This window comes from Staurois parvus, unplaced genomic scaffold (genome assembly GCF_062004578.1).
Source record: "Staurois parvus isolate SC_StPar_1 unplaced genomic scaffold, SC_StPar_1.0 ptg000780l, whole genome shotgun sequence".
In the NCBI taxonomy this organism is placed as follows: domain Eukaryota; kingdom Metazoa; phylum Chordata; class Amphibia; order Anura; family Ranidae; genus Staurois; species Staurois parvus.
In genome coordinates, this window is record NW_028318576.1 from 1,459,957 (window position 1) to 1,739,055 (window position 279,099).

General features: G+C 41.7%; 2 protein-coding genes and 1 long non-coding RNA gene across 5 annotated transcripts; 1 reads left to right on the forward strand and 2 right to left on the reverse strand.

The window, feature by feature from the left end:
• Nucleotides 1-27,252: 27,252 nt before the first annotated feature.
• On the reverse strand, nt 27,253-34,422 carry LOC149444738 (uncharacterized). Its single transcript, XR_016306526.1, has 2 exons — nt 34,287-34,422; nt 27,253-27,376 (listed from the first exon to the last, which is right to left on the reverse strand). It is a non-coding gene; the product is annotated as an uncharacterized LOC149444738 (long non-coding RNA).
• A 1,213-nt stretch (nt 34,423-35,635) lies between these two features.
• On the reverse strand, nt 35,636-191,295 carry TTC13 (tetratricopeptide repeat domain 13). Of its 3 annotated transcripts, none has more exons than XM_089654610.1 (23): nt 191,058-191,295; nt 152,967-153,061; nt 150,168-150,243; nt 144,937-145,007; nt 140,802-140,867; nt 129,444-129,536; nt 126,410-126,526; nt 125,377-125,487; nt 123,265-123,347; nt 115,315-115,456; nt 114,312-114,486; nt 109,887-110,043; nt 108,760-108,890; nt 104,715-104,847; nt 103,956-104,048; nt 100,141-100,224; nt 87,765-87,849; nt 86,990-87,096; nt 80,754-80,889; nt 74,358-74,437; nt 49,200-49,278; nt 46,440-46,519; nt 35,636-36,637 (listed from the first exon to the last, which is right to left on the reverse strand). In XM_089654610.1, exons 1-23 carry the CDS (start codon nt 191,257-191,259, stop codon nt 36,523-36,525), a joined length of 2,511 nt encoding a protein of 836 aa, XP_089510736.1. In that variant the 5' UTR covers nt 191,260-191,295; the 3' UTR covers nt 35,636-36,522. The 3 variants fall into 3 exon arrangements, with proteins under 3 accessions (XP_089510736.1, XP_089510735.1, XP_089510737.1); XM_089654609.1 differs by having other exon boundaries at nt 86,990-87,099; XM_089654611.1 differs by lacking the exon at nt 152,967-153,061 and having other exon boundaries at nt 86,990-87,099; nt 191,058-191,268.
• A 110-nt stretch (nt 191,296-191,405) lies between these two features.
• Nucleotides 191,406-240,461, forward strand: ARV1 (ARV1 fatty acid homeostasis modulator). The gene is made up of 6 exons (XM_089654612.1): nt 191,406-191,497; nt 199,843-199,965; nt 204,264-204,383; nt 218,218-218,371; nt 218,740-218,964; nt 240,047-240,461. Exons 2-6 carry the CDS (start codon nt 199,852-199,854, stop codon nt 240,139-240,141), a joined length of 708 nt encoding a protein of 235 aa, XP_089510738.1. The 5' UTR covers nt 191,406-191,497; nt 199,843-199,851; the 3' UTR covers nt 240,142-240,461.
• Nucleotides 240,462-279,099: the final 38,638 nt, after the last annotated feature.

Here is a 279,099-nt window from a genome sequence, read left to right on the forward strand (position 1 = left end):
GATTCCTGTATATACATCTCTGTCACAGCCTCTGCTGTATACTGCATGGAGGAATTCCTGAATATACATCTGTGTCACGGCCTCTGCTGTATATTGCATGGAGGGATTCCTGCATATACATCTCTGTCACAGCCTCTGCTGTATACTCCACAGAGGAATTCTATAAACATCTCTGTCACAGCCTGCACTACCTTCCCCTCGATAGCTCAAAAAAAATTAAAGGACTACTTTTTAATCAGAGTATGGCATCAAGTCAATTAAACTCCCAGGATATTGATCTGGTCAGTTAAGTAGCAGAGGGGGTTGTTAATCAGTTTCAGCACATCAGGTGCACTAGATGATCAACAATGAGTTTATCCCCAAAACAGGAATGGTTTTACAGATGGAGGCCACTGACATTTTTTTCCCTACTCATCTTTTCTGACTGTTTTTCACTAGTTTTGCATTTGGCTAGGGTCAGTGTCACTACTGGTAGCATGAGGCTATACCTGGACCCTACAGAGGTTGCACAGGCAGTCCAACTCCTCCAGCATGGCACATCAATACGTGCCAATGCCAGAAGGTTTGCTGTCTCCCAGCACAGTCTCAAGAGCATGGAGGAGCATCTAGGAGACAGGCAGTTACTCTAGGAGAGCGTGACAGGGCTGTAGAAGGTCCTTAACACATCTGCAGGACCAGTATCTGCTCCTTTGTGCAAGGAAGAACAGGATGAGCACTGCCAGAGCCCTACAAAATGATCTCCAGCAGGCCACTGGTGTGAATGTCTCTGACCAAACAATCAGAAACAGACTTCATGAGGGTGGCCTGAGGGCCCAATGTACTCTAGTGGGCCTTGTGCTCACTGCCTGGCACCATAGAGCTCTATTGGCATTTGCCACATGCCACAAGAGAATGTCCTTTTTTCAATTCTGTGGCATAGAAGGAGTGTATTGCAAAAAGAAGGAAATAGACACCACAGATTATTACAGAGAGAGGCTTGGTGGATTCATCAATTGAGGACCAGGTTACCTCAGGGTTTGAACCTCAGGTGGGACCTTGATCTGCATTTGGGTTAACTTTTAGTCCACCTTTTGCCAATAGTGGTTTGTGTTTTCTACCATCCTCTACTCTTATACTCTTTATATTTTAATAAATATAATATATTGCAAAGGTTTGATATGTCCCTGCAATAGCTTTGTATTTTTATATGATTGATTATGGCAGTGTATCCATTCTTATGGTGGCTGATGACCCACCCACCTACCTTCCTGCATTTGCAGGTGGAAACAATTATTGGAATTGTAGGAGGTGAGTGGTAAGATCGGTCTGTTATATATTTGTGTCTTCAGTTTTTTGTAACCAGGCTATGAATAAGGTCTTTTCTGGACTGAGATGTATTAGCGTGGGTCGTGCTATGGAACATTTTACTCTCCGTTTTCAATAAAGATTACTTTTCGCCATGTTGCCAACATTTGTTCACAAGTAATTTTAAAGAAGTTTAAAATAGAGTTTCCATCTCTTCCCCTCCTTGCTTTTACCTTCTAATCTGCCAACTTCAGAACAATAGAAGGCAGATTTAATATCCGCCTTGCACCAACCTCAGAGCAAGAGAATGTCACCAGCACAAAATGGATCTCCAGAACAGGTCCAAAGCTTTATTAAGCGATCACATCATTATAACAGAAGCAACATTTCAGAGCCTCACAGGACCCCGTCATCAGGTATGTGACTGCCTGATTAAGGGGCCCTGCAAGGCTCTGAAACATTGTTTCTGCTATAATGATGTGATCGTTGAATAAGCTTTGGGCCCATTCTAGAGAACCATGGTGTGCTGGTGACATTCTCTCGCTCTGATTATGTTTTGGTTCCAACTGGTGGTCCCTGCAGCACCCATTTACACACACAGCCACTTTTTAGGAATGTGTGAGTTGAGAACTGTGTTGCACCAACTTCAGGCACAAGGAGTGGTTATACCAGTCCCTTTAAAAGAATTGTTTCAAGGTTTCTATTTAAGTCTCCTAAATGGTGACATACTGGACTTAAATTCTCTGAGCAGGTCTCTGTGTACCAGAATTCTGGATAGAATCACCAAGATCTATCTTGCTTATCATATTTTACATCAGTAGACATACAAGATGATTTACGCATCACCTTTGTCCCCTCATATCAAATTTTTCTACGTTTTACTATGGGAGACCAGCACTTCCAATTTATAGCACTACCATTTGAGCTTTCCTCTCCATACCAAGTATTTACAATACAAATCTGGCTCTTATGTGAACCCAGGGCTTTCATGTCACAGGTTACATGGAATACCTCCTACTGAAGGACTTGTCAGCCACAGCCTTAAATGCCAACTTCGAAAGGACGATTTATCTTTTTCAAACCTTTGGCTTGATAATCAACTTTCCGAAATCGGCTCTCCAGCCCTCACACTATCTGAAGTACCTGGGTCTAATCTTGGACACAGCCCGTGGTCAATTTGCTTCTGCATGAGGGCCCTGTGCTTGATGGTAGCCTCCTTCGAGGCAGTTCCCTTTGCCCAGTTTCACTCCAGACCGCTTCAATCCAACATACACATGACATGGAATGTTGCAAATACAATCCTTGTATCACCCAATGCTTCTGTCAAGCCAGACAATGCTCTTTCTAACATTGCAGATCTCCAATACTGCCTTGGAATTAGAAAAGTCTCTCCTAAGCTGGTAACAATGGAGGCCACAATTTCCAGACTGTCCACGGGACATGGTCCCCACAGAAGTCAAAAACGTCCTATAAACATTCTGGAACTGAGAGCCATCATATTATCTCTACAGCTGGAATTACATTCTGAAAGGTACCCAGTCAGGGTACAATTGGACAATTCCACACCAGTGGCTTACATAAACCATCAAGGGGACACTAGAAGTCAAGCTGCCTTAAAAGAAACAAGTCTAATACTCTCATGGGCAGAAACACGCATTCCAGTTCTCTCGGCCATCCACATCACTGGTGTCACAGTCTGGGTTCAGGCTAGGAAACCCACAGCTATAGCAGTAGAGATGTTCACACAGACCAGCAGGATAAATACATGAGTAGGCAATCCTGGTAGATGACCAGGCACACCCGAGGTGAACACAACTAGCCGATCTTCATTAGAGCTCCCAAAGCTGGAGATGGGTTTGGTTGTCTGCTAGTGCCAGGTCGAGGTCATCAGGATATCCCCACCAGGGAGTGAGCAAGCTGGGGTCTGGGAGCAGATATAGCAGGTAGGGATCAAGCAGAAGCATAAATAGGAAACAAGCCAAAGGTTGGTAACAAGTGATTGCAGGTTTGTGATCAAGTGGAAGCCAAAATGAGTGGTAGTGAACATACAGATGGTGGCAGAAGCATAAAGGGCAAGATATTTGCTGGAGAAGAGCACAATAATCTGACAAACAGGAAGTGCAAAGACTTTGCTTGGACAATGCTTAAATAGGAGGTTCATGGGAGGAGCAAGGAGTTAAAGGTTCACCACAAACAAGGTAGAAAGTAAAGTTTTCCAAGGGATCAGGCAGGGGGCTGTCCAGCATCTCAGGTGGCACAGCCAGTGCAGCAGATGTCCAGGGTTCAGATCCTGATCCAGACACTTGGAGTGGACAGTTGGCAGCAATGCTTAAGCCATCAAGGTCTAGACCAGGAGGAGTGGTCTCTGCACTAAGAGACCTTTCAAAATCTCTGCAAAAGGTGAGGAAAACCAGATGTGGACATCCTGGCCTCCAGGTTCAACAACAAACTGAACAAATTTATAGTCACTTATCAAGGATTTGCTAGCCTTCACAGAAGATTTTTTGGTGATTCTTTTGACTCAAGCTAGTTTATGCCTTCCCTCTGATGAAGAGCCTGCGTATATGTGTATGACAGTGCTCAAAATATCAAATGTTAAACTGCCAAAAACAAGAAAAGGTGTTAAAATAATCCTATATATATAATGTATCACCAAAATATTCACTTTAGGAATAATTATTGATACATTGTGATCGGAGTTGCTCAATATTTTTAAATCCAAATAGATGAAAGCAAAGTCCTTAATGTCCACCATCCTGTGCAATATGTGCAAAAAGGCAAAACAAAACAAAAATGTGTACAAACATTCTGGAAACCAGCAAGTAACTAAAAAAGAAAAAAAAATTCAAACAAGTAAATACGATATACTTTCCTATCTAGTTACTAATGCTAGCAGCATAAGGATTCAAAATAGTCCATGTTGATTAAGAGACTGAAGTTCCACTGTAAGGACTTTGTTTTTATGGATTTAGGAAAAGTGATTATAGACAAATTGTTTTTGAACTGAGGTGCACAATACTTTGAAAGTGAATATTTTGTTGATACATTTTATATATGATTATTTTAACACTTTTTCTTGTTTTAGGTATTTTGATATTTTGAACGCGATCAACTGTTAACTGTTCCCTCCAACAAAAATGGTAGACCCTAGCCTATCCCTTCTAACTGGCTTATTTCCTTGATCTCTGACCAATAGTTTTGGTGGAGAGAAAAAAAAATATTGATATTTCCCAGAGGTGCATTGCTGTTTACTGTGGAAGATCTGATGTTATAGAGCCTCATTTTCTACTCTGGCAACTAACCATTTAGAGTCCCAGCCATTGTCTTGAAGCTCATCTGCCATTGTGAATATAGTAAAACTTCAAATCTTCCTACCATATTCCCTCTCATGAGCTTTTGCTTCAGCTTGCACTCCAGCTGTGGTGCCCCAGTACCCTATCATATTCTCATATGGTTTATGTTTGGCTATTGGCCTAGAATTTACCAACAGAACTGCCTGTGTAAGGATCCCACCCCTGTAGTGTATGTGTGGTCCTTCAAAAGCCTGTTGTATCTTTCAATCAAGCCAACTGCCTGTAGATGGTATGGAACAATCAGTACACTCCAGAATATTTGTCTGTTATACTGTTGCTCCAGTGAAAAGTTGTCCATTATCACTTTGGACCTGTCTGGGACAGCCATAAGCAATGATGAGCTTCTGCAGCAGTTGGAGCATTGCAACTTCATCTGCACATTTGCAAAGGTGAATAAGCAAAAACCCTGAATAGGTGTCCACTACTATGTAACAATACCTTCAAAGGTTCAGGGGATCATTGAAAATTTTCCAATAAAATCTCTGCCCTCTCGCCCCTTTTAATTGTCCCAGTGGATTACTTTTGCAATTGTTGAACTTCTCCACACATTGTACAGTTTCTTATTACAGTCCTTATCATGTCCATGGATATTGGCAATCCTCTGTGCTGTGCTTATTCATTTATGTAGTACAAGTACTTTTATAGCACCGTCAATTTACACAGCACTTTTACATATAGTGTACGTTCACATCAGTCCCTAACCCTCAATGAGCATACAATCTAAGGTTCCTAACTCACATTCATATACACACATACTAGGGCAAATTTGGACAGGAGCCAATTAACATACCAGCATGTCTTTGGAGTGTAGGAGAAAACCAGAGTACCCCCACGCAGGCACAGGGAGAACATGCAAACACCAGGCAGGTAGTGCCATGCTTAGGATTTGAACCAATGACCCTAGTGCTGCCAGGCAGAAGTGCTAACCACTTAGTCACTGTGCTGCCCTTCATCCATCAAATTTCTTCCTGTCTGGGCTTAACCTTATTTACTGCCCTTGTTTAGGTCTACTCCAGCTCTTCCAACTGGTTTAAGACAGTAATGGCTGAATCTTGCTGTTTAATCCCAAACCTCACAGTAAGGACAATAAAGGAGCCCCAATATTAGTGTTGCAGATGTCATTAGCTTAGAAAGCAGAGTAGAAGTGAAAGGTTCCATATCTAGACCCATCCATTTTGGGATCCTACTTATATAACTTGTCTCACCTGGCAATATCTTCTTCTATAACTCTCGATGAGGAAGTATTTTCAAGGTCACTAGGATTAGTGTATACTCGGACTATCCCATCTGTCATGAGGTCACATAGTGAAATATATATATATAAAAAAGAATATATATATACACTATATTGCCAAAAGTATTGGGACAGCCCTCCAAACCATTGGATTCAGGTGTTCCAATCACCTCCATGGCCACAGGTGTATAAACTCACGCACCTAGGCATGCAGACTGCTTCTAAAAACATTTGTGAAAGAATGGGTCGCTCTCAGGAGCTCAGTGAATTCAGGCGTGGTACCGTGATAGGTTGCCACCTGTGCAATAAGTCCATCCATGAAATTTCCTTGCTATTATATATACTACAGTCAACTGTTAGTGGTATTATAACAAAGTGGAGCAACTGGGAACAACAGCAACTCAGCCACAAAGTAGTAGGCCATGTAAATAAACAGAGGTTTTTGAAAGAGGCGGTGAGGTGGCAACATATTGCTTCCTCACCACCTGTCAAACACACTTGGATCACTCTCAGGAGTTTTAGTGCACTTTCAAAAAGTGCAGCAAATGAGCAGGATATAATAGAAGTCTATAGCTAAATGCAGCAAACCTGTAGGAAAGCAGCAGGTACACTACACTTCATCTGTGGTGTGGGTGTCCTACCTTTCCTCAGGGCTTGTGCTGCTCCATGTGCTGGCATCCATCTTAGGTGTCTGCAAAGCATTGTGGGATCTTTTATGCTTTCAGCCTCTGCGGCTCCTCCCCCAGGAGGTGGCGGCTTATCACATATAAGTCTGCTGTTTGTAGCTGTCCATTGCATTCGTGTCCTGTCTGTTGCACAGCAGCAAGCTCCTGTTTAGTTTCTCATTGCTCTCCTGGATACCGACTTGGCTTTGGCAAGACTCCTTCCTGGCTTCTGACCTCGGCTCTGGCGACCATCCTTCCTGGCTACTGTCCTACCAAGTCATCCGCTGTTGCTGTTGGACTTGCATAGACTCTGTCTTGTTTTTGTATAATAAACCTACCTTTAATTGCACCTCCTTGTGTGTCTGGCTCCTCGCTCCCTGACACTACACGAATGCCATGAATCCTGATGGTGCAGGTACGCCCTCGCTCCCTATGTTGGTTGCCAGACTTGATCAGCAGGATCTCTTGTTGGGTCAGTTCGCTCAGGTGTTGCAGATGCTGCTTGCACGCACAGCGCACCTTACTCCTGGTGCTATTAGGCCGGTTGTCACTCCTGTGGTCGCTCCCGCTGTTGCTCCGGTTGTTGCGCCTACCTCCGCATCTGCTGCCGCACCTGCGGTGCCCAGAGGTATGACTGTTTCAGCCCCCCTTCCACAGCGCTTTGGGGGTGAGCTGAGTCAGTGTCGGGATTTCCTTAACCAAGTGGGCATATATTTTGAATTGATACCCCACGCTTTTCCTACTGAGAGGTCAAAGGTGGGCTTCCTAATCTCGCTGCTCTCGGACAAGGCCTTGGCCTGGGCAAATCCCTTATGGGAGAACGATAACCCTGTGATTCACGAGTTTGACGGTTTTGTTGCCTCTGTACGGTATTTGATGTGCCTGTTCGCTCGGCCTCTGCTGCTAAGCTGCTCATGTCCATGCATCAGGGTTCACAAACCGTTGCCGAGTACGCCATAGAGTTTTGTACCCTGGCGGCAGAGGTGGGTTGGAACAATGAGGCTCTGGTGGCTTCTTTCTCTCATGGTCTCTCAGATGCATTGAAGGACGAGATTGCAGCCAAAGAACTGCCTGTGGAGCTTCGAAGCACTCATTTCCTTCCTAATCCTGATTGACACCAGGCTCAGGGAGAGGCCTTCACTTAAGGAGCGTCTGCGGAGGCCTCCTAACCGATTGGCGCCTTTGTTTTCTGTCCCACCCGTTCCTCCCTCTCCTCCCACGCCTCCTGGGGATGGTTTGTCTGTCGGTGAGCCCATGCAGCGGGCCTCTCGGTGTCGGGAGGGTCACTGCCTGTACTGTGGTCTCGGTGGGCATTTTCGGCAGTCCTGTCCGGTCCGCCCGGGAAACGCTCGCACCTGAGATCCTGTCGGGGGCAGATCTTAGGTGGAGTTTCCTCATCCCGGTTTCCCGCAAAGATAAACCGCTAATCACCGTTGTCCTCTCTTGGGCGGAAGGCTCAGTGACGGCCCAGGCATTGGTAGAATCTGGTGCTGGCGGGTTGTTTATGGACAGTTTGTTTGCTGCCCAGTACTCCATTCCTCTGCAGGCTCGAGTTACTCCATTGGTCCTCGAGGCGATAGATGTCAGGCCCCTGCAACCACCGCAGGTTACCCACGAGACCCTGCTGGTTGAAGTAGCTATTGGGGCTGTTCACAGGGAGTTGGCCTGTTTCCAGGTAATTTCTTCCCCGCACTACTCCGTGGTTTTGGGATATCCCTGGCTTCAGAAGCACAATCCGACCTTTGATTGGCGGTTGGCCGAGATTTTCTCGTGGTCTCCACAGTGTGGGGCCGGTTGCTTCCGTGGACCTGTTAAGGTGTTGTGTGCCTTCTCGGAATCTGTGTTGCCCACTGACTATGAGGAGTACCTGGACGTGTTTGACAAGGTGCGCGCCTGTACTCTGCCTCCTCATTGTCATACGATTGTGCCATAACCTTACAACCCGGTGCCACTCCTCCGCGTGGCAGGGTGTATCCTCTTTCGGTTGCGGAGAATCAGGCCATGGAGGAGTACGTTGCGGATGCGCTTTCCCAGGGGGCACATTCGCAAGTCTACTTCACCAGCAGGAGCTGGCTTTTTCTTTGTGAAAAAGAAGGGCGGTGAATTGAGGCCTTGCATTGATTTTAGGGGTCTCAATCGAATCATGATTAAGAATGCTTACCCAATTACGTTGATTACCGAGTTGTTCGACCGCCTCAAGGGAGCAACGGTCTTTACTAAACTCGACCTTAGGGCTGGGTACAACCTTGTACGGATCAAGGAGGGCGACGAGTGGAAGACCGCGTTCAACACCAGAACCGGCCACTATGAATCCCCAGTTATGCCCTTCGGGTTGTGTAATGCGCCCGCGGTCTTTAAGGAGTTCATTAATGATGTCTTTCGTGACTTGTTGCAGCGGTGCGTGGTGGTTTACTTGGACGACATCCTGGTTTACTCTGCGTCTATGCAGTCTCATATCCAGGATGTTAAGCGGGTGCTGCAATGGTTACGTGAGAACAAGCTTTTCTGTAAGCTCGAGAAGTGTGAATTTCACCAATCCCAGGTTGCCTTTTTGGGCTACATCATTTCCGCTGTGGGATTTTCCATGGACCCTCAGAAGATTTAGGCGGTTCTGCAGTTGCCTCGCCCCAGTGGTCTTCGGTCCATTCAGCGCTTTTTGGGATTTGCCAACTATTATCGGAAGTTTATCAGGAACTTCTCCATGCTGGCCAAGCTTCTCTCAGATCTGACCAAGAAGGGCAGTAATCCCCACGAGTGGTCATCCGAGGCCATCTTAGCTTTCGAAGCTCTGAAATCCGCCTTCGCTTCGGCTCCGATACGGTCTCACCCCAATCCTGGGTTGCCTTTTGTCCTCGAGGTTGATGCATTTGAGACGGGAGTAGGCGCCCTCCTGTCTCAGCGTCGGTCACCCGATGGACCCCTACTTCCCTGTGGGTTCTATTCCAGGAAGCTTTCCTCCGCAGAATGCAACTACCAGATTGGAGACAGGGAGTTGTTGGCCATTATTCAGGCTCTTAAGGAATGGAGGCACCTGCTCGAGGGTTCTGCGGTTCCGGTTCTCATTCTCACTGACCACAAGAACCTGACGTATCTCTCGGAAGCTAAGAGGTTGACGCCCCGTCAGGCCAGATGGGCTCTGTTCTTGTCGCGTTTTAACTATGTGGTCTCCTATTTGCCTGGCTCCAAGAATGTCAGGGCTGATGTCTTGTCGCGGCAATACTCTGAGCTGTCCAGGGAGGACTCTGAGCCAACCTCGGTCATACCTCCGGGTCAGATCCTGGCTGCCATTCGTACCAGCCTGACTTCTCCCCTTGGGGAGAAGATTTTGGCGGCTCAAACTGATATTCCCTCTGAGAGACTGGCTAGTAGATGTTTTGTACCTGAGGGATTGCGCACCCGCTTGCTGCATACCTACCATAACTCCAAGACTGCCGGTCATCCAGGGAGGAACCAGTTGTCCTGGGTCGTTTCTCGTTTATTCTGGTGGCCATCTCTCCATTCCGACATCGCCTCATATGTAGCGGCATGTTCTGTCTGTGCTCAGAATAAATGTCCTCGGCATCTTCCATTAGGCCTTCTGCAACCCATTCCCAATGGGGAGCGTCCCTGGTCACACCTGGGCATGGATTTTATTGTAGACCTCCCTGCATCTCGAGGCCATACGGTCATTCTTATGGTCATTGATCGTTTCTCCAAGATGTGCCATTGTGTTTCATTCAAGAAATTGCTGACTGCGCAAGAACTGGCTACCGTTTTCGCCAGGGAGATCTTTCGCTTGCATGGGTTGCCTAAGGTGATTGTCTCGGACCGTGGGAGCCAGTTTGTGTCCAGGTTCTGGCACGCCTTCTGCTCCCAGTTGGGTATCAAGCTCTCCTTTTCTTCGGCCTACCACCCGCAGTCCAATGGGGCTGTGGAGCGTTCCAACCAGGCCCTGGAACATTTCCTTCACTGCTATATCTCAGACCATCAAGACAATTGGGTCGATCTCCTGCCATGGGCAGAGTTTGCGAGGAACTCGGCTGTCAACTCCTCCTCCGGGATGTCTCCCTTCATGGCCAACTATGGGCTCCAACCCGCTGTATTACCTGAGTTGTTTCTCGCCACAGGACATTCCAGCTGTGGATAACCATCTTGCTGCCCTGCATTCCTCGTGGGGGCAGATCCAGAGGTCCTTGAAGGACTCAGCTCAGCGCCAGAAGCTCCAGGCTGATCGTAGATGGTGTCCTTGCTTCATAAGCCAGTTATAGACTTGGGCGGGTGGCCACTTTTATGCATGTTTGAGTTTTTGGTACGTGGGTGCACTAGGGCCCTGGTTGCCATTGTGCTACATGCTGGGGTCCAGTGCACTCCTTTGCCTTTAAGAGGGGTGGCTCCCTCAGGTCCACCTGCCCTTGATCTATCCATTAAATGCATGTGCCTCTACTATGGGGACTCATAAATTTTAGAGTTAGGACCACAGATGATCAGGGTGCCGTGTCGTGGCTCTGTGGCTTACGTATGTATTTGCAAATGTGTGCTAACTAAACCCCTGTTATAAACGCATACTGTTAGACAGGTTAATTCGGTTGTTAGCAAGCTGGCTGGCAAGTTGTCCAAGAACATTGTTCTCTCCCCCTTTTTTTCACTGATCGTAGATGGTTGCCCGCTCCTTCATACCAGGTCGGAGATCGGGTGTGGTTGTCCACTCGTAACCTCAATCTTCGGGTGCCTGCACCGAAACTGGCTCCACATTTTGTTGGTCCTTTCTGCATCCTCTGCAGAGTGAACCCGGTTGCCTATGCCCTTGCTCTTCCTCTTGGGATGCGTATCTCCAATGTCTTCCAAGTATCCCTGTTGAAGCCTCTGGTCTGTAATCTCTTTACTGCCTCTCCGCCTCGGCCTCATCCTATCCGGGTTGACGGTCATGAGGAGTATGAGGTGAGCTGCATCCTGGACTCATGGTTGGTCCGCAGTCGGGTGCAGTTCCTGGTCCATTGGCGTGGTTATGGTCCCGAGGAGCGTTCCTAGGTTCCTTCCACGGATGTTCATGCTCCTGCCCTCCTCCGCGCTTTTCACGCCCGCTTTTCCCAGAAGCCTTATGTTGAGCTGTGAAGGGGGAGGGGCCCTTGAGGAGGAGGTACTGTCAAGGTCCTACCTTTCCTCAGGGCTTGTGCTGCTCCATGTGCTGGCATCCATCTTAGGTGTCTGCAAAGCATTGTGGGATCCTTTATGCTTTCAGCCTCTGCGGCTCCTCCCCCAGGAGGTGGCGGCTTATCACATATAAGTCTGCTGTTTGTAGCTGTCCATTGCATTCGTGTCCTGTCTGTTGCACAGCAGCAAGCTCCCGTTTAGTTTCTCATTGCTCTCCTGTATACCGACTCGGCTTTGTCAAGACTCCTTCCTGGCTTCTGACCCCGGCTCTGGCGACCTCCTTCCTGGCTTCTGACCCCGGCTCTGGCGACCATCCTTCCTGGCTTCTGACCCCGGCTCTGGCGACCATCCTTCCTGGCTACTGTCCTGCCAAGTCATCCGCTGTTGCTGTTGGACTTGCATAGACTCTGTCTTGTTTTTGTACAATAAACCTACCTTTAATTGCACCTCCTTGTGTGTCTGGCTCCTCGCTCCCTGACAAAACTTCAGTGCATCAGTGTTAAAGCAGCCCTATACTATTATGCCTGGTATATTGCTTCACACTGACCTGAAGATCTCTTCTTTCCTGCTGCTGGCACCACTCTGGAGACCTCTACCCGGGATAAGAGGTGGAGTGCAGCTGGTATCTCTCTGCATGGGACAGGAGCCAGCACTACAGCTCCAACTTTACAAGTAATCCTTCTGCATTGTGCTTCATGCTCTGGGATGGTGGGGTAGTGATTTACCAGTCACCTGGCCATGATCTACTGGTAGAATTAGATCTACTGGTTGCTGACCACTGCTCTAGCTCATTATTTTTCCAGTAACTCTCTTCCTACAGAGGTTGCTTGCTAAGTAATAGCTAAAAAAAGCTATACATAAATACAGAATATGTGAAGAACGTGGACAGGATGTAACACTGTGGGGGAGATGGGAGATTTACTAAAACTGGAGCACATAGAATCTGGTGCAGCTGTGCATAGTAACCAATCAGCATCCAGGTTTTATTGTCAAAGCTTCATTGAACAAGCTGAAGTTAGAAGCTGTTTGGTTACTATGCACAGCTACGCAAGATTCTGACTGCTCCAGTTTTAGTAAATCTCCCCCATAAATGTCTTCAATTTGTATTGTAATGAGAACAAGAAGTAGGCAAATAAATGTTTGCTCAAAATCACCAGCCATAGTTTTACCTTTTTGGTTCTGCAATAGAGAAAAAAAAATAAATATATGTATGCAAAAATGTTGATTTGCGTACTTGGCATTAAATGAAGGAATCAAAAGCCTAGTTTAGGAACAAACTCCAGATGTTTTTCCTCACAGCGAGTTTATATTTAGATCTTCTGAAAATATTCACAGTCAAGTAAAATAAGAAACATTGTTAGCCAATACACTGTCTATGAAGTGTTGTGTGTATTACTTTGCAAGGGATATATTTTGGCTTCTTAAAACCATTTATAACTCTGCACAGTTAGAATAGACATTCAAAGATACAGTATGAGTATACTGAGGACCTTAAAACAGTGTTTCTCAACCTTTTTTCAGTCAAGTCATCCTTTAAAATTATGGACCATCTCAAAGCACCTTTTAAAATTATGGACAATCTCAAGGCACCCCATTCTAAAATGTGAACAACTATTCTAATAGTTTTACATAATGCAGCAACATGAGTAGGATACCCAATGTTAGAGGTGATTTATTCTTCCAAAGCACATATTCCTTTGCAAATTGGTACTGACTAGTATTACAGTGTTTCTCCCTTAGTTTCTCCCCCTCACTCAGCTAATGTGACCCCACTGCTGATAAAGAGGGGCAGGAGAGGGGCAAAAAGGGATGCTGTGCAGGCGCCCGACATCCTCCCTATCAACTAATGATGTAGTTGGTTGTTAGGATGCTGGCACCTATGGCTTTATGTAACTAAAAGGCAGGCTTGATCCACAATTTCTGGGCAGTTTTTAAGCATATTGCCCAGGCACCCCTGAAAAGGCCTGAAGGCACCCCGGTTGAGAAAGGTACTGCATGTAAAATTAAACTGTGCCAACTGTGCAATCTTGGAGAAAGATAAGACCATATTACTATATGGACTCAGCAACCAAGAAATGTTTATATCTATTGCCTAAACCAAAAATGCACATTATTGGGCATAGGTTTACAGCTAAGGTTTAAAGCAACGATCATCAAACTTTCTAAACAAAGGCTATTTCACTATTCTTCAGATGTTATGGGGTCAGACTATTGCCACTGGAAGTACAAAATGTCCCGACCTAAAATGGAATTAGGAATAAAAAATGCTCCAAGGTTGGCGGACAAAATTACCTACCTCCAGTGGACGTTGGAAAAAGGAAAAATGCCCCATCCTTTGTGTTAAATGGAGGAATGGTGCACCATTGTTGTGTCAGTGGAAGGAAGTGTCCCATTGTTTGTGAAATAGTGCCCCATCATTGGTGTCAGTGGGAGGAATAGTGCCCTCCTGTTCACGGCAGTGATAGGAATTGTGCTTCCTCGTTGGTGCCAGTGGGAGGAATAGGGACCCATCTATGGTGTTAGTGAGAATAGTGCTCCATCGTTGATATCATAGAGAAATAGTGCTCCAAGAGCTGGTTAAAGCTCCACCCACAAGGGGAAGTTCCACTTTCAGGAACTTTAATCAGTCTATAAGTGTAAAAAAACAATTGACACCATTTCCCAAAGATGTGACCAGAGGATCACTGCACATTTTTCCTCTTCACTTTACTTTACCCCTGATGAAGTTCTGCCTTTGAGTGAAACATGTAGGGTCTTTGTATGGTTTAATTCTTTAGAGAACTTGTTTTCTGTAGGAGCACATGGGCACCTCTTCCCTTAAAAACCTTTTGTGGGCAAAAAGGATTGCATGTTTTTTGCAATGTATGGTGATCCCAAGATTTAACTAGGAATTTTTTCTGGATATGGTGATGTGTGGGGCCTGTCCAATAGTGGTGTATGTTACTGCCACATGGATGGGTGTACTCGTACTAGATATCTGTAGCAAGAGAATCAGTAGGTTTGGGATCAGATAGGAGGGAGTCATCATCAGAGGATGGATGGGATATCTGGACGTCGACAGATCTATTCTACCCTCCTGTATAAAAGGTGACTTATGAACTAGGGTACTTAATAGTTATCTCTGTGCCAACAGATAGATGCAGTGATTATTATCAATGAAGCTGTTATTTAAACAGGGATCGCATACATTGTGTACAATAGGTACTCCCCTTGCCTTATGGGTGTTTGTCAATAAGGACAGTTCTGAACATACAAATTGTATAAAATACCTCAATAAAGGTTATGTTTTAGTTAGTGGGCTTTTTAGGTGCGTAGGGACACGCACCCTCCTACAGCATGTGAAATACAGATGCTGCTCTACCTGACCTCTCTTAAAACTCATTTTAACTCAGCGTTTTTTATACTGAATACTTGTGAGTGCATAAGAAGTTGTGAATAAAATTGTTCTTTTAAAAAACGATAAGGCACCATGTACCTTTTTCTTTCCCACTATACCAACGAGGAATAATACAAGGAGATGGAGCATGAGAAAAAGCTAACCCACAGATCCACAATCATCCATTATCAACCATCAGGAGTATCCAAGGGAGTCTCTAAAGATATCCATCAAGGATAAACAACGGTCATGCTGAACGATGTTAAAAGCAGCATAACATTCTCCATGGCTTCTTCAGACCCTTTTCCGTCTGTCACATGTGCTCAGGGTGAACTTGCTCTCATCTGTGAAAAGCACAGGGTGCCAGTGATGGACCTGCCAATTCTGGTGTTCAATGGCAAATGCCAATCAAGCTTTATGGTGCTGGGCAGTGAGCACAGGGCCCACTAGAGGATGTCGGGCCCTCAGGCCACCTTCATGAAGTCTGCTTCAGATTGTTTGGTCAGAGACATTCACACCAATGGCCTGCTGGAGGTCATTTTGTAGTGCTCTGGCAGTGCTCATCCTGTTCCTCCTTGCACAAAGGAGCAGATACCGGTCCTGCAGATGCGTTAAGGATCTTCTACAGCCCTGTCACGCTCTCCTAGAGTAACTGCCTGTCTCCTGGAATCTCTTCCATGTTCTTGAGACTGTACTGGGAGACACAGCAAAACTTCTGGTAATGGCACATATTGATGTGCCATCCTGGAGGAGTAGGACTGCCCGTACAACTTCTGTAGGGTCCATGTATTACCTCATGCTACCAGTAGTGACACTGACCCTAGCCAAATGAAAAACTAGTGAAAAACAGTAAAAAAAAAGGGGTAGGGAAAAAAATGGCAGTGTCCTCCACCTGTAAAACTATTCCTGTTTTGGGGGTCGTCTCCTTGTTGCCCATCTAGTGCACCTGTTGCTCATTTCATTAACACCAAACTAGCTGAAACTAATTAACAACCCCCTGTGCTACTTAACAGACAAGATCAATATCCCAGGAGTTTAATTGACTTGATGCTATAGTCTTATTAAAAAGTGTTCCTTTAATTTTTTTGAGCAGTGTACAATAGCTGACCCATCTATCATTGTAAATGTTAACACTGTTAACCATACTCATAAAATTCTACCTAATGCCCAATGCCAACCTATAAAATATTGCTTCCATTACTAGAGGTCAATAACTTCAAAATGATTATGCAAAGCAAGCAACACAGTACAATACAGGTATATAAACAAAGAAAAACAAGAAACAACAGGCAGTCACCTGTATTGTAATTTAAGGTTATTGTATGTTGTACGTATGTTAATCAATAAATCTTAGGATCATTAACTGCTTGCCCGCCGCTCTATAGCAGAAATACTGCTACAGGGTGGCAGTGCTGCACAAAATCACACACACACACATATATATATATATACATATACAGTACGTGATTTCGCATTTCTGGGTAGGTGGCTCGCACGTGTCCTACCCGCGCCACCATTGGAGGCTTCAGCTGTCGATCACCGGGTCCCGGACTGTGATTCCCTGCCAGTACCCGGTGATTGCCGAGTTTCACTGACAAGGGAGTGGTCTTTATGTATACAATACAGATATCTCCCCGGTCAGCTCCAGCACACTGCAAAGCTTTACAAAGCAGTGTGCTTACAATGTATAACACACAGCAAAACAGCACACAGTTAACCCTTTGATTGCCCCAAATGTTAACCTCTTCCTGCCCAGTGTCATTAGTACAGTGTCAGTGCTTTGTATTTGCACTGATCACTGTGTTAGTGTCACTGGGCATGTCAGTGACAGTTAGTTCCCCCCAGTGTCAGAATGCCCACCGCAGTCCCGCTATAAGTCGTTGATCGCCACCATTACTAGTATAAAAAAAATAAAAATTCCAGTATATATACCGCCATTTGTAGACGCTATAACTTTCACGCAAACCAATTAATTTACATGTATTAGGATTTTTTTTTTTTTTTAACAAAGACATGTAGCAGAATACATTTTTGCCTAAATTTATGACGAAATTAGATTTTTTCATTTTTTTTTACTGGACATGTTTAATAGCAAAAAGTAAAAAATATTGTTTATTTTCTCAAAATTGTCAGTCTTTTTTTGTTTATAGAGCAAAAAATAAAAACCACAGAGGTGATAAGTACCACTGAAAGAGAGCACCATTTGTGGGGAAAAAAAGGACGGAAATTTAATTTGGGTGCACTGTTGCATGACCACGCAATTGGCAGTTAAAGTAACGCAGCGCCATGTTACAAAAAAATGGCCTGGTCAGGAAGGGGGGTAAATCCTCTGGAGGGCAAGTGGTTAAAATTTAGCTCTTGGTCTCCGGGAACATGGTGGTGGATTATATTGGCTCTGGTTAGTCTTTGGGTGGACATATGTGTTCGCTGAATGCTCCACTCTTTTGTATGGGAGTAATTGGTGCTCAGTGGCAGATGCCTCACTTGGACGGCCTCCTGGGTGTATAGCCTGTGGGGTTTGTATTGGGTGGTGTCTCTGCCTTGGCCCCCCACTTATTGTGGACAATGCTTTGCAGTTGACTGCGTTCCACCGTGACGGGCGCCATCTTACGCATGAGTAGTAGCAGACACACGCTGTGTCATAATGTCAGCACAATTGGTGCCTCCTTGTGACACGCTTTGCTTCACTGATTGGCGCAGTGGGGATTTATAACGGAGCCCCAGGTTGAAGCAAAGTAATTTGGCATGGAATGGTGGCTATTTTCTTTCTGTTCCCAAAAGGTAGATATGTGGTCGTACTGGAGTGAACATTACTCATATATGGCAAAATAATTTTGAAGATTGTTGTTAGCCTAATGGTGGTTTATTTCAGTCTTAGATGGCACAGGAGGATTGAGTGAAATTATGGGCATCCATTTCCTCGCTGAGTGGGGAGTTGTGGTTTGTGGTGTGTATGTCCTCTCAGTTATTAGGTGAGACCCTCATGGTTTGGGCCACTTATATGTATGGAATTTCATGTGAGTGTGTATATTTATGAATATACAGTGTCTCACAGAAGTACACCCCTCAAATTTTTGTAAATATTTGATTCTATCTTTTCATGTGACAACACTGAACAAGTGACACTTTGCTACAATGTAAAGTAGCGAGTGTACAGCTTGTATAACAGTGTACATTTTCTGTCCCCTCAAAATAACTCAACACACAGCCATTAATGTCTAAACCGCTGGCAACAAAAGTGAGTACACTCCTAAGTGAAAATGTCCACATTGGTCCCAGTTAGCCATTTCCCCCCCCCTGGTGTCATGTGACTCGTTAGTGTTACATGGTCTCAGGTGTGAATGGGGAGCAGGTGTTTTAAATTTGGTGTTATCGCTCTCACTCTCTCATACTGGTCACTGAAAGTTCAACATGGCACCTCATGGCAAAGAACTCTATGAGGATTTGAAAAAAAGAATTGTTGCTCTACATAAATATAACCTAGGCTATAAGAAGATTGCCAAGACCCTGAAACTGAGCTGCAGCATGGTGGCCAAGACCATACAGCGGTTTAACAGGACAGGTTCCGCTCAGAACAGGCCTCGCCATGGTCGACCAAAGAAGTTGAGTGCACGTGCTCAGCATCATATCCAGAGGTTGTCTTTGGGAAATAGATGTATGAGTGCTGCCAGCATTGCTGCAGAGCTTTTGAGTGGGGGGTCAGCCTGTCAGTGCTCAGACCATACGCCGCACACTGCATCACATTGGTCTGCATGACTGTCGTCCCAGAAGGAAGCCTCTTCTAAAGATGATGCACAAGAAGCCCGCAGTTTGCTGAAGACAAGCAGACTAAGCAGATGGATTACTGGAACCTGTCCTGTGGTCTGATGAGACCAAGATATACTTATTTGGTTCAGATAGTGTCAAGCGAGTGTGGCGGCAACCAGGTGAGGAGTACAAAGACAAGTGTGTCTTGCCTACAGTCAAGCATGGTGGTGGGAGTGTCATGGTCTGGGGCTACATGAGGTGCTACAGTTCATTGAGGGAACCATGAATGCCAACATGTACTGTGACATACTGAAGCAGAGCATGGTCCCCTCCCATCAGAGACTGGGCCGCAGGGCAGTATTCCAACATGATAACGACCCCATAATGACCCCAAACACCCCTCCTAGATGACCACTGCCTTCTTAAAGAACCTGAGGGTAAAGGTGATGGACTGGCCAAACATGTCTCCAGACCTAAACCCTATTGAGCATCTGTGGGGCATCCTCAAATGGAAGGTGGAGGAGCGCAAGGTCTCCCTCAACCAGCTCCGTGATGTCGTCATGGAGGAGTGGAAGAGGGCTCTAGTGGCAACCTGTGAAGCTCTGGTGAACTCCATGCCGAAGAGGGTTAAGGCAGTGCTGGAAAATAATGGTGGCCACACAAAATATTGACGCTTTGGATCCAATTTGGCCATTTTCACTTAGGGGTGTACTCACTTTTATTGCCAGCGGTTCAGACATTATTGGCTGTGTGTTGAGTTATTTTGAGGGGACAGCAAATTTACACTGTTATACAAGCTGTACACTCACTACTTTACATTGTAGCAAAGTGTCATTTCTTCAGTGTGGTCACATGCAAAGATATAATAAAATATTTTTTAAAATGTGACGGGTGCACTCACTTCTGTGAGATACTGTGTGTGTGTGTATATATATATATATATATATATATATATATATATATATATATATACACATGCATACATACACACATATACATACTTATTAGAGTTAATGAGATCTAATAATTAGCATTTTTGGTAGATGGGAGTATCATTTAATTGAGAGGAGTTGATACGCTGGTTTATAAGGTGTTAATAACTACAAAATCTGGGCACAATCCACCAACCCTTGGGGATGCAGATTATGCTAGCGTTTGGGAGCATCCATTTTAAATAAAAGGAAGTCATCCCACCCATCTATGTGGAGAATTGGGAGTAGAAGATATAAGGGTAATAGCTAGAAGTAGATTCCTCTCTTCTAAAAGTATTTCCAGGTGTACAGCATTCACAATATGAATAAAATAATTGGCTTTTTCAAGAGTAATGAGTAATATATGTTGAAAAAAATCCTAAAATGTGTGATGTAAAGATTCTGTGTACATACAGTCAGGTCCATAAATATTGGGACATCAACACAATTCTAACATTTTTGGCTCTATACACCACCGCAATGGATTTGAAATGAAACGAACAAGATGTGCTTTAACTGCAGACTGTCAGCTTTAATTTGAGGGTATTTACATCCAAATCAGGTGAACGGTGTAGGAATTACAACAGTTTGCATATGTGCCTCCCACTTGTTAAGAGACCAAAAGTAATGGGACAGAATAATAATCATAAATCAAACTTTCACTTTTTAATACTTGGTTGCAAATCCTTTGCAGTCAATTACAGCCTGAAGTCTGGAACGCATAGACATCACCAGATGCTGGGTTTCATCCCTGGTGATGCTCGGCCAGGCCTCTACTGCAACTGTCTTCAGTTCCTGCTTGTTCTTGGGGCATTTTCCCTTCAGTTTTGTCTTCATCAAGTGAAATGCATGCTCAATCGGATTCAGGTCAGGTGATTGACTTGGCCATTGCATAACATTCCACTTCTTTCCCTTAAAAAACTCTTTGGTTGCTTTTGCAGTATGCTTTGGGTCATTGTCCATCTGCACTGTGAAGCGGCGTCCAATGAGTTGTGAAGCATTTGGCTGAATATGAGCAGATAATATTGCCCGAAATACTTCAGAATTCATCCTGCTGCTTTTGTCAGCAGTCACATCATCAATAAATACAAGAGAACCAGTTCCATTGGCAGCCATACATGCCCACGCCATGACACTACCACCACCATGCTTCACTGATGAGGTGGTATGCTTAGGATCATGAGCAGTTCCTTTCCTTCTCCATACTCTTCTTTTCCCATCACTCTGGTACAAGTTGATCTTGATCTCATCTGTCCATAGGATGTTGTTCCAGAACTGTGAAGGCTTTTTTAGATGTCGTTTGGCAAACTCTAATCTGGCCTTCCTGTTTTTGAGGCTCACCAATGGTTTACATCTTGTGGTGAACCCTCTGTATTCACTCTGGTGAAGTCTTCTCTTGATTGTTGACTTTGACACACATGCACCTACCTCCTGGAGAGTGTTCTTGATCTGGCCAACTGTTGTGAAGGGTGTTTTCTTCACCAGGGAAAGAATTCTTCGGTCATCCACCACAGTTGTTTTCCGTGGTCTTCCGGGTCTTTTGGTGTTGCTGAGCTCTCCGGTGTGTTCCTTTTTTTTAAGAATGTTCCAAACAGTTGTTTTGGCCACGCCTAATGTTTTTGCTATCTCTCTGATGGGCTTGTTTTGTTTTTTCAGCCTAATGATGGCTTGCTTCACTGATAGTGACAGCTCTTTGGATCTCATCTTGAGAGTTGACAGCAACAGATTCCAAATGCAAATAGCACACTTGAAATGAACTCTGGACCTTTTATCTGCTCATTGTAATTGGGATAATGAGGGAATAACACACACCTGACCATGGAACAGCTGAGAAGCCAATTGTCCCATTACTTCTGGTCCCTTAACAAGTGGGAGGCACATATGCAAACTGTTGTAATTCCTACACCGTTCACCTGATTTGGATATAAATACCCTCAAATTAAAGCTGACAGTCTGCAGTTAATTTCAAATCCATTGTGGTGGTGTATAGAACCAAAAATGTTAGAATTGTGTTGATGTCCCAATATTTATGGACCTGACTGTATTTGTGGAACAGAACAGTGATTTGTGCTGGGTATTGGAATGTAGGGAGGTAATACAATGACAAGCAAATATTATAGTACCTTTGGTTTATCATTTACATCTCTGTAGTGGTGTCGATAGGCCCCTGTATTGATAGCTGCCTCCTCAGTGATTGGGAGTCTCTTGTGGTTTCACTATGTTTGCCTGTAAGACTTTAACTGGATTCTTCGGCAATCTTCCCCTCCTATGTGAGCCTTATTTATTGTTTTTCTATTACATGTGAAAATATCATTTATGGATTGAAAATTAATGTATATTATGTTTTCTACAGTACTAATTTTCTGTCTCCTCAAATACACCTGAAGACGCTAAATGTGAAACGCGTTGACCAAAGATTGATAAAATGTGCACATGTTATAGATAATTTTGCTAATTATAAATATATGAGGAGGTGATAATTGTTTTTGGGGGTATCCCCCCATATGTACTTTTTAATTCAGGCATATATGTCTGATATGTGCCTAATTTTATGTATGAATAAAATACATACAATTTATGTGTGGTCTCATATGGTGCCTATAAAGTCTACTTCATACCCTCTAAAATATTTTTGGAGGTTTTTGGTCCTATATGTTAAATTTGGATGGGGCACATTGAAACCTTTTATGGTTCATACTCAAGAAACACGTTAAGTCAAAGTCTGCATTTAAAAACCTTTGGAAATTAAAGAACCCAATTCATGAATCCACCATGATTCTTATTTAATCTCTAATCATATTATCCCGCCTCCAATGTTTTTTATAGACTTCCAATCCCCTTTATCCTCTCCTTTAATGCTCTCTTTGTCCTCCCCACATACATGTTATAACATAACACGCATAACACCCGTATGGACACGTTACAACATAAAACACTCCTTTAGTGTTGCACTATATAAAATCCTTTATAACAATTTTTTTTCCTGTGTTGGGATTGATAAAGGTTTTTCATCGTCTTACATTATTATTAACTCTTATACAACTATAACAAAATTACCACACAAATTTTTTCCCAAAAAGAGTTTGGTCTCAGCTGGACCTTATCTACTAACTCATTTAAATATGCTATTTCAGGCACTGATTACTCTCTGATGTGCTTTATAGCGTTTACACCATAGAAATGCATTCCAAATGTGTTTCTGCATGGAAGTTTTTGATGAGTTCCAGATGCTTTTTTTCCCTCCTTTTTTGGGTCATTTGGGGTGCGGTGTATTTTTGATATAAAAAAAATTGCAACTTCCAAAAAACTCACCACGCCTCTTGCTAAATACCTTGCATTGTCTACTTTCCAAAAAGGAGTCATTTGATGGTTGTTGTACTATCCTGCCATTTTAAGGAAGTGAGAAATGAGATAGGCAGTCAGTACATCAGGAGTGATCAATTTTGAAATACATATACCATTGTCTGTAGACTCAATAACTTTCATGAAGACTAAATACAATACACTGAGCTGGTTTTGGGGGGTCACCAAACAAATGTAGCATGATACATTTTAATCCAAATATAAGAATTTAAGATTTTTTATTTGTTATAAAACAGAAAGAAAAAGGTTGTTTTTTTTAAATATTTGGTCTTTTTTTTATTGTAATTCTAAGTATGAATTGCTATGTGTTAGAAATATCTTATTAATTGACAACTTTCTGTAAAAAAAACTAAATTTTCATTGCACACTTTAAAAAAAGTGGTAAATAATTAAGTCTTCAAAAGACTCACCATGCCTCTGAGAAGATATGGGGTGTTTTCTTTCCAAAATATGGTCCATTTGTGGGTATTTCCATTCTCCTGGTGCACCAGGACCTCCAAAATGTGATAAGTAGTCAGGAAATTAGATTTACCTCTAGATTAGAACATCTGAAGGTACTTCTTGGGTTTTGGTCCGTTCTATGTGGCTAGGCTGTGAAAAAGTCTCACACTTGTGGTATTTCTATACTCAGGATGAGTATCAGAATGTGTTTTGGAGTGTGATTGTAAGTATGCCTATCCAGTGTGTGAGAAATACCTTCTTAAAATTAAATTTAATTTCTTCAATTTTCTGAAAAAAACTGATATAAAGAAAAATTCTAACTTCCAAAAAAAATCACCATGCCTCTTACTAAATACCTTGGACCATCTACTTTCCAAAAAGGGGTCATGGGGGGGGGGGGGGGATTTGTACTGTCCTGTCATTTTAGGACCTTGAGAAATGAGATAGGTAGTCAGTACATCAGGAATGATCAATTTTCAAATACATATACCATAGTCCATAGACTCTATAACTTTCATGAAGACTACAATACACTGAGTTGGTTTTAGGGGGGTTCACGACACAAATGTAGCATGATACATCTTCGTCCACATTTAAGAGGAAAGATTATTTGTTATATAACAGAAGCTAAGAAAAAAGTTGTTTTGTTACATAAAGGGGAAAAAAACAAACATATAAACAAAAAAAAGTTAAAAAAGCTCATTGGTCATTAAATATCAAATCTCTATCTTGCAAAACCCCCCCCCCAAAAAACAATATAAAATGTGTTTAGGGTATAAAGTTGCATAACTTAGTAATTGTCATTGAAAGTATGACAGCTCTGAAAATTGAAAAATGGCAATTGTAAGGCCTTGTTTGCACAGGGCGTACATAACCATATGCTCATGGAGAGGTGTGTTACCTGCACGGGGCTGTACAGATGTACATCGGCAATCGGCAACATAGGCCATGTTGGAAGCTGCAGATTAGTAATAAACCAGATTATCCAGTATGGCAGTCCAAAATTAGAACAAAAATAGCAGAGAAGAGTGAGCTTACTTTTCTAGTACAGTAGCTCAGGGGTTAAAATTTTGAGTCCAGACCTACTAGCGGGTCACAAAACTTACTCTCCACCAGTTGCCCACCCAACCCTGCCTAGGTCCGCCCCCAACCCCACCCAGGTCCGCCCCCAACCCCACCCCTGGCCCGTCCCAAACCCCACCCACGGCCCACCCCCAAGCACGCCCCCTTAAAGCTTATGAAATTACATTTTTCTTTAGAATAAGTCCAAAATTAAAAACTGTACACAGTAATGTATTTCCCAGCTCCCCTGTACTCCATTATAGTGATATGACATGTATACAGTATGTATATCCCAGCTCCCCTGTACTCCATTATAGTGATATGACATGTATACAGTAATGTACAGTGAGGAACATAAGTATTTGAACACCCTGCAATTTTGCAAGTTCTCCCACTTAGAAATCATAGAGGGGTCTGAAATTCACATTGTAGGTGTATTCCCACTCTGAGAGACAGAATTTGAAAAAAAAAAATTCAGGAAATCACATTGTATGATTTTTAAAGAATTTGTCTTGCACTGCTGAACATAAGTATTTGAACACCTGAGAAAATCAGTGTTAATATTTGGTACAGAAGCCTTTGTTTGCAATTACAGAGGTCAAACGTTTCCTGTAGTTCTTGACCAGGTTTGCACACACTGCAACAGGGATTTTGGCCCACTCCTCCACACAGATCTCCTCTAGATCTGTCAGGTTTCGGGGCTGTCGCTGAGCAACACGGAGTTTCAGCTCCCTCCAAAGATGTTCTATTGGATTTAGGTCTGGAGACTGGCTAGGCCACTCCAGAACCTTGATATGCTTCTTACGGAGCCACTCCTTGGTTATCCTGGCTGTGTGCTTCGGGTCGTTGTCATGTTGGAAGACCCAGCCACGACCCATCTTCAATGCTCTGACTGAGGGAAGGAGGTTGTTGCACAAAATCTCACAATAAATGGCCCCATTCATCCTCTCAATACAGTGCAGTCGTCCTGTCCCCTTCGCAGAAAAGCACCCCTAAGGCATCATGTTACCACCCCCATGCTTCACAGTAGCAATGGTGTTCTTGGGATGTAACTCATCCTTCTTTTTCCTCCAAACATGACGAGTGAAGTTTAGACCAAAAAGTTCTACTTTGGTCTCATCTGACCACATGACTTTCTCCCATGCCTCCTCTGGATCATCTAGATGGTCATTTGCAAACTTCAGACGGGCCTGGACATGTGATGACTTAAGCAGGGGAACCTTCCGTGCAATGCATGATTTGAAACCATGACGGCGTAATGTTCTACCGACAGTGACCTTTGAATCTGTGGTCCCAGCTCTCTTCATGTCATTGACCAGCTCCTCCCTTGTAGTTCTGGGCTGATTCCTCACCTTTCTTATCATCAGTGATACCCCACGAGGTGAGATCTTGCATGGAGCCCCAGTCCGAGGGAGACTGACAGTCGTCTTTAGTCTCTTCCATGTTCTAACAATTGCTCCAACAGTTGATCTATTTTCACCAAGCTGCTTGGCAATTGCCCCGTAGCCCTTTCTAGCCTTGTGGAGGTCCACAATTTTGTCTCTGGTGTCTTTTGACAGCTCTTTGGTCTTGCCCATGGTAAAAGTTGGCGTCTGACTGACTGTGGGGTGGACAGGTGTCTTTAAAGAGCTCAGACAGGTGCTACTAAGTTAGATTAATGAGTGGAGTAGAGGAGGAGTTTAAAAGGCACAGTAACAGGTCTTTGAGAGCCAGAATTCTTGCTGTTTCTTAGGTGTTCAAATACTTATGTTCAGCAGTGCAAGACAAATAAATTCTTTAAAAATCATACAATGTGATTTCCTGAATTTTTTTTTTAATTCTGTCTCTCAGAGTGGGAATGCACCTACAATGTGAATTTCAGACCCCTCCATGATTACTAAGTGCGAGAACTTGCAAAATTGCAGGGTGTTCAAATACTTCTGTTCCTCACTGTATTTCCCAGCTCCCCTGTACTCCAATATAGTGATATGACATGTATACAGTAATCATTACTGTATACATGTCATCACTATAATGAAGTACAGGGGAGCTTGGATATACATACTGTATACATGTCATATCACTATAATGGAGTACAGGGGAGCTGAGATATACATTACTGAGTAATGTATAGCCCAGCTCCTTAGTACTCCATTATAGTGATAGGACATGTTGTATACAGTACGTACTGTCCCCCCCGAGTCCCCCGCGGCGGTGGAGAGGGTGTCTCCTCTGAGCGTAGGAGAGCGGACCTCTCCTGCACCTGTCCCCTCGGCGGCATAGAGCCAAATTAATAGTGACCAGTAAAGTATTACAGTTTCACATCTCTGCATTTTCACTCGGTGTTTTTTGGAAAGGGTAAGGGACTTTTTTGAAGATGAAATGTTGCGTTTGTGGTTCTATATACTTCAATGGGAACGCTGCAGAAAGGCATGTATTGCGCTTTTGTCGTGTTTGCGTTTAAAATCTGCCTAGCAACAAGAACAAGAAAAATAAAAAAAATGGAAAAAACCAAAAATGCATCAAAAACATGGCAAAAACACAATGCAGAAAACGCACAAAACGCAACCTGCATAGGTGTGAACCTAGCATTACACAGGTTTCTGGAAGTTAAATACAGGAGATCGTGTTAAGGGTAAGGCAGTGATCAGAATAATGTAGCTTTATTGGAAATACATTCAGGAGTTGGAGAATAGCATTTGGTAGAGAAGCAGATGGGACAGAGAGAACGCAGGCTTGTGCGGGCTCCAACTGGACACCGAAAGTAAAATCTATGGAATTAAGAAAGTGAGTCAAACTAACATTAACTATATCTGAACATTAAAAATATATAAACATTTGCTCATATTCAGTGCCAGTGAATGGCCTCCTACAGCAGATCCTAATATTTGGATTCAAGTCTCAAATCATAACTTGTACTAGTAAGATAGTAATGGTTAACTGGTTTTATTTGAAAGAAAAGCAAATTAAAACTTAAGGAATTAAAACATTGAGTGGAATTTATCAAACAGGTAGCTAGGCTGAAGTTCACATGGGCTTCGGCTTGTATAAGAGCAGCATGAACAGCAAGCTGTTATGAAGCTTTCAGCAAGCTTTTGAAAACAATATGGAAAGCTTTGATCAGCATTCTAGAGACCTTTAAAGCATTCTTCTGCTCCGGCTTGGATAGTTAACACAGATCTTAAGGGAGTGCTGGCTTCAGCAGGCTTTCAACATGCTTCAAGTAGTGCTGAAGGCTTCTAGCAGTGTGTTTGAAGTGGCAGTCAGCAGTCCCATTAGGATATGTGCTTATCATTCCCGAACCTGAGCTGAATGGCAATCTAGGGCTCTTTTACCCTAGAATTAGTCCTTTGAAGAGCAATCTGTGGTAGATCACTCTTCAGAGGCTGTTTGACAGGTTATGAAGAGGCGTTATGCCACCTGATTTAACCCCCTAAAACCTGCCTCACTGCACAACTGCGTGCATTGCACATGTTTGTTGCAAAACCCTTTTCAGTTGCATGAGAGATTATGAGGGATTATTATTGCATTGAGAGCATGGCATGTGTACATCCCCATCTGCTGCCTTAGAAGCTTAATGGGGAGTGGTGGTGGGTGGCGGGGGACACAGCTCAACCACATGTATCAACAGAATAAGGTGCAGATCTAGTGCAAATCAAGCTGTCTGTGATTTGGCATTCACTTTAGGTTTGTGTGTATTCACTACCCCATTGCCTGTAATCCAGGGAAGACAAAGCCAACAGGTATTCAACTGAAAATATTTGCAACTAAGAACTGGTCAGGGGCATGATTTGGCCGTCCACGTGAGTGGTAGTGTTCCCATGCAGCTCTGCCAGAATCCTGATCGTTATCCTGAAAGGAGACCTTCCCACTCACTGTACCTAATGGGGACACGGACGATCTTATTCAGAGCTACATCTTGGCACCGCCGCTACTTTGGAGTGCAGCCGCCATGACAAAACGAAAGGAGGAGGGGGCTGCCGCAGTGCAGCCTTCTCAACATGGCAGAGATCCGCTTCCTCAATGGCCCTCTAAAGACCGCCAGAAAGATAGTAGCTAAACTGGGCAAATTCGCCCACACAGCCAGCAAGGAGAGATCTCCACCACCTATCCAGCAGGCTCCACCAGCTAAGAGCCCATCAGCCTCGGCATTGCCCTCCCCTGCTCCTGAAACAGCGAGTACATGTCATTCCTCACTCTCTAATGCTAGCTAGGCAGACAACTCAAACTTTCCAGAGCCATCTCTCAAGGAAATACTAGCGGCGGTGCATACATAGGGCACTTACCTAACCAAGCTCACAGTGGAATTTAAGAGTACGAAAGAAGATATTCTGCCATAACATGCAGAAAATCAGACAAAGGGCCACCGCTCTGGAGGGTAGAGTAAGCAACATTGAGGATGACTTTCATCCCTTCCAACAAGATGTTATGCTGTCAAGACCTCAGAGCACTCAGCCAGAATTGAAGACATGGAAAATAGTCTCCGCAGAAATAATCTCCGTTTGGTCGGCTTACCGAAGCAGGCGGAGGGTAAGAACCCTATAGAATTTCTTCAGAATTGGATCCTAACCACTTTTGGTAAAGATAATCTTTCCCCTTTCTTTGCTGTGGAAAGAGCTCATAGGGTGTCATCTCGTCCTCCACCACCAAGGGGGCCAGACAGACCCTTCTTGCTGAAACTCCTACACTAAGGACAGAAACATTATTCTTAGACTTGCCCGGCAACAATCGAATATGGAAATCCATGGTGGGAAAATTTCTATCTTTCCGGATTTCTCTGCTGAAATTCAACATAAGCGAGCTAGATTCGTAGAAGTTAAAAGATGCCTGCAAGCAATTCGGGTGTCTTATTCCATGCATGTGAACCCCTGGTCACATGCTTAATGAAGGGGTCCTGCGAGACTCCAAAACGTTGCCTTGCTGTAACTATGTGATCGTTCATTAAAACTTTAGGACCCATATTGGTGATCCTCGGTGTGCTGGTGACATTTTCCCTTGCTTATTCCATGCTTTATCCCGCCAAGCTACGAGTTGTGGCCGATGGATCAGTACAATTTTTTGATTCGCCAAATGCTGTGGCTAACTGGCTAGACTGTAATGAACAGTATCTACGCCAATCTTCTGCTTGATCAGAATGCTGACCGGAGGTCTCCCTTTGTTCTTTACGTCTCCTGAGTTATGAAAGTGGATTCGAGGGAAATTAGATATCTTCTCGCACATGCAGAAACTGACTCATATGGTCACACCATTCAGTCGGCTTTAGCCTTTCTGCTCCCCCCCAAGTAACCCTGCGGGGCATATTTAAGTTTATTTTGGTTTGGCCCTTTGTTTTAATGGGCCTTAGTTCTCTTTCTTTTTCAATTTTTTCAGCTTACAGTATTATCTTGTGCTTGGTAAATGTCACCTCCCTCCCATTGTTTTACCACGAGGATTACAAGTCATTTCGGGAGTTTCTCATCAGAGAGGATTTATATGTTATGTTTGCCTGAATATTCTGGATATGGATCACCAGGTTTTCCCACTATGACTTCTCTTGATTGTTCTTACACTCTGTCAGTATACAATGAATAAACAAAAGAATGCCATCGTCTCTTTGGAATATCCGACATGACCTGAAAAAGAGGACTGCGGTTTTCCCATTTGTCTGTCATCACTCTCCCTCAATTGTATGTCTCCAAGAGACTCATCTGACAGTAGATGCTCTCCATTATCTGCATAGGTCCAAGTTTCCTCTCCAGCTCCATGCTACGCACTCTCAATACTCTAGGGGTGCGAGTATAATGGTGGCTGGGGGGTGCCTTTTACTGTTTTCTCCTCACAAATTGATTCACTGGAATGTTATATTTTCTTGCATTGTAACTGGAATTCTCAAATGTGTATTCTTGCTAATATTTATATTCCTCCGCCATTTTCTATGTAGACTGTGAAGTGTCTGTTTAAGTTTGCAGCTGCATTCCCGCAAACACCAATTCTAGTTGTAGGGGACTTTAATACCGTGCTGGATACCTCCCTGGATTTATTTAAATGATACTCTCCCCAAGGTCCTTGAGACAACCCACCACCTTTACATGACATATTATGGAACTTGGCCTGAAGGACTTTTTTTTTCACCTTCTAGAAGCCCAGTTCTCTTGCCACTCTAGTTCTCACTCTTCCCTATCCCGTACAGATTGAGCTTTGGGCGCCGACATATCTGTCATTTACACCATGTGTCTCTTATTTAGCTAGAGGCAAATGTATCTATATTATGGAAACACCATCCCTTCTGGATTACGCTTTTTACTGATATAGACCGTTTAATCAGTTTAAGAGCTTCTTACGTGATAACAGACATTCCGCATCTTCAATGATAGTTTGGGGTACTTTGAAAGCTTTTATTTGGGGGCTATGCATCAAAGAAATTTCCAAGATTAAGAATAGCCCTAAGCAGTGGGACGTAGATGATGATCTATTTGTTGCTGAAGCAGAACAAGCTTACATTAGTAATCCTAATTCTGACACAGAGAGGGGGTGGATGTCGGCCCAGCAGTTTCTGCATGCTGTACAACTTTAGCATGCGGATAATAAGCGGTTCTTTTCCTCTCAGGCCTTCTTCGAGGGGGAGAAGACAGGGCATATGCTGGCAGATATCGCAAAGGTGCACCAACCATCCTCCCACGTATCTTCTAAGGCTATCTACAACACAATTGGCCATGGATACCCCCTCCATACTAAAAGGCTTTAGATCTATTCCACTAAGGTATCCTACCAGCAATCTACAGAAGTTTGAGTTGGGTCACACTGCCTCAACTTTCTGATATGGATAGCAAAATGTTAAATGCTCCGTAAACTTTGGAGGAGTTGCAAACGGCCGTGGCATCTAACCCTAACACTAAAGTCCCGGGTAGTGATGGGCTTCCAATGGAAATTTATAAAGCCTTTGGCAACATATTGCCAGAATTACTTAAATTAATCCAAATAGCTTTGCAACAGAAATCTCTGCCCCCCTTGATGTATGAAGCTATTGTAGTTGTACTTTTAAAGCCAGGAAGGATCCAACATTAGCGGAATCATGCCGACCAATTTCCTTGTTAACTTACGATTTCAAAATTATCACTAAAAGGTATTAGCAACAAGATTGACCAAAGTCATCTTCAAGCTTATCCACCCTGATCAAAAATCGGGTTTCAAATAGGTCTATGGCACTAAATCTTGGCCTGTTATATTTAAATCTCCAAATTCCAACGGAAAATATGGGGGACAGGGCGATTCTCTCTTTAGACGTGGCTAAAGCGTTCAACAGTGTTGAATGGAACTATCTTTGAACTGTTCTTGCTAAATTTAATGTAGGAAAACAGTTTATTTTATGGATCAAACTATTTTATCGTGCCCCCACTGTCCATATTCGGGTTGTCTTCATAGAACCCCTTGCTGCATCCATCAGATCCTGAGATTGTAGGATTTCGTAGGGGAGATCTGGTAGAGAAGGTGGCGTTGTATGCTGACGACACTCTCCTATTCTTGGGGACACCTCATCCTCATTGGTACTTCTAATGACCTTAATTTCTGACTTTGGATCCTTCTCCGGTTTTTCTATAAATTAGGACAAATCTACCCTTCTCTTGTTGGACGCCCCCACTTGTACAATTCCTTAGATAGCGGCACAAATTGAACAAGTTCGCTCCTTTGAAAAACTAGGGATAGTTATCCATTCTACTCTAATTATATTGCATTGAACTTACTCCCACTTCAATGATTCCAACAGAAAACAAACAGCTGCATTAAACTCCCCCTCTTTGTTGTGGGATGGTGCAACTTGATTAAAATTATTTTGGCTCCGTAACTACTTTACATTCTTCACAACACCCCTATCTGGATTCCCCTGGGTGTTTTCAAGAAATTTGATACCGTATTTCGCTTTGATTTGGCAAAACCACTCTCCACGTATTAAATTGGAAACCCTACGGGAGTCCAGAGATCTGGGTGGCATAGCAGTGCCCAACCCCCTCTTGTATTATATCACAGCTCAATTACAACACTTTTCAGCCTGGTGAGATGTTAAATATTCTGACCCAGTGAAATCACTTCTCCTAAATGTAGGATCTGCAGAGGACATGGTGGAAAGTCTGGAAGCAGGTGAACCTAAATTTATCACAACTCCTCACTCTTGGTTTAATGGATAAGATATGGCGTAGGGTGAAACAATACTTTCAGTACCAAGGGTTTTCTACCTTTACACGTATATGTAATAATTATAACTACCCAGAACTAAAGCTGAAGTGGTTCACCCGATGGTCATCGCTGGACATTAAATATATATCCCAATTGTACAATGGGCAACTTCTTAAAGATTTTAAAATGTTGAGGGAGGGGTTTGGGCTGCCCAACTGTTTTTTTTTTTCAATATATAGAACTTCGTCATGCTATCCTAGCACTGGCCAAAATCTCCCTATGGATATTGGTAACTCCCACTCTATTGGATCAGTTGGTGCTCTCTTCATCCAGGAGGGGCCAGATATCCCATTTATATGGAGCATTGTTGCAACGGATTTCTAAGGCTTTCTCTCCGTATTGTAGAGCGCAATGGTCCAGAGATCTCGATTATATTTCAGAGGATGAATGGGCCATGATACTATCAAATGTCACTTCAGTATCCTTATCCTCGTCTCAGAAACTCACTCAGCTTTTCATAATTCATCGTACATACTGTACACCATAGAAATTATTTGATTGGCTTAGGAGAGACATTCCCGTGCCCACGTTGTGCAGTTGAGAATGGTACCCTGCTACATATGCTCTGGAAAGGTCCCAAATTGGTACATTACTGGTCCTCTATAATGCAAATGATTAACAACATTTACTCTCTCGCCTTACCTATGGACCCAAAGCTGTGTTTGTTGGGATGGTTGGACGAGGAGAATTTTGATAATCATATGTATACTGCTATTCTTCGCTTCCTATTTATGGCTAGGAAACTCATAGCTCAAAATTGGCCATCTCCAAACCTGCCCTCTAGATCAGGCTGGGTCAATGCAGTCAATGACATGTCACATCGGGAGTTGTGCAGGTAAGTTTATAAAAAATTGGGAAGCTTGGCTGAATACGCTGGGCCTAGCACTGTTTCACCTGGTCAAAGAGATTGAGTGGGGGCTTTCCCTCAGATCTGATGGTACTATGATTATTCATTTGAGCAGTTTACATATTGGTGCCCTGTCTACTGGGGGATGATGACTCAATATTCAATTCCTGCTGGTATAGATGGAGACTCAGTTGCTCACCCTAAGAGTATCAGACTAAGCCTCTGAGAACTGATGTGTGTCGTGGCTAGTCTATCTTTTACAGTATAACTGACTTTTTAATTTGTCCCCCCTCTATCGTATAATTTAGGGTTGGAGGTCAGTGGTTGTTTTGGTGGCAAAGGGGCAGGGGGATTAGTAAAAGTTTTTTTTTCCCTTTTTTTTCACATATTGTTGTATTGCACAGGTCGTCCTGCGTGACGAACCTTCACATGTGTTGACACCAATTTAAAATGTTTTATTTCTCTATTGTTCTTGTATGGTTCTCTTTTTTTTGTGAGATGTAAAGAAAAAAAAAGTTCAAATCTGTATGGAAACGGTTTGTTTCTAATAAAAATTATCAGATTAAAAAAAAAAACACTGGTCAAAGATTGGTTTATATTGATCTGTATATGCATATACTCACTGTGGAACCTAAGGGGTTAATCCTCTGAAAGCATGTTTGGTCCCATCTTCTCTGGTTCTCCCCTTCTACTGTCCCCAATCTGCTGATAGAACAGAGCCTTCGGGGCAAGCTGCATATGCTCAGGTTGGTGTGTATTGCTGGAGAGTTTGTTTTCTTTTTTGGGAGAGTGCATGTGATCACCACAGGGCTAATCAGCACAGTCCAGACAGAGGGTCAGGAGTCCTGCAGCCTCATAGGACAATCAAGGGATAATGAAAACGCTGAAAATGCCTCTTACAAGCTTTAACCAGTGTTCTGCTAGATACTGATAAAAGTCACAAGACTGCTATATACTGCTGATGGGAAAAGGTATTTAGCAGTTTATATTTACTAAAATAATTGCATTTCCATGTTCTGTGTACTGGAAATGCAATTATTTCCAGTACTGTATGAGTTGTTTTTTCTAATCTAAAACCTCAATATTTCCTTACTGCAATCTGCATATTAACATTCCCCAGCATATTGCCCTGTGGTGATGTTAATAAATGTCAACTTCTAGCTTCGGAACACAGCTGTCACTAACAGCTTCAGTTCCCACAAATGATAATGTGATCTCTCTCTCAGCTATGTGTCAAGTTGCAGAGGCAACTGCAGGTAGTGGATGGCAGTGTTTCTCTGTTTTATAATATAAGTGCCTGATACAATTATAGTATTAGGAGATAAATTAAAAAAAAGTTCAAGTTAAATAATTCTACATTGATATTTTCATGTGGAGCACCAAGGTAGTTGCTGAGGTTTTGAAAAAATGGAGTAAAAACGATTTAGATGGGTAAATTAGTTGAAATGGTCATGCTGATACTGCTAAATTTTACCTGGGCATCTCAGCTTTTATGCCCTCTTAGCACAAAAGGGTTAAACTGCAGTAGAGCTAATTAATCAAATTGCGATCTTATGAATCTGCCTGATAATTTTACGTACAGCTTTTGTTTTCCATATCTTGATTGTTCCGAATTTTTAGGTTATCTCTCATGAATCAGACCGTCTCTCCTTTCATACAAAAACTTAGATTTTTTGGGAGGTTGGGTTTTTGTGACCCTCACCCTGGGCAACTAACTGCAACTGTTTGTAAGTATTCACACCAAACCTTTTAATATATGGATGACCGCTTTTCACCTAAAACACATAGGTCTACAAAGTGATCAGGGGTATGTTTTAAAGTGGTTAAGTGTTACTATTGAAGAACCATATGAATTCTAAATTCAAGCTGAAATCTTACAAAATGAATATCAAATTGTACTGCTGTTTCTGTTTTGCACTGCCTTTGGTGTGCGACAAAGTTGATAATTGAATTCCATGATGTCTCAGTTAAATTTATTTTTACATAGCAACTTTTATTTAGGTTTTAATTTAAAAACAGAACAAACAATAATGCCTTCACAACCAAACGTATCAAAACTTAAACAATTATCAGGAAAAATTTTAAGACTTTTAAAACTTTGCACCCATTTTTGATTGCATAAACAAAATTGTTACCCAAAGAAAATCAACCTATTATAAATTAAATAAAAAAAATTGACAATTGCGTTAAAGCTGAGCTCCTGGTAGATTAACAGCGCTGCCAATTTAAACAAAATTATTGAATATAAAACTGGCATTAAAAAAAAAAAGTTTTATTTCTAACCGTAAAAGGTCAGCAGACAAAAAGTGTTATAACCTCAAAGTATGATACCTCTATTTTTCTTTCTGCAGGATGGGGTGGGCCTGTGACCAAGCTGTAATTCTTAATTGCAGAAGAGAAAGTGTGGTCACCAACCTGGCTCTGCTTTCTGTGGTTTTGGTTGCCTGGCATAGATGACTGGATAGACAGAATTATGCGTTCTCTAGGCAACTAAAACAGCACATACGGTAAATGTATAAACTGTGTATTTAAATGTTTTCCTGGAGTTCAGCTTTAAAAATTAGATTAAAAAAATATGATTTAAAGAAATTAAATAATTTCCAGCATGCAATTTTTCCAAGTGTCAGTAGTTTGTTGTTGACTTCACATTATAGTCAGACATTTTGGTTTGTTCAGGCTGCTACATTTCATGTTCAGTGGCAGAAATACCAGTTCAAGTTTAACGTTATAGCTTTATAAAAAGAAAAGGTATCAAAAGTGGCAAAATACCCAAATTGTTCACAATGGCACATTGATAAAAAAATAAAAATAAATTAATCAGCATAATGTCCCTGCCTGTTAGCTGTATAAATTAAGCCATCATGACTTCTTGATGCAACTGAGGGATGAGTCGGTGTTCAAAACTTCAATCATTGCTCTCAGTGTAGGAAACGATTCGGACACAGATGGGAGGGTTTTGAATGATGGAGTCAGGCTAAGGAAACAAATATAAGTGTTAGAAATACTCTTTTTTTAAGGTACCGTATTTTTTGCTCCATAAGACACACCTGACCATAAGACGCACCTAGGTTTTAGAGGCAGAAAACAGGAAAAAAAAATTCTGAACTAATGGACTGCAGACATAGTACAGGAGATGACCAGAGACTGCGGACAGCACAGGGATGACCAGAGACTGCGGACAGCACAGGGATGACCAGAGACTGCGGACAGCACAGGGATGACCAGAGACTGCGGACAGCACAGGAGAGGACTGCTGACCTTTGGGGAGGGGGGGGGAGCGGGTACCTGAATTTGACAGGTACCCGCTCTTACTTCCACGGAGTTGTTCTTTGATCTTACCTGTTCCTCTCTCCAGCCGCGTGCTGTCTTCCCGCCTTCTGTAGTGTGGGCGCTCGGCATGACAGCCGGGTGCCAGTGCGCATGAGCGAGAAGCACTTGCGCTTTGTGATTGGTCCAGCGGCTTCTGGGATCTATCATGTGTCCCAGGTACCGCCTTACCATTCACAAAAAAGCACCGCTTCTTGCGCATGCGCACTTGGCACCCGGCTGTCAAGCCCAGCGCCCACACTACAGAAGCCGGGAAGACAGCGCGCCGCTGGATAGAGGAACAGGTAAGGTCAAAGAACTCCGGGAAGTAAGAGCGTCCGGCCCGGTATTCTGACACGGCGGCGGTGGAAATACCGGACCGGCCGCTCCATATTCGCTCCATAAGACGCACTGACATTTCCCCCCCTTTTTTGGGGGGAAAAAATTGCGTTTTATGAAGCGAAAAATACGAAAATCATTTTTTTCATTAGTTAAATGAAAAAATAGCTGTTTATGAATGCTCTAGTGCAAAAGTCAGAGGGAAATATGCGGATCCTGTCATGCACACATTTTTTGCATCTTGTGTAGGATGACTGAAGGCAGCCATTTTATAACCCTAGTAGTATACCATCTACAGGAAATAGGACCCTAGTCAAATATTTTAAAAACATTAAGAAACATTTTCCATGAAATGCAAATGGTAGGCACTTGTAAAGAAATCATGACTCTAGCCAAAAAATGTATTTCATTTAATCTTGGTAGAGGGGGAAAGGATTCGAATGTCAGTTTTTTTTTTTTAAGGTTTAATTCATTATTAATAACAAGCCATCGTACACTTTTGATATAATTCAATAGATGTGAAAGCATGACATTTAGCATTCAGGTACAAATCGGAACAGTGAAAACTGCACATCACAGTGCGAGTATACATTGACTTAGATTAAGGGTGGATACTGTTTTACTGTAATGTTAGAGCAGTTCCAGAGCATATAACAAAACATTGTACTGACATATACCTTGCTGCACAGAAGGGTAGCAACCACTCACCAGTGTATGGGTTTTCATATTATAACTAAAGAAGTAGTGTAAGAGAAAGATTAAAAAATAAGTTGGTCTACATGGGGCAACAAAAGAGAATTAGGAGAATGCAAAGATAAGTGAAGGCAGGGCCTCTCCGCCAAACTAGGCCATCACTCCGCACACATAGCCCCTGTATGAAGGACTACCCTGAATGACGGAAAACCCAATCCAGTTAAACCACATCTATCAAAACTTTTCATACATACCCCGGCCAGTGGATATGAAGTCTTCCATGCACTTGATTTTGCTTATATTAGAAAAAATGACAGTGCTACTGAGGGCCTGCTTCCACCAATTAAATGCAACTGTGAACGGCATCAAGTAAATGCAGGATAACATATTTCTTGTAAACCTTCTTTCAGATGGCATTATGGTGAAGTTAGAAAAACACCAGTCAGTCAGTGTAGTATAACCTGAGAATTTTTGTGATATCTGCAGTTCTTCTGCCAAAAATGTGGACAATCAAGGACATGACCAGAACATATGCAGTCACCTCCATCTTGTCCAAATCACCAGCATGTATCAGGGTTTTTTAAATGGTTGTCTTTATCCCTGGTTTTGGAGATCAATTTTCACTTTCTCCATAGTTAACAGGACAGAAAATTAAGGAACTATATACAGTTAGGTCCATATATATTTGGACACAGGCTTTTTTTTTTGGTATTTACCAAACCATTTTCAAGCTATAGTTATATAATGGATATGGGCTGAAAGCGCACACTTTCAGGTTTAATTTGAGGGTACATCCAAATTGAAGGAAGGGTTTAGGAATTACAGCTCTTAAGAATAGTCCTCCCACCTTTTTCAAGAGACCAAAAGTAATTGGACAATTGAATCAAAAGCGGTTTCATGGCCAGGTGTGGGCTACTCCATTATTTCTTCATCAATTACGCTGGTAAAAGGTCTGGAGTTAATAAAAAGTGTGGTATTTGCATTTGGAATCTATCGCTGTGAACCTACATCATGCATTCAAAGGAGCTGTCCATGCAAGTGAAACAGGTCATTGTAAGGCTTCAAAAATGAAACAAATCCATCAGAGAAATAGCAGCAACATTAGGAGTGGCCAGATCAACAGTTTGGTACATTCTAAGGAAAGAACGCATTGGTGAGCTCAGCAACACAAAAAGATATGGATGTCCATGGAAGACAACAGTGGTGGATGATCGCAGGATCCTATCTATGGCAAAAAAAAAAACCCATTCACAGCATCCAGATAAGTGAAGGAAACTTTCCAGGAGGTGGGCGTATCATTGTCAAAGTCTACAATCAAGAGAAGACTTTACGAGAGCAAATACAGAGGGTTTACCACAAGGTGCAAACCATTCATAAGCCTGAAGAATAGCAAAGCCAGATTAGACTTTTCCAGAACTGGTCTGGCCTTTTTTAGATGTTTTTTTGGCAAAGCATTCTTTGGACGGATGCAACTAAGATTAATCTGTACCAGAATGACAGGAAGAAAAAAGTGTGGAGAAGACTTGGAACAGCTCATGATCCAAAGCACACAACGTCATCTGTAAAACATGGTGGAGGCACATGACTGTACCCTTTTGGAATACATAATACAGATGTGCTTTGTTTACGTTTTATATTTTACTTGATGCTGTAATGTTTTTGCCGCCTATTTCATAAAAACAAAAAAAATAAAATAGTTTGAAAAAATGGTGGAGGCAGTGTGATGGCAAGCATGGCTTCCAGTGGCACTGGGTCGTTGGTGTTTATTGATGACATGACAGAAGCAGACGGATTAATTCTGCAGTGTTTAGAGATATACGGTCAGCCTAGATTCAGCCAAATGCAGCAAAGTTGATTGGACGGCGCTTCACAGTACAGATGGACAATGATCCAAAACACTGCAAAAACAACCCAGGAGCTTTTGAAGGAAAAGAAGTGGAATATTGTGCAATGGCTGAGTCAATCATCTAATCTCAACCCAATTGAGCATACATTTCACTTGCGGAAGGCAAAATTAAAAAGGCAGAAAGACCCAAAAACAAAGAACAACTGAACACAGCTGCAGTTAGAGCCAGGCAAAGCATCAGAAAGGAGGAAACAGTCTTTGGTAATGTTCATGGGTTCCAAACTTCAGGCAGTCATTGCCAGTAAAGGATTCTCAACAAAATATAAAAAATGAACATTTTATTTATGATTATATTCATTTGTCCAATTATATTTGTGCCCCTGAAAATGGAGGGACTGTGTATAAAAATGGTTGCAGTTCCTAAAATTTGTACTTGATATTTATGCTCAACCCCTTAAATTAAAGCTGAAAGTCTGCAATTCAGTTTTTCCTGTGTCCAAATATATATGTACCCAACTGTAACTTACTGTAACAGGAGCAGAAAGGAATTTTTGTCCAAAAGTTACCTTTTAATGTTGTGTCTTTAACAATCAAAGCAGGGTTAAAATCTCTCCAGGACACAGGCTCAATTCACATGTTATTTTACTCTTTAAAATTTGAAGTAATATAAGCACTTATGGTTTTTAAAAAATTTTTTGGACTCAAAAAAAAAAAAAAAAAAAAAAAAAAGAAAAAAGAAAAAAACCCTACTAAAATAAGGCATGCGGAGAGAGTAGGGTACATTGTGTCTTTGAGATATTACCGTGTATGAGGATTGCACTTAACTGGTCATAGAAATATTTATATTTTGTGTACGGCTGGTTCTTGCTATATGACTGGCATTGCCTCAATTTAAAAGGTCGAGGCTGTTGATTTGTATGTTTCTTTTAAATTTTCTGTTGAGTTTATACAGTTACATTTTCTGTAAACTGAAAAATTTCAAATCAATATGACAAAAAATAAATAAATTAGGGCATGTAGCATTTCATATAAATTTGCAGTATTTATCTAATTTTATCTCATGCAATATCCAGCGGAATGGATATAGTGGAGAAGGGATGAATGTTTAAAAAACACTACAAGCTATTGTACCTCAATTTGTAAAGAGGAAATACTGCTTTGTGAACTGAGCCCAATATCTGAATATGGCAGTTGTCATATACTGTACCAGCTTTCCTCATTATTGCAAATCATAGTACATGCATGTTCCTAAAATACTGGTGAATGAAGCAAAGTGTAAGAACTAGCAAGACAGAAAAATTATGCAATTTGTATGAAAAACATAAAACGCAATTGCTATAAAAAAAAATAGCAATCATTCTCTATGACTGAACAGCAACAATAATTATTTGATGTGACATTATCCCTTTACACTGCAGATAAAAAACATCTTCAACCTATATTACCAGTCGAAAAACGTTACTCTGATCAGTCACCAGCTGCTGATAAAAATGTGTCAGATATGGCCATATACACTGCTCAGCATTAATGAGTACACCCCTTTTGAAAATAAGATTTTAATCAATATCTTAATGAACACAAGAACAATTTCCAAAATGTTGACATAACTGAGTTTTATAGAACATTTGTTTAGATCATTACATGAAAGTTTAATAATATAACTTGGATGACAAAATCTTCACTTTTACTCAAATTAGTTGATGCAAAAATGAAGACGCCCCACAACAAAAGACTACTACATCTAGTATTTTGTATGACCTCCATGATTTATAAGGACAGCACCAAGTCTTCTAGGCATGTAATTAACAAGTTGGTGACATATTGCAACCTCTATCTTTTTCCCGTCTTCAAGAATGACCTCTGTTAGAGCTTGGATGCTGGATGGAGAATGATGCTCAACTTGGCTCTTCAGAATTCCCCATAGGTGTTGGATTGGGTTCAGAACAGGATACATACTTGGCCAATGAATCACTTTCACACAACAACCAAGGGCACAAAGTGATGGTAGCATCTTATCTTTCAATATAGAGCAGAATAATCTGTGAATTCATGATGCACCAATGAAATGCAGCTCCTAGTAGCCAGCAGCAATCATGCAGACCCACAGAAGGACACTGCCATCACCATGCATTTTTCTTTGTAATCCTCACCTTTGCGGCGCCATACAGTTTGGAAGTCATCAGATCCACAAACATTTATCTTGGCCTCATCACTCCAGAGTACAAAGTCCCAGTAGTCGTCTTCTTTTTCAGCATGGGCCCTGGCAAATTCTAGGCACGTTTTGTGCATGGGCTTTAGGAGAGGCCTGCTTATTGGAAGACAACCATGCATGCCATTCCTCTGCAGTGTACACTGCATTGTGTTACAGGAAACAATCACCCCAGTTTGGCTTTCTACTTCTTTAGCCAACTGCAGTTAACTTGCATGGCAATTTTCTTCAACCCTTCTCATCAGAGGACGCTCTTGTTCAGATGTTAATTTCCGTGGACAGCCTGGACATCTCTGAGATGGTTGCGGTTCCATCTTTGTTACTTTTTTTATAATCACTTTTAAAATGTTTTGTTAAACTTTGCTACAGTATTCTGACTGATAAGTAATGCTTTGCTGATCATCTTGTAGCCTTCACCTTTCTTGTGTAAAGAAATTATTTTCTTTCTCAGGCCTTGTGACATTTCTCTTCCATGTGGTGCCATTGCTGACAGCATGAAATGGGAAGGTGATTTCTTTGTTAAGTAATGCTCTTTTATAATCAGCTGTCTGCTGGACACCTGTTAAATGAATAATTAGATTCACCTTTAGTTGAATTCTTGTTAATTAGTATTTTGTTTAATATTTATGGATATTGTTGTGGGTTGGGTTGTATCCAGGTCATCTTTGATATTGTATAGTGTTTGGTAGAATGTTGCGAAAGCGGTGGCTATGTCTTGCGGGTTTGTGAGAGATGTATGTGTTGTTGGGTGTTGAATTAAGGATATTTTGGATTTGAGGTGTCGTTTAATTTCGTTAATAATGAATTTGCCTTATTGCCTAGGGAGTAAAATTGTGCTATAATTTTTTGTAGGTTAAGGTCATATTTGTACAGTAGAAGGGTTCGGAGTTTGTTTCTGTCTGAGGCTAGGGATTCGTGTATGGAGGGGTTTGGTTTTTTTTCATTGATTTCTTCTTTTAGTTTTATGGATGTTAGAAGTTGGTCAATTTGTTGGGTTTTGTTTATTGATGCGAGAATTTAGTTGTATGAGGATACCTCTCATGTATGTTTTGTAAGTAGACCATAATGTGGTTATAGAGGTATCAGGTGTGGCGTTAAATTCAAAAATATGTTGTGAGCTTCTATCAAGTGTTTTTGGTTATCTGGGTTCCTCAATATTGAGGAATTCAGTCTCCAGATGCGGGGGATTGAAGAATGTTGATTGTCGTCTAGAGTTATGTTGATTGGAGCGTGGTCTGACCAGGTTATGGTGCCAATTTTGGATGACGTTACATGTTGTAGGGTCCATTTGTCTGTAACAAAGAAGTCGATTCTGGAGTAGGATAGGTGAGATGGGGAGTAGTAGGTGTAGTCTCTTTCGGTGCTGTGATGGCATCTCCAGACGTCAGAGATCATGGTCATGTAAGAAACGATTAAAGTTATGTTTGGGGGAGCGTTTGTTGGTGGAGGAGTCCAGGAGTGGGTTGCTGATGACGTTGAAGTCTCCGCCAGTGAGAAGTCTGCCTTGTTTGTGAGAAGAGATGGTGAGAAGAGTTTGTGGTAGAATTGCATTTGGTTGTTGTTGGGTCCATAAACGTTTACTAGGGTATATCATTAACTTTGCAGATTAAGATATGGTCTGCTATTTATGAGATGTGGTGGAATTGCATAGAGTCTTTTATGGCTGTAATAACCCCATTTTTCTTCTTAGAGTTAGTGGCCATCTAAATATGGGAGAAGCGGTGCAGTTGTAGTTTAGAGGTCATGGTGGTTGCAAAATGTGTTTCTTGTATGAAGAGTATATCAGCATGGAGTGTATGGGCTTCCTTTTGGAGCATCGATCTCTGAAAGGGGGAGTTTAGACCCCGAACATTAAGTGAGGTTATGTTAATCATTTTGTAATTCGCTGGTTGAGTTGGTGGACTAGAGGAGTTGTTTCTTGATGTGTTGACGTGCAAGGGAAATTTCTACAAGTTTGGTAGAGTGGTATTGGTTCACTCAATGATGCGTGTGATATTTTCCATATTGTTTTGTAGGTTTCAGGTGAACAGTTGGTGCGGATGATCGACTGATGGTGCGGGGGGGGGGGGGGGGGGATGGGAGTGAAAGGGGATAGAAAAAAAAAAAAAAGACTTGCGGAAAATGCAACTGGCATGAGTAGCATGGAGTGCTACTTCAAAACAGGGGGGTGTGAACAAGCATTGACCGTGAAATGGGTCATGCCAGAGTCTCGTAATGTGAGTATTTTGTAAGGGGCCGTTTGCCAGAGAGCAATAGGTTGAGGTATAGCGTCCGAGGTGGTATGATTGGAGTGTATAGAGTGTAGTAAGTCAGGTTCGCTCTGCCTCCATTTGTTGCATATTGGTAGAGGTGGATTGGTGGGGCTCCACGGGTATTACCTTCCATGTCTTCAATAGGTCGATGCCTGCCCCTAGGTTTTTGATTGTATGTATTCTGCCCTGGTGCCCGATTTGTGGGGAAGCCCTATTGATAGCCTATTCCGTGGTTTCGTAAGGCTTTGGTAATGTTGATCATCATTTGCGGTTAAGGAGTGTGGCCTTTGACAAATCCGCATATAATCTGCTGTTTGTATGATGACGGGAGTGGAGGGGGGTTTCTGGCTGCTGTCATTTTTTTCTTTTATATGGTAGAAGTGGATGCGAGCCAGAACATCTCTGGGGATTGACGCTGATAGGAATGCGGGTTTAGGTATTCTATGTGCTCGATCTATGGCGAGCTCCATATTCGAGAGAGATGGGATGAGGTATTTCATGTATTGTTGGATATATGATAGTAGTGTATCGTGATATTTTCAGGGATACCTCTGAATTTAATATTGTTGCGTCTTGAGCGATCTAAATCCGCTAGTTTCAGGTTTATTTGCTCGATTTCAGAAGTATGGTCAGCATGTGCATCAATTAAATTGTTATGGGCTGTAATTATATCTCCCATTCTCGTTTCAATATGGCATAATCTGTGTTCTTGTTGCTGAACCACATTTGAGATCTGGGATAGTGATACTGTCATATCGTTCTGTAGTGTTTGTCGTAGGGATAAGAGCATGTTCTTCATTCAAATTTCGGTGATAGGCTGGTCTGAGGCAGGGAAAGATTCTATCAGAGATGGTTCTGTAATGTGCTGAGGTGATGGAGGAATGAGAGGCTGACAGGCAGATAGTGAATCTGAATCTAGACGGGGTCTAGATTTGGCTGGGTTGCTTGTGGTGGGGGACGGGGGGGGGGGAATAACTCACCCGGGTCCCCAGGGTACAGTGGAGAACGGAGTCTGATGTCCAGCTGCTGGGATCTGCTGTCCCCCTCATAGCTGCTGTGTCCTGTGTCCGTGCAGCCGGCGCCATCTTGGATCCCTGCGGTGACAGCAGGGAAGAATTGAGTCAGTTTTCCTGGCTGTCCAGGGGTTTTGTGGCACGAGGCATGGCTTCCGAGGGTTGTACACCCTTTATCAGCTGAGCGAGGCGAGTTAGAACACTCGGGGTCGGGATGAGCCACAATGTGTCTGGCGGGTGGACGGAGTGGTGCTCAAAGCGCGTCCATCCAGGAGCTGGCTGCGCATGCACCCCTTGTTGTCTAAAATTTAGCTTTGCTCCTAAGACTTATTGGGATGTATTCATTTTTGCAACATTGTCTTGAATGAATTTGTTAGGAAAAATATTTGTGTGCGCAAATTAACAGATCTTGTTTGCAATCAATGGCCTGCATTTGTGGGAGTATTTTGTAGTATAGTGTCCCATAGAAAATGTTGATTCTGAAAGGAAAGTAGAGGTTTTCTGACAAATCTGTTGGGGGTGTACTCATTTATGCTGAGCACTGTATAGTATGCAATGCAGAAAAGTCAGAATGGGAATAGGAAAGGATGGTCCTTTTTAAGGCTTCATGCACGCTGGGTGTTTTTCAGCGGGTTTTAGCACTTTTTTGTATTAGCGTGTTAGTGATGTTTTTTCGCATTTGCGTTTTAGCTGTTCTTAGACTTTTATTAACCAAAAAATTTAAATTAAATAAAATCTTTTTTTGGCACATTTTACTGCGTTTTTCAGCGTTTGAGCGTTTTTACAGCTAAAAAACTCCTCTAGAAACCCACTAGTTCAGGTTTTTTTCCAGCCAAAAAACGTTGATAACAGTCTGTGTGTGTGCATGGACAAATAGGATAACATGCTGGGGAGTTTACTGGCTGTAGAAAAAAAAAACCATCAGAAGCCAAAAACAGCCAGTGTGCATGAGGACTTTTGCACAAATGCAACAAATCATTCTTCAAATTAAGTAAAACTATTTTAAAAAGCCCCCCAAATCACTTTTTTTTTTTTTTAAACAGCAGTGCTGGCTAGGTTAGTCTGTTCAGTTAACAACTTGTTTCTGACCAAGGTGTAAGAGAAGTCTTTGCAGTTACCTTGTAAGGTTCAACCAGCTTTTTGCTATTTTGCTAAATGCTTCAGGTCCAAGTGCTGTCATTGCTTCAAAATCAACCAGCTTAAGAGGGAACAAAATGATACAAGTGAGAAGAAAGCCATTTATGTTACTGTAGATGAGTCTGAAGGGATAAATAAAACATCATTAAGACACTGTCCCAATTGATTGCATGCGGAATGGAGCAATTACTCGATTAACATCTATGAAAGAGCACTCAAACAATTAAAAACAGACGATTGAAAAATGACCACCAAGATTTGTCAATGTCAGTCTGAGGTTTACCATTTCAGCTCTGCATACATGTTTTTTCAATTTTTCAGCAAAGTAATTAAAGTGGAACTGCACTATATCTGAGCGCCATAAATCAAAAATGCTATCCAATTAATGTTTAATATTCAATGCAAACTCCCCCATCCATTCACGTCTGCATGCTATATTTTGCAAAGAAATCATTTTGAAAAACACCCCCCTTCCCCCCAGCATTTCTGCCAGTGGCCATCTTGACTAAGGTTGGATTATTTATGTAGCATTTACTTCCTGGAATCCATCTAACCTTAGCTCAGGCATTGCCTCCCCCCCAGCTGAAGACTCCTGGGATGTATGACAATTTGATTAGGCATGGAAATCAGTAAGTAACTGAAGAAACTTAAAAAAAAAAAAAAAAAAAAAAAAAAAAAAGTAAATGTCATTCTTTCTTGTTGATTTATTTCAATGTTGATTGAGAGGGTTCAAGTTTATCATAGTAAACTGGTGAAAAAAAAAGACCCTAGACCTCATCCTAGAAATCCTAGATGGGAAGTACTCATTCAATATTTTGCATTCAGCTGACAGGAAAAAAAAAAAAAAAAAAAACACACACACACTGAATATAAAAAGTCTACACACCCCAGTTAGAATGTCAGGTTTCTGTGATGTAAAAAAATGAAAAATCATTTCAGAACTTTTTCCACATTTAATGTGACCTATAAACTGTGCAACTCAGTTGAAACACAAACTGAAATATCCTAGATTGTAAGCTCTTGTATTGAACTGTATTGTTGCTGTATTGTCTCCCGTTATATTGTAAAGCGCTGAGCAAACTGTTGGCGCTATATAAATCCTGTATAATAATAATTTTAGGGGAGTGAAGTAAACATTAAAAACTAAAATAATGTAGTTGCACAAGTGTATAACTGGGGATGTAGCTGTGTTCAGAATTAAGCAATCACATTCAAAATCATGTTAAATAAGTCAGTACTCACCTGCCATCATTTAAAGTGCATCCGATTAACCCCAAATAAAAGTTCAGCTGTTCTAGTAGGTCTTTCCTGACATTTTCTAAGTCGCATCCTACAGCAAAAGCCATGGTCCACAGGAAGCTTCCAAAGCATCAGAGGGATCTCATTGTTAAAAAGGTATCAGTCAGGAGAAGGGTACAAAAGAATTTCCAAGGCATTAGAGATACCATGGAACACAGTGAAGACAGTCATCGTCAAGTGGAAAAAATATGGCGCAGCAGTGACATTACCAAGAACTGGATGTCCCTCCAAAGTTGATGAGAAGATAAGAAGAAAACTGGTCTGGGAGGCTGCCAAGAGGCCTACAGCAACATTAAGAGAGCTGCAGGAATATCTGGAAAGTACTGGCTGTGTGGTACATGTGACAAAAATCTCCCGCATTCTTCATATGTCTGGGCTATGAGGTAGAGTGGCAAGACGGAAGCCTGTTTTTACGAAGAAAAACATCCAAGCTCGGCTAAATTTTGCAAAAACACATCTGAAGTCTACCAAAAGCATGTGGGAAAATGTGTTCTGGTTTGATGAAACCAAAAGGTTGAACTTTTTGGCCATAATTCCAAAAGATATGTTTGGCGCAAAAACAACACTGCATATCACCAAAACAACCCCATACCCACAGTGAAGCATGGTGGTGGCAGCATCATGCTTTGGGGCTGTTTTTCTTTAGCTGGAACTGAGGCCTTAGTCAAGGTAGAGGAAATTATGAACAGTTCCAAATACCAGTAAATATTGGGACAAAATTGGGTGGGAAATTCATCTTTCAGCATGACAACGACCCAAAGCATACATCCAAATCAACAAAGGAATGGCTTCACCAGAAGAAAATGAATGTTTTGGAATGGCCCAGCCAGAGCCCAATCGTGAATTTGATAGAAAATCTGTGGGGTGATCTGAAGAGGGCTGTGCACAGGAGATGCCTCGCAATCTTGTTTTTGCAAGGAAAAGTGGACAAATATTGCCAAGTCAAGATGTGCCTTGCTGATAGACTCATACCCAAAAAGACGGAGTGCTGTAATAAAATCAAAAGGTGCTTCAACAATATATTAGTTTAAGGGTGTGCACACTTATGCAACCATATTATTTTAGTTTTACTTCCCTCCACCTAAAAGATTTCAGTTTGTTGTACAGTTTATAGGTCACATTAAAAAGGTGGAAAAAGTTCTGAAATTATTAATCTGTTTCATTTTTTTTACATTACAGAAACCTGATATTTTATAACGGGTGTGAAGACTTTTGATATCCACTGGACACACACACACACACACACACACACACACACACACACACACACACACACACACACACACACACACACACACACACACACACACACACACACACACACACACACACACACACACACACACACACACACACACACACACAAAATACTACCTTTAAAGGAAAAGCTGGTAAATAATTAAAGCTAGACATCTTTGTAGAGAGGAGAAATAAAGCCATACCTTTCCTTTTGGAATTTTTCCAGTGACTTCTTTACCACTGGCCATCAGAGCGCCCATAATTACAGAATACGCAACCACGCTAGGGACGAACCACAAAAAGACAGACATATGAAATGAAAGAGAAACCTCTCTTCCCAAAAAAACTATCAAATTCTTATACCAGATTTAGGCGCTCAGACCTTGTTTAAAATGACATAAAAAGCAATATCAATCAACTATGTGTAACTTATTACAATGCTACCCAACACATATATTCTATTTTACATATGTTTTTGCAGTAATTTCACATCATGACATTTTTTCCATTTGCAATTTCTTTAACTTGGTAGCAAAAACAATTTTTTCATTATAGCGTGCACCAGATCTTGGCTCTCTAGGTTAGGCTGGAGAGCAGAAAGATTTATAAGGCTATTTATCTTACAGTGCAACTATTGAAAGGCTATGGACAGTAAAATATTTTCAAATCGCTGACAAACCGTAACAAAGCTTTAAAACTACCCATCCATGATATCTCTAGCTGCATGTGCTGTTAAGTAATTCATTCTCAAAGATTGCTAAGAATATTTAAAAAGTAGGGTTTCAGTTCTAGCAGCTTAGGAACAACTGTTGTGTGTTTCCTTTAGAAGGCTGGCAGACCACCATGATGCAGCAATAAAAGGCAATAGGAAAAGAGCTAAAATTTCAGTACTTCTTTTGAGAAAGGTTTCATTTCTGTCCTGCATGTAAGGGAAGACACCAAAAGGCCACCTACATTCTGGAGCTCTCTCTGGATAAAACAAGCAGTTACCCTTGCAGCGGGTAGAAAAACCAAGAGCTAAGAAAGAGGAAATCCATACAAAGTGAAGGAATCTCAGGGTGTCACAAGAACTAGTGTCTCTATTGGAAGGGATTCCCCTCTATTCCTTTTCTGTTAACCCCAAAAAGGGGATTTTCTTTTATTTACACTGTCGATGAGAATGATAAACAGGACAAATAAAGAGGGTGAATCTCCCTAACAGGGGCACAGACAGCAATTAAAACCTGACAGGGGGGCTGTGATGCTCATGGAAAGAATTCATTATACTTGACTGGACAAGAGAACTCAGACATTTACTACATGACTAAAGAACGCCCATATTTGGATTGATTAACTTATTCTGTTGGTAGATGTATAACTGCCTACCTCTTTATTTACATTGCTCATGTACTTAAACTCTTTTCTCTCTTCTCTTCACTTTTTCTTTACTCTAGATCAGCGGTTCTCAACCTGGGGGTCGCGACCCCTTTGGGGGTCGAACGACCATTTCCCAGGGGTCGCCTAAGACCATCGGAAAACACATATTTCCGATGGTCTTAGGAACCGAGACACCGCTGCTGTCTCCGGCGATGTGTGGGCGGGATGATATGCTGCCCCTGTCACCGCCTCCTCGCCGCTGATTGGCCACCGGAACTGTAGCTCAGGAGAGGCACACAGGCGGCCAATCACCGGCGAGAAGGTGGAGCTTGGAGAGGAGGAGCCGAGCGGCAGCGCGCGGAGATCGAAGAAGATCGAGGGAGCTGCAGGAACGAGTGAAGAGAGAGGCCAGAGAAGGAAGACAGCTGACAGGTAAGTGCAAATTTTGCTGCTGCAGCCAGGTATGCAGGCTGTAGATAGGAGAGGGAGAGAGCGAGCCCAGGCTGGAGCAGGGGTCAGCAAGGTAAGTATCATTGGTGTCAGTGGAAGGGATAGTGCCCCATCATTTGTGTCACTAATACCAACGATGGGGCACTATTCCTCCCCCCACTGACACCAACGATGGGGCACCATTCCTCCCCCCACTGACACCAACGATGGGGCACCATTCCTCCCCCCACTGACACCAACGATGGGGCACCATTCCTCCCCTCACTGACACCAACGATGGGGCACTATTCCTCCCCTCACTGACACCAACGATGAGACAGTATTCCTCCCCTCACTGACACCAACGATGGGGCACTATTCCTCCCCCCACTGACACCAACGATGGGGCACCATTCCTCCCCCCACTGACACCAACGATGGGGCACCATTCCTCCCCCCACTGACACCAACGATGGGGCACCATTCCTCCCCCCACTGACACCAACGATGGGGCACCATTCCTCCCCCCACTGACACCAACGATGGGGCACCATTCCTCCCCCCACTGACACCAACGATGGGGCACCATTCCTCCCCCCACTGACACCAACGATGGGGCACTATTCCTCCCCCCACTGACACCAACGATGGGGCACTATTCCTCCCCCCACTGACACCAACGATGGGGCACTATTCCTCCCACTAACGCCAATGATGGGGCACTATTCCTCCCACTGATACCAATGATGGGGCACTATTCCTCCCACTGATACACTGATACTAATGATGGGGCACTATTCCTCCCACTGACACCAATGATGGGGCACTATTCCTCCCACTCATACCAATGATGGGGCACTATTCCTCCCACTCATACCAATGATGGGGCACTATTCCTCCCACTCATACCAATGATGGGGCACTATTCCTCCCACTCATACCAATGATGGGGCACTATTCCTCCCACTCATACCAATGATGGGGCACTATTCCTCCCACTCATACCAATGATGGGGCACTATTCCTCCCACTCATACCAATGATGGGGCACTATTCCTCCCACTCATACCAATGATGGGGCACTATTCCTCCCACTCATACCAATGATGGGGCACTATTCCTCCCACTGACACCAATGATGGGGCACTATTCCTCCCACTGATACTAATGATGGGGCACTATTCCTCCCACTGACACCAATGATGGGGCACTATTCCTCCCACTGATACCAATGATGGGGCACTATTCCTCCCACTCATACCAATGATGGGGCACTATTCCTCCCACTCATACCAATGATGGGGCACTATTCCTCCCACTCATACCAATGATGGGGCACTATTCCTCCCACTCATACCAATGATGGGGCACTATTCCTCCCACTCATACCAATGATGGGGCACTATTCCTCCCACTCATACCAATGATGGGGCACTATTCCTCCCACTCATACCAATGATGGGGCACTATTCCTTCCACTGACACCAATGATGGGGCACTATTCCTCCCACTCATACCAATGATGGGGCACTATTCCTCCCACTCATACCAATGATGGGGCACTATTCCTTCCACTGACACCAATGATGGGGCACTATTCCTCCCACTGATACTAATGATGGGGCACTATTCCTCCCACTGACACCAATGATGGGGCACTATTCCTCCCACTGATACTAATGATGGGGCACTATTCCTCCCACTGACACCAATGATGGGGCACTATTCCTCCCACTGATACCAATGATGGGGTACTATTCCTCCTACTCATACCAATGATGGGGCACTATTCCTCCTACTGAATGATGGGGCACTATTCCCCCCACTGATACCAATGATGGGGCACTATTCCTCCCACTCATACCAATGATGGGGCACTATTCCTCCCACTCATACCAATGATGGGGCACTATTCCTCCCACTCATACCAATGATGGGGCACTATTCCTCCCACTCATACCAATGATGGGGCACTATTCCTCCCACTCATACCAATGATGGGGCACTATTCCTCCCACTCATACCAATGATGGGGCACTATTCCTCCCACTCATACCAATGATGGGGCACTATTCCTCCCACTGATACCAATGATGGGGCACTATTCCTCCCACTCATACCAATGATGGGGCACTATTCCTCCCACTCATACCAATGATGGGGCACTATTCCTTCCACTGACACCAATGATGGGGCACTATTCCTCCCACTGATACTAATGATGGGGCACTATTCCTCCCACTGACACCAATGATGGGGCACTATTCCTCCCACTGATACCAATGATGGGGTACTATTCCTCCCACTCATACCAATGATGGGGCACTATTCCTCCTACTGAATGATGGGGCACTATTCCCCCCACTGATACCAATGATGGGGCACTATTCCCCCCACTGACACCAATGATGGGGCACTATTCCCCCCACTGACACCAATGATGGGACACTATTCCTCCCACTGACACCAATGATGGGACACTCTTCCTCCCACTGACACCAATGATGGGACACTATTCCTCCCACTGACACCAATGATGGGACACTATTCCTCCCACTGACGCCAATGATGGGGCACTATTCCTCCCACTGACGCCAATGATGAGGCACTATTCCTCCCACTGACGCCAATGATTGGGCACTATTCCTCCCACTGACGCCAATGATTGGGCACTATTCCTCCCACTGACACCAATGATGGGACACTATTCCTCCCACTGACACCAATGATGGGACACTATTCCTCCCACTGACGCCAATGATGGGGCACTATTCCTCCCACTGACGCCAATGATGGGGCACTATTCCTCCCACTGACGCCAATGATGAGGCACTATTCCTCCCACTGACGCCAATGATTGGGCACTATTCCTCCCACTGACGCCAATGATTGGGCACTATTCCTCCCACTGACACCAATGATGGGACACTATTCCTCCCACTGACACCAATGATGGGACACTATTCCTCCCACTGATGCCAATGATGGGGCACTATTCCTCCCACTGACGCCAATGATGAGGCACTATTCCTCCCACTGACGCCAATGATTGGGCACTATTCCTCCCACTGACGCCAATGATTGGGCACTATTCCTCCCACTGACACCAATGATGGAGCACTATTCCTCCCACTGACACCAATGATGGGGCACTATTCCTCCCACTGACACCAATGATGGGGCGCTATTCCTCCCACTGATACCAATGATGGGACACTATTCCTCCCACTGACACCAATGATGGGGCACTATTCCTCCCACTGATACCAACGATGGGACACTATTCCTCCCACTGACGCCAATGATGAGGCACTATTCCTCCCACTGACGCCAATGATTGGGCACTATTCCTCCCACTGACGCCAATGATTGGGCACTATTCCTCCCACTGACACCAATGATGGGACACTATTCCTCCCACTGACACCAATGATGGGACACTATTCCTCCCACTGACGCCAATGATGGGACACTATTCCTCCCACTGACATCAGTGATGGGGCACTAGTCCTCCCACTGCAAAATTACAGTTATGAAGTAGCAACGAAAATAATTTTATGGTTGGGGGTCACCACAACATGAGGAACTGTATTAAGGGGTCGCGGCATTAGAAAGGTTGAGAACCACTGCTCTAGATGATTGTACCTTTTTGAAATGTACACTTCAGTTGTGCCTTGTTACTGTTTTACACAGTTTGAGGCTGTAATGTCATCTTACAGTCTTTCTTGAAAAATAAAATCGTTTGTAAACAAAATAAAAAAAAAAAACCTGACAGGGGGTTTAATGCTTCTCTGCTCTATTCAGAAGTGTGAAAAAAAAGCTTGCCTTTAGTTACACTTTGCCAACACGGTGTCCTTATATGTATTTTTACTATTCTTGTTTTACAAATAAAAATTTAAAAAAACATGACAAACTATTTCCAGAGAACTATGGGAGTTAAAGGAACAGTACTGCTTGCTGCTTTGAAGCATGATCTGATAGCACCAAAATCATTTAACCTTTGGGAGATAGTTCCAACATTGTGGCATATTCAAACATGTGCAGCAGATTCAAACAATCTGTACTGAGGACACTTTCAAATATGTCACAATTCCTGCATCAAATTTATTAAGAATAAGTGCCATTTAGGACCAATGGCATGTTGAAGTAATTGGTACCAATTCTGGTGCATATTTGCAACAAATTCATGTACATGTTTTTGACAGGTACATGAATCCTGTGGCATTCACAGAAACTTGTTGCACATAGACAAGACACTCTTCATAAAGAGCAGCCCAGACACTCCAGAAGTCCAGAGATTGAGTTCTGTAAATGTGCTTATTTCATCAAGGATTTCATAACATGAAAAGCAGCCTAAAGCTCTACCTAATGGCTGAAATTAAAAATAAATAGGCAATTTATTCACATTCACCTGACACAAATACAGTTAGGTCCATATATATTTGGACACAGGCACAATTTTAGTTTTTGCAGGTATTGACCAAAACATATTCAAGCTATAGTTATATAATGGACATGGGCTGAAAGTGCACACTCTCAGGTTTAAATTTGAGGGTATGTTCATCCAAATTGGAGGAAGGGTTTAGGAATTACAGCTCTTAAGAGTAGCCATCCCCCCTTTTTCAAGGGACCAAAAATAATTGGACATTTGAAATTAATCATAAATAAAAATGTTCATTTGTTGAGAATCCTTTACTGGCAATGACTGCCTGAAGTCTGGAACCCATGGACATTACCAAAGACTGGGTTTCCTCCTCTCTGATTCTTTGCCAGGCTCTAACTGCAGCTTTCTTTAGGTCTTTGTTTGTGGGTCTTTCTGCCTTTATTTTGCCTTCAGCAAGTGAAATGAATGCTCGGTTGGGTTGAGGTCAAGTGATTGGCTCGGCCATTGCACAATATTCCACTTCTTTTCCTTCAAAAGCTCCTGGGTTGCTTTTGCAGTGTGTTTTGGATCATTGTCCATCTGTACTGTGAAGCGCGTCCAATCAACTTTGCTGCATTTGGCTGAATCTGGGCTGACAGTATCTCTCTAAACACTGCAGAATTCATCCGACTGCTTCTGTCTTCTGTCACATCATCAATAAACACTAATGACCCAGTGCCACTGGAAGCCATGCATGCCCATACCATCACACTGCCTCCACCATGTTTTACAGATGACGTTGTGTGCTTTGGATCATGAGCTGTTCCAAGCTTTCTCCACACTTTTTTCTTCCCATCATTCTGGTACAGATTAATCTTAGTTTCATCCATCCAAAGAATGCTTTTCCAGAACTGGTCTGGCTTTTTAGATGTTTTTTGGCAAAGTCTAATCTGACTTTTCTATTCTTCAGGCTTATGAATGTTTTGCACCTTGTGGTGAACCCTCTGTATTTGCCCTCATGAAGTCTTCTCTTGATTGTAGACTTTGACAATGATACGCCCACCTCCTGGAGAGTGTCCTCCACTTGTCTGGATGTTGTGAATGGGTTTTTCTTTACCATAAAAGGGATCCTGCAACCATCCACCACTGTTGTCTTCCATGGACATCCATGCCTTTTTATGTTGCTGAGCTCACCAATGCGTTCTTTCCTTAGAATGTACCAAACTGTTGATCTGGCCACTCCTAATGTTGCTGCTATCTCTCTGATGGATTTGTTTCATTTTTGAAGCCTTAAAAAGGCCTGTTTCACTTGCATGGACAGTTCCTTTGAATGCATGATGTAGGTTCACAACAATAGATTCCAAATGCAAATACCACACTTAGAATCAACTCCAGACCTTTTACCTGCTTAATTGATAAAGAAATAATGAAGAAGTAGCCCACACCTGCCCATGAAACAGCTTTTTTTTCAATTGTCCAATTACTTTTGATCCCTTGAAAAAGGGGGGATGGCTACTCTTAAGAGCTGTAATTCCTAAACAATTCCTCAAATATGGATGTACATACCCTCACATTATACCTGAGAGTGTGCACTTTCAGACCATATGCATTATATAACTATAGCTTGAACATGTTTTGGTCAATATCTGAAAAAAAATAAAATTGTGCCTGTGCCCAAATATATATGGACCTAACTGTACACACGTTTAAAAACCAATTTTCCTGTCCTGATCGTAATAAATGTAAAAACTGTGTATTTACTGCATTATAAACTGCAATTTAAAAAAAAAAAATGATTTATACAAACAAGGTTTTACCAACATTCATAATTGAATCTGTAAAAATTTCCGGAGATTAAGGCTTAAGTTTAAGTATACATATTTTTGCATAGTCACATTTGTCCAGCTTGGAACAATGTAAACATGCACGTGTCATACCAGGAAGATCCATGCAAGCTGGAAATCATTGTGGTAAGCACCACTTTTACAGTAATTACCGCTAGCTTCTGGGGTCCGTGCCAGGCAGCTGCACCGCTGCTTAGGCCCCATTCACACTCGAGCATTTTGTAGCTTGTAGATCGCAGCTCAAAAATGTTCCGCAAACAAAAACCTATTGTTTTCAATAGCTCTTGATCACATCTGAGCATCCTGTCACTTGTAGCAAAACGCTTGTTGCTCAAAAAAAAGTACATGAGCTACTTTTCCAGCAGAATTGAGCATTTTTGATCTAACAGCCTTCAGTGGAAATGCATAAAAGCGTGACATGAGCTTTTATCAATGTGTTTTTTTTTCAGGTGTTTTGTTGCACGTTTTCTGCTCAAACAGCAACTGTCCATCCCTTATCAGTAGCACTCCAAACCTTTCTAGTTGAAAAACACATGACAAAAGCTGCAAAAACATGCAATTCTGATCCAAAACGCTTGAAAAGTACCAGTTACACTTACCGGTAACAGTATTTCTGGGAAATCTAATAGGGTGGCACACCTGAGACCAGGGCCACTGTTAGAAATCGTGGGGCCCTATACAGCCTACATGATGGGGCCCCCAAAAGCCGGCCCCTGCCCCGACTGACCACCACCTGCCTTAAAAAAAAAAAAAAAAAAATGCAGCTTTGTCTTCAAGGGATAGTTATCTTTCTCCAGCCTGTTCTAAATTGTTATGAAAGCAGGAGGAGACAGCTGGCTACTGATGACATAGAGAAGATGGCAATGCAGGACCTAGCATGTGGCAGTGGAGTAGTTAGTCAGTCAGAACAACGTTGGAATTGCTCGTCAGGGCATCTATGTTAATTTTGGCCAAGCCAGCAAAGTAAAAGGGGGGGGGGTCTAAAAAATGTCCATGAGGAGGAAGAGGGGAATGGTGAAGTGCTTCTTTAACCACTTGAGCCTCCAGGCCTTTTCTCCCTAAATCCCCTTGAATACCAGAATATACAGTGGGGATCGAAAGTTTGGGCACCCCAGCTAAAAATTTGTATTAATGTGCATAAAGAAGCCAAGGAAAGATGGAAAAATCTCCAAAAGGCATCAAATTACAGATTAGACATTCTTATAATATGTCAACAAAAGTTAGATTTTATTTCCATCATTTACACTTTCAAAATAACAGAAAACAAAAAAATGGCGTCTGCAAAGTTTGGGCACCCTGCAGAGTTAATATCTTGTACTGCCCCCTTTGGCAGGTATCACAGCTTGTAAACGCTTTTTGTAGCCAGCCAAGAGTCTTTCAATTCTTGTTTGAGGTATCTTTGCCCATTCTTCCTTACAAAAGTCTTCCAGTTCTTTGAGATTTCTGGGCTGTCTGTCACGCACTGCTCTTTTAAGGTCTATCCATAGATTTTCAATTATGTTGAGGTCAGGAGATTGTGAAGGCCATGGCAAAACCTTCAGTTTACGCCTCTTGATGTAATCCCCCGTGGATTTTGAGGTGTGTTTAGGATCATTATCCATTTGTAGAAGCCATCCTCTCTTTAACTTCAGCTTTTTCACAGATGGCATCAAGTTACCATCCAAAATTTGCTGAAATTTTATTGAATCCATTTTTCCTTCTACGCGTGAGATGTTCCCTGTGCCACTGGCTGCAACACAACCCCAAAGCATGATTGATCCAATCCCATGCTTAACAGTTGGACAGAGGTTCTTTTCATTAAATTCTGTGCCCCTTCTTCACCAAACGTACCTTTGCTCATTCCGGCCAAAAAGTTCAATTTTAACCTCATCGGTCCACAGAACTTGTTTCCAAAATGCATCAGGCTTGTCTATATGTTCATTTGCAAAGTTCAAACGATGATTTTTGTGGTTAGGACGTAGAAGAGGTTTTCTTCTGATGACTCTTCCATGAAGACCATATTTGTACAAGTATCTCTTTATAGTGGAATAGTGTACCACAACTCCAGTGTCTGCCAGATCTTTCTGGAGGGATCGTGCAGTCAAACGTGGGTTTTGAATTGTTTTTCTCACAATCCTGCGAGCTGTTCTGCCTGATATTTTTCTTGGTCTTCCAGATCTTGCTTTAACTTCCACTGTTGCTGATGACTGCCATTTCTTAATTCCATTCCGAACAGAGGATATTGACATCTGAAAACGCTTTGCTATCTTCTTATAGCCTTCTCCAGCTTTGTGAGCGTCAACTATTTTCAGTTTCAGTTTTCTAGAAAACTGCTTAGAAGAACCCATGGTGCTGATTGTTGGGGCAAGGTCAGATGAGTCTGGGCATTTAAAATCTTTGAGATTGACATCACCTGGTCTTCCCAGATGATGATTGAGAACAATCCATGACACTGGCAGGTCTCAGCTTGGCAAAGGGGGCAGTGCATGCTATAAATTCTGCAGGGTGCCCAAACTTTTGCAGACGCCATTTTTTTGTTTTCTGTTATTTTGAAAGTGTAAATGATGGAAATAAAATCTAACTTTTGTTGACATATTATAAGAATGTCTAATCTGTAATTTGATGCCTTTTGGAGATTTTTCCATCTTTCCTTGGCTTCTTTATGCACATTAATACAAATTTTTAGCTGGGGTGCCCAAACTTTCGATCCCCACTGTATATATATTTTTTTGGCAATGTCTTTGTTTCAAATATCACATCTTTTGGAATTTGCAGTCTTCCCAGTAAGAGTACAGCATAGGATGTGGTGTTGATTAAATAGATACTAACCACTTACCCCCCCCCCCCCCCCCCTTTCTGACCAGGCCATTTTTTTCTTGCATTACGACGCTGCGTTACTTTAACCGACAATTGCAATGCTGCAAATTTACGTCCTTTTTTTCTGACAAATTGATCTTTCCAGTGGTATTTGATAGCCTGTACGTTTTTTATTTTTTGCACAACTGACTTTGTGACACGGACATCCCCAGTGACACCAATACAGTGATCAGTGCTAAAAAACAAAAAAAACAAGAACAAAACACTGACACTGTACCAATGGTACTGGGCAGGAGGGGGTTAACATGAAGAGCGGTCAAGGGGTTAACTGTGTGCTGGGAGTGTTTTACTAGAGGGCTGTGCACAGCCATCCAAAGCAGTGTATCCGAGCTGACAGGGAAGATAACTGTTAGTAAACAAACCAGTTCTCCTCCAATTCGGAGATCGTCGGAAATCACAGGCCGGGACCTGGTGATGGACAATCGCGGCTGCGAATAGCGGTGCAGGTAGGGTGCCGCCTCCTACCCGGAAATGCAAAATCACGTATATATACCTGATTTTGCAAACCTGTGCCGCCCTGTAGCAGTATTTCTGCTATAGAACAGACGGGAAGCAGCTAAAAATGTCAAGAATAAAAATTGCACACGTTAAAAATGGAGACAAAAGTACCGTACCTAAAATTGTCCACAGGTGACACTTTAAAAGCCTTTACAGGTTACTAGTTCAGAGTTACCAGACAGGAGGTCTGGTGCTAGGAATATTGCTTTTTTATGTTTTTTTTTTTGTTTAACTTTATTGCTGAATAACATCCCTTGTGATAGCCGGCTAGATTTGTCACAGAGGGGAGGGAGAAATGGATGTTCCTCCCTGTACTCTGTATGCTTTCAAGCTGACTGCTTACAGCAGGACAGCCTGGGAAACCAGGGGTGGGCTGTGGGTGAGCAGAACAGCGGTAATAATTTTGGCTGCACAAAAAAATCATCAGACCCATGGTATATATTTTTCCCCCTCCACTGCTTTGCAGTATAAGGAGAAGCAGTCAGGGGCGGTAAAAACACAGCTGAGCTGCCAATTTTTACCATACCCCCAAACACAAGTGTACAGCAAAGAACAGAAGTATTTGAACACATCCACGGAGAGTGACCCCCTGCATCTCCGGTGACCCCAGTAACCTCGGCAGGTGGATTACCAGCTGGAGTGGAGAACGGAGAGGGTAGCGAGTTGTCCTACTGCTGGGAGGCTGGTGGCAGTGGTGAGTTACTGCAGAAGTGGTGTGTCCCCATAGACTGCATTAAACTGTATTTAAGGGGGGGGGGATGCTTGTGGAATAAAAAACTCACAGGTGGCTGGGGAGAAAGCCAGTAAAAAAAAAAAAAAAAAAACAAAAAAAAAAACAAAAAAAAAAACAAAAAACACTTAGGGGTCACCCAGTGGATCCAGAAGAAAAGGAGAGGCGGAAAGCTTTCTTTTGATCCATGAATAAATAAGGAAATTATCTCAGAAAAGAAAAGAAGATGCATGGAGTAAATTAAAAATGTAATCACTGCAATTTTGGAAACAGCACACACTTTTCTGAGTGGTAAAACTGGGAGCCAAACTTCAACATAATTAAGAATAGATCTGTAAAAAGGAGGGCGACACGAACCATCCCTTTGTGATCACATTTTGCCCTTTCTGTTCCGGTTTTATCCCTTTGGTAAGTGGTCTTCCCATTCTACCCTTTTTAAAAGCTGTATATGTTTAGCAGCTGTTATGTAGACAAGCATTCTACACTGTTTGTTTAGGGTAATGTGAACTTGTAGCCTTTCACTTTTCTAGAGTTCATGCTGTATTGTTGAGTGGTAGGGTTTTGTTGTGGGTGGGGAAAACCCGGTGCCAGACTGTCTGGTGGGGGTGGGGATGAAGCTGTATATACTGAGCTGTGTTCAATAAAGATTGATTCACTCATCCTACACAAAGTTCTGACTCATGGTTTGGGATATCAGGGAAGGATGGTCTTTGAGCTCAAATACCTGCCTTCACAGAGCGCTGGAAGACTTACTGGAAAAGGGGACCATTGGCTGAGACGCATTGTTCCGCATGAGGAAGCCCAGGCGGAACGGTTCTGCCACAACTGGTTGGCAGTGGTGGGATTTTTCCTCATTGCAGAGAAAGTCCAAACCACCACCAGGATTCAAGATCAGGAAAGGAGACATCAGTCACCCCAGTGGAGATATGGACCTGGCGTCAGAGTTCCCAGGGATGCTGCGGATCGTTCTTTCAACATACCCCAAGACTGGTGTTGTCTAGTCTGGTATAGTCAGCGTTGGTGTCCGTGGTCGGTGTTCGGACAGAGAAGCGGGAGTTTAACGGAAATACCCAAGTGCAGTCGGGGTCTGGTTCCGTTACAGAGGGGGAACAAAAAACACCCCAACTAGTACAAGCACAATTAGAAAATATATGCCTCTGCTCCTTTGCATATATTGCGAAAACTTTTGTCTTTTATTTGGAGTTCTTCTCGACCCAGAATTAGTAAACATATTTTATTTGCTCGAAAGAGTGAGGGGGAATTATCTGTCCCAAATCTCCAGTCTTATTACCTGGCAGCCAATATTGCCCCCTAGCTCATATTCATGCATCTCACCATTTCCTCTTGTGGGCTACTGTGGATGTGTTAGACTCCCATCCGATACCACTTTCTTCTTTACCGTGGCTTCCTTTTTCTCATCGTCCATCAACCCTTAGCCCGATGCTGACACTCTCGCGCTTCGTCTTTGGGACTCTGTTAAATACTCCGCTGGCCTTATTTCTGCCCATTTACCGTTGCTACGTCTGTTACATAACCCGTTGTTCCCTCCAAGCCGGGGCAATCATAGGCAATTTGTTTGGTGGCAAACACATGGTTTTTACGGTCTGACACCCTTTCAAAGCCAGTGCTGACATAGACCCCATGCTCCGGGCCTGATCTCTTTTGGTTTACTCTTCCATTATTTCTTATAGAACCTCCAGTCCGCTCCTATCATCAACATTGGCAGTCGGAACTTGGAGGGAATTTGGACCAACAGGATTGGCAGACCATGACCCAAGCAGTATCTAAATGTTCTAGGAATGTCATCATTCTTGAAAATGCTTATAAAATTCTTTATCGATGGTATTATACACCTGCTCGCCTAGCTAGTTTTATTCCTACATACTCTCCAGCCTGTTTTCGGGGGTGCCAACAAGTGGGTACTATGGTTCACATCTGGTGGACTTGCCCTAAGGTTAGCAGATACTGCGGAGAAGGGCATAAACCCTAATCCACAATGTTTCATGCAGACATTAAGCGTAACCCATATGAAGAGCTCCTATTTAAACCATTGGAGGGCCTTCTCCGCCCTGAACGGCAGCTGGCATCACATTTATTTATGGCTGCTAAATTGACAATTGCGAAGGCCTGGAAGACTCCTCTCCTCAGCTTCGAGGCTGTCAAAAACCGGATGAATTTAATAATGGTCAATGAAAAATTGACGGCTGTACTGTTGGATACCCATTCAAAATTCCTGCGGGTATGGCGTCCCTGGCTGGATACAGCCCAGCCTTCGAGATTTGACCAGTCCCTTCTGTCGATATGAGGATCGATTCTGCTGCAGCTGCCCTGGAGCCCTTTTGTGATTGTCCCTGTCTTTTTTCTCTCTTTTTTTTTTGTGTGTTTGTCCTCGTCTTCTCATTGATTGCCTCTCTCTACTCTTCTGTCCATTCTGTCCTTATGCCAATTGTAATGATTGTGTTCATTGCTTTGAGTGCTACATCTGCAATATTACCTAGGCAACCCGGACTCCATTGAGAGCCCAATGTCTGGAATATATATTAACCTCTGGAAAGGCTTCCCTTCATGCCTCTCCTGTTTTCTAAGCGCCGATATAGCTAAAACTTCTCTTAGAGTTTGCATTGTCATTGACCTCCAATTGTCTGCTCATTATTTCCCCCTCACTTTTTTTTTTCTTCTCCCCCCCCCCCACTTCCCTGTCTTCTTTTTCAAGGCACTAAAATATTTAGTTTAGGCTTATGCTCCTAACAGTACATACTCTGAAATATTTCTCAAATGCCCTGTATGTCGCATAAGTTTTGGTCAATGTATATGCTTCTCGAATGTTTGTTTATTTCTGCTTATTCTATAGTAAAATCCTTTGTAAAAGAAAATATATGCCTCTGCAGGAGAAAAGCCCAGAGGATCATACCCGAGAGACAGAAGTGAGTAAAGGGAAGATACGAACTGGTAAACAAAAAAAGGAGATCAATTCAGACTCTCATCAGGAATATTGAGCATGAACCAGACTAAAGAATCTTCAAACATGGAAAATGAAGTAGAAATAGAAAATACAAAAGAACGTGGAGCAAGTGCGCAAATGCCCACGAAAATGGAAATTGCAGAAATGTTTGCAAAATTAGAATGCACTATAAATGAAAGTGGCGGTATTACATAATGACTTGGATCAAGTTCTAACACGAGTGGAGGAAACAGAGGAAAAAAATAGAGAAACATGCTCAAGTAATTAAGCTGGAAAAGCAGGTGAAAGAAAGACGAAGAGAGCAAAGGAAGCTATCATACAAGCTGGAAGATCAAGAGAATAGAGGTAGAAGGAACAATCTGAGAATCTGGGGTTTGCCAGAGGTATATAATGGAGAAGATTTACTGGATGAAATGAGAAAAGTGTTTACTCTCCTGATAGGCAGACCAGTGACAGCCCAATTGAAAATAGAGTACAAAGGATTAGACAACTCTAAGGGATGCCATCGGAGACCCCCAGTGATGTGGTTGTACGATTTCATGACTATGAAGATAAAGCAAATATCTGGAAGAAGATCCGAGGGACTTCTGCAATAAAACATGGAGAAACAAATCTACAAAATTTGCAGACTTAGCGCCAGAGACGTTGGCCAGAAGAAGGTCTTTGAAACCATTATTGGAGCAGATGCACAATAAAAATGTTCAATACAACTGGGGGTTTCCAGCATGCCTGATCGGCTGGAAAGATGGACACTCTGCAAGATTGTAATTCCCAGAAGATTTACGGGACTTGTAAAAGATTAGATTTACAGATATTGGACATATCTGGATGATCTGAAGGGGCTAAGGAGAGTACAGAGTTAGGGAAAGAGAAACTGCGTTGATCTGAAGGGGCTAAGGAGAGTACAGAGTTAGGGAAAGAGAAGTTGCAATTAGTTTCCAAAAGAATGAAATAAGGAACGGTTTGGAGGACGGTGGGAGGGGTGGGGGTTAAAGGAAGAGCTTTGTGGAAGATAAGTAGAGAGTGTACCTCTAAAACGATGGCTGGGCTGATGCGCAGCCATCGTTTTAGAGGTACAACAGAGGTGCAACAGGTACCGATTTCAGAGGTGCAACAGGTACCGATTTCAGGACCCAAAGATTGGAGATGGGGGTTTGGTTAGGTGTACATGCTCTGAGTTCCACCCTGGAAGAGGAGTCGACAGTGTGACCAGAATCACATGTGACTCCAGGGCTAGAAATAGGCAAAGTGTAGGGGAGGTGGGGGTTTGGAGGAGGGAGAGAGGAAGAGGGGGGGGGGGTAGATGGGAGGTAGATGGAAGGGATGGGCAGTATAGAATATTTTGAAGAGATGTTCTTGCTCCAAATTATTATTATTATTATTATTATACAGTATTTATAGAGCGCCAATAGTTCACTCAGCGCTGTACATTACAAAGGGGGACAGAACATGTGACAGAACAATACCAATACAATGCAAAACATGAGGGGATCGAGGGCCCTGCTCTTTCGAGCTTACAATCTAGAAGGGATGGGATAGTGGTACAGGAGGAGATAGCTGTGGGGGATGGAGTGGTAGGAAGAGTGGAGGAGGTCAGCAAGTTAGCAAGGGGTGAGGTAGGCTTCCCTGAAGAGATGGGTTTTCAGGGTGCGCCTAAAGGAGAGGAGAGTAGGTGATAATCTGATGGGTTGGGGCAGGGAGTTCCAGAGGATGGGTGACACCCTGGAGAAGTCCTGGAGGCGGGCATGGGAGGAGGAGACCAGGGAACTAGAGAGAAGGAGGTCTTGTGAGGAGCGGAGTGTGCGTGCTGGGCGGTACTTGGATATTAGGTCAGTGATGTAGTTCGGGGCAGTATGGTGGACAGCTTTGTACGTCAGTGTTAGGATTTTAAATTTGATCCGTTGCGCAATCGGAAGCCAGTGGAGGGATTGGCAGAGGGGGGTGGCGGAAATGGAGCGGTTGGAAAGGTGAATGAGTCTGGCAGCCGTATTCAGGATCAACTGAAGCGGGGATAGCCAGCGGCGAGGCAGGCCAGTGAGGAGGGAGTTGCAGTAGTCGAGTCGTGATATGATGAGGGAGTGGATGAGCTGTTTAGTGGTTTCTGGGGTTAGGAACGTGCGGATTTTGGCGATGTTGCGGAGGTGGAGTCTGCACGAGTTTGTTAAAGATTGGACTTGGGGCTGGAAGGATAGGTTGGAGTCCAGAATGACACCAAGTACTCTGGCCTGCAGAGCGGGTTTGATATTGACGTTGTTGGATGTGATGTAGAAGTCAATGGGGGGTGGGGTTCGGGCTGGGGGGAAGACAAGGAGCTCGGTTTTGGAGAGATTCAGTTTAAGGAAGTGGAGCGACATCCAATCTGATATGTCGCTCAGTAGGTGTGTGATTTGGGCAGAGACCGAAGGGGTGAGGTGGGGGGTTGAGAGATAGATTTGTGTGTCGTCGGCATAGAGGTGGTAGTTGAAGCCGTGAGAGTGTATGAGTTGGCCAAGGGAGGAGGTGTAGATGGAGAAGAGAAGGGGCCCAAGGACAGAGCCTTGAGGGACCCCAACAGAGAGGGGGAGTGAGGGGGAGGTGGTAGCATTATAGGTAACGCTGAAAGAGCGTTGTGACAGGTAGGATGAGAGCCAGGAGAGAGCAGAATCTCTGAGGCCGAGGGAGTGTAGTATTTTGAGGAGGAGGGGGTGGTCAACTGTGTCGAAGGCCGCAGAGAGGTCAAGGAGTAGGAGCACTGAATAGTGGCCATTAGCTTTGGCGGTTAGAAGGTCGTTGGAGAGTTTGAGTAAGGTGGTTTCGGTGGAGTGTAGGGGGCGGAAGCCAGACTGTAGGGGATCGAGGAGAAATTATAAAATATATGCACTCAATTAAGCTGGAATGGTAGTAGGAATACTATATCAATGTCAACTGATAGATTCTTAGAGAGTTAATCCTCCAAGAGAAAGATTATACTTTCTTTTCTGCTACGCATGGGATGTACTCAAGATTGGACTATGTAATGATAGAACAGACTCTCAGAGACAATGTCAATATCAGACCATGCACCGGTCACAATGAGATTACAATTCAGAGGGGAGAGAGATAAAATAAATGTGGAAATTAAATGAGATGCTCCTATAGGATCCAGAGATGGAAGTAAGAGTAAGGAGGGAAATAGAGAACTATTTTGAATCCAATGAGACGGATGGGATATTGATTGCAACAGTTTGGGAAGCACATAAGGCATGTATTAGGGGAATCTTTATCTCTATAGGGGAAGAAAAAAAAGAAAGAATGAGGGAAGAAAATAAGATTAACTGAGGAATTATATAATTTAGAACAAATACATAAAAAGAAAATAGAAAAAAAGATATACAACAGAAGATAACCCTAAAAAGAGAAGAGTTAAAAAAAGGACCTAATGGAACAGGAAAGGAAAAGAACCTTTAATAGGGTATCAAAGGAGAGATATCAGTGGGGGAATAGACCAGGAAATTATTTGATGAGAAGGTTAAGCGAAAAGCAATGAACCATATAGAGAACATTAAAGATGAGACAGGATAAAATGGTCGATACAACCACTGCTATCACCAATAAATTTGAAAAATATTACAGTGAATTATATAAGGTAAAACCTAAGACCTTGAAAGAAGTGGAGGAAAGGGTGAAAGAAAAAAAAAAAAGGCAGGAATAGCTAAAAGGAGGCAGGATTGCCAAGACAAGAAAAAAATTCATACTGCATTGAAGAGAACAGAAGCAGGAAGGAGTCTGGACCAGATGGGTATACAGCAAGATATTATAAGAAATTTAAAGAACAATTGGTTCATAAACTGTGCAGCTATATGAATGCACTAGTAGAAGGGATGGAAATGAGGGAGGAGTTGTTGCAGGCATATATTACAATTATACACACAGAGAGTAAAGACCTGTCCCAATGTGCCAGTTATAGACATAGATCATTATTAAATGTAGATACAAAATTATATGCAAAGGTTCTACCAACTAGGTTGAAAAAGTTAATGCTGGAATGGATACATTTAGATTAAGTGGGATTCATCCCAGGCAAAGAAGGAAGGGACAATGGATTAAGAACCTTGCTTCTATTGCAAAAAAGTAAGAGAGAAGTCTCCAGTCTTGGTTGTGTCGATTGATACTGAAAAAGCATTCGACAGGGTAAACTGTGGATTTATGATAGACACATTGGCGGTATTAGGAATCGGACCCAAAATGGGACAATGGATAAAAAAAAAAAAAAAAAAAGTTATACAGTCATCCATCAGCAGCGGTAAAAGGTTAATGGTTCATGGTCACAGTTCTGCAGAATGTATAATGGAACAAGGCAGTGTCCACTTTCTCCTCTGCTCTTTGTTTTATCCCTGGAGCCGCTGTTAGTGATGGTGTGAAATAGGGTAGATGTAAAAGGAATTGTGATAGGGGAGGTAGAGCATAAGGTTGCGGCATATGCAGATGATATGTTAATTTATATCATAAACCCTAGATGAACATTTCCTAACTGAATGAGAATACTAAAATATTATGGAGAACTATCAAACTTAAAAATTAATCCCTGAAAGTCAGAGATAATAAATATTATTGTTCCGAGGATAGACAAACAGACCTTACAGAAAGTATTTCCTTTCACATGGAGGGAAGATGAACTAAATTATTTGGGGATAAAACTAACCCAGTCTTTAAAGAACTTAAACCAGGCAAACTACATTCCACTAATAAATGAGACAAAGGACGAATTGAGAAAAATTTCAATAGGATCGCTTTCCTGGATCGGACAAATAAACATGGTAAAGATGGTGATAGTACCAAGAATTCTGTATAAAACCATATGCTTCGCTAAGATCCCATACATCTATCAGGGACATTTTTTGAAAGAATGACATTCAGGTATATATGGGTAAATAAAAAACAGAGTGAAATATGAGGTACTGTGTAGAGATAAAGCAAAAAGGGCGTTTAACTGTGCCAGATTTTAAGAGCGATTATTAATCCGTGTTAAAATCACGAATATATAATTCATGGGGGGAAAAGCTGGGTAGAAATAGAAAGTACATTAAGTGAGTTACAGTTAGATAGGATTATTTGGCTTTTTAACACAGAATGTATTTAGGGTATGGGATGTAATCCATAAGAAAACGGGGTGGGAATGTAATTCACTATTAATACCGTTGGTGGGATCAGATTTTTCCCCCCCCCCCGGGAAAGATATTTCAGGAAAATGGAGAAATAAAATAGTAATGTATGCTTAACAGATATCACGGAAAACGGGGAATTATGTTCCTTTCAAGATTTAATAAATAAAAAGGATTTGATAAATTGGATGAATGACTGTATTATCAAATAAGACATTTTGTTGCAGTGCTCCAGCAGCCATTAAGGGTGGGGGAGGACATGCATGCATTTGAAGAGATGCTTAGTTGAGATATAAAACACAGAAACATTCCACCTTTCGCATTTATAAGAGTACAATATCTGGACCTGTCTCTCCACCAGTCTTAGAGAAATTGGAAAGTGAACTTGGAACAAAATTGAATGGGCAGCAAAAGGGGAAAATATTTAAATTAATGCATGGTGCAGTGGATATATTGTTAAAATTAATTATAAAATATTTAGTAAGGTGGTATACCTAGTGTAGCACATAAACAATGATGTGAGAGTTCACCTCTATGTTGATGGGGGTGAGGGACTAAGGGTACAATGGCACATATATGGTGGGATTGCCACAAGATACACAGTTTTGGAAAGTGATAATCCAACAAATACAAGAGATACCCTTGGGTTTGCTTATTCCATAATACCGAGTTTACAGTGAAAACATTTAAGAACATGCTGCTATTCCATTTGATAAATACAGCCAAAGGATTGATCCCTAGATTTTGGAAGGGGCAGGAGACTCCAAAAATAAGATTGGATTTATATAGAGTGGAATATATATATATATATCTCTATCTATCTATATCTCTATACATACATACATACGATGGAAGAACTATATCATATTGTAGAGGAGAAGATTGAAAAATTTAAAAAACATGGGAAAGATAGTGACTTTAAAACATCAAAGAAATATCTACAATTGATTGGGAGTTTAAAAATATAAGGAAATATTAATGAAAGGAAAGAGGGTCTTGAAGGAGAGTAACAGAAAGGAAGGTGGAGAAAAGAGAGGTGCAGATAGTTAGAAGGAACAACAAAGGAGAAAGAAAAATAAAATAGTTAAAAGGAAATGTGGGCAATGGGGGGGGGGGGTAATTGGTATAAAAAAAAAAAAAAATTAAGATTTGTATTTGTAACTGGAATAATGTTTGTATACATGATTAAAATTAATAAAAATATAATAGCAAAAAAAAAAAAATCAAGGATAGAAACGGGCCCAACTTAACATGTATTCCCTTCCCCTATTTACACCTGTAGGGGAGTGGGTAAGGTCTCTAACCCCACTCCTCTCCCCCATGGTCTTCTCGCTGGCTGCAGCCACTGCCTCGCCTTCCATCTTAGCACGGCCCTTGGGAACTGCGACACCTTCGCTGGGCTCCTGGGTTCCTACACTCAGGGATAACACCTGGAGGCTCCTCACCAACCGCGCAACGGAGAAAAATGCCGACCAGCACCATCATCTTTAAGCAGGAAGTCCCACCCAAGTACCATTGGGATCAAGGCTTGATCTGCAGCCTCGCTCCCACTTCCAGTCCTGTGCCCTGGGCTCTTTACTGAAGGAACACTAGTAACGGACTCCACCGCGGCCTCCCCACACACCCTACAGGGGCGTGCCATGTGACTCCATCTGCCGGCCAGCAGTCCTCACCCCGAGAAGCATTTCATGGTCCAGCCCCAGGTTTTAGGTCCACAAAACGACAAATGTTTCGCTAACAGGGAAACACAATTAAAAACAGAGTAGTGGAGCAAAGGGTGGGGAATTTAAATTCTGTCAATTGTTGATTGTGTTTCCTGTCAGGTGGAGCTAGTCATCTCAGGTGTGCAGTCCTGGAAGATGACTAGAGAAGAAACACTTGAACAAAACACTTGAAAATGTGATGCTTAGGTGTGAACGTAGCCTTAGTGAACAGGGTTGCTCACTCGTCACAGGTGCCATACAGAAAACACTATTTTTGCAATGAATGCAAAGCAATCTTTAAATGGTGCCTGTGCCAAGTGAAAAACCTCCTGTGTTCATTAAGCAGTAGGGCAGCTGCTTGGCATGGGACGTGGAAGCTAGCAGCAATCACTGTAGTAGTGGTGCTTACTACAGTGATCTCCAGCTTCCGTATGGGTCTTTTAGGTATATTACATACATATTTACATTGGCCCAAGCTGAACCAATGTAACTCTGCAAAAATATGAATGCTTAAACTTCAGCTTAATGGTACTCTGGTAGATTCATCAGTTATATAAATACTTATAACTGTCCATGTATACAATAGTAGATAAAGTTGTGGAAAACATTTCATATACAAAATTACTGAAAAATGTGAAACTGCTCCAAAAGTAGTAATAAATTGAACCAAAAGGCAAAACTCAGTCAGGTTTTTTTTGCCATCTGTGTCCCATTGGGGAGATTTCCCTTCACTTCCTGTCCCACATCCAAAACTGAAGTGAAAAGGAAACCCATCCAAAGTGAGGGAATCACTGGTTGACACCAGGACTAGTGTTCCTGTTTGAAGACTTTCCCTCTATTCCTGTGCTGGTGACAGCCCAAAATGTTGGATCTTCACTTACACTCTTAGTGATAAGACAAAATGAGAGAGAGTAAAGCTCCCAAAAGGGGGCACAGCAAAAAAACAAACAAAAAAAAAAAACCTGACAGGTATTCTAATACCTCTGCACTATCAATTACCTTTAGCTATGCTTAAAGCGGTAATAAACTCAAAACCATACATTTCAAAAATTCTATATACTTCAACTCGCCAATCATTAGATATGGTGGCGGAATTAGATTTATTTTTTTAAGGTTTTTTACCCTGTTTTCACCTGGTTAACTGACCAGTAACATCACCTGTACACTCTGGATGAAGTTGAAGCAATTACAGCAACAGATTTTTTTCCTTTTGGCATAAAGGTTTTACATAAATAAATAAAAACTGATCATTGTAAGCACCCCTGTCAGTAGTAAATGGTTTGTCTCATCCCTCAAACTGCTAAGAGAAAGATAAAGAGAAAGAAAGAAAAACTACTACAGCCACTACATCCAAGAATTGATAACTTGCAATATAATAAAAAGGTTTGCTTTTGGGTTTATTACCCCTTAAAACTGGCACATATATTCACAAATTTTAAATCATGGCAACATTATTTTTTATCAACAAATTACTTTAGTGGAATTTTTTCTTGCTATCCAGCTGTACGTTAAAAGAAACCTGTAAATCGGAAAAATACAGGGTGTGCCATTGCGGACCTCTGAAAATGCCAATTTCTCATCTGTCTGTTAAAATTTAGATGCTCAATGATGACCAAACTGCATTGCTTAACTGGACTGGAGTAAAGTGAATTACTGACTTGGCTAGGCAGTCGTCAAGGGTGCATGAATCAAAACCGTGGCTGAAAAGAGTTCCAAATCACCTGGCATTTAAACCAGTTACTTATTCTTATATGAACAGTGTATTTAGTATTGAATACATTTCCTCCAGAACACTAATCATTCTAATGTTTAACAGAAGTCACTTGCTGATGTCAATGTCCTGGAGCCAGCACATTTCTAGGAATGTGTAGTAAATAACTTTAGACAAAATAATTCAATATCTTTCACCCAGATGTGTTCATTCAGCTACTTATTTTATTTTCCGGGCAGGACTGCAGAAAAGTACTCAAATCTGGTATGCAAAAAACAGCTAAAACTCATGACTTTTCAACATGAGGAAATTTCTTTAGGTCTTGGATTTGGAAGCGGTTAACCCCTTTTTGACCAACTACAAAGAATACAATTCATAATTGCACACTCACAAGAGTCCATGTTTACCTATGTCTGGTTGCTATTTACGAGCATAAAATTAGAGGGTTGACAACACATACCTATTGACATGGAAATCTACTATTTCTCCAATTTGTATGGGTTAACAACTAAAGCCGGCCATACATGGAGTGAAATTTGGCCGGTTCATTAGGGACTGGCTGAATTTCAATCCATGTATGGGCTGGGTGGTTGTACACAAGATGATCTATTGATCGACTTGTGTACAACCAGCCTGTTTCCCGAATGATAAATGCAGCCGGCTATAGCCAGCAACACTAATTATGCTCTACCAACAGGGAAGGCTCACTGTTGGCAGAACATAATAGCGCTGCTATTATGACTGTGTTGATGACCTGTGGTGGAAATAAAAAAAATTGTGTTCTGGTAATCTATCAATCAGAACATGCATTGACAGATCCCATACCACCCTTAGCCTGCTGAGAGAATAGAAAAATGTATACAAACTTATACAATTGATGACAATGTTCAAAATCTACCTGTGACTACCAGGAAAAGTTTAGTCACATAGGACCAACAAAAATGCCAATATTAAATTACAGGTGTACCTCGGTTTACGAATTTAATGCGTTCTCTGGGAAGTTTCGTATTGCGAGAAATTTGTAAATGAAAATGCAGTTTCCCATAGGAATTAACTGAAAACCAATGAATCCATTCCAGGTCAGACAAAAACGTAAAAAAAAAAAGTCGCTGTAGGTCCATGCCGGTTTTTAAATTTAATTACTGCCATTTTTTCCTTTCACTATAGCTCAGAGAATCAGCTGTCACTTTCCCCCCAGCTAAAAGAAGCAACATTTCCTTTTAGTTTGTTTCCTGAGATAAAAGAAACAAAGTATCCATTAACCCCGGGGAAAGTGACAGCTAATTCTGTGAACTATAGTGAAGGGAAAATAAGCCAGCAATTGCATTTAAAAATCGGCACCAACATACACTTCGTATTGCGAGAAAAATTTGAAAAAAAATGTGTAAACCGAGGCATGATTTGCAATGGATTTTCATTCGTAAACCGAAAATTACATTAACCTGAGGTACACCTGTATATAGAATACTACCTTCAGTGCTACAGACATAAAAAGGTTGTATTTTATACTGTTTTCAATGAAATAGCTAAGGAATGCAACCAGGTCTTAGTCTTTTTTACAATTTTCCTTTATTTCCCTTTATATAAGTAAATTTCAGCTGTGAGCATATTATGTAAGGAAACACTTGATTGCCTGCTGTGGGTAACAAAATTTACCCCTTCTTATTTCAATTCTTATATGCAAAGTCATTCATTTTAATTAAACTGCTGAATCATTTCACTGAATAAGAAAAGCAAGAACAAAAAGTGTGTGCTTTCCAAATATTTGAATAAGATCAATGACACTGACCTGGATCCCCTGGAGAGCGGTACTAAATTGTAGAAATAATACACCAATGACAGAATGAGTTCACACACAACATCTGCCTCCTAGAAACCAAAGATGAGAAACATACTAGGCATCAGCGATGACTATACAAGAGACAAGGTTAAAAGCTTCAAAGACAATGACTCATTCCTGTACTGTGTATCACAGTAAAACAGTCCACATGCGCATATACTGTATATTTTATCGTAAAAAAACAAACATATCAGCAAATCCTGAGTATATTGTAGCTGTATCTGAGCTTGCATTAACAGAAGGGCGGGATGCTGCTTTTTTTGAGCAATTAGGAAATATAGAATGTTTCATCCATTAAAATACACAATGAAACCAGATAACTATGAGGCTGGAGTGAAGGGTGTACTATAAATATGACAGTACTTTCCAGTCACCTTGAAAATACAGAGAGCTGTAATGTCTGCAAAAGCAGTCGACTGCCAACAGAAAATATATAGGACAATTGAAAGAATAACTTAAGAGTGTTAGTAAACTCAAAAAAAATTTTAATGAAAAAAACCAAAAATGTTATACTCACCTGCTCTGTGCAGTGGTATTGCACAGAGCAGCCCCGTTCCTCCTCTTCTCAGATCCCGCACTGGCGATCTTGGCTCCTCCTCTTCTTAATGTGTCCCCATAGTAAGTTGTTCGCTATGGGGGCACATAGTTTGCGCGTTACCAAGCTGTGTGTCTATGGGGCCACACTCCATAGACTTACGCAGCAGGACTTGGCCCCACCTCTCCCTCACTGAGAGGAGAAATGACCAGACTTCATAAAGGAGGAATCAGGAAGTGTTCTGTATTTGACATTGAGAAAGCACTGTTAAAACTAGGAATGTTTAGGCAACTGAAGAGAACAGCAAAAGACAGAGCTCAGTGTAAATGCAAGATCACAGGAAAAAGGGGCCATGGTGTGGACCTCAAAAGAATATATTCAATTCTTATAAAGGAACATCTAGAAATGGAGTAAGATTTGGTTATGACACTACCATGGAGCTCAATGGTTTTCTTACTAGAAAGGAAGCTGTAACTATACATCTGCGATACCCCCTTACATTACAACAGTCAGGAGGAAGAGAAATGTTTCCATAGACTGGTTGGCAGACGGAGAATGACTGACCTTACATTGATGGCCAGTGGAAGAACAAGTGCCCCATAAGTCAGTGGGAAGAAGAATGCCCTCTTACATTGGTGGTCAGTGGGAAGAAAAAACCCTCTTATATTGGTGGTTGGGGGGAGAAGAATGCCCCTTACATTGGTGGGCAGTGGGAGCCAAAATGCCCTTTATAATGTTCATTGGGAAGAATGCCCCATAAATTGGCGATCAGTGGGAAAAAGGGCCACCTTACATTGTTGTTCAGTGGGAGGAAGAATGCCTCTTACATTGGGCATTTGTGGGAAGAATACCCTTATAGCTAATTAGATCATAGGTGTTCGTTATTACTTAAAGTGACACTAAAAACTCTACTTTAAGTATATATTTGTAACTCAGAAAAATTCCTTCTATTGCTCTCAACCGCCTCCACATGCCTTATTTTAATGTTGAGATCCAATTTCCTGTTAGAGAGTGCCTACATTTGTTTTCCATGGTCACACTATGTAGGAACAAAGCCACTCTTCCAAGTTGAACTAGGAACTGTGGGATTTGTAGTGTGCATAGAGCAGAACTCATGACTGCAACGAACATGCCCTGTTCATTACAAACAAATGGAAGTGAGAGAGAAAAGAAGAGGATCTGGTGCATATTAAGGATGTTACAAGGAGGCAGAGGAACACAGTAAGACAATTTTATGAAAAATAGATTACAGGGCCATTAAGTAGTGAATGTGTATGGATTTTATTTGCAGAATAAGAATATTGTTTAGTGTCATCCTTTTGTTTTGTACTGTTGGCTCTGCTGAGTGACATCAGCACTGGAACTGTGTAGGTACTGTTGGGAGGGAGATCAATCCACCTGAATTGGTCATGTTAATTATCATGACTTCTTGTAGAGGAACCCTTATCAATCCTTCACAGAATCAAAATCTTAAAAAGGTTGCCCTTGCACATACATGGGAATACTATTACGTTAAGATTGCAAGACCAAAATATGCATTAAACAAAAATGGCAGTCACTCTGATCAATAAAAAGGGAAAGGGCAGGACAATATACAAAATTATAAAAATTCCCCAGCACTTTCCAGCTAGTCAGCACAAAATCTAACTAAACGTTTTAAACAGCTCAGGTTAAAAAACGCAGGGTTTTTATATACATTTTCAAATAATGTTACATAGTCTGGTTGGAAAAAGTCCATCCAGCTTAACCATAAAAAAAAAAAAAGTTATAAACCTATATCCACAGTTGATGCAGAAGAAAGCAAAAAAAAAAACCAAAAAAAACAAAAAAACATACAAAAACCCCTGCAAAGCATGATCCAATTTGCTCCTGCAGGGGAAAAAAAAATTCCTTCCTGATCCCCCGAGAGGCAGTTGGATATTCCCTGGATCAACTATCTATAAATGTTGATATCCAGTTACAGTCTATGTATCTAAGAAAGAATCCAGGCCTTTTTTAAAGCAATCTACTGAGCTGGCCAGAACCAACTCGTGAGGGAGTCTATTCCACATTTTCACAGCTCTCACTGAAGAAACCTTTTTTTAATATCTTTCCTCATAGCTGAGCTCCTCCATGCCTCTTATCAGTTTGCTTGCCCTTCTCTGTACTTTTTCCAGTTCCCCAATGTTCTTTTTGTGAATTGGTGCCCAAAACTGAACTGCATATTCCAGATGAGGTATACGAATAATTTGTACTGGGGTAAAATTATATATCTCTCTCTCTGGAGTCTATACCTTTTTTAATACAAGAGACATTTTTGCTCACTTTAGAAACCGCAGCTTGGCAATGCATTCCATTATTAAGCTTGTGATCTACCAGAACTCCCAGATTCTTCACCATTGATTCCCCCAACTGTACCCCCCCACAGTATGTATGATGCCTGCATATTCTTAGCCCCCAAGTGCATAACCTTACATTTATCAACATTAAACCTCATTTGCTAGATAGTTGCCGAATTAAACAGTACTTTGGGGTCAGCTTGTAAATTGTAAAGTCAACTAAACAGGAGCCACACTTTATTAAGGTGCCTTGATGCAATTATGCGACACTATATGTAATACCGAATGCATGGAACAAAAAGTTTTGTTTTTTGTTTTTTTACAGGCGTTTAACTAAAAGTTTAGTTTTTTTGTGCTGACTAGAAGGAATGTGCGATGAATTTTTGTATTGAAAATATAAAGGCACACATTAAGGCTGGGATATAGAGACATTACTGATGAAGCTAAAGCACCGGAGCAATATAACCTGTAATTTTGACAAATAAAAAGTATTGTTAAATAAATGAAAAACATTGCCAGGTCTTCCCAAAATGGCCAGGAAACTCACCACACATATTCTGACTGCGGCCAGAAGAAGCATTCCTATGTGTTGGCTGCTCGACTACTGTGCTCGAGGCAGTTTCTCCTCCTCCCACCTTTCTACAAATGTAGAAATCTGATGGCCTCCCCACTGTAGCTATATGACATTATTACGTTTGTAACCAAGCAGACCTCACCATCGATGTGCTCTCTCGTGTGTGTATATATATATATATATATATATATATATATATATATATATATATATATATATATATATATATATATATATAAATGAAAATCAATAAAAATTGTTAATACAAAGAAAAATGAAAAACGGGTTATTACTGTGTTGACTATAACAAGGGTCTAAAACCGTCTAAAATAAAGGGCCAGTTTACATTCCTTCAGACTTTAGCTGAGCTGGACTGTGGCCAGTGGGAGTAGAAAATGCCCCAGGGTCAATGGAAATACAAGTTTCAGGTTTGGTGGTCAGTGGGATTAACAAATTACATATTGCCTGTGCCCAGTAGGGGGAGGACTAGGGCCGCCCAACTGTTGGCGTCCGGGGGGAGGACTAGGGCCGCCCAACTGTTGGCGTCCGGGGGGAGGACTAGGGCCGCCCAACTGTTGGCGTCCGGGGGGAGGACTAGGGCCGCCCAACTGTTGGCGTCCGGGGGGAGGACTAGGGCCGCCCAACTGTTGGCGTCCGGGGGGAGGACTAGGGCCGCCCAACTGTTGGCGTCCGGGGGGAGGACTAGGGCCGCCCAACTGTTGGCGTCCGGGGGGAGGACTAGGGCCGCCCAACTGTTGGCGTCCGGGGGGAGGACTAGGGCCGCCCAACTGTTGGCGTCCGGGGGGAGGACTAGGGCCGCCCAACTGTTGGCGTCCGGGGGGAGGACTAGGGCCGCCCAACTGTTGGCGTCCGGGGGGAGGACTAGGGCCGCCCAACTGTTGGCGTCCGGGGGGAGGACTAGGGCCGCCCAACTGTTGGCGTCCGGGGGGAGGACTAGGGCCGCCCAACTGTTGGCGTCCGGGGGGAGGACTAGGGCCGCCCAACTGTTGGCGTCCGGGGGGAGGACTAGGGCCGCCCAACTGTTGGCGTCCGGGGGGAGGACTAGGGCCGCCCAACTGTTGGCGTCCGGGGGGAGGACTAGGGCCGCCCAACTGTTGGCGTCCGGGGGGAGGACTAGGGCCGCCCAACTGTTGGCGTCCGGGGGGAGGACTAGGGCCGCCCAACTGTTGGCGTCCGGGGGGAGGACTAGGGCCGCCCAACTGTTGGCGTCCGTGGGAGGACTAGGGCCGCCCAACTGTTGGCGTCCGTGGGAGGACTAGGGCCGCCCAACTGTTGGCGTCCGTGGGAGGACTAGGGCCGCCCAACTGTTGGCGTCCGTGGGAGGACTAGGGCCGCCCAACTGTTGGCGTCCGTGGGAGGACTAGGGCCGCCCAACTGTTGGCGTCCGTGGGAGGACTAGGGCCGCCCAACTGTTGGCGTCCGTGGGAGGAATAGGGAGCCCAATTGTTGGTGTCCATGGGAGGAATAGGGCGCCCAACTGTTGGTGTCCGTGGGAGGAACGTGCCTCACCAATGGTGTCAGTGGGAGAGTATTGCATATCAGTGGGAAGAATAGTGCCCCAAGGGTCAAATAAAAGCAAGCAAAGGGCCACATTCGGCCCACTGACCACAGTTTGGAAATCACTTGATTCAAAAAAGACAGTCATTTATCCTGTGAGCTACCCAGTTTTGTTGCAATTGTATTGAAAACACCAGATCAACTAAACTAAAAGGTAATTATACTCAAGTTTGACAATCATAATGCCAAGCAGTTTTAGATCTTCCAAATCACTCTGGATTCTGACACAATTCTTGAAAATGAAGCTGTAAGTTTACAGTACACCACTAAAAAATTGTTTTTGTCGTGAATATACTTGGGAAGAATAAGTACTTCTTTTAGAAATTTCACCTTAACTCATGTCCCCATAACAGCAGGACAATAAATGCAGGGATAGGTTGTCGCTAAGACAGGAAGACATATAGTAATGAATATTTAACAGAGGTTCTAACATTTCCCCATTGTACATCCAAAAGACCCAACATCCAACCACAAGTAAATTACCTTTGTATAATGGACTGTGGTTTACCAAGGAGTACAAAACACCTTCACAATGGGGAGAAACAACCTCTCAGCAAAAAATCTAACCAAACACAGGTAGGAAAACATTCTTTGAGAACACTGAGTTGCACATTTTGGACAGAGAAGACAACTGGTTTGCAAGAGGTGTGAACAAAGCCATCTACAAAGAATGGAACATCCATAAACATGGATGAGGGTCTTCAACACCATCTGTCACCAAATATGCCATTTTAATATCTCTACTCCAGCAGTTTAACAATCCACAACTTCAGCCACCTTAAACGAAAGGCCTAATGAAGGTCGCAGACTTTCTAGCACAGAAAGATAGGATTGTGTAATTAGAACAGGGTGTTTCTCCAAAGTTTAACAATTTCTATCTTGCTTTTGGACAATCGACATCTGTCTTGTTACATTCCATGGTGACTGGAGTAATGCAACTTGATTGGCTACAAATCCTGAGGTATGTTCCTGATCCTGACATGAAAAAGCAACTCGAATAGGCTGCAACACATCTTCAACATTACATAAAAAGTCCAGCTGAAGCCAACCAACTACTATGAACTATACATTATATGATATAGCTTGGTGTGAGTAAATAAGACATGCCCCAGGAAGAAGCCTACAATGGCCTATTTTAAATGTTCACGTTAAAAATATTTAAAACAGTCCAAAAAACACACAGATCTTTATGCTAGACAGTACATATTTTATTCTGTACTCTGCAAACATTCTGACTAGTACCCTACTCAGTTTGAGAAACGCTAGCCTATATATTACTGTGTGCATTACATTTTTCCTGCAAAGGCCCAAGGAACATGCAAACTGATTTAAAAACTTACTCCCAGCTCTGTGGAAAGCACCAATACTTTTCCCTTAGCAGTGAGTTCCTTATAAAGAGATTCCATCTCTGCATGGTACAATTGTGTCCTTTCCTCTGTTGTTTGAGTCTCCACTGAGAACAATATATTACCAATTCTGAAAGAGACAGAACAATCAAAATGTTGAAAAGTGATATTTGAATCGGTTTTAAATAAATTAACATTAATTTTACAATTCAAAATTAAACGGATTATAAACATACATTATCAAAAATGCCTTAGGGAAGATGTCAGAAGATTAGTTTTAATAATATTTTAATGGCTTAAATTTTAAAATTTATATAGTGCCAAATATTCTGAAAAAAAAAAAAATACTCACATTAGTCCCTGCTCCCAAAGCTTACACTTGAATGTCCAAACCACAGTCATACTGACACACAGATTCAAGATCCAGTTTTGGATTCATTAATGAAACAATAGTTCCTGGGAGAAACCCACCACATATACACTTCAGCAGGAGTAAGCAACCTTATAGAGGTGAAGATCTACCTGAACAACATGGGAGAAGTCAAAGAACACCGGGAACAATGTTGCTCAGTTTCATCTCCTCACACCTGGTTTAAACCTCTAATTGTCATGCAATGCACACAATTGAAACATGGTATTATGGCAATCTTGGGTTAAAGAGGTGGTAAGGTGGCAACGTATTGCCTCCTCACCACCTGTCAAACACACTTGGATAACTTTTTAAGAAAAACAACAGTGCCAGAGCCCTTAGTTCCATTCAACAACGGCACTCTTAGGACTTGTTCACATCTGTGAACGCAGGTGGTAAAACCCTGTGGTTGAGTCGTGGTTTTACTGCCCTCATTCGCTGCTCCCTTTAACTGCTGTGGCAGCAGCCAAATATGTATACATGCCACAGCAGGAATAAAACCCTGTTGATTTTGGTGGGTGCTACCATCTGCCAATAGCGACCCTTTCAAGTAAATGGGGACTCTGCAAGCGCCCCACAACTGCATGCTTCTGCAGGGTCCAATGGGTTAAAGCAGGTGGTGAGAAAGCAGCACAACGCTGCCTGCTTTAACCCATTGCTTGCTGTACTGCACAAGGTTGCAAGGCACTTGCAGAGGGGCCTCATCCACTTGAATGGGTCATGCCTCGCAGGTGCTACACACACTAACCATGACAAGGTGTACAACTTCTGCTGCGGCATGTGTACACCCCTGACTACTGCAGCTAAAGGGTTGGGGCAGGGGTGGTAAAAACATATATTCATTATGGGCTTTTGCCACCTCCAAACTGCAAATATAAATGACCCCTTACTGTTCTGAGCCCCTATAAGGCTGCCTTCGTACTGCTGTGCTGCAGTTTACCTGCACCATAGGTGCAGGACTGTGCATCTGTGACTTCGCATCTGCAAAGCTTTACACACTTGCCATTACATTGTTAATATATTTTTAAATGGATGCTTTACACATATTATTTCCTTTTTATTTTATACTGGTACGATTTTCTTTTTCTTTTTTTTTTTTTTTTTTTTTTTACAGGCTCCCTGCCTTGAGGGACACTGAGCGAATTCACAGATTCACACATTTACTTAAAGTAGAACTGCAGTCAAAAAAATCTTTTTTTTTTTTTTTTTTTTTTTTTTTATAGGTTTTAGATAAAGTGGAGAGAGATTAGAACACCTGTCAGGTTTTTACTGGTGTCTGTGTCCCCGATTCAACCTCTCTATTGGTGACCATTAACACTGGAAACGTAAGAAAATCCTAAAATTTTGAGTAGTAACTAGAACAGAGATAGAGGGGAAAATGAGGACAACAATCCTGGTACACAGATTTTTCTCACATTGGGAAAGATTTTCTCCCACTTCCTGTTGTGGCTATGGGAAAAGAAGTAAAGGGAAATCTCCCCAATAGGGTACAGATGGCAAAGAATCACTTACAGGGGTTATAATCCTCCCTACTCCACCCAAAATAAATTAAATTTTGCCTTTGGTTCTACTTTAAGCATGCAAATTTAAGCTTGAACCATTGAACTCTGTCAGCAGAATTTTTATATTAGGTGTTACCTATGGTTGTGCTATTAAAAGTGGTAGTGGAGGCTGAAGGTTTTTCATCTTTCTGCATTCTATGCATGAAGATACAAAAACTCTTCTGTGAGCTGCTCCCTCCCCACAGTCCCCCCAATACTTACCTGAGCTCGATCTCTATGCAGCGCTGTGCATGGGAACAGTGGCTCTCCCGGGTCTCTCGCTCCTCACTGGCTGAGCAACAGTAGTGGGAGTGATTGACTCCCACTGCTGTCAATCACAACCAGTGAGGAGATAGAGGTGGGACTGAGCAGCGCTGTGTGTGTTATAGCAAAGTGGCTTGCTATGGGGGTTCTCAGCAGGGGGGGGGGGGGGGTTGGGGGTGTGTGGCCAGGAGTGCTGAAGATGAAGATCGGGGCTGCTCTGTGCAAAACTATTGCACAGAGCAGGCAAGTATGACTTTTTTTATTAAAAAACCCTCAGTCTTCAATATCACTTTAACATTCATGTATTTACATATTCTCAACAAGTAGTAAAGGAGCTTTTATAACAAGCTCTCACTGACCTCTGTAGCTGAAGGTACTGTGGAATAATGAAATCATTCTCAAACAGAACAGATTACGGTTTTTATACAGGTTTTCTAATGAAAAAGTACAGCAGAACCTGTTTGCCTGAAGACTACTGTTGCTGAATAAAACTCCATATGCCTTTTCTGTTCTAAGCAGGAATGGCTTTAGAGTTAGAGGGGGAGATAATTCACTCTTCTGATTTACTCTGAGCTGAGAACATACACTTCAGCAAGTGTGGTTAAAGTGTTACTAAACCCAAAACCCTGTAGTCACTATATCCGGTCTCCCACAAAACAAAGAAACACAATTATAGCAGCAAATATAAACTGCTAAACACCTTTTCTCATCAGCAATATATAGCAGTCTTGTGAATTCTATCAGAGTCCAGGTGAGCACTGGTTAAAGCTTATAGGAGGAGTTTTCCGTCTGATCTAGGAGGATGCAGAATCCCTGACCTCTGTCCTGACAGTGCTGATTGGTCCTGTGCTGATCACATGCACTCTCCCAAGGGGGAAAAAAAAACAAAAAAAAAAAACACCCTCTCTAGCAATACATAGCAAACTAAGCATGTGCAGAGTGGCTCCACACAATATGTCTCATCAGGTGATAAGAGGGGGACACTGGAAGAAGGGGAGGATCAGAGAAGACAGGCTCAAATAGCCTTTTTACACAATGCAGAGGATTAACCCCTTAGGTTTCACAGTGAGTATAACAAACATGCTTTACTATATATACAGACTGATTTTATTGTTGTGGGTTTAGTAACACTTTAAGCTCTGTAAACATGCTAGGTAAGATGTGAAAATAAGCCTGCAGCTCTATCTGCCAGCTTAAAATGTAAACTATTCACATAAAACATTTCATATTCAACAGCATAATAGAAAATACATGCAAAAAGACCACTATATATTCCCTTTTAGGGAGTTTGAAAAGTATGCATGGAAGGATGCACAGACCTGGACCCACAGGCTCTATCGGCCAGGTCCGTGAACCTATCCCTGCCTACCTGTCAAAACAAGGTTGTGCCAATCAGTCCGCACAGCCTATGCATACCTATTCACTTTTTTTATGGGCTGCCTACATGCATACTTAGCTCTGGGAAAACATAAACAAACAGTTCTGGCTTCTGCATGGGGCTGAGCACCTGTGTGAAGGAACCCAGAGACACGTAAGTAATCGAGATTGAGCCCTCAGTACCCAAGTGTTTTATAAACTGAATTACAGATAATTCTATCCATAATTTGGTTAATATATCTAAAAGTTTAATATAAAGTGGTGACCTCTGTTTCTTTTAAATTTTCCAAAATAAACTGCTCTGCATGCATATTTTAGCTGCTCCTATTTAGCAATTGTCTACATCATTACAGCAGATGTGTTCATAAAGATTCAGAAGCTGCCCCTTGAAACTAGATTGCTGTACATCTACCTTACTCCTCCCATCCTGTGGCATAAACATAACCATATTTAGGAGAGAGTACAATTTGACACAGTTAACCTGTTCAGTTCTCACGTGTTCCTTTTAAATCTTATTTAACTACTTCAGCCCCCTTCCTGACCAGGTCACTTTTCAGGAAGAACAAAAAGCACTGTTTAATATACGTATATACAGTGTACACACACATACATGGAAAATGTGTTGGTACCCTTAAACCACATTTAATTTATTAACCACTTGTATTGCGGACGGTCGGCAGCTACAGGCAGAGCAATGTACCTGGTAAGTCACTCTGGCTGTACTAACACAAAAAAACAAGTAGAGGTAATGATATTTTACATGTCATAAAAAGGTATGTGTTCAGTATCCTTTTCCAGTAAAGCCCAAAAAAAAACAAAAAACAAAAAAAACCCCAACATAAAAGATTAGGTGATCCTGACACCTACATTGAATGCAATGAGTTTAAAAGAAGAAGTTTGTTGGGTCCCCACCCACAAAATTATACATATCCAGATGGATGCAGCACCACCAGCTGCATCTGTCCCCCGCAGGTGTGAGAACTCAGCGATCCCATGACCGCTGAGTTCACACTTCCGCTGTGAGAGTGGTGACTGTCACTCACCGATGTCTGCTCTGCCCCTCCCACACTCACTGGAGCGATAGGCTGTGGAGAGGAGGCAGCAGCTGGCTCAGGCTCTCAGTAGATCGCCGAGAGGCTGAGTCAGGTGTCGCTCTAGACTCTGGGGTTGATCCTGACTTTAAAGTCAGGATCTTTCCACAGCCTGAACCAGTTGGAACGATGTCAGTTTGCTGTCAGCTGAAAATCCACAGGAGATGTACAGCCAAAAAGAGCTTTGGCTTTGCTTCTACTTTAACCAACTCCCACCATATAAGAAAATGACGGGCGGGCGGTAGCTCTCTTTCTGGGAGGACATCATAGGACTTCCTCCAACTTTAAATGAGCATGTGCGCCCAGCAATCGGTGATACGCATTGTCCCTGGGACAAAGCGGATCACCGATCAAAGTAAAGAGCCGATGACACAGGCTGTCAGTGTGTCCAATCACAGCTGATCACATGTAATCAGGAAACGTCGGTTATCGCCAGTCCTCTCTCCATGCTGACAGCGCGTGAGGAGAGGAGAGGCGGTAAGCGGCATTCCTTAGAGGGGACATCTACATTGGTGATCAGAGTAGCCCCATCAGTGCCACTTGTCAGTGCTCATCATTGCCACATATCAGTGCCTTCCAGTGCACATCAATGCCACAGTGTCCATCAGAGATGCTTTCAGTGCAGCCTATCAGTGCCCAGTAGTGCCACCTATCAGTTCCCATTGGTGATGCCGGTCAATGCCCATCGGTGACGCCTGTCAGTGCCTATCACTGCAGCTTCATTACGCACATCAGTGAAGGAGAAAAATTACTCATTTATAAAATGTTATAACAAACTAGGAAAAAAACTTTCTTCAACATTTTCAGTCTTTTAGTTAAGCAAAAAATAAAAAACCCAGGAGGTGATTAAATACCACCAAAAGAAAGCTCTAAAAGTCTCAAAAAAACTAAAAAGATAAAATTTTGTTTGGTGCAGTGGTGCACCATGAAAACGCGCAATTGACATGCAAAGTGCAACAGCGCTGAAAGCTGAAAATTGGCCTGGGCAGGAAGGGGGTAAAAGTGGTTAAACAAAAATTTCTACCCCACCCAACCTTAACTTAAAACTCGAATAAAAATTAGGAAGTTACCATTATTAATTTTTTTTTTTTTTATAAGGTTTGACACAATTTTTTCTCTCACCATTACTAATATAGAGTACTTATGTAGCCAGCTACACCTACCTACAATTGTTTGTCAAACAATTCACTGAAATAGCATGTAAATAATTAAAGTTGATAGCATTCATTTCTACAAGACAAATACTGTTATTTAAAACGAGCACTGTACTCACATCGTACAGGGTTAGGACATTATAAAAAAACTTAACACTGATGTACATTAGCCAACAGCGACCGATCGTAAGTTAACATAGTCATAAAAATTAATCTTTCAGATCAGTGTCTATGGCTAATTGCACTTTGCCTCTTTAAATACAGGCCTCCGTTACCCGTTCAGTCTTTTTTGTGGAAAAGTAAAATACTAAATGGCTTACTGGAAAGAAAAAAATATGAATGCCTCTAAGAAGATAATAAAAAGGAGGTTCAGATACATAAATGTGTTTCTTACTTATCTCCTGTTATAGTTATTGTGAATCCATCATATTCTTTCCCTTGATCTTTGAGGCTGGGAACTTTTGTGTTCACTGTGAACCCATCTCTTGTTTTGCTGTTTAACTGCTTTCAAAAAGTAAGATATAAGTATTATCAATTTATGGGATGAACATTAAAATTATGTATATTTGTGTTTAAGAAAATCATTATTGCCTTGTATATCCTTGTAGGTGATTTTTGGCAAAGCTGAAATTAGGCAGCAACAAAATTTGTTGAAAAGGTAATCTATTCAGTGGTGTTAGGCCAATGTATTCAACACAAAATTAAAACACTGAATAGGCAGAAAACTAAAGATGGCAAATGACAAGTAAAAGAGCCTTTAAAATATTTATTTTTATCCCATGATGCAGCTTAAATGTTGCCAAATCAGCTAGCAAAAATGTATACATTAGGCGGCAACAACACTATTGCAGCAAAATGAATTGTGTGCCATACATTTAACCACTTTGACCTACACCAAACAGATAAAGATTGGCAAAATAATTAAATTTGAGGTTTGCTAGCATACTTTAATGCTTGTTACAAGGGTAGCCAAGAAACGTGCATATGGCAGTATCAACTGTTTTCAGCTAAACATAATAGGTTTCCCTCAATATTACTGTACTTTAAAACCTATGGTTGGACTTCCCTAAATATTACTACAATTGTAAACCTATGGTTGAATTTTTCTAGTTTCACAAAACTCATTGCAATATGTTGAATGTGAGCTGTATATACAAAATGAATCTTACCTTCATTATTGGTAAAAGATCTTCTACTTTTTGAACCTTCTCTAATGCCTCTTTGACATCCAATATACCTCTTGGATTGTTGGCACTGTTCAAGAAAACAGTAAACAGATCATTCTCATTGCATAAAACCCACCTGTCCCTGCCCCAACTCTAGAACCGGACTAAATTGGTCCTGCTATCCACAATGCATAATTTTTGATACTGATGCCGGTCATCCACCAGCCTGATGTTGCTTTCTAGCATAGAATTTTATGTCAAACTGACAGCTGGTGAAAAGAACTGAGGAATAAATAAATAAATTATATATATATATATATATATATATATATATATATATATATATATATATATATATATATATATATATATACATACACACACACACACGTATACATATATATATACACACACACATACACACTGTGGGTGCTTTAATACACCTCCCCCATTTGCTGGGTACTACTGTCTCCTTAAACCTTCAAACCCTGCTGATCGTGCTTAGAAAAAAAAAAATTATCAAATCATGTGGGAAACCATCAACGCCCTTTAAAAAAAAAAAAAGTGCAAGTTCTACAATGCACCTCCCCCTATTCAATATATCTGAAAAAAAAAAGAGTTCCCACACTGGGCTAAACAAAAATTGTAACAAACCATAAAATGTGAAAAACTGGTTAAAAATCATTAGCTGAATGCCTGTGCACTATAGTGCACCTCCCTTCCTGTATTATAGCACCCACAGTTTATATATATTGTCATTTTTTTCACATATTAAAACACAGTTCACGCATTGCTATACAGTAACTTGCCCAGCTTTAGTTAAGAGGAAGTGCTATACCATTTTTTCCTGTTGTCACAGATCGCTATAGGTTTGTGTTAGGTTTAAACAGCCTCCCATCTTCATTTAACATTGCTCGGATCCATTCCTTGTTTTTTCTAATGGAATCATCTTGACACCAAATTTCAAACACTTAATGTATTCACAGGTGCATTTGATATGCGTCAAGCACATTTTAAAATAGTCATACTAGCGATGCAAAACTAATCTAAAGTGAATAACACACCTACAGTGCCTTGAAAGAGTATACAAGCCCTTTGAAATTTTCCACCTTTTACAATATTACAACCAAAAACGTAAATTTATTTTATTTGGAGTTATGTGATAGACCACAGCAAAGTGGCACATAATTGTGAAGTGGAAGGAAAATGATAAATGGTAAAAGTTTTTTACAAATAAAATCTGAAAAGTGTGGTGTGCATTTGTATTCAGCCCACTTTACTCTGATACCCCTAACTAAAATCTAGTGGAAGCAATTGCCTTCAGAAGTCACCTAATTAGTAAATAGTCCACCTGTGTGTAATTTAAACTCAGACCTCCCAGTCTATAGAGGAAACCTCTGCAGTATAAACCTGTTGACTTGCCAACTCGGCACCCTGCTGCAGCAACAGGGCATTAATGACTCTGCTAAATTTGTTTTCAGTGATACAGGCCTCCCCTGATCTAAGTAGTGGCACTACAAGCAGAGGCAGTCTTGCTGAAAACTTTTAAAAATGTTTCACCAATCCTTCCAATGGCATGTCCAGTCTACTGGATGAGAGGAATTTTCCCAGCATTTAGGACCAATTTACATCTGTACATTTTTGTGCAGTAAAATGAATACATTTTACTGTATGAATTTGAAGCAAACTAATCACGCAAAGCAGATATACATCCATGTACTTTTCCTTTGCCCTTTGGTGAACAAACTGAAGAAAAATTGCATCAGGTGCTCTGGACTGATTATATGAAATTTTTGGCAACCTAATACTTTCATTCTCCATTTGGATTTATTCACACCTAGGATGAATGGGTTTTTTTTGGTTACAATTCTTTGAAGGGCAGCAAACTTGATGTATTCCTTTAATTTGCTGAACGCCTCTCTGAGACCAATAACCGCTTCCAGTTCTCAACCTAGTCTCTGGTAACATCTGCCTCAAAACATCTCCTTAACCACTTCCTGTCCGGACACTTTTACCCCCTTCCTGTCCAGGGCAATTTTCAGCTTTCAGCACTATCACACTTTGAATGACAATTGCGTGGTAATGCAAGACTGTACCCATACGAATTTTTTACCATTTTTTTTGAGACAGATAAAGCTTTATTTTGGTGGTATTTACTCACCGCTGGGATTTTTATTTTTTTTGCTATATAAATGAAAAAGTCCAAAAATTTTGAAAAAAGTGATTTTCTTATAAAATTTTGCAAATAAATAATATTTCATCATAAATCCTGGCCGAAATTTATTCTGTTATCTTTTTAGTAAAAAAAAAAAAAAAATACGCCAAATTAGTTATAACCAAAAATTATAATTTTTAAACATTTTTTTTTTACATTTTTATTTTTTTTTTTATATTATTTATGTTTTTTTTTTTTACATACCGTCACCCTAGCAGTACAGTGTCACCTTGATGACACTGTACTACTTGTGGGGGGTGATGAAGATTTTTTTTTTGTTACAGTGATTGCTTTTACACCCATATAGGATGTAAAAGCAATCATTTCTCTGTCTGCATTCTTGCAGCTATTGAGAAATACTATGTGAGCTGTGATTGGTCAGAGCTTGTCACATGGTACAAGGCTGTTGTGAATAGCCTTGTACCATGTGACCTCTGTGATCATTCACAGATTTCACACGTAGTAAGCAATGATGTCACAAGTGACATCTTTCTTACTACTTTGCATGTGATCACTGATTGGCCAATCAGTGATCACATGATCGGAACCTTGTACAGAGGTCCCGTCCGACGATCAGTGTTTCACTGTGTCTGGAGGATACAGCGGGCACCGGACCGCAGTGCTGTGCGCTCCCAGGGAGCGCGCACAACTAGAAATAGCGGGTGCCAATTACGAACGGCAACCCGCCCCTGGCGTGCCACCGCCCTGCCGTTTAAAAACAGCAGGCGGACGGCAAGTGGTTAATGATACACGACATCCACTTTGTCTTACTGCTGTGCTCACCTGTGCCATGCTGCAAGGTTTGCCACATCTACTGTAACCTTGATGACTTAGTATGGTGATTCTTCCCAGTTTTATTCAAACAGGAGGTTTCTGTTTCAGTAGATAATTTTCATTCAACCTATACATTACAGCATTAGCGCTTGTCTGTTATACTTAATAAGTAACTTGATATATTGGTAGGAACATCACCCAGAGTTTTGATTAACTAGAAAGTGGTCTATTACTATATTAATTTCGTTCTTTAACCAATTGCCTACTGGGCACTTTTACCGCCTTCCTTCCCAGGCCAATTTTCAGTGCTGCCTCAATTTGAATGACAATTGCGCAGGCATGCAGCACTGTACCCAAATTACATTTTACAATTACATTTTTATCATACAAACAGAGCTCTCTTTTGGTGGTATTTAATCACCACTGGGTTTATTTTTTTAAACTATAAAACAAAAAAACCCCCAAAAATCTTGGGGGAAAATTTTTTTTTTCAAACAGGTAATTTTTCTCCTTCACTGATGTACATTGCGGAGGCTGCAATGATGGGCACTGACTGGCAGCACTGTTAAGCACTAATGGGCAGCACTGCTGGGCAATTTAGGGGCTGCACTGATTATCAGTGTAGATGTCTCCTTTGACACTTAATGGTTATCGACAGAACTTTCTTCACGCTGTGACAGCGTGAGGAAAGTACTGCGGATAACCGGCAAATGTATTTACATTGTAATCAGCTGTGATTGGACACAGCTGATCACGTGGTAAAAGGCCACAGTGATTGGCATTTTACCATGTCTCATGTGATCAGCTGTGTCCAAAAAGGACACCGCAATCACAAACAGCGCCGGGTGCGCGCCGCTGGGGGCACGTTCTGGGAGGACGTCATATGATGCCCTCCCAGAACTGGGCGACTGTGCTGTAGCTGTCATTCGGCTATAAAGCAGTAAAGAAGTGATTAAAGTGGTTCTAAAGTCAAAAGGTTTTTTTTACCTTAACTACTTGCCCTCCTGAGGATTTACCCCCCTTCATGACCAGGCCATTTTTTGCATGACGGTGCTGCGTTACTTTAACTGACAATTGCGCGGTCATGCAACGCTGCACCCAAATTAAATTTATGTCCTTTTTTCCCACAAATTGAATATTGAATTGAATATTTGAATGCCTGTGCGGTTTTCATTTTTTGCGCTATAAGCAAAAAAAAGACCGACAATTTTGAAGAAAAAAAAAAAATACAAAAACAATATTTTGGACTTTTTGCTATTAAACATGTAAAAAAAATTCAAAATTTAGTCATAAATGTAGGCCAAAATGTATTCTGCGACATGTCTGCTAAAAAAAAATCCCAATACGTGTAAATTAATTGGTTTACGTGAAAATTAGGGCGTTTACAAATGGTGGTATAGATAATGGGATTTTTTATTCCTACTAGTAATGGCGGCGATCAGTGACTTTTAGCAGGACTGCGGTGGACATTCTGACACTGGGGGGAGGGGGGACTAACTTGGTGTCACTGACATCTCCAGTCAGCTAAAAAAAAAAAAGCACTGACACTGTACTAATGACACTGCAAGGAAGGGGTTATTGTGAGGGGCGATCCAAGGGTTAACTGCGTGCGTTCTTCACTGTAAGCACACTGATCGGGGTGGCTGTACAGTGCACAGCTATCCCGAGCAGCATGCTCAAGCTGACAGGGAGGAAGACCCAGTGATTGACGACCACAAATGGCGGGCGTAGGTAGGGCACGCGCCCCCTACCCTGAAATGCAAAGTCACGTATACATACGTGATATTGTGCGCAGGTGCCGCCCTGTAGCAGTATATCTGCTATAGGGCTGTCCTTAAGCGGTTAATGCATTACCTGCATTAGCCACTTGCCGATGGGCCACGACGATGTACCCGTATGTCTCTGGCCTGTTCAGAGTACATGGTGCACATGTGCACCCCTGCTTGCCGACTCCCCCGTGACTGCATACAGCGGGAGTTTGTCGGCAGGTCCCAGCCAATGATTTGTGACCAGGACTTGCCGATTGAGGGCGCATACAGAAAAGGAGGAGTCGACGGTGTCGCCGGCGGGGGGAGGGGGGGGGGGTTATTCCAGGAGGGGTGTATATTTTAGGGAAAAAATAAGAGCCTTTAATATCACTTTAAGGACATAAACATTTCTTACTCAATTGCCAATTCTATTGACACACTAACCCAAAAGGCAAAATGACCATCTAGGACAAGACAAATTTTTGTAAAAAAATAACCTCATTCACATAACTGTACCTATCCATATACCATTGGGAAGGCTGTTTTCACCTGCACAAGAGGTGTTCCATGTGGATCTGTGGAGACAGTCTGTGCAGGTCCACCACCTGTCATTGATTTGAACAGAGATCCAGGCACATCCAAGAGTGGCATCCATGCACTGGACCTGCACAGATATGCACTCTGGTATGCACTGGTGATCTGAACAGTTGGCCGCCTGTCATTGATTTGAACAGGCTGCCTGTGCAGGACACCTGTGCATCCTGTGATAAACGCAGCCAGATAGAAGCAGCCCAGCTTCAACTAAAAATTGTATGTCTCACAACCAGGGTCGGAAAAAGTCTACGATGGTCTAAAGCCAAACATTAGTGTTGCAAGAATGCTCAGCTTTCTTTCGGGATTTATACACGATCGCAAACATGTCTAGGCCAAAGAACATTGACGGCTTCACGGCCAGGGAAATTATGGAACAGCCTATTACAGATACCGAGGTCCCGTCAGCCATCAAACAGGCCATGGTGGGTAAAGCTCCTGGCCCTGATGGCTTAAGTGCACTATACTACAAAACATTTGCACCACTATTGGAAACGCCTCTGACAAACTACTTTAATGCCATTACAGAGGGGGGACCTGTAGACCTTGATTCCAACAGGGCATTCGTACACTTATCCTGAAGCCTCACAAAGACCCAGGTGCTATAGCTAGTTATAGGCCCATGTCTTTGATCAAAAAGGACTTGAAATTGTTCACCAAAATCTATGCCAATCGGTGGTCGACCTTTTTAAGACAACTACATACATTCTGATCAGGTTGGTTTCCTGCCCCACAGACAGGAGGCGGATCAAGTACGTAAACCTCATCTCAATTTTGCACTCTTCTTGGAATGGGGAGGGCATTAGACATGGGATGCTTCTGTCCCTGGATATACGAAAGGTATTCGATTCCCTTTCGTGGTCCTACCACTTTCAGATGCTGGAACGATGGAATTTCTGTCCCAAACGTATACCCTCGCTGCATTCATTCTATAGCAACCCAACAGTGCAGATCTCTTTAGGAGGCCACTATTATGGGGCACTATTCCTCCCGCTGACACCAACGCTGGGGCACTATTCCTGCCAATGACACCAACGCTGGGGCACTATTCCTGCCAATGACACCAACGCTGGGGCACTATACCTGCTACTGGACACCAACGCTGGGGCACTATACCTGCTACTGGACACCAACGCTGGGGCACTATACCTGCTACTGACACCAACGCTGGGGCACTATACCTGCTACTGACACCAACGCTGGGGCACTATTGCTGCTACTGATACCAATGATTGTGTACTATTCATTTCACAGACACCAACGATGAAGTATTGTTACTGACACCAGAACATTTTCTATTCTCTGGCCCCAGTCCGGCACCTCTAATGTCTGAAGGATAATAAACTGGCCCTTAGTTTAGAAAGTTTAGAGACCCCTGCCTTAGAGAGATATGTCTCTCATGTTTTATGTAATTTTCTGATGGTCACCTATGTATAAATCTTGCTTAGACATTTTAATTTTGATGCATACTTTGGTACTCCTGTACTGTTCTATTGTTATTTCAAACTTAATAAAACGATTGAAACAGATCTGTCATCTCAGCTAGTTTTTCCAACTTACTGCAAGTGATTTTTAGTAACACAATGAAAAAACCATAAATCCACTGTAACTCACTAGCAGGGGTAAGAGAAAACTGTGAAGTAGTACAGAAGAACCCTAGCAATATAAAGTAACGTCTGGGGAAAATTGGGACATCCTGGTACATTTTAAAGTCCAAATGAATTCTCAGCTTAAAGGAGTAACTCCATTTCTGTTGAAAAAAAAAAAATATTCCCTTCTGACTAGCTCTTTGTACAAGGATTTTAACAAGCTTTGTTGCAGATTCCTACCTTTCGGTATTGTAAAGAAATAGCGGTTTGTCTATGTCCATGTGCAAAGTGAACGAGAATGGGAGTGACTTTATAATTATCATTATTAGCTGCAGGGTTCTAATGAGGTAAGTGGAAGAGTCTGCATCGCCTTAAATGTGGTTTCCTTTTGGGTGTATCTCACCTCAAATTACATTTTTGTTATAGAGGATGTCCAAAATCTAACTAGTTAGACTTCTGGACACAGAGCGGGGCTTGCGAACGAGCACACACCATTGCTCCCATAGGAAGTGGATTGTTATTGGGGGTACTGGTCAAAAGGGGAGAAGAACTGGTGGGGGACCCGGGAAAAAGACGATCTGAGCTGCTATGTGCAAAGCCATTGCACAGAGCTGCTCTGTACAAAACCATTGCACAGAGCAGGTACACATAACATGTTTATTATTTAAAAATGGAAAAGAAAAACTTTAATATCACTTTAGTACTTTCAGAAGCAAAAAGTCAACACCTGCAGCTTCCATGTTTTCTAAATTATATCGGTTAACGCATTTAGCTAAAACTTTCTTTGTTTTTCCTTTTTAGTTTTGGATAGATTAGGGAATGATTAGAACCCACGTCAGAATTTTTTGTGTTTAGATTTGAGTTTTCCTCACTTCCTCTTCTGTAAAAAAAAAAAAACAAAAACAGAGCACACACACAAACCACACAGTTTCAGCTGGACATACACATTACACAGGATAAGTATGCCTTATTTGAAAGCATATTGTTGGGTTTCGAGAAGTATAATCTTTAAAGGCTGCATAACACTGCAACAAAACAGATGGAAAGAATTGGATCTTCAATAAATAAAAAGGGATTAATAGTATTTTTGAAATTCAGGGACTTTTCCAAGGATAACAATTTCCAAGAGAACAGGTTTATGAGCCAGGACTACCACTAGAATGAATGTACATTAGACCACTGAGGGTCTGTAAATCAAAAGAGACAAAAGAGCTATGACAATGAAGAGAGGCTCAGTTACAAGGCCTGAAAGAACACATTTCCTCTAGAAGAAGAAAATCATTTTAGACAGATGTTCAGCTATACATAGATACAAAGTGGCTTATTACATTAAAAAATATTACCTTTGCATATTTAAAAAGTAAACAGTGTATTTCTAATAAGCACATACTCTGAGTTATGACCCAAATTCTTACTTACAACTTACATTATTATTTTTTTTTTTTTAAGTTATAAGTGTTAAAAACGGAACTTCAGGATAAGCAAATAATGCCTAATTACAAGAGACATGTGTATTTTTACTTGACTTTTGAGGTGCTTTGTGTATTTTTTCCAGATCTGCGCAGTAATCCAGTGTGCAAAGCTGCTTGTATTAAGACCAGTCACTGCTGCGTTTTCTCCTTATGCAGGGTGACTGGTCTTGTCTCCATCCCTTCCTGTAGTTTTCTGCAGACAGCCTTCAGGCTATATGTAGTGCAGGGATTTATTCACTTTTACATGGTAATATTTGGGTTTTTAAAAGACATTTGAAGCACACAAAAAGTAGACTTGAATGCTGTATGGCCATTGAGGAATATATGTCATCTTTATATAAACAACTCATTACTTCGTATTCATATAATGAAAACCTTGTTTTTTCTCCCAGTTTGTACTTTCATGGGAGAAGCCTTTAGACCCTCTCATCTCAGAGGTGATTGAAAACAATAGACTCTGCAGTTATAATTGGCAGCCAGAACCCATGTGATCCAAACCCAAAGTGGGGACGTAATTTAGTATTAAAGATTCTAGATATCCTAGGCTAACTGGAGAAAATAACATTTAGCTATGTTACACAGTAAATCACTATTTTTTTCCCTAAGTCGAGGCCAACTGCCACATATCTCCCTGCTCTCTCCCTCTTTCATAGCAAACATACACAAAAGGTAATCCGATCATTTGTATTTACAGAAAGGTCTTCCAGAAAGATAAAAACAAACATTCTCCTCCAGTACTTTGATCAGGCAGGCGTGTCCAACTGTCTAATATTGAGGGCCAGTTTAGGTTATGATTGGATTATTTAAGAATCTGAACATTCACCTTTATAATTCAGCACTCATTCTTACAAAATACAATAGTTACTTCCCTGTTGATCATTACCTACTTTGGTTTTAGATAACTTGTTGACACAAGCATCAGTCTCAGACAAACAAGTGCTGCCATGTCAGGCAGACAGCCTGTAAATCTTTCTATATACAGTATCTCACAGAAGTGAGTACACCCCTCACATTTTTGTAAATATATTATATCTTTTCATGTGACAACACTGAAAAAAAAAAATGACACTTTTCTACAATGTAAAGTAGCGAGTGTACAGCTTGTATAACAGTGTAAATGTTCTGTCCCCTCAAAATAACTCAACACACAGCCATTAATGTCTAAACCGCTGGCAACAAAAGTGAGTACACCCCTAAGTGAAAATGTCCAAATTGGACCCAGTAAGCCATTTTCCCTCCCCCGGTGTCATGTGACTCGTTAGTGTTACAAGTTCTCAGGTGTGAATGGGGAGCAGGTGTGTTAAATTTGGGGTTATCGCTCGCACTCTCTCATACTGGTCATTGGAAGTTCAACATGGCACCTCATGGCAAAGAACTCTGAGGATCTGAAAAAAAAAATTGTTGCTCTACATAAAGATGGCCTAGGCCAGGGGTCTGCAACCTTTAAGACATAAAGAGCCACTTGGACCCGTTTCCGAGAGGGAAAAAAAGACTGGGAGCCGCAAAACCATTGCAGCATTTAAAACAAATCCGACACTGCATATATTGCAAAAAGCGCTCTGGTCATGAAGGGGGTTTAAGGGCCCAGTAAGCAAAGGGTTAATCAGGGCCACAGTGTATCGTCATAATCACAATCATAGCCTTAGGTCAGTGGTGGGCAACCTTTTCAACTGAGCCAAATCTCGCCAAAACCACGATTAAAATTTATTTTGAGAGCCACATTTTTAAAACTGAAAATACATCCCCCATATAGTAATTCATCCCCCCTATAGTAATTCATCCCCCCTATAGTAATTCATCCCCCCTATAGTAATTCATCCCCCCTATAGTAATTCATCCCCATATTGTGTCAATTCACTTACCTGTACTCCGCGCGTTCCTCTCGCCGTGTTCCCGCGCAGTTCTGGTCTTCAGGGCGGACTGTGAGAGGAGAGGAGTTCGTCACGCTGCCCCGCCTACATCCTGACAGCCAATGTTTGCCACGCTCCGCGGGCCGGATTATAAGGTCCGCCGGGCCGTAGTTTGCCCATTGCTAGGCTAGCTGCAGAGTCCTGACTTTTGGGGCGGCCGCCCGAGAGGAGGGAGGGGAGCGGGCGCCCGGCACACAGAAGAGCTGCATTAACCTCCCTGGCGGTATGATTCCTTCCGATTTTTTGTGCTGAAAGCGGTACCATTTTTTCGCATGGAAATAGTTTTTTATTGTAGGCTGTAATTTTTAGGAAAATTTCCCCACAAATCATTATCACTCAATTCTGCAAGTGGTTCTGATTTGCTATCGCTGTTCTCTAGCCGGTCTAAAACCGCTTTTGACCTAAAGGGACGCTTTTTGGACGCCATGGACTTTTCTGAGTTTCCAGGCAGAAAGAACAGACAAAATGCAGGCAGGGCGCAGGACAAAGCACTAGGGACAATATGTATGTGAAATGGGATGAAACAGCAATGTTTTACTATTGAAAATTGAAAAAAAAAAAAAAAAAGACATTTTTTAAATTTTTTAAATTTCCCGCCGCCGGCGGCGCCCGTACGTCCCGACGTCACGGGGACCGGAACACAGAAGCCGGATGCCGGCAGCGGCCGGAGGAGATGGCCGGGGACGCTGCAGGGGACACATCGCGGGAACGAAGGACAAGGTAAGTGCTGCAGGGACCCCCAGAGCAGCGCCGCATGGTAAGCCTGAGTGTAGCTCGTGGTATAGAAATTCTACCACGAGCTACACTCGGGAAAACCGCCAGGGAGGTTAAAAGAGCCGCGGCTTGCCGACCACTGAGCTATGGCAACCCTATTGCCTGTCACCTGGTGGGCAGTGTGCTCCGGAGCCGCAGCAAAGGTGAAAAAGAGCCGCATGCGGCTCTGGAGCCGCGGGTTGCCGACACCCGGCCTAGGCTATAACAAGAGTGTCAAGACCTTGAGACTGAGCTGCAGCACGGTGGCCAACACCATACAGCGGTTTAACAGGACAGGTTCCACTCAGAACAGGCCTCGCCATGGTCGACCAAAGCAGTTTAGTGCACGTGCGCAGCATCATATCCAGAGGTTGTCTTTAAGAAATAGACATATGAGTGCTGCCAGCATTGCTGCAGAGGTTGAAGGTCAGCCTGTCAGTGCTCAGATCATACTCCACACACTGCATCAAATTGGTCGGTATGGCTATCATCTCAGAAGGAAGCCTCTTCTAAAGATGATGCAAAGGAAAAGCCCGTAAACAGTTTGCTGAAGACAAACAGACTAAGGACATGGATTACTGGAACCATGTCCTGTGGTCTGATGAGACCAAGATAAACCTATTTGATTCAGATGGTGTCAAGCGTGTGTTGCGGCAATCAGGTGAGGAGTACAAAGACAAGTGTGTCTTGCCTACAGTCAAGCATGGTGGTGGGAGTGTCATGGTCTGGGGCTGCATGAGTGCTGCCGGCATTGGAAAGCTACAGTTCATTGAGGGAACCATGAATGCCAACATGTACTGTGACATACTGAAGCAGAGCATGATCCCCCTCCCTTCGGAGACTGGGCCGCATGGCAATATTCCAACATAAAGGACCCCAAACACACCTCCAAGATGACAACTGCCTTGCTTAAGAAGCTGAGGGTAAAGGTGATGGACTGGCCAAGCATGTCTCCAGACCTAAACCCTATTGAGCATCTGTGGGGCATCCTCAAACGGAAGGTGGAGGAGCTCAAGGTCTCTAACATCCACCAGCTCCGTGATGTAGTCATGGAGGAGTGGAAGAGAACTCCAGAGGCAACCTGTGAAGCTCTGGTGAACTCCATGCCAAAGAGGGTTAAGGCAGTGCTGGAAAATAATGGTGGCCACACAAAACATTCACATTAATGTCTAAACCGCTGGCAACAAAAGTGAGTACACCCCTAAGTAAAAATATCCAAAATTGGGCCCAAAGTATTAATATTTTGTGTGGCCACCATTATTTTCCAGCATACATATTAAGAGTGTAATAAAATTCTAAATTAAGTCCAGCAATAATACATATTTACCTGTGAAATATAAGGATCCGTTCTTTTATGAAGCGTAAAATCTTCTCAAAATATTCCAAGTATCGCATGTTGATTACCTGACCTCTGCAAAATACATACACAAAAATGTTCTGTTTACACAAATAATTAGGTAATGACAATTACATTAAAACATTAAACCTGAAGAAGTATGCAAAAGCAAATGACAGTTTGCATTAAAATGTCTCTTTAACCACTTCAGCTACATACTCCTACATCGCCAGGTTGAAGGGGTTTTATTGGTATGATGCCTGCAGCTACAGCTTGTTAAAGCATCTGGGTTTGATCTGATGCTTTGAAGGGCAGTGGAGAGATTTGGAGTCTAATAGAGGACCTTTCGCTGCTTTAGCTTTCACAAGGGATGTTCATATCTTGTGATAGACAGAACAGTGATACCAAATTTTAAAACAGGGATACCAAATTTTAAAAGCATGTCAGCCACCCCGCGAAAAGGTGAACGCATACGTAGGTCGCGCATACATGTGAGGTATTGCCTCAAGTGTTTTAGCGAGAGCAATAATTCTAGCACCAGACCTCCTGTGTAACTCTAAACTAGTAACCTGCAAGAGCTTTTAAAGTGTGTGCAATTTTAAAAAGTGTTTAATGTTAGGTATTTACTCAGCATAACATCATCTTTAATATTTTACCAAACAATTGGGTATTATATTGTGTTCTTGTGGAATAAAATTCATTAACCACTTGCCCTCAAGAGGCTTTACCCCACTTCCTGACCAGGCCTTTTTTGCGATTACTTCAACTGACAATTGCGCGGTCATGCAACACTGCACCCACATTAAAATGTATTCCTTTTTTTCCCCCACAAATGGAGCGCTTTTGGTGGTATTTGAGTGCCTCTGCAGGTTTTTTATTCTGCTCTATAAACCAAAAAAAAAAAAAAAAAAGGGCCGACAATTTTGAGAAAACAAAAATATTTGTGTGGGTTTTTTTTTTGTTTTGTTTCTTGTTTTCTCAAAATTGTCGGCTTTTTTTTTTTTTCAGCAAAGGCATGTAGTAGAATACATTTTGGCCTACATTTTATGATTAAATTTGATTTTTAAAACTTTTTTTTACTGAACAGGTTTAATAGCAAAAAGTCAAAAATATTTGTGTGGGGTTTTTTTTTGTTTTGTTTTTTGACTTTTTGCTATTAAACCTGTTCAGTAAAAAAAAGTTTTAAAAATCAAATTTAATCATAAAATGTAGGCCAAAATGTATTCTACTACATGCCTTTGCTGAAGAAAAAAAAACCAAAAAAAAAAAAACCCAAATTCCCAATACGTGTAAATTAAATGGTTTATGTGAAAGTTATAGCGTCTACAAAATGGAGGCATATATACACACACAGGAATTTTTTTTTCTATATTAGTAATGGCGGCAATCAGCGACTTCTAGCGGGACTGCGATGGGCATTCTGACACTGGGGGGGAACTGACTGTCACTGACATCCCCAGTGACACAAATACAATAAAAAGCACCGACACTGTACTAATGACACTGGGCAGGAAGGGGTTAACATCTAGGGTGATTAAAGGGTTAACTGTGTGCTGTTTTACTGTGTGTGTGTTTTACAGTGTAAGCACAGCTGCTTTGTATTGTTTTGCTGGAGCTGACAGAGGAGAGGATCTATATTGTTTACATACACACCTCTCCCCCATCAGTGATACTCCCGATCGCTGGGTGCCTGTGGGGAATCTCCAGCTGGGACCCGGTGATCGACAGCTGAAGTCGCCAGTGGCGATAGGGCATGCGCGCCCTCTACCCGGAAGTGAAAAATCGCATATACATGCACACACATACACTTTTTAAATATGCAGCTTTCATTAAAAGTATATGTGGCGATTCTGTCATGAAGGTCCTTGTTTATGCACGCTGTGACAACCGTTTCCCAATTTTGCTCCTAGGTTGTCACCCAGTTACATGTGTCCCTGATTGAGTACTAGATATTTGACATTATGACATTTTGTGGGCATGGATCACTGTTGTAACTACCAGAAGCCCATTAAAGCAATGATTTTCAGCCAACACTGGAGCAAATGCATGTTCCCTAACAGTGACAGTGATTGAGGAAAATGTAGGAAATGAGCAGAACAAAAAGTATTTTATGTAAAAAATAAAAATCACAATTATTTATGATACACAATGCTTTAGCACACTTGATAGATCTGTTGAATCTGTTTTAATCTGAAAGTAAATGAGGGAAAATATCACTTATCAGTGAATATATAGAGTGATTTATACAATGGTGTGTGAAGAGGATTTTGTTGCTTTTATACACAGACTAACCACTTCCCGCCCGGCCTATAGTAAAATTACGGCCGGGCGAGCCTCTCGTCGATCCGGGAGGGCATCATATGACGTCCTTCCCGGGTCGCGCATTGCTCGTGCACGCAGGGCACCTTGGACACGGCCGATGATCGATCTGTGTACTGGCCCTGTTGCCAGTACCATGTGACCTGCTGTGACCAATCACAGCAGGTCACATAACCGTTGTAAACAATGGATGGCTTCCTATCATGCCAATCATTGTATACAAGTGTACAAGTGTGTCTAGCTGTGAATGGTCACAGTGATCACATGCACAGGCTGGGCCAATCACAGCCCATCTGTGTCATGTGATTAGCCGTGGCCAATCACAGCTAATCAGAACAAAAAAAAAAAACCTGAATAAATTGACTGCATTTCAGTTAAATGCTTGCTTATAGTAAAGAAATTTGCTATAAGCAATCAAATTGTGTAAAGAAAAAAAAAAAAATACTGATCACTTCCCCAAAGTAGTACAATGTTAGACTAGAGAAAAATCTTAAAATAAAAAAAAAAGAAAAAAAATTATCATTTTTTTTTTCGTACTGTCACCAGTGTCCCTGATAACCGCCACACCAGTTATAAGATGATGCTGTACTGCACTGGTGACAGCATGTAAAAAAAAAAAAAAAAAAAAAAAGAAGAGCTGTGAAATTTTTTTAAATTTCTTCATTTTCCCAAAAAAAATTACAACTTCAAAAAAAAATTGCTATGCCTCTTATGAAATATGTCGGACTCTATTTTGCAAAAGAGGTCATTTGGTAGATATTTGTACTGTTCTGACATTTCTGGGCCTGAAGAAATTAGATCGGCTGTCAGAATTTCAGGACTAATCAATTTTCAGATGCGTCCCATAGTTTGTGAACTCTAACTTTCCTACAGACTAAATAATAAATACTGATTTGGGTTACTTTCACCAAAGCAAATGTAGCAGAATACATCTTGGCCTATATTTATGAACAAAAAATATTTAATTTGCAAACTTTTATAAAACAGAAACAAAAAGAAAAAAAAAAAAAAAGTGTGTTTTTTCAACATTTTCAGTCTTTAATTTAGCAAAAAATAAAAACCCCAGTGGTGATTAAATATCATCAAAAGAAAGCTCTAGCTGTGTGAACAAAATTTTAAAAATGTAGTTTGAATGACAATTGTGTGGTCATGCAACACTGTAACCAAACTGTGAGAGCACTGAAACCTGAAAATTGGCCTGGGCAGGAAGGGGGTATAAGTGCCCGGTATTGAAGTGGTTAATATTCAACCTTCATTTAGGAACATCTTTGAGAAAGTGCACATTTAACCAGTTAGAACTTTACATTTATACACAAATGCAATATTTATCGAATGAGATTGGAATAGACTAGCTTGTGTCACTTTTGTAGGGAAATGTAGTGCTGTATAATATTTATATATCGCTACAAACCAAATGCATGTGCTGAAGCTCTTCATGCAATATGATGCTCCTTTTGACCCACTGTACCTTTCCTTGTAGCAGTTACCTGATAAGGTTGATGTGGTTGTTGAAGCCCCTGATGAGACTCTGAGCTGGCATTTCATCTAACCATAGTACAGGCTGATCAGGATCTGCAATCCTATCAAAAAAGCAAAACACATTAGGACACCCAGAATAATTTATTTTTTAGTAGAAGGTGATTATTGAACATCTATTATATTGAATTCCAAATCTCCGCTGTGATGCTTTCTTTTCTCTAATGCTCTCCCAGTGTTCGTTACTCCTGGAAAATATATATATATATATATATATATATATATATATATATATATATATATATATATATATATAGCTCCCTCAATCTGGCAGAGTAGTGAAAACAGCAAGGTTAAGGAGGCAACTGTGTTCTACTGGCAGATCCATTGTAAAATATTAAAAATATGTGCAGTGACATGCTGCCCCAAATTAATTGACTGAAATTATAGAATTTGTTATCCATAAACATTGGGGGCAGACTGTTTTAGCTCACTGCTTAATATAAACTATAGATTATCTACAGTAATAACTTGTTGACCAAGTTAGACTGCCTAAACTAAGAGTTGGGTTTCAGTAGATTTTATTCATTGACAAAAAGAGGTAGTCTTTTACCCAATATAAATGTTGTATTACTGGCCTGTGCTCTACTGATTCATTTAAATTGATGATCATTTAAAAGTAAAAATATGTAATATGATAAATCGTAGTTTTTCTAGCAATGGCTTATTTCAAAGGAAAGAACAAACAGTACTTAACAGCTAAAAGTTACCTTCTCCATTTAACTGCAATGTCAAACATATCTCTCCACTGCATTAGTCTGGTTTTGCCATTAATTCGTACTTTTGAGTTTGTCCAAGTCCTCAGCACTGCCTGCATGACTTCAAGAGCAGCCAAACCCATTGCTGCAAAGCAACATGATAAATAAATTAAAGAAAAAAAAAAAGGAATTTCAGGCCAGCACGTGTTACAAAATTAGCATAGGAGCACAAACATAGATTAAAATTAAGACTGTAATTTTCAGAATAAAATACTGTTAAATTGGTAATTCTCTCACAACATGCACATTGGACACCACATACCCAGAGGTACAGGAAACTGAGGCCAATTCTAAACCAAGAAATTGTCCCTCAGTACATAAAATATAAAAATACATAAAGTGAGCAGAATGTCATGTGCTTTCATGGCAACCACCCAGCCAGAGAATTACTAGTAAATTATGATCATAAAAAAAAAAAAAAAAAAAAAAAGAAAAAAGGACTATGGCCAATAACTGAACACCTGAAAAATCTAATGCATACAATACTGGTTGAAGACACAAGAAAACTTAGTGAAAGTATTGCATCTTGATCGGTTTGTAGGCTTAACAATCTATTCCACCATTAGTGAGATTGCCTTCCTTTCAGCAGGCATTGATCTTGTTGATTGAACCTTCAGGCACTCTTGGGGGAGTCTTACTGATGTGCAAATAAATGAGGAAGATGGCTCATATATTCCATCTAGCCAAAGTAATCTTTAATGCTTTATTCTTTTCTTTACATGGCACTATGTTATTCTTGTGCATTCCCCAAGGACTTGTGACTTGCAGTATAAACTGTGACTTACAGTATAAATACTCAAACAGATACTTCCAAACATCTAATTTGCAAAGATTTCTCCTCCCCTTTGTGAAGGGTTAGCATTAAAAAAGGCAGGGTAATCTGTGAGTGATCTGAGGCAACTGTAGTTAGATTTAATAAATGCAATAGAATTTTATCTTAAAACATAGTAAGGTTTGTGAAAAGCCTGGATGCATCCAACATCCCTAGTTGTTAAAAATATCAAATAGGAAAGCTTTCTTGATGGTAATACATTGATAGGTATAACGCTGAGAGTGTCAAATGGTACAATATCTAATGACTTTAGAACCCCGATAGAGTTATAAGAGGACATTTGGAATGGAGACTAGATTGAAAAGGCTATTAAAAACTGCTTGAGCCACATATGTGCCACTAATTTAAAAAAAGAATCAGAAAAAAAGAAATCTGGACTTTAAAAAAGGTGCATGCCTTCAGCCCTTTGTCCAAGCTTGTTTGGGGAAAATTAAAACAAAATCAGGGGGGTTACCAGCCACCGATCTCTCAAAAAGTGTTCCAAATGCAAAAATAGATTTTAAAAAACCCAAGACTATCCAAGAGAGGCTCCTCCTTCTGAGGATCTTCCATTGAAGCATTAAGTCTGAGAAGCTCTACTGCTAGAAGGTGATCTCAGCAAGAGACATTCTTCAGCAGTGTGAACCATGCTCTACTGCAACACCACGAAGCAATATTGGTAACCTTCTACTGCTTAGCTGAAATCTTCTGGGAGGATGAAAGTTTAAAGACTAGGGTCAACCTTTTATTACGAGTGTGTGTGTTTGTGAGAAGGGGGGGGGGGGGGGGAGGGGGCGGAGTTATGTTTTAAAAAAAAAATAATAATATTGTATAAATGCCATTGTATAGTAGAAATTTAAAAGATCCCATACCAGCTATGTTTTGGATACTGCAGTCCGTACATAAATGGAACATAAATGAGCAACTATTCTGGGAAAGGAGGAAGTTGTGATTGTATTTGTGCAGATTTATATACATAAGCTCGGTAGATTAGCCCACTGATGGTAAAGTCATTTTTACACAGACATGTTATTGCAGTTTATGGATTTCTAGAAAGCTGTGACACGATAGATGGAGCAAAAGGACTATGCACAAGTACTGTTATATAGGATGGCAGGAGGAATGGCATGGGTCACTTTAATGTTCTGATGTACATCTTTGTATAAATTTGGTACTTTGCTACAAGATAACCACACTATACCATATTTTAGTAGCTTGAACAGCCTTAATATAATTCTTTCAGATCTCCTCTTTCCAAACCAGTTTTGCTTTCTTTTACAGTTTTCTTTACCAAACTCTCCTTCAATATCCTGTTACCTTTGCTACTATAAGAAACAATCACTTTCTCTGATGCAGATAATTTAAGAGAATGAGAAAAAGGTGGCCTAGATATCACTTGAGCATTAGTGATAGAGGTTAGTGACTTACTAAGCCTCCAAAGACATTTTCCCAAAAAACAGCATCAGAGGTCAGTCCAGACAGCAGGCAAAAGGTGTTCAAAACAGACATGGGCCAGTTCAGACAGCTGACAGGAGAAATGGTCAATAACAGGCAGGGGTTGGTTCAGACAGGAGTCAAATAAGGGTACAAGTACAGGCCAATGGGCAGTTAGCGAGGCATGTGGAAAAACCAATCACATGCCCTGGATAAAGAGATTGTGACGTTTAAATCAGACACCAACAGTGCAGAACCAATAGCAGATTAGCAGAGAGGAGAAGGCTGCAGTGTTGCCTGGCAATAGGAAGCTGAAGAGTCTTGGCCACAGTGCCAGGACACAAAACGGTCAATGGGGAGTTTGCATGAGCAGCCCAAGGTGTGGCCACATTGCTGGAGCAATAGGAGCACCACGGAGCAGACTGATGGACGTAGGACAAATCACTGGAGCTCTGGGAAGCTGGCTGGACAGGGTATGTCTTTAAATTTTATTCTAAAAAAATGAACAACAGCCCCCCATATTTCCCCAAACCCGGGTCCTTGGAATGCAAAACCTAAAATGCATTTATGCAAATAAATTGTATATGAAAAAAAAAAAAAACTCACTTAAAAGGGATGCTGTGAAACAAAATGCCACATGGGAAGTAGCTTGTGGCACAGCTATGCTTTCCATACTATTTCTGGTACAGGAAATGTGCCAGACAGCAAACAGGGAAAGGAGGACCACAGCTAACGCCACTCACTTGGGGTCAACCAGATAAAAAGGCCGCCCTCCCCCCCAGAACTCACATCCAGGAGCTGGCAGGAGAGTCATCTAACCCTGCCTCTCTGACCAGGACCCCAACAGTTTTCTGTCTCTCACGGTTTCCTAACCCACCGCAGGTGAGCAGGCTTTCTTGGGTGTACTACTATGAGACAGAGCAGAGAAGCCTAATTTCCAAGAAACAGTAAAGTAATAAAAAATAATTTAGACCTAATGTCCACAGGTGTTTTCCTGTGCTTGGAATGAACATCGAATGTAGGTCTGAAAAATCCCACAGAATTTGAACAGTACACATGGCAGGTTAGAGTCTGCATTTGACCCACTTTGCATTATGTTGCATCTGAACTGCAGGCAAAAACACAGCCTATTCTTGTCAAACACATTTAAATGTAAAATGCAGTATTTCATTAAAATGCCCTTTGACATGAACCCTAAAGTACAAATAATGTAATATTGTGGTCACAATTCAAACAGAATCCAGGGGTCAGTTTTTTTGTTTTACAAGCTTGTTTCGGGTCACAAAATAATTTTTTTTTAGTATCTAGTGAATCCTGTTGTGACTATTTACTTAATTTACATACATCAACACAAGTGGATTCATATACACTTGTTCCAAGGAAAATGTTTTAATCCACAATAGATTTTAAATTTTATACTTGTTACTGAATCTAAGTTTCCTTCCAAAATGTATTCACGGTCTACAATAGTGGATGCTTAAAAGTTGATCTTTCAACTTACTGCACTTTTTAAACAATACACTATTTTTCAACCTCTGCCCCTTAGCACCTCATACTTCCTACTACAGAGCTCAGATCAGTGACCGCCTTCACTCTCCATGGCCTACGTCAGCTCTGTAGTTGTCTTCTTGAGCCAGGAGGTTGACTAACAATACAAGTATGGGTTTAGAATGATTTAGTTGTAAGGCCCATTTAAATTGTAAAAATAAAGACTCATTTCAAAATACAATGTTTCTTGCCATCATACTGTACCTCTGTGAATTCTCTTATTTGAAAGAAATCCTGATGTTTCATACTGCATTAAAGCTCCCAGGCGATCTGCTACACATACAAGTTCCTGTATTTCTGGCTTGTAGCTTTCAAAGTTTTGAGGCAACACATCCCTATATAATATAAAAGTAAAAACATTAAAGTCAAGCAAAAACTAACTGCCTATATCTACTGCTCATTTTTTCTAAAACTGTTAACATGGCTAGACATTCTAAGTTCTGGTTCACATACAGTATATGCGGATTGGAAGCGGTTTCAACCTCCCTATGTGCCTGTTCTCATATGTCCAGTGCACTGCAAGTGCGGATTGAAAAAGAAAAAAAAGAAAAAAAAAAAAAAAGGAAGAAGTCTTGTCTGATTTCTAAGCAGTGTGGTCCAGTTCAGGTGCGGAGTACAGGCTATTGACTTCTATGGGAACTGCTTCTGAATTTCACATGTCGACAGTTGTGAACAGGATTTCAGCACAGTTTGCTCTCCCCCCCCCCCCCCTCCTGTCTAACTTAGCAAAACCAAAAAAATCCGTCCCTGAACTAGTAAACAGTACAACACGCAGCTGTGTCACAAAAAAACAGTCCTGAACTGCTGAACAAGTAGATTGCAATCCGCACTGAAACCGTACCTTGAAATCCGGAATGCACATGTGTGCGTTGGCACTAAGGAAGTCACAACTTAAACATTATTAGAAATTTGGATCCCATTCAAAATATTTGCATTTTCAGAACCCATCAGCCCAATCTTAGCTACACCAGGAATCTATCATGGACCTCTGAGGTTATTCAGTGAAGCTTGCTTTAAAGTAATTTCTTTGCAGTTGTGCTGTTAAAGTTTTCCGTTGTTTTGGTTCTTTCAGTGAAGGAGTTTTTAGTACATTTTTAAACACAAAAAAAAGATTTTTTTTTATTTTCCCGCAGATGTCTTCTGCTTTGCTCAGCAAAGCCAAGCACAGCTGTACACGAAGTTTGATGGGTTCAATGGGCTGGGTTCAGTTGAGTTCACCAAACCCTGCAAGGGCTGCTCTGCTCACTTAACCCTATTGTTTTTTCTTTTCTTGGAAAATACAGTTTTCATAAACAAATCCAAGTATGCTCCCTTGATAAACAAGTATTTACTTTATGTGAGGCTGTAGTCCTGGCTGTTCCTCATAATCTTCTATCAAAAAGGGGAGATTTTTTGCCCAGTGATCTTTGAAGTTTCCAGGCAGGTCAGCATCAATATTATATTCAGTCACTGGCATGTCAAGATGTGAATGCAAATAGCGAGAGTACTCTGCAAAAGAAAGGAAGACAAGGTCAACCCAGGTAATTCACAGATGAGGGGTTATTTAATATAAATAACAAATCCATTTGTCACAGGCTCCATCGCCTGGTCCCCCCCGGCCCAGAGGCAAAGTTGTCCTTTTACTTTTATTGCACGATTATCACATATAGGCTGCAAACTTCCTCCCATGGTGTTTGTGCTTCCTTTTGTTGCCAGCGGTTTAGACAATACTGGCTGTGTGTTGAGATATTTTGAGGGGACAGCAAATTTCCACTGTTATACAAGCTGTACACTCACTACTTTACATTGTAGCAAGGTGTCATTTCTTCAGTGTTGTCACATGAAAAGATAGAATAAAATATTTACAAAATTGTGAGGGGTGTACGATTATATATATATATATATATATATATATATATATATATATATATATGCGCGATTTTGCATCTCCGGGTAGGGGGTACATGAGCCGCACGCGTGCTCTACCCACGCCGCCATCAATCACTGAGTCCCAGCCGGTAATTACTCGCCAGTACCCGGCGAGTAATTACCAGAGCAGTGTGATTACAGTGAAGCACACAGACACCGCCTCCGAGTAAAACACTCCCTGCACACAGTTAACCCTTTGATCGCCCCTCAAGTCAGTTCCCCCCAGTGTCAGAATGTCCACCACAGTCCCGCAATAAGTCGCTGATCACCGCCATTACTAGTAAAAAAAATCCCAGTATATATACACTGCCATTTGTAAACGCAATAACTTTCATGTAAACCAATTAATTTACACGTATCTGGATTTTTTTTAGCCAAGATATGTAGCAGAATACATTTTGGTGTAAATTTATGACGAAATTTGATATAAATTTTTTTTTACTGAACATGTTTAATAGCAAAAAGTAAAAAAAAAAAAAAAATTCTCAGACTTTTTATTTTTTTTTTAAATAGCCGGAAAAAAAAAAAACCCCACACGGCAATCAAATACCACCGAAAGAAAGCTCAATAATGAGAAAAATCACCGACATGTCAGCTGGTCCTTTTGTGGCAGGGCTGAAATGCAGTGAGATTAAGTTCCTTTTTAATTACAAAAGAGGAACTTTGCAAATAATCTGATCATTCTTCATAACATTCTGGATTATATGCAAATTGCCATTATAAAAACGGAGGCAGCAGTCTTTGTGAAAATTAATATTTGTGTTGGTCTGAAAACGTTCGGCCAGGGCTGTATAGCAAGGGCATTATTTGAGATAGAGCTGCACAGCTTGTTTTTTTAATCTACAAAACACCTTTTACCTCCACAGGCAGTTTTTGTAAAGGTGAACTAACCCTTTCTGTGATTTTGAAACAAAATACAAAAAATATCCCATATTGTGGGCTATGGATTTAACGGTTTCAGTAAAACCCTTAAAAGTGTCACTAAACCTACATTACAAAAAAAACAAAAAACATGCTGTATTGCATGCTGTTCATACTCAGCCACTATGAGATTCGTTTTCTGTATTCTGCAAAAAGACTGATTTAACCTGCTGCTCTCTATCTCCACCTTCTGTTCATGTCCCCAACTCAGCTAGGGATTTTGCAGTTGCAAAGGCAGCTGTGCACCTGCTCAGTTTTCAGCGAGTTTCTATGCGAAGCATTTCCTCCCTATCACATCAGAGCAGCCCATGTGACTATAGAATCACACATATGGGCATATACCGGGGTAAATGACAGCCCACTCCTTTCCTCCTCCTTGCCCACTAACCAGCTAAATACAACGGGGGTGGAAAATTACATGTTCCTCTTATTCTGAGACACAGGGAGGAGGGGAGTAGCAAGTTGTGACTTGCAGAAATCTGCCCACACCACGTTATTTCCAAAAAATGATTTAAATTTCAAATATATATTCTATGACAATTTAAAACAATTTGAGATTATGTATTTGTACTCAGTATTGCAAAATGTTTTATTTTATTTTGAACATGTAACTAACAGCAGAGGACTAGAAGCTCCTCCTGCTTTGTGAATCCTCACTTTTGCACCAAGCAATCCAAAGTAACTAAGGAAAGGAATGTAGGGTGGCCTTTACCCTATACTGTACTTCAAGATGTGGAATTTACAGGCAAGTCAAAATTTCTCTCATCATACTCGCACAGTACATGACACAGACTGGAGTATTTATAGACCCTGGGATGTCCCGAAAGAATAAGAAGGGTGGCCAACAACTAGGCAAACAGAACTGTGACAAGAAGCCCAACAAGGGTCAAAATTCCCAACCAAAGCCAAACTTCAGAGTGCCGCTCCAATATCCTTGTGTCTGAAAACTGCATCCACAAAAGACTGGACATCCACCTGAACTTTGAACAGAAGACCAGGTGGCAGCCTTACACAGCTGGGCTACAGAGATCTGGTGCAGCTATGCCCAGGAAACTCCCATCAATGTAGAGGATTTTGGCATGTAAAAATCAGCGAAGGAGATTTGTCCTTAAGAGTGTAAGCTCTAGCAAATAGATTTCTTTTCCATATTGGTGAAGGCGGACTTGGAAGTAGGGTGTCCCTTGTGAAGTCCTGAGGAAAGGACAATGAGTGAATTTGTATGATGGAAGCTGTAGATCTGAGGTAGACTCCAGTTGCTCTATGTCCAGGCAACGAAGAAAGATTTCTTTTGGATGCTTTGAAACAGGGCATAAGGATTGCAGGACTATGCCCTCATTGAGGTGGAAGACTAATACCATCTTGGGGAGAAAGGATGGTCTTGGGTGTAAGACATCCTATTCCCACAGTTGTAAGAAGCCTTTCCTCATACTTCCTCAAGACCAGTTTATCGGAGGCCAGAATGTGATACACAAAATATTCTCTGGAATGGAAGTGCCTGTGTTTACACCAAGCAAAAAGGATTTCCAGGTACGATAATAGATCTTCCTGAAAGTGGCTTTTCTTGCTTTCAGCAACATAGAACAGAGACCCCTCTATCTTTTAAGATATGGGCTTCAACAACCATGCAGTTAAAGCCAGAGACAGACACAGGGCAGAATAGAGGGCCCTGAGACAGCAGATTTGGCCTCTTGGGAAGAGGCTAGGGGTGATCTGCTAGAAGTTAGAGTATGTCTGTGTACCAAATTCTTAAGCGCCTGTTCGATTATTATTATACAGTATTTATAAAGCGCCAATAGTTCGCTCAGCGCTGTACATTACTGCAATGAAAATCACCGTTTTTCTCTCTTGCTCTATCTTTTTGAGCAGAAGAGGCAGAATTCACACTAGAGGGAAGATGCAGATTAGCCAACTGAAATAAGAGAATCATCAAGGCATCTGAGGCCATCACTAGAGGAATCCTAGGTCCTGGCTACAAACACAGGTAACTTGTTGTTGCCTCTGAAGGCTAGGATGTCTACAATCCAAGTCCCCAACTTTTGAAATATCAGACTGAAGAGGTCTAGGTTAAGAGCCCATTCCCCTTGATATGGGCAGTGGCAACTGAGGTAGTCCGCTTCCTAGTTGTTCATTCTTGGGACATGAACTGCAGAGATTGCTGTACAGAGCTTCTGTCTATGCGATTATCTGGCTTGCTTCTTTCAAAGATGCAAGACTCCTGGTCCCCTCTAGGTGGTTGATGCAAGTCATAGCTGTGGCACTGACTACAACCTGATTGGGTGTTCTTGCAGAAGGGGGGGGGGGGTGTGACAAACTAGAAGTGCAGAGAGAGAGCACACAGAGGCAAATCACAAGGAACCAGACGTGCGGGCATTTATTGGGGACGCGGGGTAGAGACAGTAGGAGAACTAGTCCACAGAACAAACAGTAGGCACAGCAAGTTAGAATGATCCTCAAGATGGCAATATGGGACAGCAAAAAATGATGATAGTCCACAGGGCAAACCGTAGGAACAGCAATAAAGAATGATCCTCAGGATGGCAATATGGGACAGCAAGGAGAAGGTAATCCACAGGGCAAACAGAAGTCGCTGCAAGGGAGAGGACAGCAATGTGGGGCAGCAAACAAGGGGGACTGTCTACAGGGCAGTCAGGAGCCACAGCAAGGGAGAGAGTGTCCCACAGGACAGCAATATTGGACAGCAAACAAGGCAGATAGTCCACAGGACAGCCGGGAGCAACATCAAGGGAGAATGTTTCACTGGATGGCAATATGGGACAGAAAACAAAGGAGATAGCTCATAGGGCAGCCGGGAGACACAGCAAGGGAGAACCTTGCACGGGACGGCAATATGGGACAGCCATATCGAAAAGTTGCAGTAGTTAGCTAGTAATTAAGCAGGACACTCAAAGCATAAAACACACATTTACCTCTTAAGTACTTCACTTTTAAATACTCCTGGCTTGCCTTCTGACCGGGTAGTGGATCATTTAACATTACTTTGGTCTGAGCTTTAATTCCTTCATAGAAATGCCCCATAGAGACACGGCTGAGTCCTTTCATGTATTGGCAGACTTCATTATAGGGTTCCAGCTGCAAACATCGCTATAGAAAGGGACAATGACTATAGGTGAACAAACTAAAACAATAAGCAGTATATCCACACAATTTCTGTAACATCAAAATGTACTTTCACAAGCCAATGTCCAAAGCTTTGTCTCTCTACAGAAAGAAAATTACATATAACAAAATTATGTCTGTTTTATTTATGCCATGTCAAGCAACAAATGCTATGAATTCTTCACTCCTAAAGTACCCATAGGTAAGATTTCTAGCTTGTCTGGACAACAAATCTCAACTCTATTGATAGCCTTTGTCTGCTGGCATGTTCTGGGAACGCATTGGGAGAGTTGCCTTGTTTGTGGGCTGCCTCGCCAGAGCCAGCAAATCCACTAAAGGATTGTGTTCTCTTTACTGCTACAAACAAATAAGTGTTAAAATCTCAGTGCCTCTTGTATATGTCCATTTGAAACCTTGTCTGTGTTCAGGACAATCAATCAATTAGACAGGTTAGAAATAATTTCCTGATTTCTATTATCCCTCTTATTGGCTGACATAAGCAATCCATGTCCTTATTTGCAACCCCTCTACTTTCAGAAAGTCCTTGTAAGTTAAACTCAGTAACTAGTCTAGAGCTAGGAGTGTTGGGCATATGAGCTTGCTTTTCTTTGCAACACAACTAAGAATGATTGGGGGGCTGTATATTGGAAATTTTGAAACTTTGCAGTCAAATTATGAAGTAAACTTATTTTATGTGCTGGTTATTAGAGGTCAAAATGTAATAATGGCCAGTATCTCTGGACTATGTATCCCGTAATAATCCTGCAAACTAGGCTATCTTAAGACTATATACACACATATATCAAAACACACCTTAAAGTTTGTTAAAGCTTCTTGAAGACTGCCATGATGGTAAAGCATTATGCCTCTTAGCTGAAGTGTCTGTACATGATTCTGATTCAGTATCAAGGCTTTTTGGAAGTTCTCCATAGCGGCTTCAAAGTTACCAAGTTCCCTTTATAAAAAAAACAAAAAAAAACCCACAAAGCATTTAAGAAAAAAATAAATAAATAACTCAGCAATCTTTGCATTGAAATCAGACACAAAAATGCAGTTTATATTTAGCATATATGGCTAAAGTTTTACAGTATGTAAATAAAAAAATAGAAAGCACTGAAATCAGAGGGTGTGTATAACAGCCAGGAAACCTTCATTTTCAAAAATGATTAAATCAGGAGCAACTCCCGCATTTCTCTCATGACAGGTTTTTAACCACTTTAAGACCAAGCCTTTTCGGACACTTCCTTTACATGTTAAAATCAGTATTTTTTGCAAGAAAAATTACTAAGAACCACAAAACACTGAATATTTTTTAAAGCAGAAGCTCTAGAGAATAAAATGGTGGGTGTCGCAATTTTTATATGTCACATGGTATTTGTGCAGTGGTTTTTCAAACACAATTTTTAAAAAAAAAACAAACATTTTAATCACTTGCCCTCCTGAGGAGGCCATGTTTTCCGTAACGGCGCCACGTTACTTTGACAATTGCACAGTCATGCAATGCTGCAACCAAATGAAAATTTACATCCTTTTTTTTCCCCTCACGAATTGAGCTTTCTTTTGGTGGTATTTGATCGCCTGTGTGGTTATTTTTTGAGTAAAAAAAAAAAAAGCACCAACATTGTACTAATGGCACTGGGCAAGAAAGGGTTAACATGAGGGCGATCAAAGGGTTAACTGTGTGACGTTTTACTGGAGTCTGTGTGCTTCACTGTAAGCACACTGCTTTGCAAAGCAGTGTGCACGAGCTGACAGGGAGGAGAACGGTTTTGTTTACAAACAGTTCTCCTCCCCTTTGGAGATGTCGGGCAATCAGTGGGCGTCGGTGAGTAATCACTAGTCGGGACCCGGTGATTGATGGCCATGAATAGCAGTGTGGGTAGGGCGCGTGCAGGCCCCCTACCCGGAAATGCAATATCACGTACATATACACGTAATTCTGCACACCCTTGCCACCCTGTAGCAGTATTTCTGCTATAGGGCGATCGGGAAGTGGTTAATGCACAAAAATACTGCACAATAGAATATCCAATTGCTTGGTAAAATATAAAAGATGTTACGCTGAATAAATAGATACCAACCAATTTAAAAATGCAAATGTCAGTGCTACGGCAACAAATTGTAGGTAAAACTTTAAAGGCCCTTACAGGTTACCACTATGGCTGTAAACAGGAGGTCTGATGCTAGCATTTCTGCCCTCAATCTAATGTTCATGATTATAATTCACATACGTGGGACGATCACTGTTTGCATGTGTGCAGGACCGACGAGCAAGCATGGGGGACAGGGCGCTTTGAATTTTTATAACATTTTTATTTTATTTATTTTTTATAATGACACTTTAATTTTTTTCTTTATCACTTTTATAGTGATCACAGGAAATATAAATATCTCCTATGATAGCAATAGGCAGTGACAGGTACTCTTTACTGAGAGATCTGGGGTCTATTAGCTCGCTAAGATCGGTGTGATCAGATGCGATCCCAGTTTAAAAATGGTGCTGTTTACATCTGGTGAAACTAGAAGTGATGAATACTCATTGCTTCTGGTTTCTGAGACCATAGAGATGATTGGAGCTGTTCCAGTCTCTGATCAGCAAATTTTGGTCAGACGGTGGAACTGCCAACTGAAAGCTCGGGTCTCCCACTGGCACAGCAGAGCCAGAAAGAACCGCAGGGGCAGGGGTGGGGTTGCTTTTGCAAAAATCCAACTGTCGGCTGAAAAAAAATATAAAAACACCGGGATGATGCCTGCAGCTGTAGGCATCATCCCGGTATAACCACTTGAAGTCCAGCGATGTACCAGTATGTTGCTGGCTGTCTAGTGGTTATAATGGCATAGACACAGACAACACATGATTCTTAGTACCTAGTTTGTATATTGTCAGCTCCCTCAAATATAGAAGCCTATAGAAAAAATAAGTTATATAGAGACATATAGAAAAGCTTGTGTTTCAAAAAATTTGTTCTAGATTTGTTTTAGATGTCAAATGATGTGACAAAATGTCATGTATATTGAGACAAAGGTTTTGTTAAAAGACATACAAGACTACTCCACACACAGAACAATCTCCCCATCTAGTGGCATAGTGAGAAATAAACACAAAAGCGCTTTGCACAATAGGCTACACAGAATGCAAATTAACAGGTGCTCAAATAGTTTTACCATAACCAGTAGGCACGCAAATAGTTTTACCATAACCAAATGCTCTAGCAAACATCTTTTTCTAATGAAAAAGCAACATTTCCTGCAGCTGACAGGGCCTCCTGTCTTCAAACAAACATAAAAATGTTTACAGCAGCATCACAAACATATGAAGGTCTTTTCTGTCAGCAATGCATAAATACCTGTAATAAATAAATAACATAGTTGACTTTCACAAGTTTAATGTGTATAGGATGGGGTATATACAGTGAAGGAAATAAGTATTTGATCCCCAGCTGATTTGGAATGTTTGCCCACTCAAAGAAATGATCAGTCTAAAAATCAAATTATAGGTGTATTGTAACACTGAGAGACATGCATTTCTTTTGAATTTTTTGTTGCTATTCTGTCTAAACAAATTATGCGCCGATTTGCATGTTCATAAAGGAAATAAGTATTTGATTCCCTTCACAAAACATGGCTTAGTACTGGGTGGCAAATCCCTTGTTGGCAATCACAGAAGTTTGCACACATCTCAGGAGGGATTTTGTCCCACTCCTCTTGGCAGATCCTTTCCAAGTCATTAAGGTTTGGTGGCTGACGTTTGGCAACTCAAACTTTCAGCTCCCTCCACAGATTTTCAATCGGATTAAGGTCTGGAGACTGGCTAGGCCACTCCAGGACCTTAATGTACTTCTTCATGATCTGCTCCTTTGTTGCCTTGGCCCTGTGTTTTGTGTCATTGTCATGCTGGAACACCCATCCACAACCCAATATCAATGCCCTGGCTGAGGGAAGAAGGTTCTCGCCCAAGATTTGACGGTACATTGCCCCGTCCATCGTCCCTTTGAAGCGGTGCAGTTGTCCTGACCACTTAGCAGAAAAACACCCCCAAAGCAGAATGTTTCCACCACCATGTTTGACAGTTGGGATGGTGTTCTTGGGGTCATTGGCATCGGCTCAACTCGCTGTGTTTGGAGGAGGAATGCTGAATAAGAACTCCATTTTGGTCTCATCTGACCACAACACTTTCAACCAGTCCTCATCATTCAGATGTTCCATGGCAAACTTCAGACGGGCCTGGACATGTGCTTTCTTGAGCAGAGGGACCTTGAGGGTACTGCAGGATTTCAATCCTTGTCGGCGCAGTGCGTTACCAATTGTTTTCTTGGTGACTGTGGTTCCAGCTGCCTGGAGATCATTGACAAGATCTTCACGTGTAGTTCTGGGATGACACTCCACGAGTTGAGATCTTGCATGGTGCACAAGACCTAGGAAGACTGACAGTTTTGGCTTTCTTCCATTTGCAAATGATTGCACCAACTGTTGTCACCTTCTCACCAAGCTGCACGGCGATAGTTTGGTAGCCCAGTCCAGCCTTGTGTAGGTCTACAATCTTGTCCCTGACATCCTTGGACAGCTTTTTGGTTTTTGCCATGGTGGAGAGTTTGGAATCTGATTGTTCCTGTGAACAGGTGTCTTTTATACAGGTAACAAAATGAGATTAGAAACTCCCTTTAAGAGACAGCTTCTAATCTCAGCTTGTTACCTGTATGAAAGACACCTGGTAGCCAGAAATCCTGCTGAATGATAGGGGATGAAATACTTATTTCCCTCATGAACATGCAAATCAGTGCATAATTTGATAGACGTGCATTTCTTTTGAATGATTTGTTGCCATTCTGTCTCTCAGTGCTACAATACACCTACCATTCAATTTTTAGACTGATTATTACTTTGTGAGTGGGCAAACATTCAATATCAGCAGGGGATCAAATACGTATTTCCTTCACTGTAACAGAATGCCAATTTGTGAGCTAAACTCAAACATTGGTCTGTAATATTGGCCTAATGTTTTCATTTTTGTTTTCAGTTTTTAAATTTTAAAATGCAAAATGTCAAGCATTTGGTAGGATGGGGGTTTGCAAAAGGTTATGCAGGAGATGATTACACAACATATTTACAACGCTGTGGCTTACATTTAGTCTCCATAAAAATAAAAGCATATGATTGAGCACTATGAGGATATACAGATGTGGGTATTCTCATTGCTCATGATGTGCGTACTTAAGGGACTCTCATACAAATCAGGTCATACACAAATGGTCCTCCTGTTGAAATTAAACCGAGAGTGAATGGTCAGCTTAAATAGGTTGTATACATCATCTCCTGCGTAACCTGTTGCAAACAGTATGTGGGAAGAATCAAGTGAGGCTTATGGGAACATATTAGGGATCACCTCTAACATTAGAACAAAAAAGCAAACAAACCCCCCAGGATCCAATCTTATTTAGTTTCCGTTTACTCTATTGTGATGCAACTGACAGTACAATCACGTGGTGTGACTTTTATGCGGCTTTCCATATTCTATGGAGCCAATTCACACTGTAAATCACACCAAAAGTAGTGCAGGAATCTTTTCCAAAATAGCAAATTTCTGAACAATGAGCACCATTGAAAAAACAATGAGATTCCCCTTGTCATACTAATGTTGCATTAGTGTGAACCTGCCCTTATCTCTTGCTTACCAGCTCACAGTAGATATACTGCGAATGGGTGGCACAGCCAAGCACGATGACGTATTCTTATGTCACAGGTACTTCCTGGTTTGGCAGCACGCATCCCCTACTGACCCCATGCTGTGATTGGACACAGCATGCGTTTGTCAGCAGGATACAGCTAATGGGAAATTAAAATTAATTGCTGCCAGTAACTCCACTTTTGTTGAGAAAAAAAAAATCCCTTGTGTGATCAAGGAATATTGCATGGATTTTAACAAACTTCGTTCCAGAGTCCTACCTACTCTGGGTAGGAACAGATCTGCTCTATAGGAACAGTTATTTGTTTAAGTCGAATAGCAGAGTGAATCTGAATGGGAGTGACTTTTATTATAGTCAACTGCAGTGTTCTAATGAAGAAAGCGGAGTCAGCATCCCTTCAGAAGTAATTAATCCTTTGGGAGTATCTGAACAAAATTATATTTTCATAGCAGAGGAGGTCTAAAATCTGATTTGTATCTTAGTGTAGACTTGTGGGAAAATCAGTTAAATTCACAAAAGCAGAAAATGACATTTCTGGGGAAGTTCTGTACACCAACTGTGTACAGAAGGCCTCCAAGTTGCCACACTGCATTGCTTTTCCAGAAAATGACAACTGTTGCAGAGTGAAGAGGAAAGGTCATTTTTAACATTAAAGCAAAGCTCCACCCAAAAAAGGGGAAGTTCCGTTTTAAGGCCTCCTCCTCCGTCCTGGTAAGGAATTAGTACTTTTGGGGAGTGGGATTTAGACAGGTTCCCATTCCCACCTCCGTTCTGACCACCTAGGTAATCGGAAGCAGAAGTTATGTTATTTTTTTCTGAAAAACGTTGAGTTACTCTTTAAGGGAACCTTGGATGTATTGCGCAAAATCTTTCTTAATCACTTCAAGTCTGGACATTTTCACCCCCTTCCAGCCCAGGCCAAATTTTCAGCTTTCATCCCTGTCACACTTTGACAATTAGTCATGCAACACTGTACCCATATAACATTGTTATCATTTGTTTGCAACAAAAGATAGAGCTTTTATTTGATTACCACTGGGGGTTTTTTTGCTATATAAATGAAAACAAATACCAAAAATGTTGGAAAAAAAAAAATTACAAAAAACATTTTTTGCTTAGTTTTTGTTATAAAATTTTGCAAATAAATCTTTCATAAATTTAGGCCACAATGTATTCTACTTTTTTGGGGTAAAAATAACCCAAAACAGTATATAAAATGAGGTCTACAAACTATGTTGGCATGGTTGTTAGACGGGATGTCTGAGTATTTCAGAAACTGCTGGTCTACTGGGATATTCATGCACAACCATCTCTAGGGTTTACAGAGAATGGTCCAAAAAAGAGAAAATATGCAGTGAGCAGCAGTTGTGCGGACGAAAATGTCTTGCTGATGTCAGATTCAGCGGAAAATGGGGAAACTGGTTGCTGTGATATTCAGATGGTAGGATCAGCATTTGGCATAAACATGAAAGCATGGATCCATCCTGCCTTTTATCAACGGTTCAGGCTGGTGGTGGTAAAGTGGTGTGGGGGATATTTTCTTGGCGTTAGCAAGGTGTGCCTAATAAAGTGGCTAGTGTGTGTGTATATATGGCATGGCAGTGATCAGGAGATTGGTATAAGGTAAGGCAGTGATCAGGACGCTGGTATGGGTTATAGCCTTGATCAGGACACTGGAATGGGGTATGGTGGTGATCAGAAAGTTGGTATGGCGTAATCAAGATGCCGATATGGGTTATGGTGGTGAACAAGATGCTGGTATGGCATATGGGGGAATCAGAACACTTATATGGGGTATAGCGATGATCAGGGCGCTGGTATGGCGATGATCAGGGCGCTGGTTTGAGGTATGGTGGTGATCAGGACATTGGTATAGATGATGGCTGTGTTTTTGTGAGCACTGGGACAAGTGACAGGTGCTGGCTGCATTATTTACAAAGGACTATACTGGGGCATGATCAGGAACTCTGGTGCAGGCTGGCAATGCGGTGAGTGTACAAGCAGCCTAGCAGGTGGCTGTACATGTACAGGCTGCAGCACCACTTTCCTCTGCTCTCACAGTGATAGAGAGAGCCAATGCTTGCTTTCATTCTCTATTGTTTACTATGTGATTGGACACAGCAATCACATGGTAAAAATACCATGTGATCACCCAGACACAGCCGTAATGTGATCAGCAATGTCTGGGTGACACTGATCACCGGGCTCCCGGGTTAGCGTTCTGTAAGCTGTGCAGGAGCTGCTGGTGCGGGCTGACTTACAGGCACATAAGCCCACATTGACACTGCTTCCCGTCCATCTAAAGTAAAAATGGGTGGATGCACTGGTTAAGAACCATTATTACTAGATCACCAAGAAAGTGTCTACTTAAAAAGAACAAATCTACTTCAGATTGAGTGCCTGCAACCCAAGGAGTTATTTTTGGGTAGCCCAATCTTCATATGCATTAAATAGGTTAAAGTGTAGCTTCAGTTTTACTAAGGGAAAATACTATCTCTGCCTGCTGAAATATATTCATTGCAAAGATTTTGGAAATTACAGATTTCTACAATTCTCTCATCTTAAAAACAGGTTTGTCTATCCATGAGTTTCATATGGATTAGAAATAGTGAGGCATGCCTTCCTTAAAACCACTTTTAACAGTCTTAGTGTAACAATATGACAATGAGCATCATCTTCTTCCCTTTAGCAGTAGAGGAGTCTTACACAGTAAATTCAACTCCAATTGCAGAGAATGCCTGAAATCTGACTTACAACTTTGTGCAGACTTTGTCAGCCATTCCATCAAGCAGGAATTACGGGTTCTAGGTTGACTTACTGCAAGAAAGTTCATTCTAAATTGCTTTGGCAGTTTTAGATAATAACTTCAGTTTTACATTTGTAATGTGAATGTAATTTTTTGAAATATTCCAAAATGGCTTGTGCAAAAATTACATGTTTAATATTTAACAAAATGTTAGCCTGCATTATAAAAACTTAACTTTTACTAAATTTTATGTTGCAAATACACCCCATACAACCTGCTTGAGATCATTTTCATTCAACTGCTGCTGTACCTCATTTGGCTGGACGTGCTTACCTGTAAGCTTGACCAAGGCTTTTATATGCTTCAATAAAGTTTGATTTCTGCTTCAAGGCTTCTTTAAATGACTCAATAGCTTCCTGAATATAGAATGATTGAGAGGAAAAAAAAAATGACATTTAAAAACGTCCAAAGCAATTAAAGCAGAGTGGAAGCTGTTCATGGCAAAGGGTGAAGGAGAGGAAGGAGCAACAGATGCCCCTGGAACATTGGAATACACTAAAAAGGCAGAAGAATACCTGAATATACCATTTCTCTTGATCTGCAAAGTTGTGGTGTAGGGTAGGGTAGGGTAGGACTTACACAAAGTGCTTATGTGTTTAGTAAGGGGGAAAAGGACTTCAGCATATTTATGGAATGTTAGGTGGCATTTACAGTACGACAGTGGGAAAAGTGTTTAGCACAACATACCACAGAAAAATATTATGGTGAATGAGGAGCACAGAATGCCAGAGTGAATTACAAAAGGGGTGACAAGGATGACGTCAGAAGATACAAAGCACAAGAAATAAGAAAGTGTGTAAAGCTGAATTTAGCAGATGGTGCAGAGGAGAGAAGTCTGAGTAGGATGCAGTATGATTAGGTGCAAAGATGATCAAGTGTAGTGTGAACAATGGGGGTGCCAAAGAACATAGAGGTTGATTTAATAGAACTGGAGAGTGCAAATCTGGTGCCACCAATCCGCTTATAACTTCAGCTTGTTCAGTTAAACTTTGAAAAAAATAAATAAAAAACACACTGAAAGCTGATTGGTTTCCTATGCAAAGCTGCACAAGATTTTGCACCATGCAGTTTTAGTAGTTCTGTTGATACAGTTTTTGGGGAACATAGGGTGAAAGTAAAGAGTGAAATGCAAACAGTGTAGGGAAAGCTTTCAAACAATACAATGCAGACAGTGTGGAATGAGCTGTAACAGAGGCTAGTGCAAAACTGAAGGCAGAAGTGCAACTCCAGTGCGTAGTTGTTGGTGAGTGTGTTGCAACATACACAATACTGAGAGAACAAGGTATAGCTGGACACAAACCATGAGAATAAAAAGAATGTCACTACCAGGGGTGTGGGCTGTAAGACATTGATTCAGATTGTATCCCATTTGTTTCCTATTAGAGCAAAATAAGCCACTCTTTATAAGGTTTTTTTTTTTTGCATTTCACCTGGAAAAACTGAATTTAGGATACTGGGTTTTTAATGCAGTTTTTCATTTTTAAATTAGATGGCAGATAGATAAGACTACATTTGTTACAAGTGGCCAAAGTAAAGTAGTGTAGAGTAGAGGTAAGTACATATATTTGTGCACTAAACTAATAGTTTTTGGTGGATAGCAGCTCTCTATATATATTTTTTACCAGAGGAGATAGATCTGTATACAAATTAAGCCCGGTACACATGGCTAGTTTTTTTTTGTTCAACCCAGTGGTCTGAAGGCAAAAAAACACCCTCAAAAAAGAAAGAAAAACAAAAAAAAACAAAAAAAAAAAAAACTGACAGATCGCCATACCAACACAAGCAATGTTGGTGCAGCGATCTCCAATGCTCTGCCTTTGTATTGCACACTGATCAGCGTGAATAGGGATAAAGGTGATTCTTACTATATCCTACATCATGACAAAATATTATAATGAAATAACAGTAATAAGTGTTCAATTAAGTTAATTAAAAAAAAAAAAAATATATAGCTGCATTTGGCACGTTGGTCCACTGCACCATTGAGCGTGCGAAGTATTAATGCACCATTGATACTCATAAAATGTTGCAGACTGGTCCCCTATACATCGTAAGTGTTGTAAACTGATAAGCAATGCAGGGTGTAGCATGTACTAAAGAAGCCCTATAAAAATGAGAACTGTAATCAACGTAACCAGAGAATCTGATGGGCAGGGCATAGGTGCTCTCATACAGCTATATTTTCGCTAATATATGATTTGGAGCTCTCATCTGCAAGGTTATTTCAGGTTTAAAGCCGTGAAATTCCTAAACAAGCCCTTGAAGCCATTGGCTTCAAGTGCTTAATCAGATGCTGGTTTTCCAGCCTGTCCCTTTGACAAAAGCCGGTCGTTAGCCTGACTTCTGACAGACAGGCGACCAACAGATTACTTGCACCAAGATTACCTTCAGCAGCCCTCTGTGGAAAAACGTCAAGCCCTTGTACAAAACAGCAATTGGTTGGTTCGGATTCAGTTCTAGGGAGCGCTGAAAATCCTCATGAGCTGCAATGTAATCCTGTCAAAAAAAAAAAAAAAAAAAAAGTTGTTATTCATTTCAGAAAAGTGTTAGTGAATAGCTGTAGTGTGATTGTGGAGTGATCTTCAAGTGCGGTGACATAACTTCCAGTCTGATGACAAGTTCTTTTTTGTTTAATATGCTCAAGCAAAATATTACTCAATAGGCAGCACATGTGTACAGTAAAATAAAAGTGGGATATAATGGGGAATATTTTAACACAGCAAAAAGGTTAAGAGGGTGCTCAACACTTTTGATGTCACTGCACATCTCCTCTGACAACTGGCAGGTCTATAACAAAACTCTGCTGGGTTCTAGTTTAAAGGGTAACTTCACTTTCATGGGAAAAAGTGAAAAAAAAAAATTTGCATATAAAACTACAACACAAGTCATATTGTAATTGAATGTTATTAAAAATGACTGTTCCTTTTTAATCTGTGGTGCTGTAATTCTCTGTAAAATGCAATGCAATATGGCTACCTCATGGTGTTCTGTATACAGAACGCCCCCCCCCCAGAAACATAATTTCCTATGATCGACTCACTGAAGTCCGCACAAAGAAAAAAAAAAATCAGATTTCTGGCATCCCCTGCAACAAAAATGTCTTTTTAGGTACTGCGAATAGGAAATCACTTCTGAAGCGATGCAAACCCTGTAATTTTCCTCATTAGATCCCTGCAAGTGCAGCAGCTGATTGATAATTATGAAACCACTCCCATTAGATTCACTTTCCACATGGACACAAACAGCTCGCTATTCAGAATAACAAAGGTTGGAATCTGCAAAAAAAAAGGAAGGAAATGCAATCTCATCTGTAAGAACATTGACAGACACAAAAAACTGGAAAGCATTTAATCTCAATGTAGTTAAGATTTAGGGGTGGACATGACATATACAGAATAAAATATTTTTTTTAGCTCACCTCAGATATAAAATGAAGTGTTCCTCTATGCCTATATAACCGCGCTGATGGCTGTAGCTGGATTGCTCTGGTCAGGTCACTCAGTGCCTCACTAATCCTTCCCAGGGGAGACAATATCTTTTGGGGAGAAAGGGAAAAGGCAAAAAAGTTATGGTAGGTAGTGTTATCAGCAGTTAAAAAAAAAACACAAAAAAAAAAAAAAAAAAAACACGTAACAGGTCAATTTTCTTTTTTTCTCCATTTTCATGTATTCTTTTATCAGATTAGAAAAATTTTGGAGGTTGCAAGCAGGTGAAAAAATAAATAAAATTTACAATCTAGCAGCATAATTTACTAGTGGTGCACCAAAATGAAAATTTTGGACAGAAAACGAAAATTCAGCATGCACTTGGTCGAAAACTGAAAGGGACAGTTTAAAAAAAAAAAAAAGGTATATAAATATATATACATACTATATATACATATATATATATATATATATACATATACATAATATATATATATACTGGGGATTGAAATTTGCTAAAATTTTGCTAAAAAATTTTGCTAAAAATCAGCTAAAAATTTGTATTAATGTGCATAAAGAAGCCAAGGAAAGATGGAAAAATCTCCAAAAAGGTATCAAATTACAGATTAGACATTCTTATAATATGTCAACAAAAGTTAGATTTTATTTCCATCATTTACACTTTCAAAATAACAGAAAACAAAAAAATGGCGTCTGCAAAAGTTTGGGCACCCTGCAGAGTTAATATCTTGTACTGCCCCCTTTGGCAAGTATCACAGCTTGTAAACGCTTTTTGTAGCCAGCCAAGAGTCTATCAATTCTTGTTTGAGGTATCTTTGCCCATTCTTCCTTACAAAAGTCTTCCAGTTCTTTGAGATTTCTGGGCTGTCTGTCACGCACTGCTCTTTTAATGTCTATCCATAGATTTTCAATTAGGTTGAGGTCAGGAGATTGTGAAGGCCATGGCAAAACCTTCAGTTTACGCCTCTTGATGTAATCCCCCGTGGATTTCGAGGTGTGTTTAGGATCACTATCCATTTGTAGAAGCCATCCTCTCTTTAACTTCAGCTTTTTCACAGATGGCATCAAGTTACCATCCAAAATTTGCTGAAATTTTATTGAATCCATTTTTCCTTCTACTCGTGAGATGTTCCCTGTGCCACTGGCTGCAACACAACCCCAAAGCATGATTGATCCAACCCCATGCTTAACAGTTGGACAGAGGTTCTTTTCATTAAATTCTGTGCCCCTGCTTCTCCAAACGTACCTTTGCTCATTCCGGCCAAAAAGTTCAATTTTAACCTCATCGGTCCACAGAACTTGTTTCCAAAATGCATCAGGCTTGTCTATATGTTCATTTGCAAAGTTCAAACGATGATTTTTGTGGTGAGGACGTAGAAGAGGTTTTCTTCTGATGACTCTTCCATGAAGACCATATTTGTACAAGTATCTCTTTATAGTGGAATAGTGTACCACAACTCCAGTGTCTGCCAGATCTTTCTGGAGGGATCGTGCAGTCAAACGTGGGTTTTGAATTGTTTTTCTCACAATCCTGCAAGCTGTTCTGTCTGATATTTTTCTTGGTCTTCCAGATCTTGCTTTAACTTCCACTGTTCCTGATGACCGCCATTTCTTAATTACATTCCGAACAGAGGATACTGACATCTGAAAACGCTTTGCTATCTTCTTATAGCCTTCTCCAGCTTTGTGAGCGTCAACTATTTTCAGTTTTCTAGACAACTGCTTAGAAGAACCCATGGTGCTGATTGTTGGGGCAAGGTCAGAGGAGTCTGGGCATTTAAAACCTTTGAGATTGACATCACCTGGTCTTCCCAGACGATGATTGAGAACAATCCATGACACTGGCAGGTCTCAGCTTGGCAAAGGGGGCAGTGCATGCTATAAATTCTGCAGGGTGCTTAAACTTTTGCAGACGCCATTTTTTTGTTTTCTGTTATTTTGAAAGTGTAAATGATGGAAATAAAATCTAACTTTTGTTGACATATAAGAATGTCTAATCTGTAATTTGATGCCTTTTGGAGATTTTTCCATCTTTCCTTGGCTTCTTTATGCACATTAATACAAATTTTTAGCTGGGGTGCCCAAACTTTGATCCCCACTGTATCTTTAAAATTAACATTAATTTAAATGAATATGATTTTTAAAAACACAATCCAGTGACAACATAAAATAACTTATTGAGTGTAACACACAAAATGTGGACAGAAAATATAAATAAAATGTAAAATCTTAAATGCAGCTGGTTTTGCATTGAAGTCAATGGGACTTTTCGGTGCCCGATATATTGGTGCATCACTATATTTTTACACTGCTCCCTGTGAAAAAGGGCAAAAAGGTTACCTTCTTCTGGGACCTGTCACGTGTCCCAGAAGATTACGGGGAAGGACAACTTCGCGGTAGCGGGTACCTGTCATATTTGGGTACCCGCTTACACCCCCACCTCTGCTCCCTAAAAGGTCCGCAGTCTCTGGTCATCCCCTGTACCGTGTCCACAGTCCATTGGTTCAGAATATTTTTTTCCTGTTTTCCACCTCTAAAATCTAGGTGCGTCTTATGATCAAGTGTTTCTTATGGAGCGAAAAATACGGTAAACAGCAGCTCCAGAACACAGAAAATACTGTACATAAAACATGTGGATCATAAAAGAGCACTAATAAGCCCTGCATGTAATTAAGGAAGAAACAGGATGTTTATTTTTATAGTGGTCATAAAACTTGCTGTGATATTTAGAGTAAGTTAAACAGTATGTGCACCAACAAAACAGCAACAGTTCAAAACCATAATTCAAAATTTTCTTCCTCCTGGGTTTTTCAGGACTATTTGGAACAATTAAGTACTGTCTGTGATACTTTTTCTATTTGCATGAACATACAATTCTGCGGACAAGCTTTCGGGGAATGTCCCCTTCTAAGCAGTCTGCTTAGACCTGAAATAAAAAAAGTAAGGATTTCAAGTGCATTTATAAATCATATCAAAAAACACAAAAAGGTTTTCAGCAGTACTCACTTCTGCTCTTTGCTCAAATACTTCAGGATGATCAGGTTCCAAGCTGATAACCCGACTGAGTTCAAATAATGCCAATTCTGCATTTTTAATGTCCTAAAGAACACAAGAGAAAATATAAGTAGGTTTGTCTTTACTTTCAAACACAACAGCAATAATTTTGGCAAAAATACAATTGGCATTACAAATGCAGATTAATATAACTTTTTCACATTTTACACTGAATTATTCTTTATGCCATTTTCAAGCTTAAAATAGTCTCACAATAGCAGCACAGATTACACATGCAGATGTCTTTAAGATTTGTTAACATTAAAAAGTGTTACTAAACCCACAACAGTAAAATCAATCTGTATATGCAGTAAAGCATGCTTGTTATACTCCCTGTGGAACCTAGGGGGTTAATCCTCTGCATTGTATAAAAAGGCTCTTAATTCTCTATTCCTCCCCTTTTTCAAGCGACTACCTCTTATCTCCTGATAAGACAGACTGAACCGTAGGCATTTTGCACATGCTCCGTTTGGGGTGTATTGCTAGAGAGGTTTTTTTTATTTCTTGGGAGTGAGCATGTGATCAGCACAGGGCCAATCAGCACTGTCCAGACAGAGGTCAGGGGTTTTGCATCCTCCTAGAGCAGAATGAAAACTCCTCCTACAAGCTTTAGCTAGTGCTTGGCTGAACACTGATAGAATCCACAAGACTGCTATATACAGTTAGGTCCATATATATTTGGACACAGGCACAATTTTAGTTTTTTCAGGTATTTACCAAAACATATTCAAGCTACATTTATATAATAGATATGAAAAAATAGATATGGGCTGAAAGTGCACACTCTCAGGTTTAATTTGAGGGTATGGACATCCAAATTGGAGGAAGGGTTTAGGAATTACAGATCTTAAGAGTAGCTATCGCCGCTTTTTCAAGGGACCAAAAGTAATTGGACAGTTGAATATAAATCATAAATAAAAAAAACACGTTCATTTTTAATATATTTTATTGAAAATCCTTTACTGGCAATGACTGCCTGAAGTCTGGAACCCTTGAACATTATCAAAGACTGAGTTTCCTCCTTTCTGATGCTTTGCCAGGCTCTAACTGCAGCTGTCTTCAGTTTTTTGTTTGTGGGTCTTTCTGCCTTTAGTTTTGCCTTCAGCAAGTGAAATGTATGCTCAATTGGGTTGAAATCAGGTGATTGACAGAATATTCCACTTTTCCTTCAAAAGATCCTGGGTTGCTTTTGCAGTGTGTTTTGGATCATTGTCCATCTGTACTGTGAAGCGCTGTCCAATCAACTTTGCTGCATTTGGCTGAATCTGGACTGACAGTATCTCTAAACACTGCAGAATTCATCAGGCTGCTTCTGTCACATCAATAAACACCAATGACCCAGTGCCACTGGAAGCCATGCATGCCCATGCCATCACACTACCTCCACCATGTTTTACAGATGATGTTGTGTGCTTTGGATCATGAGCTGTTCCAAGCCTTTTTTCTGCCCATCATTCTGGTACAGATTAATCTTAGTTTCATCCGACCATAAAATGCTTTTCCAGAACTGGTTTGGCTTTTTAGATTTTTTTTGCAAAGTCTAATCTGGCTTATGTATGGTATGCACCTTGTGGCGAACCCTCTGTATTTGCTCGTGAAGTCTTCTCTTGATTGTAGACTTTGAAAATGATACGCACACCTCCTAGAGAGTGCCCCTTACTTGTCTGGATGTTGTGAATGGGTTTTTTCTTTACCATAGAGAGGATCCTGCAATCATCCACCGCTGTTGTCTTCTGTGGACGCCCATGCCTTTTTATGTTGCGGAGTTCACAAGTGCATTCTTTCCTCAGAATGTACAAAACTGTTGATTTGGCCACTGCCAATGTTGCTGCCATCTCTCTGATGGATTTGTTTCGTTTTTGAATCCTTACAATGGCTTGTTTCACTTGCTTGGCCAGCTCCTTTGAACACATGATGTAGGTTCACAGCAATAGATTCCAAATACCACACTTAGAATCAACTCCAGACCTTTTACCTGCTTAATTGATGAAGAACGAAGGAGTAGCCCACATCTGGCCATGAAACACCTTTTGAGTCAACTGTCCAATTACTTTTGGTCCCTTGAAAAAAGGGGGGATGGCTACTCTAAGATTTGTAATTCCTAAACCCTTCCTCCAATTTGGATGTACATACCCTCGAATTAAACCTGAGAGTGTGCACTTTCAGCCCATATCCATGATATAACTATAGCTTAAATATGTTTTGGTAAATACCTGAAAAATCTAAAATTGTGCCTGTGTCCTATTATATATGGACCCAACGTTACTGCTGATGAGAAAAGGTATTTAGAAGTTTATATTTACTAAAATAATTGCACTTCCATGTTGTGTGTACTGCGGGAGACCAGATATAGTGGATGCAGGGTCCTGGGTTTAGTAACACTTTAAGCAAACTAAAAAAACAAAACAAAAAACAAAACATAACTTACTGCTTAAAAAGTTAAGTTCACCTTTGTAAAAGAACAAAACGCACACATTTTTGTAGGAAAAAAAAAGTGCATTTTTCAATTTTCCCACAGGAGCCTGCAAAGCATTGCACCTGCAATAAGTGAATTGTGGGTGCAATGTCAGGCTCCTGTAAACGCTTTAAGCCTTTAAGCAAAGACTCCTTTTAATAGGATGCTCTCAAATCATCACTGGCAAAGCCAATCATTTCACGTATTTAGTTAAAAGGGGAGGCCTAGATATAGAATGTCTCATTGTGGGATGTCCCTTTAATCTCTGAGTTCTGAGAGAGTGCGTTTTCTTCTCTGGAAGAACAAAAAAAAATACAAAAAAAACCCAAAAAAAAACAAAAACACCTTTGCTTGGGAAATGTCCAGGACCAGACCCAAGTATTCCAGTAGAAGAGAAGGCTGGAGATCAGATTTTTGGAAATTGCTAACTGAACTAAAATCCTAGAGCAGCTGAATTGTCCTATGGGCATTTCCAGACAGCTGGAGGGTAGAGTAGTCCTTCAGGGCAAGGCCGTCCAGATTACTTGTTACCTGGATGCCCTGAGTTTTTAGAAGGGTAAGAAGAAGTGCTAGGACCTTTATAAATAGTCTGAGAGCTGAAGATAATCCAATAGGCAGCAACAGATTGTCTTTCACTGCAAAGTACAGAAAACGCTGATATGGATAAATGGGAATATGCAGCTAGGCATCTTGATGTCTAAGGATGCCAGGTGTTCCCCTTGTCTTAGGGAGACAATAACTGACCTTGCGGATTCCATGCGGAATTTTGGAATCAGAAGGTATTGGGTTAGAGCTTTTGGTTCCAGAATAAGATCAATAACCATTAGACGTATTTATAATGCCGCGCTCCTACTATAAATACTTAATAATGTATTTTATATCACTCATAAACATCAATAAACTAAATAAATTAATAAATATAATAAAAATCAATAAATTAATTAATGTGATATAGTGAATGAAAAATCAAATCATGGATATACTAAAATTGTGCCATTAGTGCTCAAACAATATTATCAATGCCATATTCCAATTTCATGATTAAATAAAGAGTCTTTTATATCTTTGTGCAAAGGTGCATACAAAAATGAACAGTCTTATATATCTTTGTGCAAAACGTGCAATGTGCAGGTGAACTCCTTAATCCCTCTTTCCAGGTGCCGTGTAGTCTCAATATGCGCTCACCTTAATATTTGCCCAAATAAATTTAGGCAAATAGACTTGTAGTCCTTCTAGGACTGGTGGGATAGTGCTCCTTTATGCAGTATTCCAGATGGATGTGCAGACCTGCTCAGATCCTCCTCCTATAATCTCCTCTTTATTCATCCACGTGGCCACTCATAGATAGATTTTTGAAAGGAGTATCAGTATCTCCTATTTCCCCTCCTGGGGACACATTCTTATATCCACCTTTCCTCAATGTTGAGTATATAGATCAGATGGAGAAAAAAAAGACCATGGTGTCTTATCCTTTTGAATGAGCGTATTTATTGCTACCAGATGCGGTGATACAAGCATATGAGGCACTTATCTTATGCAGATATGCAGAGCTGGTGATTCCCTCTGCCTCTCTGTCTGCCTCTGCTAGAGTCGCCGAGCCTCTCCGATGCAACGTCGTGACGTCAGAGCCCCTCCCCTACGCGTTGCGTCACAGGGTCACGTGACTTCATCAGGGGGAATTTGATTGGCTGATGAAGTCACGTGACCCTGTGACGCAACGCGTAGGGGAGGGGCTCTGACGTCACATCGGAGAGGCTCGGCGACTCTAGCAGAGGCAGACAGAGAGGCAGAGGGAATCACCAGCTCTGCATATCTGCATAAGATAAGTGCCTCATATGCTTGTATCACCGCATCTGGTAGCAATAAATACGCTTATTCAAAAGGATAAGACACCATGGTCTTTTTTTCTCCATCTGATCTATATACTCAACATTGAGGAAAGGTGGATATAAGAAGGAGGTGTCCCCAGGAGGGGAAATAGGAGATACTGATACTCCTTTCAAAAATCTATCTATGAGTGGCCACGTGGATGAATAAAGAGGAGATTATAGGAGGAGGATCTGAGCAGGTCTGCACATCCATCTGGAATACTGCATAAAGGAGCACTATCCCACCAGTCCTAGAAGGACTACAAGTCTATTTGCCTAAATTTATTTGGGCAAATATTAAGGTGAGCGCATATTGAGACTACACGGCACCTGGAAAGAGGGATTAAGGAGTTCACCTGCACATTGCACATTTTGCACAAAGATATATAAGACTGTTCATTTTTGTATGCACCTTTGCACAAAGATATAAAAGACTCTTTATTTAATCATGAAATTGGAATATGGCATTGATAATATTGTTTGAGCACTAATGGCACAATTTAGTATATCCATGATTTGATTTTTCATTCACTATATCACATTAATTTATTGATTTTTATTATATTTATTATTAATTTTTTTAGTTTATTGATGTTTATGAGTGATATAAAATACATTATTAAGTATTTATAGTAGGAGCGCGGCATTATAAATACGTCTAATCAATTTACATATACACAATTAAGTGAGTTTGTGAAAGTGCCAGCGCACCTAACACAACAGGTAGTTCACTACCACCTATTGCACATATTATACTGAACATCTGAGACATAGTGGCTCACAAGTATTCACTTTTTAATTGAAGATCAATAACCATGTTAGACTTGTGCACTATGAATAAGTTTTTGAATAGAATTCCTAGAACCTGTCTTGTAGGAGTACTGGCACAACTACTCCTTGGAATAAGAGCTGGTTTAGGACATTCTGAACGTACGGTCCTTGGGCAAATTTTTGTTTGAGAGAAGAAAACTGAGGTGGTAGGGTTTTGAACTCTATTTTGTACCCCTTTGAAACCACCGATTGAACCAAAAGGTCTGGAAAGCCTGTGACCCAGAGAGAGGCAAACTGTAACAGAGCTGTGGGAATTGGTGAGATTTGTGGCCCAAGTCTTACACCAAAAAGAAGAGCTGAAGTTTCTGAAGTTGAAGCCTGTGTACAGTGATTAGTAGCTCTGCGTTTTGAAGAGGTAGAGGCTCCTGGAGGGGGTTTTCCCTCCTGTCACATCTTTAATGAATTTGTCAAGTGCATCACCAAAATGATGTCCTCTTTCAAGATGTCCCGTCTAGTCCGTTTCATTTTATTACCTCTTCTAGGGCATCTGCACTAAAGAGAAGAGAACAAGGCAACTGCTGTACTTCCTCAGTTAAGGCACAAGCCTGGAATACAGGATCATATTGGTTGCAGCCCTAGTCCAGTTAGCTGCAGTTTGATAGACCAAAATCACAGCGATAGCTGGTTGCAGAGCTCGGCCTGCAAGTATAAAGAGAGCCTTTAAGGGCATCTCAAACTTCATTTGAACATAGAAACATCTTCGATAGGTACAGTGAGATGTTTGGGATGGCAGGATCAACAACCAGGAAGAGACCACTTGCTCTTGAACATTTTTTCCCACTGGATAGAGTTTAGCAATCATTTCCTTAGAAGTGAAAATCTTTAATGAATGAAGCCAATCAGATTGCCCATTATATTTGTTTATGTACGGGGAATGCCTTTTTAGATTTTGTTGGTTTCTTTGCACCCAAAAGGGGCATGGCGAGGTAAAGGAGAATCAAATGTGACAATGTCAAGGCTTTTGCCCACAGCAGTGAGCATAACCATGTTAGCAAGCATATTGTGAGAAGCAGCAATATCAGATGTACAGTGGGGATCGAAAGTTTGGGCACCCCAGCTAAAAGTTTGTATTAATGTGCATAAAGAAGCCAAGGAAAGATGGAAAAATCTCCAAAAGGCATCAAATTACAGATTAGACATTCTTATAATATGTCTACAAAAGTTAGATTTTATTTCCATCATTTACACTTTCAAAATAACAGAAAACAAAAAAATGGCGTCTTCAAATGTTTGGGCACCCTGCAGAGTTAATATCTTGTACTGCCCCCTTTGGCAAGTATCACAGCTTGTAAACGCTTTTTGTAGCCAGGCAAGAGTCTTTCAATTCTTGTTTGAGGTATCTTTGCCCATTCTTCCTTACAAAAGTCTTCCAGTTCTTTGAGATTTCTGGGCTGTCTGTCACGCACTGCTCTTTTAAGGTCTATCCATAGATTTTCAATTATGTTGAGGTCAGGAGATTGTGAAGGCCATGGCAAAACCTTCAGTTTACGCCTCTTGATGTAATCCCCCGTGGATTTCGAGGTGTGTTTAGGATCACTATCCATTTGTAGAAGCCATCCTCTCTTTAACTTCAGCTTTTTCACAGATGGCATCAAGTTACCATCCAAAATTTGCTGAAATTTTATTGAATCCATTTTTCTTTCTACTCGTAAGACGTTCCCTGTGCCACTGGCTGCAACACAACCCCAAAGCATGATTGATCCAACCCCATGCTTAATAGTTGGACAGAGGTTCTTTTCATTAAATTCTGTGCCCCTGCTTCTCCAAACGTACCTTTGCTCATTCCGGCCAAAAAGTTCAATTTTAACCTCATCGGTCCACAGAACTTGTTTCCAAAATGCATCAGGCTTGTCTATATGTTCATTTGCAAAGTTCAAACGATGATTTTTGTGGTGAGGACGTAGAAGAGGTTTTCTTCTGATGACTCTTCCATGAAGACCATATTTGTACAAGTATCTCTTTATAGTGGAATAGTGTACCACAACTCCAGTGTCTGCCAGATCTTTCTGGAGGGATCGTGCAGTCAAACGTGGGTTTTGAATTGTTTTTCTCACAATCCTGCAAGCTGTTCTGTCTGATATTTTTCTTGGTCTTCCAGATCTTGCTTTAACTTCCACTGTTCCTGATGACCACCATTTCTTAATTACATTCCGAACAGAGGATATTGACATCTGAAAACGCTTTGCTATCTTCTTATAGCCTTCTCCAGCTTTGTGAGCGTCAACTATTTTCAGTTTCAGTTTTCTAGACAACTGCTTAGAAGAACACATGGTGCTGATTATTGGGGCAAGGTCAGATGAGTCTGGGCATTTAAAACCTTTGAGATTGACATCACCTGGTCTTCCCAGACGATGATTGAGAACAATCCATGACACTGGCAGGTCTCAGCTTGGCAAAGGGGGCAGTGCATGCTATAAATTCTGCAGGGTGCCCAAACTTTTGCAGACGCCATTTTTTTGTTTTCTGTTATTTTGAAAGTGTAAATGATGGAAATAAAATCTAACTTTTGTTGACATATTATAAAAATGTCTAATCTGTAATTTGATGCCTTTTGGAGATTTTTCCATCTTTCCTTGGCTTCTTTATGCACATTAATACACATTTTTAGCTGGGGTGCCCAAACTTTCGATCCCCACTGTATAGGACTCTGGGGGTGAGAAATCATTTGCAGCCTCCTCTAACACTACCTCTTCATTCCCTTCTATGTTGACCTCTTTTTTCAGACAAACCTCTTGCTTTATGACAGAGAATGATGTTGCATGCCTGAGATGTAGAGACTGTTGTTAAAAATCAGGTCCTGCTTTGGTGCAAGGAAAGCATAGTCACTCTGAAGCTGAATGTTTTGTGGGCATCTGGCAGAGCGAATATTTACCTAAGCTTGTGCGGTGGCTTTATTTTGCCGGGTTTCTGCCATAGCTACAGATGAGGGTAATCTCATGAGCGGTGCACAGAATAAGTTGGAGGTGTGCCAGGAAAGAGTATGCAGCAACCCTAGTGTAGACCAACCTGTAGAGAAAAGTCCTTGTGGCTAAACGCTGGGAGAGCCGCCTGAGTAAAGGGCTCTAGGAGGAAGTGACAGGAGCGAGTGCGACCAGTGGTGTGATGAAACAACTAATCATCTACCAAAGACTAAGCTCTGAGAGGTTGAGTTTTAGGGTCAAGTTTGAAAAAAAGTTTACAATGTGTAGTGGTTACATGCCAATTATAGCTTTGGCTTTTACAGTAACGATCAGAGATACAGGATTACCCTGTTTTACCTGTCCAAAATGCTAGATTGTTTTACAGAGTCCAGGGTTTTCAGGATCTGGGTTCAATAGGGATGAACCATGCTCCTGAACCTGTAGCGGACTACACACAGGTGACCTGCTTTACCTGTCCAAAACACTGGACCCTTTTAGAAAGTCCAAGGTCTTTGGAGTCTGGGTTCCATAAGGATGGATCACGGCCCTGGACCTCTAGCATCCACGTTTCACTACACATGTTGCCAAGATGTGCACCTGGGCAGAATCCAGTGCCCAAAGCAACATTGTAGGCCAGACCCATGCCTCCCAAGATTTTACTGAGCTTGTACCGACCTTAAAGCATGGTTTCTATTGTGTTATTAGAAAACAGTGAAGAAGTGACTGAAAAGTTGACTGAAGAATATGAAGATAAATCAAACTAGTTAAGCGAAGATTAATTTCTCCATAAGAGAAGCGGTCCATTATCTGAAGGCACAAGCAAGAAACTGAGAAGTCACACAGTGGGGTAGGGTTAAAAGGGGATGCCCAAAGGGCATGTCCTCAAAATCTTTGCCAGTGTCCAGTCACTTGAAGGCATTTGTCAATAACCCAGGGTCTATGAACACTCAGTCTGTGTCCTGTACTGTACAATTAACATACATAAAAGCATAAGCCAGTCCACATACAAAGAAATTTCCACATCACAAGAGTACAGTTGTATCAATGATTAAGAAATGTAGAGTATGACAGAACTGTAAAGCTATCAAGGATGTGCATAAGGAAACTAATAGCCTACTAAGAGCCCTACTCCCACTCTGAAGGATTAACAAGCCTCAGTAGCTGAGATTAGAGAAACTATGCAGTCTACAAATGCTGCCCGGTTGGCGCTTTAGGGGGAGGAGGCAAAAAACCAAAAGCATGTGGGAGACTCTCAAAACCACTGAAAGAAGGTTCTATGGTCCTGGAGGAGACCACTGTTGAGCTATCTGGTCATCTAACCAGACACCACTCTTGCCATATAATAAACACACACTACACATCATTATAAACAATACCATCTTCATCATAAAGCATGGTGGTGGCTGCAACATCATGCTGTGAGGAATGCTTCTCTGTAGCAGTCCCCAAAGGCTTGTGAGAGTAGATGGTAGAATGAAGGAAAACCTGATGAAGTCTGCAAATAATGTGTGCTTAGGGAGAAGGTTTGTCTTCCATTACAGTATGACACCAAGCATGAAAGCCAAACCTTTACAAAAATTATCCGTTTCTTTAGAATGAATAAAGGGTTCATATTTCAACAAGAATCCAGGGTCCAAGTGTCTATTCTTTCTGATGTGCAAGCATATCAAGTTTCTAATCTCCTAAAATGCATGCGAGTGCAACTTTTGCTCTCTCATGAAGATAAAATGACTCATTGCGTAAGATCCTTGAGCTTCCCATTTTTTCCTTTTTTGGTTTTACATATATCATGCATCACCTTACTTGCTTGGGTTACTGAGAATGTTGCATTGAGATCTGTGCCAAGAAAGAGGATTGGATTCTTTTGTGTTCCATATTTGAGGAAACTTTTGGATGGCATGGTAATGAGGTGGTGACAGTTATACATTTGGGATTGTATCCTCCCGTTTAGATTCTGCCTGGGAAGAGTGTTAACACCACTCATATTTACCACCCAAATTTACATAATAAACTAGGTTTTATTTTATGGATGACCTCAAAATCTTTAACCTGCAAAGTGCCTTTAAGAGTTTTACTAAGGTGCACAGAAAATACTTTGGAAATGGAGGAAACCCCAAAATCAACACAGTGAAGCATTTGCCAGTACTTACACAGTGGTATTATCATGGGCAAAGAGGAATTATAGACTGTAATTCAGGGCTTAAAATTTCAAGTCCTGAGCTACTAGCAAGGCCTTAGAGTTACTCGCTACCAACACACACACACACACACAGAAACTTGTACCCATGCACAGAGACACATGTACGCACACACACAGGCACGTACAGACACGCATACACAAAGATACATGTACATACATACATACACACAGACATGTACAAACACACACAGGGGCGGACTGACAACTCATGGGTCCCCCAGGCAATAGGGATCATGGGGCCCCTATGTCCTTGCCCACACAAAAAAAAAAAAAGAAGAAGAAGGTACCAGGGGCATTTCATGGGGCCCCCTACTGACGCAGTGCACGAGTGCTCGAATGGTCAGTCCGCCCCTGCACAGACATGTTCAATTGTACATGCATACACAGACACACATAAAAAGTTGCAGTACTTTGTTGTTCACTGACAGATCCGAGTACTGCACTCTAGGGGGAGGCAGAGAGCACAGCACACACTCTTTCCTTTGCTTTCACTGCGCTCAGCTATTGAGCAGTCTGACGGCTCCCAGTGCCAATGACAGATCCGGCCTGAGCTCCGAGCCTGCTCAGCAAGACGGCCCTGGGGGACACACTCACCCCCACCATAATTTCCACTCGCCATTGGCGAGCGGAAATTGCAAGCCCTGCTGTAATTCCTATTTATACATTTAGTGCTAACAAAATGGAGGGCAAATCAACATTTCCTGATGCATTTAAAAAAGGTCACAAGCAACAAAAACCTCTAAGACATAAGTAAAAAGCATATGAAGACAGACCCCCATCAACATGTAAATTGTGGTTATCAATTGGCCCTATTTTGTATCTATTCCAATAATTGATATGAAATATAAAAAGGATAATCAGCTGGTGAGAAATATTGTGAACTGTAATGGGGGTCTGAAAGGGTCAGATACTTTGGCTGAAAACATTCTAAAAACTTGGGATTAAAATAGCAATAGTTCAGGAAAGAAAGGAAGGGAAAAGGGAACAGGGAACAGGGAAAAGGGAAATGGGAAAAGGGAAGGGAAAGGAAAGGAAAAGGAAAGTAGTAACACTTACTTGCAGTCCTTTTTTGCCATATGCTATTCCTCTGCCATATATAGCACTTACAAGATCAGGATCATCCTATTAAATGAAAAAAGGGGCTTCTTAATATGGAACATCATTACCTCTGACACATGAATCTATCTGTGAAGGAACATTTCTTGAATGAAGTCTACACTCTAGTGAGCTACAACTTGCGCTTTAGAAGACCTCAGGACGTTAGCACAGACATTCATTGGCAGGAGGGATACCACATTTATTGCCTGATCACATTGTATGGAACATTTCTGTGAGCAATAAACAGTGTTGCTGATGTAGGAAATTGCCCTATCCTACAAGAGCTTTATATCATTGGTTTGGGATCAGGTTATGCATTGCCATTCTTAAGCGGTTTAAAAACTTATCGAAATTCATCAAGTTTAGCAGGAACCAGACGGATTTTAGTATGTGTGTAGCCTTGTCTGTTCAACATAAGTCGGTTGTTGAGTCACTACTGTCAGGATAAAATAGGGCAGACTGGAAGATCCCTGTATCTATATCGCTTGTGTGGATGCAGGGAACTGTCAAGTGTTTTTTTGTTCAGCCTGCTGGTTGAACGAAAAAACACTGTACTGTATATACCCTGCTTTAAATTAAATATAAACCTTTACAGAAACTTCATCAGCATTGTTTGCAGGTTACTCTCGAAAACTAGTAAAAAGTATAACATGTACTGTGTACAGAACCTTAGAGTTACACTGCTGGCATGCACATCACAAAATAGTGCCCATTTTTTTTTCTTTTGATAATCCCAGTTTTTTGGGGTTTTTTTTTTTTTTTTTACACCTCAAAAATTTAATTTTGCAGTAGTTTATTTTAAAGTAAAACTGAGGAGATTATATACACATGCACAAAGTCATGTGAAAAAGTAAGGAAACTTACCTTTTTCATATTTGAAAAGGCAAACATGAAAACTTTTTTTGAATATTATATTTACAGATAAAAGGGATATACTTGAACATAACACACAAAATTGACATGGGGTTTTCATTTTCATGATCTAAATGAACAAAAATGCAGGTCTGTCATAAGGAATACAAGAACACTCCCATATGTACCACTATGTCAAATACATGAAATTAGACTTGTGTTCCGAATTAGCTGCCAGTGCTTAGAACCTCCTTAGAGTGAGTAAGTAGGTGGAAACTATCTCAGATTTCTATGGTCTGGTGTAGAGTTTGCTCCTGACATGGGTGGTGTCATGCCAAGATCCATAGAGGTCTCTAAGGTCCCTCACAGAAAATAAGTTTTGCATGCCCATGAGTCTGTCAAGGGATTTCAAAATGTCAAAATGATTTGAAATCAATCATTTCACTGCTAGAAAAATATTGTACAAGTGGTGTATATTTTATACAACAGCTAATTTGTCCAGGACTGGCCGGCCCAGCAAATTCAGCCTATATAATGCAAGAAGTCTCAAAGAACTCCAACATTTCATTGAGGGGTGATCAGGTAACTCTTGCAACAGCTGGGGTCAAGATACATGCATTTACAATCAGTAGGATTGCACCAATTCAACATGCATGAGAGGTGTGTTAAGAAAAGCCTTAGCTGTCCATAAACAACATTACAGCAAAATTACAGTTTGCCATTGAACCTATAGCAAAGGCCAAGCCTTCTGGAACAATGTACTGAACACTGACCAACCAAAGCGTTGTTTGGCCACAGTAACAGTAGATATGTTTGCTACCCAAACAGAAGACCGTATTTTAGAAGGGCCTCATAACAAATGTGTAGCGTGCTGGTGCATATATTATGGTTTAGGGTTGCTTTGCTGCTTTAGGACCTGGGCAGCTCATCATCGAGTCAACTATATATTCTGCATAATATAAAAGTGTGTGATTAGAATGTGATGCAATCAATCTAAAAACTGACAGAGTTGAAAATGATTACAAGCACAATAGCAAGTCCATCAAGAAATTGCTCAAAAAGAAGGATTATGGTCTGCAATAGTCAAAAGCCCTGATTTGTTTCCCACTTGTAGAGAGATTTTGAAATGGGCAGTTCATGCAAGGAAATCCACAAATATCTTGAAAAATGACAGGAATTTGCTTGGGGAAATAGTCATACATTTCAAAATCAGAGATAGGTGGGCAGTTATACAAAATGCCTATAGCAAGCAATCTCTGCTAAATGGGCAATACCAAATGTTGATAATGATCGAACCTCCTTTCTCTGCAGTACACGATTACATCTGTTTACAGGTGTGCGCAGCCTATTGCACTAGGGTGTGCACCTCAAAAATTCAAACACACATGCATATAATTTATATATTTTTTTAACGTTTTTTTGCTGGTGTCCCACCCACTCACTATTCTCAAGGCAATGCGGAACACTGCAGAACCTGGTGCCACTTTGCTTTTTTTTTTTTTTTTTTTTTTGGTGGAACCCAATTTGCAGTTTATGGTTACAATACAAAATGTATTCACTAAATAGGGATTTGCTTTAAGCTCAAATAGCCCGGGAAGGAAAAATAGATGTAATGGAGCACCTCAAATTATCTAAATTTTGCAAATACCTTGGCAATTGTCCATAAATCGCCTGTTTAGTGAATAAACCCCATTTGTGAAACTATAAAGGCTAGCCAGGTAAAAAAAAAAAAAAAAAAAAAAAAAAAGTCAGATGTAGCAATGATAATAACTGCACTGAATGAAATTAAATAGAAGTTGGAACAACCTGGAAGGGTAAATGGGGTAGAGGATCTTGGATTTACACCTCATCATTTTCTTACCTCTCTCTCCAGAAGTTCCATAATATTGGCTTTCTAACCAATCACGGAGCTTGGCGTATGGTGACATGAGCTCCTGACAGACATTCTGATTGGTTGTAAAGCCAGAACCACTCTGCCAGACTCTTATATGCAGAGCAGCACAGTGGGAGATCATCATGTCCGCACCAACACAGTGAAAAGTGCTTCTACACTTCTCTTAAAGCAGAGCTGGTTAGAGAGAAATCTTTCCTATGCTCCAGTCAGTACACGGATCTCCCCTCACCTCCAGACACAGTAAAAGAAGTGCAGACTAAAGATCTAATGTTTGCCTGTTCAAATATGTTGAGGAAGTTAACAATTTTCATAGCGTGTACAATTTTTCAGCACTGTCATTGCAGAATTGTTCTCAAAGGCCAACCATAATTATTCCTATGGGTAAGCTGTGCCCACAGGGGCCTTGAGCTGTACAGCAGAGTATGGTTCACCCACAGGGATGCACAACAAATAAAATAAATTTTCTGAACAATGGCTGGCCAGCACCAGGTGGGTAAGGATCTCTGAACAGCATGGAAGGCAAGTATTTTACATGGAAGGGGGGTTAATTGAAAGGACAATGGTACTAAAAGGTACCACTGCCCTTTAATGGTCAGTGACTTACTAGAGTCTTACAAGTTAAAAGGGCACCCCCCCATAGTGCTGCTTTCAAGTTCTAATTAAGCCAATAACGTAGGTAAGCATTATTTTATTATAATGGTCAAAACTAAGCCTTTCAGACCTAACTAGTAGAAAGAATAAAATGTAATAGTTCAAGACTTAAAAAGGATAAGTTCACCTTTCGTAACATGTTACACCCATATTCACGGTGTAACATGTTAAAGATGCAGTAGCCCCCACATCCCCCAATGCCCCATTGTGACAGCGAGTAGGAGGGGGGGGAATCATCTGACTTCTTATTTGTTAGGTTGGTGTAGCACTTTTGTATGACTTCTATTCAAGATAAATATTTGTAAAGCAAATTTAGGGATGCAGCCTAGCAAATGCGGTCACAACTGCATTAGGGCCAAAGAGAGATCTCCACTTTGGCTCCAAGACAGCAGTAAACATGACACATGACAGAGATACAAACTCTGTTACATTCAAACACAAATGGTGTGGCTTGAATTCTACTTTAAAAAGATCAAGTATCATTGGTCTCAAGAGGAAAGAAAATAGAAGTTAAAAACATGCTACATCTCCTAAGCAGCAAGGAGTGACATTCATCAGTAGTACCTAGAAAAAAAGGCAGTTGCCACATTGTTCATGCTGCTATGGTGAACAGAGGCAGAAAATGTAATAAGTGTCATTAAAACAGTATAAAATAGACTAATGTGCAGAGACTGGTAAAGAAATAACTCAGGTTACCTGAAGCATTGATGAGAAATGTTTAATTGCTTCATCATGCAGGCCACTCCCTATTAACACGTATCCTATAGCTTGAATATAAGGAGTGAATACATGCAATTAGTTACTTACATGAAAAACAACTTAAATTCCAAAATTCAAGCACAGAAAATAAAGTAGCCATGGAAACTTTACATACGTTTTTAGTAATGTAACTTGGATAAGTACCTTCAAATACATGTTCTTAGCTGGATTAACATGCATACAAATCCGTAAACTAAAATTTTTTTAAGTGCTGTTATCCATTCATCCACTAAAATGTCAATCATGGATACACTAAAGCAAACACTGATCACAGTTTTAAAATCTGTCCTTACACTGATATTCCCAGTGACAGCCACTCGTGATCGGACAGTTTAAAAAAAAGAACTCCTGACAAAAGCAACAAAGTTAAAAATGAATATCCTGTAGAAGAACCAAGAGGAAAAAAAAAAAAAAGGGAGGGGACGGAAGACTAACTACAATATTTAACTAAAATCCACAGTTTCACCTCCTATGAATTTTTTGGCCAGCATTTCACCTACCGCCTCTAAACCCTGGTCATACTGGACTCACCCCAGCAACTGGACAGTGAAATGAACAACAGGCACTCATTTCTCTGACACTCTGCTTTATCCACCTATCAGCATGTTTCTTATCAGCAGATGAACTAATTGGATCCTTCAGCTGCTGCTTACGCTCAGCTCTCCACTCCTACAATGCAGGTTAAAATTTGCCAACATTACTAGAAATATAAAAACTTAAAATTTGATCTATACCCTAAAATCTTTTTAGGGAAGGATTAGAACCAGTCAGGTTTTATTGCAGTTGGAGGCTCTGATTTGTTCCTTTACTTCCCAACCGGTAAAAATATGTCACTAGGATAAGAATTGAGGGAAAACTCTTAAGAGCAGCACAGACAGAAGTAGAAAGCTAGAAAACCTGCCAACTTTTTATTGTTGACCATTTCCCTTTTCTAGAGCCTAAATTGAGGGGAAATGTCTCCAACGTAGCCTGGATAGGCAGTAAAACCTGACATGATAAAAAAAAAAATAATAAAAAGCAACCTGTGTGCAATTCTTGTATAAAAACGATAAATTAATGAATGAATAGGATAATCTGCTGCTAAATCCTCATATGATCACACCACATATCTAAAAAAGGCAATATAGGACAGTGCTACAGATAATGAATACTAAAAGTCCACAAACTCTATAAAAAAAATCTGTACATGTCAAGATTCCCACTGAGTCAATGATATAAATGTATCATAGTAATATTGTAACCATTCATCAGACTGACATGTGAAACATTCAAGTGAATGTCTCAATCAGTAGGTATGAAGAAGTTCCCTTCTGTCCAAGTGTTCAGAGAAAACGGTAATTGCCACTAGTGAGGAACCTTCACCTTCAGCCTCTCACCTGATGGTTAGACCTACTGAACTTTGGTCTAATCGCACTGTTAACCCTATTGTCCCTGGGTTATCCTTCAGGTATGGGTCCTCCAAATTTTCAATGAAAAGCGACTCACCGGTTATATGGAGAGAGAAGCTTACATAGTGTGTACCCATATATAAAATGTATTGAAATAAATTAAAAACAACACTCACAAGCAGAGTGCACGACTGGTGCACTACAGATGACAGCGGTATCAAGATGATAATCCTTATGATTGCCACAGCTGGTGAAAGCTCAGCGAGTGGTCACTGTGCTTTCTCCTGTCTCATCTCCTAGTGGTATCCGGTCACTGTGATCCATATGGTCCCGCCAGCGGTAGAGCGGTATGCCGGTATTTGAATGTCACTCACTCCACCATGCACCCTTACATGTTAAGCCTGCTTGGCTTTGTCAGAGGGTGCGTCGGGTGGTGACAGGAAGTCTAATGTATGAATGAATGGTTGCCATAGCAACCTCCCGCAAGCACGTCATGTCAATGATACAGCCTATTAAGGCTGGTCGGTATATGATGAGAAACTAAAATGAAATGAATGGAGCTCCTAGGTGGCCAGGATACGGTTTGGGATTATTACCTTATTACCTAGTAATAAGGCTTGAAAGTAGATTGTGATGTGAATTGTTTTATAGAATAATGTAAAATGATTGCGGCAATTGGTGCCCAGTTCGTGGGTTCTCTCTTTGCCACATATAATCCCAAACCTTATCCTTGCCACCCAGGAGCTCCATTCACTTCATTTTAGCTGCTCATCATATACCGATCAGCCTTAACAGGCTGTATCATTGACATGGCGTCCTTGTGGGCGGTCTGATGAAGCCACACAGGCTTAACGTGTAAGGGTGCATGGTGAAGTGAGTGACATTCAAATACCGGCATACCACTCTACCGCCGGCGGGACCATATGGATCACAGTGACAGGATACCACTAGGAGATGAGAGAGCACAGTTACCTTACTCATTGAGCTTTCACCAGATGCGGCAATCATAAGGATTATCATCTTGATACAGCTGTCATCTATAGTGCCCCAGTCATGTGCACTCTGCTTGTGAGTGTTGTTTTCATTTATTTCAATACATTTTATATATGGGTACACACTATGTAAACTTATCTCTCCAATATAACCAGTGAATTGCTTTTCACTGAAAATTTGGAGGACCCAAACCCAAAGGATATCCCCACAACCCAGGGGCAATAGGGTTAACAGTGCGATTAGACCGAAGTTTAGTAGGTATAACCACCAGGTGAGAGGATGAAGGCGAAGGCTCCTCACTAGTTGCGATTTCCGTTCTCTGTTTTCTCTGAACACTTGTACGGAAGGGAACTTCGTCATACCTACTGATTGAGACTTGATTGTTTCACATGTCATTCTGATGAATGGTTACATAATTACTATGAAACATTTATTTTATTGACTCAGTGGGAATTCGTTATAGAGTTTATGTGGACTTTTACTATTATCTGTAGCGCTGTCCTATTATAAAACCTGACATGGGTTGTAACTTTTTCCATTCACAACTAAATAAAATATTGATAAAAAAAAGGTAATTTTTATTTTTGATGAACTAGGAGTGCAGAAAGCACAAGAAAGCTAAGCAGATGGATGTGCAGGCTGTTTATTAAGGAAACAGGAAGGACCACTAGAGGGAAGATACAGAGGGCTTGTTCAAAGATTCAAAACAGAGGCATGAGGATGCCACCTAGCAGCCCGATGCCGGGGACAATTCTTCTTTGTGTAAAAAAGGCAGCTGAAAACAGCCTTAAGCAGCACCAGCCCCAATGTTCAGATAGCAAACTGTAAAGAGTCAATATGGAAATAAAAGTCCCACCAGTCCTGGTGCTCAGACAGCAGTACAGAACCACACATCTTAGCAGAGCTCATTAGTACAAAACAGTGATAAAACTGCTGCTTCTAATAAGTACTCACAGGAACCATTAGGACAGACCAGTCATTTTGGTGTTAAAGCTTAACTCTGGGTAGGTTACTAATTTTGGCCCCTACTTCCTGTCCATAAACACATTATACAAGTGAATATTTTATTCTTCCGACCTAGTTTCTTAGTAAATTGCCCTGTAAAAGTTGGTGATGTCATTGATTCACATTAGAAACAGCAGCTATGACCAGACCCTGGAGAGGAGGCATTAGAGAAGTGCCAATGACTTTTCATGTTACTGTACAGGGCTGCTGGAATAAACCAATTCCCATCATACAATGAGAATAGTAGCCGGCAACGGGCACTGGTATAAAGCTTTTTTTCTGCTCATAACAAAATGTCAGCATTTACTTTACTGCATGCAGCTATGAGGAGAAGCACTAACAGTGAGCCTTGGAGCTCATTTTCATAGCCTGTATCTCTTCCAGCAGGTGTGATTGGGAGTCTCCAGGCCTGTCAGTCAGTGTTAGAGCATGATTAGCAAGACAGGCCAAGATTCTCCTGACTGGTCAATCAAATACGATCATGTTGGCTGACAGGACAGACCAGAAGTCTGCGATACCCATATCCTTTCACGTCAGCCAGTGACTTAGTTTGCAGCTGGTAAGAAAAAAAGAACTATAGTGGGGATATAACACAACTGGCCAGGTAAGGGGTGAGCATATTGGTCACTAGGCTTCCAAAGATGATACCGAGTTCTTATTATGCATTACTTAAAAAGAGGAGGTCAGCTTTAACAAGTTCACATTGTCTCCTGCATAGTACTTCACAGCCCCAGAACAAGGTCCCGTTTGGAAGGCGGGCAGTGTAAATTGTCAAAGAACTGGGGGGGTGGGCACAAGAGAAAGAGGCAAGAATCACACTTAATGGCTGTGTTATTTAAATTGTGTTCCAGGGTTTGCTTGTCTTTAGCTGGGAGAACTTGCAATAATTTAGGACTTTATATAAAGTCTCAGAAATCTTTCATTAAGGTGAAGACCTTAATGAAAGATTTCTGAGACTTTATTTAAAGTCTTAAAATTTAGGTTATAGCTTGAATACCATGTCATATATATTTTATTTATTATTGTAAAGAACATATTCAAAAACACTTTATTTTTCAGATTTTCTGGGGGAAAAAAAATGGCTTTGAAAAAAACAAAAAGATGGGGAAAAAAAACAAAAAAAAAACCCACTGCTAAATTTCTTCACTTCAGAAGGAGATATATACAAACTTAGATGTCTTTTAGCATCCAAGAACTGGTACTGAAGTGTTAAATAGTTGTTTGTATTATGTCAATACATAACCCTGTAGTAACTCATGGTCTCACCATCCCAGATATTTAATACTATCTCCTGGTAACTCATAACTGTAGTCGTGCTCCATGTAAATTCACTAGATTTAATGCTACTGCTTACTTAGCAATGCCATTTATTTCAATACCTTTCTATGTAATAGTATTATTACTCACTGACTGTGGACCTATTCGATTTGCTGTGGTTGACTGCCTTGTATAACATCAGTTTACTGTTTCACTATAAATAAAAAATAAGGAAAAAAAAAAAAAAAACCAAACAAATAGCCCTGTAAGTGCAAAACTTTTGTTAGGTGCGTTAGTAGGTGCAGTAACTTAAAGCAGATATCAAGATAGAGAGGCTTGTCCACAGGTACTTGCTGTAGATGTGATAAAGTGGCCAAGCAAAGATGTATGAAACTTCCATATTTCTGCTCTACAATAGCAATTTAAACTTTAATTCGAGATGTTCAGTCTACAGGTACTACCGACAAGTCCATAGTCATTTTATTATACAGAAGTCCAAAAAGTTTGTATGTTTAGCTAACTTACCCAGCTCCTCGTTTATGTCGTCATCTTCAGTGACAAAAGGCAATCTCCTCTGTTCAGCCAGAGATTTGGCTTGGCTCTGGAAAGGAAAAAAAAAAAAAAGAAAAAGAAAAAAGGTTTAGAGATTTAGAAGGTGCATAAGTAAACATACCAACCTAAATGAATGCAAACAAACGGAGATCTATGTGCTCCCTTAGTGGCAAATTAGTCTTAAATAGTTGTGATCCCCCAACAGAAGTTACTCTCAAAAAAGGAAAAAGTAATCAGTGCTGGGATTTCAGCTGTGCTCAAAAAAATAAACGGTTATTAAGATTTAGTGAAAGATGGTTAACCAGACAAAAGAGAAATAAAAGCAATGTTTCTTTGCAAGACCATTTTGTAACTTATGGGCTGGGTGATGTTGGAGGGGGAATACGATTGTCATGGTGTATTGAAAACTACAGACTAGCACGCACATAGACAAGTAGAATTCAAAGAAGTTGCTCACCTTTTAATAAAAAAAATATATAAATAAATGCACATTATCTGCAGGTAAAAAAAAAAAAAAAAAAAAAAAAAATGTGCGCATTTGCTATTTGTTTTAGGAGCTTGGAAAGCATTGCAGCAGTGATCAGCAGATCGCTGGTGCCATGTAGGTCTCCTGCAGACTGTCAGTGTAATCTGTACATCGTACAGGCAGGCAGTTTTACTCAGACAGGAAGAAATCAATGAACTACCGTAACGCTCGACAGTGCCATGGTAGTTTGAGAGCTACAAGCTGACAGCCACAAACTCTGAATGATGTGGCCAGGTGGAACCCCGCATGGATGTTTTTTTTTTTTTCTTTTAACTGACAGCTAGCGAAGATAGAATATCCCCAGCTAGATGTCACAATGGGGGATTGGGGGCCAGTCTTCCAGTAACACGAATATAGGTGTAACATGTCCTGAAAGGTGAAATTATCCTTTTAAAAGCATGTTGAAGTCATATATTGACTATTCCAGAGATTATTCATTGGGAATGTATCTGTACTTAGGAAGAAAAAAATCTTGTATTTGCACGGATACCATGCATGTCATATGTGGTTCACAGGTCTTAAAAACATCATTCCAGAGGACATTGAAGTGATTGAAAAATTATTGAATTAAAATAAACATTTTATTCTTGCATGCTCTGTGCAATAGTATTGCACAGAGCATCTATGAACCTCCTCCTCTGGGGTCCCTTGCCAGCACTCTAGGCTTCTCTTCTCCGGGTGGAATTTATATAGCAACTTAACTTTAAAACAATCCTTAGTCAAACTGGAAACATTTTTACCTTTTGCCTTTAAAATACATACAATTATGCATGTGAAAAACATCATATTCTAACAGACTTATTTACTACAACTGTGGTGTGCACAATCTGGTGCAGCACTGTATAGAAACCAATCAGCTTGCAGGTTTTATTATCAAAACTTAATTGAACATAGCGTTAGAAGCGGATTGTGCTACCATGCACAGCTGTACCAGATTCTGAGTGCACCAGTTTTAGTACGTCTCCCCCACAGTGTTTAATCAGTTCCTGCCCGACCGTCATTTTCCTAACTATTACTACTTTTGTCGATCCAGGTGAACGTTATAGGACGACCCTCTAAGTCATTTCCTTGCACAGGCCCACAGGGCCATGCTGCAGCGAGATCTGTCACCGGCTGTGTCAGACACAGCCAATGACTGATTTGTGTACTGGCTCATAGTCGGTACCATGTGAATGCTGTGACCAATCACAGCAGGTCACATGACAATTATAAATGGATAGCATCCTTTTATACCATCTATTAGATATAATTGTGCTGCTAGCTGTGATTAGCCACAATGAACACATGGTACAGACTGGGACAATCACAGCCCATTTGTGTCATGTGATTAGCTGTGGCCAATCAGCTAACAGTAAAATACTTGCTTACAGCAATGAAGTTCATTGCTAAAAGCAACCATAATGTATAATCTTCCCCAGAGTAGTACAATGTTACTATGGTAACATTATATTACTCTAGTCACACTGTTAAAAAAACAAAAACTAAACAAAAAGTATAAGATTTTTTTTTTCGTACTGTCACCAGTAAGGGTCTCTGATCACCACCACACCAGTTGTATGGTGACACTGTACTGCACTGGTGAAAGTACAAAAAAAAAAAAAAAAAAAATTTAAATATACACACACTTTAAAATTTCATTTTCCCAAAAAATTATAAAACTTCAGAAAACTCATCACGCCTCTTACTAAATACCGCAGATGGTCTACTTTCTAAAAAAGGGGTAAATTTGGGGGATATCTGAACTGTCCTGACATATTTGGGTCTCAACAAACGATAGGCCATCAGTATATCAGGACTGATCGATTTTCAGATAAATACCATAGTTTGTGGACTCTATAACTTTCCTACAGGCTAAATAATATAGAACAATTTTCACCAAAGAAATGTAGCAGTATTCATTCTGGCCTAAAAATTTATGAACAATTATTTTTTATTTGCAAAATTTTATAAACAGAAAACAAAGAAAAAAAAATGTTTTTTCCCCCCCAAAAATGAATCTGTCTTTTTTTCATTTAGCAAAAAGAAAAAAAAAAAAAAAAAAACCAGTGGTGATTAAATATCACCAAAAGAAAGCCAGTTATGTGAACAAATTTTTAAAAATTTAGTTTGGGTACATTTTTGCATGACCACGCAATTGTCAAAGAGTGACAGCACAGAAAGCTGAAAATTGGCCTGGGCAGGAAGAGGATAAAAGTGCCCGGTACTGACGTGGTTAAGGTGGCTCTAAAAATCACTATATATATTACCAGGATCTTTTCTGTATTTCGTGAAACTATAGATTCACAAGCTGGTGATCCTCTTGGTTCACAGTCCATATCACGGAAGGTAAAAAATGATGAATCTGGGAAAACAGTGGAAAAAAAGTATATTGGCACAAAATACTGTAAAACCATTAGATATGAAAGTAAAGGCAAAGAGTAAAAAACACTTCCGGTATATACCCAAGGAATAATATAGTCAGTTGATTTAAACCTAAGAACAATATACACTAATGCTGGTCAGTCCTAAGATATAGTTGCTTAGTTTTCTTTTTCAGGCTTAAGCTGGCCATACTTGGATTGAAATTCAGCCAGTTCAGCAGGGACTCCCCAAACTTCGATCCATGTATAGCCACTGATTGAACAGAAGTTGATCTGTTGCTCAGTAAATGTTTAACCGCCCTGTTGGCAAATTTTGGTCTGATGAGTGTTTGAGGCTATAGACTGCAGCACTGCAGACCACTGCACGGTAGTTGATCCAGAGTGCTGCTGGTTACTATGCAAATCACAAATTTCATTCATGCCAGATATTACACACAGAGCTATTCCTCCAGTGTAGTGACTGATAATCCTGACTATTATAGTCTTCCTTTGCACTAATTATTCAAAAAACACCTTGGATTCTGTCCACGGAGGCTGCCCCCACATTGCAAGGGTTAGATGCACATTTAAGGATCCATGTACACTGCAGCTGATTAATTCCTGTTTAGGAGCTTTTCTGTGTTTTTTCAGCAGCCCCTGAACTCTCCTTAATGTTTTCCTATGTATTCATGTACACTATGTTGTTTACAGGCAGTTGAGTTTACAGTTGTTTTTTTGAACGCACCAAACTTGTGTTCAGGAGTAGATTTTATCAGCGTTTCAAATGCCAAACGCTTGTAAACTCTTTTTTAAACACTAAAGTGCTTCAAAAACTGCTTCGTGTGAAAGCAATATAGACCAGAAAAAGAAAGTTGGAGGGTAAACAAAATTGAAAGAGCACCAATTGCCTAGTCACTTAGTAAGTGTTGATGTCTAAACCGTATACAATGGCAGAAAAACAAAAAAAAATGGGTCCCAAAAAGGTAGGTAAAGTCCACCCATTGAGACAAGTGGTTAAGTCAACAACAAACAAGGCTTGTAGCAGGTTCTGCAATTTAAAAAAAACAATATTTATTGCAAAAAAAAAAAGTTTGTGGTACAACAAGATGAAGTTCACATTCTGTACGCAACAACCACATACACATACATACATAGACATACAATATATTAAAACCAATGTCAATATAGGAGGCATCCAGACGTCAATTAGAGTGCCTGCATGTGGTCACCGCGGAGAAGCGGTCCCCAAAAGAAGAGGGATACATGGACTAATAGTTTCTAAATACAGCGCTGCAGTGTCCACATATAGACAAGCCCCTGGGCCCATATGTTAAGCGATATTGATGGTAATCAGGGATAATTCCCGAAGAGGTCGGAGAGGGCAAGTCCAAATGAACAGGAAAATTGTCCAGTGTATGGAATTCAACGGCTCATAATTAGCAGTAAATTAGCCTGGAGTGTAAACGGATTGTAAGATTGTAGGGCCACCTAATTCCACTTGCAAAGATTTGAACAGCATGACCACATAGTTGGAACCATATAGGTGTGAGGAATTAGTTCAATAGTCACTTAGACGACCAGTTAGCCAATAGGGCAGCATGGATGCCCCGGTATAAGGTGGTGGTATGTATCCTCACCAGTATATTACACAGTAGGTGTGGGACATTTCCTTCGTGTCCATTTATGTATAAAGCCAGGATCATATAACAGAATTGTCAAGTTCCCAGATTCATTGACCAGTGTATAGACCTCACAAAGCAATGTGGTCATCCGCTGTGTAGGTCAGGAAATAAAGGAGTCCGTGCAGACTTGTATATATCGAGTCTTGGCTACTAATGTTGAATATAAGCAAGGAACGGTTTTACGACTCCGCGGCCGCCAATGAGGGTCTTAACTGGTAAAAAATGCTGTCCGATGCATTATAGGGTGATAGTCCTTTCACTCCACAGGCTTACAAAGGACTATGCTGTCAGTAAGAAGTAAAGGTTGTGTCACCATTGAGTATTCGATCCGATAAGGGTCTGTTTTCCTTCTGCCCACGGCAGACTTCAGCCGCCATTGGGATCGCGGAGAGGCGTAGCAGGAACATCACTCACAACTCATAACATCAATGCGCTACGATTATGTACAAGCATTGCTTCGTCAGGAACAACATGCGGGCGGCGAATTACTTCTTATAAATGGTGACTTATCCCGCCCCTTGCCGCACGATGGAATTCTCTTAAAGGAGATACTATTTTAAACATACCTGACCAAGATAAAATGCTGTTACCAGTCAACCTCTTACCAGAAGCATGACATACTCCTATTTGACTCACTAGAATTTCAAAATATATATACTCAATATATCATCAAGTCGAGTCAATCTTAATTCAAAAATCAAAAGGTTGGGGGATAAAGAAAAAATTACCAAAGCGACATTAAAAACCAAAAGCATCGGTAGTCAAATTTTATAAGTACCACCCATTGCTATTCATTCAGAAATACCTGCAAATTTAGTTCTGTATTAAGATCAAGTGGGGCCAAAGATTTTAATTTATAGATCCACCATTTTCCTTTTCTAAGTAGAACAGTACTGAAGTCACCTCGTCTGAGATAATTTTAAGGCAAAATAACTTTAATTTTCATTCCTTCCGTATTGCCCCCATGGGATTTCCAAAAGTGCTTTGCCAGTGGTTTTTCCAAATTTTTGGGTTTTTCTTTAATCTCTCGTAAATGTTCTCCAATTCTCGCTTTTAACTGTCTTTTGGTCTTATCGATATAGATTTTTTTCACAGGGACCTGTGATCATATAGATCACCCTAGTTGTTGAGCAATTAATTAGATCCCTAATTTAGAAGCTATTTTCCTTTAATAAAGTTCCGGAAAACATTGGTTTGATCCACATGTTGACAAATTTGGTATTTCCCACATGGGTACATTTCCCTTACTCTGGGGTAGTCGGAAAGCCAATCATTAGAAGTTGTCCTAATGAATTCTTAGTGGATCAAAATTTCTCCAAGGTTCTGCACCTTTCTGGGTATCATTTGTGGGGTTGGTCCCACAATGGGGGTCAGGCCACGGCAGTTAGAGAGGATCCCCAATGGTTTTGGAGTATTTCTCTTACCTTGCCCCATTGGGATGCAAAGGAGGTTATTAACCTTATTGGGCCACCGTATTTATTATGCACTCTAGTTTTTTTTTTTTCAGTAAGAAGGCACTTCCTATCATAAATCTGCCACTTTTCTTTTAGCTCTACACAATTGCCTGTGTGAGTATCCCCGTTCATGAAAATAGGCATACAAGTCCCTGTGCCTCCTCCTTAGAATCTGAGTTTTGTACAGCTCCGCTTAATGTGAAGAAATTGCCCCACTGGGATCCCATTTTTTAGCCAAGTTGGATGGTGGCTATCTGCTTGTAGAAGTGTATTCGCTGCCATATCCTTGTGGTAAGTGCGGGTCACTAGTTGATCATCGTCGATAGCTATAGAGAGAACTAAGAAGGGTATCTGTCTGTTGTCACATGTGTAGGTTAGGTGAATATTCCTATCGTTTTGATTTAGAGTCTATAAACTGACCAAATACTTCAATGTTGCCTCTCCAAAAGGAAAAAGACATTGTTGATGTACCTCAGCCATGTATAGACGTGGCTACAGTACATCGGCAAGGTATAGACCTCTTGTTCTTCCCAAATCCCCAGAAGGAGGCAAGCATAAAGCTGGGGAACTCAGAGGTACCTCGTACCTGTTTATAAGTCATATTATCATCCAGTTGTCGTTTTACTTCATTTAGATAGTTGGTCTCACTCATGACAACCACATTACCCCCTTCGCACTTCTCTTAAGAGCTTTTTAGTTTCCCTTAATTCAAACAAAGTCTTTCGTTCCTCCATATCTAGGTTGCCATGATTACCTATAGTCCAATCGACCAATTTTAGGTCCTTCTGTACCATATCCAGGAAAAAGGCTCAACCACTTATTTTTACTTTGAATTGGCATTTTAGTTGATCGAAAATTTAGGTTTGCCCATCTCCTGGAGATAGTAGTATAATTAATCGGAACCTTTATTCTCTTCAAGCAATTAAATGAATGTATCCAACATCAAGGTGGCCTGCTCGGATTCCAACAATGGAACTTTTTGGGTATACAATGATCTAAAAGATACTTTGCGTAAAAATAACATTATATCCTTGTATACCGCAAATTCATCCATACTGCTGGTTGGAGAGAATGACATACCCCTTTGTAGGAGTCTTATATGTCTTGGGGCAAGTGGGAAGTCGGATAGATTAATGACCTTCCTATCAGTTTTTAAATTGCACAACCTGATACAAGCCTCGTTTGCGATTGAATTAACCACTTGTCTCACTGGGTGGGCTTTACCTACCTTCGGGACCTATTTTTGGTTTGTTTTTTTAGTGTGACAGCAGCCTATTGGCAGAAAAAGTGAATTTAAATTCATGATCTTATTTATAAAGTCGAATGTAATACAAAAAAAATAAATAAATAATAAAAAAAAAAAAAAAAGAAAAAAAAAGTACCCATTTTGGTTTTCGGCCAAATGTATGCTCAATCTTCGGTTTTGGTCCAAGAATTTTAATTTCTGTGCACCACTAATGAAAAGGTAAAAACCATTTCTAAGGTCTGCAGTTTCCCCTTAGGATTTTTAAATATAATTCAGAAAGATTTGTTACAAGAAGCAAGAGCTAAACTCATGCATTGAGATAATTTTTAACTTACTCAAAAGCAGCTGAACATCAAGCACTGAACAGTCTTTCGCTGCTCTTCATTTAAGTGAGGTCTTAGCTTCACAAATTGATCTGTGCCTCTAATACCATTTACAATCTGGAATCCCCTATGCTGTCCTGACAGACTATATATGATGGTAGAGGGAGGCCGTGTACCTTTGTTTGGGAAGAAGAGAACCTGGGTAAAAAACACATGAAATTTCATCCAAAATAACGATCTTTTAATGCAAGTGGGGCCTTTTCTGTACTACGGATGAACGACAGCACTAAAATTACCACTTAGCTAGTTCACTATAAAAAGGAATCAAAACATACTTTTTTTTCATAGAGAAGCAAGAAAGGTGCACACAATCCCCCCTCCCCTTTCCCCAATGCTGGTTGCCCTTTCTGGGCACAGGGGGTGCAGAAGAGTCTAGTGCCCAGCAGATTTGAACACTGGTGGATTTGATGGAATTCCCCTTATTTTAGCGTTTTTTCTAAAACCTTGGACAATGCAATAGGGTGGCCTATTTTTTAGTGCCTGGCCGGGTGTTGCCTTTTCCTTGGCCACTGTGTCCACCTCCAAACTTTCTAAACAAAGGCCCAGTTTACTGTTCTTAAGATTCGAGGGGGTGGGGGGTCGTCGTGTGGCCAATGGAAGTAGAAAATTTTCTAGAATCAGTGGGGTTAAACAATGCTTCATCATTTGTGTCAGTGGGAGAAAAAGGTACCCCATTGTAAGTGTCAGTGAAAGGAGTAGTGCCTCAAGGGCTGCATGAAGGCAAGCAAAAGGGTGGCAGTTTGGAGACCAATGACCTATATGAACACAGCTATCACAGCACCTGCAAGCTTCTCCAGCACTCTGTTGTATTCTAAGTAGTAACGAATAGAAATTCAGATAAACATTATGTAGACTAATTTTTTACTGGGATCTAGTGCATACAGCCCACCTGTCTTATCCCGAAGATATGAGGTTTGTAGTGAAATATGTCAACATGACATTGGAATCTGGAGAATACACCTTGCTATATGGCAGCTTCTGCTTTTTCAATACTGTGCAATATTATTGATTTGTGCATTTCCAGTCCATGTTGGACAATATTTGTATATCATCCCGATTTAAGGGTTTTTAACAATATATGTTATGTATTTTAATGAAGACATTAAATAATGTGATTTTAGATGATTGAATCACGCCTCATGTTGCACCTGTAAAAGTCCAGGTTGGGAGCAATGCTTTTTGTTCCTTTAATTCGAGATTTTGGACAATGCAAAAATACTGTGCATCTAACCAGCCAGTAATTGCTGTATAGCCTATTTAAGGGACCACAGATCTGGCCGCAATTGCACACGGGTCTGCGCATGCGCGGTATGCCTGGCCGCACTAGCGTGCGAGCATTGGGACCTGGGCACCCGTGACGGCAGCGGCGGTCGCACAAGTGCACTCGCGATCGCGCGCCTGGCATAAATCAGGGCATCCTTTTTAAAACAGGACAGGTCTGTGTTCTAATTGCCATATGGTCTTACCTGTATCCTGTGTTTCCTGTATTGAGATTGCCTTGTTGCCGACCCTAGTTGACCCCGATTTGCTGATTGTCTCCTGTTCTGTTTCCTGGCTTGTCTGGCCATTCTCCTGTTTAATCCTGCACGTTCTGATCTCCTGTTACCGAACCCGGCTTGTAACCCGTTTATCCTTCTGTCTACTGTTTTGGTACCGTTCTGCCTCCCCCGTTACCGACCCGGCCTGCCCGACTCTGCTCTCGCTACCTCCTCACATCAGGCTCTCACCTGCTATACACCTCCGGTGGTGCTTCTACCACAGCTAGGTGAATTTAGGGGTCGCAACCTGGTCTCGGCCTGCTCCAAGTCCATCCCCACCATCAGGGGCCCTGGTGAACAAGCAGGTTGGGACTTCGATTCCACTCCTTGGGGGATTCCTTTCTGTGGAACGCTACAGGCTACCGCCGGCAGGGACATAACAGCCTGTAACATTTTTAGTAAAATTAAAACCAGTGTGCATTAAGAGAAATGTGGATTGGACAAGCTTGTAAATAGCTTCAATAAAGAAGGCAAGCATGCCATGGAGAACAAAAGCAGTTTGGGAAAGGTTTAAGCCCAAAATTGACTGGTCGGCACCTTGACTTCTCACAATCACAAGATTTCAGCTGGATGATGCAGCCTTCATCTTGTGCATATGGATACCTTGCCAGACACCAGGATTATTCCTGTGTAGTCCAGATTTGATATGGGAGATAAACATTCCAGATACTGCCATGAGGAACAGATGACAATTTAATTATTTCATTAAAATGCTGACTAAGGAGGCAGTGAATCACCTAAATCTAATGTTCTGTTCTACATACAATCAAATTTGAAAAACATTTTCCGCTTGTATCATTTAGGAAACAGCGCATTGCGTTATAATTATACATGTAACTGAAATAGATTTAAACACAAATAAACCTTTCTGAATACTTTTGATTCATTGGTCTTAAGAACTTAAGATGGAATTTTGGGCTCCACAATGAAAATGGGTGGACAGTCAGGATTTTTAATGCAGAAGAGACATGCTTTGTCACTTCCATCTTTGCCCGGTCTTCCTTCCGGCTGGGCTACAATGATGTCACTCTTGTGCATGCATATGGGCGTCATATCATCACAGTAGGACATAAGGTGGTCTGAGCCATGCTAAGTCCCTCCGATTACATTTCTACTTACAGGCTGGTAGAGGCATTTATAACAGAAGAGACCACTAGGGTTTCTGCTGTAATAAAATCTCTGCCAGTTAGTGGGGTTTCAATTTTTTTGAGTTTATCACTTTAACTGCTTTGCCAAAAAAAATCCAATTCACTGAGGAATATTTAAAGACCAAAATTACACAAATAGTCAAGCCACTGTAGTGAAACCCTGCACTGTAACACCTATGGAAGCCATTGCTGAAAAACACAATATGCTCCATACTCTATTAATTACAATTATCTTTATTATACAGGATTTATATCACACCAACATGCAATTTACAAATAAAAAAAAAAAAAAAAAAAAAGGGAGACTTGTGGCAACTTTTTTTTTTTTTTAACACATAACCTACAAAAACAGCTTACACTTGAAAACTAGGACTTGTTGCATGCACATAATGGGTGGACTTGTAGTTCACCCCTCATGCCGTTACTAAACCATCACTACTTCCGCCCAGGTTGCCTGGAGAATGGATATATCTGCTTGCTCCCTCACTGCCCTTTATGTTCTTTAGGACTCTGCTCTTAAAATGTTAGTGACCACCCGACTCTCAAACATATGGCACCATTTCCAGCTAGAGTCCAAAAGTCTCCCTGGACCCATCAGGTCCTTGAAAGATCTTAATCTAATTGAAAGTATTAAGAACTCTTCCACACAGATGCACGTTCCAGTTGTACTCTTACGTGTACACGGACCCTTATTTCCAGCTCATCTCTCTTGCTGGAAATCAGACTTGGGCATCAATATCTTAGATATACAAAAACCACAAATATTATGGCTAACCCATAATAATATCTTCTATCTTATCTAAAATGGCTGGCAATAACTTTAAATTATTGTCCAGATGGTACTACTCACCTGCAAAACTTCAAATTTTCCCCAACTTGTTCTTCTCTGTGCTGGAGGGGATGTGGAATGCTGCAACCCACGCCAATATCTGGTGGCATTGTCCCATAATCCAACTATCCTGGTCAAAAGTGGTGTCTCTGATAGCTTGAATCTGCGCTATTAATTGTTAGATACAGATTCTTAACATTATTTAAACATCCGGGAGATTTGTTTTTATTGTACAAATGGATCAGGAGGCTATTATAAACAATTACTCTTTATCTCCTAAATGGTCTCAAGTGTTTAATCCCCATGCACTGGGGGCAAAAGACTACTCCACCCAAGATGCAGTGGTTTTTAGAAAATCGCTAATTTAATGGAGAAACCTACTTCGATTTTACGCCAAGCCAAAAACGCTCACAGCAAGATATGGGCCTCCTAGTACATTTTTAAAGCCTCACCCATTTATGCTGAGTTTGTTACGCATTGCATGTTCTTCCCTAGGTCTTACTCTGTTTCCTAGGTCTTAACATATCACTCAAGTGGTCGCCTCGATACCAAATAAATCCACCCACCCTATTATTCCCTCTTCTCTTTTTTTGATTCTATCCTTTATTTTGGGTCATATTTATATGGATTATGACAATGTTGTAATAACTAATAATTCATTTTCTAGTCAATACAAAAAATTGTTATTCTCAGTGTTAAGACTGGATTGGATACATATTACATTCTTTATATATTACATTCACTGGTTGAATATCTTACTAGTCAGTTACTGCCATAAAAATACCCCCCAAAAACATTAGAAAAATAAATCAAATTCAAAATCAAATTTCATTAATCAGTCTGCTTTGCTGAACAACTGATAATCTTACAGAGTTCATGTGGCTAATGTTAACTTTTCTATAGATGTTTAAGCTGCCTAGCTGTGTACGGTAAAATCATATAATGTAAACCAAAAAACACACCATTACACAAGGGTTGGTGGGAAATCACCCATTTTACCACAGACAGGATGCAAGCTATTTCAACACTTGAACATACAACATCAAGACCTTCACAGGAAACATTTGGACATTAGGGGTGTAAACAGTCTCCTAAGAACCAGTAAGAAATCTGAAACACTCAGACATATTGGCCTCAATGCATGGGTTTGTTCACGGTGTAATGTCTAGTGTTGGGACGACACTGAGGTTGTATTGTTTTTAAGTAATCAACAAAAGCCAGCATGATAAATGAATAGCCCACATTTGTAAACTGTAAAATAACAGATGACTTCGACATAAAAAAAACTTTCATTAAATACCTCTTTAGAAAACCGTTCTTCCTGGATTTATAGGTTTTCACTAAGCTATTTGATAAATGTCAATACATGCTGCTATGTGTCATTATCTTATATTAAAAGAGAAACTTACAACGGATTTGAGTAAACTTATTTTGTACATTAACATAAAACCTTTGTTATAATTAAAACATCAAATACAACATCATTTACAGAGCATTATAGATTTTCAAATGAGAAAGCATAGCAAAAGTGGATTACTTTCAGACTCATTCCAGCTCTAAATTTTGGTAAGGATCTAACTGCACAGGCTGGGAGTAACTCACATTTTAGGAGCTTTTCTGTGTTTTTTTCTCAGCATCCCCTGTCCATGTACACTATGTCGTTTACAGGCAGTTGAGTTTACAGTCTTTTTTTGAATGCACCAAACTTGCGTTCAGGAGTAGATTTAAACAACGCCAAACGCTTGTAAATGCGGTTAACCGCGTTTAGAAAATTTTTTTTTAACTCTTCCATTTCCAGATGCTGTCCAGAGCCTTTTTTCATCATGAAAAATGTGTTTTCCCGGTACTCAAATGGACCTGGTACACCATACTTTGAGGTTTCGCATGAAAGAAAATATGTTAAACAATGCTGCAATAATTTCCGCACAGAAATGAGCTGGAACACATCCAAACACCACAAAAAACTAAATTAAAAAAAAAAAACCTAATCTCAACAAATATTGTTTTTCAGTGCATTCTGGAAGGTCTCCTGAGGTTCTTTAAAAAACGCTTCTAAATGAAAAACGCTCATAAATGTGGTATGCAAACGCAGCTAAACAGACTTTTTAACCTACGTTTTCCAGCAGTTAGTTTCCATCGTTCAGAAGCATCCCATGTACATTTAGCCTAAGAGGGAAGGATTACTAAATCACACTGTGGCTTCCACATATATTTGCAAATGTGTGCAACTAAAACCTCCGTTACGGTAGTTTTTTTTTTGTAGGCTAGCTGGTATGTCTGCTGGGAAGCCTTTGCTTGTTTGTGCAGTATAAGAGGCAGGTAACGTCTTCTACCTTTCGGTAATTGGGTACACACCATGAGAAAAAAAAAAAAAAAAAAGGACCGATTTTTAAATTTTCGTATAGTGTGCATACAACCTTCAACATCCGATTCAGACTTTCCAAATGAAAATTTATGAAGGGACAAACTACAAAATTTTTCTCATAACTGAACAGAACAATTTCCGTTTAAGGTGTACTGTTTTCAATCGAGAAATATCAGATAAGAAAGACTGTGCACGATCAGAAACAATAGACAATAATCTATGCTACAACATTTCTACGTTAAAAAAAAAAAAAAAAGTCTTTGTCATGCAAGAAATTATAATTTGTACCATCCTCGAATTCGACTTGCTGTAAAACTGTCATCATTAAATCTCAGTACTTCTTTACGATATCGCTAATTCAGTATAAAATAGTCTGTTTACTACGCAGAGTTTAGTTTATGTACCAGCAAACTCCTTTATAAAAAAAAAAAAAATAAGTTCTACTTAAGCTTAGCACTTTCAGGAAAAGGCCCCAGCTCACTGAAAGTGTAATAACCATTTCCAGAGTTTAAATAATACTTTTAAAATGTTCCTTACATCAAGAGCTCATTGTTGGGAAAACTCCTTTAGTCTGATTGGTTTTGAAGTCAACTACAGTGCATGTTGCTCAAGTAGAACCTGCAATCCAGGCTGATGTAACAGGTCATCTTGTACAAGGTCCTCCCATGTCTACCAATACTCATACTGAGTTGGGTGCAAATGCTGCTAAACAAATGTACAACTTTGCAATAATATAGTATATGAATTGTGATATCAAGCAATAAAAAATAAGTGGACAGTGTTGGTGCAGCTATTGTTTAGCTCTTATAGTTGAAGGTGGTCTTAGGATTTACACTGACTCCTGTCAAAAAAAAAAAATAAAGCGAATTTTGAGCATTTTTTTGTACTAGCATTTAGGAGCAAATGGTCAAAAACACAAAAAACAGATAAGATTTGTTTTTTTTGCCTCTAAACGCTGAGCTTAAAAAAATGTCTCTAGACTACCTAATATACACTGCTTAAAAAAATTAAAAAAGAACACTTTGAAAACACATCAGATCTCAATCGGGAAAAATATCATGCTGGATATCTATACTGATATGGACTGGCTAATGTGTTAGGAACGCGAGGATGCCCTTTGGAAATGAAAATCATCAACCTACAGAGGACTGAATTCAAAGTGAAAAAATGATGCAGCAGGCTAGTCCATTTTGCTGAAACTTCACTGCAGCAACTCAAAAATGGTGCTTAGTAGTTTGTGTGGCCCCCACGCGCTTGCATGAATGCCTGACGTCGCGGCATGCTCCTAATGAGACGATGGATGGTGTCCTGGGGTATTTCCTCCAAGTTCTGGACCAGGGCATCACTGAGCTCCTGGACAGTCTGAGGTGCAACCTGGTGGCATCAGATGGCCGTGGTGTTCTACTGGATTTAGGTAAGGGCCATTCAATGGAATCTATTCCTTCATCCTCCAGGAACTGCCTGCATACTCTCGCCACATGAGGCCGGGTATTGTCGTGCACCAAGAGGATCCCAGGACCCACTGCACCAGCATAGGATCTGACAATGGGTCCAAGGATTTCATCTCGATACCTAATGGCAGCCAGGGTGCCATTGTCTAGCCTGTAGAGGTCTGTGCGTCCCTCCATGGATATGCCTCCCCAGACCATCACTGATCCACCACCAAAACAGTCATGCTGAAAGATACAGGCTGCATAACATTCTCCATGGCTTCTCCAGACCCTTTCACAGCCATCACATGTGTTCAGGGTGAACCTGCTCTCATCTGTGAAAAGCACAGGCCACCAGTGGTGGACCTGCCAATTCTGCTGTTCAATCGCAAATTCCAAATTGAACTCTATGGTGCCAGGCAGTGAGCACAGGGCCCACTAGAGGATGTCAGGCCCTTAGGCCACCCTCATGAAGTCCGTTTCTGATTGTATGGTCAGAGACATTCACAGCAATGGCCTGCTGGAGGTCATTCTGGAGGGCCCTGGCAGTGCTCATCATGTTCCTCCTTGCACAATGAAGCAGATACTGGTCCTGCTGATGGGTTAAGGACCTTCTACGGTACTGTCCAGCTCTCCTAGAGTAACTGCCTGTCTCCTGGAATCTCCTCCACAATCTTGAGACTGTGCTGGGAGACACAGCAAACCTTCTGGCAATGGCACGTATTGATGTGCCATCCAGGAGGAGTTGGACTGCCCGTGCAACCTCTGTAGGGTCCAGCTATCTCCTCATGCTACCAGTAATGACACTGACCCTAGCCAAATGCAAAACTAGTGAAAAACAGAAAAGAGGAGTAGGGAAAAAAAATGTCAGTGGCCTCCACCTGTAAAAACATTCCTGTTTTGGGGGGGGGGGGGGTTGTCTCATAGTTGCCCATCTAGTGCACCTGTTTATTTCATTAACACCAAAGCAGCTGAAACTGATTATCAACCCCCTCTGCTACGTAACTGACCAGATCAATATCCCAGGAGTTTAATTGACTTGATGCTATACTCTGCTCAAAAAAATTAAAAAGGAACACTTTTTTTTATTTATCAGTGTAGTTTAAATCAGGTTTGTGTCACATTTAGTCGCACAGAAAACCTGTGCTATAGGTCAACATGGGTACTTTGTTTTTGAATTCCAAGCAGAAAAAGAAATTTGCAAAATTAAAAATGGTTATAACTTTCTACTCCAAAAGGCCAAAGCCTTTGTACCTACAGGCTCCAGAGATAGAAAACCACACCCATATATGGTATCTCAAGTCACAGATGTCTGAATATACAAAGACAGCAAGTAAACCTGTCACAAGCCGAGGGAATGCAAACGTATGCTGAAATAAAAATAAAAAAAAAAAAAAAAAAAAAAAAAAAAAAAAAAAGGGACACACAACAGCACAATTCAAAAAAAATGACAAGCAAATCTGATAGAGAAATTTCACTTACACCTTCCTTAAAAGAAAAAAAAAAAAAAAAAAATATGTTACTTTCATTTTTTTGAGCAGTGTACATGGACACATAAGTCATTTTTCTCTCCACAAATAGAGCTTTCTTTCCATGGTATTTGATCACCTCTGCAGTTTGTATTTTTTGTGCAATAAACAAAAAAAAAAAAAATAAATTTCTTCATAAAATTTAGGCCAAAATGTATTCTGCTACATGACTTTGATAAAAAAAAAATCCCAATAGGTGTAAATTATGTGGTTTACATGAAAGTTATAGTGTCTAGTATATACTAGTAATGGCGGCGGCCAGCGACTTATAGCGGGACTGCGGTGAGCATTCTGACACTGGGTGGCAACTGACTGCCACGGACATCCCCAGTGACACTAAAACAGTGATCAGTGCTCATAAAAAGCACTGACAATGTAGTAATGACACTGGGCAGGAAGAGGTTAACATCTGGGGAAATCATAGGTTAACTGTGTGCTTTACTACAGAGAAATGCTGCTCTGTATTGCTCTGCTGTGCAGAGCAATACAAAGCAGCATGTACTTGCTTACAGGAGAGAGACCTGTGTTGTTTACACACAAGTGTCACCCCTGTCTGCTTTCCCCAAGGATCGCAGAGTGCCGGCCGGGACCTGGTGATTGACATCTCTAGTCACCAACGGCAGTGGGAGCACAGCTACCCGCGCACACGCCCCCTACCCGGAAATGCAAATCACGTATACACACATGATTTTGCGCAGCCCTGCCACCCTGTAGCAGTACTTCACAATAGGGCGGCGGGCAAGCAGTTAATGTAGCAATTACTTCCTGGAATCCATTTGCCCTTAGCTCATGCATGCAGGCAGAAGGGTGTGCTTAGTTGAGAAAACCCGTTTTCCCTTCCTGAAGGCTCCTGGGAAGTATGACATCATTTGCTTAGGCCTGGAAACTAGGACGCAACTGTAGAAGTATAAAAAGAAAAAAAAAAAAAAAAAAGTTTAAAAAACACAAGTACATATGATATACTTTCCCATCTATTTGCTAACGCTAGCAGCATAAGGATTCAAAGTAGACAATGTTGATTGAGAGCCGGTTCACACCATAGAAAAGCAGTCCAGATGCTTTTCTGCATGTGTGTTTTCGGCACGTCTGATGCGTTTTGCTTCATTTTTTCCCCTCTCCAATTTAAAAATAGGGACAGTGTCAGCTGGTGTCAAGGATATTAACTTCCCATTTTCGTGTAAACAGAGCAGCAGAAGTAGTATAGCAAAAATGCAAACTATCGTTTGCAACAAAATCCAGAGACAGCGTATATCATCAGCAGAGCAATTTATGACTGTTCAAATTCCATCAGAAATACACAATGCAGAGTGACCTTGTCTGCTCTATAGCAGGTTACGTCTATATATGGCAGTGTAGTCATAGATATATGAAAAAGGAGCCAAACTTCACAGCAGCGGGCAATCTTGAATAAAAACAAAAAATCTAAACTATCTACAAATGTTTTGGATAAAACAAAATATTTATTCAGCCTACAAAAGAGATCTCTAATCTAATTCTACATATAAAGTTACTATAAACCTCTCAGTAGCAATGTACATCAAAATGTTAACACTTAGGCGTCCTGCAAACCGTGATGAAACAGTAAACCAAGCACTACAATACAAAAATTATTCATTAGAATGGATTGCCCTAATGCAATTTTGCCTGTAACCGGGGTTGCATTTAAACATTTAGAGAGGAACTTCAATTAAAATTGGAAGTACTGCTCATCCTCAGTATTACTTTAAAAATAAAAAAAAAATGTTTCCCCCTAGCAGCAGGTATCTATTTCTGACAGGTAACCACTTCAGCCTAGGTGAGGAGAGCAAAAATCCCCCAGCCTGCAATCTCCTGGGACACGTCACAGGTCTTAGGACACTGCGGGCCCAATCAGAAAGCACAGAGTGTCTCACACATGCACAGTGGGGAGCCAGCTGTGAAACAGCAGGAAGTCACAGCAAGCTTCCCACAGTCAAGATGGCAGCACTAGGGGCCCTTAGACAACTGAAGACAGCGATGGAACCATGTACTGGTAAGCTCCTGTGTATTAAAAGTCAGCAACTACAGTATTTGTAGCTGTTAAAGTTTCTGCAAATTACTGGAGTTCTCCTTTAACTCTTGCAATGCAGGCACAGCCTCACTGTAAGGGAGGACTTTTCTTCTAGTTGTGCTTATCGTGCAACATAACAATTGTGCGTTAAAGGAGACGTACAGCCAAAGCTCGTTTGGCTGTACTTCTGTGGATCACAGGAGTGCAGTTTATTCTGCACTGCAGTGACCCGTTTTCAGCTGACATAACAGAGCCAGTTCAGGCTGGGGAAAGATTGCAACCCTAGAATCGGGATCCACCCAGAAACCTGGACCGGCACCTGGCTCAGTCTCTCAGCAATCAGCTGACAGTCTGAGCTATCCGCTCCTGCCCACTCCACAGCCCAGCGCTGACAGTCACCAGTCTCTGCTCAGAGCAGCGGGGAGAACTGAGCAATCAGCGGTGTGATTGCAGAGTTCTCACCCTTAGAGTTGACGGGGGACAGATACAACAAACATCGATCTAATGGGAATTTAAAAAAACAAACATACTGCTCTCCAGTACATCCAAACATGAATGGGCCCAAAAGAAAAAAAAAAAGAAAAAAAATACACTCAAGCCCAAAAACACCATAAGAACAAAGTTTGGCAATGGAAGATTCCATGTTTCTCCCAGTACAGGTTAAAAATGCAACAACTGCATAGGTGACCCCCAGATCTATTTATACAGGTTCTTCACAAGACAAAAAAAAGGAAAAAGGCTACATGTAGCCTGTAATTATTGTTCTTACATAAGTGTATTACACCTAAGCCTGTATCCAGCTATATCATTACAAAAGGTTATTCCAAAAGATTAGAAAAAAAAAAAAAAAGTAAAACATTTTTGGAGGAGTTCTCAAAGTATTTTAAATCAAGTTTGTGTCACATTTAGTCACACAGAAAACCCATGCCTATATGACAAAATGGGTACTTTTTTGCATTCCTAGCAAAAAAAAAAAAAAATTTGCAAAAATTAAAAAAGAAAGAAACCACACCCAGATATGGTATCTAGTCAGAGGTCTAAATATACAAAGACAGCAAGTAAACCTGTCACAAGCCCATGGAATGCAAACTTCTGCTGAGAAAAAAAAAGCAACAGCACAAATTAAAAAAAATGACGAGTAGGGGGGCGTGGCCGAGCCGCGAGTGAAGATGGCCGCGTAATCACGGAGCTCCCGCCGGCCGGTTCCTACCTTGCTGCCGCTCTGCACTGACGGGTGAGACATCTCCCCTCTGCTATGGGGAAGACTGACAGGGCACCCTCTGGGGCCAGATCGCGGTCCCCGCGGGGTCACAACGCTCAGGGGAGGCATATAAAGGAGCTCTTCCGCTCCCAGCTGAAAGACGGGCCGCAGCCCTCTCCCTCTCCAGCGTCATCCCCCTCTCCCCCTCCCTCTGCAGTCTCTGACACAGGCTCTGCAAGCACAGCCGAATATGCTGTGCTGGACACAGTGCCACAGCTGGATTCCTCACATTCCTCACATGCTACACATTCCCTATCATTAAGGGACCTCCAGGCTGTGGCAGCTGATATAAAGTCCACCCTAACCACTACATTAACCTCTGCCCTCACTGAATTAAGGGATGACATCCGCTCTATGGGCACAAGGGTGGAGCGGGTGGAGCTGGATACCAGGCAGAATCAGGCGGCAATTTCTGATTTACAACAACAATCAGCGCTGCACGTGTCGACCATTCGAGATTTTTATAGACACATTGAGGACTTAGACAATCGTGGACGCAGACGCAATATTAGGGTCCGGGGCCTTCCTGAATCAGTGGAACCTTGTGATGTCCCTAAAGCGGTAATAGCTATCTTTAATGACCTTCTAGGTCGCCCACCTTCAACCATGATTGCCATTGAACGTGTACACCGGGCGACCCGCCCTAGGGGGGGAGACACAGACCCTCCCAGGGACATAATTTGCTGTCTTGAAAGTTACCCGCTTAAAGAGGATATCCTCAAATGCGCCAGGGGGAGAAGACATCTTGCTTATGAGGGGGCGGAGATACAGCTATATCAGGACCTATCCAATCTGACCCTGCAACAAAGGCGGGCGCTGCGCCCCCTATTGGATACTCTCCGCACGCGCAACATCCCCTATAGATGGCGGTTTCCGTTCTGCCTTTCTGCTCAAGTGAATGGCCGTAATTTCAACCTACGTGTTCCTGAAGAACTGCCATCTTTTTGCTCTGCTTTGGATATTCCTCCGATTGCCTTACCCGATTGGAATGGGTCTATGAGGTTGCCACGTGCCCCAGATCTGAGAGCTGAAGATGGTGCAACGGGCGGGCCTAACCCTGCTCAGCGACGGCGCCGGATGGTCCCTTCGACACCTCCACGATTCCCTGCAGGGGCCTCTATGGACACTTCCAGTCCCACGGCCTCCCCGGCGCACAGGAAGCCTCGGCACGAGAACCAATGATCCGCTACACCAGCAGGCTTTCAGCCTCCGTTTTTCCAGTTTTCCTGTTGATTTGTGATTGGCCGGCTACTTTTGCTTTGAGTAGGGCTCTACTGGTTTGCCCCAACGGTTACTGTTGCCTCGTTACAGTCGCTCTCGCAGGCTTTAGTCATCCATGTTGATATGCCACCTCCCCAGGTTTTGGGGTGATATTTATTAGCGTACAGGTCAGGAGACTTGTTCAAGATCGACACCCGGTATACACCCCATTGGTTTGCGGATTCTCCTTGCTCTAACAAGCCTACTGCTCTTGCTCTGGATCTCTGCGCCTATCGCATCATGGAGCTACCTCCCCGCAATATATTGCCTACTGAAGAAGAATGGTCTTGCTCCCGCGGCAGGGGTCTCTATCTCCTTCCGGGTGCCCGGTTCACTTCCTGTCTTAAGCTCCTCTTGTTCCGGTTTGGTGAAAGCTCTCGGGAAGGCCGGCTCCTTCCAGTTTGTACTGCACTACAAGCCCAGGCCGCGACCCGGCTTCATCTGAAGGATTTTTGCAGCCTTTTGGGGTCTATTTGACCGGAGGGAATTGCCTTTGCTCCTGCTTCGGACATGTGCTCTATATGATACCCGTGGTTACTTTTGATATCCTTTTTGAGTTCTGCACTTGATACGGGATTTTGATGAGGGGCAGTTGTTATTTAGGGGAAGGGGGGTGGGACGGGGGGGGAGAGGGATCTACCTCACAATGCTGCTGCCAGGGGATTGTTGGGAGCCCTTGTTACATTCTGAACGATGCCGCGTGAATGACCATCACCTCTGCGCACTTTGTTTGAGGCCTCACGGAGCCGGTTGGTGTACTCCCCTGTGACCTGCTTTTCTGTAAGCGCTTACGGCTGTCCTGGGGCTCTATGCTTCCCCCCAGTCCTGGGGGTGTGCCCCCCCCTCCTTTCAGTATTGGTTATGGGAGAGGTGCTGCTCATTCTCGTGGGTGTCACAGGGGTCTTGGTAGAATCCGTTCCATATTTTGCTATAATTAGATGAGCTCGTCTCCACGGGGTAACAGTTCTGGCACTGAGTCTGGGGATCCTGAGTAGTACGGATGCCTGAAGCTGGGGTATACTGTTTTCTAGGGTTCTCTCCTGACCTCAGTTTTTGTATTGAAATTTGTTTTTCCTGTATGGTATTTGTTCATATGTTATGTTGTATTATTGCTTCTTTAATTGATAAGCCTGTATTACTCCTTACGGCCTCTCACAGATCTACTGTTTTACATGTCCTGCCTGTAGGTTCTGTTCTTATACGGAGGTAATTTGCCCTGTCCTCATGCAGGATTGGTTAGCCCCTTGATTTTTCTCAATCCGTATAATGGAATATCTGTGACCTATTATCCCGTCACTGTTGCCCCTTTTTGCCAGCGTGCCCGCCGCGGGCACCCGCATACGCCTCCTGGCTTATCACCTCTTGGGGTTGTCCAAGGTCTTTTCCCTTTTAGCTTGGCCTTTACTGTACACAGTATTACATGCCTTGCTTGCGCCCCCCCTTTTTCAACACTCACCCTCCTTTAGTTTTGTTTTTTTGATTATGCACTTTACAAGGCGACCGGCCGGCGGTTGCTTCACTCTTGGCTCAACGCTTACTTCGTTCCCCACACAGTGAGCTCTGTGAGCTTTCACTGACCTCATACATTAGGCTACTATTATTAGTTTTCTCTCCTCTACTTTTTCTTCTCTCTCGTTTTTCTCATCCCCCTTTTTTTTTTTTTTTTTTTTTTTTTTTTTCTTCTTTCTCTTTCTCTCTCTCTTTGGCTCTAAATTTTTTTTTCTTTTTCTGTTTTTTCCTCCTTCTTTCTGTACTTCTCCTTTCATACGTGGACTAGCTGGTCTTCTCCCCGAGCCGTGTAGTACTTTCCCCCCCTTTCCTCCCTCTCTTTTTTTTTTTTTCTCTCTTGGGAGTTCTCTTTCTCCTTCTCTTTTTTCTCGCTCTCTACCCCCTTACTTCTCTCCCTCTTCTCCTACTCCACCCCCCCCCCCCATTTTTTTTTTTTTTTTTTTTTTTTTCTCCTCCCTCCCTGCACATTTGCAGTTGTGTCATCAGGCTTCTGCGAACAAGTTTGACAGTCATGCTTTCTCCCGCCTCTAACGCGGGACTGCTGTCCTTAAAAATTCTTTCACTCAATGTTCAGGGTTTGAACACTCCCGAAAAGCGATCTATGTTGCTTTCTTACGCGCATAAGCAAAAGGCGGATATACTCCTCCTCCAGGAAACGCATTTTCGCAGGGACTCCATACCCAAGCTTTTTAACTTCAGATACCCTACTGTTCTTCATGCCACCAATCCACTGGCTAAATCGAAAGGAGTGGCTATCCTGTTTGCCAGACATCTTCCATTCGTGCTACAGGATTCCCTTGCTGACCCGGAGGGCAGATATCTGTTTGTAAAGGGCTCTTTTTCCAACAGACCCATCACACTTGCCAACGTTTATGCTCCCAATACCAAACAGGTCACGTTCATGCGTATGACTGCTGCTACTTTGGCTGAGTTTCAATCAGGTATGCTGATACTGGGGGGGGACTTGAATGTCCCATTAAACCCATTGCTAGACTCCTCCTCCGGCAGTTCGTTTTTGCCTTTTAAGGCCCTTAGGCAGATACATTTGCAGTTGCAACACTTGCAATTACATGACTCCTGGCGCACACTCCACCCCACTGTTAAGGATTACACGTTCTTTTCTCCGCCGCACAATAAGTATTCTAGGATTGATTACCTTTTTCTGTCACAGTCGGACCTCCCATTTCTACATGCTGCTTCTATAGAGCCGATGGTCCTCTCCGATCACCACCCCATAACCGTAACCTTGCGGCTCCCGGAGAAATTTGCTCGCTCGAAGCTATGGCGCTTAGACGCCTCGCTTCTAGCAGACTGTGCTATTGAACAAGGCATTCGCTCTGATCTGCGTGAATATTTCTCTTTAAATGGCTCTTCGGATACCTCCCCCCTTACGCAGTGGGAAGCTCATAAATGTGTTATCCGGGGTTGCCTTATAGCGGCAGCAACGAGACGTAAGAAAGACAGACAGCGACGTTTGCAGCTACTTACAGATAGGATACGCTCTCTGGAGAGGGCACATAAACAGACTCTGGCTGCGTCGACTCTTTCGGAACTCACAAATGCTCGCTTGCGACTTCTCACTGAGCTGGGCAAAGTGGTCAAGAAAAGATTCATCCTCTCCCAAAAGCTTTATTATGAGTTTGCCAATAAAAGCGGGAGGTTTCTAGCTCGGGCTCTTCGGGAAAAACGTTCTCATATGACTGTACATAAAATAAGAGGCCCTGGGGGTGTGATGGCCACATCCAATCCTGATATTGCCTCTCAGTTTGAACATTTTTATAAGTCCCTTTATAATCTTCCACCAGAACGTCCCCCGATGCACATTGACAGGCCCAGAGTGTCCCTAATCTCTGAATTTCTTCGTCTTCATGGTCCAAACGCTCTCTCTGAGGAGACGGTTTTATCGCTGGACCAAGATCTGACCTTAAGCGAATTGCAGTGCGCAGTGCGGCAGTTGAAAGCGGGCAAAAGTCCGGGTCCTGACGGCTTGTCTGCGGCTTATTATAAATCCTTTCTGGACATTCTGAGTACTCCATTTCTTTCCGCTTTCAATACTCTTTCTCAGTCCCCTAGGCCACATCATAGGCTGTTGGAAGCACACATTTCCGTCATCCCCAAAAGCGGTAAAGATATCTCTCAGGTGTCTAATTACAGACCCATCTCCCTGCTAAATGTGGATATTAAGTTGTTTGCAAAGATGCTTGCTAACCGACTTCTCCCTTTGCTCCCATCCCTCATTAACTTGGATCAGGTGGGATTTATCCCTGGTAGAGAAGCAAGGGACAACACTATCAAGGCCCTTAATCTCCAACACTGGCTTTGCAAATCGAACTCTCCGGCCTTCTTCCTTTCATTGGACGCTGAGAAGGCCTTTGACAGGATTGCTTGGGATTATTTGCGGGGATCGCTGGTAGCTTTGGGCCTGGGCGAGAAAATGCTGAACTTTATTATGACCCTATACTCGGGCCCTACAGCTCAAGTTCGCGTTAATGGACACTTATCAAACCCTTTTTGCCTTGGAAATGGCACTCGTCAGGGTTGCCCCCTATCCCCGCTTTTGTTCGTCATTTCCCTTGAACCTCTTTTGAGACAACTTCGCGCTAATCCAGATATTAAGGGGATCAGGATAGCAGACAAAGAATACAAAATTGCTGCTTATGCGGATGATATCCTTCTTTTTTTGGCTGACCCTCGCACCACTCTACCGAGTTTGCTGAAAGACTTTGCTTTTTTCCGCTTTTTGTCGAACCTGAAAATTAATTTTTCAAAGTCATTCGCCCTCAACATAACCCTTCCCACTGATCTCGTCTCCTTCTGTGAGTCTCATTTTCCATTTCAGTGGGTGAGGGATGCCCTTCCATATCTTGGTATACATCTCACCCGTAATCTGGACGACCTTTATGCCAAAAATTTCTTACCGGTTTTCAAAGTCATACAGGAAGACCTAAACAAGTGGCATCGCCCTTGCTTCTCTTGGTTCGGTAGGGCTGCAATTATTAAAATGAATATACTTCCGCGTCTCCTCTATCTCTTCCAAACTTTGCCAATTCTACTTCCAATGACATTCTTTGCTTCTTGTAAGAAACTATGTTCATTCTTTTTATGGAATCACAAGCGTCCGCGGGTCTCATTCTCTCAGCTAACTCGTCCCAAACTCAGCGGGGGCATTGGGCTCCCTGACCTACACCGCTACTACTGGGCGTGTCATCTTTCCCGCATAGTTGACTGGCACATTCATTCTGCTTCCAAAGACTGGGTCCTTTTGGAGAAGGCTTTTTCGCCCACTCCCCTGCCATCGATCCCTTGGCTATTGCCGAAACACACACCTCAGGTTCTCCTCTCTCATCCTTTGATAGGTCCCACGTTAGAAGTTTTCCGCAAGGCTTGTAAATCGTCGTCCGTTTCAAACTCTCCTAGTCCCTTGACGTCGATCCGCCTGAATCCAGATTTTCCCCCAGGGATGCACAAGGATTTTTTATCAAATTACTGGCCACACGATCAGATTCTAGTAAAACATTTTCTTCACTCCGGCAAGGTGAAAACATTACAGGAGCTGAAGGTTAGCTTGAATATCCGCGAATTCCCTCTCTGGGCCTTTCTTCAGATTAGACACTTCCTGCTTTTCCATAAATCCCGCCATAATTGGACTCGCCCTGTTACTCCATTTGAATCCTTATGCTCTAAATCCGAACCGCGGACGCATTTGATCTCTGAGATTTATCCTCTCCTAGGGGACAGCAGGACTTGCACTTCTTTCCCCTCTTGTCGCGCGTGGAACAGAGACCTAAAGACGGATTTATCGGAATCGGATTGGGACCGCATTTTTATGTACTCCCACTCCTGCTCGAGTAATGTTTCGACGCAGGAAAATGGTTACAAATTGGCCACTAGATGGTATCGTACTCCCTCCAGACTTCATCGGTTTAACTCTTCTGTCCCTGATGTGTGCTGGAGATGTGGGACACCTGATGGCTCTTTCTTGCATATTTGGTGGTCCTGTCCACTTATTCAACCATTCTGGCTGGAGGTCCACCGGTTGGTGACTTCAGTGACCACTTTGCCCATAGTTTTCTCTGCTGCTCAGCTATTGCTTCATCATACCCCCATTCCTAGGAGTCAATATTTCAAGTCCCTAGCGATGCATATGATCAACGCAGCCAGACTCTGTCTTCCTGTGCTTTGGGGCTCTACTCACCCCCCAACTATACGCGATTGGCTCAATCGAATAAGCAAAGTGGCGGAAATGGAGGAACTGATTGCGACTGCACTTGACATGCCAACTAAATACTCACATGTTTGGGCCTGCTGGACCCACTTTGTAACTACCCCTGAATTCGGATCTCTCATGGGTCGGGATACCTGATTGAGCTCAGCCCTACCTCTGGTTATGCCCTTGGTTCTTTCATTATCTGCGTGGTAATGACCTCCTTTCCGGTAATTTATATTTGCCTGCTTAGCTTTGGTGAGTGTTTATATTCTTGACACTTTCATTTATGATCTCCATTAACTCTGTTGACACAAACTTCGCAGCCCGGACCTTTCGCTTCCCTTGCTTCCCCTTTATTTTATTTATTTATTTATTTTATTTTTTTTGCCTCTTATCCCCCCTTCTCCCTCTCCCCCTCCTCTCCCCCCCCCCCCTCTTCCCCCCCCCCTTTTTTTTTTTGTTTTTGTTTTCCCCCTCTTTCTCTTCTCTCTCTCTACTATGACTCCCATTCTTTTCCTTTTCTTATCCTTTTCTTTCTTTCTATTCCCCTTTTTTCTTTTCTTTCTCGACAACCTCTTAGTCTTCGATCAGGCTTAGTCTTCATTTTATCCAGGATTACTTGGTGTATGGTTAGCTTATATCTTCTAGGATAGTCAATGGTACTCATGACATCTTCTCTTAGACTGCGATGCTCATTTGGCCTCATGATAGCGCACTGCTTTTGGTTTAGGCTCTGAAGGTTCATTTCCTCCATGCATAGGCCAGTACGCCAATATTCACTTGGTGGAAGTAAGCGGTTATTACCTTCTCTATTGTACATTTTTGAACCTTGAGTACTACAGGCCTATCTCTGCCGTAATTTGCCATGCTTCTGTTATCCACAGTGTCGTGTCGCACTCTACCATGTTGTTTCTTCCTGTATTTTGGTTTAAGCTGTATCTATGACCTGATTGATGCTGTATGTGCATTTCTTTATATTTTCCTGTAACATGTTGTCACTTCTAAATAAACTTTTATGGAATAAAAAAAAAAAAAATGACGAGTAAATCCGATTCTGGGAAATTTCACTTACACCTTCCCTAGTTAAGCGCTTTGGGCATGTCCCAGACTTTGAAAGGTTCAAAACAAGCTCAAGACAGTGGTGAGCTTGCCTTTATCCTTTATAGCAGGCTCCTGGATTTTAGGCAAGTGTGATCTGGACAGCTGTAGATGGCTTGTTTAGGCCCCTTGTTACGACAACGTGAAACAAACAAAAAAAATTATATATATATATATATATATATATATATATATATATATAAAATATTATAAAGGCCTTCATTATGGGTAGCTCTGTAAAAGGCTATTAAAGCATTGGCCACTGATAATTTTGGGAACCCTTATTTTATGTAGTCTAGCAAGCATGTGCAGTTTTGTGGCTTGATGCATTTGGTATCCATTTCCTTGACGCACTTTAACCGCTAGTCTACAGGGCACTTATACCCCCTTCCTGCCCAGGCCAATTTCCAGCTTTCAGCGCTGTCGCACGTTAAAGGACAATAGCGCGGTCAAACAACACTGTACCCATATGAAATTTTTATCTTTTTTGTGACAGATAGAGCTTTATTTTGGTGGGATTTAATCACCTCGGTTTTTTATTTTTTCTTAAACCAAAAACCACTGAAAATTTTGAAAAATGTTTCTTAGTTTTTGTTATAAAATTTTGTAAATAAGTGATTTTTCTCCTTCACTGATGTGCGCTAATGAGGCTGCACTGATGGGCACTGATGAGGAGGCACTGACGGGTGACACTGAAAGGCAGCTCAGATGGACACTGATGTGGCATTGATGTGCAATGGTAGGCACAGACAGCTGGCACTTCTGGGGCTACACTGATAATCAGTGTACACGTCCCCTCTGCGGAAAGCCGATTACCGGCTCTCCTCTCAAGCTGTCAGCGTGACAGCTCGGGAGGAGAGAAATGCTGATAACTGGCATTTCCCTGTTTACATGCGACCAGCTGTGATTGGACACAGCTGATCACATGACCGAGCCGCCATCCTCGGCTCTTTCCGTGATCGGTGATCCGCTGTGTCCTAGGGACACAGTGCACCGCCGATCGCCGCGCGCTCCCTGAGCCCTGCATGCGCAGTGAGAATGGGAGGACGTCATATGACGTCCTCTCAGAACGAGAGAACCACCTTGCGCCCGTCATATTACTATATGGCGGACGGGAGGTGGTTAATTTTCCACAAAAAAAAAAATGGACATTATATTGTGTCTGTGTGCACCAAAATTAAATTTAGTGTAGTTTTTACTGACGATCTTGAGGGCATCCTCCTTCCTCTCCTCCAAAATCAGAGGACACCTTATATCTACTGAAAAACAAAAAAAAAAAACAAGGTGTTCTATAATCCAAGCGGCCCACTGTGGATATTGTGCAAGGGGCCAGCTGCTTGCATAGAACCAGAGGAAGACCTGAAAAGATCATAATCATCACTGTAGTAGCATAAACTGCTACAGTCATTTCCAGCAGTCTATCAGGTATGAAATATGCATTCTTACATTGTGCCAAGCTGGAGCAATGCAATTACGCAATACAAATAATTCCTGGAGTTCTACTTTAAATTCCTCTGATAAAAGCCAATTATATATAGACCAATATTTCAGTTGATAAACTAAAATGAGTGTCAAAAAGTAATACCCAATGAAGAGTGGTAGGCTGTACAGGGGAAAAAAAAATAAAAAAAATAAATAAATAATGGTGTGATTGTAACCTGATGAGTAATGCAACAGATCGAACAGTAATAAGGGCAACAAAAACTGACATAGCAGGTTTGATTTCCCAATGCATTGGCATGAGGATTTTTTTTCTATAACAAGATTGTAAAGTTACTAACAAAGTAAAACTCTGAGTGCCAGTTCACATATATGTGGATTGGATGCGGTGTGAATAGCATCCAATCCACATGACACCTGAAATAACATTGCTTCCTATGGTGCTTGTTAACATATGGTCAGTGCACTGGTAGTGCAGATTGCAAAAGAGTGCTGTCTGATTTCTGAGCAGTGCAGTCCAGTTCAGGTGCAGATTACAGGCTATTGACTTCTATGAGAACAGTTTCTAAGCTGCAAATTTGTGTGAACAGGATAAAATCTCGACCTGAACCTGCCCTGATGGAAACTTGACCTGAACCGCTTTACAACTACTGTGTCAATGAGCTGTGAAACAGGAGTTTCAGTCTGCACATGTGTAAATCAGTTGTAAAGGACAGCCCTCTCCTCTGCTGATACTTACCTCCACTGAAGCGGTCAGTAAAAAATCCTGCATACTGAGGAACATGTGGCTTTCATATTTTAGCACACACAGAGGGGGAGGGGGTTAACTCATTCAGCTGTATGTGTAATCTGAATTCATGCTATTAACGTCTGTACGCACAATTTACATGGGTTGGAAAAAATTATGGAAACACCAGGTAAAAGAACAAAATCGTTACCCAATATAGTGCTGGACCACATTTGGCATCCAAGACGGCCTGAATTCTCCTGGGAATTGAAAAATATAAATCTTGGATGGTGGATAATGTAATCTGATATCACTCTTCAAGCAAAAATCATTCCAGTTCTTGCAGAGCTGCTGGAGGTGGAAAGCCCGAACCTTGTGTTCCCAAAATGAACCATAGTGGCTTTATGATATTGAGGTCCGGTGACTGCAGCGTCCAGGAAAGTTGTGAGATTTCGTCTGCATGCTCGTCAAACCATGATTTGACAACACCAGCCATGTGAATTGGAGCATTATCGTCTTGGTAAATGGTGCCGTCTACGGGAAACAAGGTCTGCACCACGGGGTGCATGCGGTTTGCCAAGAATTCTACATAGTCACTGGCAGGGACTCTACATTTCAAGGTGATGAGGCCTGTAGAAAACCAAGATATGTCTGCGCAAACCATGACTGCGCCACCACCATGTTTTACCGGTGGCACGGGACAGTCCTGGTTGTATGCTTGGGACAGTGTTCATCACACAAACACGTCAGGTGGTTGGGTACAATGTGAATCTCAATTCAGACCATTTTACAGTCTTCCGTTCATCAATAGCACACGACTTATGGGTGTTCCACCACTCTCTCTCTCTCTCCCCTTTTCCGAGCATCAATATCAGTCACTAGTGGTTTGACAGTTGCAGTTCACCTATGAATGTTTTGCGGATGGGTGTTCCCTCCGTGCAGGTTTGTGGACACGGACTTTGGAAGACTGAGATTGAGCTCTGCAGTCACTTTTGCAGCAGTTTTCTCATTCCAGGTCAGAATCCTGCACAATGTCCTTTTCTCTTTTGGTCAACTGACCATGTTAACTGCGCTTATGTTTATCAGATGACATTTTACCAGAAACTGTATATGCCACCATAACCTTTGATACTGTACCTCATGACACGGCAAATAAATTGGCAACTTCAGTCACAGAGGCACCAGCTAAGCAGCACCAACAATTTGCCCTCTTTGAAGCTCAGTAAGCTCTGACATGACTATGAATTACTAGCAGGGCACACAGTAAATGATGAAAGTGAGCTGTCAAGTTAGGTGTCTTCACACAGTGGACACAAGAATTGTACACAACTTCCGCTGTCAAGGCAAAACATGTTGTCACTATCACACCTGCAAATCATGTAGTGTTTCCATATTTTTGTCCAACCCTTGCAGGTATTCAGCGCAAAGCAGTAAGATTAGCCTGGGAAAATACAGTAGAACTCAACATATATTCATATGCAATATTTCATATTTACTTGACAACACTATACTTCACTTCAATATGTTATTGAGCCTAATCAATAAGGTAGGTCAAAAACCAAAAGCAATATGCAAAGCAAAGTCACACAGCAACCAGAAATCACTTATCAGATCTGAAAACTGCAGCCCAAATACTGATGCTTTGGGCGACAACCAACAATGCACTTTGCACCACTTATGTGTCAGGGCTCATGCTGAATACCATTTAACATGTACAGAGTTGGAGGCTGCCCAATCCACAGTGGTGGAACTGACTCAAGCTTGCAGGTTACACGATTCTTTGAACCCTACAAAACAGTGCTCCCAATGACTTCACATGGGTAGAGCACATAGGAAAATATTCTATTTAGATTCCATGTGCAGTCTAATGAGGGTAGGGCTCAGGAGACCCCTTAAATAGCCATCTTTCACAAGCCCCAACTTACATCTATATTGTAATAGATCACTAAACACTGGTTTTCAGCCAGAGTATATGTTAAGGAAGTTCAGTGTCAGAGCTAGAACATCCTGTCCAGTCCTCTGCAATGAGACATGCAACCACAACAGGCTAATTATATATAATCTATATATATAAAAAAAAAAATAGGGCTTACATTGAGACTCTTCCATTATAATACATGTACATGAGGTCACACATGGGAACCAGTTTAATCCAACTGCGGAGTTATACAGTACAGAAAATTCTTAGGGTTTCACATCTGTAGCAGCACATTTGATCAACTCCACTAACCTAGAACTAGATTAAAAAATTACATTTTTTAAAAGTCCAATGAATGCTTTTGAGTTGGGTATGTACCATGCATGTTAACATGTGCTGTGTTAGGCAGCCCAGTCAAAATGAATGGGCTGACAATGTACCTCATTGCCCATGAAAACAGACCTGCACCTTTTCTGGCAGAACACTGAGCCACATGTTGTGCTGCACAGCAATGCACACCGATTGAAAAAGTGCGTTGGGGTCCCATTCAGAGGTAATGGCACCGCACTGAGAAAAAAAAAAAAAGCAAGTTGCATGCATTGTCACACATTCCTGCAATGCAATAGTATGAACTGAGCCTCGGGCCATGCTCCTCAGAGTGTAAAGAAGGCATTTGCTTCAATTTTTCAAATCTATCCAAAGGCTGGGAAAAGCCACTGACTATTCTGATACATTAAAGCATACTGTGTCTCAAACAGTCTTGCACACACACACACAATGCATTTGCTTTGTTAAAGGAGAAGTACAACCAAATCTCAGAGCAAAGAGCAGACAGGGGTGACTGCTAGTCTCTGCCTACAGCGGCGGTGAGAACTCAGCAGTCATGTGATTGCTGAATTCTCACCCTTGGAGTCGGCAGGGGAAAGATGCAGCATCACACTGATGAAGCATCTACCTAGGCAAGTATAAATTTGCTTAAGAACAAAAAAAAAAAAAAAAGCCCCACACTTCTAAATGTTTTTGATCTTGCCAGCAAAGTTTGGTGCACAATGGCAACTTGTAAGCTTGTCGAACACCTCAGTTCACATAAAAGGACATTTCATGCTTGGAATATCCTTTCAAAAAAAGAAAAATCAGTTTACCAACGTGTTCAGAAAGCTTCAGATGCTTTATCACACCTTCTAAACACATCCAAAATTCTTTAGAGATGTAGAATGTTCCTGCAATACTTAGCTAGTAATAGCTTGACAGTTACTTAGGCCCCTTTCAGATGGGGTGGACTCTGTCCTGATCAGCAGGGGATCGGCTCACAGACCCCTTGCTGATTGGAGCAGAGCAGGCAGATGACACCTCCATGTCCGTTTAGGTTCCTCAGACCGGACAGAGAGACAGCCAGATCTGATCGGAATCGGTGAGTGAAAGAACCCAAGTAATTCAATAGCATACCCCAATTACTCTTAGATTATTTTTATATTTCAATGGTTTATATTAATTTGAATTTTAAAACAGAAGCAACAAAACACGCCCATGCAGGACACATAAGGATGCGCCATCGTTTGATGGAAATGAAAATTATCAACCTAGGACAGAGTACTGCAGTCAAATACACCCCAAAAATCAACGTGAAAATAATGCAGCAGGCTACTCCATTTTGCTGAAATTTCATTGCAGAAACGGAAAAAAATAAATAAATTGGTACTCAGTAGTTTGTATGGCCCCCACGTGCTTGTATGCATTTCTGACAGCATGTTGGGGCATGCTCCTAATGAAACAACGGATGGTGTCCAGGGATATTTCCTCTCTGATCTGGACCAGGGCATTATTGAGCTCCAGGACACTGAGGCGCAACCTGGGAGGTGTCGGATGGAACGAAACATGATATCCCAGAGGTGTTCTATTGGATTTAGGACAGACAAGCCCGGGAGCCATTCATTGGTATCAATTTCTTCATCCTCCAGAACTGCCTGCATACGATCACCACATGAGGCTGGGCACTGTCATGCACCAGGAGGAACCCAGGACCCACTGCACCAGCTTGGGGTCTGACAATGGATCCAAGGATTTCATCCAGATACCCAATGGCAGTTAGACGCCATTGTCTAGCCTGTAGAGGTCTGTGCGTCCCTCCATGGATATGCCTCCCTAGACCACCACTGACCCACCACCAAAACGGTCATGCTGAACTTTGTTACAGACAGCATATTGTTCTCCACGGCTTCTCCAGATCCTTTCAAGTCTGTCGCATGTGCTCACGGTGAACCTGCTCTCATCTGTGAAAATTACAGGGTGCCAGTGGCAGACATGCCAATTCTGGTGTTCAATGGCAAATGCCAATCGAGCTCTATGATGCCGGGCAGTGAGCACAGGGCCCACTAGAGGATGTTGGGCCCTCAGGCCACCCTCATGAAGTCCATTTCTGATTGGTCAGAGACATTCACACCAGTGGCCTGCTGGAGGTCATTTTGTAGATCTCTGGCAGTGCTCATCCTGTTCCTCCTTGCAGAAAAAAGCAGCTACCGGTCCTGCTGATGGGTCAAGGACCTTCTACAGCCCTGTCACGCTCTCCTAGAGTAACTGCCTGTCTCCTAGAATCTGCTCCATGCTCTTGAGACTGTGCTGGGAGACACAGCAAACCTGGCAATGGCGCGTATTGATGTGCCATCCTGGAGGATTCGGACTGCCTGTGCAACCTCTGTAGGGTCCAGGTATCGCCGCATGCTACCAGTAGTGACACTTACCCTAGCCAAATGCAAAAACTAGCAAAAAACAGAAAAAATAAGAGGTCAGTGGTCTCCACCTGTAAAGCCATTCTTGTTTTGGGGGTCGTCTCAGTGTTGCCCATCTAGTGCGCCTGTTAATTTCATTAACACCAAAGCAGTTGAAACTGATTAACAACCCCTTCTGCTGCTTATCAATATTCCCACGAGGTTAATTGACTTGATGCTATACTCTGACTAAAAAGTGTTTCTTTAATTTTTTTGACCAGTGTGTGGGTGGAATAATATATATATATATACATACACACACACACACACATATATACAGTCATGGCCGAAATTGTTGGCACCCTTGATATTTCTCCAGGAAATCATGTATTTCTCACGAAACGTATTGCATTAACACATGTTTTGCTATACACATGTTTATTCCCTTTGTGTGTATTGGGACAAAACAAAAAAAGGGAGGAAAGAAAGCAAATTCGACATAATGTCACACAAACCTCCAAAAATGGGCTGGACAAAAGTATTGGCACCCTTTCACAACTGCGGATAAATAAGAATGTTACAAGCATGTGATGCTCCTGTAAACTCACCTGGGGCAAGTAACAGGTGTGGGCAATATAGAAATCACACCTGAAAGCAGATAAAAAGGAGAGACGTTCACTTAACCTTTGCATTGTGTGTCTGTCTGTGCCACACTAAGCATGGACAACAGAAAGAGGAGACGAGAACTGTCTGAGGACCTGAGAACCAAAATTGTGGCAAAATATCAACAATCTCAAGGTTACAAGTCCATCTCCAGAGAACTAGATTTGCCTTTGTCCACAGTGCGCAACATTATCAAGAAGTTTGCAACCCATGGCGCTGTAGCTAATCTCCCTGGTCGTGGACGGATGAGGAAAATTGATGAAAGATTGCAACGCAGAATAGTCCGGATGGTGGATAAGCAGCCCCAAACATGTTCCAAAGACATTCAAGCTGTCCTGCAGGCTCAGGGAGCATCAGTGTCAGCGCGAACTATCCGTCGACATTTAAATGAAATGAAACGCTATGGCAGGAGACCCAGGAGGACCCCACTGCTGACACAGAGACATAAAAAAGCAAGACTACAGTTTGCCAAAATGTACTTGAGTAAGCCAAAAGCCTTCTGGGAAAACGTCTTGTGGACAGATGAGACCAAGATAGAGCTTTTCGGTAAAGCACATCATTCTACTGTTTACCGAAAACGGAATGAGGCCTACAAAGAACAAAACACAGTACCTACGGTAAAATATGGTGGAGGTTCAATGATGTTTTGGGGTTGTTTTGCTGCCTCTGGCACTGGGTGCCTTGACTGTGTGCAAGGCATCATGAAATCTGAGGATTACCAAAGGATTTTGGGTCGCACTGTAGGGCCCAGTGTCAGAAAGCTGGGTTTGCGTCCAAGATCCTGGGTCTTCCAGCAGGACAATGACCCCAAACATACGTCAAAAAGCACTCAGAAATGGATGGCAAAGAAGCGCTGGAGAGTTCTGAAGTGGCCAGCAATGAGCCCAGATCTAAATCCCATTGAACACCTGTGGAGAGATCTTAAAATTGCTGTTGGGAAAAGGTGTCCTTCCAATAAGAGAGACCTGGAGCTGTTTGCAAAGGAAGAGTGGTCCAAAATTCCGGGTGAGAGGTGTCAGAAGCTTATTGATGGTTATAGGAAGCGACTGATTTCAGTTATGTTTTCCAAAGGGTGTGCAACCAAATATTAAGTTAAGGGTGCCAATACTTTTGTCCAGCCCATTTTTGGGGTTTTGTGTGACATTATGTCATATTTGCTTTTCTGCCTCTGTTTTATATTTGTTCCAATACATACAAAGGGAATAAACATGTGTATAGCAAAACATGTGTTAATGCAATACCTTTTTTGTGTGAAATACTTGATTTTCAGGAAAAATATCAAGGGTGCCAACAATTTCGGCCATGACTGTATATATATATATATATATATATACACACACATATACACACACATCACACATATACATATATACACACACATACATACACATATATACACACACACTGCTCAGCATAAGATGAGCACACCCCTTTTGAAAAGTAATATTTTAATCAATATCTCAATGAACACAAGAACAATATCCCAAATTTTGCCAAAACTGAGTTTCATAGAACATTTGTTTAGCTCATTACATGAAAGTAAGGTTAATATTATAACTTAGATTACAAAATCTTCAGTTTTACTCAAAATTAGTTGATGCAAACATGAATACACCCCACAACAAAAACTACTACATCTAGTATTTTGTATGACCTCCATGATTTGTAAAGACAGCACCAAGTATTCTAGGCATGAAGTGAAAAGGTTGGCGACATATTGCAACCTCTATCTTTTTCCATTCTTCAAGAACAACCTCTTTAGAGCTTGGAAGCTGGATGGAGCGTGACGCTCAACTTGTCTCTTCAGAATTCTCCATAGGTGCTCGATTGGGTTCATATCAGGAGACACACTTGGCCACTGAATCACTTTCACCCTGTTCTTCAGAATGCAACAGTGGCCTTAGATGTGTGTTTTGGATCACTATCATGTTGGAAAAGTGTGCGACGATCAAGGGCAGAGTGATGTAGCATATTCTCTTTCAATATAGAGCATTCATCTGTGAATTCATGATACCATCAATGAAATGCAGCCCCCCAACACCAGCTGCACTCATGCAGCCCCACACTGCCACCACATTTTAATGAAGGCATCCTGCATGTTTCTTTGTATTTCTCACCTTTGCGACATCATACAGTTTTGAAGCGATCAGTTCCAAAAACGTATATCTTGGTCTCATCAGCCCAGAGTCCAAGTAGTAATTTTCAGCATAGGCCCTAGCAAATTCTAGGTGGGGATTTTTGTGCACGGGCTTTAGGAGAGGCTTCCTTCATGGACAACACCAATGCGTGCCATTCCTCTGCAGCATATGCTGTATTGTCAAGGGCAACAATCACCCGAATTTGTCTTTCTACTTCTTTAGCTAACTGCAGTGAACTTGCATGGCAATTTTCATCAACCCTTATCAGAAGATGCTCTGTGAGATGGTTGCAGTTCCATCTTTGTTAAATTTTACTATCCCTTTTGCTCCAGAATTCTGACTGGTCAGTAGAGCTTCACTGATCTTCTTGTAGCCTTTACCTTTCTTGTGTAAATAAATTATTTTCTTTCTCAGGCAGTGTAACATTTCTCTTCCATGTGGTGGCATTGCTGACAGCATGAAATGCGAAGGGGGTTTTCCTTGTTAATTAACTCCCTTTTATAATCAACTATCTGCTGGACACCTGTTTAATGACCAGTTAGACTCACCTGTAGTTGAATTCTTGTTAATTAGGATTTTGATGTCTAAAATTTAGCTTTTCTCCTAAGACTTTCATTGAGGTGTATTCCTTTTTGCAACATGGTCTTGAATGAATTTGTTAGGAAAAATACTCTGTGTGCAGATTAACAAATATTGTTTGCAATCAACAGCTCGCATTGGTGGGAGTATTTTGTAGTATAGCGTCATATAGAAAATGTTGATTTTGAAAGGAAAGTAAAGGTTTTATGACAAATTTGTGGGGTGTACTCATTTATGCTCGAACTGTGTGTGTAATAAAAATATTTTTTTTTTGTAGTGCTGGCACTGCGAACATCCCACAGACATGCTGATAGGTTAACTGGTTCCTGTGTAAACTGACCCTAGTATGTGAATTTGAGAGAAAAAAAAAAAAAAAAAAAAGGAAAGGAGGAGTGCTTAGTATCCAAAAAAAATTGCGAGTTTGGAAGTCGATTCAAGCATTTTTATTGACAGTAGCAACAAGTACACCAATCCAACTTGTTTCGGGAGAAAAGATACCCCCTTCATCAGGACTATCAAACTGACACAATCAATATACAGATATTTAGATATTATTGCATGAATAAAATAATCACATATAAAAAGGTAATGCAAAAAATAAGAGAACAAACACTTTAGCATTACCTTTTACATGATTCTTTTATTCATGCGGTAATATCTTCTGTGTATATCTATATATTAGTTGTGTCAGTTTGATATCCTTGAAGAAGGGGAATCCTTTTTCCTGAAACACACTGGTTTGATGTACTTGTTGCTACACAAAAAGTTCTTTAAATTGATTTTGAAACTCACAATTCTTTTTGAGCGCTTCTTTCCTCACTTCTTCCCAGTCTTACATGCACAAATAACCCAAAAAGGCAGCAGCCCAAAACCCAAGAGGGTCTACTACCACTCCATCATCAGCCAAATTTCTTCTCAAAGGAATCCTTCTGATTCACCTATATAACCACCCACCCAGGATCAGTCAGTCCAGCGTGGTGTATGTGTGTGTGAGTCAGGAGAGTTAGGCTAGCCATACATGGCTTGAATTTTGGCTGATTCCAAAATGTGGCTGGCATTGCCTGGCTTCACAAACACCTAGTTGAAAATCTAAGTAATCAGGTGGAAACTGCACTTGCAGTCACTGTTTGGGTATTCTGACAACCATGGAAACAGTGGCTGTCAAAATACAACAATCGGAAGATTCCTCCATCTAGGCTGATTCTCCTATGTAAGCCCTCATTCACAACTAGCATTTCCAGGTGATTTTGAGGCTTTTGTTTTGCACATTTTTAGGAATGAAACGCCACACTAAAGCTTCTTTGGGGCAGGGCTGCACTGTTTTTGCCCTACAGACATTATGGGAGGACTGCATGTTTATGGCATTCTTCTATTGAAAGCAATGGGTCCAAAAACACCCCATGTTTCCTTCAAAGTAGTCCATGTACCTTTTGAAGCTTCAGGAGTTGAGCTACAAGCACCTGAGTGCTAAAATGTGAACAAAAACAATACAAAAGCATTGTATTTTGGTTGATGAGCATTTTGGAGTTTAGTGGGTCAAGCTATAAACCACTCAATTGTGAAGGAGAGGCTTAACCCTTTAGGGCTGCTTCACACTAGTGGTTAGGGGCTGTATGGATGTTCCAATCAGGTCCACCTGTCCGTTTTTGCAGGTGGACCCAATCAGACCCTCCATCCTTCTCTATGGAGTGGCGGATGTAAACGGACATGTGTTCGTTAAAACACGCCTGCATTCAAACTGATCAGATTCACTAAAAACAGACAGACGGGAGATCCATTCCATCTAGTTCAGGGGTGTCAAACTGGTGGCCCTCCAGCTGTTGCCAAACTACAAGTCCCATGAGGCATTGCAAGATTGACAGTTAAAAGCATGACTCCCAAAGGCAGAGGCATGACGGGACTTGTAGTTTTGCAAGAGCTGGAGGGCTGCCAGTTTGACACCCGTGAATTCTAGCAGATCGGATGACAGTCTGATGTAAAACAGAAAAGGTGGTCTATTTACATCCGACCGCCCATAGAGAACAAAGGGCTGTGTCCATGTCTGCTCTGCTTAGGTGGAGCGGACACGGACCTCTCATCCGCCTGCTCAGCGGGGATCAGAGGACAGATCTGCTTGGTGTGAAAGTGGGCCTTAAACTCTGTGCTTAAGCCATGCTTTTACCAACTACTAACCCCTTTAGCTACAAAGTCAGTGGCCAGGCTATGCACATTCTGTTGTTGCTTTTGGTGGGCATAGCACCAAGTAAACGGGGCCACTCAGCAATCAAGGGGTTAAAGCTGGTATTGCACCATAAAATGCTCTCTGAACAGCGATCTAAATATGGATCACTCTTGAGAGACCAACATGTGTGTGAACAAGCCCTAAGGCTCCATTCACACTTCACAAGCATGTGTTTTTTGCATGACAACATAGAGCAACCCATTCAATTGGACACCTTACACATGACAAACACGCTAAAGAAGCTCCTTCACTTTTTTCGAGTGCAGAACTTGGTGCGTTTTTTTCTACCACGTTTGGGGGTGTTAAAAATAGCACGCGGTTTATAACTCTTTTAGTAAACACGCAGTTCAGCACCTGTCCTGAAACGCATAGATGTGAATGCAGCCTAAGACTCTCGGCTCCTTGAGGACAGGAAGTGATGTGAATGTACAGTATGGAGACTTGTCGCTGTCTGTATAGACCTGAAACTAACAGGAATAATAATAGACAGAAAGAAAAATACCATAATAATCAAAGCACAGGCACAGCAGTGCACTCAGGCAGTCTCATCGATAGGGAAGGGGAGAGCAGAGTGTGGAGGGAAGGAGAGAGCAGAGTGTTGAGGTCCCACATGGCACAGTGGTCCCCGCATTGACTCACCACATTCCTCCAGGTCCCAGGCGGAGTCAGACTCGGGGTCCCTGTGACTGCAGCCCCCCACATGTCTGCCCAGGTCCGGGCTGAAGAGTGGGGAGGACCGGTGCAGGCTGCCTTCTCCCCCTCCTCCGCTCCCAGACACCCCGGGTCCCTCGGCCACTAGCAGCAGCAGAGCGCACAGTGCACCCAATCCAGGTGCCATCATCTTCCCCCTTTCACCGTACACTTGTGTGTACACACACCGCCCTAAGTCCCGCCCACGGCTCCACTGCCGCAAGGCGCTCCCGGGACGTGTAGTCCACACCAGGCGTGTTCCCAGTCAGGGCATCGCCTAATGTACTACGACTCCCGTGAGCCTCCGCGGTTCATTCACAAAGCAGGAAGTGGAGGAGAAGGTGCGTGCTGTCAGAACAGGAGAGGCTGCAGCTTGTGGGCCAGTAAAGGTGGGTGTGTCGGGGCTCAGCCGCTCGGTTCCTGTCAGACTTTCTAATATTATACTTAGATCTTTAATTAGATGTCATAAATTAACAGCTGCATGCCTATTATTTTCATATATTTATATCATGTAGTGTATTGGACATTTCCACAGCAACCAAGTGCTCTGTAGGTCACAGGATAAGAGAAATAGAGGTTGGTTTACTAAAACTGGTGCAACTCAGCAAAGAAACCAATCAGCTTCCAGGTTTTATTGCCTAGGCTTAGGGTCCTTTAACACAGGGCAGCCCCGTTTAGGGGGTCTGCTTGCTCAGCGGGGGATCTCTCCGCTGAGCGAGTGGATGACAGCTCTGTGTCCGCTCAACTGGTGCAGAGCAGACACAGAGCTGCTTGCTCTCCTCAATAAAACCAATCAGCTTCCAGATGTTATTGGCCAAGCTTAGGGTCCTGTCACATGAAGTGGAACCCTTTAGGGGATCCGCTTGCTCAGCAGGGGATCTCTCCGCTGAGCAAGCGGATGACAGCTCTGTGTCTGTTTCGCTGTCCAGAGCGGACACAGCTGCTCGCTCTCCTAAATGGGCGGACGGAAGAAAATGGACTGCCTGTCCATTTTCATCCGATCCAATAGACGGAAGGGAAATTGGATCCCGATCCGTCCCTTTTTGGCAGATCGGATGTCGGCGGGTGTCAACGGACACATGTCCGTTGACACCCGCCGCTCTATAGAGGAGAATGGAGGTTCCGATCAGGTCCGCCTGAAAAACGGGTGGGTGGACCCAATCGAAATGTCTGTGTGAAAGAGCCCATAATTGAACAAGCTGGAATTAGAAGCTGATTGGTTACATTGCACAGCTGCACCAGATTCTGAGTGCACCAGTTTTAGTAAATCTCCCCCATATTCTCTGTATGAACACACCCTTCAATATATTTTGAAATTTGATCCCATATCAGACTTATGCAGGCCATAGATGGGTCGAAAATCGGCCGATTTTTCGGCCGAAAATAAAATCGGCCGATTTTCGGATCGTTAGTGGGCTATTTGTTCAGCCGTTTTTCGGTATTTTGGCCGTTTTTTTTAATCGGGAAAATTGGAAAAAAATCGGCCGATCGGCCGATTTTCGCGGCAATAATGGGCTAATCGGCCGATTTTTTACCGATAAAAAATCTGCGCATGAGCAGTGACCTGCAAGAGGAAGACAAAAAGAAGAAAAAGAAGATGATGAAGAAGAAGAGGATGATGAAGAAGAGGATGATGATGATGAAAAAGAAGATGATGATGATGATGATGATGGAGTAGAAGAAGAGGATGATGATGAAGAAGAAGTAGAAGATGAAGAAGAGGATGATGATGAAGAAGAAGAAGAAGATGAAGAAGTAGTAGAGGAAGAGGATGATGATGACGAAGAAGAAGAAGAGGATGATGAAGAAAAAGAAGAAGAAGAAGAGGATGAAGAAGAAGAAGAGGATGAAGAAGTAGAAGAAGAGGAGGATGATGATGAAGAGGAGGAGGATGATGAAGAAGAGGATGATGATGAAGAAGAGGATGATGATGAAGAAGGAGAAGAAGAAGGATGAAAAATAGGAATTCCAGTCCGGCAAAAAGTGTCCCTGCAGAGAGCTCTGCTATTTCTTTGACAGTTCCTTGACATTTACAGAGGTTGCAACAATGTATCTATTTGTTTCCGAATAAAAACATCTGTATCCTAAATGGATACAAATAGATACATTGTTGCAACCTCTGTAAATGTCAAGGAACTGTCAAAGAAATAGCAGAACTCTCTGCAGGGACATTTTTGCCGGCTGTAGACGGGATGAAAATCGGCCGATTTTTCTTTTACCATTGGTGGTAACATCGGCCACTTGAACGACCGATTGTTCGTTTTTTTTAAAAGAAAAATCGGCCGATTTTCGACCCATCTATGGCCTGCATTAGAGGTAGTTAAAGCGGAGTTCCACCCAAAAGTGGAAGCTTGTTTGCCTCCCCCCTCCCTCCAATGCCATATTTGGAACCTTTTGAGGGGTGAGCGGATACCTGGTTTTGACAGGTACCCACCCACTCCCACTTGCGTCGAAGTAAGCCAGAAGTTCGGCCTCCTCCTTCCTCTCGCAGTCTCCGGAGAGCCTTCACAGGTCCTAGAAGACTGTCAGACCAATCAGGATGTGTAGCGCAACTTGCGCATGCGCAGTGGGTATCCGGCTTTGAATCCGCAAACTGTTACAGCTGGGGGCCCACAGTTGAGATGCTGGCACCAGGGAGAGAAGGGATGGCGCGGGTGTGCACGTCGGTGGACCCTCGGAAAGGTGAACAAGTGTTTATTAAAAGTCAGCAGCTACAGTTTTTGTAGCTGTTGACTTTTAATAAACACAAAAACAGCTGGAAGTCCGCTTTAACTCTTTTGTTTTAACTTGTACCTACAGGTAAGCTTATAATAATTCTTAGCTGTAGGGACGGTGAATATTTCTTAAATGTGCACCATTTAGGAGGTATTTGCAGCAGCCATTGACTCCCCAGCACATGCGCAATGTGCTCTGATTTCAGGGCAAAATGAGTGTGCAAAGAGCACTGTGCCTCCATCATGACTTCTGTGTGCATGCACAAGAGTGATGTCATCATCGTCCAACCATTCAAACACCCGCCAAGGAATACCAGGTGAGGATTGAAGTGACAGCATGCACCTGCAGGGGTCCCTTTAACCACTTCCCGTTCACCATATGTATGCATATGCCCTCAGGCGGGAAGGGTGATATCAAAGTCATTGGTGCAGCAATGATCAAGATATCATTTTCTTCTGCTGGCAATTCCCTTCAATGTAAAAGTAATCCCAGTAGCTATAGAGCCATTGGACTACCTTTACAGGTGGCGGGAGCCTTTATCGGGCTCTTCTATGCGATCGGGGAGCCTGGTAAGGATGTGACTGGTGGCATCCATTTCCTGGGAACTGATGTTCCTCACACTGTGTGACGTCAGAATCTGAAAGCAATGAGGATTTTGTCACTTTCGGTTCAGCTGTTACCGGCTTGAACAAGCTTCTGATCATACCGATGTCAGTTTGATCAGAAGCTTTGGAGGCCAGAGGAGAGATATGGGGTCTAATAGATCACCTGCCCACTGTCACAGTGGGGAGGATGCTGAACATGCTGCACCTTAAATGCTTTCACTTTGGGAAGGATTTGTAATGGTGGTCAGATTTTTTGTTAACTTTTGTCAGTTCTTCACTCAGTACACTTGTGCTCAGACTTTGGACTTTAATCACTTGCCTACCGGGCACTTTTACTCCCTTCCTGCCCAGGCCAATTTTCAGCTTTCAGCGCTGTCACACCTTGAGTGACAATTGGTCATTCAACACTGTACCCATATTGCATTTTTATCATTTTCTTCATACAAATAGAGCTTTTTTGGTGGTATTTAATCATCACTGGGTGTTTATTTTTTTTGCTAAATGAACAAACAAAAAAAAGTTGAAAAAAAAAAAACATTTTTAGTTTCTATTATAAAATTTAGCAAACAGGCAATTTTTTCTCCTTCAGTGAGGTGCCTTGTTGAGGCTGCACTGATGGGTATTGATAGGCTACACTGATGAGGCGGCACTGATGGGCACTAATAACAAAGAGAGATTCCGCGCAACAGGATCAAGGGAAGGGGCTGCTGCTATCACCTACCAAAATCCTATAAACGGTGTGTGCAAGCAAAAACAAGAAGATGGTGTAGCGCTACATGGTCTAAGAGAAAGGGCACTGACAGGGAGCACCAACTGGCAGCACTGATTGGCAGGACAGATGGACCCTGATTGGTTTATTAGGCATCACTGATGGGCACTGACTGGTAGCACTGATAATTAGGGCACTGATAATCGGTGCCCTGATTATCACTGTAGATCTCTCCTTTCACACTTACTTATCGGAAGTACTTTCCTCGCGTTGTAACAGTGTGAGGAAAGTACTGCCGATAGCCGGCAAGTGTGTTTACATCGTGATCATCTGTGATTGGACACAACTGGTCATGTGGTAAAGGGCGGCTCTGATTGACCCTTTACCGTGACATGTGATCAGCTGTCTCCGAAAGACACAGCGATCACAAAGAGCACCAGGTGCACGCCGCAGGGGGCGCATTTCTGGGAGGACTTATATGACGCCCTCCCAGAACTGGAGAACCGTGCTGAAGGCATCATTTGTCTATAGCGTGGTCAGCAAGTGGTTAAAGTATTTCAATGTTCTTAAAGGATAAGTTCACCTTTGGGAACATGTTACATATTCCACCCATTTGTAGGGTAGAATATGTAACATGTTCCCAATTCTGCAGCTGCTACCAACATAAAAACCAGAAAAGAAACAAAGGTCTCTAAACATTTCAGATTATATCATAATTTCAATACTCAGTCTCTCGAAATGCAAATTATTGAACATTTCGATCCTCATAATAGGAGTGATCGATTTTCTCTCTTCTGCAAAAGAGAGGTTTTTGGATTTTTAAACTTGAATCCCAGAGACCTAAAGGATTTAATTTTGAGTGGGATGTCACCCACTTTTATGAGTAAGCTCACCAACATAGTAGCTTCTCGCAGCATTTCTCGGTTTCTGCTCCATGGGTAATAAATATCAAAATACAATAATATATTTTTTGTTTCGTCTAGAGAAAAAATAATTTCCTTCTGTCAGTTCTTAATGATTTTCCTGAGCAAGACAACAGAGTTATGATAATCTTTTGTTCTCCATTCAATTTTTTCCACAGTTTTATCATTTCTTTTCAATTTTTACTCTCCCCTCCCCTTTCTTTCCATTATATGAATTCTAATAAAGATTTTGCAACTTTATTCCATTCTTTTTTTTTTTTTTTTCAATTTGATTAATTCATTCTTTTTTCAGTCAAATTTCCTTTGAAAAAATCTTCTGTTTGATTTTCTTTTTTCCTTGATTTTTTTTTTCTTTTTTTAGTTTTGTTGATTTTTTTATTCTTGATTCTTTTTAAATCTATTTCCTTGTTTGTCCTTTTGTTTGGTTTATCTTCCCCATATACACATACACATACCAGATTCACTTCACTGCCAATGATGTTGAGTATATATCCCCTAGCAGCCTGTTTTCCTTACACCTCTGTGACCAAGCCCCAATGGGTGGGGTGAACTGTGTCAGAGGGCGAGGCTAGAGCAGTGCTGAGGCTACTCTACACATACAGTGGGGCAAAAAAGTATTTAGTCAGCCACCAATTGTGCAAGTTCTCCCACTTAAAAAGATGAGAGAGGCCTGTAATTAGCATCATAGGTAGACCTCAACTATGAGAGACAAAATCAGAAAAAAATCCAGATAATCACATTGGCTGATTTGGAAAGACATTATTTGCAAATTATGGTGGAAAATAAGTATTTGGTCAATATCAAAAGTTCATCTCAATACTTTGTTATATATCCTTTGTTGGCAATGACAGAGATCAAACGTTTCCTGTAAGTCTTCACAAGGTTGGCACACACTGTTGCTGGTATGTTGGCCCATTCCTCCATGCAGATCTTCTCTATAGCAGTGATGTTTTGGGGCTGTTGCTGGGCAACACAGACTTTCAACTCCCTCCAAATGTTTTCTATGGGGTTGAGATCTGGAGACTGGCTAGGCCACTCCAGGACCTTGAAATGCTTCTTACGAAGCCACTCCTTCGTTGCCCGAGCGGTATGTTTGGGATCATTGTCATGTTGGAAGACCCAGCCACGTTTCATCTTCAATGCCCTTGCTGATGGAAGGAGGTTTGCACTCAAAATCTCACGATACATGGCCCCATTCATTCTGTCCTGTACATGGATCAGTCCAGTCGAGTTGTGTTTCTACCAAACAGTTCTATTTTTGTTTCATCTGACCATATGACATTCTCCCAATCCTCTTCTGGATCATCCAAATGCTCTCTAGCAAACTTTAGACGGGCCCGGACATGTACTGGCTTAAGCAGGGGGACACGTCTGGCACTGCAGGATCTGAGTCCCTGGCGGCGTAGTGTATTACTGATGGTAGCTTTTGTTAGGTTGGTCCCAGCTCTCTGCAGGTCATTCACTAGGTCCCCCATGTGGTCCTGGGATTTGTGCTCACCGTTCTTGTGATCATTTTGACCCCACGGGGTGAGATCTTGCGTGGAGCCCCAGATCGAGGGAGATTATCAGTGGTCTTGTATGTCTTCCATTTTCTAATTATTGCTCCCACAGTTGATTTGTTCACACCAAGCTGCTTGCCTATTGCAGATTCAGTCTTCCCAGCCTATTGCAGGTCTACAATTTTGTTTCTGGTGTCCTTCGACAGCTCTTTGGTCTTCACCATAGTGGAGCTTGGAGTGTGACTGTTTGAGGTTGTGGACAGGTGTCTTTTATACTGATAAGTTCAAACAGGTGCCATTGATACAGGTAATGAGTGCAGGACAGAGGAGCCTCTTAAAGAAGAAGGTACAGGTCTGTGAGAGCCAGAAATCTTGCTTGTTTGTAGGTGACCAAATACTTATTTTCCACCATAATTTGCAAATAAATTATTTCCAAAACAGCCAATGTGATTGTCTGGATTTTTTTTTTCATTTTGTCTCTCATAGTTGAGGTCTACCTATGATGCCAATTATAGGCCTCTCTCATCTTTTTAAGTGGGAGAACTTGCACAATTGGTGGCTGACTAAATACTCCCCTTATCTCATTCTAGTCTTGCTGATTAACCTGTATAAAAAAAATGTATATACAGTATTTCCCTATTTTCAGTCTGGTCCAGTCAAGTGATCCCGTGCCACCCGGCGACAGCTGCAGGGCTGAGGAGAAAGCATTCAGCAATGGCTGGGAACTCCGGGAGCAGTGATGTCACTCATAGGCTTTCATGTCCCAGCTGTTATTAGCCCTCCCTCCTCTCCCCTGCAGCTGATGCTAGCTGATACAGGGGAGCCGGATGACACGACCAGAGTACAGCAGACTGAAATTAAGCAAGTGTATATCTTTTCTATACAGGTTAGTCAGCATAGGTGTTGGGTTTGGGCATTTTTAAGACTTGTTAATTTTAGGCTGGAATTCTATTTTAATCTTCAAATTCACAAAAGATGCACTAAAATTGCAGTTCTCATACAAAGAAAAAACTGGTCACCTACCCAGGTCTATAACTGGCTTTTTAAACAGTGAACATGGAAGGCGTCACAAAGTAAAAAATAGGACTATCCAGTTCAACTTGCCAGCCTACCCCAGTCTAATAATAGCTATTTTCGGCAAGGAACATGGATAAGTATAACTTATCAAAAGAGGGGGATAAGAAAGCCAGTTCAAACTGCCAGCCAGTTAACCAACTATCAAAAACCAAATAAACCTGTCTAAGAACATGCATTTAAAAACAGGGGTTTAGTTAGCACACGTTTGCAAATACATACGTAAGCCACATTTTTTTACTTTGCAGTTATTCTCCTTATTTTCTCTGGCAGCAGGGACACGGTAGCTTGCCCAGCAAAGCACCAGATGTTGTAAGCTGGTAGAACCACCTGCAAACCTACTTCACAGTCTTTGTCAAGATTTTTTAGGATTTTTCAAGAGCTTGTTTTAAAACACTTTTACTGTCTGTTTGGAGTCTTTAAATGTTTTATTGTCCATAGTCTGGCCACAGGTGAGTTAACTGTAGATCTGGCAAAGGCAATTTATTTGCCAGTTAATGTATCTGTCTGCCACATTTTGAGCCCCTAAGCTATGGTGTAAGGCATAAATTGATAAACCTTTCCTATAGTGCAGTTATTGATTATATAAAAAACTAAATCATACATTTAAGGTTTCTTCTGTGTAAGGAATCAACCATTTTATTTATCATTAGTAAATTGCTCATTGATGACTAAGTTTCCAAATAATATATTACCTGCATATTTCTACTTTTAAAGTGTTACTAAACCCACAACAGTCTGTATATGCAGTAAGGTATGCTTGTTATATTCACTGAGGAACCTAAGGGGTTAATCCTCTGCATTATGTAAAAGTGCTGTTTGATCCTGACTGCATATGATTAGTACAGGGCCCATCAGCACTGTCCAGACAGAGGTCAGGGGTTCTGCATCCTCCTAGAGCAGAAAGAAAACTCTTCCTACAAGTTTTAACCAGTGCTCTGCAGAACATTGATAGAAGTCACAAGACTTCTCTAACTGCTGATGAGAAAAAGGTATTTAGCAGTTTATGTTTACTAAAATAATTGCATTTCCATGCTGTGTGTACTGTGGGTAACCAGATCCATCAGAGTGAATGTAGGGTCCTGGGTTTAGAAACACTTTAACTACACATCTATAGTATGTAAATGTAGGCAATTTGTTTTTATAGTATTTAAAGGTATTAAATAGTATATTAATGATGATTTATTGACATGTATCCTGTGATTACAGCACACAGTTATGTATGGAAAGCATGATAGCAAGAAGCCAATATATCGCTGCATTGAATGCAATGAGGAGTCCAATGAACTGTACAGAGATTACAAACATGGAGTACTTAAGATTACTATCTGTGTAAGTTTGATTGAGACATCAAATAAATGTATCAATGTATGAACTTTGTGAACGGTTAGACCGTATTTTTTTCTGGGTTGAGAAAGTTTCAGCAATCTATAGGTGGCTTTCTTCTTGTGATCACCATTTGATGCACAGCACTAACTTGATGAATCAGTAGCTTGCAGCGTTGCGAGATCTCAGCACAGAAGTTAGATCTTTAATGCTGACAGCTCCAATCCTCACTAACCTAAGTATGGTATTCTAGAATTTTCTTTTGTGGTTATGTATTAGATAAAGGGTTAGAATTGGAGTTGGGGTTTAGAGGGTTACTAAAATCAGTACCATGAAAAATGTACCTTTTGCCTGGAATTCCGCCTAAAAAATAGTAGTGAACTTCCTGTGCCTGGAGCCCCATAGATATATATCTGCAGTGTTTGTTCACTTAGGGCCAGTTCACACCACATGTAGTAAGTGTTCTCTTTCTGCATCTAAAATGCATGGACACTAGGTTATATAGATTACTATGGCATAGTTCACACAAGTGCGGTCAGTCCCAGTGTGTTCCAGAAAAAAAAAAGTAGAACAATGCTGCATTTTTTCTGCACTGAACTACATCAAAACCGCAACAGAACTCACCTAAAATGCACTGGGACGCACATGTCCTTATTTAATGTGAAGAAAAAATGCACTGGAGCACATTAAAAAAAAACGCACCTAAATGCATCAAAAACGCATATGCAGAAACACATCCAGAATGCATCTGGACTGCGTTTCTATGATATGAACTGGCAATTTCTCTTGAAATTTTGTGATGTCACTACTTGCTCCAACTGTGTGGAGTGGATGCTGTACCAGAAGTCCTAATCTGCAAGGATCTCCCTTCTTTTGCTTTATTCTTTGTTTTGTTGTGCTTCCTGCGCCTGTCCTATTTCTTCTTCTGAATTTCACCACCAGTCATCAGATCACTAGTCACAAGGAGTGCAGCTCTGAAATGAGGAAGCAAAGCCCCAATTCTCTACCAAGATAGCTACTTCCACACAGAGAGACAGGGTAGAACAAGTAATAGTAAGTTAAAAAGGGGCAAAAATCAACTACTGGGAGCCTACAGCCAATACTGGTGACTTTTCTCTGCTTCATTTTCTTTGGGCATATCTACTACAGTTCAGGTCCTCTTGGTAATGCTCCAGTAAACTATTAAAATTCTTACCACAGCACTTGCAGTTTACAACGTTCAATGTTGCTGGCTCCTGCATTCTCAGTGCTGTTCGTGACCTTCTGGTCTTCACAGAAAAGAGTTAAAATGTTACTAAACCCAGGACCCTGCACTCGCGATATCTGGTCTCCCACAGTACACACAACATGGAAATGCAATTATTTTAGCAAATATAAACTGCTAAATACCTTTTCTCATCATCAGTATATAACAGTCTTGTGACTTCTATCAGTGTCCAGCTGCGCACTGGTTAATCTTGTAGGAGGAGTTTTCATGCTCCGCTGACTGTCCTATGAGGCTGCATAACACCTGTCTGGACAGTGCTGTTTGGCCCTGTGCTAATCACATGCACCCTCCCAAAGAGAAAAAAATTCTCAAGCAATGCACACTAAACAGAGCATGTGCAGAGTGACTCTTAGATCATCATTGATTGATGGATTGGGGACAGTAGAAGGGGAGGATCAGAGAAGACAGGATCAAACAACCTTTTTACGGAATGCAGAAGATTAACCCCTTAGGTTCCACAGTGAGTATAACAAGCATGCTTTACTGCATATACATGCTGATTTTACTGATGTGGGTTTAGTAACACTTTATCAGTGGACAATGCACTCTTGAGCCAATATTTCAGCTTGGAGAGGGGAGGATCAACAGAGTGCCTTACCCTATTAGTATATGGGACTGTGTGTTTCTTTTGATGTACACAGTGTTGGGAGGGAGGCACAAATCCAGTCTCCATATGGAAAGGTGACCCCATAGAGTGCTGCAAGAGAAAGGAATCCCTCTGAAACCGGAAACCTGAGGCAGCTTTTATGGCACCAGTCTAAAGTAGAACATAGGCACACAGTGGCACCAGCCTAAAGTAGAACATAGACACAACTCCAGTGCTTGCATGCAAGGGCGGCCCCATGAAATAGGAAACCTGTGGTAGCAATCATGGCATAAACCTAAAGTGGAACATAGGCAAACAAGCTGCATAGTAAGTGAATAAACCAGCTGCTGAAAGTGCTAAAAAAAAAACACCTGAGGGTTTAATATTACTTGAAATGTTAGAGCTAGGGGGTTAAATGTTAAAGGAAGCCTGTACTCAAAGAAAAATGGGACTGTCATCCTAATAAACATGTTAGTTTCCTGGCATTTAAGCTATTGGATCAATATGACTGCTAGAAAACAAACATGTTTTGAAGGAGGTGTACGCAATAGTAGCCTATGTGCTTTCCTCACTTTAGGTAACCTATACGATCATCACTTGCCCATTCAGGGCAAAGTGATTGTGTATTTGTAAAGTGCATTTCACCCCTGATACTCACTTTGCCAGCGCTCACCCACTGCTCCTGCCCTTGTTGCAGCTAGCACTAAAATCCCTAGTGTATAAAGTGGGGAGATCACTCCCTCAGTCATGTGGTAGTGCTCAGGCCCAGTGCTTGGTTGCTTGACCCAAGCACCGTCACATGGGAGGAAGCACTGGGAATTGTTACCAGTTGTAATGAGCTTTTCTATGACAGAATGTTAACAAAAGCTGATTAGTGAGAGTGCAGGCTAGGATAGGTTTGCCCAGACCCAAAACGCACTGTACATATAGGAAGAGATAGCCCAGCTGCCACAAAACTCACCAGGCCTGAGAGCTTAGCAGGTAAAATCAGCCTCTGCTCGATTCATCCAAGCTGTGCCCTCAACATGTTTCATGGAGGCACTGCTGTGTCACAGAATTCACAGTGCCTACCTTTTGTACTAAAGAGGTGCCGAGGAGGAGGAGTTTCAGGAGGAGGGGTCAATACAGGAATCACTGTTTGCAGGTAGCAAGGTACCATGGGATATGTAGTCCTTCAAAACTGAAAGAACTTTTTGCTGTCAGCCTTACCGCACCCTGTGCGCTCCATGCATCATTACTGAACGGAATGCTCCCAATCTCTACTTTCGATTAGGAGCTTTATGCTAATGTCATTGCTGTGACAGTTAATCACGGCTGACATTTGATCAGAAACCCCGCCCTGCCTCCCAGCATCTGAAACCCTTTAAAGGGCTGTGAGACACTGGCTCCAATGGGTTAACAGCAGAGGACAAACCGCAAAGCATGCAGCGAATCCAGGAAGTTGGAGAAAGATGGCCAGCAGACAGGCAGCGCTCACAACATGAAAGGTGATTTTTTAAGTAACTTTAAATTAGATTGACAAATATAACTATTGTTTGTATTGTTATCAAAGTGCTGATGTTATAAAATGAAAGTTTATGCTGTAACTGTTATTGTGCAGTCTAGTTAACTTCACCTGGATCTAATGAAAATTACATTGTCTATAGGGACCACCCTATATAGCAAATATCCCGACCAGTTGACTACAGATGGGTTTTTGACTGTTTTGGATTTTCCAACCTGATTGCTTAGGTGACTTTATACCTGAGGCATAATCGCCAATTAATTTTGATGGTAGACTAGGTGTCCCTATGTACCGTATTTTTCGCTCCATAAGACGCACTTTTTCCACCGCTGCCGTGTCAGAATACCGGGCTGGCCGCTCAGCGCTGCAGCAGGACCTTACCTGTTCCTCTATCCAGCGGCGTGCTGTCTTCCCGACTTCTGTAATGTGGGAGCTCGGCTTGACAGCTGGGTGCCAAGTGCGCATGTGCAAGAAGCGGTGCTCTTTGTGAATGGTAAGGCGGCACCTGGGACACATGACAGGTCCCAGAAGCCGCCGGACCAATCACAAAGCGCAGCGCTTCTCACTCATGCGCACTGGGCACCCGGCTGTCAAGCCGAGCGCCCACACTACAGAAGCCGGGAAGACAGCGCGTGGCTGGATAGAGGAACAGGTAAGGTCAAAGAACAACTCCGCGGAAGTAAGAGCGGGTACCTGTCAAATTCAGGTACCCGCTCCCCCCCTCCCCAAAGGTCAGCAGTCATCTCCTGTACTATGTCCGCAGTCTCTGGTCATCTCCTGTACTATGTCCGCAGTCCATTAGTTCAGAATATTTTTTTTCCTGTTTTCAGCCTCTAAAACCTAGGTGCGTCTTATGGAGCAAAAAATACGGTAATTCATAAAATGGCATACTGAGTATTGACATATTTTGGTATTTCAATGCTGTTATGCATTTTTTTCTTTTTCAGAAATCCTGCCAAAAACCAGTGGACAAGTACATAGAATATGATCCAGTCATTATACTGATTAATGCCATGCTATGCAAAGCACAAGCATACAGACACATCCTGTTTAATGCAAAGATCAATGTAAGTCTCTTGGCATGTAACATACAAATTGCATTCAGTTAAGATATGGAACAACATTGTTTGACTACGTGTATTACAGTTCAGAACCTCATGTTACTTTACAAACAAGTGATATCACAAGGATTATAAATGAGCTTACAAGTGCAATTAGTACACAAACAGCTTGAACTAAACCTGGGCAGTGTGATTTCTATGGACATATTTATAAAGCATGTTAAATAATAATCACCTGCACTTTGGACACACCAATCAGTAGTGCACACTCAATATTGAACACTGATGGGCTGCTGCTCCTATACAGGTACGACCATATCAACATAACACAAAACAGGAGCGATGCCTCAATATTAGTTAACCACTTGCCTACCAGGCACTTATACGCCCTTCGTGCCCAGGCCAATTTTGAGCTTTCAGTGCTGTCGCACTTTGAGTGACAATTGTGTGGCCATGCAACACTGTACCTATATAAAATTTTTAGCATTTTTTTCACACAAATAGAGCTCTCTTTTGGTGGTATGTACTCACTGCTGGGTGTTTTATTTTTTGCGCTATAAAACAAAAAAAGAGCAAAAAAAAAAAAAAACATTTTGTTTCTATTATAAAATTTTGCAAACAGGTAATTTTTCTCCTTCACTGATGTGCGTTGATGAGCAGCAGTGAAGGGCACTGATGGGCAGCACTGATGGGCAACAATGATGGGCACTGATGAGCTGGTATGGATATGCAACGATGGGCACTGATAGGTGGCACTGATTAACGGCACTGACTGGTGGCACTGCTGGGCAGCACTGAAGGTGGCACTGATCATCAGGGCACTGATCATTAGTGCCCTGATGATCAGTTTCAATCCGTCCTCTGACAATTGCCGGTTATCAGCAGCTGATGATCTGCAACTGTATTTATCGGTGATCTGCTGTGTCATTGGACACAACTGATAACGTGGTAAAAGGCCACTGTGATTGGCCTTTTACCACATCACATGATCAGCTGTGTTCGTAGGACACAGTGATCACAGAGATGAAATCCATGCTTAAACAATAAAAACAATTAATTGTGAAATAAAAAGTCCTCAATGTGAAATCAATGCCTCTTTCCATTCCTTTCATTCATATACCTGTATCAGCTTCATACCTGAATCATTGGGGATGACAAGGATTAGATTACCAGGAGGACTACAAGCTCCAGCATGACTTCCTATACCCCACCAAAAGTGTGAATGACTCTTACTTCACTATAAGAGTTCATTATAGTTGGTAAGTTGGGGGGCACACAGAGCACTTATCACCTTTTGGATGTGAAAGGAATTTTGCACATGTTGATTTTCACATTGAGGATTTTTAATTTCACAATTAATTGATTGTGTCCTTATTGTTTAACACCTTCCTGCCCGGCTGTCAATCTGCTATAGGCCGGGTGGGACACTCGCCGTTGTTACTGGTTGTCATGACGTACTGTCAAAACAAGCCGCTCACGTGGCCGGGGGCTGCGCAACAACACGATCTGTCACCGGCTGTGTCCACGGGACACAGCCGATGACATATCACTACACCGGCCCGTTGCCAGTGTCATGTGACCAATCACAGTAGATCACATGTCAATTGTATGCAATAGATGGATTCCTGTCATGCCATCCATTGTATACAATTATGTTGTTAGCTGTGACTGGTCAAGGTAGTCACATGATACAGACAGGGCCAATCACAGCCCATCTGTTTCATGTGATCAGCTTCACCCAATCACAACAAAAGACTGAATGAATCAGTTTCATTCAGTAACAATGATTGCAAATATCAATTAAATACATTGGTATTAGCAATCATAATGTGTTAAAAAAAAAATCCTGATCACTTGCCCAGAGTAGTTCAATGTTACTATGGTAACATTGTATTGCTTTCGTCACAGTGTGCTGAAAAATAGTAAAAAAAAAAATAAAAAAATAAATTTATAAAAAATTATAGAAACATTTGAAAAAAATATAAAAATTCAATACTTATTTTCACCAAAGAAATGTAGCAGAATACATTTTGACCTAAATTTATGAAGAAATGTTATTATTTGCAAAATTTTATAACAGAAACAAAGAAAAGTGCATTTTTTTCAAAAGTTTCAGGTGATTTGTTTTATTTAGCCAAAAAAAAAAAACAAAAAACCGCAGTGGTGATTAAATACCACCAAAAGAAAGCTCTATTTGTGTGAAAAAAATGATAAAAATTTCATATGGGTACAGTGTTGCATGACTGCGCAATTGTCAGTCAAAGTGCGACAGTGCTGAAAGCTGAAAATTGGCCTGGCCAAGGGGGTATAAGTGCCCAGTATTGAAGTGGTTAAGCGTGGATTTAATCTTATTTAACTAATATTGAGGCAGCCCTTCTGTTATTTTGTGTGTTATATTTATAAAGCAGTTATTCTTATACTCGCCAAACATTTGTTGCAGGTGAACTTCCTCATACATGGGTTTTAAATGACAGTGATTGATTTACTACCAGTGAAAGTCACCTTCACTGCTTTAAAGATACACCTCTTAGTTTTACTGATTAGTCAAAAGATTTTCCTAAAGAATTGTTCACTTCCTATTTGAGCAAATGATTCTCTTTCATTTGGCTATATAAAAAGTGAATCAAAATAGTACAATACATTTAAACCACAGGAAAAAATATCAACTAAAGACTCAAGCATATAAGAGGCTAGCCTTAGGCTCTAATCACACCCAGGCATACAGCGAATCCTTGCAAAAGAATGTATTTTCATGCAAGTTTCTGGAACACAAAAAAACACACACACACACACACACACACACACACACACACACACACACACACACACACACACGTGTCAAACATGTCACATCTACCAGATGTGTCCATTTTATACTTACAAAGTTACTAACTGTAAATTGAAAAAAAGGACTTGTTTACAAAATCAATCACAAGTGTCAGGTCGCTCTACAAAATACCACCAGGACCATCACAAATTCTGTGTATGCTTTAAATGGATTGTTTCCTTTCACATTAAAGCTGAACTCCAGGCTAAACAGAGGTGTGTGTGTGACCCCCTGGGTGAGTTCACAACACAAAAAAAAAACAGGCACAGCAAAACAGCAGTGTAGGTGAAAAACAAAATGTGCGGTTTATTTACACTATTTACAAGAAAAACAGCAAACCAAAAAAAAACCATGAAATTAAATCCTTGGCCACTTACTATACAATAGCTTCCCTAGCTATCCACTAGGTACAGCCTTATGCTACACCCATTCCCTTTCAGTTGGAGGCTAGCCACACAGGCCTTCGTTTCACCGCACAGTTAAGTATGGTGCTTCCCAGTCTACTCAGGCACAGATCTGATTCCAGGTTGGAGCAACTCGCTAAGCAGGCTGGGAAGTTTTATAGAGGCCCTAATGAGCCCACTACCTTCAGCTGGGCTCATTACCTCACTACTGAAGGCTCAACAGTTCCCCCTAGTGGAACAAATCCACATAGAGCCTAAATCTTGGACAGATATACAGGTGAAACTCAAAAAATTAGAATATCGTGCAAAAGTTAATTTATTTCAGTAATGCAACTTAAAAGGTGAAACTAATATATGAGATAGACTCATTATATGCAAAGCAAGATAGTTCAAGCCGTGATTTGTCATAATTGTGATGATTATGGCTTACAGCTCATGAAAACCCCAAATCCACAATCTCAGAAAATTAGAATATTGTGAAAAGGTGCAATATGCTCAGCTCAAAGTGTCCCACTCTAATCAGCTAAGTAAGCCATAACACCTGCAAAGGGTTCCTCAGCCTTTAAATGGTCTCTCAGTCTGGTTCACTAGGAATCACAATCATGGGAAAGACTGCTGACCTGACAGTTGTGCAGAAAACCATCATTAACACCCTCCATAAGGAGGGAAAGCCTCAAAAAGGTAATTGCAAAAGAAGTTGGATGTTCATAAAGTGCTGTATCAAAGCACATTAATAGAAAGTTATGTGGAAGGGAAAAGTGTGGAAGAAAAAGATGCACAAGCAGCAGGGATGACCGCAGCCTGGAGAGGATTGTCAGGAAAAGGCCATTCAAAAGTGTTGGGGACTTTCACTAGGAATGGACTGAGGCTGGAGTCAGTGCATCAAGAGCCACCACACACAGACGGAACCTGGACATGGGCTCTAAATGTCATATTCCTCTTGTCAAGCCGCTCCTGAACAACAAACAACGTCAGAAGCGTCTTACCTGGGCTAAAGAAAAACAAACCTGGTCTGTTGCTCAGTGGTCCAAAGTCCTCTTTTCTGATGAGAGCAATTTTTGCATCTCATTTGGAAACCAAGGACCCAGAGTATGGAGGAGGAATGGAGAGGCACACACTGCAAGATGCTTGAAGTCCAGTGTGAAGTTTCCACAGTCTGTGTTGATTTGGGGAGTCATGTCATCTGCTGGAGTTGGTCCACTGTGCTTCATTAGGTCCAGGGTCAATGCAGCCGTCTACCAGGAGATTTTGGAGCACTTCATGCTTCCTTCTGCAGACGAGCTTTATGGGGATGCTGACTTAATTTTCCAGCAGGACTTGGCACCTGCCCACACTGCCAAAAGCACCAAAACCTGGTTCAATGACTGGGATTACTGTGCTTGATTGGCCAGCAAACTCACCTGACCTGAACCCCATAGAGAATCTATGGGGCATTGCCAAGAGAAAGAAGAGACATGAGACCGAACAATGCAGAAGAGCTGAAGGCCGCTATTGAAGCATCCTGGTCTTCCATAACACCTCAGCAGTGCCACAGGCTGATAGCTTCCATGCCACGCAGCATTGAGGCAGTAATTGCTGCAAAAGGGGCCCAAACCAAGTACTGAGTACATATGCATGCTTATACTTTTCAGAGGTCCGATATTATTCTATGTACAATCCTTGTTTTATTGATTGCATGTAATATTCTAATTTTCTGAGATTGTGGATTTGGGGTTTTCATGAGCTGTAAGCCATAATCATCACAATTATGACAAATCACGGCTTATATATACACACACACTGTAGTGCCAAAAGTATTGGGACACCCCTTCAAATCATTGGATTCAGGTGACCCAATCATCTCCATGGCCACAGGAGTATAAATGCAGACACCTAGGCATGCAGACTGCTTCTACAAACATTTCTGAAAGAATGGGTCGCTCTGAGGAGCTTAGTGAATTCAAGCGTGGTACCGTGATAGGTTGCCTCCTGTGCAATAAGTCCATCCATAAAATTTCCTTGCTACTAAATATTCCATGGTCAGCTGTTAGTGGTGTTATAACAAAGTGGAAGCAACTGGGAACAGTAACTCAGCCAAGAAGTGGTAGGCCACGTAAAATGACAGAGCGGGGTCAGCACATGCTGAAATGCACAGTGCGCAGAAGTTGCAGTGGTGTAAAGTACGCTGCCACTGGACTCTAGAACAGGTAGTGAGAAAGCAACACAACGCTGCCTGCTTTAACCCCATACTGCTATACTGCACAAATTAAATGGATCATTCTTGGCAGTTGCTACACCCACCAACCATGACAGGGCGTATAACTCCTGCTGCTGCGACATGTGTACACCCCTGGTCACTGCAGCTAAAGGGGGTGCAGTTGTGGGTGCGGTTGGAGCGGGAGTGGTAAAAAAAAAAAAAACACATCCTAACTATGGGGTTTTACCACCCCCAAACTACAAATGTAAATGACCCCTTACTGTTCTGAGCCCCCTATAAGGCTGCTTTCACACTGATGTGCTGCGGTTTACCTGCACCGAAGGTGCAGCACAATGCATTTGTGACTTTCGTGGATTAGCTGAGCTTTGCCATAGACTTCTATTATAGCTTGCAGGTGTGGTGCACTTTCTGAGAACGCACCAAAACTCCTGCATTCAGGAGTTTTGGTGCACTTTCAGAAAGTGCACCAAACCAGCAGGATGTAGTAGAAGTCTATGGCTAAGCATGCATGCCTGCAGGAAAGCTGCAGGTACACTGCAAGTACCCTACTGCACTACAACCACAGTGTAGGTAAACCGCAGTGCATCAGTGCTAAAGCAGCCCTATACTATTATGCCCAGTGTATTGCTTCACACTGACCTGAAGATCTCTTCTTTCCTGCTGCTGGCAACACTCTGGAGACTGCTAGCTGGAATAAGTGGTGGAGTGCAGTTGGTAGCACTCTGCATAAGACAGGAGCCAGCACTACAGAGGAGGCTTCGGCTTATGCGGCTCTTGCTCCCTTACTACAGCCCCAAATTTACAAGTAGTTCCTCTAAATTGTACTCTGTTTGATGCTCTGGGATGGCGGGTCTGGAAGCACAGACTGCAATCTACAGGTTGCTGACCCCCATCTTAAGGAGTTAGCATACCAAGATATTTTGGACAATTTCATGCTCCCAATTTTGTGGGAACAGTTTGGGGATGGCCCCTTCCTGTTCAACATGGCTGTGCACAAGTGTGCAAAGCAAGGTCCAAAAAGACATGGATGAGTGAGTTTGGGGTGGAAGAACTTGACTGGCCTGCACAGAGTTCTGACCTCAACCCGATGGAACACCTTTGAGATGGATTAGAGCAGAGACTGTGAGCCAGGCCTGACCTCACAAATGTGCTTCTTCATAGATTCACAATAAGGTCAGAAATCATAGTGCATCTAGCTCCAGCAATTACATGTGCTCAGAACAGAAAACAGACACACTGAAAAGAGGGTGGGACTAGCTATACATCTCCTAGCAATGGAAGGAGGAAGGGACAAAGGGCTTGTGTAATGTGAAAACCTTTCTGACCATGTTTCATGTTACACCAGTATTTTGATGTAGCATGAACCATGGTCAGCATGCCCAGAGGGTTGTGGGTTTTCTCTACCCGTGGCATCCTGTCAAATTCAAATTTACAGAGTCTTCATTCACAGGATGTTGCAAAAGACAATACTACAAGTTCCATCTGCCACCATGGTATAGAGACTGTAGTTCGCAATGGGGCACAATGGGTGCATTTATTACGATTTCTTTCTTTTCTTTTTTGCAAAAGGTGGAATTCTCCTTGAGGGCCAATCCACACCATATTCAGTCCAGTGCATTTTTTTCTGCATCAAAAATGCATGGAAAGTAGGTTATATGGTTTCCAATGGCATAGCTCACACCAGTGCAGTCTGTTCCAGGGCATTCCAGTGCCAGGATATAATGTAGAACATGCTGCATTTTTCCTGCACTTGACTGTACTGGAACGCTGTATAACACATCAAAAACACCACTGGAATGCATGAAAAACATATCGGACCCAAGTACAGTAAGATAGAAAAAAAGTATCTGCAATGCATCCGTAAACACATTAAAAATGTACATGCAGAAACACATCCGGAATGAATCTGGAGTGTGTTTTTGTGGTGTGAACTGGCCCTGAGGGCTGATTCACACCAGAATGCACTATGGGAAACCTGCATTCCATGCGCATTTTTCACACCGCATTCAAAATGCACTGCAGTTGCGATCTGCAGCAGGTCTCATTATTAACCATTTGCTGACCGCACTATAGCCAAAAGACGGCTACAGCGTGGTCGGCTAGTTCTGGGAGGGTGTCCATGGGTGACACAGCTGGTCACAGATCGTGCAGTAAAGGGCCAGTCAGAGTGGCCCTTTACCATGTGATCAGCTGTGTCCAATCACAGCCATCCACAGTGTAAATAGCGCGTGAGGAGAGGAGAGCCGGTAAGCGGCGATCTTAATAGGGAACATCTACACTGATAATCAGTGCTGTGATTATCAGTGTAGCCCAATCAGTGCAGGTTATCAGTTCTCATCAGTGATGCCCATCAGTACCTCCTCATCAGTGCCCATCAGTACTGCCTCATCACTGCCCATCAGTGCAGCCTCATCAGCACATATCATTGAAGCAAAAAAAAAAAATCACTTATTTACAAAACTTTATAACAGAAACTAAGAAAAACTTCTTTGGTTTTTGTTAATTTGTTTAGCAAAAAATAAAAATCCCAGAGGTGATTAAATACCACCAAATGAAATCTCTATCTGTCGCAAAAAAAAAATGATTGAAATTTAGTTTTGGTACAGTGTTGCATGACCGCACAGTTGGCATTCAAAGTGCAACAATTGGCCTGAGCAGGAAGAGGGTGAAAGTGCCCGGTAGGCAAATGGTTAAGGTAATGACACCTCAAAAGCAAGACGCAAATGCAGTGCATTTGCCCACACCGGATCATATGGTACAGGTATACAGCGATGCAGTTACAGTGAGTTTCCAAAAGTAGTGCATGCACAATTTTTGGTGCGGTGCGATTAAGCCCATTGAAAATCAATGTGTTGAAATTGCTCTGCACAGAAATGCATGTTAATTGCACAGGAATGCGCTGTATGTTCCTGTGTGTTTCCTGGTGTGAACTGGCAGTTAAGGCTGGAATCGCTCTGTTCCATATGCAGGCAGCATGTGTAGTAACATGTGTAGGTGTGAATGAGCCCATACAATTACCATTTTCTTTTCACACTAAAGCACAGAACATTTATGTGAGCCTGCTACATAGAAAAGGATAGGATTTCTGCTTTTGCTGCATGATAACAGACAAGTGTGAATAGGCCCTTAACTACTTGCCGACCGCAGATAACCGAATGACGGTTACACTGCGGCCAGCCAGTTCTGGAAGGGCATCATAGGCTGTCCTCCCAGAACGCGCTCTCCTGCGCGCCCCCGGGGGCGCACACCCGGCGATCTCCGTGATCGCTGTGTCCTAAGGGCACAGCTGATCACGTGATGTGGTAAAAGGCCAATCACAGCGGCCTTTTAGATTCTAATAAAATTGTGAGCGCTAAAAGCAAAGAAGCAGCCACAGCATCAAAAAAGGATACCAAATAACCTTGCAAAACTCAGAGTATAAAAGATGCGGCGCTAAATACAAGATATTAATAATTATAAACCATATCACAAAGTGTCTTATGACCAAGGTGCCAATATAGTCAATTCAAATATATGGTGAGCATAAATCAAGTGACTTGTGTGATCATATATATTCCGTCACTAACAGAGTGACAAGCAGTGCAAAATAGCAGTCTTAGTGAAAATGTGGGAGATGAAAATCCCTCTCCTTCAGAGTGCTTCTTCCAAGCCGTGACAGTGAAAAAAGTGAAGGCTGTGCACTCACCAGATGCACAGTGTAACTGCGCCTTTAGAGACAAATTTCTCAACTGGATCCACTGATGACTCCTAAAGACTTGGATCTGGTCTGGCCAGGTATTCCTCACCCCGCTTAGTACTGCTGGTGATCCTCAGTCTCTCCTTTAACTGGCTCTATGGGTAATGGATGGCTCAATCATAGTGGCTTGGGTTTGTGCAATATGTACACAGATGGGAATGGGCTGGTAATGCTTTCTGAAGCAATATGTTCACCTTTGTTTCAATATCTTTTCACATTTATTTCTGATGTAAGCCCAAGTTAATAATATATATCTCCAATAAGGACTTTTAGCATTCTAACTTCCAAGTTCCACCTAAGATCTGTTAGCAGTCAGAACTTCACTTGAACAGCGGCCTTTTACCACGTGATCAGCCGTGTCCAATGACACGCTGATCACCGGGAAATGCAATTGCCGGTTCTCGGCTGCACTTTCCTCACGCTGTCAGAGTATGAGGAAAGTACTGCAGAGAACCGGCAGCTGTCAGAGCAGGGATCGGCACCTGGGCATCGATCATCAGTGCCCTGATGATCGATGCCCAGCAGTGCCACCCACCAGTTCCGCCCACCAGTGCCCAGCAGTGCACCCTCCTGTGCCCATCAGTGCACCCTCCTGTGCCCAGAAGTGCCACCTACCTGTGCCTAGCAGTGCCACCCACCTGTGCCCACCCACCTGTGCCCACCAGTGCCCATCAGTGCAGCCCAGCAGTGCTGCCAGTCAGTGCCCAGCAGTTGCGCCAGTCAATGCCCAGCAGTGCCGCCAGTCAGTGCCCAGCAGTGATGCCAGTCAGTGCCACCTATCAGTGCTGTCTACGAGTGCCGCCTATCCGTGACACCTCATTAGTGCCGCCTATCCATGCCACCTCATTAGTGCAGCCTATCAGTGCCGCCTATCAGTGCCCATCAGTGCTGCCTCATCAACGCACATCAGTGAAGGAGAAAAATTACCTGTTTCAAAAAATTTGAAAAAAAAAAGGTTCTTTGTTTCTATTATAAAATTTTTCAAATTTTTGTTTATAGCGCAAAAAGTAAAGTGCACAGCAGCGATTAAATACCACCAAAAGAAAGCTCTATTTGTGAGAAAAAAAAATAATAAAAATTTCATATGGGTACAATCTTGCATGACCGCGCAATTGTCAAAGTGCGACAGCGCTGAAAGCTGAAAATTGGCCTGGTAAAGAAGGGGGTATAAGTGCCCAGTAGGCAAGTGGTTAAACATTGCTATATCACTCTTAGTCATGGCAAGCAGACTTTTTTCCAGCTTCATTTCCTTCCAAATAAACAAATGTATACATATTTTTATTTATTTAGCACATTTCCTTAGGTTGCTGAGATTGATTCAATGAAGTTTGACAGAAAAAAAAAACATTTTGATAGACATAAAAATGAATTCTTCCAATTCTAAATGTCATAGAGATAGCGTCAGAAGAAAATATTTGCTGTGGCTTTTCTTGATTTGCATGCACTGTAGACTGATATTTTGAATTGTTGCCTCTTACACATATTATTTTTCCTTTGAGAAGCAAACATTTACAAATGAAAATACTATCATTTCAGTTTTTGTTTTATACTCTGGACTCCAATACCTGTTGTATATACTGTATTTATTAGATTAGCACAAGGGTCTCCAAACTTTCTAAGCAAAGGCCCAGTTTACGGTTTTTCAGTCTTTAGGGGGGCTGGAGTGGCCAGTGGGAAAAAATTCCCTAGTATCAATGGGAGTAAACAATGTCTTGGGCTTGGAGAAGGAATAGTGCTCCATGACTGATATTAGTGGGAGGAATAGTGCCCCATGATTGGTATCAGTGGGAGGAATAGTGCCCCATGATTGGTATCAGTGGAAGGAATAGTGCCCCATGATTGGTATCAGTGGAAGGAATAGTGCCCCATGATTGGTATCAGTGGAATAGTGCCCCATGATTGGTAACACTGGAAGGAATAGTGCCCCATGATTGATATCACTGGGGAGGAATAGTGCCTCATGATTGGTATTACTGGGAGGAATAGTACATCAGGATTGGTATCGCTGGGAGGAATAGTGCCTCATGATTGGTATCGCTGGGATGAATAGTGCCCCATGATTGGTATCGCTGGGATGAATAGTGCCCCATGATTGGTATCGCTGGGATGAATAGTGCCCCATGATTGGTATCGCTGGGATGAATAGTGCCCCATGATTGGTATCAGTGGAAGGAATAGTGCCCCATGATTGGTAACACTGGGAGGAATAGTGCCCCATGATTGATATCACTGGGGAGGAATAGTGCCCCATGCTTGATATCGCTGGGGAGGAATAGTGCCTCATGATTGATATCGCTGGGGAGGAATAGTGCCTCATGATTGGTATCGCTGGGGAGGAATAGTGCCTCATGATTGGTATCGCTGGGAGGAATAGTGCCTCATGATTGGTATCGCTGGGAGGAATAGTGCCTCATGATTGGTATCGCTGGGATGAATAGTGCCTCATGATTGGTATCGCTGGGAGGAATAGTGCCCCATGATTGGTATCACAGGGAGGAATAGTGCCCCATGATTGGTATCACAGGGAGGAATAGTGCCCCATGATTGGTATCACAGGGAGGAATAGTGCCCCATGATTGGTATCACAGGGAGGAATAGTGCCCCATGATTGGTATCACAGGGAGGAATAGTGCCCCATGGTAATTGATAAAGAATGAGAGTGCAGCGCTAACCCAAATAGCGATTAAACATATGATAGACCACATATGATAGTGGATCAGTAAAATGTCAGTGTAAGTTCATCAGATGTGCTGAAAATGCATACAGTCTCCAGTACGTAAAAAACCAAAAGTAGTGACTTTCAGAAATGATAATAGCCAAATAATGCACTAACCAGATAGCGCATATTAAAGCGCATGGAGCATTTAAGACCTGCCCCTGGTGCTCAGCCACTGTATCACTGGAGCCAGGAGATGTCATCTATAGGGTGACCACTAGATGTCATCTATCCGGATGGAAGCTGAGTCCAGCCACTGTATTAGAGGATCAGGCGGATGTCATCTATAGGGCGACCACTAGATGTCATCCGTTCCAGGAGGAGCTGTGTCATGGATCCAGGGATGTCACTTGCAGATGTGTCCTTTGCTCAGCACAGCCCCAGGACCTACAGAATTACAGGCTCCCCAGAAATAAAGAGCCCGTGGAAAAAGGTCTCAAATAGTGTGATATCGTTTATTAAAGTAGGTAAATAATCAGAAAAGAACTTACTAACAACGGTTCAGCTGCTCATAAACGGCCAGACCAGAGGTACATGTACACAGGATATAAATAGCTTGGCACTTCCCTAACGCGTATCGTGTGAGTACACATCATCAGAGGGCCCTCTTTTCTGATTATTTACCTACTTTAATAAACGATATCACACTATTTGAGACCTTTTTCCACGGGCTCTTTATTTCTGGGGAGCCTGTAATTCTGTAGGTCCTGGGGCTGTGCTGAGCAAAGGACACATCTGCAAGTGACATCCCTGGATCCATGACACAGCTCCTCCTGGAACGGATGACATCTAGTGGTCGCCCTATAGATGACATCCGCCTGATCCTCTAATACAGTGGCTGGACTCAGCTTCCATCCGGATAGATGACATCTAGTGGTCACCCTATAGATGACATCTCCTGGCTCCAGTGATACAGTGGCTGAGCACCAGGGGCAGGTCTTAAATGCTCCATGCGCTTTAATATGCGCTATCTGGTTAGTGCATTATTTGGCTATTATCATTTCTGAAAGTCACTACTTTTGGTTTTTTACGTACTGGAGACTGTATGCATTTTCAGCACATCTGATGAACTTACACTGACATTTTACTGATCCACTATCATATGTGGTCTATCATATGTTTAATCGCTATTTGGGTTAGCGCTGCACTCTCATTCTTTATCAATTACTTTGGAGGTTCCCGAGGTGCCTTTTTGTGCAAGCAGCTACCGTACTTACACCTATACACTGCGCTCGATTTTATATATAGATTTTATATATAAGTTTATTTTAATAGTGCCCCATGATTGGTATCACAGGGAGGAATAGTGCCCCATGATTGGTATCACAGGGAGGAATAGTGCCCCATGATTGGTATCACTGAAAGGACTAGTGCCTCATGATTGGTATCACTGGGAGGAATAGTGCCCCATGATTGGTATCACTTGGAGGAATAGTGCCTCATGATTGGTATCACTGGGAGGAATAGTGCCCCATGATTGGTATCACCAGGAGGAATAGTGCCCCATGATTGGTATCACTGGGAGGAATAGTGCCTCATGATTGGTATCAGTGGGAGAAATAGTGCCCCATGATTGGTATCAGTGGGAGGAATTGTGCCCCATCATTCGTATCACTGGGGGCAATAGGGCCTAATTGTTTATAGTGGAATGAAAAATGCCCCCTTTGTTGGTGTCAGTGATAGATGTGGTTCCCCACTGTTGATTACATTGGAAGGAATGGAGCCTCCTTGTTGGTGTTGATGGGAGGAATAGTGCCCCAAGGGCTGGAAAAAGGCAAGCAAAAGGCCACATTCGGCCCACGGGCTGTAGTTTGGAGACCCCTGGATTAGCACATATGAAAAAACAAAAATTAAATATTTTTTATAACTATTGCTACAACAGTAGACTATTTTTTTTCTGTAAAAATAATAATGTGTCCTATCATGTGCTAGAAGTAAAGTAGTGTTATTGTTTTACCAGATTCATGGCAAACTCTGTATGTTTTGTCTACTCTGTGAAGCTTACACTAGATGGCGACAGCTGCCTGGATCCAGCAATCACACAGATCCTGAAGATTTCATTAGATATGCAAAAGAATGGGATTTCTACAGAATGTTTGGAATAGCTGCTTTGGGTATAACTAAACATTACAATACCTAGACCATCATGTTATGAGATCTTGTATACTGCATGTACTGAATATACAAACATCTGTGAGAATAAAGCTGTTTTTTTATAATAATTTTTTTGAAAGCTTGATAAACAATCTAGGGAAAAAATAGATAATCTCTACAATGAAAAGCATAGAAGCCAAAATCCAAACTCTTATTGTACATTCTTTTTTTACTTTTTTTTTTTTTTTTTTTGAGCAGTGAGATTGACTTGTAAAATATAACTCATACAGAATACAATATTTTATGTATCCGTTAAAGGTAAATTGTGTTTTGTTCAATGTATTCGTACATAAGGTAAAATGTGTATTTCTATTTATTTTCTACACAGAACAGGCAGCCTACCTCACGGGAATCTTCATTGTTCTGTTTTCGGCTATGCTGAAGCCTTTGAAGTCAGGTTCTGAATTTGCTCTTCTTTTTAAAGCTCTGTTGTTATCCAGCTATGGGAAGCTCCTGCTGATTCCAGCGGTCATTTGGGAACATGACTACACTCCTTTGTGTCTAAGGCTTATCACTCTGTTTGTGCTGACTTCAAACACCCAGGCAATCCGAGGTAATACATATCATTTTTGTTTTTAAACTCTTAGTACTGAACTTCAGGTTATGAAAACATTTTAACTGAAGAGAAAAATCTTAAAGCTCTTCTAAGCGGAACTAAACCTACCAATTTAACCATCTTCCACAAAAGTTACATTCAAGGCATGCTGTGAATGATAACCATGTTTCTACTATTGTATTTTGATTAACCCCTTAGTGAATGACGGTGAAACAAATGTTAATACCTGTTTTACAACTTGTGGTTGTATTACTGTACATATCATTGCAACTACGTTTGTGTAACCAGGTAGATTATACTTTGTTTATTTCAGGACAAACTGGGCTTTCTTTTGGTAGTAAATGGTAAAGGAAAACTCCAAAGTAGTAAAATAAATGTTTTTTTAAATTCAGCTGTACATTTCTTGCTATTACTATAACTTACCACCAAACAACAACCCAAACTACATTTTCCTGCTACTGACAATCGCAGAGATACCACATATGTGTATGTTAGTTATTGTTTGTACTTGTAGTAAGGGCCAGAAACAATAGTGCACATTTTGCTATTTTTAATGTACCTAAAACACACTGTTACTGAAGCTAACTGTCTTTTTAAAAAAATCCTAGCTAAAATATACTGACCTGACCTTTGATCCTGTCCTTGGCCTTTGACTCTTACCTTGACCCTAACATTAATCCTGGCATTGACCTAGATCTAGCTCAGGGTTTCTCAACTAGGGATCCTCCAGAAGTTGCTAACGGTTCCTTGAGCAAGGAGCAATTTCTGCCTCTCAGATAACTTCCCACTGACACTATTGATCTTTTTAGCTGTCCGTAGGGGGGTTATTTTTTCCAAGGACAACAAGGCCCTGATTCACTAAGATGTGAGTCTATCAGCAGAGTCTGACCATTCAGGCAGACTCCGGTCAATCAATCAGTCGTCTGACCAGCGTCTAGCAAGCTCATTAACGAGCGTCTACTGACTACTTTGCCATTAGTGAATGAGGTATCCCGTCTGGCACATCTTTAGGTGCAATACCGGATATATTCGCTAGATGGCGCATAAGCGCGGGCTTTATTAACATTGGCGTTTTCCTGATAGAAAATTCTAATACAGCTGTACTATTACATTCTGAAAATTCTCTTTTGCTATGTTTTTTTTTTTGCTGTTTCTCCAAAATGATCAGGAAAGTATTGCATTTACTAATGAATGTCATACATTCTATATTCAAATGTTAAACATTTTCACACTTATATCTCAAATAATTTATATACTTCTAATTTCCCAATATAGTTATATATCTTCATTCTCTTTAATCACATAACTATTCTATGTTAAAGACAAGTGCAGCGCTATAAATGCATGTGATCAATAATGAACGCATGTAAAAACCAAAAAGTGCAAAGAATTGCAATAATGATGTAAACTGGTAAATCGTGCTAAAATAAGTTCATAGAATCATTCCTGAATAATGGAATGTCCTTCGTGTGAGAGTACCAACTCAGAGAGTGCCTATGAATGGCACGTGTGGTCTCTCCGTGACGGACAGTAGTGCATGAACTCGTGAAAGGTAAACCACCCTTGGGACTGGTCTACACTCACCAGAAAAAAAGTATTAATGTGCATGGGTTATACACATCGCACATCTGGGGGTGCAGCGGTATGCTGGCAGCTATGGGTTAGTCATCCAGCTCCATCCATCCATCCATCAGGGTGGGTGCCCAAATGGTCCTGGGGAGGAATTAGCTCAGCCACAGGAGCCAGAAAGGTGCTCAATAGTGTAGTACACTGTCACAGGGGTGGATGACCTTTCACGAGTTCATGCACTACTGTTCGTGGTTATATTTATCTTGTGTAATACCATTTTACTAGTCTATATCATTTGACCAGCGCTCGCTTTATCATTTTTAAACAATGTAACTATTCTACATTATAGCTCAAACTGTGTTTCCCACAGTGGTTTAGTGGTTAGAGCTCAGAACTTACAGCACTTGGGTCATGGGTTCTAATCCCAGTCTTGGCAACATCCCAAAAAAATGGAGATCAATTTTCTGGGTTGTGGCAGGAATATTGATCAATCAATTATGATTTTGCCTAGTGACTAGAAAGTGGATGAATGTTACTTGCGTACTGTTCTTCTGCCAATTAGGTCATGTGCAAGTTTCATGCCGTGTATATTTCATTGTAACTTTTTTCTCTTTTAAATCTGTCTCCTTATACAACTTGACCCCCTCCCCCACCCCATCATCACCTGTCCCATATGCAAATCTATGGATCACCGCCCCACTCTTTAACTATCTATTTACTGATCAAGTGAATGTGTCTCATTTTCTATCAGCTACAGCTCAGATCTCACATTATTATACAATTGCTGATTGTATCTCACCACTAGTCTGATTGAATTCACAATTCCTGGTCAGTCCTGTTCCCTGACCTCTAATAACCTTTAGGGCCAGTTCACACTACATGTGTTTCAGTTGCTTTTTCAGCATCACAAACGCACAGAAAGAAGGTTATATGGTTGTCAATGTCATAGTTCACATCAGCGCTGCATTGTTTCTGCACAGAACTGTACTGGAACACATTGAAACGTCCTTGAATGTACTAAAACGCACATGTCCCTAACTACATTGAATACAAAGAAAATAGAAAAAAATAAGTGGAAGGGATACAAAAATGCAATGTAAACATGTCCAAAACGCATCCAAAATGTACTGGAACACACTAAACATGCATGCCAAAAGGGCATGAAAAAACCCCATCAGGAAAACATCTAGACTGTTTCTATAGTGTGAACCAGCCCTTAGGACTTGTTCACACCATTGGTGGTGCAGAAACGCATGCAAGAACACACATTTTCCAGCACAGCAAAGAAATGCAATGCCCTATGTAGATGTGCGCAGGTACCATGATGAAAACGTTGTTGCACCTACACACGTCTATTAAAAACAGCCCCATTCACAGCCACAAATACGCATGGCACCACACTATTGTGCGGTTAGGTGCGACACACTTGGAAAATAACATAAAAATAAGCCAACATGGCTAAAACATATCTTGAAAATATGGGGACTCTGATATCCGGCGACAGTCCGTTCACGAACGAGAAGCAATTCTGCACCCTAAAACCAACATAGAGGAAAGGGATGGTCAAATTGCTGTGCTGCTTCCAAACCACCTCTGGCATGCCAGGGTCATTATGCAGGTCCTCGATGCCAGTTCTTGCCTGCGGCCACAAAATATCCACTGGCCACAAGTGAAGGTGAGTGGAGGACGTGAAGGTGGATTTCTACCAGCTTCAACCGCAAGCAGTACCACTCCTGAAAAATGAGAGCAAATAATCATTGACACGTCATCATGACAGTCAATTCTCAGTGCAGGCTATCTAGAGTGTCTTTCCTTTTTAACCATTTCAAGAGTTCAAGGAAACATTCTTGGAGCATCTACTGTGTTTGGAAAAGCCAAAGGCCCCCCCCTCCCCCAGGCACACTAATGCTTATGCAGGCCATAGACGGGGAGAAAAACAGCCGATTTTTCTTTTAAAAAATGAAAAATCGGTTGTTCAAGCGGCCGACGTTACCAGCAATGGTAAAAAAAAAAATCGGCCGATTTTCATCCCGTCTACAGCCGGCAAAAAGTGTCCCTGCAGAGAGCTCCGCTATTTCTTTGACAGTTCTTTGACATTTATAGCGGTTGCAACAATGTATTTGTATCCATTTCGGATACAGATGTTTTTATTCGGAAACAAATAGATACAATGTTGCAACCGCTGTAAATGTCAAGGAACTGTCAAAGAAATAGCGGAGCTCTCTGCAGGGACACTTTTTGCCATACTGGAATTCCTCTCATTTTTCATCCTTCTTCTTCCTCTTCTTCTTCATCATCATCCTCTTCTTCCTCTTCATCATCTTCTTCTTCTTCATCATCATCATCATCCTCTTCTTCATCATCTTCATCATCATCATCCTCTTCTTCTTTTTCTTCTTTTTGTCTTCCTCTTGCAGGTCACTGCTCATGTGCAGATTTTTTATCAGTAAAAAAATCGGCCGATTTGCCCATCATTGCCGCGAAAATCGGCCGATCGGCAAATTCGGCCGTTTTTTTCCAACTTTACCAAAAAAAAAAATCTGCCAAAATACCGAAAAACGGCCGAACAAATAGCCCACTAACGATCCGAAAATCGGCCGATTTTATTTTCGGCCGAAAAATCGGCCGATTTTCGACCCATCTATGGCCTGCATGAGATATGGTGTGGCCCTAGGGTCAATGTGTGTTTAGAATACTTCCAAAATGCACATACAAAAACACTACATCCAAATGCATGTTGCATTTCTATAGCATGTTAAACAGAAGAATAACGCACTTCCATAATGTTAACATGCGCAAGTAAAAATAGACAAAATCCACATCCTTTTATTCTGGCTTCACATACATGCATTGTGGTCTAACACCGCACTCCTGGGCAAATCACATGCAATTTGTGTGCGTTGCAATTAGAGACAAACAGTTTGCACACCTCAAATTGCACCGCATTCGGGCCAAAAATGTGCAGGACCCTTTTTCAGGGTATGCACATGGGTGTGAATAGGCATGCCATCCAATTTGGCAAATCGCAATACGCTTTGTGTACCAATATTGGTGTGTTGGTAACTTCACCTAGAAAGCCGCAGCAGGTGGCATGAAGGGGTTGCGGTTGTGATGCGGTGCAGCGCTTGCACAGAAAACACTGCAAATTTCACATCGCATCTGTGTGACACCAGAATGTGCCAATATGTGGCTTGACAAAGCACAGTGGTCAGTGCAGATTATTTTCAATCCATGTTTTTTTACACTTTTCATTCACTGGTTTAACTCAGGTGATCATTAATCACAATTATCTCCGGAGATCACATGCAGCCCCTCAACCATCTACACATATCTCTGGAAATCTATACAGATCTCCTTGAAAAAAAGTCTCCTCTCCTCTTCGGAAAACAATTGTCCTCCACCTCATAAACAGGGGGACAGAGAAGACTTCTCCTTGATAACTAAAATCAGATGAATTATCTGTGCTTAATAAACATACACCAATACTGCAAATGCATTGTACTGTCCAAGGCATTGCACACGAACGCATTGCACACTAGAAATGTCAAATGCGTTAGTGTGTACAGTGCATGAGTGTAAAATGCTTTAGTGCACACTGCAGTGTACAACGCATTGCACACTGTAATACTCTGTACAAAGTAATACCGTGTACACCCATACATTGTAGACTGTAATGCACTGTACTCTGTCATGCAGGATAGAGCTACGCATTGCACACTGTGATACCGTGTACACCCACACATTGTAGACTGTAATGCACTGTACACTGTCATGCAGGCTGGAGCTACGCATTGCACACTGTGATACGCTGTCCACTGTCATGCAGAATCCAGCAACGCATTGCACACTGTTATACCATGTACACCAACACATTGTAGAATGTAATGCATTATACGCAGTATACATGTCCAGATATTCAAAGATTAGCCATGAAGGCCTAGCTGGTTACCTATTTGGCGACCGCAGATAGCCGAATAACGCTACACTGCATCCAGGCAGCTCTGGGAGGGCGTCATATGACATCCTGGCAGAACGCGCTCTCCATGATTGCTGTGTCCTAAGGACACAGCTGATCACGTGATGTGGTAAAGACCAATCACAGCGGCTTTTTACCATGTGATCAGCCATGTCCAATGACACGCTGATCACCGGGAAATGCATTTGCAGGGTCTTGGCTGCACTTTCATCACGCTGTCAGAATGTGTGGAAAGTACTGCCGAGAACCAGCAGTTATCAAAGCAGGGGTCGGCCCCGATGATCAGTGCCCACCAGTGCCACCCAACAGTTCCGCCCACCTGTGGCCAGCAGTGCCGCCTCATCAACGCACATCAGTGTTGCTAAATTACCAGTTTACCAAATGTTATAATATAAACAGACTTTTATTCATTATGAGCTATTTTGTGGTTTAACGAGCAAAAAGTGAAACTCACAGCAGCAAGTCAATACCACCCAAAGAAAGCTCTATTTGTCTGAAAAAACTGATACAAATTTAAGATGGGTACAATGTGGCATGACCGCACAATTGTCATTCAAAGGGTAACAGTGCAGAAAGATGAAAATTGGCCAGGACAGGAAGGGGGTAGGAGTACCCAGTAGGCAAGTGGTTAATATAATTGACCCATCAATACCCAGGAGCTAATGTACAGATGAGTAGCATGTGCACCAAGTGAGATTCTGCTAGGCCCCACCCACAAAATTACAATTACTTGTCCCTCACATGTTATAAACATATTTGCAATGGCCACAGTTACTTTACATATAAGGATCATCTCCTCAGTTGAGAACTGTGCTCTCGCCATGTCCAAATGCCAATAAAGTTATCAAAATTTTCAACCAACACAAAACCTCCAACCACTTCTCATCCACTTACACTCCCAACAACCACTTCCGGGTGCGCGCGCACCAGATGACGGACTTCCAGGAGGATAGCTGCTCGTGCGCCATGGGGGACACCTGTTTGGCGTTTATTTGTGCACGATCGCGCATATCTATGCACGATCGCTCATTTCTATGCACGGCTATGATAGCTTTCGCGAATGTGTGTTTTAGTGATTTTTTTCTTTTTAAACCTTGGCTAATATATATTTGTTGCCAAAGGCCAAAAATCAACATACAGTGGGGACTATTTTATTACTGTAAATCAAATTGTAGAAAACCTGTAGCTGGCTGCACAGTGAATGTGACATATTCATTAGTACATAACAATATTGTGGTGCAAGCAGGTTTTTTATTTTTTTGTTTGGTTTTGAAAAAGCCAGTTTGCACCCACTTGCATATTCACGCTCTTACAAGCTACATTTGAGCAGATTATATAAGTATACAAAGGAACTATTAAGGTTGTTCATATATTGAACATAAAATAAACACAAAAACATCGGTGAAACATTTATTGATCAAATATATCTTCATTTATTTGGTCAGCAGGAACAAGTAGGTACAGTCAATATCTTGGTGAGTCACAAAAATAGGATTGATGTGGCAAAAATAAAACACTCCTGCTCATAAGAGCTTACAATCTAAAGATACTTCTAATGAACTGTGTGTGCTCAGGTTATAGCAGGAAACAAAGGGGAAGATGAATCAAGTAACATTTTCGTGCACATAAGGTTTACTTACACAATCATTTAGTATAAAGATCCATTCACAAAAAAAGTCTACACATCAAAATATAAAGAAAACAAGACATATGTGAAAAACCCCTCCCACCTCTACAAACACCCTACACATACATTTGTCAGCAGGTTTGTAAGAAAAAAGCATTTGAGTCTAAATAAGCAAGCAAAATTAAAACAAGAGCAGATTTTAAACAAAACGATTGACATGTGTGAGGCTTTCAATGCAAAGAGAAAAAACACAATCATTGTGCAATAACACACAAACACACTTTACAAGGCCAAAAATATGCAAACATTTCCAGCCCACTTCCAAACACAGCCTGAGTGGTGTCTGGGGCAATTCAGCACAAAATCTCTTCCTCCCCCAAACCACTACAAGCAAGGACTTAGTCACAAACCACCCGGCCTAGTAACAGGCCAAATCACTCCCTACTGCACGTCTTTATATAAACTAGGTTGTATTTGGAGCGTGCCAAACAAGGCCCCACACCCAATGAAGCCACACCCACCACTGACCTTAGTTTGGTCAGTGAAAGTGTTTTCACCTGATGAATCCGCTTCCTACCTGCATTAACCCTTGGTATACAGGCCCCACAAATCAGAAAGATATATACAGTGAAATGTACGTGTGCAGCATACAACAGAACATTGAGCAGGGATGTGAAAGGGAACCCCAATTGGAACCTTTATTGCTACTATGGTCACAATTCCCTCCAGATTCTCGCATGAGTTAAGACAGTCACATGACCACATCTTGTATGCAATACTGAAAATGACAAATCGATTTGACTAGTATGGTGAATTTCCCATCAATTGGTAAAACACTCCAGAAATCAAACATCACCAAACATTACACTCTGGGCAAAGCTGATTTACAAATCATGCAACTTACAGTAAAGTTGACCATTTCAATGCAATTTTCAAGACATCTGACACAGATCTCTATGCAAATTGCCACTAAAGTAGTACATGTACTACTATAGAAATCAGTGTTTGAAACGCACCCATGTGGTCACTCTAATAGCAGACAATAGGGTGCGACTTTGCAGACGATTTACAGCTTGCATGTTGTGCAAATCACATGCCAAGTCCCACTCAATGAGCACGCTATTGGAGCGTGCATATTGTTGTGGTTCAAACTTGGTAGGAGCCGCAAGTAATAATAGAGTAATGAATACACTACTTTTTATGCAATTTGCTGAGAGATCGATGTCGAATGTCTTGCAAATTGCACTTGAAATCACCATGTACCCCGACTTTGAAATCATGCAACTTCTATGCAAGTCACATGATGTGACTGTGGTGTCAATAACACCACTTAGAAATCTGCTTTAATGTGACCGGGTAGCCCCCAGTAACATTGTTTGCGATTGCCATGCAATTGGCATGACAGGCGACTTGCAAATCGTAGACCAAGTCGCACCCTATTGGCCACTGTAGGCTCTGTTCACATCCAATTGGATTGTGAACTCGTGCAACTTCACTGTAAGTTGGACAATTGCCGCATCGGATTAGATGTGACAGTGGTGTTGGCCCCCAGTAACATTGGGTGCAATTTGCCATGCAGAGAGCAAGCTGCTGGCCATGCCAATCACATGACAAGTCACATCCAGGGTGTGCAATTTCAGGTGCGATTTGTGCATTGACATCGTACCTGATATTGGATATAATGAATGTGAGTGTATTAACATACACCATTTGTTGCAGCGAGAGTTCAAAGGTATTTGAGAATTGTGGCCATTTATTAGCAATTTAACATCTAGACTCAAATAGAAATCGCAATGCTACACACAACTGAAAACACAACTAGTTAGTAATTCTCTAGAAAACACAGTAAAATTGGCAACTTAAAGAGTAATTTTCAATTGCATATAGTGTGAGCGAAGCAGGAAAATCAACAAAGGAAATAAATCTTTGAAGGCGTGCGGTACCTGCCTGCTGGGATAAGGGTCTGCTATGCATTTGGGGGAAAAATGCACGCCAGGATTTGTGACAAGTTTGATGTGTGGATTCACCAACCAAGTCTTTTCTCTCTCGTTCACTCTTCTGAATGTCTCTCTTTATCACTCTTCAGTATGTATCTCTTGCTCACTCTTCTTTGTCTCACTGGCTCGCTCTTCTCTCTCGCTCACTCTTCTGAATGTCTCTCTTTATCACTCTTCATATGTATCTCTCGCTCACTCTTCTTCGTCTCACTCTTCTCTCTCTCTGTCAGCTCTTTGCTTGCCAAATCCTTCACAAAAGTGGGTGGAGTGTAAACCATCATTATCAAATAATTCAGGCCCTTATCTTATCCCATTGTATGACATTCACATAAGGTGCAGCTTTGAAGGTGTTTCAACAGACAAGGCCTCATTCTAATTCACATTTTAGGGATCATTTAGACAGAATGCAAAGATGTTGCCAGAACATGTATGTGAAGACAGCCACACACGGAGATCATGCTACTACCTCGCCGGGGTTGGGATTCGAACCGACAACCCTAGAGTTATGAGGCAGTAGTGCTAACCACTAACCCACAGAGCTACATTGCTAACCCAGCCTGTATTTCTGTGCTGTGAATCAATCCTAGGTCCCTGGGCATGGTCAGTTTAACTAGCCAGATATCTCCAATGTGACACAAATGTTGTGCTATGTTGCCAATTGAGATGTATGTTGGTTCTATGTATCCCAATACAAAGGATTGCAATACTAATACAGGCGTACCTCGGTTTACCAACGCCTCAGGGAACGTCATATTTGGGGTACAAATGTCAAACCATTTCAGTTAATTGGTCTGTTTACAAATGTTTGAATAATTTGGTATGGGCATGTGGCCTGGTATGGTTCAGGAGGGGGGGAGGCACTCGCTCGTCGTCGTCCCCCCCTTTCCTGACCTGCCGGGCTGCATGCTCGGATAAGTATGTGTTATGGATTTAGGGGGGTACCCCATGCTGTTTTTTATTTAATTTCAGCGTGGAGTTACCCCTTAACATCCATACGAGACCCGAAGGGCTTAGTATGGATGGGAGGGGGGACCCCACGCCAGTTATTTAAAGAACTGTTTATAAATCACTGCAATACTTTGACATTCAACTGTCAGTGGGGAAATCCGCCGACAGCTGAAACATGAGCGCTGCATTGGTTTTCATTACTAAAATGCTGCATGAGTTGATAACATAACTCATGCGGGATTGTAGGAGCGACAGCCATGAGTTAATGTTTCATCTGTCAGCGGGGTTCCCCACTGACAGCTGAATGTAAAATAATTCCCTTTATTGCATAAATAATAAAAAAAAAGCGTGGGGTCCCCCCTCCCATCTGTACCAAGCCCTTCGGATCTGGTATGAATATTAAGGGGGAACTCCACGCTGGAATTAAAAAAAAAACCAGCGTGGGTCCCCCTCAATATCCATACCAGACCTTTATCCGAGCATGCAGCCCGGCAGGTCAGGAAAGGGGGGGGACGAGCGAGCGCCCCCCCCTCCTGAACCATACCAGGCCACATGCCCTCAACATGGGGGGGGTGCTTTGGGGCAGGGGGGGCTCCCCCCCCAAAGCACCTTGTCCCCATGTTGATGAGGACAAGGGCCTCTTCCCCACAACCCTGGCCGGTGGTTGTGGGGGTCTGCGGGCGGGGGGCTTATCAGAATCTGGAAGCCCCCTTTAACAAGGGGGCCCCCAGATCCCGGTCCCCCCCCCTACGTGAATGATTCCGCGGTACACGGTCCGCAGACTCATTCACAAAAAAACTAAGTGTGGTGTAAAAAAAACACAGTACAGGGTCTTTGACAAGTCCTTTATTAAAACAATGTCCCCCGAAGTAGATCCAACGTCAATCGCGGCGGCGGCGACCCGAAAAAAGGTAAAAAAAAAAAGGTTCCGCTCCCGTCCGAGGCTTCCAGCCTAGTGAAGAAAAGCCTAGCTGACAGTTCTTATATAGGTATGGGCGGGGCCAGCCGGGAACAGCAAGCATGTGACATGGGGCGGGTCACTGGGATGATGTCCCCGGCTGGCCCCGCCCATACCTATATAAGAACTGTCAGCTAGGCTTTTCTTCACTAGGCTGGAAGCCTCGGACGGGAGCGGAACCTTTTTTTTTTTTCCTTTTTTCGGGTCGCCGCCGCCGCGATTGACATTGGATCTACTTCGGGGGACATTGTTTTAATAAAGGACTTGTCAAAGACCCTGTACTGTGTTTTTTTTACACCACACTTAGTTTTTTTGTGAATGAGTCTGTGGACCGTGTACCGCAGAATCATTCACGTAGGGGGGGGGACCGGGATCTGGGGGCCCCCTTGTTAAAGGAGGCTTCCAGATTCTGATAAGCCCCCCGCCCGCAGACCCCCACAACCACCGGCCAGGGTTGTGGGGAAGAGGCCCTTGTCCTCATCAACATGGGGACAAGGTGCTTTGGGGGGGGGAGCCCCCCTGCCCCAAAGCACCCCCCCCATGTTGAGGGCATGTGGCCTGGTATGGTTCAGGAGGGGGGGGGCGCTCGCTCGTCCCCCCCCCCTTTCCTGACCTGCCGGGCTGCATGCTCGGATAAAGGTCTGGTATGGATATTGAGGGGGACCCACGCTGTTTTTTTTTTAAATTTCAGCATGGAGTTCCCCCTTAATATCCATACCAGACCTGAAGGGCTTGGTATGGATGAGAGGGGGGACCCACGCTGTTTTTTTTTTTTTTTTTTTTATTGCGGACCTTTATTTTTACATTCAGCTTTCAAAATAAATTTTATCTAGACCTTCAAAATAAGTAAAATCATAACAGAAATAATTATAAAGGATAAGAAACAAAAATATAATCACTAAAACGAAGGAAATCTAATTAGATTACATGAAGATATGCTTAATGCTGTTTATTAAACACAGTAGTCGCGACCGAGTGCCGGCTGTCAGAGGAATCCACAATCAGATTCACTATTAGTCAGTGGCTAAAAAGCAAACGCCCATGGCAGAGGACTAAAAGGTGTTCTGCACATGCTCAGTTCTATCTGCCAAAGACACTGCACGGGCATCTAGATTTTTACTGTGTCGATTTCCTTGAGAAAAACGATTTTTAACACATTCTTAATTTTTTTGGAAATAGCAGATATTGTTTAAAGTGAAGTCCTGATATTTGGCAAAGCAAATTTCTAAGTGAACATGTCTCTACAGTGATTTTTCATGGTGTTAGACGTGCTTCTTAGCAAGTCTGCTTTTGTGAGTCTGATTCCGGGCGTGTGTCTTTTTGTGAATTAGATTGGGCGTCTGCTTATGGGCTCTGCTCAATAGTGAATTAGGTTGCAGGGTCAAAAATGGACGGACGCCGATGAAAATTGGGCTTAAGCCCATAAATATGCGCCCACGCCCAATAGTGAATCAGGGCCCAAGTGTCTGACCAGCACGCTAATTTATCATAAGTTGTAGATCTAGTAATTTTAGCAGGGGTTCCTGAGACTAGAAAGTTACCTCAAGGGTTCCTCTGTGTTGAAAAGGTTGAGAGAGGCTGATCTAGCTATTTTTCCGTTTTGTTTTTTTTTTGTATTATTATTGTTACATTTTTTCATTTCTAGTCATTGTTTATTGAAAGTTTACAATACAAAAAATTAAAGAAGCAAGGCACCAAATGAGAAGGTGGCGTCGATTGTACACACAGTGAGGAACAGAAGTATTTGAACACCCTGCGATTTTGCAGGGTGTTGAGAGACAGAATTTAAAAAAAAAAAAATTCAGGAAATCACATGATTTTTTAAAGAATGTATTTGTCTTGCACTGCTGAACATAAGTATTTGAACACCTAAGAAACAGCAAGAATTCTGGCTCTCAAATACCTGTTACTGTGCCTTTAAAAAGTCCACCTCTACTCCACTCAATCTAACTTAGTAGCACCTGTCTGAGCTCTTTAAAGACACCTGTCCACTCCACGGTCAGTCAGATGCCAACTACTACCATGGGCAAGACCAAAGAGCTGTCAAGAGACACCAGAGACAAAATTGTGGACCTCCACAAGGCCGGAAAGGGCTACGGGGCAATTGCCAAGCAGCTTGGTGAAAATAGATCAACTGTTGGAGCAATTGTTAGAAAATGGAAGAGGTTAAAGACAACTGTCAGTCTCCCTCGGACTGGGACTCCATGCAAGATCTCACCTAGTGGGGTATCACTGATGATAAGAAAGGTGAGGAATCAGCCAAGAACTACAAGGGAGGAGCTGGTCAATGACATGAAGAGAGCTGGGACCACAGTTTCAAAGGTCACTGTCAGCAGAACACTACGCCGTCATAGTTTCAAATCATGCATTGCATGGAAGGTTCCCCTGCTCAAGTCATCACATGTCCAGGCCCGTCTGAAGTTTGCCAATGACCATCTGGATGATCCAGAGGAGGCATGGGAGAAAGTCATGTGGTCAGATGAGACCAAAGTAGAACTTTTTGGTCTAAACTTCACTCGTTGTGTTTGGAGGAAAAAGAAGGATGAGTTGCATTCCAAGAACACCATCCCTACTGTGAAGCATGGGGGTGGTAACATCATGCTTTGGGGGTGCTTTTCTGCGAAGGGGACAGGACGACTGCACTGTATTAAGGAGAGGATGAATGGGGCCATTTATTGTGAGATTTTGAGCAACAACCTCCTTCCCTCAGTCAGAGCATTGAAGATGAGTCGTGGCTGGGTCTTCCAACATGACAACGACCCGAAGCATACAGCCAGGATAACCAAGGAGTGGCTCCGTAAGAAGCATATCAAGCTTCTGGAGTGGTCTAGCCAGTCTCCAGACCTAAATCCAATAGAACATCTTTGGAGGGAGCTGGAACTCCGTGTTGCTCAGCGACAGCCCCGAAACCTGACAGATCTAGAGGAGATCTGTGTGGAGGAGTGGGCCAAAATCCCTGTTGAAGTGTGTGCAAACCTGGTCAAGAACTACAGGAAATGTTTGACCTCTGTAATTGCAAACAAAGGCTTCTGTACCAAATACTAACACCGATTTTCTCAGGTGTTCAAATACTTATGTTCAGCAGTGCAAGACAAATAAATTCTTTAAAAATGATACAATGCGATTTCCTGAATTTTTTTTTAAATTCTGTCTCTCAGAGTGGGAATGCACCTACAATGTGAATTTCACACCCCTCCATGATTTCTAAGTGGGAGAACTTGCAAAATCGCAGGGTGTTCAAATATTTCTGTTCCTCACTGTATAGTCAAGATAGGTTCTTCATAACTGGAGGATTATTACCAACAGAACAATATTCCCAGAGTTTTATATTAAACATTTCTATGAAGGGCCAATCCAGGCACATGTTATACCCTAGTGGGGCCCTAAAACACCATACGATCAGCTTGTCAGATAACTGAAATCACATATGTACTCCGTTTCTTCCAACCCACGTGGGGTAGGATACCCAGGGTAGCCTGCGCTTAACCAATTTTCCTCCTGATAATGTAGAGAAACCAAGTGAAAGAAAAAAAAAAAAAAGAGAAAAAGGAAAGGGATACAGTAAAGATAAGAAAAAGTAAAGAGAAAGCAGATTGGCAGTGGCTAGCCCCCCCGACTGGGTCAGTAAGCCATTAGACATATTTAGGTGGCTGATCCCTCCAAATATTTTATCCAGGGGTCCCAGGTCTTTTCAGAAAATGGCATCTTGTCCTGCAGAAATGCGGTAAGACGTTCATTGACCATGATCCAGGACATTTTAGCCTTTAGGAGGTCAAGAGATATTGTGGGGGATTTCCATGATCTCGCTATGGAGATTCTTGCTGCCACTATTATAAATGCGATCAGGCGTTGTGTGGGCCTCGGAGCTCCCTCCACTAGGTGGCCTAATATCGCTTGGTATGAAGATTTGGTCATGTTTACAACGGTGAGCAAATATAGGAAATTATAGGTACGGATCCAAAATCTCCTAACTTTCGGGCACATCCACCAAATATGATAGGCCTTGCCATCCTGTCCACAACCCCTGAAAAAAGGGAGGAGACTTCTGGGACCCACCTGGCCACCCTGGCTGGGACCATGTACCACCTCAAGAATACTTTGTAGTTCACTTCAATTAAGGAAGTATTATCGATTTGGCTGAGTACTGAGCCAGCTTTTGCCATTCTGCTATGTCTATGGTTTCCCCCATGTCCCTCTATCATCTCTCCATATAGGATAACTTGACCTCGATGGAGGACAACAGAGCATAGTTTGGAGTTTTGGCCCAAGTGTTTGTCAATGCCCCTACATAGATATTCCATAGGTGTAGTAGTGGAGAGGTCAAATCTTCTCCTCATGGAATTTATGAAGTATGTAATCTGAGCAGAACAGTATTGTTCCATTTGGGGTAAGTCATATTTTGTAGATGTTGCATTGACAAGACCCCTCGATGGTCATAAATATCTGCTATACGCATAAGACCCTTGTTGGTCCACCAATGGAAGTTCTGGGGTGTTAGACCAGGGGTGAATACCAGATTCTCCAGCAATGGAGCCAGTGGAGTATGGGCAGATCTGAATTTGTGTTTTGTGACCAATCTGTCTCATAGGCCTAAGGAGAATGATAGTGTGGGGCAAAGAATCGTGGGCCTGTACTTGACCTGCATCCACAATAGGTGGCTGACCGGTCTCATAGGTGTGATTGGATGATTCCATGTGCACTGACATGGGATGGCTCTGCTGAGTATGGAATCTAATTAGCGAAGCCAGTTGGGCCACCTGGTAATATTTAATCAGGTCCGGGACCCCCAGGTCTCCCCTCAACCCGGGAGCATAAAGTATAGCTTTATTCACCCTAGGTCTTTTGTCACCCCAGATATAGGTCATCAATGGTAGTTGACATTTCTAGTAAGTTTATGGACACTGGTAGGTTTTGAAAGAGGTAAAGGAGACGTGGTAAGATGTTCATCTTAAGCGAGTGCAGCCTACCGAACCAGGAGGGGGATTTCTGCATTCACCTAGTCAAATCATCAGTAAATTTTTATTAAGTGGTGGGTAGATCTTTTGATATAGGGTTTGTAAAGTAGGGGTCATTTTAATGCCTAAATATGGGAGGGCATCTGATTGCCATTTAAATGGAAAAGAGCTTTTAAGGGCCTGGATCGTAAGATGTTCTAGTTAAATATTTATAGCTTGTGACTTGTTATGGTTGACCTTGAGAACTGATATAGAGGAGAAGAACTGCGTAAAGGTTAGGGATGGATGTGATTGGGGAAGAGAGAGCCAGTAAGATATTGTCCGCAAACAAGGCGCATTTGTCAACACAACTCCCGCAGGGTATCCCCTGGATGTCAGAGTTGCTCCTGAGTTTGATTGCCAAAGGTTAAGGTGCTAAAATGAATAATGGAGAAAAAGGGCATCCCTGTCGAGTGCCTTTTCCATATTCATGAATAGCTATGTCCCATCACAATACAGTTGGCTGTGGGTTTATGGTAAAGTGCCTGCAACAGGGTACAAAAATGCAGCCCAAAGCCATATTTGCGAAGAGTGAAGAATAGATATTCCTAGGATAGGGAATCAAAGGCTTTATGCAAGTCTAGGGACAAGAGCATGCCTCGTCTTTGCCCGTTTGTCCAAGTCAGCATGTATCACTGAGACGATGTCAGTTAGGTGTTACGTTTGCTCCTGGGCCTGTCGTAAAGGGACGAAACCCACCTGGTTGGAGTGTATATACTTGTTCAGGAGAAAGTTTAATCTGTTGGCCAGTATTTTCATCAAGGTCGACGTTTATGAGTAAGATGGGACAGTAATTGGTGCAATCCCCGTGATCCTTATCCTTAACATGAATAGTTGCATGGTTTTCATGTGGGGGTAATTGTTTGCCATCCTCAAGCGCATTGTAGAAAGAGCATAAGTGGGGTGTTGTGGTCTCCATATAATTTTTGTAATAGTGGCCTGAGAAGCTGTCGGCCCTGGCGCTTTAGAGGGGTTAGGAGCTTTAATCGCTGCAGTCACCTCCTTCTCTGTGAATACAGCCTCCATTGTATCCCTGTGGGTTCACGTCAAGCGAGGTAGTTTGAAAATATTTCAGACAATTGTTTGGGGAGTGGATCAGGAGGTGAATAGAATTTTTTAGTGTGAAAATGACAGAATTCCCAGATTATTAGTTGCGAGTTCGTGAGTTCAAAGTTTCGGCAGGGCTGGATTGAATGGTCTGGGAACCAATTTTCGGGCCAATAAAGTGTTAGGTTTATCACCCATCCTATAGTACTTGTGTCTAGACCAACAAATGTATTTTTCAGCCCTCGTTGTGAGACTGAGGTTGAGTGCCAAACAAGCTGAATCAATCTGATTTATAAGGTCCATCTAAGGATTCTGCATTTGTGTATGTAATAGATCCTTCAGTTCTTTCTCCTGCTGTGTAATGGTTGCTTCTCTAGCCTTCTTAGCCCTGGAGGCCAATTGTATCAGCTTGCCCCTAATAGTCGCCTTGTAGGCTGCCCAGGTTACCGTGGGACAAATGTCCGGAGATATTTACATTTCTAATTCCTTGAATGTCACTGGGTCGTTAGACAGGGAGGCATTAAGCCACCATGACGAGGTTTGAGGTTTAGACCAGAGATCAGAGACATATCTGTACCGGTGAGTGGTCAGACCAAGGGGTCACCCGAACCTTCGCCCCAGTCACAGACAGTAATAGAGGAGAAAGGGTGAAAATATGATCTATTCTCAAGAATGTGTTGTGGACGTGGCAAAAGAAATTGTAATCCCTCGTTGTCGGATTTTGGTCTCTCCAAACATCAATTAAGTCATAAGAGTGAAATAACTTCGCGAGGGAGTAGCCCTGTTTTGGGATATGTTTATAGGACACCATGTGGAGGTTCGATTTCTCAAGAATTTGGTTGAGTGAGTTATTACTGTCTTTTCCCATGATCACATCCCTCCATGCGGGATATCAGTATATGATCCATGGTTTGGAAAAAGGCTAGTTGACCGGTATTTGGGGAATAAGCAGATATTAATGTAACAGCAAGATCACCATGGGATACCTGCCCTCCTTATCTTTTATGACCTCTCTAGGGACGAAGGGGACCTTATTGGCTAGGCAAGTTGCCACTCCTCTCTTTTTCTCTGATCTAGCGAGGTAGTAGGTGGGATATTTGGCATGGAGATATTTTGGAGCCAATGTTTAGCAAAAATGTGTTTCTTGGAGGAGGAGCATATCTCCTCTATTTCTATTTATTTTTTGATAATAATGGAAAGCTTTAGTTTGTTTAATATTAGGCTACTTTCACACTGATGCGCGGCAAAAGTAAATAGACGTTTTTACCGTGCTTCCTGGGCACTTTTTAAAGGACACGCAGCAAAAATGCTTCTCAGATGCGTTTTTCAGGCGGTTCCATTGCTTTCAATGGGAAGAGGCGTTTTTGGGATGCTTTTTTTTTTAACTCCCCAAACATGCCGCAAAGATGCTGCAAGCAGGAGTTTTTACACCGCACCGCAAGCGCAATGCCTCGGTGTGTGAAAACATACATAGATATACATTCACATACATAGGGAAGCAGTTTTCTTGACCTTTTCAGACTTTTTTTTATTTTTTTCGCAAAACCGCTTAAACGCCTCAGTGTGAAAGCAGCCTTATTATATTTTTCTACACTATTTTGTATATTTATATCTACAATGTATCTTTCTTTCTATTCAGAAGATAAAATGAACACATGGGCAGTCTGCACAGTGACTGATCACTATGATAGCCCACTAAGAAGCGATCAGGTGACCTGGAACCGAGAGTCCCGGGACCTGATCATTGGTACGATATCTTGGCCTTGTGGTGAGAGCACAAACACAGGTACGCAGATATGCGACCTCACAGATAAAGGTGAGGCCACATATCTGCATGCTGGAATGGGTTAAAGACCAGAAACTCATATGGGTCTCATATAAATACCCCAGGCCAAACTGTATACCTCCTGCGTGTACTATCATAAGGTTAGTGGAGACAACAACCAAACAAAACATTATCTCAAAGCTGTATTAAACCCAAAACTAAACATGTAGTATATTGCAGCTCACCAATCACTAGATGTGGTGGCTGCATTAGTTTTTTTTTTTAGGCTTTTTTCCCTCTGTTTTCACCTAGTGATGCTGCCAGTAACACACTTCCTGTATTTGAGGGCCCCCATTCTGGATGGAGGAGCACAGGATGCATATTTTGACAGCAGCGTGGTGAGTCTGGGGGGAGGGGAATGTTAGATGGGCTAGCAGATTTAAATTCACTAACAAAATGGAAGCCAAAATCCAGCTAATACTTTATAAGTAAGTACTGCAAATAGTTTTTTTTTTCTTCTATGATAAAGGTTTTACATAAAGCTGATCGTTGTAAGCACCCCTACTCGTGTTAAATGGTTTGTCTCATTCCTGTAACGCATCTGCAAGAAAGCTTGTTCTTTTAAAAAACAAAAGACTTGATGGCCAGTTGAAAGTAGGCCTAAAAAAGAAAAAATACAGCCATCATCTCTAAAAATTGTAAAGTTGCAATATAATAAATGTTTTCTTTTGGGTTTAATACCACTTTAAAGAAAGCATGTGGAAGGGAAATGAAGTGTTGCTAAACTCAGGACCCTCCATTCACTATATCTGGTCTCCCACAGTAAACAGAACATGGAAATGCAATTAATTTAGTAAATATAAACTGCTAAATACTTTTTCTCATCAGCAGTTAGAGCAGTCTTGTGATCTCTATCAGTGTCCAGCTGAGCACTGGTTAAAGCTTGTAGGATGAGTTTTCATTCTGCTGTAGAAGGATGCAGAACCCCTACCTCTGTCTGGACAGTTCTGATTGGCTATGTGCTGATCCTATGCACTCTCCCAAGGAAAAAAAAAAACCTCTCCAGCAATACACACCAAACTAAGCATGTGCAGAGCGACTCCACACCATATGTCTAATCGGGAGATAAGAGGGGGACATTGGAAGAAGGGGAGGATCAGAGAAGTCAGTATCAAACAGCCTTTTTACACAATGCAGAGGATTAACCCCTTATGTTCCACAGTGAGTATAACAAGCATGCTTTACTGCATATACAGATTTTACTGTTGTGTGTTTAGTAACACTTTCATTAGGCTGCCCTTGCTCATAATCTTTTGAAAATGTTAGTTGTCTAGCTATCATGAGTTACTGACCAGTAACAAGTGAAACTCCACATGTATTACTTGCAATCAGGCTGAGATGAACTAACACAGTGTAAAACTTACATACAAAAAAAGTGTGCAGCGCTACAAAAACTTCCTAACATGAAAACCAAATAGTGTTCAATTCATTAAATGGTGCTTTTCCCATATACAGTGTTCAACTTTTGAATACTGTATATGAGAAAAGCACCAATTAGTGAAATGTTTGATCACAATACTGAACACTTGTTAGATGGCTTTTTGAGTGCTGTGCATTGTTTTGTATGTTATTTTGACTATTCAAGGGGATGTCTGTGTTCAGCTGCTGGGAGAGAGTATACATAGCATAGTGTGGGTATTGGTTTTTATATGTGTTTTTATTGTGTTTTTTATTTCCTATTAAAGACAGTATAAAACATACCTAAATTCAGGGTTCCACAGTCTCTCTGCCTTGTGACGGTTCCAGCAGTGATGACAGCAGAGCCTTTCTTCTTTCTGCTGGTTCTGCATTGTATGTGATGATGTCAGAATGACTGCCCACACTCCTGCAGGAGAGAGATGAGAACGATTGTCAATTCCTTGGCATAAGGGAAGCTATATGCGGTTAGGTCACCCCCCTTGACAGAAACAAGCATTATATTCTGTACCAGGTGGAGGAGGAGCATTAATTTTATGCTTTAATAACTACTGAGAGTTCTACATTAAAATTAGACTGTAGTTCTTTTGTTCTATTTATGTACTCCTTTTCTCTCTCTCTAAAAAAAAATAGAATAATAAATCAGTTATGTAGTCACGTGCAATATGTTGGTGTATACTTACTTTATTGTTTTTATATATACATTTTTTTTTCTCATTTAGTGACCCTGAATGTGAGTCGAACTCTCTCCCTGGTTGCTATCGCCTGTGGACTGCTTTTGGAAAGTGCACTTTGCTCCATTCAGTGGACTCTTTAACACCTTTGTGGGTATCCTGCAAGATTACAAGATGATCATTTGTTTGAGCTTGGTCCACCATTCTACACCTTTGGCCTTCTGGCCTCGGACAATGTTATTTATTCAATGGTACTTTTGGAAATAGGACTGTATTGCAACTTTTAATATATGTTTTTCATGTCTTTCAGTATATTTATAAACCTGTTTTATAATCTTTGGAGTTATTAATTGCAGGATGAAACAGAACTGCTGTAATCACATTTGATGTACATTTTTCAATGACTACAGCTATAAGATGCAGGTATATTTATAAAAAAAAAATAAACTACATCAATAGCAAACTAATGTAGAAAGAAATATTTTTATAGTCACTGGTATGATTTGCAGCATTTCTACAGATGTCTTTTTACTGATTTTTAGTTGTATGCATATAACAAACTATGGAAAAAACAATTAGTCACTCCAGAGACCACGTCTCCACTGCTTTACGGTCTAGTTGTGTGCTTTACACCACAGCATCCGACGCTTTGCATTGCACTTGGTGATGTAAGGCTTAAATGCAGCTGCTTAGTCGTGGAAACCCATTCCATGAAGCTCTCTACACACTGTTTTGCTAATCTGAAGGCCACACGAAGTTTGGAGGTCTTTAGCTATTGATTCTGCAGACAGCTGGTGACTTCGGCGCACTGTGCACTTCAGCATGCACTGACCCCGCTCTGTTTTACATGGCCTACCACTTTGTGGCTGAGTTGCTGTTGTTCCCAGTTGAATGTCTAATACCACTAACAGTTGACCATGGAATATTTAGTAGCAAGGTAATTCCACAGATGGACATGGAGGTGATTGGAACATGTGAATCCAATGATTTGGAGGGGTGTCCCAATACTTTTGGCAATATAGTGATTATACGCACACACCGCAAAGAAAATTAAAGGAGCACTTTGAAAACATGTCAGATCTCAATGGGGAAAAATATCATGCTGGATATCTGTACTGATTTGGACTGGGTAATGTGTTAGGAACATAAAGGTGTCCCATTGTTTGATTTTCAGGTTGTCTTTGAATTCAGTCCTCTGTAGGTTGATAATTTCTATCAAAGTGAAAAAATGATGCAGCAAGCTAGTCCATTTTCCTGAAATTTCATTGCAGCAACTCAAAATGGTACTCAGTAGTTTGTATGGCCCCCATGTGCTTGTATGTATGCCTGACAATGTTGGGGCATGCTCCTAATGAGACTACGGATGGTGTCCTGGGGTATTTCCTCCCTGATCTGGACCAGGGCTTCACTGAGCTCCTGGACACTCTGAGGTGCAACCTGGCGGTGTCGGATGGACCAAAACATGATATCCCAGAAATGTTCTATTGAATTTAGGTCAGGCGAGCATGGGGGCCATTCAATGATATCAGTTCCTTAATCCTCCAGGAACTACCTAAATACTCTTGCAACATGAGGTCGGGAATTGTTGTGCACCAGGAGGATCCCAGGACCCACTGCATCAGTGTAGGGTCTGACAGTGGGTCCAAAGATTTCATCCCAATAGCTAATGGCAGTCAGGGTGCCATTGTCTAGCCCACAGGTGTTAACCTGGTGGCCCTCCAGCTGTTACCAAACTACAAGTCCCATGAGGCATTGCAAGATTGACAGCTACAGGCATGTCTCCCAAAGGTAGAGACATAATGGGACTTTTAGTTTTGCAAGTTTGACACTCCTGGTCTAGCCTGTAGAGGTCTGTGCGTCCCTCCATGGATATTCCTCCCCAGACCATCACTGACCCACCACCAAAACGGTCATGCTGAACGATGTTACAGGCAGCATAACATTCTCCACGGCTTCTGTGAAAAGCACAGGGCACTAGTGGCGGACCTGCCAATTCTGGTGTTCAATGGCAAATGCCAATCGAGCTCTATGGTGCCAGGCAGTGAGCACAGGGCCCACTAAAAGACGTCGGGCCATCAGGCCAGCCTCATGAAGTCTGTTTCTGATTGTTTGGTCAGAGACATTCACACCAGTGCCCTGCTGGAGGTCATTTTGTAGTTCCATGGCAGTGCTCAATCCTGTTCCTCCTTACACAAAGGAGCCGATGCCAGTCCTGCTGATGGGTTAAGAACCTTCTACAGCCCTGTCCAGATCTCCTAGAGTAAATGCCTGTCTCCTGGAATCTCCTCTATGCTCTTGAGACTGCTGAGAGACACAGAACACCTGACAATAGCACTTATTAATGTGCCATCCTGGAGGCATTGGACTCCCTGAGCAACCTCTGTAGGGTCTAAGTATTGCCTCATGCTATCAGTCATGACACTGACCCTAGCCAAATACAAAACTAGTGAAAAACAGTCAGAAAAGATAGGTAGGGTAAAAAATGTCAGTGACCTCCACCTGTCAAGCCAATCCTGTTTTGGGGTCGTCTCATTGTTGCCCATCTAGTGCACCCGTTGTTAATTTCATTAACACCAAAGCAGCTGAAACTGATTAACAACCCCCTCTGCTTCTTAACTGACCAGATCAATATCCCAGGAGTTAAATTGACTTGATGCTATACTCTGATTAAAAAGAGTGTCCCTTTAATGTTTATTCTTTTGAGCAATGTGTGTGTATATATATATATATATATATATATCAATCATTCAGAAAGTGTTCAGCCCACCTTCACTTTTTTCAATTGTGTTATGTTGCAGCCTGATGCTACAGTTGTTTAAATTCATTTTTATTTCTAATTAATCTACATTCAGTACCCCATAATGGCACAGTGAAAACAGAATTTTAGATATGTTTGCAAATATATGAAAGAGGAAAAACTGAAATGTCACATTGGGGTATACTGAAGTATTCAGACCCTTTGCAACAACACTTGAAATTTAGTTCAGGTGCCTCCCATTTCTCTTGATCATTGCTGAGATGTTTCTACACCTTTATTAGGGCCAACTGTGCTAAATTAAATTGATTGGACATGATTTTGAAAGGCACACACCTTTCTATATAAGGCCTCACAGCTGACTGTATACTGTATCAGAGCAAAAGCCATTAGGTCAAAGGAATTACCTGCAACACCCAGAAACATGATTATTGAACCGATTTGGGGAGGGCTACAAACATTTCTTCTGCACTGAAGGTTTCCAAGAGCACAGTGGCTTCCATAATTTTCAAAAGAAGTTTAACACAACCAGCACTTTTCCAAGAGCTGTTCACCCACCCAAACTGAGCAATCAGGGGAAAAGTGCCTTAGTAAGAGAGGTGACCAAGAACCTGATGGTTACTCTGAGCTCCAGACAAAGTTCCAGAAGGTTAACAATCACTGCCCTCCACTGATCTGGGCTTTATGAGTGGATAGACGGAAGCCTCTGCAAACACATGAAAACCTGCTTGGAGTTTGCAAAAAACACCTAAAGGACTCTCAGACTGTGAGGAACAAGATTCTCAGAACTGATGAAACCAAGATTGAACTGTTTCACCGCAATTCTAAACATTATGTCTGGAGGAAACCAAGCACCACTCATCACCTGCCCAATACTAGCCCAACAGTGAAGCATAGTGGTGGCAGCATGATGATGTGGGGGTGTTTTTCAGTAGCAGGGACTAAGAGGCAGGTCAGGGTTGAGGGAAAGCTGAACAAGGTACTGAAATATCCTCAATGAAAACTTGTTCCACAGCATTAAGGATCTTTGGGCCAAAAGGTTCATCTTCCAATATAACAATGCTAAGCACACAGTCAAGACAACACAGGAATGGCTTAGCCAGAGCCCTGACTTGAACCCTATTGAACATCACTGGAGAGACCTGAAAATAGCTTACCACTGATGGTCCCCATCCAACCTGACTGAACTTGAGAGGATTTATGTGCAAAGAAGAATGATAGAAAATCTTCCAATCCACGTGTGCAAAGCTTGTCGCATCTTACCCAAAAAGACTTGAGGCTGTAATTACTGCCAAAGGTGCTTCAACAAACTACTGAGTAAAGGGTCTGAATACTTAAGTACGTGATATTTCAGTTTTTTATTTTTTTTTTATAAACTCACTGACAATTCTAAAATTCTATTTTCAGTTTGTCATTAAAGAGTACTGCGTGTAGATTAATCAGGAAAAAAAAAAAAAAAAAGAATGTAAACAACTGTAGTTTCACACTGCAACATAAAAGCATTGAAAAAAGATTGAAAGCTCCAAGGAGCAGGGCCCTCAAATCCCTCTTGTATCGAACTGTATTGTCTCCCGTTATATTGTAAAGCGCTGAGGAAACTGTTGGCGCTATATAAATCCTGTATAATAATAAAGTGAAGGAGGTCTGAATTTTTTATGAATGACACACACACACACACACACACACTCACACGATCCCCAGCTGATTTTGAATGTTTGCCCACTCACAAAGAAATGATCAGTCTAAAAATCGAATGGTAGATGTATTGTAGCACTGAGAGACGGAATAGCAACAAAAAATTCAAATGAAATGCATGTCTAACAAATTATGCACTGATTTGCATGTTCATGAGGGAAATAAGGATTTGATTCCCTATCATTCAGCAGGATTTCTGGCTACCAGGTGTCTTTCATACAGGTAAACAGTGTCGTGGTCTGGGGCTGCATGAGTGCTGGGGAGCTATAGTTCTTTGAAGGAACCATGAATGCCAACATGTGCTGTGACATACTGAAGCAGAGCATGATCCCCTCCCTTCAGAGACTGGGCCGCAGGGCAGTATTCCAACATGATAACGACCCCAAACATACCTCCAAGATGACCACTTCCTTGCTAAAGAAGCTGAGGGTAAAGGTGATGGATTGGCCAAGCATGTCTCCAGACCTAAACCCTATTGAGCATCTCTGGGGCATCCTCAAACGGAAGGTGGAGGAGCGCAAGGTCTCTAACATCCACCAGCTCCGTGATGTCATCATGGAGTGGAAGAGGAGTCCAGAGGCAACCTGTGAAGCTCTGGTGAGCTCCATGCCCAAGAGGGTTAAAGCAGTGCTGGAAAATAATGGTGGCCACACAAAATATTGACACTTTGGGCCCAATTTGGACATTTTCACTTAGGGGTGTACTCACTGTTGTTGCCAGCGGTTTAGACATTAATCACTTGCCCTCCAGAGAATTTACCCCCCATCCAGACCAGGCCTCTTTTTGCTACTCAGCGCGGCACTAATTCAACTGATAATTGCGTGGTCATGCAATGCTGCACCCAAACGAAATATACGTCCTTTTTTCACACAAATAGAGCTTTCTTTCGGTGGTATTTGATCACCTGTGCGCTTTTTATTTTTCACGCTATAAACAAAAAAAGACCATAAATTTTGAAGAAAAACAATATTTTTTACTTTCAGCTATAAAAAATTTATAGTAAATTCAACGTTTGTTATAAATCTAGGCCAAAATGTATTCTGCTACATGTTTTTGGTAAAAAATCCCAATAAGTGTATATTGATTGCTTTAGCGTCTACAAACTATGGTATAGTTGTCATTTAAATGATTTATTTCCCGCACAAGCCATGGGTATATATGGAATTACACCCCAAAATACATTTTGCTACTTCTACCGAGTTTGGGGATACCACATGTGTGAGACTTTTTGAGAGCCTAGCCACATACAGGAGCGTGAAATCCAATGACCACTTTGAAAGCCTGAAGGTACGTAACTTCCTCATTTCACTTCCTCACTACCTATCACAATTTCGGAGGCCCTAAAATGCCAGGATAGCACCAACCCCCCCCCCCACCCCCAAATGACCCCTTTCTGGAAAGTAGACACCCCAAGGAATTTAAAAAAAAATCATGGTGAGTATTTTGCAGATCTAATTTTTTCTCACAAGGTTTTGAAATATAAAAAAAAAAAAGTAGAAAAAATAGTTTGTTTTTTTTCTTCATTTTCCAAAAACTTGTGGCAACAAATGAGATCTGCAAAATACTCACCATGCTTCTTATCAAATTCCTTGGGGTGTCTACTTTCCAAAAATGGGTCATTTGGGGGGGGGGGGGGGGGTTAGGTGCTATCCTGGCATTTCAGGGCCTCCGAAACTGTGGTAGGTAGTCTGGAAGTGTAATGAGGAAATAAAGCCCTGAAGGTGCTTATTGGATTTTGGGGTCCTGTACTTGGCTAGACTGCCAAAACGTCTCTCACATGTAGTACCCCCATACTCAGGAGAAGTAGCAGAATGTATTTTGGGGAGTAATTCCATATATACCCATGGCATGTGTCAGCAGTAAATCATTTAAGTGACAATTGTGTAAAAAAAAAAAAATTTTTTTTTTGTCATTTTCCAAAAACTTGTGCTAAAAAAATAAATTGATTGATAAAAATATTGATTCAACATGCCTCTCAGCAAATAGTTTGGGGTGTCTACTTTCCAAAAAGGGGTCGTTTTGGGGGGTGGGGGCGTTTTATGCCCAGCATTAGAAGTTTATGCCACACATCATTCACTCTTCTAACCACCTGAAGATCAAGCCTTTTCTGACACTTTTTGTTCACATGAAAAAAAATCTGTATTTTTTGCTAGGAAATTAATTTTAGCCCCCAAACATATATTTTTTTAAAACAGACACCCTAGTGAATAAAATGGTGGGTACTACAATTTTTTAAGGCACAGCGATTTTTCAAAAGCAAATTTTTAAAAAAAAACAAAACACTTTTTTACTTTTAATGCACAAAACACAATATATTGGCCAATTATTTACTAAAGTATAAAAGATAATGATATGCCGAGTAAATAGATACCAAACATGACATGCTTTAAAGCTGCGCATGCCCCGTGCAATGGCAACAAACTGCATACATTTTTAATATCCATAGGCAACACTTTAAAAGCTACCATTTTAGATTTACAGAGGAGTTCTAGTGTTAGAATTACTGCCCTTGATCTGACGTTCACAGCGATACCTCACATGCATGGTGCAACCGCTGTGTACATACCGGCACTGGGTCAACGCTTGTGCACGCAGGTGTGCACGCATGGGAGTGGTGAGTTTTTTATTTTTTTTTCAAAGTTATTGATTTTTTAAATTATTTTTACACTGTACCTTTCATTTTTTTAAAATCACATTTAATGCTATCACAGGGAATGCAAATATCCCCTATAACTTCAATGGGCATTGTCATATTATCTTTTTTGAGAAATCTGGGGTCTATCAGACTCTGGATATCTCCTCTGCCCTTACATTATCTAATCAAACCAAAATCGGTGTGATCAGATGCTTTCCCAATTTACAAATGGCGCTGTTTATATCCTGCGAAACAAGTGATGAAATGCTCATAGCTTCCGAATTCTTAGACTATAGAGATGATGGGCACCACTCTGGTCTCCAATCAGCTCTATGGTCAGCTGGCAGAAACACCGGCTGCATTCTCAGGTTCCTCCGATGGCACGGGATTGCCCGAGAAGGCCATGGAAGTCAGCGGGGGAAGGGGGGGCATCATCTCCCACTGTTTGTAAAAGCAATCCTGCAGCTAATCAGCCACTAGGATTGCTTTTACATGAAAGCCGATCGCTGGCTGAAAAAAATGATACCAGGATGATGCCTGCAGCTGTAGGCATCATCCTGGTATAACCATTCAAAGTCCATGGATGTACCAGTACATCGCTGATCCTTGTTGGTTATATATGCTATGTTCTTTTTTTTTTTTTGTATGCAGCCTGTGGGCTGAATGAAAAAAAGAGAAGAAATATCTGCCAGAAAAAGTATGTGGTATGCCCACCATTAGAATATACCGCCCTGCATCCACCCACTTCTAATGGTGGGCACACATTAGGTCACACTTTGCCACATGCGCCAGTTCCAAGATTGTACAAATGTCTAAATAGTGGCACGCTTGAATAAAAATTGTCCACGTATAAGTGATACCCCATATGGAAAGGATGATGCCAAGTCCCAAACTATCTTGTCACTGCTCCCCATGTAGTCTGGGCATCCGGGGGGCTCCACGCGACTATCTTTTACCTTGTAAATCCAAAACTTATAAGTATAGCCTGTTGTCCTCTCACAGATCTTCTACATCTTGACCCCATATCTGGCACGCTTGCAGGGGAGAAATTGTTTGAATGCAGGGCGGGCAGAAAAATTAATCAGGGACTCATCAACGCAGATGTTTTGCTGGGGAGTATAGACATCTGCAAATTTTTGGTTAAGGTGATTTGAGAGGGGCTGAATTTTGTGGAGCCAGTCAAATTCAGGGTCACCCCAAGGATGACAGAGTGTATTGTCGTTGAAATGCATAAAACACATACTCTCATATCTATGCCTGGCCATGGCAGCAGAGAACACGGCATATGATGAATCGGGTCTGTGGACCAATACAACCACAATTAATTTTTTTTAGTAATGCCCATGTTGAGGGTTAGGCCCCAAAAAAATTTAAATTCGGAAACCGTAATGAGTTTCCATGCGACTGGTCTGGCAAGGTTTGAATTTGGGTTGGCAGCGATAAATTGTTGTGCATATAAATTGCTTTGATCCACAATCAATGCATACAGATATTCCGTGAAAAACAGCTCCAAAAATCAAGGGGAGGAGTTAAATTTGCTATTTCCACCTGAATTCTGGGTTGGTCAGTGAATGGGAGAAGTATGGGTGCTGCAGAATTTGTGGGCTGTCAATCGGGATTTGCAAGCACATCTGGAAGGATTCTAGGAGCTCTATGGGCCTGTGTGCGAATTCTTGGTGGCTGCAGGACATTACTTGTGCTTGCCACCGCACTAGCTTGTACTGGAGTTATGGGACTCGCCACGTCACCAAATCATACTGCAGTGCTGGTATTATTATTAATATTATAATACAGGATTTATATAGCGCCAACAGTTTGCTCAGTGCTTTACAGTATAACGAGAGACAATACAGCAACAATACAGTTCAATACAAAAGAGTTAGGAGGGCCCTGATCCTGGGAGCTTACAATCTAAGAGATATGTGAAAGACCAGGATGTACTAGGCCACTAGTACTTGCCAGTTCACCAAAAGGTAGCGTGGCACTAGTACTGGCACTCTGCTGCATATGAGAGTCATCAAAATTTACTGACAAGTGCTAACAGAGATCAGGCCTGATTCTGCCAACACTGCGGTTTTGTGTGTAATGTATCAAATGACAGTGACCTACTAACACTGCACTTGTTTGGGGAGAAGGGGGGGGGGGTAAGCGTAGGGGATAAACGCAGGTGCCAGGGCTGATCCCACTAATGCTGCGTTTTTGGGGACGCTATACTAATGTGAACGCTGGTATAGTGCTGATCTGATCAAAGATATTGATCCGTTAAGACACTATACTAGCAATGGAGGTTTGTGCATGAGCGTGTTCCTGGCAATCAAGGGGTTAAATGTGATGACTGGTGTACGGACGGGCAATCTGACGCTATCTGGGAGGGGGGGTGAACACCGCAGGAGCGCGAATCACGTATATATGTGATTTTGTGCACCTATGCCGCCCTGTAGCAGTATTTCTGCTATAAGGCAGGTCAGGAAGCGGTTACAGAAACGGTTTGTGTTACGTTGCTGCGTTACTTTAACTGACAATTGTGCGGTCATGCAAAACTGCACCCAAATTAAATTTACGTCCTTTTTTTTCCACAAATTGAGCTTTCTTTCGGTGGTATTTTATCACCTGTGCGGTTTTTATTTTTTGCGCTATGAAAACAAAAGGCTGACAATTTTGAGAAAAAAAAACAATATTTCGGACTTTTTGCTATAAAACATGTCCATTAAAAAAATGTAAAAATCAAATTTTGTCATAAATTTTGGTCAAAATGTATTATGTGACATGTCTTTGCTAAAAAAAAATCCCAATACGTGTAAATTAATTGGCTTACGTGAAAGTTATAGCATTTACAATGCTACGGCGGTATAGACACTGGATTTTTAATTTTTTTTTATACTAATAATGGCGGCGATCAGCGACTCATGGCGGTGATCAGCGACATATGGCGGGACTGTGGCAGACATTCTGACACTGGGGGGGAACTGACTTGGGGTCACTGACATCCCCAGTGACACCACTGACACTACACTCTCTCGGCCTAAGAGATTCTGCTCTCTCCTGGCTCTCATCCTACCTGTCACAACGCTCTTTCAGCGTTACCTATAATGCTACCACCTCCCCCTCACTCCCCCTCTCTGTTGGGGTCCCTCAAGGCTCTGTCCTCGGGCCCCTTCTCTTCTCCATCTACACCTCCTCCCTTGGCCAACTCATACACTATCACGGCTTCAACTACCACCTCTATGCCGACGGCACACAAATCTATCTCTCAACCCCCCACCTCACCCCCTCGGTCTCCGCCCGAATCACACTCCTACTGAGCGACATATCAGACTGGATGTCGCTCCACTACCTTAAAATGAACCTCTCCAAACTGTACTAATGGCATTGGGGAGGAAGGGGTTAATTCTTTAGGCAATCAAAGGGTTAACTGTGTGAGGGGAGTGTTTTACTACTGGGCGGGGAGTGTGTACTTCACTGTTGCACTGTCCTGGAAAGCTAATCTCTGCTCTCCAGGACAGTGAGCTGGGAACTGACAGGGAGCAGAGCTGCATTGAAAACAATGCAGCTGTGCTCTGTATCACGGTTTGCCGGCGGGTAATGACCAGCCGGGACCCGGTGATTGACACCCGTGGCCACGATCGCCGGCGCGGGTAGGACGGTCGCGCTCGCCCCCTACCTGATATGCAAAATGACGTTTATAAACGTGATATTACACAGTGGTGCCGCCCTACCGCAGTATATGTACTGTGGCTGGTCGGCAACCGGTTAAAGGAACACTTTTTTAATAATAGTATAGCACCAAGTCAATTAAACTCCTGGGATATTGATCTGGCCAGTTAAGCAGCAGAGGGGGTTGTTCATCAGTTTCAGCTGCTTTGTTGTTAATCAAATTAACAACAGGTGCACTAGATGGGCAACAATGAGACAAATCCCAAAACAGGAATAGCTTTACAGGTGGGAGGACATGTACATTTTTTTTTTTACCTAATCATCTTTTCTGACAGTTTTTCATTAGTTTTGTTTTTGGCTAGGGTCAGTGTCACTACTGGTAGAATGAGGTGATACCTTGATCCTATAGAGGTTGCACAGGCAGTCCAGCTCCTCCAGGATGGCACATCAATATGTGCCATTGCCAGAAGGTTTGCTGTGTCTCCCAGCACAGTCTAAAGAGCATGGAGGAGATTCTAGGTGACAAGCAGTTATTCTAGGAGAGCTGGACAGGGCCGTGGAAGGTCCCTAACCTAACCTGCTGATGAGCAAGACTGGTATCTGCTCCTTTGTTCAAGGAAGAACAGGATGAGCACTGCCAGAGCCATACAAAATGACCTCCAGCAAGTCACTGGTGTGAATGTCTCTGACCAAACAATTAGAAACAGACTTCATGAGGGTGGCCTCAGAGCCAGATGTCCTCTAGTGAGCCCTGTGCTCACTGCCCGACACCATATTGATAGGCATGTGCCATTTAACACCAGAATTGGCAGGTCAGCCACTGGCACCCTGCGCTTTTCACAGATGACAGGAGGTTCACCCTGAGCACCTGACAGACATGAAAGGGTCTGGAGAAGCTGTGGAGAACATTATCATTCAGCATGACCATTTGGTGGTGAATCAGTGATGGCCTGGGGAGGCATATCCATGAAGGGACGCACAGACCTCTACAGGCTAGACAATGGCACCCTGACTGCCATTAGGTATTGAGATGAAATCCTTGGACCCATTGTCAGACCCTGCACTGGTGCAGTGGGTCCTGGGTTACTCCTGGTGCATGACAATACCTGGCCTCATGTGGCAAAAGTATGCAGGCAGTTCCTGGAGGATGAAGGAATTGATACCATTGAATGGCCCCCATGTTCGACTGACCTAAATCCAATAGAACACCTCTGGGATTGCATGTTTCGGTCCATATTTTAATTTCCATCAAACGATGAGGCATCCTTACGTTCCTAACACATTATCCAGTCCATACCAGTATAGATATCCAGCATGATATTTTTCCCCATTGAGATCTGATGTGTTTTCAAAGTGTTCCTTTAATTGTTTTGAGCAGTGTACATTTATCCATATATCAAACACCTACATTTAAATAGGTAGTAGCAATCATGGGCCATGATGAACTGGAAATAATTGTACATATAAGATACAGCAAAATATTTCCACCTGATATCTGAAAAATAATGAAAATATACACCATTGCAAAAAAAATAACATCAAAACATCATAATTGCCAAAAAAAAGGAAGTTCCTCTTTTACTATATGACCAAGCTAATATTTATAGCATTAGCTGTTCCAAAGCCTCCCCCATGGGTATAAGCCACTAATATATAAGTAAAAAATAAACCTCAAAAAATGCTAAGAACAAAACCAACGCAATTATATACAGTTGCAAGAAAAAGTATGTGAACCCCTTGGGATTACGTGGAGTTTTGCATGAATTGGGCATAAAATGTGCTCTGAACGTCATCTAAGTCACAACAATAGAAGAACACATTCTGCTGAACATAATACTACACAAACATTAGATGTTGCCATGGTTTAATTGCACATAACATGTAAACATTCACAGTGCAGGGAGGAAAAAGTATGTGAGGCCCTAGCTTAATGACTTCTCCCAGAGCTAATTGGAGCCAGGAGTGAGCCAACCTTGACTCCAATCAGTGTGATGATATTGGATGTGTTGCTGACAGCTGTCCTGCCCTTAAAAAACACACACCTGTTTTGGGTTTACTGGTTTCAAGAAGCACTGTCTGATGTGAACCATGCCTCGCAGAAAAGAGCTCTCAGAAGACCTACGATCAAGAATTGTTGACTTGCATGACGCTGGAAAGGGTTACAAAAGTATCTCCAAAAGCCTTGATGTTCATGTGTCCACGGTAAGACAGACTGTCTACAAATGGAGAAAGTTTAGCACCGTTGCTACTCTCCCTAGGTGTGGTCATCCTGTAAAAATGACTGCAAGAGCACAGCGCACAATGCTGCATTAGGTAAAGAAGAATCCCAGAGTGTCAGCTAAAGACCTACAGAAATCTCTGGCACATGCTAACATTTTGTTGACACATCTACAATAAGGAAAACATTAAACAAGAATGGAGTACATGGGAGGACACCACGGAGGAAGCCATTGCTGTCCAAAAAGAATATTGCAGCACGTTTGAAGTTTGCAAAAGAGCACCTGGAAGTTCCACAGCACTACTGGCAAAATATACTGTGGACAGATGAAACCAAGATTGAGTTGTTTGGGAAGAACACACAACACTATGTGTGGAGAAAAAAAAGGCACAGCACACCAACATCAAAACCTCATCCCCACTGTGAAACATGGCGGAGGGAGCATCATGGTTTGGGGCTGCTTTGCTGCCTCAGGGCCTGGACAGATTGTTGTCATTGATGGGAAAATGAATTCCAGAGTTTATCAAGACATTTTGCAGGAAAACGTAGGACCATCTGTCCGCCAACTGAAGCTCCGCAGAGGATGGGTGATGCAACAGGACAATGACCCAAAGCATACAAGTCATTCAACAAAACAATGGCTGCAACAGCACAGAATACGCCTTCTGGAGTGGCCCAGTCAGAGTCCTGACCTCAACCCGATTGAAATGCTGTGGCATGACCTTAAGAGAGCGATTCACACCAGACATCCCAAGAATATTGCTACACTGAAACAGTTTTGTGAAGAGGAGTGGTCCAAAATGACTCCAGATCATTGTGCAGGTCTGATCTGCAACTACAGGAAACGTTTGGTTGAGGTTATTGCTGCCCAAGGAGGGTCAACCAGTTATTAAGTCCAAAGGTTCACATACTTTTTCCTCCCTGCACTGTGAATGTTCACGTTATGTGCAATTAAACCATGGCAACATCTAATGTTTGTGTAGTATTATGTTCAGCAGACTGTGTTCTTCTATTGTTGTGACTTAGATGACGTTCAGAGCACATTTTATGCCCAATTCATGCAAAACGCCACGTAACCCCAAGGGGTTCACATACTTTTTCTTGCAACTGTATATATCAGAGGTCATTAAAAAGGACCTCCAACTAAACTTCCAACATACCAGATACATTGAGTGTGTCAAAACATCCAAATTCATTATTATAAGGTAATGTCAGATGGGGAACCCTTTTCTTTGAATACACCTACATTAGCTGCAGAGCACCAACATGGCAGTTCACCATGGCCAGATCATCCAAATGAGAGACCAAAATGAGCAGCCTCAACTCTATATATCTGAGTTTAAACACCAACCACACCTTGATCAAACTGACTTTCCCATTAATGTGGGTAGTTTTTCATTAGCCCATCGCCTGACAAAGGGAGGGAAACTCCCACCTCATCAAAGATGTCATCCGCTGAACTTCTGGTCCAATGTGACGTCACTTCTGGCGTATTGTGCCATATCGCTGTGTCACTTCTGGTCAGAAGTGGTCAGCACCGACACATGTATATGTCCCATTGTTGCCTGGCAACAGAGTCACCATCCAAAAAGCGGACCTAAGAATGGAAAACAATGACCCAATGTCTGAATAAAAGATGATAGAAACTCAGATCATCTCGAAGGGACAGAGGGACCGAAAAAGACCCCAAATCCACGGTGAACCCGCGTGTGGGGGCTACACGTGCCGGATGCATCACAGCGACACTTAGAGGACATGTGGAAAAACGTATCAGCAATATACAAAACAATTCCACAATAACAAGTTTTTTCTTACAATTTACATAAGCGTGGTTTGAAAACAAGGGGAGGCACAGGGAATCAGCCTGACTTCCCGAACCTCGCCAATCAAAAAAATCCCAACAAAGTTATGGAAGAACCATTACAAAAACAATCCATATTGCTACAAATTACAATTATGTATAATTCACACAAAATACCCTTCAAGACATTATATCAACAGCATGTCCATCATCTATCTGATTTGCTAGAACAGTAAATTGGAAAAGGGTACCTTTCCTTGCGGGGCATGTAATTACTACCAGTTTATCCGCCTGGAAAAGCATTCAATGCTACCAAATGGAAATAAATTTGTTCCAAGACATTATGTGGACTGTTACTAAAGGGGTAGTTTATATACTATCTTGCCCACGTGGAGCCTTCTATCTAGGCAAAGCAATGCATGAATTTTGGTATAGAATTTATGAACACTCTCAAACTGCTGCTAGTTGGCAGGCATATTGCTAAAACGCATGGATATAGAATGTTAGTATAGAAGAGTCAAAATTTGGGGCTTTATAGAAAATTTAAATAACAGAGGAAGAGATTTAAATGGCTTCATTTCCTGAAAGCGAATATATATATCCGGGTTTAAATGAAAAAAGTAAGTTTTAAACTGTTTTTGGAGGGTTTCATCTCGGAACAATATTTATGATGGGCATGCTGTTCATATGTCTTGAAGGGTATTTTGTGTGATTTATACATAATTGTAATTTGTAGCAATATGGATTGTGCTTGTATAGTTCTTGGTGAGGCTCGTGAAGTCAGGTTGATTCCCTGTGCCTCCCCATTTTCAAATAGTCCCAACCACTCTTACTTACATTCTAAGAAAAAAAAAAAACTTGTTATTGTGGAATTGTTTTGTACATTGTGATACATGTTTTTCTGTATGTCCTCTAGGTGACGCTGTGATGACACTACATCCCGGAAGTTCAGTGGAGGACATCTTTGATGGGGTGGGATTTTCCCTCCCTGTCAGGTGCTGGGCTAATGAAAAACTACTCACATTAATGGGAACTCAATTTGATCAAGGTGTGGTTAGTGTTTAAACTCAGATATATAGAGAGGAGGCGTGCTCATTTGGATGATCTGGCCATGGTGAACTGACATGTTGTTACTCTGCAGCTCATGTAGGTATATGTAAAGAAAAGGGTTCCCTGTCTGACATTGCTTTATAATTGTGGATTTGCATGTTTTGACACACTGAATGTATTTATTTGTAATTATCTGGTGTGTTAGAAATTTAATTAGAGGTCCTTTTTACTGACTGACTGACACACACACGTTGATTTTGTTCTTAGCATTTTTTGAAGTTTATTTTTTACTTGTATATTAGTGGCTTATACCCTTTGGGGGGATGCTTTGGAGCAGCTAATACTATACATGCATAATGGCTTTTGGAGTAGTCAGTGCTAGAGGTCCTTTTTACGGATTTCAGAGAGAGATATATATATATATATATATATATATATATATATATATATATATGTGTTTGATTTTGTTCTTAGCATTTTTTTAGGTTTATTTTTTACTTGTATATTAGTGGCTTATACCCTTGGGGGGATGCTTTGGAGCAGCTAATACTATACATGCATAATGGCTTTTGGAGTAGTTAGTGCTATATATATATACATGATTTTTTTTGTTTGGAGTAGCTAGTGCTACATATGCATAATGGTTCTTGTTATTTGAATAGGTGTTTTGGATATCATCTAGCATATCCTTTTGATATGTAACTCCCAAGTCTTAGATTAGCTGCCTGTCTTTCAGACAGCGTTGTACTTTATTCTATACCATTTTTGTATTAGCTTGGTCATATTCAGTGGAGATAAAGTCTACACACACCTGTTTAAATGTCAGGTTTCTGTGATGTAAACAAATGACACAAAGATAAAACAATTTCAGAAATGTTTCCACTTTTTTAATGTGACATATAAACTGTACAACTCAGCTGAACAACAAACTGAAATCTTTTGGGAGGGGGTAAAAATAAAAAACTAAAATAAGGTTGCATAAGTGTGCACACCCTTAAACTTATACTTTGTTGAATCGCCATTTGATTCCAGCACTCTTTTTGGGTATGAGTATATCAGCATGGCACATCTTGACTTGGCAATATTTGCCCACTCTTTCTTGAAAAAACATTCCAAATCTGTCAGATTGCGAGGGCATCTCCTGTGCACAGCCCTCTTCACATCACCCAACAGATTTTCCATCGGATTCAGGTCTGGGCCATTCCAAAACTTTTATCTTCTGGTGAAGCCATTCCTTTGTTGATTTTGATGTATGCTTTGGGTTGTTGTCATTCTGAAAGATGAAGTTCCTTTTCATGTTCAGTTTTCCTATTCTGCTAGAGCAGAAGCCTGAAGGTTTTGTGCCAATATTGATGGGTATTTGGAACTGTTCATAATTCCTTCTACCTTGATTAAGGCCCCAGTTCCAGCTCAAGAAAAACAGCCCCAAAGCATGATGCTGCCACCACCATGCTTCACTGTGGGTAAGTGTTCTTTTGATGAGGTGCAGTTTTGTTTTTGCACCAAACATAAATTTTGAAATTATGGCCAAAAAGTTCAACCTTGGTTTCATCAGACCATGCTTTTGGGAGACTTCAGGTGTTTTTGCAAAATTTAGCCGGGCTTTGATGTTTTTCTTAATAAGAAAAGGCTTCCATCTTGCCACTCTACCCCATAGCCCAGACATATGAAGAATACGGGAGATTATTGTCATGTGTACCACACAGCCAGTACTTGCCAGATATTCCTGCAGCTCATTTAATGTTGCTGTAGGCCTCTTGGCAACCTCCCAGACCAGTTTTCTTCTTGTCTTTTTATACATTTTGGAGGGACATCCAGTTCTTGGTAATGTCACTCAAGTGCCATATTTTCTCCACTTGATAATGACTGTCTTCACTGTGTTCCATGGTATATCTAATGCCTTCAAAATTCTTTTGTACCCTTCTCCTGACTGATACCTTTTTTAACAATAAAATCCCTCTGATGCTTTGGAAGCTCTCTAAGGACCATGACTTTTGCTGTAGGATGCGACTAAGAAAATGTCAGGAAAGACCTACTGGAACAGCTGAACTTTATTTGGGGTTAATCAGAGGCACTTTAAATGATAGCAGGTGTGCACTGACTCCTATTTAACATGGTTTTGAATGTGATTGCTTAATTCTGAACACAACTACATCCCCAGTTATAAGAGGGTGTGCACACCTATGCAACCACGTTAGTTTTTTTATGTTTACTTCCTCCTCCTAAAATTGTTTGTTTTTCAATTGAGTTGTACAGTTTATAGGTCACATTAAAAAGGTGGAAAAAGTTCTGAAGAGACATGATTAATATCTTTTTTAAATCACAGAAACCTGACATTTTAACAGGGGTGTGTAGACTTTTTATATCCACTGTAGTATAAAAAAACTTTTTTTGGCAATTTATGTTTGATTCTATATATAATTTTTTTTTTTTTTGTGATGGTGTATATTTTCATTATTTTTCAGATATCAGGTGGAAATATTTTGCTGTATCTTATTTCCAATTTTCAGTTCATCATGGCCCATGATTGCTACTACCTATTTAAATGTAGGTGTTTGATATATATGGATAAATGTATTTAAGTCTCAGTCTATATACACACTGAAAATAACTAGTGTTTTTATAAATTTAAAAAACTTAGCCTCCACCTGCTCAGAGGAATCACCAAGGGCTCCTTTTGCTCACAGTACATCAGAGGATTATCAGTAAAGCCTTTGCTTTTAACTGAGATATGGTTAAGTAAAGTATGGATTTGACAAAGGAAATGAATGACATATGAGAAAATGGCAATATATGTTTTAATTTTTTCTTGTTTTATAGAAGTTTGCTGTATTGTTGCTCCCCCTGAAGATTTAAAGTATGAATTACAGGAATTGAAATGTCGGGGTTACACTACTTTCTTGAATACAGCTCAGGCTTTCCTGTCTGTCAATTTTACTTACTGGTACCATATTGTCAAATTTTGTAGAAAGAACCTTGTTTTTTTTTTAAGACTGTATTCAATAAAATGTTGTTTTATTCTTCAATTATGGTGATTGGAAAGTCCCTATTTACAAAAAAAGTGTGCTTTTCAATGCTCTGACTATTGGGATATAAGAACCATAATTCTTCTATTATGACTGACCAGTGACAAATATATTTCCATCTTTAATATTGATTGGACCCTAAGCAAACATTTTCTTGGGCCCCCACCCCCTGCTCGCATGCAACTTCACTCTCCACCTGCTCTGCAACATACAGTAAATAGCAGCTAGACTCAAAACCAGTTTACTGCAGCAGAGCAGGCAATTGCTTGCCAAGGGTTACCACACACCCTGGCCACTCATTGACTGGTTGCTAGAGGTTACAGCAAACTGATTAGTTGCTAGAGGATACAACACATTGTTTTTGGTTAGTGCATATCATTGTCACTCATCCATTGGTTGCTGGGGAGGGGTGTAATCAGTGGCAGCAGTGGGGGTGGAATCTGTGGCAGTGCTGGCAAACTGTGGAGGAGGGTGTAATAAATGGCAGTGCTCAGGGGTTGATGGGGATCAGTGGCAATGCTGGGTGGGGGAATCAGTAACATGTTGTCACCTGTCAGTCAGCTACCCCTGCCTGCATGCAAGGGGGGGTTGAGAGAGGGGGGAGTGGGGGGACAAGAAGAGGGGGTGAGAGACCCCAGTCCCTGTCAGTGGGTAGGTGTGTTTGATGCCTAGTACCTACCTCCTACCCATCTTTGCCTTCTGGACCCCCAGTCAGCCTGTCCTGTTGATGAAGGTAAAAGCAGAGTGCATACTAAAAGGAATGACAGAATGGAAGGCTCATAGACAATGTAACAGAAGGGAATGTCCATAGAGAATAATGGAGTCAGGATCATTAGACATATCCCATAAATCCTTAGACACTCTCCAAATTCAGTGGTGATGTTAAAAATTGAGATTAAGTGGGATTATTGCTTTCTATGGAATGACAAAGGTGAATGATAGATGGGAACGCCCATAGAATATAATGTGAGGCAAAATATTAACTAATTTGAGAAACATAGCAATTTAACCTTTCAGAGGTGTTCCCCAAAATGAGTAGCAGATTGTAAGAATACAATTATTTGGCATTATAGCTGTTTTCTAGGGAATGACAGATGAATAACACAAAGGAATGCCCATAGAGTATAATGGGAAGCAAACTTTGACCTGGAGTCAGAACCATTCAACATTCCAAATCCTTAGCAGACATACTTTCCAAGTTCAGTGGTGGTTTAAAATTGAGATTAACCACTAGGGGACCACCCACAGTAAATATACTGCGAAAAAGTTACTGTGCGCAAGATCATGTATATAAATGTGATCCTGCATTTCCAGGTAGGGGGTATGCGCCCGCCCTACCAGCGCAGCAGATTGCGCCTGCGGGTGTCAATAACCGAGTCCCGTCTGGCGATTACCAGCAAACACACACCCCTGTCCCCTAGTTAAACACTCCCCTCAAAGTTAACCCTTTGATTGCCTTCTATTGTTAACCACTTTCTCCCCAGTGCCATTATTACTGTTTGTTTTTTCTTTTGCACTGATCACTGTATTGGTGTCACTGGGGATGTCAGTGACCCCAAGTCAGTTCCCCCCTAGTGTCAGAATGTCCGCCGCAGTCCCACCATAAGTCACCATTATTAGTATTAAAAAAAAAAAATCAAAAATGACAGTATATATACCATTTGTAGATGCTATAACTTTCACGTAAACCAATTAATTTACACGTATTGGGATTTTTTTTTAGCAAAGACATGTAGCAGAATACATTTTGGCCTAAATTTGAAGAAATTTGATTTTTACATTTTTTTTTTTACTGGACATGTTTTATAGCAAATATCAAGTCAAATATTTTTTTTTTCCCAATTGTCTTTTTAATGGCGCAAAAAATAAAAAACACACAGGCGATCAAGTAACACACAAAAAGCTCAATTCGTAGGGTAAAAAAAGATGTAAATTTCATTTTGGTGCAGCATTACAGGACCATGCAATTGTCAGTAACGCAGTGCATTAACACAAAGCGCTTCTGTAACTGCTTCCTGACTGCTCTATAGCAGAAATACTGCTACAGGGTGGCAAGGGTGTGCAAAATCACCTGTGTGTGCTTGTATATATATATTATGTGATTCGCACTCCCATGGTTTTCACACCCCTCCCAGATGGTGTCAGATTGCCCTTCAGTACACCAGTAATCTCATTTAACCCCTTGATTGCCAGGAACACGCTCACACAATAAACCTCCATTGCTAGTACAGTATCTGAACGGATCAATATCTTTGATGAGATCAGCACTATACCAACACTCACATTAGTATAGCATCCCCAAAAACGCAGCGTTAGCAGGATCAGCACCTGCGTTTAGCCCCTACGCTTACCCCCCTTCTCTCCCAGAAAGTGTAGTGTCAGTAGGTCACTGTCACTTGATACATTGCACACAAAACCGCAGTGTTCGCACACTCAGGCCTCTGTTAGCACTTGCAGGTAAATTTTGATGACTCTCATATGCAGCAGAGTGCCAGTACTAGTGCCAAGCTACCTTTTGGTGAACTGGTGAGCACCAGCGGCCTAGTACATCCTGGTCTTTAACATAGCAGCACTGCAGTATCACTTGATGACGTGGCAAGTCCCATAAGTGCAGTGCAAAAAAATGAAAAGGGACAATGTAAAAATAAAAAAATTAAAATATATATAAAAAAAAAACACCTTCCCCCCCGCACACCTGCGTGCACAAGCGTTGACCCTGTGCCGGTATGTAAACAGCGGTTGCACCATGCATGCGAGGTATCGCCATGAACATCAGATCAAGGGCAGTAATTCTAACACTAGACCTCCTCTGTAAATCTAAAATGGTAGCTTGTAAAGGCTTTTAAAGCGTTACCTATGGATATTAAAAATGTATGCAGTTTGTCGCCCTTGCACGGGGCATGCAGTTTTTTTTAAAGCATGTCATGTTTGGTATCTATTTACTCGGCATACAATCTTTTATATTTTACCAAATAATTGGTCAATATATTATGTTTTTGTGCATTAAAAGTAACAAGTGTATTTTTTTTTTTTTCAAAAATTGTTTGCAAAATCGCTGGGTGAGTGACATCAAAAATTGCAGCACCCACCATTTTTATTCACTAGGGTGTTTGTTTAAAAAAAAAAATATAATAATATATATAATGTTTGGGGGTTTAAATTTCCTAGCAAAACATACTGACTTTTTTCATGTGAACAAAATGTGTCAGGAAAGGCTTGATCTTCAGGTAGTTAGAGTGAGTGATGTGTGGCATAAACTTCTAATGCTGGGTATAAAATGCCCCCACCCCCCAAAAATACCTTTTTGGAAAGTAGACACCCCAAACTATTTGCTGAGAGGCATGTTGAATCAATAGAATTTAACGTTTTTGGAAAATGAGTTATATATTTTTTTTATACACAAAATTGTCACAATTGATTGCTCACAAATGCCATGGGTATATGTGGAATTGCTCCCCAAATACATCCTGCTACTTCTCCCGAGTATGGGGGTACCACATGTGAGAGACATTTTGGCAGTCTAGCCAAGTACAGGACCTGAAAATCCAATAAGCACCTTCAGGCTTTTAAAGGGCTTTATTTCCTCATTACACTTCCTGACTACCTACCAGTGTTGGAGGCCCTGAAATGCCAGGATAGCGCCACACCCCCCTCAAATGATCCCTTTTTAGAAAGTAGACACCCCAAGGAATTTGATAAGAAGCATGGTGAGTATTTTGCAGATCTCATTTGTTGCCACAAGTTTTTGGAAAATGAAGAAAACCAAAAACATTTTTCTTTTCTTTTTTTATATTTCAAAACCTTGTGAGGAAAAAATGAGATCTGCAAAATACTCACCATGGTTCTTTTTAAATTCCTTGGGGTGTCTACATTCCAAAAAGGGGTAACGGGGGGGGGTTGGTGCTATCCTGGCATTTCAGGGCCTCCGAAACTGTGATAGGTAGTGAAATGAGGAAGTTATGCACCTTCAGGCTTTCAAACTGGTCATTGGATTTCACGCTCCTGTATGTGGCTAGGCTCCCAAAACATCTCACACATGTGGTATCCCCATACTCCGTAAAAGTAGCAGAATGTATTTCGGGGTGTAATTCCACATATACCCATGGCTTGTGCGAGAAATATATAATTTAAATGACAACTTTGTGTTAAAAAAAAAAAAAAAAACAACTTTGTCATTTTCCAGAAATTTGTGAAAAAAAAAATTAAATCTTCCATGGACTCAATATACCTCTCAGCAGATAGCTTAGGGTGTCTACTTTCCAAAAAGGGGTCATTTGAGGGTGTTTGTACTATCCAGGTATTTTAGCACCTCAAGAAATGTGATAAGCAGTCAAAGTAAAAGCTGTGTAAATTCCATTATCTATACCATAGTTTAGTTTTCACACAAAGCAATAAATATACACAATATATACTTACTGGGATTTTTTTTTTTTAACCAAAAACATGTAGTAGAATACATTTTGGCCTAAATTTATGACGAAATTTTAGTGTTTGTGGATATTTTTTATGACAGAAATGAGTAAAAAAAAAAATTGCAAAATGTTTTGTTTATAGCGCCAAAAATAAAAAGCGCACAGCTAATCATATGCCACCAAAAGAAACCTCTGTGTAAAAAGAAAAGGACATAAATTACATTTATGTACAGTATTGCATGACCGCGCAATTGTCCGTTAAACTAGTGCTGCGCTGTATAGCAAAAAATGGCGGAAATAGCAGTATCTATACCATAGTTTGTAGACGCTATAACTTTCTCACAAAGCAATCAATATACACTTATTGGGATTTTTTTTCTTTCCCAAAAACATGTAGCAGAATACATTTTGGCCTAAATTTATAACTAACTTTTGAGTTGACTATATATTTTTTTATAGCCAAAAGTAAAAAAGTTTTTTCTTAAATTTTCAGTGTTTTTTTTTGTTTATAGGTCATTTTCCAACTGTCATTTTCCAACTGTCATTTTCCAACTGTCATTTTCCAACTGTCATTTTCCAACTGTCATTTTCCAACTGTCATTTTCCAACTGTCATTTTCCAACTGTCATTTTCCAACTGTCATTTTCCAACTGTCATTTTCCAACTGTCATTTTCCAACTGTCATTTTCCAACTGTCATTTTCCAACTGTCATTTTCCAACTGTCATTTTCCAACTGTCATTTTCCAACTGTCATTTTCCAACTGTCATTTTCCAACTGTCATTTTCCAACTGTCATTTTCCAACTGTCATTTTCCAACTGTCATTTTCCAACTGTCATTTTCCAACTGTCATTTTCCAACTGTCATTTTCCAACTGTCATTTTCCAACTGTCATTTTCCAACTGTCATTTTCCAACTGTCATTTTCCAACTGTCATTTTCCAACTGTCATTTTCCAACTGTCATTTTCCAACTGTCATTTTCCAACTGTCATTTTCCAACTGTCATTTTCCAACTGTCATTTTCCAACTGTCATTTTCCAACTGTCATTTTCCAACTGTCATTTTCCAACTGTCATTTTCCAACTGTCATTTTCCAACTGTCATTTTCCAACTGTCATTTTCCAACTGTCATTTTCCAACTGTCATTTTCCAACTGTCATTTTCCAACTGTCATTTTCCAACTGTCATTTTCCAACTGTCATTTTCCAACTGTCATTTTCCAACTGTCATTTTCCAACTGTCATTTTCCAACTGTCATTTTCCAACTGTCATTTTCCAACTGTCATTTTCCAACTGTCATTTTCCAACTGTCATTTTCCAACTGTCATTTTCCAACTGTCATTTTCCAACTGTCATTTTCCAACTGTCATTTTCCAACTGTCATTTTCCAACTGTCATTTTCCAACTGTCATTTTCCAACTGTCATTTTCCAACTGTCATTTTCCAACTGTCATTTTCCAACTGTCATTTTCCAACTGTCATTTTCCAACTGTCATTTTCCAACTGTCATTTTCCAACTGTCATTTTCCAACTGTCATTTTCCAACTGTCATTTTCCAACTGTCATTTTCCAACTGTCATTTTCCAACTGTCATTTTCCAACTGTCATTTTCCAACTGTCATTTTCCAACTGTCATTTTCCAACTGTCATTTTCCAACTGTCATTTTCCAACTGTCATTTTCCAACTGTCATTTTCCAACTGTCATTTTCCAACTGTCATTTTCCAACTGTCATTTTCCAACTGTCATTTTCCAACTGTCATTTTCCAACTGTCATTTTCCAACTGTCATTTTCCAACTGTCATTTTCCAACTGTCATTTTCCAACTGTCATTTTCCAACTGTCATTTTCCAACTGTCATTTTCCAACTGTCATTTTCCAACTGTCATTTTCCAACTGTCATTTTCCAACTGTCATTTTCCAACTGTCATTTTCCAACTGTCATTTTCCAACTGTCATTTTCCAACTGTCATTTTCCAACTGTCATTTTCCAACTGTCATTTTCCAACTGTCATTTTCCAACTGTCATTTTCCAACTGTCATTTTCCAACTGTCATTTTCCAACTGTCATTTTCCAACTGTCATTTTCCAACTGTCATTTTCCAACTGTCATTTTCCAACTGTCATTTTCCAACTGTCATTTTCCAACTGTCATTTTCCAACTGTCATTTTCCAACTGTCATTTTCCAACTGTCATTTTCCAACTGTCATTTTCCAACTGTCATTTTCCAACTGTCATTTTCCAACTGTCATTTTCCAACTGTCATTTTCCAACTGTCATTTTCCAACTGTCATTTTCCAACTGTCATTTTCCAACTGTCATTTTCCAACTGTCATTTTCCAACTGTCATTTTCCAACTGTCATTTTCCAACTGTCATTTTCCAACTGTCATTTTCCAACTGTCATTTTCCAACTGTCATTTTCCAACTGTCATTTTCCAACTGTCATTTTCCAACTGTCATTTTCCAACTGTCATTTTCCAACTGTCATTTTCCAACTGTCATTTTCCAACTGTCATTTTCCAACTGTCATTTTCCAACTGTCATTTTCCAACTGTCATTTTCCAACTGTCATTTTCCAACTGTCATTTTCCAACTGTCATTTTCCAACTGTCATTTTCCAACTGTCATTTTCCAACTGTCATTTTCCAACTGTCATTTTCCAACTGTCATTTTCCAACTGTCATTTTCCAACTGTCATTTTCCAACTGTCATTTTCCAACTGTCATTTTCCAACTGTCATTTTCCAACTGTCATTTTCCAACTGTCATTTTCCAACTGTCATTTTCCAACTGTCATTTTCCAACTGTCATTTTCCAACTGTCATTTTCCAACTGTCATTTTCCAACTGTCATTTTCCAACTGTCATTTTCCAACTGTCATTTTCCAACTGTCATTTTCCAACTGTCATTTTCCAACTGTCATTTTCCAACTGTCATTTTCCAACTGTCATTTTCCAACTGTCATTTTCCAACTGTCATTTTCCAACTGTCATTTTCCAACTGTCATTTTCCAACTGTCATTTTCCAACTGTCATTTTCCAACTGTCATTTTCCAACTGTCATTTTCCAACTGTCATTTTCCAACTGTCATTTTCCAACTGTCATTTTCCAACTGTCATTTTCCAACTGTCATTTTCCAACTGTCATTTTCCAACTGTCATTTTCCAACTGTCATTTTCCAACTGTCATTTTCCAACTGTCATTTTCCAACTGTCATTTTCCAACTGTCATTTTCCAACTGTCATTTTCCAACTGTCATTTTCCAACTGTCATTTTCCAACTGTCATTTTCCAACTGTCATTTTCCAACTGTCATTTTCCAACTGTCATTTTCCAACTGTCATTTTCCAACTGTCATTTTCCAACTGTCATTTTCCAACTGTCATTTTCCAACTGTCATTTTCCAACTGTCATTTTCCAACTGTCATTTTCCAACTGTCATTTTCCAACTGTCATTTTCCAACTGTCATTTTCCAACTGTCATTTTCCAACTGTCATTTTCCAACTGTCATTTTCCAACTGTCATTTTCCAACTGTCATTTTCCAACTGTCATTTTCCAACTGTCATTTTCCAACTGTCATTTTCCAACTGTCATTTTCCAACTGTCATTTTCCAACTGTCATTTTCCAACTGTCATTTTCCAACTGTCATTTTCCAACTGTCATTTTCCAACTGTCATTTTCCAACTGTCATTTTCCAACTGTCATTTTCCAACTGTCATTTTCCAACTGTCATTTTCCAACTGTCATTTTCCAACTGTCATTTTCCAACTGTCATTTTCCAACTGTCATTTTCCAACTGTCATTTTCCAACTGTCATTTTCCAACTGTCATTTTCCAACTGTCATTTTCCAACTGTCATTTTCCAACTGTCATTTTCCAACTGTCATTTTCCAACTGTCATTTCTCTTTATGGCATGACAGAAGGGAATGACCATAAAAGCAAGATGTGTCCTGGAGTCAAAACACATATTCATAGTCATTCCATAGAAAGCAATAATCCTCTTAATCTCAATTTAACCAGTTCCCACATTGCCTATAAAAAAAATGACAGTTGAGCAGGACTATAGTTGATCTGGGTGGGTGTCACCTGCTAAAAAACAAAACTATCACTTCCCTGGACTAAGTACAATGTTACTACGGTAACATATTACTCTTGTCACAGTGATTTTACTTTTAAAAATCGTAAAAGAAAAAATTAAAAAAATAGTTTTATATATGTATTATACTCGGCATGAACGGGGCATTCCCTTCTGATCCCTTCCTATCTATTGGCATTCCACCGCCCCGTTCAAGTCTATGGACGTTCCATTGTGTCATTATGTCCCTAAAGCAGACAGATCAGAGAGAAGGGGGGGGGGCTCTCACGGCCCCCCCGTGACATGGTAAACCTCCGCCCAGCACCTGACAGGCTGTTGGCGTTCACAGATTGATGAGGAAGATCTATGGACACAAGTCTCTGATATCCGAGAGCAGCTCAGGTATGACCTCCATAGGCAGTGCTAGGAGACTGCAGTGACTACACGAGCCTTCTTCCCTCATACGTCACATGCTGCGCAAAGGATTAGGCGAGGGGACTTCGTGTTCCCGCCATCAGACTCTGAAGCTTGGATCTCTGTTGTGACCGTCCGGAGCAGGGGCGGACTGACAACTCATGGGGCCCCCGGGCAATAGGGGATCATGGGGCCCCTGGGTCCTTGCCCAAACTCAAAAAAGCCACCAGGGGCATCTCATGGGGCCCCCTACTGACCCCGGGCAGTGCCCGAGTTTCCAAATGGTCAGTCCGCCCCTGGTCCGGAGTCCATGTCAGTACGAGCTGCAGGACTTCCCCGTGCTGAGGTGACGGCTCCGGACACGGCGCACTAACTGCTGGGATTTGGCGCCATTTCATTCATACGGAGAAGTTTGCAGTGCGGGGCTCACCTCGTCGGCACCATGTCACAGACAGGAGCTTCAGCCAGGAGACGTGCCGGAGGGAGTTACACGGAGCTCTCCCCAAACTTCTCATATCCTCCTCTGTACAACACGTTCTGTTTACATGCCGCTTGTTCCATCCAACATTCTCTTCTGTAGAAGAAGCGCTATACTCAACCCAGACCTACACTACTCATCCGCCACTGTTACCTCAGGGAATGATGGGAAATGTGGGCAGCCTAGGGGCCCACCCACTATGTACAGGACAGGGCAGCCCAGGGGCCCACCCACTATGTACAGGGCAGCCCAGGGGCCCACTCACTATGGACAGGGCAGCCCAGGGGCCCACTCACTATGGACAGGGCAGCCCAGGGGCCCACCTACTATGTACAGGGCAGCCCAGGGGCCCACCTACTATGTACAGGACAGGGCAGCCCAGGGGCCCACCCACTATGTACAGGGCAGCCCAGGGGCCCACTCACTATGTACAGGGCAGCCCAGGGGCCCACTATGTACAGGACAGAGCAGCCCAAGGGCCCACTCACTATGGACAGGGCAGCCTAGGGGCCTGCCCACTATGTACAGGGCAGCCCAGGGGCCCACTCACTATGTACAGGACAGGGCAGCCTAGGGGCCCACCAACTGTTTACCGGACAGCCACTGGCATAGATGGGACACGGGGAGATTTACTAAAACTGGAGCACTCAGAATCTGGGGTAGCTGTGAATGGTAGCCAATCAGCTTCTAGTTTCAGCATGTGCAATCAAGCTTTGACAATCAAACCTAGAAGCTGATTGGTTGTAATGTAGAGCTGCAGCAGATTCTGCACTGGCCCATTTAACCACTTCCAGCCCGGATACTTTCTCCCCCTTACTGTCCAGGCCAGCTTTCAGTGCTATCAGTGTCACCATAGTGACACTGTACTACTTGGGGGGTGATGAATATTTTAAAAAAAATGTTTTTACACTAATTGCTTTTACACCCATAAAGGCTGTAAAAGCAATAATTTCTCCTTCTCTTTGGCTGCATTCCTGCAGCCTTTGAGAAATACTGTGTGAGCTGTGATTGGTCACAGCTTGTCACATGGTACAAGGCTGTTGTGAATAGCCTTGTACCATGTGACCTCTATGATCATTCACAGATTTCACACATAGTAAGCAATGATGTCAGAAGTGACATCTTGTTTACTACTCTTCATGTGACCACTGATTGGTCAATCAGTGATCACATGATCAGGACCTCACACAGAGGTCCCATACAATGATCTGTGCTGCGCACTCCCAGGGAGCAGGCACAAGCAGGGAGCGGGGAGGACGTTTATAAACGACCACCCTCCCCTGCACTGCTTCCATCTGGCCGCTTATATACATGGGCCGGACGGGAAGTGATTAAGTAAATAACCCCGTTTGTGTCCTCCGTGTTCCATTCACAAGGCTGTCCTGTGGTGTGTGCTGAGAGAAGTTGGACATGCTGCATTTTTGCGTATTGTGTTGGAAAGCACTTCACTGCATCACAATGTGCGACGATCCCTAAAGATGAATGACGTTTGTGATGTTTCTATAAAGTTACAAAAGAAAGAACAGTAAGGCTGCATCCACACTTGGTGATTTTTTAATTGCTGGCAGAATCGCAATTCTGCCCAGAATTCAATATTGTACTGAAATTATGGCAAAACGCACCATATCTGTTTGGGGGCCGTGCCATTCATTCGTAATGGCACCTCAAACACTGATTTTGCGAAGTGATGGAATCACGGGTGCAATCCTGTTCCTGCTTCTTTCTGGGCGATAAGCTTTGCGTTTTGCTGCACGGTTCTTTCAAATGACAATCATGGAAAAATCACACTGCGCTTGAGGTTCCATTAAGAATGAATGGCCCCAAACGTGTGGTGCGTTTGCCATGATTGCAGTGTGATTCGGAATTGCAGGCAGAATCGCAGTGTTTCTGCACACAAACCAAAATCACGAAGGGTGAATGCGGCCTGTGACGTGTTGTAATCAGTTCAGGCTCACAGTTTCCTTCACAGCACACCCCAGCGGATGCGTTCAGAGTGAACGTGCCTTAATGCTTCTCTGGTTGTTGGGATGTTAAAGCGGAACTCCAAGAAAAGTTTAAAATGATCTGTTACAGTGAGGCTGTTCCTGCTCTGTATAGGTTAATTGCTTGTTTTGTCTATAATGTTTCTGTGTCTATTTTTAGTTGTGGCATTTGTTTATGGTGTATCTTCTATGGCTGTTATTTTGTGCATTTTATATTTGTATACACAATATATGCTGCCTTTGGCTTCCCCTTGGGGTTGCAGTTGGGGGCTCTTGGGTAGAGGCAGCATGTACCACTCGGCACTGGGGCTGCCGTTTGGAGGGTGGAGGACCTATGGCAGGTATACATGGGGGTTGTGGCCTTGCAGTGGACGGATCTGCATCCCTGCCACTGCTGTGGGGGGACGGGGGTCTTCATTTCGAGCAGACTCATTGTGCCGGTCTGCTTCTGGCCATCTGCAGCTCATTTGTGCATTCCAGTATGGCTGAACCGTGCTGCCGCACCCATTTTGGCCATATTGGGCATTATGTGCATGCACAATGGGGAATCCATTAGTGGGCGCTGGTCCTGTTTGTTGGGCTTTTTTTTTTTCTTTTTTCTTTACATTTAGGCTGTTTATACTAGCAGACCACCACTTCATGGTTGCCCGGTTTCTCCAGCACCTCTGGGGCCTCTTCAGCGGCATGGCTGTCACCGATGCCAGCCTTTGTTTCTTTTCTCTGCAGCTGTAGGCAGTTCCCCTTTCCTTGTGGCTCTAATGGGAACACACAGTTTCATGTTTTTAACCAGTTTTCATAAGTTGTCTTTTCATCAATTTGTATGTGTTATCTATTCAACAATTCTGTAAGTAGTATTGCAATTATGGCAATCTTTAGTGTTAATGGGCATGCACAGACAAAAGTTCTTTTCTTGTGCAAAGACGTCGTACTGTCAATTTAATTTTATCTTTGTATGATGGTCCAGTATGTTGCCTGTGAGGAAGAGTGTCAAAACGCATTTGGCTTCATATATCGTACAGTATACTCTACGTGGAATGAATATGTTGGGATATAATATTTCATATATAAAGACTTACAGTTCCAGTAATGTGAGCATTACATGTTGTATAACATGTCTGCAGCCTCTTTATGATTTTTCTATCTCATGTTTTTAATGTAACAGTAATAACGCTTTAACTACTTGACCTTCAGAGGATTTACCCCCCTCCCCTTCCTGACCAGGCCATTTTTTGCATTACAGCGCTGCATTACTTTAACTGACAATTGCGCAGTCATGCAATGCTGCACCCAAATTAAATTAATGCCCATTTTTTTCCCACAAACAGAGCTTTCTTTCAGTGTTATTTGATCGCCTCTGCGTTTTTTTTTTTTGTTGTTTTTTTTGGGGGGGGGTGCACTATAAACAAAAGACTGACAATTTTGAAGAAAAAAATGTTTTTGACTTTTTGCTACAAACCTATCCACACTTGTAATGGCGGTGATCAGCAACTTATAGTGGGACTGCGGCAGGCATTCTAACACGTGGGGGGGGGGGAACTGACTAACTGCCACCAACATCTCAATGACATTAATACAGTGATCAGTGCTAATAAAAAGCACTGATACTGTACAAATGACACTGGGCAGGAAGGGGTTAACATCTGGGGGGATCGAAGGGTTAACTGTGCTGTGTTTTACTGTGTACTTTACTAGGGAAACATGCAGAGACCTGCACAGCAGTCTGTTACTGCTGGCAGGAAAGAGACCTGTGTTGTTTACACACAGGTCTCTCCCCTGTCACTGTTCCTCGGCGATTGCCGGGTGTCGGCGGGGAATCTCTGGCTGGGACCTGGTGATTGACATCTGTAGCCGCCTATTGCGGCATGGGTAGGGCAGCACGCGCCCCCTACCTGGAAATGCAAAATCACATATATATAATTTTGCGCAGCCCTGCCGTAGTAGTTCTGTACAGGGCGGTTGGGAAGTGTTTCATTTTATATATTGGGTTGGTTAATGTTACCTTAAAAGTCCGTTCCACCAGTGGTTATTCTGTATGTTTATTTTGGGATGTTATTACCATGTATGGCATGGGTGCTCAACCAGTGGCCTTCCAGCTGTTGTGGAACTAAAAGTCCCATCATGCCTCTGCCCTTTGGGAGTCATGTAACTGTCTGCCTTGCAGAGCCTCATGGAACTTGTTGTTCTGCTGGAGGGCCACAGGTTAAGCACCCATGATGTATGGTCTCAAGTCATGCTAGTGCAAAATCTTTAATCCAAATTTACAGGAAAAATACATTTAAATGAATTTCAGTGAATGCAAACACAATATTATTACCCAACTTTTTGGTAAAATTTAAAAGGTTATGTTGCGTTGAGTAAACAAATTCCAAAAATGTCATTATGTCCATAGATAACACACTAAAATCCTTTACAGGTAACCAGTTTAGAGTTTAATTGTGAGCTCTGGCACTAGAATTATTGCTCTTACTCTGCCATTTGTGGCACTACCTCACAGATAATAGAGATTTTATTCAATATAAAAATGAAGAAACGCTATCATCATTTCAACATTACAAAGACTATAACAGAATATGCAAAAAGGAAATAAAGGCTGCAAAAATGGAAAACGATCGACCGATTGCAAAAGATAGAAAGATCAACCCCAAAAATTCTTCAAATATATTAATAGTAAAAAGGTCCGGTCCGAGCATGTAGGCCCTTTACAAAATAATCTAGAATGGGTGACTGGGGACAAAGAGAAGGCAAATATATTTAATATCTTCTTCAGCTCTGTGTATACAAAGGAGCATGGGGGAGCTCTTGTCCATAATGGGCATGGTATTGACACAGCTCCAGATGATCCACATTGGCTCACAATTGATATTATCTAAAAATATTTAGCTAGAATAAAGGTGAATAAAGGACCTGGACCAGATGGCATACACCCACGGGTCCTTAACCTCTTGGCGCCTGCGCCTCCCGGCCCTTTAAGAATTTCAGGAGCTGGGGCTTTAGGGTCATGTGACCGCCATGATTTGCCGCCACGGTGGTCAATAATCGGAAAAGGTCTTGATCGAAAGGGGAGATCGGGACCTTTCCGGGAGCTGCGGACATATGTGCTGGGAGAGCGCAGGGCGCGTGCTCTCAGCACATACTGTATGTAATTTCTAATTGCACGCAAATATGCGGCCGCTCGGCATCAAGGGGCTAAAGAATTGAACTCTGTCATTTAAAAGCCATTGTTTGTAATTTTTAGGGACTCTTTAATGACTGGCATAGTACCACTGGATTGGTGTAAGGCCGATGTGGTGCCAATATTTAGAAAGGGGTCAAAATCTTTACCAAGTAATTATAGACTTGTTTAACCACTTGCCTACTGGGCACTTATACCCCCTTCTTTACCAGGCCAATTTTCAGCTTTCAGCGCTGTCACACTTTGATTGTCAATTGCGCGGTTATGCAAGATTGTACCCATATAAAATTTTTATCATTTTTTTTCTCACAAATAGAGCTTTATTTTGGTGGTATTTAATCGCCGCTGGGCACTTTACTTTTTGCGCTATAAACAAAAAAAGTGCAAAAAGTTTCTTTGTTTCTATTATAAAATTTTTCAAACAGGTAATTTTTCTCCTTCACTGATGTGCGTTGATGAGGCAGCACTGATGGGCACTGATAGGCAGCACTGATGAGGTGTCACGGATAGGCAGCACTGATGAGGTGTCACGGATAGGCAGCACTGATGAGGTGTCACGGATAGGCAGCACTGATGAGGTGTCACGGATAGGCAGCACTGATGAGGTGTCACGGATAGGCAGCACTGATGAGGTGTCACGGATAGGCAGCACTGATGAGGTGTCACGGATAGGCGGCACTGATGAGGTGTCACGGATAGGCGGCACTGATGAGGTGTCACGGATAGGCGGCACTGATAGGTGTCACGGATAGGCGACACTGATGATGGGTACTGATAGCACTGATAGGTGGCACTGACTGGCGGCACTGCTGGGCACTGACTGGCGGCACTGCTGGGCTCTGACTGGCGGCACTGCTGGGCACTGACTGGCACAACCGCTGGGCACTGGTGTGTGGCACTGCTGGGTGGCACAGGTGGGTGACACTGCTGGGTGGCACAGGTGGGTGCACTGCTGGGCACAGGCGGGCAGAGCTAGTGGGCGCACTGCTGGGCACAGGCGGGCAGAGCTAGTGGGCGCACTGCTGGGCACAGGTGGGCGGAGCTTGTGGGTGGCACTGCTGGGCACCGATCATCAGTGCCCTGATGATCGGTGCCAATCCCTGCTCTGACAACTGCCGGTTCTCGGCAGTACTTTCCTCACGATCTAACAGCGTGAGGAAAGTGCAACCGAGAACCGGCAATTGCATTTCCCGGTGATCAGCGTGTCATTGGACACGGCTGATCACATGGTAAAAGGCCGCTGTGATTGGCCTTTTACCACATCACGTGATCAGCTGTGTCCATAGGACACAGCGATCATGGAGATCGCCGGGTGCGAGTCCCCGTGGGGCGCGCAGGAGAGTGCGTTCTGGGAGGACGTCATATGACGCCCACCCAGAACTGGTAAAGTCTACAGGCTTGGAAAAATCTGTATGTAAATGGATAGAAAACTGGCTAAAAGATCATATTCAGAGAGTAGTTAATGATTCATACTCTGCATGGTCTAGGGTTGTAAGTGGTGTACCCCAAGGTTCAGTGTTGGGACCCTTACTTTTTAATATATTTATAAACGATATAGGGTCTGAGATTACAAATCCCATTTCAGTCTTTGCAGATGACACCAAGCTGTGCAGTGGAATAATGTCCTTACAGGGTGTCTCCAATTTACAAGCTGACCTCAATGCACTGTTTAATTGGGCAACTATGTGGCAAATGAGCTTTAATGTTGATAAATGTAAGGTTATGCACTTTGCGAAGAATATGCATGCATCATACATACGGGGGGGGGGGGGTACAACTGGGGGAATCACTGATGAAGGATCTGGGGGTTCTGGTAGATCACACGCCTAATAATGGCATGCAATGCGTAAGCCGCTGTTTCTAAAGCGAGCAAAATCCTCTCTTGTATTAAGAGGTATAGACTCCACAGAGAGATATCATATTACCCCTGTACAAATCATTAGTAACACCTCATCTGGAATATGCAGTTCAGTTTTGGACACCAATTCACAAATAGAAAATTGGGGAACTGGAGAAAGTTCAGAGAAGGGCAACCAAACTGATAAGAGGCATGGAGGAGATCAGCTATGAGTAAAGATTAGAGGAATTGAATTTATTCTCTGTTGAGAGGAGGAGGTTAAGAGGGATATGATCAACATGTATAAAAACATCAGTGATTCATAGAGTTATTCACCCTGAGGTCATCACAAAGGACTCTTTACATCTGGAGGAAAAGAAATGTAATCTCCAAACACGGAAAGATTTCTTCACAGTGAGAGCTGTGGAATAGACTCCCTCAAGAGTTGGTTCTGGCCAGCTCAGTGGATTGTTTAAAAAAGACCTGGATTCTTTCCTAGATACACAGAATATAACTGGATACTAACATTTATAGGTAAAGTTGATCCAGGGAATATCCGATTGCCTCTCGGGGGATCAGGAAGGAATTTTTTTCCCAGCAGGAGCAAATTGGATCATGCTTTGCTGGGGTTTTTTTTGCCTTCCTCAGGATAAACTTTGGGTGTGTGTATGTGTGTATATGTGTGTGTGTGTATATATATATATATATATATATATGTGTGTATTGTGGGAACTCGCTTCAACGTGGTAGAGCTTTTAAATGCAAACAGCTACTCGCTTTCTTTTTCAGGGCCTTTTTAGCCCACTTTTATTTAAATGAAAGTTCAAACAGAAGTTTCCCACACAGGGGTATCGATCATCCACAAAACAACGGTTCAGCCTCCTGGCTTACACTCAGCTTGCTGTCTGTCTCCTGCAGACTTCTTCTCAAAAATATGGCACTTGCACACCGCTGGCCTCTAGCACACAGCTAGTCTCTAGCAGCCCCTTGCTGCTTTTGGCTTCCACCTCTCCTAGGTGAAGCCCTGCTGACTCCTAGCTGCCGGGGTGGAGCCCAGAACCCTGGTCCTGACTCTCTCTAAAGGCCTGCACACACCTGTGCAATCAGTCTCCTGGCCTATCCCAAAACCTGGTCCCAGGATTGGAGATTTCATCCCTCCCAGATCTCTTTGAAATCTCCAGGCTCCAGATCCCAAAACAGACCTTACAAACAAAGGAGGAAAGTGAAAAGCCACTTTCCTCCGTATCAAACACTTACCCTGGAGCCCCTCAACCTGCCTTGTTGAGAATCCAGGGTGACAGATCGCCACACTGTCACAGTATATATATATGTTTGTGTGTGTGTATATACAGTTGCAAGAAAAGGTATGTGAACCCCTTGGGATTATGTGGAGTTTTGCATGAATTGGGCATAAAATATGCTCTGAACGTCATCTAAGTCACAACAATAGAAGAACACAGTTTGCTGAACATAATACCACACAAACATTAGATGTTGCCATGGTTTAGTTGCACATAACATGTAAACATTCACAGTGCAGGGAGGAAAAAGTATGTGAACCTTTGGACTTTATAACTGGTTGACCCTCCTTTGGCAGCAATAACCTCAACCAAACGTTTCCTGTAGCTGCAGATCAGACCTGCACAACGATCTGGAGTAATTTTGGACCACTCCTGTTCACAAAACTGTTTCAGTGTAGCAATATTCTTGGGATGTCTGGTGTGAATCGCTCTCTTATGGTCATGCCACAGCATTTCAATCGGGTTGAGGTCAGGACTCTGACTGGGCCACTCCAGAAGGCGTATTCTGTGCTGTTGCAGCCATTGTTTTGTTGAATTACTTGTATGCTTTGGGTCATTGTCCTGTTGCATCACCCATCCTCTGCGGAGCTTCAGTTGGCGGACAGAGGGTCGTACGTTTTCCTACAAAATGTCTTGATAAACTCTGGAATTCATTTTCCCATCAATGACAACAATCCGCCCAGGCCCTGAGGCAGCAAAGCAGCCCCAAACCATGATGCTCCCTCCGCCATGTTTTACAGTGGGGATGAGGTTTTGATGTTGGTGTGCTTTGCCTTTTTTTCTCCACACATAGTGTTGTGTGTTCTTCCCAAACAACTCAATCTTGGTTTCATCTGTCTACAGTATATTTTGCCAGTAGTGCTGTGGAACATCCAGGTGCTCTTTTGCAAACTTCAAACGTGCTGCAATATTCTTTTTGGACAGCAATGGCTTCCTCTGTGGTGTCCTCCCATGTACTCCATTCTTGTTTAATGTTTTCCTTATTGTAGATGTGTCAACAAAAATGTTAGCATGTGCCAGAGATTTCTGTAGGTCTTTAGCTGACACTCTGGGACTCTTCTTTACCTCATGCAGCATTCTGCGCTGTGCTCTTGCAGTCATTTTTACAGGACGACCAAGCCTAGGGAGAGTAGCAACAGTGCTAAACTTTCTCCATTTGTAGACAGTCTGTCTTACCGTGGACACATGAACATCAAGGCTTTTGGAGATACTTTTGTAACCTTTTCCAGCTTCATGCAAGTCAACAATTCTTGATCGTAGGTCTTGTGAGAGCTCTTTTCTGCGAGGCATGGTTCACATCAGACAGTGCTTCTTAAAACCAGTAAACCCAAAACAGGTGTGTGTTTTTTAAGGGCAGGACAGCTGTCAGCAACACATCCAATATCATCACACTGATTGGAGTCAAGGTTGGCTCACTCCTGGTTCCAATTAGCTCTGGGAGAAGTCATTAAGCTAGGGCCTCACATACTTTTTCCTCCCTGCACTGTGAATGTTTACATGTTATGTGCAATTAAACCATGACAACATCTAATGTTTGTGTAGTATTATGTTCAGCAGACTGTGTTCTTCTATTGTTGTGACTTAGATGACTTTCAGAGCACATTTTATGCCCAATTCATGCAAAGCGCCATGTAATCCCAAGGGGTTCACATACTTTTTCTTGCAACTGTATATATAATAATTTTTTTTTTTAAAGGTTGAACTGGATGGACTTTTGTCTTTTTTTTAACCAGATCTTACCTGTACGGTGCAATCACTGTTCATGTATTCCTGTGGGATTTACATGTGTGTTTGCAATTGCAGAGGGTGCTTACAGTTTGTTTTTGTTTTTTTTAATTTTCTATTGATTTAAATAATTTTTTTTTAACACACTTTTTTTTTTTTTTTTTTTTTTCATTTATATTTATTGCTATCACAAGGGATGAACAGCATCCCTTGTGTTAGCTTGGGTAGTGACAGGTCATCTTTATGAGGAGTTCTTCTGTAAATCAATATAGCCGGGCGAATAAGGCCTTAAAGTAGCATTAATCTCACAGCGTTTTTTAGCATAACACATTGGTGTGGGAAATTGTCATATAACGGTTATTGGACCTTTTTTTCCTCCAAGATTCTGAATGGGGATGGGTGAGGTTATTTCTGCGTAGTGTTTGAAAATATGTGTTAATACAATGTACTGTATAAAAATGACAAAATATACAGTGTGCAGTCTTTCCTTAATTTAATCCCACACCATGTTTCAGGGTTCAGATAGCTGGGAGGAGAGGATTCATAAGTTGACTAAAACTACTCTCTACTCCAAAAATATGTATACTTTAGCTTAACTATTTAGACTTAAAAAGTTGTCTTCTGTTCCAGGACTATTTAAGACTGTGACAGAAGTGCTTCTACCTGATATCAGCTTGGAGGAGGTGGAAAAAGGTGTATTTTCACAACTGCTTCCAAAAGTATTGTGTTGCTTTTTTGCAGAGTGCACCAGTTATTTTTGGCCAGTGCGTGGAAGGGTTTTAACCACTTGCCATCTGCCCTATAGCCGAAGTACTGCTACAGGGTGGCATGGCTGCACAAAATCACGTATATACATGATTTGCATT

Excerpts from the sequence above, each read along its gene's own strand:
- ARV1 (XM_089654612.1), top strand. The coding sequence starts at position 199,852 with ATGTATGGAAAGCATGATAGCAAGAAGCCAATATATCGCTGCATTGAA. Across the intron at positions 204,384-218,217 it reads TGTTTAATGCAAAGATCAAT|ATTCATGGCAAACTCTGTAT; the intron begins GTAAGTCTCTTG and ends TTGTTTTACCAG. Across the intron at positions 218,965-240,046 it reads AAACACCCAGGCAATCCGAG|TGACCCTGAATGTGAGTCGA; the intron begins GTAATACATATC and ends TTTCTCATTTAG.
- TTC13 (XM_089654609.1), bottom strand. The coding sequence starts at position 191,259 with ATGATGGCACCTGGATTGGGTGCACTGTGCGCTCTGCTGCTGCTAGTG. Across the intron at positions 115,457-123,264 it reads AGCCTTGGTCAAGCTTACAG|GGAACTTGGTAACTTTGAAG; the intron begins GTAAGCACGTCC and ends TTTTTTATAAAG. Across the intron at positions 104,848-108,759 it reads AAATAAGAGAATTCACAGAG|CAATGGGTTTGGCTGCTCTT; the intron begins GTACAGTATGAT and ends GTTGCTTTGCAG.